General features: G+C 33.8%; 3 protein-coding genes across 7 annotated transcripts; 1 reads left to right on the top strand and 2 right to left on the bottom strand.

The window, feature by feature from the left end:
* Positions 1-55,866: 55,866 nt before the first annotated feature.
* On the top strand, positions 55,867-59,577 carry LOC124366570 (proline-rich protein HaeIII subfamily 1-like). The gene is made up of 2 exons (XM_046823163.1): positions 55,867-56,017; positions 58,908-59,577. The coding sequence occupies exons 1-2, from the start codon at positions 55,973-55,975 to the stop codon at positions 59,454-59,456; spliced, it is 594 nt and encodes a 197-aa protein (XP_046679119.1). The 5' UTR covers positions 55,867-55,972; the 3' UTR covers positions 59,457-59,577.
* A 7,195-nt stretch (positions 59,578-66,772) lies between these two features.
* On the bottom strand, positions 66,773-95,323 carry LOC124366038 (probable cytochrome P450 6a14). 2 transcript variants are annotated; one of them, XM_046822247.1, is made up of 5 exons: positions 95,264-95,323; positions 74,762-75,677; positions 71,541-71,762; positions 70,481-70,732; positions 66,773-68,266 (listed from the first exon to the last, which is right to left on the bottom strand). In XM_046822247.1, the coding sequence occupies exons 2-5, from the start codon at positions 75,666-75,668 to the stop codon at positions 68,100-68,102; spliced, it is 1,548 nt and encodes a 515-aa protein (XP_046678203.1). In that variant the 5' UTR covers positions 75,669-75,677; positions 95,264-95,323; the 3' UTR covers positions 66,773-68,099. The 2 variants fall into 2 exon arrangements, with proteins under 2 accessions (XP_046678203.1, XP_046678202.1); XM_046822246.1 differs by lacking the exon at positions 95,264-95,323 and adding an exon at positions 79,648-79,753.
* A 176-nt stretch (positions 95,324-95,499) lies between these two features.
* LOC124366037 (mucin-17-like) lies at positions 95,500-194,815 on the bottom strand. Of its 4 annotated transcripts, none has more exons than XM_046822244.1 (15): positions 194,671-194,815; positions 179,247-179,344; positions 141,287-141,365; positions 124,413-126,038; positions 121,404-122,612; positions 119,402-119,576; positions 113,542-113,583; positions 112,596-112,773; positions 112,048-112,152; positions 110,370-110,537; positions 109,015-109,257; positions 102,808-102,945; positions 101,722-101,850; positions 98,365-98,682; positions 95,500-97,286 (listed from the first exon to the last, which is right to left on the bottom strand). In XM_046822244.1, exons 3-15 carry the CDS (start codon positions 141,315-141,317, stop codon positions 97,233-97,235), a joined length of 4,416 nt encoding a protein of 1,471 aa, XP_046678200.1. In that variant the 5' UTR covers positions 141,318-141,365; positions 179,247-179,344; positions 194,671-194,815; the 3' UTR covers positions 95,500-97,232. The 4 variants fall into 4 exon arrangements, with proteins under 4 accessions (XP_046678200.1, XP_046678198.1, XP_046678201.1 ...); XM_046822242.1 differs by having other exon boundaries at positions 119,402-119,588; XM_046822245.1 differs by lacking the exon at positions 113,542-113,583 and having other exon boundaries at positions 119,402-119,588.
* Positions 194,816-214,993: the final 20,178 nt, after the last annotated feature.

Consider the following 214,993-nt stretch of genomic DNA (forward strand, 5'->3'; position numbering starts at 1 on the left):
GGAGTACAAAATTATGGTCAACGTAACATGCTGCACTGTCTTACATTATGCTGTAGAAGCTGGAGAAAGCATGTTGTGTACCTACTCTAACTGCACTTAGCGCTACTGCTGGTCATCAGCTGCTTCCGGTGAGTGAAGCCACTTCCGCTAACCGGTTCGTGTAAACAATTCACGGTATGTTGTAATGAACCCTGTTGCAGTGTTTTTGCCGTAATCTCGTGGAGACAATGTGTTGTCACGTCCTCTCAAGAGCAGTTAGATCTAATGTCTCTAATTCTCTCAGATTCCAAAATGATTACTAGAGCTGCTTTCAAGTACGGAAAATTGGCTTCTTGAAAGCAATTATTTTAAAAATGATTTATATAGCTAACCCATTCATTACTGAGTCTGTGTATTACATGAGATTTAATCGCAGATAAAAAAGTAATATAACAATTTTTTATAACCTATATTATATATTGGAGTATTACTACTTCTTACCGCACAGAGAGTTATCAAGTATATATGCTTTTAAAGAATATTAAATAAACTTAAAGTTGAAATAATGGAAAATTTGTTAAGAAAACTAAATGTACAATAAGAGGAATTCACGATATTTGTTACTTTCTATCTACTTGTTGCATAGGCACAGTGTTAAATGTCGCAAAGGCAATTTAGTTGTGGTAGTAAGTCGATTTTTGGTTATTTTTTAACCAAATGAAAATCTGTAAAACCTTTGTGAAAACAAAGCTTTAAATAATACAATGAGAGGTACCAAATCAGCCTTCTTTAAGCATAATTGTAGCCAAGTATGAAATCTTGTTGGATAATTTGATTGCGCGTCTGCTTGTTTGTTGGTATCAGCTTGTGGCTGGTTTCGGGCCTTACCTTTTGATAAGTCTTATCTTTTCACTCAGTGGATAAGTTAGGGAGAGTTCAAGAAGTTGTAGATCACGTTTTAAGATCTTTTACCCCGATGTAAAACATTGTTGGAATTCACATTTGTGAAACATTTCACCATGGAGGAAGACATCGCCGCCGACAATCTCTCGTTCGCTTGGCTCGCACTGTCGCTGCTGGCTCTCTGTATTCCTCATGTGCGGTCTAAGTGACCCCCGTTACACAAGCGGTCAAGTGTGGAGTGTGGTGCTGCGGTTACATCACGTGACCCCTCTTCCGCCTCTCCGTTACCGCACGGGCTGCGGCTCATTCTCCTCGCGGGATTGCTGTCCGGATGGCGAACGCTGTTGTATGGCCGGAGATGGTGTTACCAATCGCAGTAAATTTGCGAGGAGCTCTCACTCACCTGCACAGCTTCCTGCGTCTGTGGGTTCATAGATTATCAAGTAGAGAGTGACTGGAGAGCAGTAGCCTACAGTAGGTTACATTTCCGTTAGTATTTTTAGCAAATTATTTGTTGTTGTTTTTTTTAGGAAAATGTAATATAAAGCAATTAGGTTTTGGAAAACCCAAAGAACTTGTAAAAGACTCGTAAAATGTACTAGTATTTGAACAGGCTGATTGTGACGCCTCCACCCATAAGCGGGAGTCAGCACTGAAGGTGATGCCGCAATCCGCGCTGAACGGAAAACTTAGTACTGATATATTGATAGTACCGAACGGTAAAATAAAAATTCTAAGTCTCATCACAAATGCTTGGGAAAGCTAAACATTATAAAAACTATGAAGTAAGAAGTAAGAAGACAATGGACGCCACTGTTAACAGTGTAATGACGAGCTAATGTGATTCATTTTCAGCCTCACAAAATAAAAAAAGACAATACAGCACGAATTTTCAGTAAGCAAAACATTGTCATTGTTGTAGAAATATAAGACAACACACGGGCACAATGTAACTGGATAAAATTCCACGTCTTCCTCTTGAAATTAACTACGCGGCAACAAATGACCAATTAGAAAACAGGGGATATGTATAAAAAGATGAGCAAATAAGGAGAAAAGCAAAATCACGCTTCACCGAAAAACAAAGAAAGTGTCGTAAAAATGACAAAAAATTGGAGAATAACAACAAAAATTTAACAGAAAAACTCAAACAATAGACCCCTTTTTACGCAAATATTGACAACCCTGTTATACCCCTTCTTATGTCAACCTTCTACAGCTTGTTATTCTCTCCCAACCAGAGACACCAATTCACGCCTTCTAGACTGAAAGACAATTTTATATACAACATAAAATAAAGCTTTATTTCTATAAGGAGTTGTTACGCTTAAAAAGCATTATTATGTACAAGTTTAGTTATTTTCAACATTATTTGTAATTGACTAGGTAACTTCCCCTAAATTATAATGAAATACAACCCTATCATACCCGTGTGTGATAGTGAGTCCAATTCATTTTTTAATATTATTTACTGACTATAAATTATGGTTTGCAACCGCCAAAATTCTTTCTGGAAATTACTATTTTAAGAAATTGTTAAATTTATTTTTAGATCTTTTTAGGTAACGTAGCTAAAGTAAATGTGATCGTACATTTCTTCCTGTGTCATGATTGACAAGGTGTCAGATCATACATTTGTTCCTCAGGATAATTAAAACAATGGCTAAAAAGTAATAAACAATATTTGGCTGAGCGTTAGAGAACGAACTGAGTAGAGATTTTAATGTGTTAGAGATTGTAACGCATTATATTATTATAGCAAATAAATCTAATGGAGTGGAAAGTCAATGTTAAAAGACAACATATCAGCGCATTCTTGTGTTGCAGTACCCTAGCTCACTGTAACTTTTATTACTTGAACATTGTGAGAAAACCTAAACTTAATGAACAAAAATGTGAATGTACCATGTGGCAAGATATCTCCAGAGATTTCATCTGTAGACTTCACATTTTACATGACAGTTAATTTCTCTACGAAAAAGAATGAGTTCTAAGATGTATGACCAATCATGGAATTTTGCTGAGCATCATTGAAGCCTACCATTCAGTAGGCCAAAACAATTTCTATTATGTCTGCAGGAGGGGAGTTAAAATTATGTCTGTCTGCAGGATATTGTGATAATGAAATAAACTATAAATTTGATATTTCATGTGCAACCTCAGCGAAGCCTGATACGTTTATACCACAAACATGTTGGGTATGTTACTTACTAGTGAACTGCATTATGTTCTGTCCGAAAACACATGGCTCCTGAATTTAAAGCACATTTGACTGTCGCAATCTCTCTACCTTTATTAATAAAATCAAGAAGAGACCTCCTCTGTCCTCTGCTCCTACTCATAGGCCACTGGTATGTGAGAGGATTTAATCAAGAAGAATAAGGAGGAAAATACAGTAAAAATTCAAAGGCAAGATTAGAACCTAAGAATCTCTAATTCAGATCTAACATTTCTACTTTTTAGAATGTGCGACTCTCCCATCCTGAGTCCTGTCAGTTTTGAGTCATCTACTGGAACCATGGTAAGCAGAAATTACTGTTATTTTCTTTTAATGTATTGAAATATTTGTATCAAACGTATCACTGAATGAAAAATAAATAGCACAGTAGTGATGGTTTTAATAAGGATGTATGTAGAGTGCATCATATATAAACTCGTGTTCTTTATTTTTTAATGAATGAAACATATGTAATAACATTTTCTGCATTTATCTAGGATTAATAAAAAATAATAATACACATTGAGAATACAGTCAGTGATTGAGAAAATAACCCGAAAATTAGGGGTGTGAGTACGCCTACTAGAGCCCTTGGATTGGATACTTCAGGGGTCTTCGTTTTTCTATAGAGTAATAATTGTGTAATCCTTGCTATTTTGATGGTAAACTACTGGAAAAGTTTTGTACAGCAATCATAAACTCTATTTTTGTTTCTTCATCTAGATGCATTGTTTTCGCATCAATATCAAAACCTAGCAAATGTAGGAAGCAATAAAGCATCAATAAAACACATTTTTGTAGGATATTGACTGAAACTGCGTTGTCTCCATGAGCTAGACTCAGTGTCTTTCATTTTTCAATGGAGTACTACAAGTCTGAAGTTGTACTTACTCAGCCAAATGGAAGCTGGCCCTTGCTCATGGAGAAAATACAGTCTGAAGCAGAGATGTCTCACTAAAAGTGGAAAAGATATGCCTCGACACAAAAAATTTTCAGACACCGATCAAATATGCCTCCAACAGAGATTTTAGCTACAAAACCAAACGTCAATCAGTTATCTTAATGATATCAGTAACTTATCAGTTCTTTCGTACTGATTGGCTTTACACCGAGTGACAAAGTAGTTTTCACTTTTCTTCACCCTGGAAATTTAAAAACACATTTTGATATAATTCGGTGAAAAATTACCTATGATCTAAAAGCAATACAGTCTCTTTATAATTACTTAATCTCTATCCGGATCTACTCTATATACCATCAGAAAGCAAAGTATTACGTCTCCAAGGTAAAGTAACTACCTGGAATAGATGGATAGTCATATAAGAGTACAAGTCATATTCCGAGCGATCAACCACAACCTTGATCAGATCACTGTTGACCCGACAACCCAGATCTCACGAAGATGCCAGCCAGCATGGCCTTGTACATCTCCTTGCACGGCGGCTATCCTGGACGTTCTACAGAGGAGAATGCAGTTACTGAGCTGCACCGTCATCTCGTGTGAGATATATCACCATTTAGTGCTGACGACCGAGATATACAAGGAGCGCTAAATGAAAAGATCAGCACATCTGAGAGGTTGCGTCCTTGAGTCTCTGACCGTTCCATAAGACAAATGAAGCAAAGGAAGACGACACGTGAGTTCATGTTTTTATAAAACACAAACAAAACCATTTAATAATATTACAGTAATAAACTAAACACGCTTCTGTACCATGACTAAACCAGTTTTAGGCTGAGCGTTAACGAAGGCTAGAAACTTGTGGGCTAAAACATTTCTTTTTTCTCTGTCTTTCCGCACGATATCTTCGAATGAATAGACAATATACGTATCGTATGAGATTTTTTATATCAGCAAGCTTGAATAACGCGTTTTCACTAAAAAAGAAATGACTAGAAAAGATAGATCTCGATTGTGGTGCATGTTCCTCTTTGCAATTTGGCTGAGCGTAGCAAACTCTACTTTAAATGATGTCTACAGGATGAACAGGTATAAAATTTTTACATTTTATGTCACTAAGGTTTCTGACTGTCTGTCTATCGACATGTGTGTCTAATACCCGTTTGCTATATTAAGAAATAGTTGATCTATAGACTTGATATAATGAATCAATATTCGTTTTTTCCATAGGCAACGTCGTGTTTGATTATGGACATGACCCTTTATGAAGTTTTTACTGAAAATTTGTAAGACATCTCAATAAAGATTGCATCTGCAGACTTTACATTTAATATGAATCATAGACAGATTGAGTTCGATGATAGTGCATGTCCATCCAAGTTATTTGACCGAGCGTCATTGAAGCCTGGTAAAACTTTTCTTCTGTCTTACTTAGTGCTGTAAAAAAGTGTTTTCTGTCTGATTTTGTGGCTGTCTGTCTATCCGAAATGTCCTGGTGAACAAAAAGGACATATAGCATAATACGTATAGAAAGGGTTTTCTTGAGAATGAAATGAGATGTACGATTAGAATTGAAATGTTGCAACTTCAATGAAACCTGTGACGCAATATATGTTGAGGCGTACTCCTCCCTTATTTATGAATGTGCGTGACCAGTAGTTGGTCATAGATTTACGATAGTACAAATCTATACACGTTTATTTAATTAGAAATCACAAGTTTTTTTCTAAACTCTCACTGAAATATAATGGGACTATCTCCAAACACGCATTACACTTTGATCGGATTGAGTGAAGAGAATGAGAACAAGACAACTGCAGACGCAACGTTTTGGTGATTTGCACTGCGTTCCAATAGAGGTTGCGTGTCGGCCTGTGACGCAAGACGCAAGCACAAGTAGCCTCACCAAAGTTGCGTCAGCAGCGTATTAATGACTGTGTTTAAATCCCATATCCGTCAAGCACACTGAGAACGGTTTACATGACAAGAGCAACAGGTTGTGTCCATATCTATGAAATACTCTTTACTAAAAATACTGTACAATACCAAAAATACTCAGCTAATACTCATAATAATGCTGTTCTCCATTTTGTAAAGGGTTTAACTGTACAATCTCTTGTTCCGAATGGTCATACAATTCGAACAATTCCAATAACAATTTTAAACCAATAAATTGGTATGCGTTTATTGTACATCTGTTTTTCAGACCTTTTATGTAACTAAGGCATTGTAGTGTTTTGGTTTTTGAAATTTTGTATCTTATACCTGCCTGGTTGTAGGAAACAAAGCTGCTTTGATTTAAGAATAGAATAAAATAAAAACTTATGAAAAGTAATAATACTCGTTGATATTTTTCATTTCATTTTAAATATGTTGCTTTCAGCAGTAGTAAATGTTAGACTGTGAAGGATTAGGAGACTTCTCCATAACCTAAAAAACCTGTCTACAAGTTACAATTTTTATAACCATCAGTTAGGAAATTTGATCCTTAATGGGCGCTATTATCACTTGAAGAAGGTAGATATTATTATAAGAGAGGTGCGATTGGCGAGGTCAGAGATCCAATAGGCTATCAAGGTACCCACATCATTATCCGTGCTTGCAGACATACTTTCCAACACAAGTCAAGGAGTTCCTATATCATACACTATCCGTGCTTGCAAACATATTTTCCAACACAAGTCAAGGAGTTCCTATCCTATATCATACACTATCCGTGCTTGTAAAAATATTTTCCAACACAAGTCAAGGAGTTCCTATATCATACACTATCCGTGCTTGTAAAAATACTTTCCAACACAAGTCAAGGAGTTCCTATATCATACACTATCCGTGCTTGTAAAAATACTTTCCAACACAAGTCAAGGAGTTCCTATATCATACAATGACGCCCTCAATATCCAGCCAAGCTTATCAAAGAAGGGCTTTGGTTAATGGCTTCCAAGGACAGTCAAGTCAGGTTGTCAATAGCTAACATACCAGGTGAAGCGAGCCATAATTTCTTTGAAATCTTGAACCTAGTGGATATCTCAACTCAACCAATGTACTAAAAAAACCAACAATACAATACAACACAGTGTGTAAAACCATCCAAAAAGAATTGGAAAGGAACAAAGAATAAGTGATGATGTTATAAACTCTTGTCTGCAACATAAATGCCTAACAGTGCTTGGTGTATTTTTAAATGTGCCCAGAGGAAGTATAAATCTCCTGGACATTATGAACACAATAGCGTCCTACAGGGAATGTCAAAGCAGGAATACGTCAAACTACTGACAAACTTCGCTGATGATTCTTGTAAAATGTACATATGTTATAATTGTACTCGATTTATTTATTCTGCTATATTCCCAACCCCATCATTTTTATCCCCAAGACCAATGTAAAAACTGTTCACTAACACTCAGCCAAATCCTACGGAAAAACATGTACCGTCATCAAACTCAGTATTTCCTATATAGAAATAAAACTTCACCCAAAATGTCAAGTCTATAGGTTACTTTGTTCTCTAGATACGCTTATTTAGACAGACATAAATGAAACTTGTCTAAACCCTAGGGTGATGGTTTCAATGGCCCTCAGCAATCAACACAGTAAATTGTATTACATACTTTCCAATGTTTCAGCGCAAATGTTATAAAGAGTTGAATAAATACATAAACCTAAACAGGTAATGTGAGGTTTTAAGCAACCTAAATATCGGTTAATATATATAAACCACTAAGTACAACAGTTTCGAGGACCAAGCTGTGTGACGTTACGGCCACAAAGACAACCACCTGAGTGAAGGGGATGACACCAGCGCCTCACCGCAATGCTATAAAACGAACTAACAACAGTAACTAAAAGGTTTCACAACGTTTTGTGCTTGACTGGCTTTTTCACGACATCCGCAGAAAGCTACTTGTCACGCATAATAATATTATAGGAGGTGTAAGGACTCCATTCTTGTTACTGCTAAACGATTTACACGTACGCCAGGAACACTACGTCATTCTTAAACATAAATTTAAAAAGGTAACTCGCAATCACGTGTTAGTGCTTTACGCTTAACTCTGATGTGTTCTCTGTGTTATGGACTTCCGTGTTCAACCCTAATAGCCTACATTCTACCAGCTTCTCCTTATTGGAATAAAATACTTAATTTATGAACAAACACTCAAATATATGAAATTTAATTATTAAATGTTATCCTAATAGCATATTCAAATACAATTAAAAGCAAAAAACTCGATTTCATCTTTGTTTGCAATTCCAAATTATTGTAAAAGAAGTTCTATAGTTAATGTGGTTTAATAACGACGATTCATGAAAATAGGTATTAAATTATAAGTTTAAATATGCTCATATACACAAATATACATAAATAAATTTCAAATACACCAAATATTTCGATGAGTAACTTTTTTACTTTGTCGAAACACGAGCTGTGAAATCCAATTTCAATCAAGATTATGAATCATACAAATTTGGTGCATATACTTCTAATCCTTGACAAAATTCTTACTAGTGAAAAATCACACCTTTTTAACAACATTGCGATTATTAAAAAACTCAGTAGCTTTTAATTGTGCTTTGAACTGTAGGTAAATTTTTTTAATCTGCGTATTACAATTTTTAAATATAAACATTATTAATTTCGCATAACTATGTATCATCACGATGATGACCGTAATTCTTGACTCATCTATATGAAATTCGGTATAAATTTTCGAATGAATGGCAAAGTAAAGTTCCTTGATGGACCAATAAGACCAGGGGAGGTAGAGAAGATCTACGGTCAAATCCTTGTTCTACATAAGTATTATATGCGTACTGTGGTTAATAGGTTTTAATCAAAGTTGAAAGTGACGTTCTACGTGATAAATGTTTACTATTGATGAGTTTCGGTACCCTTTTTAGCCGAGGAGGTCGAGCCCTAGGTAAACCCATTTTATAAACTATTACGCTATACGCCTTATAGTGGGATGGATTTCAGCCTGAAATGAATGTTCAGTACGACAAGTAATAACCAAGAATAGTTCATAACCGTTGTTTGCACCAAGGAGGCGGAAGCTTCAGGACAGAACGGCTCAAATGCTCAAATACTGTAGTTGACTTGCCGCAGAATATGTTTTAACCCAATCAATAGGTATGAATGTTTTAAGGAATTAATCATAACATAAAAATGATATTTTTCAAAAGATAGTATAATAGTGGTCTAAGAGGACGGTAGCTACCAGAATACGGTACAAAGTAAAGGTTGACACCTAGAAGAAGCTAGGAAATGCTAGAAGTTGGAAGCTGCCAGAAGCTGCGAGGTCTTCGAGGTTAAGAGCTCCCAAAGACCGAGAGTTGCCAAAGCCTGTTAGTGGGCCGAGGAATACAGGGGTATACTAGGGGCTGGGGCCTGTTAGGGACCGAGGCATTCTAGGGACGGGGCGTGCATACAGGCTGGGACCTGTTAGAGGCTTAGGTTTGCTAGAGGCCGCGGCCTGATAGAGACTGAGATCTGATAGATAACGGGTCCTGCTACAGAGAGAGTCCAAGGCTTCCTAATGCTTGGTACTTGCCAGAAGTCTGTTGGGCATAGTGACAGGGAGGTGCCAGAGGCATGGTCCTAGCAGAGGCCGTGGCCTGATAGAGGATTGGGCTTGCTAGTGGCCTGTAGGTCCTAGAGACAGAGGTGCAATATACCGATGTCTACTAGAGAATAAACACAGGAGCAATACACGTCTTTTAAATGTATATATGAAATTTAAATGTATATTTAGTAAATTCTAAAAACACTTCGCGTTGGAGTTTGTACTGTTGGATCCCTGGGCCTGCCTGAGGCTAAGATCTGCTAGATTCCGAAGCCTGGCAATGGAGGAAGCCTGCCAGAAGCATCGAAGCCCAAAAGACCGAGCGGTGCAAGAGACCAGGGCCTGCTAGTAGCCGGAACCTACAAAGTTCTAGTAAACGGAAACTAGCAAATGCAGGGAAGCTTCCAGAGGCTTATACTAACCATGGTCTGAATGGTTTTAGGAGCTACAAGCTCTCGGCGCCTGAAAAGTCTCCACATCAGATACCTGACAGATTCCGTAAGCTTTCATAAAACGGGAGCTGAGTGTGGCAGAGTTAGTTTAATGTACATCCTTGTACATTTATGGAATCAGGTGGTTCAGTGGCTAAATTTCAATATACATGCTTGCATATTTCAAAGGAAATCTAGTTCAATCTTATGGCCGATGAGCGAAAGAACTTGTTGAACTTACATTATGAACGCTTAATTATTCTCGGTTTTAATTTAATAGCTTGAATGGTTGCAGTAGAAGTTAGTAAAATAAACAACATTGTAGCAGTTGGTGTGTGGTATACAACTAAATGTATGTAACAAATTAATGGTAAACATTTCTAAAATTGTAATTTTATTCCATTCTCTCCGATAGTACCTGTATTGATAACTGTAAAGAGACCATCTAATCGTCATAAACGACGCGTATTTGTTTCCACTCCGTCTGACCTTGGATTACCCATTATGAACTGCTACTGCTATGTTGTTGGAGACGGCATGTGTTCATGAATTAAAGTACAACAAAAGTAGTGTATTTCAATTACATTCATAAAAAGATTCCAAAGCAATGTTGAACAACCACGTGTTATATAAAATAAAAATAAAATGTTGCCTTCAAAAACATTTTAAATTTCGTCTTTTATCTTGAAGAAAGCCATTAAACACTCCTATATGTATTTTATTTACTGATAATATTCGATTATTTTCGATATGTCTACATTTTCCCCTTTGATACAGAATGGACAGCCAGTAATTCGATAAAGAATACATCAAGTAAATTTACGATTCAATCTCCGTCGAAAAATTGCTAACACAAATAAAATGTCGAAAATATTTCGCCCTCACTTCGGAGAGGTATTTCTGTCAACAGGACCTGTTAGACCAAAACTGGTAGAGCCAGTCTTATACGTCTGCAGATTTTATGTCTACTGTATAGATCCCTTCTACACAGAAATATTCTTGACACAGAACCTGTTTTTATCGTTAACCGAAGGAAGAGACTGCCTGTCCTTGACAACTAACGAGAACTGTACGATAGAGAGGATCAGTGACTGATGTGCGAACCGGTCGGTACGATGTATTGATCTTTCATTGGGATCTAGGTCTAGGTCCGGCACATACATGCAAATGCCGAGTTTATTTACTAGGAATATGTTATCCTCCTTCGCTGTATTCAACCGAAATCTTTCGCAATGAACTGTCAACGACAAAAGAATTGTTTGTACGTTTTAATTTTAGTGCAGAAAGGTCTTGTGGTTAAGTCATGTTTAACAAGTACTTTCTGAGGGAGCATATTATGAAATTCAAAAATTCAAACAGTATGTAATTATGACATCGGATATAAATTACTACATAAGCATCAAAATGTAATCGGTGACGATATCTTTGAATACTGTGTTGGGGGAGGTTCTTTGTACAAATTAGCAGTAACCAAACTCAAATAACAAATTTCGTATGTGAATAGATTTTTTGAACACCTACAATTCTTTTTCTTTTTTACAAGTTTATTACTTAACACAAATAATGTGAATAAAAAGCGTTCTAAACTTCTACTCTAACCTTTTGATGGATGTATTACTTTTGCTCCACCAGGTTCTATAGAAATCGCTCTCACTTCAGGTACAGTAAGACACGCTGCCTCCTAGTTTGAGGTAAACCACGCCGTGGGAGGAAGTTCGTCCTTGTTTGCCTCATAACGACGCGCTGCGGGAGCAATTACCTCCTAGTTTCAGGTAAACCACGCCGTGGGAGGAAGTTCGTCCTTGTTTGCCTCATAACGACGCGCTGCGGGAGCAATTACCTCCTAGTTTGAGGTAAACCACGCCGTGGGAGGAAGTTCGTCCTTGTTTGCCTCATAACGACGCGCTGCGGGAGCAATTACCTCCTAGTTTGAGGTAAGACGCAGCAACGCGCTACAGGAGAATGTGACTCTGCTAGGTCCCCCCTGATCTACTTATCTGGCACGTGTGGGGGCTTTTGGCTTCTCTTATGCTATATCCAAATTTAATTATATGCTATGATTCAGCACGTATTTATTCGGCAGAATGACTTCTTACATTAAGATAATGTCTCCTCCTCTAATTTTGTTACTCCCAAAAATGAATTTTGCGTTTCTTAAAACCTAGACACCCCTTTTCATTATTTGTATTGTTAGATGTTTCTGGGTTCTTTTAATTAAAAAATGAAATGTAAATAGTTTTCATATAATTTCACAAAGTTAATAACAAAATCATCAGTATTAAACTACATTACATTACATTTTGATTAATAGCTATTAATTAATAGTTATATTAATTAATATATTAATTAATAATTAATAGTATACTCGTATGATACGAGAATGATACAATCATAAAAGTGCATCTATGTAGTTATTTTATTATTCCTAAATGCAATAAAAAATTAAATAAACAAGATTCTTCTTTGAAATTAATTAATAGCTAATTCTTCAATTTAAATACTTTGAAAACACGATTTTTACAAATTTCTAAAGGTACAATTTATTTATTTTTTCGTGTGTATCACTCACATACCTAATCCATGGATTAACATTATGTACATATTATTATTTCCTGTTTAACATTTTTTGTTGAGTTTTATAAATTTTGTAATTTTACGAACAGTTTTTGTCAAAGCAAAAAAAAATTATTGAACGACTTTCTTTTGAATCGTAAAACGAGAAACCCCGTCTGCCCACTATCTCCTTTTCCAATCACCTAAAGCATGTTTAGCCTGTTTTGCGGCAGAATAATGCCAGATTTATCCGCTCCTGCCGTTACACATAAAAAAACAACCTCTTTTATCTTTTGAGCTTATTGAGAGTTAACAAAGTATTAACAGCATCCTTATAGAATTACCATTTGTCCAAATAGGGTAGCTGTTTCTTAAACAACCTATGACATTTCTCAATCATAAAAGGTCATGGTCCCAAAAGGTGGTGTTTAAAGATACGGGTTGATTGAACAGGCCTTTTTGACCTTCAAAATACTATTAGTCTGCCACGGGAGATTCGATACAGTCTGTATAGAGAGGAATGAGCCCCTTTAGTCCAGTCTGAGACGTGCTCTCTTTCCTATACATTGTAACTAATCGGCCTACTTTCTCAACGTGGAGTTTCCCAACCGCTTGGTAGCACCTAGTCTATAAGTCACATTATCCGTGAAGCGCCATCTACTCGTATACAGTGGTATTCCTCGAAGCCGTCCTTGGACCTGCCTTGTTGGCAAACTTTTCCATTCTCCCAATCTCGGTCGCTGAATCCCCAATGGCTATTCCAATATTAAAAACAGTTTAAAAAGGTACCACACAAAATGTAAAAGCGAATGTTACTGGTAAGGATTCAAACCTTGGGTAACTAACATTTTGTATTGTTCTCGATTTAGTACTAGCATTTTCAAAATAATCTGTGTACCTTTAAAAGTTTCTACATTAAATACCATATACAAAGGATAAAATACTACTAATATGTACTCGACTTTGTTTAAGATATACGTGAAACATCGATAAGGGATGAAAAGTTGTATACTTTTTTAATGTTGGTACAGCATTTTGTTCTTCATCTTCGCCAACAGTTAAGTCTGTGACTCTTTAGCGAAGAAGTCGCAAATTCGATTCTAAGGTAGTTCTAATTAGTTAATAAAATGTTAGTTTTATCATAATGCAATAGCTGTTTTTGAAACTTAAGTTGGCCCATAAAGTGTTTTTTTTCGTTACTTAAAACAGAGAAAAAAACTGGCGCACAATTCTTAAAGTTTTTCAGTGCGCTGATATCAAACTTTGTTTTTTTTTCTGTAGACGTAAATGCACAACACATACCTATTATTTGTATGTAAACGTGACAGCATAACTGTAAAAAAGAGAATATTATGTTTCCCGATCAAGAAAGTACATAGCCTATACACACACATCTGAGAAGCCTACTTCTGTCCAAAGACAACCAAGATGGGTGTTATAGGTATTTTAATGTATAGTAAAAGTTAGATAGTAATTTTGTATTTCATATCTAATTCTTAATATTTTCTCAAATTGTCAGTTAAAATTATATTTTTATTAAAACTTTTTATTTTTTATCTGGATATTTTCTTAATCTTTGCTTAACGGGGATTGTGAAAAATGATGAAATAAGAAGTGTTACTACTATCAAGCTTATGCTTTTAAGACTATAACTGGAAACAAATTGAAAATAGCAGTTAAATTAATTGCACAATCATGTAGTTGTGCTGCCATAAAACAACGTTTATACAGAAAAGTTTATTAGAGCTAATAGGCTCTTTCAATGAATATTATTGTGTACAATTTTTTCCCTTCAACTGTTAAGACATTTTAATAGTTATCCTGCTATTAGGGGTGGTGATAAATTCAACAAATCAGAGATTATTATAATCGGTACAGCCATTATTGTATTATAAATGGTGTAAAACTAACCCGACTGTTTTACGTATGTAGATTACATAATAATTCGATATAGTAATACTATCAAGTTTATACAGTATATTAAACACAGCTGTATATGTTTACAGTACTATGGTAAAACAATATAAGATATACGATTTTTCTTCCCTTCTTCAGTACATGAAAACTGAAAGACATCTATACTTAAGCTCTCTGTTTCAGTGGAAAACAAAAATCTCTTTTGGAAGAACAGACTTTTGTTGAAATCAACAATTAATTGCGTTCAACATTTCCTACGTCATGAACTTTGCTCTGCAGACAAAGACCCAGAATATAGCCTTGCCGTCATGTTAGCAGATTCATTTCTGGAATAAGTTACAGCATTAAATTCCCTGGAATACACCTAGATCGAGGGTTGACATGGAGTTGCCACATTGACCATGCCATGCCATGTTGGCGCAAACATCCTCAGGCATTTATGTCTTGAGGTCTTTAGCTAAGTATTGCCCAACTCAGGTTCTGATGACGGCGTACTATGGATTGATTTAGCCCCACCTTACCTACGGAGTGGTATTGTGGGGTACCTGTGCAAACAACCAGTTGACGAAAGTGTTCAAATTGCAGAAGCAAGCGGTTCGAATAATAGCTCATTTGAATTTCAGAGAGTTTTGTAGAGAAACTCCAAAGAGTTTCGGCTGTTGACTCTGCCAAGTCCTCTACATTTTCGAAACAACTCTGCTCTGTACGTCTAAATGTGCCATGACAACTGGCCAAGACATTCATTCGTATGAGACCAGAGGCAGAGGAAACTACCGGACTGGTAAACACAGAACGGTGGTTTATGAACATCTACCCTCACAGGCAGGTGTTCATTTAATCAACAAGCTGCCCAATTTTATAGAGAATGTCATGACACCCACTGAGCTAAAAACTCGTTTGAAACGCTTTTTGGCGTCACAAGCATTTTATAATGTTACCGAGTTTTTGGCAATTGATTGGGAGATCACCCAATCGGGATATTGACTTCGGCGCTATAGGTGGAAAATTGGCAAAGGGATAGTATGCATGAATGTTGAATTGTATGTTTGAGTGTGATCCTGATGTGGTAAGAATGTACAAAATTTTAACTCTGAACTATAATTGACTTTTGCTATGCATTAATCTTGGCAATTCTCTGTGCAAGAAACTGAAAACTGCGTTAGTGTAAGTATTTGGATAATTGTATCATAAAACGTGAAAATGAAACTGTTCCTCTCTTGCTCAAAATGAAATGTCGTACAAATATGTCTGGGTATGTGTGGGAAATGTGTCGTCCCCGGTACTACTAGAGTAATTGTGTGTGTGTGTGTGTGTGTGTGTGTGTGTGTGTGTGTGTGTGTGTGTGTGTGTGTGTGTGTGTGTTTAATAGTTTTCTCAGGAAACTAGACACTAAACTCCACTTTACAGGCAAACAAACTTGGCGCACTTTGGCATTTACACTCTATCCACGTATTCTAGCGGTGTTTACAGGTTATGTGGACACAACGACAGTTGGGATGCGAACGGCGCTGCGCGGGGAGTGTGCGCAGTAAACACAAATATTGTCGTACATAACCTCTCTAACCTCTGTCTACGATCCTGGCACTGGAACGACATCCAGACCGAGACGAGGAATTACAATCAGTTCTTGTCCAGAAACTGGAGAGATTCAGCGTTTAACTCTGACGGTGGGAAAGTCTACAAGGTTATTTAGGGACCTCTTGTCAATAACACCTGTCGTAAAGGCACTACAACTGCTGACCTATTCTATATATATCCAGACCGAGATGAAGAATTACAATCAGTTCTTGTCCAGAAACTGGAGAGATTCAGCGTTTAACTCTGACGGTGGGAAAGTCTACAAGGTTATTTAGGGACCTCTTGGCAATAACACCTGTCGTAAAGGCACTACAACTGCTGACCTATTCTATATATTGTGCAACCTTTGGCAGGTTCTGCAAGTGCTGTGTAGACGTGCAACTAGAGTATTGTTGGCCGCATTGCAACTGGAGTAGGCAATCTCTTTAAACACGCAACTGCTGCCGCGTAATCGTCCCTGGGTGATTGGCTTTTCAAACAGTCCCTATCGTGAGCGGCAGAACTCCTTTCTGCCCACAATCGTGTTGTATTCTATCTTAATGCATTTCAGGATAGGAGCATAGAACTACGCAATGAAATACCTTCCAGAAAATACACGCAAAACGTAGCTTTCGAAGAGATTTTGCAGCTCATTGAGTTGGTAGGCCTAGTGTATTGGTAATGTTGACCGTTAGGTACTATTACAGCAATGTCTCATTTGCAAAGAAGCTGTCTCCAGAGCCTGAAAGAGCCTTTTGTCTGCTCTCCTTTCGATAAAATTTGCAATGGGAAAAGTTATAGATAATAAAGCTCAGAATTATCTATCTACGTCAGATACGTTAAAATTATTTAATATATTTACCCAGTTTGTAAAAAAAATTACTTGTGTTCTAAAAATTCCATCTTTATTTTCAGATTTCATAAAGAAATACTAACATTTATTATAGTACCAACTTTTTTAAGGATAATTGTTTCGTACTATTCGCATATTTACACAGTAAAAAGTGGTTTCATTTGTAAGAATTTACGAATTGGCTTCTCTCCATGGTATTTTATACAACGATATAGGTTTTATACGAAATTGTGAGTGTTAATCGTGATGGAACACTTAAGATTTCAAAGATTTTGGCACCAAGCTAATATAGATGAGCACTGCATTACTAAGTATTATTACTTTTATTTTTTGGTACTAATTAAAATTTAAATAGAACGATATCAGTTATTTATTAAAGAAGAAGAAGAAGAGTATTTGAGAAAGACCTAATATTCAACTTTTAGTCATCCAAATTTAAAAGTGTAGTCTTTTATTAATGATTAAATATTATATCTGCAAGTTTAGTAAATTACTACAGTAATATAACAGACAGTACCTACTCGTATATATTGAATAGCACAAACATTGATAAAAGAGCCATCATAATTTGGAAGTGAAATATTCTCCAGTACCATCATCTTATCAAACTATTTTGTTTTTACACCGCATCGTTAGTCTCGCCATAATCGTCATCCATTTACTCAAGAGCTTTAATAGGATGATGTTTCTAGCTGGGCTGCTTGGGCAAGAAGAACGAGATACAGCCCTTCAACTTCAACCCATCACCTCATCCTTTGGGTTTTTAATTTCTATATTTTGACATGATTAAATATTTCGTTCTCCATCTTGAATCCACTATGTCGGAACAAACGTATTCAAGTTTAAAAAAAGATGATACTATGACATCTACATTTTTACGCTAAACAAGTAACCATAAGCAATTAAAAATTGACTATGATAATTTTCAACTTAAACGTTTTAATGCCACATATTGTAAAATAAATACTTTTGTGCATTAATATAACTGTATGCACGAAAATATTCGAAACCTCTCACCGAAAGCAGATATATACAGAAACCAGGACTGTTGTGAAAGAAATTCGTGGATTTATAAGCGATTGTTGCTCAAATGTAACGCCCTCCAGAACCTCCCTCCTTTAGCCCCCCCACCCCAACTCTTCGGCCTGTCCTCTAGTTGTGAAGCAACCGCTCGTAGAAGTCCTGTAGCGAATACCGCAGCTGATTCACGCCTCAGTCGCCGCATCGCGCAGCTTACATTTCGCAAACTTCGGCGTCCATCACGCACACCGCACTTCTGGCCCAGTTATGGAACGACTGGTTGTAAATATGCGTTCTAGATGAACCGCCTGTATTGTGCAACAGTTAACTACTACTGCTACATATTACACAAACCGGGTCATGCTCGAGCACAAAACGGCGTATAGAATATCGTGCGGAGTTAATTTTGTTGCGTCAGTTTTTTTATTCTTTTTAGCAGTTGGGGCCATGTCCTTTAAGCCTTACTCTGTACGCCCTCATGGGTCAGTGGCATGTGCGGGGATCTTATTAAACGGAATAATGAGGGGAGGGGAGAATGCAGTACAGGTCAATGGTGCTGATAAAAAGTGCAACGGTAACGAGCAGGATTTGAACCTGCGTCATCTCTGACTCAGATTCAAAGTCCGACGTTTTAGACCGCTCGGCCATCGGCACCCTCTGATAGTATCGGTGTTGTTCAAAGTTGACCTTCACCGACTCCAAAGTATTGTAGACCAATGTAACAGGTAGAGATAACAGCGTTATAAATCAGCACAATCAAGAATGTTCGCCTATAATTTTTATTTTTGAATTCTCACATAATTTAAAGATATTTTAGTATTATCCATGGCTTTTATTTTCGTGTAAAAAAATAAAACTATAGCTAAAATGAAAACATCACAGCTAGATCGATTTATCGCTCAGGCAGCATACACAGAGTTGCATAGTTAAGAAGTAAGTCAATACAAAAAACGTGTCTATGATGTTCAATGGTTGGTTTTGTACAGATTACATTTACATATTTTGGGTTCGGAGAATTAAATACTATTACGCAGAGTATTACTTTTGACTTTATTATAGTTAGCTGTTCTTTTTACCATGCGCTTCTTAATACATTAATTACTCGATATAAGTGATGTTCATGTTTTTAACTATTTATATACATTAGCTGTTTCATCAAAAAGGGTTTGAAGTGACAATTTTTATCATGTTTTTATTGATTCTGAATGAAAAAGTTGATCTTTCTGGTACTACAAACAGTTCACTGGCGAATTCCTGTATGAGTAAATAGAAAGAGATTATATCTGTGTTTTTCTTTTAACATGACAACTCTTTAGTGGCTTTGTTATTATAATGGGTACAACGGTTAAAAATATTTATGTTAACTTAATACTTTGTGACATTATATAGTAGGGTACAAAAGGCGCATGACAGCCTTGCCTCACGTTTGAATCATATTTGACAATACAATAGATAGGTGTCTAATTAAATTGTATGTGTCACATAATCACGAATCACATAATCACATAATGTACGAACGGGTTAACATAATTTAAATAATTTTGACTACACAAATTAAACTTTGAAATTATATTTTTTTCCATTTTGTATATTTTATTGGGGAATGTGCTCTTGATTTATCCATGCACAGTAGTTATACAGCTGTAGCACACCAAAGGTGTGTATTGCAGATCCAAATGTTAGTGATGTTTGTTAATACTGTTAGTATATATTTATTATCAAATAACTAATAACGAATTACTGCACAAATTAATTCTCTATGACACAATGATGACCAAATACTAATTACAATTAATCTGACAACATTCTGAAGTAGTTTAACATGACAAAGGTAATGGTTAAAAAATAATAAGAAAGAATAAGCAACGTATTAATAATAAAGAAAAATTACAGGTAAAGTTAAGGAAATTAAAAATGGCGTATATAAGAAATAAAAAGATTCCAACACAGTGTAATAAAAATTGCTATGATGATATCAGGTAAATATATTCAAAGAATATATCTTTTTCTTGAATCTCATGGCGAAGGTTGAACTTTGTTAGTGCTTTCGTTGAGAAAATATACAAGGAGGGGCAAATATAATTCAAAGAATAAAGATAGAGCTAAAGAAGTTAAAGAGAATAAAGAAGATGTAATTAAATATAAAACGCCATACGGTGAATAAATATTTCTTCTTGTTTATCTACTTCGATTGAATAACACATTTTTGTATTGTTAGCTATTGATTTTATCTACTTCTAGAACAACCTGTGTTGACAGTAGAGGTTGCCATTCTTCATTTATCGGAGGTTGTCATGCTTCATCTACCTAACAACCACAATAAGCATTAATGCTGTTGCTACAGTAGTCACATAAATTTCTAGTATTTGAGAGTCACTATTATTAGGCTAACGAGTGAAAAGTACACTCTACCATCACATTTGCCTGTGACAAAAATGGATGATTTATATCTTGCCATAATGTTCTAATGAAGAAAACCTCAAGGATACGTAAAATTCGTCATTCGTTTCTTGACTAGAATGCGCCTCAAACTACTTGATAGTAGAGAGTTAAAAAATAAATTTGAAATCCAAGGGTGACTAGATTTGTGGGAGGGGCCACTTTGGTTTCAGTTTACCATTATCTTTATTGTGTTGGGACATTTTGCATTTTACATATAAGTACAAACAGTGATTATTACTATTCTTAAATTTTAGTTCATTAAGTTTATTTTATAAGGAGGCATAATACGATAGTGATTTTTTTTATTAAACAATCTTGTATTAATCTTTGAGCGATCATTACGCCCACAGACCTTCTCCTTAATCCACCACCGACTAATATCCCACATGATTAGGCAATCAAGTACGTACATTAAAAAGATGTGATGTTATTGGAATGCAGGAGCATATTTTTCAGCTATGTTTCATCACTTAAGGCCTACTACTTTCCAACAAGAGACATATAAGGAGAGAAATTTCGCAATTCCGGTGGAGGCCCTGTTTACTGCTTTTATTATATCACACTTTTTGGAGAGATTTTATGGAAGAAAACTCTCTCTGGAGATGACACCTTCAGTGCTTCATTCATTAAAGAGAGAAGTTGGCAAAAATGGTTGCAAATTATATATTATTATATTGAAAAGGAGATCTGAAAAGGTGTACTCAAACCCTTCAACGAAAAAGAAGGATTTGGGCCTATTGAAAGTTTTTTTTACTCATTATGCAGTAATTTACGACTAAACATTTTACTGTTAAGGCAACTGTTTTATGAGACATCACTCCAGCCAGCTATAATGTATTGTTTTACTGTACATACTACGTTAATAGTAATATCAAACTATAAGTATATAATTCATTTTGATGTAGCATTTTAGATGAAAATATGTTAAGTACAGGCAACAAGAAGTTACATTTTAGTTCACAAGGATTTAAGTACATTTATTATTTAAGGAAATATAAAATTATAATAATACCTGTTTATACAATAAAATGCTATTTAACTATTCTTGAAATATTTCAGTAATAAAATAGCACCTGTGAAAAGTTTGTGTTTCCTTCATCCTTTCTCTGATGAAAGATTTGAGTTAACTGACTGTCCCTTTCTATGAACTTTTAATAGAAACAGCAATAATAATGACCAAAATCTAAAGTTCAAATAAAAACAACTTTAACGCCAGCGATACTAAAAGATTTTTATAAATCAATACTACCCTTTAAAAACCTCAGAAACACTGCTCTCAAATATGCTCTCGATACATTCAATCCAATTCATATTTTTTATCAAGTTAGTTTTTATATTTGATTTGGACAGTATAGCGGAGTCTCCTGATTTTTGTTCTGAAGCGTGAGTAGCAAGAGACAAGCTAGGCACGAAATGCAGCATAGCCTCCGTATCTGCGTCAGTCCCAGTCTCCTGTAGACACAACACATCTGTAGATTGAGGGAGATAATGGATATGTGTAGCATGTGCCGTATCAGTGTCAGTCTCAGTACCTGTAGACACAGCGCATCTGGAGATTGAGGGAGAGACTGGATATGTGTAGCAAGTGCCGTATCAGTGTCAGCCTCAGTATCCTGTAGAGACACAGCGCATCTGGAGATTGAGGGAGATAATGGATATGTGTAGCAAGTGCCGTATCAGTGTCAGTCTCAGTACCTGTAGACACAGCGCATCTGGAGATTGAGGGAGAGAATGGATATGTGTAGCAAGTGCCGTGTCAGTGTTGGTCTCAGTCTCCTGTAGACACAGCGCATCTGGAGATTGAGGGAGAGAATGGATATGTGTAGCAAGTGCACTAAGGCTGCATGCAACATTTCACGTCTTTAGCTACATCTGTAACTATGTCACATATTTAAGTGTCGCATGATTGTGTTCATTTTGTTTACATATTTATTTATTCTGCGATTTTCATGCTCCCATCATATAAGACCAATGTAAGAATGTTCACTAACGCTCAGCCAAATCCCATGGAATGGCATATACAATCGTCGAACTCGATGTTGTGCCTATGTAGATACGAAGATTAATGACAATTTCGAGTTTATAGGTCAGTTAGTTCAGTTCGTTTTCGAGACATCGTGCGGACACGGAAATGAGAGAGACAGACATGATTGTTTTAGTCCCTAGAGTGATAGGCATCTCTAACGCTCAATTTAAAAGTAATTCTCAATTAGGTTGTTACGGGGGTACGTATTGTACATTAGTCAGAGAACTTAAATAATATAATTACTTAATTGGGGTCATTATGGGATACAGGCGATATTAATTTCTAGTGTAGGCTACTTAATGATTGAATATGGTTAAAATAATTAGCTTATATTAATAATAACCGTATACGAACCAACTGATAAATTTATTTTGTTTATATTGTTATTTTAAACCTGACATTGTACGTCCGGACATCATCCAAGCCTACTACATCATTGGAAAGATTCAATAATTTTGATATAATCTTCTCTATATGGAACAAAGTACATGCGTTTAGAATTTAGAAATGTGAAATGCTTAGTATATTTTTGTACCTATTAGCATTAGAATGTAACATTTTCTATAGCCAATACTAAAAAAAATTATGGTTGCCTGCAAAGTCGGTTTTACGGGCGAAGATTTTACGTGACAACGTCTTTTTCTCGGTAGAATATTTATTGATATGAATATTATTAAATTGCACAATAGGAACAAGGAATTGAATGAAAATAAGAATTGCACAAATTTTAACTATAGAAATATATTTTGTTTACTAAAACATTGTACATAATTTGAAATTAATTAAAATTTGTTATTGTAAATGGTAAAGTTGAATAAAACATTTACTAAAATTGGAATTTGAAATTCTTGCTAAACACAGTTAAATTCTAACTCCGCGCGTGGTGATTGGTCGGTTTAGTTCGTTTGTTTGGTCGCACTGTTATGACAGGTTAGAGGTTATAATTTGTTATTTTAAATGTTTGACTAGCAATACGCGCTGTTTCTTCTCAATCGACTGAATTACGATTGATTGCAGAGTGATTTAAACTAATAATTTTACTTAACACTATCAACATTATTTTTGTCAATAGTATGACATAACCTATAAACTCAGTTTCTCAACTTTTGTGTCAATCTAACAATTAATCAATCAATCATAGTTTACGATAATGAAATATCAGTGTACAATTATTTACCTTTAATTGTTGTAGTTGTTGTAAATGACGAATTTAAGCACTCCACATTTTCACGAATAATAAACATAGTTATCTGCTTTATCCCGTGCGGCGGACCCACAGTTATCTGCTTTTATCCCGTGCGGATCCCGTGCGGCGGACCCACTGGACGGGCATCGTAACGTTACCGGGCGTTACACTTTTTCATGAGTGACTCCGAGCCGTCAACCTAATTTAAGACGTTGTCACGTCAAAAAAAAACAACGTTAATGAACAGTGTACATAATATAAAATATATTACAAAGAGAACACACAATAGGAGACCTATTACAAATAAAGTAAATCACCTTTGTAATTGTAGATTTTAAAGCTTAACCTAATATTGGAGTGATTTGATTCTTTGGTAGAACATCATCAGTGAATATATCTCTAAAAATTCAATGATTTATTTTAACTCAGTTCTATTGCAAGGGGTAGCCATTAATCGTGTACATAATCTAAACTACTTGTAATATTTCTTGAGAATGATTTTTGTTTAAAAAAGATAAAAATCAGTGTACCTAGATCAGATCCCTGGGAAAAAAACCTGTAAATACATACGTCCTTCTCCAATCAAGTAATTATTGAATGAATCAGAACTAGTTCTTCTACCGAGACCGGAGTGGTTGAGCAACAGAGTGTGAGGTCACGTTGGTTTGCGGTTATTGGAGACTGGTGCAAGCCAGCGTTACCACGGTACAATTCATTATGTATTACATATTATTTAAGTAGGAAAATGTACGACCCTTAAAGTGATATACAATTAAAATGTAATTTGTAGACAATCTCCCTCGATCACCAGATGTGCTGTGTCTACAGGAGACTGGGACAGACACTGACACGGCACTTGCTACACAAATCTATTCTCTCCCTCAATCTCCATATGCGCTGTGTACAGGATACTGAGACTGACACTGATACGGCACTTGCTGAAAATATCCATTATCTCCCTCAATCTCCAAATGCGCTGTTTCTACAGGAGACTGGGACGGACACTGACACGCACTTGCTACACATATCCATTTTCTCCCTCAATCTCCAGATGCGCTGTGTCTACATGATACTGGGACTGACACTGATACGGCACTTACTGTACATATCCATTATCTCCCTCAATCTCCAAATGCGCTGTTTCTACAGGAGACTGGGACGGACACTGACACGGCACTTGCTACACATATCCATTCTCTCCCTCAATCTCCAGATGCGCTGTGTCTACAAGATACTGGGACTGACACTGATAAGGCACTTGCTGTACATATCCATTATCTCCTTCAATCTCCAGATGCGCATGTCTACAGAGACTGGTACGGACACTGACACGACACTTGCTACACATATCCATTCTCTCTCTCAATCTCCAGATGTGGGTGTCTACAGGAGACTAGGACGGACACTGATAAGGGACTTCCTACACATGTCCATTCTCTCCCTCGATCACCAGATGCGCTGTGTCTACAGGAGACTGGGACAGACACTGACACGGCACTTGCTACACAAATCCATTCTCTCCCTCATCTCCATATGCGCGCTGTGTACAGGATACTGAGACTGACACTGATACGGCACTTGCTGAACATATCCATTATCTCCCTCAATCTCCAAATGCGCTGTTTCTACAGGAGACTGGGACGGACACTGACACGGCAGTCGTTAAAGTTGTTAGTAGCCTAGTGCCAATAAAATGTAACTACGTTAATAATTGCTTTAACGGTTATAAGCTCCGTAATATGTCTTATAATATTATTTACTTTACAAATTTTTTCTTTTTTTATTTTACAAACATATACGAGTAGTGAAAATTATAATATAACTATGTAAATGTTATTTATCGGTTCAACCTATTTGTTTATGCTACATTTTTGCCATGCATCTTGGAAAGTTCTTACCTAAGAAGTGTGTATATATTATGCTTTAAATTAATTTAATATAATTTTCCAAATTAAAAACTCTTTTTCACCGATTTGTGTATCTTTGTGCCTACAAATTAAACCTTTAATTGTGTATCACTTTAAGGATCGTACATTTTCCTACTTAAATAGTATGTAATACATAATGAATTGTACCGTGGTAACGCTAGTTTGCACCAGTCTCCAATAACCGCAACCACGTGACCTCACACTCTGTTGCTCAACCACTCCGGTCTCGGTAGAAGAACTAGTTCTAGATTCATTCAATAATTACTTGATTGGAGAAGGGAAATATTTATTTACAGGTTTTTTCCCTGGGATCTGATCTAGTTCCACTGATTTTATCTTTTTTAAACAAAAATCATTCTCAAGAAATATTACAAGTAGTTTAGATTATGTACTCGATTAATTCTATCCCTTGCAATAGAACTGAGTTAAAAGAACCATTGGAATTTTTAGAGTTATATTTACTGATGATGCTCTACAAATAAGAATCAAATCAGTCCAATATTAGGTTAAGCTTTACAATCTACAATTAAAAAGGTGATTTACTTTATTTGTAATAGATCCTAATGTGTGTTCTCTTTATAATATTTTTTATTTATGTACACTGTTCATTAACGTGTTTTTTTTTAGTATTGGCTATAGAAAATTTACATTCTAATGCTACATTCTAACTACAAAAATATACTAATCATATCACATTTCAAAATTCTAAACGCATGTACTTTGTTCCATATAGAGAAGATTATATCAAATTATCGAATCTTTCCAATGATATAGTAGGCTTGGATGATGTCCGGACGTACAATGTCAGGGTTTAAAATAACAAAAAAAAACCAAATAAATTTACCAACTGGTTCGGATAAGGTTATTATTAATATAAGCTAATTAATTTAATTTTATTCAGTCATTTAACGCGGTATTAATTATGGGATACATGCGTTAGAAATTAATATCGCCTGTATCCCGTAATGACCCCAATTAAGTTTGGGGTATTATTATGATATTATTTAAGTTCTCCGACAAATGTACAATACGTATCCCCGTAACAACCTAATAAGAATTACTTTTAAATTGAGCGTTAGCGATGCCTATCACTCGAGGGACTGAAACAATCATGTCTGTCTCTCTCATTTCCGTGTCCGCACGATGTCTCGAAAACGGACTGAACTAACTGACCTATAAACTAGAAATTGTCATTATGCTTTATACCTACATATGCACAACATCGAGTTCGACGATGGTATATGCCATTCCATGGTATTTGGCTGAGCGTTAGTGAACATTCTTACATTGGTCTTATATGATGGGAGCATGAAAATCGCAGAATAAATACATATGTGAACAAAATTAACACAATCATGCAACACCTAAATATGTGCCATAGTAACACATGTAGCTAAAGATTTTAAATGATGGATGCAGCCACAGTGAAGCGTATTGCACGTGTTGCTAACTCTTACGTGGTTTATTACACTAAACGGCAATTTATTTTATATAGAGCCCTCACCAAAACAAAATATTTGTCCTTGGTGTGTTAGCGGACTACTTGGTACATACTCATCGTATGTAATCTCCCTCCAATAGTCATGTAGCGTGCTTAAGGTTGTGCTATCGATTGTCCTCGTCCAGAGAGGAACAAAATAATTTCTCTATCAGGAGGAGTAATTAGACACAAAATATATCTTAAAGTGGGATGTGTTACGAAAGGATAATGTTTGGGTAGTGCAATCGATTGCACTTGTCCTTTTTTATGCAACTCGCAGAGAGAAACAAAGACAATTCTCTATCAGGAGGAGTAATTAGAAACAAAATATATTTTAAAGTGGAATGTTTTACGAAAGGATAATGTTTAGGTAGTGCAATCGATTGCACTTGTCCTTTTTTATGCAACTCGCAGAGAGAAACAAAGACAATTCTCTATCAGGAGGAGTAATTAGAAACAAAATATATTTTAAAGTGGAATGTGTTACGAAAGGATAATGTTTGGGTAGTGCAATCGATTGCACTTGTCCTTTTTTATGTAACTCGCAGAGAGGAACAAAGAAATTTCTCTCTCAGAAGAAGTAATTTGAAACAAAATATATTCTAAGTTGGTTGTGTTATGAAAGGATAATTGGTGATGCAATCGATTTTGAGTCTGGAAACAATTTTATGTAAACTTTTTAACTCTATAAGATTTTTAACTCCTTGAAAACTAAAGTAGAAAACAACTCCTTTGATCACTCTAAATAAAATTACATGCATATAAACATACACATCAGCTAATTTTGAAATCAGGCTCAAATAAAAATTGCTAAATATAAAATTTTTATAGCATTTACATGCTTAAGTTATGGCTTCAGTGAGTGACATGATTTTTATTTATATATTTTATTTTATGTCGTTAAAAATAATTTTTTTAATGCAATTTTCATAAATTATGTTTAATTAAAAAATATAATTTTTTAAGTCGGAAATGACTAAAAACAACAACCCCTGTAGCCATACCTCATGTTGAAATTGCAAAATTTTTACATTTCTATGTTGATACCAGTCTAAAAAAATATATAACTTTAGGCAAGCTTATTATCAGAACTATACTAAAATTTCATTTGACACTCGATGGCTGAAATATTAACATGTCAAATAAGTCAATTGTAAGAAATTAAATACAATACTCAATAAAAACAAATATATTAAACACATTTATTAACAATTATTGTAAATAACTTTAAATATTACGTACTTAATCCAAACACTGAAAGTACCAACCAAAATAGAAACGACACATTATTGCCCACTTAACTTCCCACTCAATCAGTGTTTCTTTTCGACAGTCACAGCTCAATAACGATACCAAACGACTCAACATTTGAGTGTAATGTCTTTCATTGATTGGCTGTGCCTTATGACTGAGCAGTTTTTGGGAGGTTTCTAGAGAGCAATAACAAAATTACCGGCTCTACATAAGTTTCATACAGTTTTACTACTGCCATTAATTTATTAATTGAAACTAAACTTGATACTCATTTTAATGAATTGTCTTAAATGAATTCGTTATCCGGTTTGCACTAACGAAGATGTTCAATAAGGTGTCTGTTTGCGTTTTTCCACAAAGGTTATCTGAACTGTTGCAAAAAATAAAAATTAACAAAAAACATGCTAAACAACTTGCGTGAAAACTTATTTTCATTTAAGTTTCTCGGATGGCGGCCGTTTAGTATTTCTAAATGGATTGTAGAGCAAAACGCAAATTAATTTGAATTTTTGATTATTTACCTATATTATTAAGTATTTAATATACGTAGATACGATTTCTAAATGATTGCCGTACACAGTTTTGGGAAGTGTGCGATAAAATGTAACCAATCCAAGTAAATACTTTCACAGGGACAATTTCTAAATTTGTAACTAAACAAAGTCTTCAGTTATAAATAACTTATATGCTTATAATTATTAATAGCAAGATTTCAAGACTATAAAGTCGTCATAAAACCGTAAAAACTGGTTGTGTATCTAAAATTTTATGTTCCTAATAATATTTACGTAAAATGTGAATGTTGAGTTTAGCTCCAAATCACCGTCCTCTTTCTTAGTTCAGCGTCTGGAATCTGACGCGGACACAGACTTTACTCCTGGAATCTGGAGCAATATTAATTTGATTCCAAAAAACCTCATCTGGCAAAAAAGTCGGTGACGAAGAAGCTCAAAATAAACTCTTTACGCGGTGTTGACCTAGACACAGACTCAGAATACACTGTGGTCTAGTTGAAAAGGTGTCAGATCCCAGACGTTGCACTAAGAGGAAGATGTACTGGAGCTAAACTTGAACATTCTCAAGTTGGTTATTTAATGAACATTTACATTAAATAACCCTTCCACCCATAGCTAAGTTATTTGGAGAAAACGTGGTTGCTCCACCGTGCTTAGAGATTGTGTCTAAACATTGTGTCTAAAAGTGCACTCTATTATGCACCTAATGAGACCATGAGAATGTTTCATTGCCTATTACACTATTTCAGGAGTCAAATCTACGACAGCATCAGATTCCATACGTTCCACTAAGAGGAAGGTGAACTGGAGCTAAACTCAACATTCAAATGACTCTTTCCACCATAGCTACTTTATGTGTAGTCACTTGTATGTAATCACTTATACAATCCATCGCTCTTCTGACTGAACCTGAAATCAACTATATTTATTGTATTTGACGTCATATGTTTTTGCCTTAGGACAATTATTTTCACAACTACTTTCATATTTACAAAGTACTACTAACTTTCTAGTTTAGTTAACTCATCTTTTTATGTACAATAACTGTAAATAAACAAGGATATCAAGTTGGCCGTAATGTCGAATGATAGTTGGTTCTTCTATGTGTAGATATGGAATGTGAAGTAAACTTAGATAATGTTGCAAAATTTCCATATTTCATAAGAATTGATTACAGAGCCTTGTCTAACTAACATTTCCAGTATTCAAATAATGTCTTCGCATCTCGTCATCATGACTTTCAGACACTTAAACCACCTGGTATCAACAAATGGGAAACTTAATACGCCGTAATCTCCTAATAGTTGGTAATTTATTCGTTCATTAAGTACTGCTTTCAACAAAATGTCGTTACGCTGTATTTAGGGCATGCATCCATTATCATCCAGATCTACGTATCTTTCACTTCAGGCCGTTCCAAGACGGAATCTAAAAACCCAATTGTAAGTAGTTATGAGAAGTAAGTATAACATACTTACGATTGGTAATTGGTTATTCTGCCAATTAAAATCTTTCTATTTTTTGACTGATAGTGTCATTCTTGAGACTCACGCATAGCAACTGAGATTTTCTCTTAATCTCAATAAAATTCCTATTCCAATATGTTCTTGAGATTTTTTATTAAAAACCATATTTGAATATTAAATTAATAATCTTTAACGCTATTCCAAATCACATTGAGTGCCTTGCAACATCATCAATGTTGGCTATGTAAAAATAAAGCGTCATACAAAATTTCAATTCTATATAAGTTACTTCGTTCTCGAAAATCACGTGAAAAGATCTACAGACAGAAGAAATTACATTTTCCAGCCTCTCAAGTTATAGGCTTCGCTAACGCTCAGGCAACAAGATAGTTAGCTAATGAGAGTAGTGTAATGTAATTTACTCCACCATCTAGCATTTAAAACGACTGATAAATCTACTTTAAAGCATTAATTTATTACTACAAGGTTTATAGAATGATGTTCTCTTAATAACACAAAGACTACTAGATGATTTGTTAGAAATAAATTAGTAAACGTGTAATAAATTGCGGTGTAATAGGAGGATGCTATTAATTACACAATGTAGAAAGTGGTAGCCCCAGTGTAGTATGTAAAGCGCCGATTGATATGGGAATCTGTAAGCGATAATAATTGACGCGCTGCTAGTTTCGGGAGAAAGTGTTGGTGAAAGGATTGAACATTCCGAGGTTTTTGCTGACATCGGCTCTGAGTAGCCCGGTGCAGTCAGCTGATGCTTTGTTGACAGACGATAGGCGATGGTTAGCTGCTCAAATGACAGACTTGTCGATCATAGGATTTACAAATAGTTACCATTTAATGACTGTAATTGTTTTAGGAGAAAATCACTGACACTCCTTGTATTTTTGTACCTCTAGTCAAACATTTACAAAGTCTTCTTGATAGATGGCTGCTGTTTAAGTTGTATTGAAATACGAACATACCATTCCTTTTCAGCCGATACGATATACAACAAAATTGTGTCATCGGCTATTACGATACGAATATACATTATTAAAGTATTTTATGTTTTGTAATTTAATAATATACACCACGTATATTTAGATATCTAATAAATCACAGTTGAATCGAGTCAGAAATATTCATTTCTGTGTTATCAATAAACAAGGATAGTAGTGAAATATGTGGATGCTTTCAGTAGTTTTAACCGTTTCAATGCAAATACATCGTTTAAACTGAAATTAAGTTTAGGATATTTTGAATATAAGCTAATTCTATTACTTTGGAGAAGAAGAATAATCTTAAAGTACACTCCACTCCCGGCGATAAGTATAACTTTCAAACGTATAAGGTTGTCTTTTGGAATTTGACTGATGTCGTTTACATGTATAAAGAAGAGATGACTCAGAAGTGAGCCATGTGGAACCCCATTTAGAATCAAACCCAGTTTGGGCTTGAATTTTGAATTTGTTTTGTGCAGAATTTTTTACTACCTAATACCTGTTTCACAAGTATGAGGTGAACTACTCGAAGACCAAATTTCGAATGCTCAGGCCTGAAAGCTTACCAGTCATAATTCCAACATTTACACTTGTGAAAAAGGGTTTAGAGAAATCGTTTAACCTTCGAAATTTTACTGGCGTTGGGGAAAGTGCAGCTGGTTATCGACACATTGACGAGAATCCATTAGTGGTCGAGTTTTTTCCTCTGAACAGAATTTTAAGGCCTTCATACATAAACCATCAGACCCGGAAGAGGTTTATTGAATTGAAATTACCAAGGAGTTTCTGTATCGCTTCTATAACGATTGCTTCAAAGTATTTAAAACAAATTATTATTTATTTTGAAATAAATAATCTTTATCACTGATACTTACGTCTGCCATATTATGGTATATATTTTAGTAGTATTCATCAAGATGCACACTAATTTCAGTTATTATTTTACTATTGTTTAAAATTAGAGTGTTCAAAATTCACGTTAAACTTTTTATCAAATCATTGTTGTTTTTGTTTTAATTATATAATATTAAAATATTATTTTTATTCAACTAATTTTTTGGACTTTTAGTTTACATCCGCACTTTTTAAGTACAATGTGTAATAATATGTTTTAATTTCCGTAGAGCTGATTATTATTCTTGTCCTAATAGCAATTGATAAATATATTTCAATATTTAATCTCACATTTCGCTGTTTACTTACCCATATCATGGTTTAATTTTCCCCAGTAAACAAAACCAGTAATCAATTTCTTAACTGAGCTTGATGGTATTATAGTAGTACAAGAAAGTTTAAATAAATTCTTTCTAATTGATTATTTAATCCTGCATTACTCCTACTATAGTCTGTTTATCAAAACCAGTCCAACTTTCCCTCTTCACACTTGTTCTCAATGCTAATAAATTATTCTAAATGAGCTTTCTAATTTACTTTTTGTTTTATTCAATTTCTTCGAGTACGTACATTAATTTTAAACAATTCTCTGGCAAGTGATAAAATTATCTAAACGTTCCCAGATCTTTCAGTTGTATAGTTAAATTAGTAATTTTATTTAATCGTAGATATTTTATATTAAAATAAAAACTAATAATGATTATCAATATTATTTTCCAAGTTTAAATTTTTTAAATAAATAAATGCATGCCCTTATAAGATTGCACTAACAGTTTTCATTTCATATTTACTAAAAATGTATAATCGTGCGTAATTTAGAATTAGAATATTTCATTATCAATATATCAACCATGTGTGTAAAAAGCTTACTCGGTTTCACGTGAACATATACCCACTCCCCCCCCCCCCCACAACCACATCCATCCCATCAGTCTGTGCAAAACTTCTTTTGCGGGTAGGGGATGGGAGTCTCTTAAGCTATTTACATTTGGTAAATCTGATCAAAAACTTTGAGGTTGGGAGTGTACCATAACCACCACTCACACAAAAGCCATCCCTTCTTCAACGTTGGCCTCCACACCCCCCCCCGCTACCCTTTGGATATTTCCGTATTAATGACCATGACCATCTTTCTTAGGCTAGTAAATTCTACTGTATTTTTAAGATCGTTCTCTTTTAACTTCTTATTTTTACATACAATTCTCATTTCGGATCCGCCAGCTTTTCACACATTTTTATAATTGACAGAACATTCTTATTACTAAGTTATAGAAATACTAAAGGTGAGATACCCTTTGGTAATTAGATTTAATATTGACAAAATTAAATTTAAGATTGCTACAAGAATTTGCATTTGCAACATGTCACTTGCAATCGAGTTTAATTGTTCACCATCCTATTATATTGACCATATTTGTAATAATTATATTTTATTGACGTGACAACGTCTTAAATTAGGTTGCGGCTCGGAGTCACTCATGAAAAAGTGTAACGCCCGGTAACGTTACGATGCCCGTCCAGTGGGTCCGCCGCACGGGATCCGCACGGGATAAAGCAGATAACTGTGAGTCCGCCGCACGGGCTAAAGCAGATAACTATGTTTATTCGTGAAAATGTGGAGTGCTTAGATTCGTCATTTACAACAACTACAACAATAAAGGTAAATAATTTTACACTGATATTTCATTATCGTAAACTATGATTGATTGATTAATTGTTAGATTGACACAAAAGTTGAGAAACTGAGTTTATAGGTTATGTCATACTATTGACAAATGTTGATAGTGTTAAGTAAATTATTAGTTTAAATCACTCTGCAATCAATCGTAATTCAGTCATTGAGAAGAAACAGCGCGTATTGCTAGTCAAACATTTAAAATAACAAATTATAACCTCTAACCTGTCATAACAGTGCGACCAAACAAACGCACTAAACCGACCAATCACCGCGCGCGGAGTTAGAATTTAATTGTGTTTAGCAAGAATTTCAAATTCCAATTTTAGTAAATGTTTTATTCAACTTTACCATTTACAATAACAAATTTTAATTAATTTCAAATTATGTACAATGTTTTAGTAAACAAAATATATTTCTATAGTTAAAATTTGTGCAATTCTTATTTTCATTCAATTCCTTGTTCCTATTGTGCAATTTAATAATATTCATATCAATAAATATTCTACCGAGAAAAAGACGTTGTCACGTAAAATCTTCGCCCGTAAAACCGACTTTACAGGCAACCATAATTTTTTAGTCCTCATCTGTTTGCTAGTATATTACAAATATTGTTTACAATTACTGATTATGAGCTTAATTGAAAGTATAGCGACAATGCTATAACATGTTTGTTTCTGCTTGGAAATAAGGTCAAGATATATATAATAACAATTTTTAGTACTTTTACTCTTAGGACAAACTTGAAATTTTCAGAAAGTAAAACATCCTTTCCTTTGATAAAATACAAGACAAACGAAAATATTATAATACATCAACATCAACGTTTGATGATTCCTAAACAAAAATATTGAGGATCGAATGCGTTGAAATGTCACCGATAATATTATGTTCCTATTTTGTAAAGCAGAGGCCAAAAAACTACTATCAAACCAAACCAGGTAGGTTTAAGAGGAATTTCTAAAACCGGTTAAGTGATTTAACCATTCAAACGTTCAACAGGATCAATTTATTTTAAACCACTCCGGTATTTTCCACTTTCTTCCTTTCTGTTGGAAACAAACACTAACATGATCCTGTTCTAGAGAAGAGACCGCATTGCGTTGGTTGTAATTCTTCATTTTATTTCTATCTCATACTAGGAAGATGACTCTAAGACCTTGATGTGATTAAGGATTCATTCAAGGCTAAACGTGGGTTGCAATAAAATAAGTAAAATCGTTATTTCTCTCTTAACAATCGATTCCACAACCACACTAGTCTCTAAAAACTTCTACGATAATTAGATCGAGTTACTAACGTATTAGTTACTCGTTCAAAAGAATGTTCTACAATTTTCGATAGCGTTCGGTGATTGTTAACCGGATTAAAATGAAACAACGATTCGTTTCTAGTTGAGTACCATTTTATAAGATATGTTCTATTTTCGTTTGGTTATTTTATATTCGTAAATTAATATTCAAGTACATTACTGTCTCTAAACAGTTACTAATACACCGTGTAGTACTGGTTTTGAATTTTTAGACGTCAGTATTAAATATACTTAAAGTACACAAACATATTTAGATTTTGTTTCAAAAAATTAATTAAACGTTAAATTTATTAAATATAAACACTTACTTTGAAATAACAAAGAATAGTCATGAAACATTTGTAATATAAAGAAATAGAAAGAACGTAACTTCACTTCGATTACAACCTCAAATTGATTTTTTTACTGCGTTAGGTTCGTTTGGATGAAATCTTCCTATGAACACAAATTCAGTGCTAGTATCTTTTACGAAATAATATATTTTCTTAAATTTAATTTACTACCAAATATTAAGGTACTAAACACCTAGATTACTAGTAGTTACCCGCTCGTTTGTTTGTATTAACTCGTAGTGTAACACAAGAGTAAAATATTATTTCTTGTTAATCATATCACAAACATTACTGAAAAAGTATTCTTTATTGTGAAATCAACAGATCATTAGATCATCACATATATCGAATCACGAAGTTTTTGTCCAGCGGATTGTAGCTCCATATTTTGATACCTCATCTGTTTCTTAATAAAGTACTCTGAAATTGCTTGGGTGTCTTAAAATCTCAGTATTTGTTTTACTAGTTTTGCAATTTATTGTTGAAAAGTGTATTTAATTTAATTTTGCAGTTTATTAAATTTCAGTAATTTCTTTATAACTCTAAAGCTCAATGAAACACAGCTATAAAGTCGGAGAGTCAAGCAGGTCCTTAGTAAGCACTTTATAAGGTAATATGAATGTTTATGAAAAACTCTGCGCAATATAGTTGAGCAGTTTATGAGATAAAATTAGTCTGTCTGACTACAGACTGAATAAATTGAAAGTATTTTAAATTGATCACTCACGCCGTTTATGGAGCAAAAATGGAAATTCAAGTGTACGTAATTACTATACATGGTTGTCTGCTTTTAGGTATTAACTATTTTTCATAAAAGTTTTTGAAAGTACATTCACAATTGAAATTGCACTATAGTAATGACAAAAGTAGGAATAAAATGTGATTTCTTTAAACATTGAAAACTTTTACCTAACATAAAAAAGTAATCGAAAGTTCACGACAACTATTTAAGGTCTTAAAGAGCTTAAACCAATTGAAATTGTGGCCTCTGTTAAAATAACCGGAAAAAATTTGGCTGAGTTCAAACACAATTCTCAATACTTGTATATAGTATATAAATTCATTAAGCTTCCTTTCTCAATGTGCTGGATTTAACCAACAATTCAAGTCAATGTTATTGAGAGTAACAAAAATTGTACATTTATTAAGATAATATGTTTAAAATAATTTATTGTGTAAAGCTGTGGTCTGGAGACTATATTTGGTATTCGTTTCACTTTCCCGGGATTGGTTTTAATACGTGAACAATTTATTTTCCTTTTAAGAATTTGCTGAAGAATTCTTTCTATACACCATTTCATTTTTATTTTCTGAACTCGTTTAGTACAACAGCAAACCTATATTATATCATTGTCTTTTACTATAATGGCAATTCTGAAATACTTGGTTATATTAAAAAAACGCCAATGCCACATTTTAAGAAGTTTTATCTAACTTCGCTTCTTGCTGCGTACTGTGTAAAATATGAAATGAAAAATTCTTTATATATACAGGCTAAGTTAGGGCGGCATGGCCCTTTCTTACACTGAAACACCCCCCCCCCCCTCTTTCTTATTTCTTTCTTTTTTTGGCCCTTTCTTTCTGTGTATTGATATTTTACACGTTTTTAAGCATCTTAGTCTAGAATTTTGTATATCTTATAAATTTTCCATTTTCCATTTTCCGTATTACAAAATTAATCTCTTAATTACATAAGACAATTACAATGTAAAAATTAAAACTACAACATTATTATATAATAATTAGCTAATTTGGCACACGTATTCTTCTAAAATATAACTGTAAACCAAATAAAACTTATATCTATGAAACTGACAATATATTTAGTAAACAAATGTTACTATATCATTAAAGTCTATCATGTACGTACAAACTGAGTGGTATGGATAATATTGAGGTTTTATCCTTACACATACATTTACTTATACACTAAACTTTTAAATAAAAAAACATACATAGAAAGAAGGTTGTGTACAAGAAAAATAAATCATTATAAATGTAATAAGTTCACCTAGATTTTTAATTAGAACATTGTGGATGATATTTAGTTTTTCTATCAATAAGTACATTGAGTATTTATTTACAAAATTATTTTTTGTTTATGTATTATGTTTATTTTTAATGTCTAGCATTAAATTAATTTATGTAAGAAAATTCAAGTGAATGTTAATACCTTTTAACAAATACCGATAAATTTAAAATACTACTAGAGATAGATTCCTTCAAATTACGTACAGCCTTCTAATTTAAAAAAATCCAAATGTCCTTCTGTGAAATGAATAGAGTGGTGAGATTTTGGACGATAAAGCCAGACTCCATCTTGTAATTTCATGACGTAATGATTAAGAATCTTGTAATGAATTTTAATTTTCGTATATTGGAAAAATAGAGAAAAATTAATTCTCGATACTCTATCCTGGTTCACACAACAAACAAATAACTTCTACTTGAAGAGGTAGTGAAACTAATTCTCTGAAGTAGTTCTCACAGACACAAATTGCCGGATTGTATGCTATTCCACTGCGAGAGGAGAGCAATAATTATGCATTTAGAAAGGTGCAGAGGCTTGTAGTCGTAACAATGAAGATGTTCCCATGTGTTACAACAACAGTTCCTCGTCACGTATGCTTTGTATCAGCTGTGCGCATGCGCAGGCTTGATTACTTTCGTGGGATGGCTATGAGAATTGTTGATTGCCTTTCTTTCTCTAATAAAGAATGGTTGTTGAAGAATTTGCATTGATCTATGTGAATGGAATCATTTGGCGCGCAATAACAGTTAATGTATGAGTTGAGAAAGTGAAAAATTAAAAGAGAAAGCTCAAAATAAAACAATAATATAGTTGTCAAAACATATTGGGACTCCAGAGCCAATTTTTATTATATAACACACCCTGAATTATCTTGAAATCGACAGAGAAAATCTTCATGATAGATATCAATCATTGCCGCACTAGTTTTGGTGGAGGTCGAAATAGGAGGGTTTAAAGGGTTAAATATATTATATTTTCTCAAATTATATTTTCCTTAGCATTATGTGTTTAAACCGACCGGTAGACAAATAACTAGGACTCATAGTAATGTCACGATCAGAGAACTAAAAAAGCGACAGAAATTTGTCGTTTACAGTCGAATAATTGGTTTAACAATTATTTAAGTGTCTGCATGTTGGTTGTAAGTGTGTCAAGATACAAAAAAACATCGTTTGAAATTTTTATACTCTCCCATTTCAATCTCCACCGAAACCTGCGCGGCTGACGATCGTTTTATTTTTAGTGAAAATTCTTTAATTTAAATAGAAAAAATAAGTGTTGTATTTATACTAATAAAATTGGTCCCGAATCCTGAATCATATATTTGTAATACAACAAAGAAGACACGGGACTTTGTATAATCCACACCCACTCTCTTATTGTTAATTCACATTACAAATTAATAAAAAATACATAGTGAAAGCTTTATTCTTATCGGGATTGTCAAAGTACCCCAGGATTAAAAAGGATCACAAACCATATTTGAGAATTACCGTCCAATATCATTCGCGTCGATATTTTCAACATCACACCTCAGCACTAAACTCCCAAAGAATTTCAATTATTACAACACTGATTCAACATTTGGTCTGATGTAACATCGAGAAGCTCCAGCAAAAAAGACCGATCCGTCACGACAGCTACATCTGACTTGCCAGACGAGCAATGGCTCCTGTAAGGTCATTATTGCTAGAAAGTCTCTCCTCAATCCGAGTTTACACCGGCTACAAGATGATGTACCTACATAGAGATGAGAAACCATAAACCGCCGCTGACGCAACTTGCCCGTGGGCATCGGAAGTGGCTCGTTCCGGAAGATGGGGAAAGGAACCTGGTGGCCCTGAGGTCACAGTGAACTCTCCACCCCACCTCCATTAGCCAGGACCCGACATCAGGAATCACGACAGAACCGGTCAGGATAGACCATTGTTTCATAACATCAATGATTTAGATAGAAGCTACACTGTAATGTAAGCTGGCACATAACAGTTTAGAAATTTGGTTGTCATTTACATTCTATTTCAACTGAGAAGTTTTATGAAACTGACTACATAAAGTCATCAACATGAATACCACTGTTGTACTTCATTAAGAACTCCTTCGCCATAAGTTTGTGAAATCTGTTTAGCTATGAACTACCTGTACTTTCTTAATAACCCACAGCTTTTTCACTTCCGAATGTTTTTGCTTTTTTAGTTGAGCATATGCTGGGTACAGCAAAACCGATGCGTCATTTAAATATAGAAAATCTTATGGATTTCCAGGAGCGACACACAACTAAATACAAATGGCGATATATTGGGTTGCAAGGACTAGTCTACTTTGGAGGATGACAGTTGGAGTTTGTGGGACTCCTTAAGAGTTAAAGGTAGGTGCTATCTTGGACATAAGGGCGTGCACTATCCTGACCGCTTTGACTGGAGGCTAATAAGGAGGTGGTCTCCCCTACTTCCAAAGCGACATGACTGAGATATAATACCCGCACTCTTTCCTGATGGATCTTGACAGGACGTGACTCTAACCTTACCCAACCTAGAATATCTTGTCACTCCGGAAGCAAGTGCAAAGGTCATTTTAGCACTAACTGCAATTAGAGGTTTCTCAGATTCTCTTAAAAGTGAGCCTAAAACCTTCTTTAAGTATTGTAATTTGTTTGGTACTTTTTATGCAGTCATTGAGAAGATATTTTGGATCGGAAATTTTGGAGTGCAACAATTTTGAAACCCGGCACAGGTTTCCATCGTTATAAGATGAACACTATGATACACACCGACATTTTCGATCACATTCGATGGAAAAACAATCTTTGCCTACGAGTATTCAACACCTAACTTCCATATACTTTACCTTGTTATTGTATATCTTGAAAAAAATCAAACCTCTCAGGAACAATGCTCGCCAGAAATTAAAAGAAATCGAAAGCTTATGAAACTAGTATTTCATTTAAAAAATAACGTTAGACTTTGTCGTAAGTTTTTTATCATCCAAACAAAAAGCAAAATAGGCTTTTTTTATTGAAATTCAATATACCTTATGTAAAAACTACATTTGAAAAGCGATCATATAGTGCCGCGGTTATGAAGGCGTGTTTGCGTAATAGCAAAAGCGGACGGAAAGGTACAAAGTGGCAAGAGGCGTACCATTATGAAGTTTTGGCGCCTCGATTGACCTCTGACCTCTGGCGGTGTATTAGTCCCCACGCCATCTTGCCGTGTACGATTCCAAGTTTTTTATTCATTAATTGGTATTCCGCTTTCCACACATTATCTTATGCCTATGTAAAAATTACTTTCTCTGTAGAATTTTATCTGAAACTGCTCTTATATAATTTAAAACACCAGGGATTCATCTAAATTTGGTTGGATGTCCAAAATAAATCCTTAAATTTAGTTTAGAAAACTGAATTTTGTTTAGAAAATGATAAATTTATATCATGAACAAAGACATCTTACTCATAGTACGTTTAGAGTTCTGCTACTCTCATATTCCCTTTAGCTGCAATATCATTAATTATTAAAATTCATAACAGTTTCCCTTAGTTAGTGAAATGCCTATAGTTTAAATTTTCTTCTTAGTTATTACACGGTATGAGTATGCTAGACCACATATCGTGTGACAGGCTTCACTAAACTTGCGTGCGTAATTTCATGTCTATAGGTACCTTGCTCTCGAGATATCGTGGGGACTGATAGGTAGAAGTAACATTTTCCAGAACCTCTAGTGAGAAGCTTTACTAACACTCAGTCAACTAACAAAAAGAAAACTCAGTGCTTAGGTGCATATTACTACGTATTTTTCAGGCTTTGGGCGTTTCCGTTCGTAAGGTAGGAATTTTTCTAATATGTACATTCATGACATATATGTAGATTTTCTGATGACACAAATATTTTAAGTCTTAAAGGCTTAAATCCAATACAGCTCACGTGTCATTTCGCATTATTTATGACCTTAAAAGGGTTTTTTCTTTCAAAAACATGTTAACAGTTTTCTTAATTCCAGTGCATGTAATTATTGGATCACATTCTCCGAAATAGAAATAGAATTCTTATAAGAAAGTATACCTTGGAATTATTATCTATATTATATCATCCAGAAAGTTATAGAAATAACATTCTAACAGAGTTGTCGAGCTGAAAGAGCAGGAAGTCTTCGATACTTTCATACATCTGCTCTTACCAGCTCTGAAAAATTCCACGAATCATTTAGACCAGCTGAAAGCGGCCTAGGAATTTCCTCTGTTCAGCCTCGACAGTTGTATCTGTATTACTCTGACGCTATGCAGACAATTAAGGTATACTCAAGATGACTTTGGATCTGTAAAGTATCATTCAATAATATTAGTTGTTAAAAACTAGTTCGATCTACATCCAAGTTACTACTATATTTTACGAAACAACTTTCAAAACAACGATACAACTTCATGCTAAACCTCAGTAAACTTCTGAAAAGATCGACTTGGAACATGTGATAGATACAAAACCATTCATGATGTGGTTTCTCCCAATATATAAGCATTTTAGGGTCACGAAGCCATACAAAATATCACCATAGAACATTCTGGGCCCATTCTGAATGGTTTAGGATTTGACAATTGGATAAACTTTGATATTTAAATTTAGACCACACAATCAATAAAGTTCTTTCTTGGAACCAGAGGAACTTTTTACCAAGTTTAAAGCCTTTAGGACCTTCTATAAAGAGTTATCTTACAAACTAACACTCAGAAGGACAGTAACTTACGGATATAGAAGGAAAATTTTCTAAGAAGGATCTATAGCTTTACGTAAATACTCGTATCTTCCCTTAGTCCATGTAAACATATAAATAGAAATTATCATTTAAAGGAACTACTAGAATATTCGTGGATTTCCGAGGTTTGACTGTGAAATATATAACATTTTTCTGTCCAAATACCTATGGTACACGTCAAGCACATCTAAGCTCAAGATTGCAAGAATTGTATTCTAAGTAGTATGGATATTATAGTATAAAAGAAACAAGAGAAACAGGGTAATTAATATCCTAATATTTATCCTGAATCTCCACAATATAGTGACATTTAGAAATATTATGAATTGACGACCATCTATGGGTATAGTGAAAACTATGTTCCAGATTCAGTTACAGTTTAAAATTTCAGAGGATTGGTTGTCAGATGTTCAAAACTGTTTTAGTCATTCCCTTTTCAGGGATAAGATGGACAGGTCAAGACCCGGTGCTCTTCAAAGGAATGTACTTACCAAGGGGTCACATCCGCTCATCAAGACCAGTGTGAAAATACAGCCTATTAGCATGCAACACATCATTTAGCCCACGATCTTTCAATCCTTTTCCACAAAACACAAGTACCCATGATGGTGCTTTGAAGGCTCATCCTTATGGGATCGATTAGTATAAATTTAATAATAAATACCGAAAACAAATGCTGATAAACTGATGACTTAATCCGTTACAGGTTTAATTATTTTGTTTGTTTTGAGCAGTCAAAGAGTTGATAAATTGCCTAGTAATTTACGTTATTCTGTACATATATTACACTAATTCATTGTATAATCAAAATGGTCACAATTTTAGTAACGAAGAATTTAATATTCTACAGATTTTTTTAATATATTATCATACTTTTGCATTCCCCTTTATCCTTTTGTTTATTTTATTTGCTAGCATCTGGCTGGGGAAGTGAAAGCTGGAAGCTGTGCAACAGTTTACTTGCGTGTCTGAGCAACAATTATGCGTGTCTGGGCGCCCCAGCACACTAACGAAGCGTTACTATATATGTAATATATCAGAGGATGCTAGCGTCCGTTTACTATGCTTTAATTCTTAAATTGTCATTTTAATATTTAAAGATTATCGTAGTCTATTGTTTATATTTAGTTTGTACTTTAACTATAATCCAGGACAATATCGTATCTAGGAAAAACATTGGTGGGGGGAGGGGTCAAGACTACTGATATGTGATATGTTCCCGTAGGGGACACAAAGTAAGGGAAGTGTAGTCAACCGCGCACTCCCCATTTTGTTCCTTAAATATTCTTGATCCGTGTCAATGTTGAGAACAATATTTCAGCAGTACATGCCACGATATTTCAGCAGTACATGCCAGTAATAATGAATTATTTAAGTAATAATAATAGTTTGCTAAAACAGTTATTGAAAATTTGGGGGGGGCTCCGGATACCTTGGACTCTCTCGCTAGCTACGGCCATGGCCCAGAAGACGGGAGCCACTTTGCGATGTATAAGGAAACACTCTTGTTTATTTTAAGAAATATATAACCAGACGTGCTAGTATAAAGGAGATCAACATATTAGGGTAATATAAAACATTAATTGCTCACAATATGTTTTTGTTGCTTCATATACTTTAAACGAAAATACACATAATTAGTAGTCCTACGTCAGGCAACTAGATTCAGATAATGAGAGTCACTACTCTAAAGTTCTTTATAATTCGAGCATACGCTGATTAATTATTTATTTATGTGTCTGACAGTTAATATTAAGGGTGTCAAGCTAAGTAAAAATGTATCATCATATTTTTCACCCTTTTAATACCCTGCTTTTTTGACCTCCACCAAAACTAGTGCGACCGACTATCGATTTCATTCAAGGAGAAATGCCTATATAAATTTAAAGAAAACACAGATTGTGAGCTTATACAATGTGTATTGGCTCTAGGCTCCCAGACTATTGAGGAAATGATTTTCCTCAATGATTTTTCTTTGAAAATGTTTATTATTTTTATAAATTAAATATTGCTAATTCAAAATATGTGTTAACGAGGTGCCGGACCACCTGATACCCCTCGACAGTCAATGTGCCAGTGGGCCGGCACGCTCTGGTCACCTGTGATCGTAGCACACGTGCGCTCTTCCCCCTACCAAACCAAAATCAAGCCGATAAACTAGTTGTAACACCAGATAGGAGACAAGTGTCAACCAAGGACGTGAAGGGCAGATGACCCCGGCGAGACAACGAGAGCCAGCCTTACCGTGGCGTAACTGGGAGAAAGCCGCCGCAGCGTCCTCGCTACTAGCGTAGATTATACTTAGCGTAGGCACTGGCGCGGTGTGGTAGATATCTTATAATTGCTTTATCTCAATTATGCATCTCAGCTCACCTGCAGCTTCACCCATATCCAAGAACATACAGTGGAATGCAATATTCCAAATGGGTTGTAATTGTGGTTTTGTATCTAATGATTACTTGGTATTTCGTCTAAGATTATTCAGCAGGATAGTATAACACTTGTATCTTTAAGTACTATAATACTTTAAAAACGGTATCACTTACGGTTGTGCCATCGGTTATTGTTTTCTACAGTTCAGTCCTTTTATGATATATTTACTAAAGACGGTTTTGACTATCCTACAGAGGATTTTGGCATTTAAATGTAAACTACGTTTCCTGATCCAAGTTTTTAATGTTTTATTTGATCAGATGAACTTAGGGCTAATAAACCGTCTCTAACACTTAACCTGGGGGCCAACGACTTCAAGGTGACTTTAGAACCACCACCAACGACCGAGCAAACGGGCTGCTCGCTAAGACAGGATCGCTCAGCGGTCATCCATCCAAGCAGCAGCCCCGCTCGACGTTGCTTGATTTGGTAATAACCGCATTAAAGCTATTCTACATTGTGATGTATTTATACATAAATAAAACATGTAATTTTCGTGTGTTTTTTAATACCTCATGTTCTGCTTCAAGTAAAAATGTTATTTCTAAGTCACTATTCATATTCATAATACAAAAATTTCATATTTCACAATGTCATGCCATAAGAATAATGTTAAACCTCACGCTCTTCTATGACCTTTCTTTTCGTTATAGAAGTATGGGAGATATTTCATTTTAATTCTCTTGATCGTTCCGGACCCGGAAACTCCAGTATAAACCTAAATGCCACTACGAGGCTGATTAGGTAGGGTTGTCGTAAATGCGGTGTATTCGAAAATACCATTTTGAGACTGAATAGAAAGGGTAACCATGAATCGGGTGTTTTCCCAATTGGTGCTTTGAGGCTAATGGTTTAGGTTTGCCGTGAATCCAGTGTTTTCCCAATTGCCGCTTTGAGGCTAATAGTTCAGGGTTGCCGTGAATCCAGTGTTTCCCAAATCGCCGCTTTGAGGCTAATAGTTTAGGGTTGCCGTGAATCCAGTGTTTTCCCAATTGCCGCTTTGAGGCTAATAGTTTAGGGTTGCCGTGAATTCAGTGTATTCTAAAATAATAATTAAATTCTGTAAGATAAGATTACCAGTGAAGCTACTATACTTCAAATTCCATAATGAGGGAGACGAGATAAGATTGCAGGTGATATATTTTATGATACTATCGGACTTATATATATATATATATATATATATATATATATATAATTCTTTGTGTAGTAGCGTTGCTTTCAAAGAGTGCCAGCAATGTGCTTTAAACTTCACGCAATACGATTGGCAAAAGTCAGTTTTTAAACTATGTTGAAACATTTATTCGTGTGTGTTTAAAGGAAAATACAAGAACAATATGCCTAGTCGCAAATAGTTTTTGCTGGATGAAGATATTTTTTACAAGTATTGGTATTTCATTAGTTTGTAAATAAGTTAAATGAAAAACATATTTTTACTTTATGAACAACAAGACGTTTTCTACAACTCAATTCTAATGTTGGAAGTTCGTAACACTATTGGTTCTAACATGCTATTTCAAATTTTATTTAAAAATATAAATATTTCTTTTTCAAAATCACAATCGGTTTGCTCCCTCAGTAGGATAAATCACCTAACAAAGTAGGTTCTAAACAAAGTAAAAGAAATTCATTAAACCAATGCACTGTGCCATGGGATCATGTTTTAAATTCCTTACCTAACTAATGAGATATGGTATTTAAAGTCCCACAACATTGAGCTCCATTTATGTATGATTTAACAGTGATTAACTTTTGTAGCAATCATTACCCAGAACAGAAAGTATAAAAAGTAACTTTGAATAACGTGAACAACGTTACTGAATTAAATGTAGAAACCCTATTAAGATGGGCCTTCGAATTTTATCAAACCACATTATCCTACTGATATAATATAAGGACACTCCAGTATCGTGTTAACTGTCTTTAGTATTACGAACTATACAGATAGATGTGAGTTAATATATGGGCTTATAATATAAACTTATAAGCGTTATGGTTATCCAGCATAAAGTATGCCCATGTTTGCTGAAATATGATCAGTTCTCTAATTGGGTTGGATGCATTCAATTTAATTTATTCAGAAATTATGGTTATCCAGCATAAAGTATGCCCATGTTTGCTGAAAATGATCAGTTCTCTAATTGGGTTGGATGCATTCAATTTAATTTATTCAGAACATATATTCACTGGAATGAACGTGAACCTTCTATAAGGAACGACAAGGCTTCGCTTACACTTGCTTCCACATTTTTTTGAGTCATCCATAAATTAAAATGTACTAAACTTACACACCGACTGCGATTGTCACAATTTAGTTTATTCTTTTCTCCGTGTCTAACATTGCCAGATAGGTAATGAAGTGTAACTAAATATGCTATGACTACAGCTATTGTAACTACTATAATAAATTATTGATAAGACGTATTAAAAAGATTTCTTCAAAACTTCTTTTGTCCTTTTACTGGCATTGTCTCTAAAAGTATTTAAAATCTTTACAAATTCATGTATGCCCTTGGTTAAGTATTGGCTTCTGACAGCACTCGATTCAACAGCCTTTTTGAGTTTCTAGTAGAGCCGTAAGTAAATGGCTGAACTACCACATTTTAAAAGCTGTTAGTAACCCATTGCATGGAGATTGCTCAGGTCATTTATGAATTTTTAAAAATCACCAACAAAGTTAACTCCAACCAACTGATTCTTATATAGGATGTTGTAAACTTGTATTATGAAGGTCAATACGATTTTATTGATTTTTACATGACATACGTATTTATCTGGGACTCCTCCCTGACTGTCTTTCTAAGGTATGAAATTGATACAGATTAATGAAGATCTTTTTGTGGCCTAGACGAAAAACTTAAAACCACTTAATTTTGGCACACAGTTAAACGAATTAATTTTGTGCTCAAAATACTCAGAGAATCATCACATGCCGTATTGTCTGCCAAAGAAAAATAAGTACTTTGGTATTATCTGGAGGCACTATTTTTGGAAAAGTTATTCTTACCCTGATTCTCTAAAAATATATTGTTAGTAATATTAGACTTTATTTGGCTTATTGAGAAAATTACATGTCATTATGTAAATTGGATGTTGTCTTTTGGCTCCCAAAGCGAAGCAATGTTGGCAAGAAGAGGCCACTCTGTCCCAATCTACTATTTGATATTTGGATTTACAAGTAGATTTAGATTAGGATGTCGTGAACATGTTACTAGTAGTACCAAAGTTAAATCTAACCTTTACGAGTGCTCACGTGGTCTGAGTTTGAATTTGGAGAATATCTTGGGGGATATGTTTCTTCTTTTCGACAAAAGTGCGGTGTGTCGCCGAAGGGAACACCGAAGTCGGCACTAGTGGCTAGGGGCATTTCCAATCGGTACTTTCCCGACATCAACTTGTTTGGCGTTAGATCACGATGGACGATAATAATAATAACAATAAATCTGTATTACGTTCACAATTTAAGAAAATTGTATACAATCGTCATTATACATGAAGTAAAATTAATTTAACTGTATAAATCAATTTAAATACAAATCATTTCAGTCATTAAAAAGTGTTCAGCTATGCTGATTAGAATATTTAGAACAGAACTAAAGGACTTGAGCAATTCATTTCAATTAACTTCAAATTTAATCCCAGGGGCCCATCATAAACTCTTCAACAGAGTAGAACACCTTCGACACCAATAGGTTTCTCAATCGAGCTTTGAATTTGTTAGGCTAATTTAAATTCTTTATCTTTACCAACCTCGGATGGTAAACGTTCGAACGTGGCAGTTCTGTGGCTGTTGAATACGCAAGTTGTCCCTACCCCTGGTCCCATATTGGTGAACGTCCCTGCCTTGGACCCACTCGCACTTGAATCGCCAGTACAGAGCAACCTCAAGGATATAGAGACAGGGCAAAATCAGTAATTCAAGCTCCCTGAAGGAATTTTTACCTGAATCTCTAAATTTAAATTACCAAAAAAAAAAACCTTGTTGGTTTTGTTTTGTTGGTTGTTTTGTTTGTTTGGACCGCTTTATTTTGAATTCTAAATACTCTTTCAAATTTGTATTTAGAACAGCTGCCCCACAGTCTCATGTTATATGAGGATATACAAAGCCAAAATAGGCGGTTCTTAGTAAGTCCAAGGAGCAAACCTTTGAGAGATTTCGTAAAGCATAAATGCCCGAAAAACCTTTGAACATATGCTTTCTATGTGATCGTCCCATGTCAGGCCTCGATCAAGGCACATCCCTAGGAACTTGGTAGAATCATTTTCCTCACATCATCCACATCACAGCAGCACAATCCTCGGGCTTATATTGCCGAGGACAAAAATTAATCACATTTGATTTTGAACTGTCTCAGGTTCGATGTGGCAAGTGATCTAAGGTCGGGAAATCAGTGCGGGCTCCCCACACTTCTGAGAAGAAAAGAAAAAACATTCTTTAAGATAGTCCCTAATTTCAAGCTCTGATCACGTAAGCGCTCGATAAATTTTTATTTTATAATGCATACGTATATTATATTTATCTACTTATATATATCCTAATAACAGATAGTAGTTAGGGACAAAGTGAACTCTTTCTCGTCGACATCGCTTCTTTTAGGGAGGCAAAAATAAGAACCGATCGTCACAATAACAAGTAATTTTCACAGCAAAATAGAATATGTTCCTAACACTGTAGTTTTCTCAGATCTCCGGCAAAAAATATTCTTCCAATAATAGTGGCCTCCTGGAAATACCAAAGTACAAAAAATTATATCGACTAACACAAACCTCGATTTGTGAAACATTCCAGATTCTCCCTATTACTGATTGGGATTTTCGACGAGAACAAACAATAATTTCATTGAGGTGAGAAGCCAACGATCCGGCAAATCGTCGGAGATGCAGCCAGTACGGCACGATGACTGCGCTCACGACTGTGAAAGTGCGGAGAATGTTGTCCTTCCCGAAGAAAGCAGAGGTCAGCATCGACTCATCCTTCCATGGGTTACCTTGGGTGAGAGGAAGATAAGTCAGACGGAGGAAGGGGCTAGCACATAAGTGAGCACGGCATAAAGCAGCCGTTGGCTTCCGCAGTGGACATTCAATGAACACGCGAGTCCAGGAAGCGGAGGCTTCCTCATTGCTGCAGCGCTGCTTCTGAGTCGACAAATTGTACTTGGCAGATTACTCTGTGAGGAAGAGCTACTAGTTGTGTTATTGGTAGTCCAAGGAGGCAATTTTCGTAGAAGCATTGTTCTTCAACCATGGCAAGAAAGTCATAGTAGGTCATACTAGGTCAAAATATTTGTATATTTTTAACTTTTAACGCCAATGTTATTGCATGCAGAATATATATTCTTAACCAAATATATATATATGATTTATTAATACATATAAACATACGGTGTGTGTGTGTGTGTGTGTGTGTGTGTGTGTGTGTGTGTGTGTGTGTGTGTGTGTGTGTGTGTGTGTGTGTGTGTGTGTGTGTGTGTGTGTGTGTGCGCGCGCGCGCTCAAATTTTATGCACACTGAAGAGATTTTGGAAACAGATATACAGCAAAGATTAAATAGACAAAGTTGTGCATAATGTGAGACCAACAAATCAATGTGTCATTTATTATATTCTTTTTAGTTTGAGTAAATGAAAGTTCGTTAAATGTGTAATTAATTGTTTAATTGATTTGTTGGTTTTGTTATTACGCACAACTTTGTCCATTTTACTTGTGCGGTACCTTTTATAGTTTCCAACATCCCTTCAGTGTGCATACAATTTTGAACACCTTGTATGTAAAATTACCTACTCCAAAAAAGTAAAGTGCAAAAACTAAGTGCAAAAAGTAAAAACATTAATCGCATTTGGAAATACAAGCTTAAAACGGTATAAAAATAATGGTGAATTAACGAACAAATAAACAATACCAGTAATAAATTATTTGATGATTAATAACAAAAAATACACCAAAAACAACAGTATTTAATAATAACAAAACAAAACCGACTGGAAAAATATTCAAATAGATTAAGAGAAGAAACATGCTAATTATAATCATTATTCAATATGTAAGATAAAAACGAATATCACTCACAAGGCTGGTTGTTATATTTAGAATGCCCCAATTATACACACACTTCAAATCATTTAGGTTTTAACTTTTATTTTCACTACAGCAGAAAAATCGCAAATTCTTTCATAATACCTGTCCGCCGATCTACGTCATCAACATGTATTTGCGTAACAAGTATTCATTTTATTACTTGTGGGTCTATTCCACTTGAATGTATCTTGTATACCTAGCCTCACTTAATTTTGATGTGACGATAACTTGTAAAGGACTGACAAATCGAAATAGTGTGCATATAAATGAAATATAGTAACCTTATCTAGGACAATCATATTCAATATATAACAAACAAAACGTAGCATCCACTACAAAATAAGTTGGATAATTTATTTTCACATTTATATTTGTAGGTAAGTTTGTAATGCATCTATCAGCTATGTGTTTACGTAAACAAATCTCTGACGTATCCACGTATCATCATAATTATGTAGCAATTTTTAAAGATAATAGGCGTGAATATCTTATGGAATAAATGTTAACAAAGAATAATTCATGATCGGCTTTAGATCCAAAGAGGATAAAGAAGATAGCTCTAGGAATAAAACCAAGGATTTCAACCGTAATTGTAATTAATCATATACAGAGGCGTTCCTTATATGATATATAAATGCATATAGAGAGTATTTACGGTAATGCTTCAGGAAGTAGTTCTTCACTTCGGGTCAAGGCAAACATCAAATGAACATGGGTCAGAAACGCTCAGTTTACCGTCTGTCTATCTGTCTGTATGTGTTTTTTAGATTTTATTTTTTTAAGAAACCATTACAGATAAAAACTCAAATTTAGCACAGTGACTGTTCTTGAAGTCTTAAATAAACAGAAAGTAATATTATATTAACACATCGCGTTTAAAGATGGATGATTGAAAATTTTAGAGTTTAAATTAAGAAAAAACTAATAAAATATTTTAAAAAATAAAAGAAACATTTGATAAATGTCAATAAAATATTTTGTCACCTAGGTCATATAAATTGGTAATTAAATATCGTATATTGTTCGAAAAAATATCATTGTTTACTTCCGTGCTTATGACATTTAAAAGCTTAAACTTACATTATTTTTTAATCGATGTGTCAAAACTATCAAACAATCCAACAAGTTCGTATGTTATTAGGCTTTGAAAACCAACTACCATCTTGAAATGTGATTTGATAATATAATATTCATTTGTTATTCATTTGAGACTTTTTTGTGGCATTCATTTTGAGAACATTAATTGAGTTTTTTTAATGTTGAATAGTTTCTTAAAAAATAAAATTTAAAAAAAACACATAAAGATTGACAGACAGTAAACTAATTATGTTTACCCATATTTATGACAAATGTTTTATTTACTTTCCAAAAATATCACCGGAGAGTTCGTAAACACTCTGTATAAGAACCAAATTTGGTATAGTTGTTCTGTGGGAACAAATGTTGTTCAAGAATATTCAGTTAGCCACTTTCAAACAAGGCTCAACGTAGCTGCGTTAAGTGTGAAGGCTCAAAAGTTCTACACATTTTCACATAACTACCCTCACTTTTATTAGATACATGAATCTGAACAAACATTGAATTCTAGTATGTATCTTCTATGAAATATATTTTAACCAATGTAGTTGAAACCAAGTGATCGCCGCCCCAGGCCATATTTTTTTTATTTAAAAATATATCCAGTGATCAATGGATTTTCGTTACCATTAATATGGTAATTATATTGAATAAACGTTGACCAATACAATTTGTTCTGCCAAGGTTTAAGTGCCTAGGGATGGAACTCTGACACCAAATGCAGTTTTCACAACTTATTATTTCATTATTTGAACCAAAATGAATATGGAATTTCTATTACACTTGATACCAAGCGAGAATAATCCATGAATATATTTTGAGCCATGAGGGCAAAGTCTCTGTGTCATCATCATTTCTTCGAATCTATCCTAGATATCTTAGGGTCCACGAATATTAATCAGACATTCTTAGAATACATGTAAATATATACATATATAGAGGGGCCTCAACCACAAACTTGGTTATTGTTTCATTGGAAGTAAATGCATAAAACACAGATGTTTTTGATACGTAAACTTGACACTATAACTATGTTCAGTTATTATGTAATAACATTAAATAACATTTTTAAGTTTTTATTTTAACCGTATCATAAAAACCGTAGTTCACCACACATATAAAAAGTACCTTTAGGCACTTGATCGTTATTTCCAACCTCGGCTTCCCCTTGCGTAAGACCCGATTGCGCACCAAAAACTACCTTTTGCTCCTAGTGTTGAAAAATACTGTAGTAGTAAAATATGCAGTCAACATTAATAGTGTATAAAGTTTTAACTGGCTAACAATGCACACTGATAACAAACCAATAAATACAAGACCTTATAACTAATTCAAAACGTGAATGTAATGTAAGTAATTTAATGAAATACAACAACAAGCCTTGTAAGATATAGGAAATGTAACAAAGCGGATTCACAATGAAAATAATTTAAAACTAGTGTAAACAATATACGCGAGAGTTTTAAAAAATTCTCTCAATTTAATGGATTCTGTAAGAACTACAACGAAGATTGATACTAAACAGTTCAATAAACAGAACTACATACATAAATATAAAACAAAACAAAAAAAATGAGGATAACACTTTATATAGGTATAAAGATAACACTGTACACATAATACAATCTTCAAACTAACAATTACTTCATTGAAAAATATTCAATCATAACTAGCCAATCAGTTTATAATTGCTTGAATCATGCTCACTTATTCAGAAGAAGTCGACACAACCAGGAATGTGATTGCCTAGGCACATTATGCCTGGTAGCGCGCTGTTATAGGAGTACTAGGTGCTATTATGATTTTTGTGAAGAGATAAGCATGAACTGCGTGTACATGAACGGCTGATTTCCTCTAACAGTTCAGGTACGTCGGTTCCAACGTTAATTAACTTCCCTAGGAACAATATATCAAGTAGCAGACGTCTTTTATATAATGGAGAAAACCCCCCATGCATAAGAACCCCCCTTGAGTGCCACGCCCGTGTTAACTCGGACAATCTCACTTTGCGTTCAGCTTCCTCACCCGTGTTAACACGTTCCAAACAGCTGCTTCGCTACACGACGCCTGACAGCTGAGTTGTAAAATGATACACATATGCCTCTATTTTACAGTACTTTTTACTTGAACTGCTTCAAATCCACAGTAATCATGTTTAATTGATAATGCATTCTGGCGGTTAACTACGAGAATCTAACTAAACTATCATCAAAGCGCATGGTGAAGTTTTACCTGGACATTAGAAACAGAACTTTATTATTTGTCTAGTTTTTCAGCTGACTTTTTGAAGTTGCTACTACAAGTTTGTTTTATTCTCTATTTTTATTGTGGTTCAGTTGGTATGGTAGAAATTAGTTTTAATAATGATAAGGACGTTTTATTAATTTTAGCTTTGCCCGGATGCGTTGTTGTGAGTTAGGCCCTTTAACTTAAAGGGTTAATCTGCAACTTCATCTGCCTGATAGGAACCGCCCTATATCCAAACCCTAGTATTAGACCCACTAGCCAAATAAATCTTATCTGTATTCCTTCCAGCATGTTCATGTGATCAATCTGGAAGTGTGACCATACAGGTTAGCGGAGACCCCAGCAGACACCGTACAAGGTGGATGTATATGCCCCGCAGTGTATCAGTTGAAAAATCGTCTCGACCAGTTATAATTATAAAACCCAGACAGATAGCTCTAGTTCATACCGTAGTCAAAGATGGTCTGGGCTCAAGTTAGCCATGGTGGTCACCCGTTGGTATTTTACAGATTCCAGCAGCAAGCCCCTAAACTGTGGTGTAATATATGGGTGTTACGTATACATGCTAATTACGTATTAATTTTTATTTCATCATGCTGATACCATTTCATAAGTTCAACGTAACTGCAACAGCAAGCAATCCTCAATGGATGCCATTTATTGAAGTATTTGGCGTCATATGAAAATAGTGCATTGCAGTTCTTTGTTAGTCTCTGATAATATAAATAAAGGCGCTGAATAACGTTGGACCGAGCATGAATCCCTGAGGCACTCCAGAAATCACAGGGAAGAAGCTTGAGGTTGAATCTCAGAATCTCACAGAGAGCTTATGTTCACTGAGGTAGCTTTAGGATCACTTAAGAAGAAGATACCATAACTTTCAGAGAGGGGGGGGGCTTTGGTATTAAATTAGGGTGGTCAATTCGGTCAGTTATCTTATCTAATGTAAAAGCAATCAATTTGTACTTCTGTTAATTGATCTGCCAGTGTTAATACAATATTTATTGACTGAAGAAGATTTACCATAACCAATCCAAAATATTTCAATATTTAAATTATTTTCTAGCATTTTTTGTTCTGGTTTTAATTGGGACCCTTAATAATAGTAATTAAACATAAATATCTAATTTAGTAAATTTGGTAAAATTATGATTTCCCTTGGTGTTCGTTTACTTTTGCCATTTTATAAGAATAAAAATCATTTTTTATGGAATAAAATATACAAATTAAACTAAATAATAATTATAAGTATACCATTATATTAATAAAATATATATTTTATGTCGTTTTTGGGAAAGTAAAACTCCCCGATTAATGTTTATATTGGTTTGAATTTAATCTTCACCGTCGTTTAAGTCTTATTTACAAATAAGACTTTGTAAATTTTATACAAAAATTTATGAATGATACTTTTTACACTAAAACTCTGTTTTGTTTAAATAAATACTGCTTTAAAATAACTCTTCCCTTGGGTAAAGGGTCAGACGTTTGTATTTTGGCAATAAATTGCAACCAGGATGATAAAAGTAACTGCAATAGTTTTATATACAGCATACACGCTTTGGTGGCATAAAGTAGCTTCCCAAAAAATTACAGGCGCTAAAGAAATTCGCACTGGCCATTTATTCCATTATTAATCAATTGTATGAGTCCTACATTGTTGCAAGGGAGGTGTCAATGGCCGTATTATTGTAATGAGTATTATATGACACCATATCTAAAATAATAGTTTCCTATTGTAAATTATTCAGCTAAAGAACTACAGATACTCTAAACAGTAGGCCATGTGAAAAATTGATAATAACCTATAGATTAAATCAGTTTCCCACACAGAGTAGATTTTTCGATATAAAACACGACAGTTTGATCGGAGATAGGGCGGCGTCCTGCATGTTGCAGTGAAACAGTCACATATTATTTACTGTAGTTCAACGCTCAGGAGTAGATCTTAATATGATTTTACCCTGCGTAGTTATTTTTACAGTCACTGGAGTGCTGGTATGTAAAACAACCATATTTAATTTATTTGACTTTATTATACAGGCAGGTATAATCACATTAAAAGTTACAAATACAACAAAAATTAATTAATCCTGATTGATTTAGACTTTTGTAAAGGGTTTATCTTACAATTTTTACAAAGTAATATAGTATAACTTCATGAGTTTTTAAAATAGGTAGCCAAAATAATTTTTTAAAGGATTAAAAATTTGTTGCATATTAAAATTGAAAAATAAAATAAAGACAAACATTATGCTAACTTTACTAAATTTACCACTCTTTCTGTTCTAATTTTTATCGATAAAACTCAAATAAACCAATATTAGTATTAAATCAAACAATAATATAACTTACGATATAAATCAAAATCCTACGAATATCAAATTCACTACATTGAACAGACCTTGAAAATTATATTTATTGAACACAAATGATAAGAAATCGATTAAAGATGAGTTAATAAATAAAATAAATATAATTAAAAAAGTCGGAATGCGCTGTAAATAGACCTTTTATTAACTTTATACCCAAGCTGTAATTTTATATGGGTTTCTAAAGTATTACGAGGAAAGCATTATAACGATAACTAAGTAGTCGTCAGATACGACAGTTTTAATAACTCGTATGTTGGTATTACGTATAGCCATAAGCGTGTTATAAAAACAATTTAATCATTTTTACAAATAGTTCTGCACCAGAGAGCAAATTTCTTAATCGACTATAATGAGTAAACAAATAAAAAAAGAAATTGCGGAATTAGTAAAAATGTGTCTTCAATTAACTCATTTCTTCTACTGACGAAAATTCAATGCGTAACATGAGGTGGCAATAGAGTCATCATAGTCACCTACAAACGATAAAAATACATAGACTATATACATTAAAAATATATAATATACTATACAACCCCATGTGAAATTTCTCGCTGTTGACTGATTCACTGGGTGACGTAAACAAATTATAACCAGTTCTAGAATGGCTAAAAACTTGACACACTGGTAGTTTTTGTTGCGTATCCTTTGAAAAAAGTCTGAATCTGAATGTTATATTATTTATTTATAACTCTTAAGTTCAAAATGACGGAATTTATTTTTTTTCACCGTAGTGGCTTTTGTTTGAGGCCCAATAATGGCCGAGGTGATGGCTAAATCTAACGAAGAGAATGGATTAATCTACAAAACGTTCAGTAACTTTTTATCCTATATCCAAAGCCACAAAACGCGTTCAAAGTCAACAGACTTAATTACATTTAGACAATTTTGCATGTTTTTGTATTCAAAGCTGCTTCCATTTCAGTCAGTGATTGACTGCATTGGATTTCACTATAGTAATAAATACGCATTTATTCCGTTATTTATCATAGCAAAGAAAATATCAATGTTGTTTATCTATTTACAGGCCATATTTTATGTGAATTGAACTTTTTTATTCTAGTCTAATTTTACGACATTTTTATTTAAAAATGTTAAAGGGTCGCTATTTTTAAACTATTAATAATACATATTTTCTTTCACCCTAAAATAACATCGTAATATGTACACATGCGAAATCAGAACCCTATAATGTAACTGTTTTGAGCTGATTTTAAATCAGAAACACAGATTGACAGACGTATGCTACCCAAAGCGAAATAGACCAGAGTTTAAAGGAAATATGTTGTTTAATTCCACCTATTTAACCACAGTATTCTCAAAATATTTCCTCACTTTTCTTAACAACTTGAAGGTTATGCCAATGATAATGTTAATTATAAAAGTGTTTATAAATGTCGTTACATAAATACAATACTTATTACGCTTTTCTTCATTTAGCTCCTCAATATCTACTTACTACAATTTGAAATTATTTGTTTCTGAACTAAATTACAAAAAAATACTGCGGATAAATTCTATTCTCAATGGATTTGAATTTTATTTATCGATTCCCACTTCCATTGTCTCTAATTATTGTTTGAGATCGCACAATTGTCTCGCACACAGGCAGGAAATAATTATTCCCGGGCAGCGTTTGACTGAATTGTTTCAAATAGCTAAGACTTGCTATTTTCTATTTGTGCAAGGATTTGGCTAATGATATGCTAGTTCGCGCACATTGTCTTTCTGTCCATTTATAGTTCGACTGAACAAAGTAGTGCTGAGTAAACGACTAGCAAGCTCCACAGTAAACTTACATATAGCTTTGATCACGTGACCTAAGGATTTACCGAACTGTAATTTTACACCGATTTCCAGGCTACACTGCTACCAGGCTAGCATTTTTTCCCAAACCACTCCAAGAGCTCGAGTACTTAAGAGATCTTGCAGTCGATTGTAACTTCTGCAAATTACCTGAACGGTTGAACCGTTGTTGTTGGTCTACAGTATGATTTCTTTTGAAACACTTAATTTTGTAATTGATTCTATCATTTAAATATTTTATTCAATTATTTTGTATTTATTATAAACCTTAGCGATATTAACGTATTGAGCTCTCGCGCCGCTTATAGTCGACATCACCCGACGAACTAAACTACTCGTGCATTGACATAAAATGTTTTTAGCCATAGAGAGTGTATAGATTTCTTTTCTGCATTCAACATGTTGTAAGTTATATTAGTATTTAAGAATAATTAATGAACGGAATTGAGTACAATTCATTTATCTGTGAGCATTTAACATAATGAATTCAAAATGATTTTTAATCTCAATAGAATAGGTTAAGAAATATTGGTGGTGGAACAACTGAATATGACACAATAGTGCATTAGAATATTCAATGCCATGACGGTGAGCTAAATACGGCATGTACATTTTTAAACCAATCATTTGCTTTTGTTAAAGCACACCTTGTTTATACTACTATTTATATGTAAATAAATTGATCTGCTTTAGTAAAAATTATGTTCCAGGCAGAACAGCAATATGATGTACCAGCCAAGAAAGCTTTCTTCGACTTTCCATTTGAGTATTCTGGCTTGTCAACCAGTGAGGACAGGAGGCATATACCACTTCAGAATTGGAAACAACACCAAAGAGAAGTTGATAATGATAAACCAGCTTTTGGAATGGAGGAAATAGTGGCTATATCAATGGGAGAAAATGCACAGAAAACTGGCTTTGAACCCAAAGAAAGATTTCGAAGGGCTCCTAAAACACCTGAAATGCCATCCTCTCCAGAAGGAATGGCAAAACCACCGGAAGGAATGCCAAAGCCGGAAGGAATGCCGTCTTCTCCCGATAGTATGCCAAAACCACCGGAAGGAATGTCGCCTCCTTCAGGTGAAATGCCAAAACCACCGGAAGGAATGTCATCTCCACCAGAAGGAATGCCTAAACAACCCGAAGGAATGCCAAAACCACCGGAAGGAATGCCGTCTCCACCAGAAGGGATGTCATCAGCTCCAGAAGGAATGCCAAAACCTCCTGAAGGAATGCCATCACCTCCAGGCATGGGTTGATTACAATGTAATTTAATTTAATTCAGGTCATACAAGAGTACATTTTTATTTAAATAAAAAACTTATAATAGTGTTAACCAGTAAAACGTAACATATACAGATGACTTTTCGTATAAATCTACCTGTTTTGTATTCTTTTATAACCCAATTCATCAATATTTCTAAGAATCTTATGGCGAATGCAATATTTGAGTTGGGAAGCAAACAACTTTATCTCGTATTTTCATTTTGTTCAAGGAGTAGATAGACTGTTCACCTATATTTTTCTAATTTTATATATTAAATAAGCAGGGTACCGTATTACAGAACTGCACAAAAAAGGACTGTGACATATATGCCACAGCATATTAAGCATTTGTGAAATCTGTGAAGCTCTGAAAAAGTCCTCAGTGCCTAATCTTGGCACGCTGGGCATGCGCGTCAGTTTGGGCACTCCAACAAGGCTGCAACTGTCGGAAATGCTTAACGGAAATGGAAAAAACTACTTGGAGTTTTATGGTCAGCAATAGCGTGATAAATATCCAAGGCGTTACAGATTTCAACAAGGTTATCTTTAAATATCTTTTTGAACGATGGGCATTCTTAAGCATCTCTTAAGCCAGTGCGTCCTCTGGAGAATCGTCGGTTCCGTAACCAAAATCTCATTCCTAAACAAGAGCCGATAACTTTTAAACTCATTTCCTAGCCTCATTATTAAGAAGGGGTAACTTCCCATCGGATAACTGGCATGATCACAAGATTAATGATAGCCACTGTGAAAAGATAACCATTTGAAGTTCTAGCTGAGCATCAGTTTCTAACAATGGTCCAATTATGCAGAACGCAGACAGGATTGTTAGTTGTTGTTAAGCATCGCAGATGACAGTAGTTGTTGTCCACAAGTATACCAGTATCGCTGCTTAGACTGACTTCGTGATATGGGACAACTTTTACTTGGAAGACTTGATAAGTCGAAGCATATCTTAGATGGGTCATATCTTCTCAGAACCTTTCCCTTTTTTTTGCACCATAGCACCTTAGGCTACTTCGTGATTTATAATTATGGTACTATTGAAAATCCTTACTAATATAGCGAAATTTCATATGACAGCATCGAAATCAACAATGGCTGCAGGACATCCTGGACTCTTCGCTTTTTCCAGATAGTCTAAAACAGGCCTGGACGATAGTGAAGAAAATATAGTATAATTGGGAACATTCACTTTATTATGAGATACTTTCAACAGGCACTAAGATAAGATGTGTCACTGGACAATTAGCATATTATTTTATATATTTTTATTTTTGTATAATGCTTTCTAAATTTTACCTGGGGATGGTAACAAGCCTAGAATACTATAGCATAGTATAGTGAGTTTACTTTATCAATATAACGAATTGGAATGTTCCTTAAATTGTGTATTTTGTTAAATGGTTCTAAAAATGCGAGTAAGATAGGTATTTGTAATTTAATTTATTCAAAAATTTTAGAGTTCAAGCACAAAACAAGATAGGCTACATACGAGCAAATTGAGCGAAAAGGTGAAATAATTCCACGTGAACATCTAGGCAACATCGAGTTCAAGAACAGCGCGTGTTCCTCCAATCCTCCATGGAATTTGGTTTAGCGTTAGTGAAGTTTATCCGTCCGCAGAATATCTCTAGAATATATTGAAAAATATAATTGAAATTTTGTATCTTTTGACCTCGCTGTATGGGCTGGCAACATACTGCTGTCTGGATAAAGACAGGAAAGTTTCATGAACCAGTATAATTTAAAAAAAAAAAAGGCAAGACCAAGTTTGATACGTTTTTTTCTGACAATATCATTAGACATATCGTTAACGAAGCATAACTGTACACAGGATATACCGAGAATGAACTGAGCTATATACATAAAATGTTTCATAAAACTTAATTTCTACACAAGAAAATCTAATTAAATGATGGTGCATGAGCCTCTACGGGATTTGACAGATAACCTATCTTTCAGGGGATTTTATCAAAACGACTGATTTGTAGTGAAATATTGAATATTTTTCTGTCACCAGTGGGCTGGCAAAATATCTCTTTAACTGCCTGTCTGTCTTTAACACAATATTTTGAGAAAAAATTGAGCTGGATTTCTCATGAACTTTTAAGTAACATTTACACTTTGGCAAGATTGAACTGAATGACATGCATGTTCCAAAGAGGTCACTTACCAGCCTTAGCGGAGTCTGTTTTCGCGACTATTGGAGTGGTATATTCCTACGTTGTATATTTTTGCAGAAGGCTGCCACTTTTGAGACAAATACTTTTTCTTCACATTATACTAAAGTTTTTAGTGTTTATTTTTTCATTAACCTGGTAAATACAGACTAATGATAAAAAACTTGTAATTGACTTGTTCAAGGTCAATATATTTTTATATAATTTTCATCTTTTTTTATCTTTTTAAGAACATTAAAATTATATAGCTCTTTGGGAGGTTGACCACTGAGCCTTTCCATGTCCGGCCATTGGTGGTGGTTCAGAATCGGAGGTTACATTTAAGCGTTCGTTCATTAGCCCTAACTGTGGTTGGTTACTTAAGATACCCTTTAACCCTAATTTTAAATAAAGTTTGGAAATTTTTGGAGGTGTAATGAGGGATCACAGTTTCATATATACTCTGAAAAGTTGTTTTTGTCTTTTAATGGTATAATTTTCTTGGGTGCTAAATCAAGGTAGAACTTTAGAAATTTCGTAATGTGTAAAACCAAGTAGTTTTAGTTACAATTCTCATGTAACTTACATCTAGAATAAGCCCTTTACTTTGTTATTGTTCCTAGAACTTTCTTCCTTTCTTTTATTCCTATTTAAAAATACTAAGATTGCTTTCATAATTTTATTCAAGTGATTAATAGTAGTGAATTATTCAATAGTTTGCTGTCAACTAGTAATTGTCTGGTAGAGACCCTCTCTAACATTGCACTAATATAAAATGTGCTCTGTTTGCTATCCTTGCAAGCATCCCGCCTGCCCGGCTATTGGTGGTGGTTCGGAAGTCACCTTTAAGCCGTTGATCCCACGTTAAGTGTTAGAGGGGGCTTCTTAGCCCTAACTTCACCTGGTAAAATAAGACATCTTTACATTTTTACTAATATTCGTTTTATTTTATCAGCCAAGTTTCCACATAAGAGTGTCAAGTAGGCAGCTGAGAAAATCCAGTGGAATCCATCAAATAAACTACAAAAGTGGAGCACCTTCATTTAAAAATATGTTACTGTAATTCTGTGACTCCTCATAGACTAAATATTGTATCCACATGGCTGCAGTGTTATGACTGACGAAAAATGCGATTGGCAAAGTTGAATGTGTGATATTCAGGATGATTTATTTCTTACGTGATGAAGTAATTGACGTTTCGGTTCATTTACATAGATTTCTAAGCATGATGTCATCTCAGACTTAGACATTCGAATGATGACTTTGTGGGATTGGCACCAGAACTGATTTCACTATGCAATAAATTGGATGCTATTCTATAAAGTAAATTATGATTTGAATAAGTATTTACATCAAACTAATGAAGAATCAAAAATGTATAAATAACTTACTGGAAAAGGAAACATAACTAATGAATACGGGCAAGAAAATGTTTATTTCAATAGGAAATTGGAAATAAACTAGATTTATTAATAGAAAACTTAATAGCTTTCAAGAAAGGAAAACATATTTTAAAATTTAAACATATACGAGATATTTTAAATGTTGGATTTCTTAAATCTGAGTAAGGATCATGAGGCTATATTCAATAAAATATTTTGACCATTGAAGCTGACCAGGAACAATGGTCAAAAGATTAGAAATACAATACAAGAAAATATTCTTTAAACTGATCATGATTTTAGTTTGGTATATTCTTGGCTGAGCTTTAGCGAAGTGATTCCCCCTCCCCCCCCCAGCGAATCACTGGTGGGGCAGGAAAATGTTTATTTCTGTCTGTCTGTTTGTCTGTCCACACGATATCTCGAAAACGAACTAGCCTATAGACTTTATACTGAGCATTAGGTTTAATTTCTATATGAGGAACACTGAGTTTGATGACAATTCATGTTATCCACGGCATTTGGCTGAGCGTTAGCGAATATTTTAACATTGGTCTTATGGGTAACCATGATGGCAGCAAAAATTGTAGGATAAATATACCTACAATAACACACAACAACAAAAACAAAACAACTATCAGAGATATGAACATGTGAAATAATATAATATGAATAATAATATAAACACATGTAGCCTAACTATCTCAACAAATTCAACATCGTTTTATAGTGAGTTGCTGTGTAGACTTAATTCAAAACCGATAAAAAACACAGTTTGATGAAAGAAAACTGAATATATCATGTGGCAAGATACGTCGAGAAAGATTTTATATGTAGACTTTACATTTTACATGAACCATCATTTCTACAATAATTAGTTCTATGATACATTATATTTTTGTTAACTAGGTATGACTGTCTGTCTGCCTATCTGTCCGCATAACATCTCGAGAATGGAATGAGCTGTTTACTTGACATTTTGCATGCAACCTCAGCAAAGAGTGCTATGACACGTGTTGTGGCATACCTCTATCTTGTAGTTATTATGTATTATAGAGCAAAACAAAGAGGTGATTCAAATTTTTCGGTAATTTACAGACATGTTCATTCTTGCTTGTTTTGATATCTTGCAAGATTTCAGAGAACGGCCGTATACATTTTTGAACGCTATGTAGTAATATTGCTGAAATAATGGTAAACACTATAATTGTATTAATGCCTAGCTGATTCAAACTAAACCGATTCCAAACTAAGACAGTACTTACACATTTCATTTCTTTATTATCAGAAACATTATTAAAATATATGACAAACTTCAAAAAGAGTACCGGTACAATTAGTTGTACATCTGAAAATATTAGAGGAAGACTAAGAAAAGCCAATGCCACTTCTACGATTGGCCCAAAAACTCAGATACTGAGCAGTAGAGCAGTAGCTGCCTACAGTAAGTTAATTTTTAAGTTTCTGCTGAAAAATTCTTTTGTTGTTTATAATTTTCATGCCGAGAGGCAGTTTTGAGAAAAAAGCGCCCCAGATTTATGTGGTAGTTTGTTGGCCAGTAAGGTTTGATGAGGCATCAAGGCATCAAATGACTGCCATTTCAGTCATTCATTCAGCAATAGTAATTCCTGAATACTTAAAAGAAGATTGTTTAGAGAGATTGCCTTCATTGATTAATATACTTAGGGATTCTAGATGCCAAGATTGGTAACACTTAAAAAATATATTTTGATGTAAGTTAATATGCACATTTTCATCATTTAAGAATTGGCAAATTTGAGATAATTGGGAGAAACTGTTTACTTCCAGATCATTGGATTTTGTGGAAATATAAACCACATTCATTACAATGTTTTCACTCCGACTACTTTGCTAGGAAATTAGTATAAGTATTGAATAATATCGGTCCCAGTACCCTGGAACCCTGGAAAACTCTCTAAGATCACGTAGCCCAGCACATGATAGAAGGAATCAATCTGCTGTTTGATATCACCAATATAATCTATCGTCTTAACTGCATGGTCCCGGTTACAAATTCCTGGGAGCTGATACTCGACCCCAAGAGAAACTGAAACATAATGACTGCTAACAAGATATATAGTATGTTAAAGCAAACACTGAGGACCAATGGGAAGTGGACAAAAGCCTTTGACCGTGTCTTTGCGAGTGATTGTGGAGTCCAGACACGGGCTCCACAATGTGGTCAAATCATAAACTCGGCATGGGACTTTGTGAAAGAAATTCATTGGGTTGTGTGTTCCTCATGTTACTTGTTTACACTTTGTGATATCGCTGTTGCTAAAGTACATGTTGTTCGCAACAATCAATCACATCGCCTATAAGTCTACTACCTATAAACACAACACGTCTCTAATTCGTAACTTCTTCTGGTGGCAACTATACATAGCACAATTTAATTTATTTTGTAGCACTACTAATAAAGAACGTAGCCAGGAAAGAATTTGGGAGAGGGGTGGTCCAGACAACTGATATTTTCTCTTAGTGGACAGATAGTAAGGCCCCATTTGATCCTTAACAAGTTCTTGACTCGTTTCTTTGTGTGACTGCGCTGGCTGTGTCCTTGCTACTAATGAATCATAAATTGGTATGATATCGAGTCTTGGTGAATAAGTAAGTCTTGCATGTTTTTTAAGCAATGTGGTAGTTATAAGGTGTGCTAAAGCAGGTATAAAGATGGTGTAATATGTTAAAGAACCAATTTCAAGTACCAAGTAGCAACTTACATGCACAGCCACATTGTTAAAATTGCACTTGTTTCACCCTTTATATTTCATTTTTATTTAACTTTCTTAGGGTTTAACTTAATAGGATATGAGTGTTTCTCTTAAGTGAGCAGTATTCATTAATTATTTTCTGTAATAATTTATTTAAATTATAAACACATATATGCAACATATACGTTTTTAATGTCGCATGGATGGCAGCAGCCATCTACCGTATACTCATAGCGTAAAAGTGTAAGTGTAGCTTTAGAGAAATGAGTGTCATTCGTTTACCGCAGGATATTACGAAATCTGATATTTCATGTGGCAACAGATTTTATCGTTAGATTTGTCTTTTCATAGACTATTACGTAATAAAAGGTGGTAAATATAACAGGGGAAATACGACTGTTATCAATTTTGGGTGGGAGGCTGCTATTGGGATAGCCCATGGAGGGTGACAGATTTTCAAATCCATCTTTGGGATTCAAAGCTCTCATTCCAGCATTAACTAAGGCTAACTTACTGCTGATTCATTCTCCAGCCTAATAGTGAGTTGCAATGCCTGTTTTCAGGACAAACATCGTACAAGGTGACTTGCAAACTTTTGTCGAGAAATGTGTGAATTTGTAGTGATCTTTAGTGGAATAGATGCAGAACCAGTTTCTCCTCAGGGGTTTCTGAATTATGCTATTTTTGTTTTTACCTTTGGAAAATATAAGTATGGTCTCCAAATTAGAATCTTTTGTTAGATTTGTGTTTTAACAGATACCAATACAACCCATGTAAAAATAATCACTCTACACCACAGTGCCATTTTTACTTCAATTAAGAATTTTTCAGATGTTCATTTATTTGATTATTCAAAAGGACTATGTGACTATGATGTACAGAATGTCCAGAACTCATGAAAGATTGAACATAACAAATTTACTGGACACTGTTCAAAGTGTGTTCTGATGGCCAGACCTAGGATCTATCATTGCCGGAATGTAGTGCATCTCTAGGCTAGGGAATTTTGTTGAATGATCTGTTATTAACCTCAGTGAAACATGAGATTTTTTTATTGTATTATTGGTCCAAAACAATATGTTAACAAAATAAAAGAATCATATTAAATAAGCACAAGACTTCGCCACCAACCATTTTTTTCCATTCATTATTTTTTCATTTGAATTTTAAACTTAAATCTAAGTATTTAACATATTGTTTTAAGTTGTAGATAGCAAAATCTAAATGTTATAACCCTTACTTAACTTACAATATAAATCTAATGTACACATTATATGTACTAAAATCGAAATCTATACATGTACCCTATGTTTACAACTTCTTTTTGTGCAATTTCATATATAACACAACAATTCTTTATTATATCTAACTGTTATACCTTATTTACTTACAACATAATCATATTTACTAACACTACCATAATAATACTGATTGAAATAAATATCACATTTGACTATACCAAATTTACCAAAACGTGCAGCTGTTGAAAAAAATAAAATAAATTTAACAAACATATATTATTCAGTATTAGGAGACTTAGGAACTATAAAATATTAGGTTAATTCAGAACATGGGCATTTATAAGATGAGTTCAGGTAGCTCAAGCCTCCCCTCCCCATTTTTTAAAGAAACCCCTTAAAATTTATTGGTGGTGGAAGCTATCTTCTGTTGAGAGGAGAGATAGAGGGCTCTAGATCTCAGTCATCTCACTTTGGAAAAAGATGAGGCTAGTTCTATTACACTAAGGAAGCACCGTCCATTCTAACAGTCATCTTCCACAGTAGACTAGACCTATCAAATTACCCTTGTGCTCCAGAATCTCAACATTTGTAGTTAGTGATGTGCTACTCCTGGACACCCATAAGGTTGTCCAGATTTAAGTGACACATCGGTTTTTGCTGTACCCACTCCTGGGGAAGACCTTTGTGGTCAGTAATGTGCCATTCTGGGCATCCACGGGGTTGCCCAGATGTAAGTAGGTACATCACAGTTTTTGCTGTACCTGGTACCTTGTCAGCCTGAAAAGAACTATTGTGTTGTTCCAATTTGGCGTACAAGCTATTGAACAGACTGAAGTATTTGAAAATTAAACTATGAACTCAACTAATTTCATTATTTGGTCACCTGATTATAGAATTAAGGAATATTCATAAACAGTAAAGTAAATAATAATAAAAAGAAATTTTGTATGTCCTTAAGTAGTTTAAATTCTAATCACTAGCTTGATTTGCAATCTAACTCCTTGCGTATCAAAATCTGAGCATCATTTAAGGAAAACAGGTAGGCAAAATGCCAAAGTCCTAGTTAAAACCAAAAATTAAATTAGTCTTAAAAGCAAACTAATAAACTAAATGAGCTCAGGTTCTCTTCATAATCTTCAACCTGATTGGGTGAACCGGAGTAGTGACTACAGTGTTCGGGGAAATCTCCACGGGGTCTGGAGTTTCAGGTGTGAGACTCAACTCGAAGTTTGCGATTATTGTACACAATCCAGCCTTCACCTGCATCTTACCAAATCTCATTCCTGAAAAGGTAAAAATTACATATATTATCAATTTAACCAAATTACAAACAATCCATTAACATTTTCAAAGTAGTTCTATTAAATGCAATACTTTTAAGTGGATAGGCAACATTTGTTATGTTTTCTGAGTATATTTAGATTTGTAATTATGACTTGGGGGATATCCATAAACACCGTAAGATTAATGAAAATAACCGTAGAAAACCCAGTATCATCACACTACCTTGTCTCACAGTATCCAGACCTGAAAGCAAGTGGACTTTAACAGGAATATCACTGGTTACTCTTATCCATGCAAATATGTCTTGAAACACCATTTATTCAGTCATGGTCATTGGAGGAGAACCCCAGCTCTGGAGGAGGAAACAGGTCTGGAAACTCATGGGTTTCAACAGGGATCTCATTGGAAATCGTTACTAGGTTATTTATAACAACTTGGATGTAAAAGTATGCAGGGAACACAAGTGCAAAACAATACAATTCTAATATTACTACTGGAAGAGCATAAACATTGAACATTAAAATGTTAGTGGATTACACTAATTTTAATAGTTTAGGAAATGATAAAAAAATAAAATATTACAAAAGAAGGGCTAATGTTTGACAGGCAAAGATGGACATGTGCCAGGATTGTTGTCAAGGTCGGAGGAATGATGTAATTCATCTGTGGCAACAAGTAAAAAAGACTGGCACTCAAAATTACTGTAATTATTATTCCATCTTTACCAAGGCCATAGGTGGATTTCTCTCTGCTAGTTCTATTTACAACTGTCAGAATCGTTTTCAGTTTGTCTTCACTTCAGCATTCCCATTTTTGTGCATTTGTCGTGCATTTGTACAAAAGCATTGTTAATGCTTGTTGTTGTAAATTAAATTTTTACAAAAGCAATTAGATATCAGAAAGTTCTTACTATTTAAATGTAAACTTGTCACATAACCAGTATTAGAAATTAATTGTTAGTTTATAAATTAGATTCAATTCTACTCTCTGATCATTAAGTTTATATACCCGAGTTTGAAAGTTGATCACACATTTAAGCAGTAGAGAGCTATAATAGCAAACGGTACCTTCAAACTTAGCTTGTTTATCTCTGCATTTAGGCATTTAAAGCAAATAATTTATAAACAGTAAATGAGTTTTTATTACAATAAGAAACAAAAAATAGTATAGTACTGATTTTTTATGCTTTTCGACCAAACTACAAGTTTTAAAATTCATAACTTAGAAATTTGTGATCCTAATAAGACAAAATTTGTATACGAGATCGGTACAAGTGTATTGTTTTTGAGTATGTAATTTAAGAATTAAATAAAAAACGTTGCTATTAAATTACCGCCTTAACTTTTATTCTTGACCAGGCGGTACAAAAAATTCAGCATTGGTCACGTTAAAAAATAACAAAACAGAGAAGTTCATAGTTATCAGCAAGGACGTAGCCAGCGAGGGAGTCCAAGGGGTCTGGCTCCCTTTCCAAATTTTACATTTTTTCAATTACTTTTTTAGTAAACGATTATTACTATTTAAATAATTCAGTATTACTGACATGTACTGCTGGAAGATCGTTCTCAACAAAGAAATGGGTCAAGAACTTTTTAAGGAACAAAATGGGGCATTACTCTCTGTCCACTACAGAAAAATATCAGTTGTCTGGACCCCCCAAATTTTTTCATGGCTTTTTTGCCTATCAGTACTTATATTGGCTTAAGTTTATTCAGGATAATGTTAGCCTTATGTCAACTTTTGTGAAACTTTACATGTTTCATATCATAATCTACGTTTGAACTGCATTCCAATGAGTTCCGGTCGAAAATGAGCCCTGTGCTGAGGTTTTGCACCAAGTCCGCACTAGCTATGGCCAGTCCTGGGAGAACGTACCTATTTCTGATATAAGCCCAATTTCTTTTTACATATGAACAAAAATGGGGGCATGCTACAGTTAACATCATTTCATAAAATTAAAACTAACTATATCATACTATTAAATAAATAATAATTAAGTAATGGGGAAGATTCAACATCTATTCCTGAACCAAGTTAGTATAAAATTGATTAAAAGAACAAACTAATTACTATCCCTTTATATTCCCTGAGTATTTATATTAATACTCAGACCCTCAAGAGAAGATTGTCTCTTCCCCAAATACATCCAAAATCCCACACATGATTCCCACGACAGACAGAAAATGATAAATAGTACTGTAGTTGAAACTTACCAATACACATTCTAGGTCCTTCTCCAAATGGTAAGAAGGAATAATTATGTCGACTTTTAACGTTTTCTTCTGTAAATCTCTCTGGATCAAACTCAAAAGGTTTTGGGTAAATCTCTGGATCATGATGGATTGCATATGAAGGAATGACAATCTTCACATTCTTATCTAAAATTATGTCAGTGTCTGGAATCTTATAAGGTTCAGTACATTTCCGGACCAAAATTGGTGCTGACCCATGCATTCGAAGTGTTTCTGAAACAAACAATTACTTTGCTTTATCTCAAAAGATGTAACTTTTAAGTTAAATTCTAGGTTAATGAATATTTCTTTTTATGATTTTATTTTAATATATATATAAGATAATTTGTTGCATAATTTATATACTATAACAGCCATACTGCATGAAATTGAAGTTTTTATGGTTAAGCTATTGTGACCAAAAAGTCAATGTGACTTGGTACAATCCATAACAAAACCATTTCAAATATTACAGTGAGTAACTTTTAACCACTGAACTGATAATAGCTTTGACACACACCTTTTATACAAAAATACCTAATTTGAAAATATAAAAAATATTTCCCAAACATTACTGAAATTGCAAGAACCACATTTGAAGCATATTAACAGATGTTCCTAAAAATCAGTTGTTTTTAGTTTGTTCATAGCACTAACTTTTTTACGAGTGTGCATGGTGTATGACTCACATAATGACTGCATCACCCAAATGTATTTTTAGTGGTAACAATCCATGGGGAATAAAAGTGCACCAAACTGATATTTAGTGACAATTATTTCCACAATTCAGCACTAGGCTTTGTACAGGGACACTTTTGGGATAAGTGTAAAGGTTCAAAAACATTTCTGCTAGTACTAATAAATAATAATAAAATCAAATAAGGATAATTTAAATATTTTTGACTATGGTTACTATAAGATTTTCAATTGGATCAGTCTGAAACATAAAAAATAATTAAATACTCATTACACTTTAAAGAAATTAGAATTCTTTTAAGAAAGCTTCAGTATTTTTATAATATACATTTGATTTGATACTTACCATTAAGGACCTGTTCCATATATGGCATTTCCTGCATTGCCTGGTAGGTAATCTTCCCTCCGTACTTCTCCATGGTCTCGTCTATCTCATGTCTCAACTTCTGTTGGATGTCAGGGTTCCGGGCAAGTTCATAGAGTACAAACGTTGTGGTTGATGCTGCAGTCTCAAAGCCAGCAGCAAAGAACACAAATGCTTGAGCAGCCATCTCTTTCAGTGTTAGATCTGAATGAACATTAGCTTACAGTATTAAATCATTTCTTTTTTAACCAGAATCTTTAGTGATAGCTATGCAAAATATACAAAAGATTATAACTCAATTCATTCTTGAAATATCACAATGAGTTATGTATAGTGAGTTAATGCTCAGCCAAATCCTATCAATCCTTTCATCATTGAATTCAGCAACAAATAAACCTATACAATGGAGTATTGAAAGACCTGATAAAACGTAAGGAAAGTATCACTGTTCATTCCAACAAAGTAATCTCTTTAGACGTGTTAATAAGAGACATGTTATGATGTCAAGTGATTGAAAAGTAAAGCTAACAAAAAACCAAAATTGTCATGGTACACTCCCTGAAATTGAACGTATGAGGTCTTATATGGTAATTCTCTATGATAAATGGAAAAAGTAGCTTAAGTGTAAATGATAAGATTAGGTTTAAGAATTTTAAGAAGCTCTACAAAAGGGCAATCACTAAAGCAAAAAAAATCTGCAAATGATTCACTCATCATGATCTCCCAAAATAAATGTAAAATTGGCATGGCAGATAATCAGAAAAGAAGCAGGGGATTTTATTTCCAAAAGTAAAGACAGTATGATACCAGTAAGTTTAACTCCTGATGTTTTAAACAATCATTTTGTAAATATTTCCTGTTAATCTTGGCTTGAACTTTGATACCAATACTCTGTCTTCCGTAATTTGTTGCATAACTTTTCTCGCCATCAAAACTGTTTTACAAGTAACTTTAGTTGGGAAGCTTTTAATACTAGTGAAGTAAGAGCAGCAGTAATATGACTTAAGTGTATCGAAGAGTGAAGATATTTATGGCCTTTCCAATTTTGTCTTTAAGAATATAGTTGATGAAATCTTATCACCCCTAACCTGCCTTATAAACCTAAATCTTAATTGTAAGTGAATTCCCAGACTGTCTAAAATACTGTAAAGTTACACCTATTTTTAAAAAAGGACGAAAAGAAATGCCCGAGAACTATAGACCTATTACTATTGTACCAACCCTTAGCAAAATAATAGAAAACTGTATGTTTAAACAATTAAATAAGTATTTTATGGAAAACAATCTACTGTACAAAAACCAAATTTGGATTTAGGCCAAATCACTCTACTGCTAAGGCTATAGAATGTCTAGTAAATTCAATTCTTAGTGGTCTAGAAAACAAACAGGTAATTGGTTCTACCCTTATAGACCTAACAAAGGCTTTTGATGTTGTTACTCACTCTATTCTTTTTGAAAAACTTAATTTTTATGGTGTAAGAAACAAAGAATTAAAGTTGATTCAAAGTTACCTAACAAATAGAATGCAAATGTAACTGTAACAATGTTTCGTCACAGTATCAGAAGGTGGTGGCGGGTGTTCCCCAAGGCTCTGTACTTGGTCCTTTTTTGTTTTTAGTCTTTATAAATGATTTTCATGTTAATGTTTCATCTATGTCTGTACTTTATGCAGACGATACAAAACTCTTCTTTGTTCTAATGTGGATGTGTGGCAAACTTAATGTGCAATTAATTAATGCTCTTCAACAAGCTAAAGATTGGTATTCAGCCAACAACCTTATTTATTATAAATGAAAATAAGACTCAAAACATAATTTTTACATACAATAATAATTTAAATTTAGACGATAACTACATTAAACCTGTTAAGATCTTGGGGATTGTACTTGACAGTAAAACTTAGCTGAGGCCACATGTGGAAGGTATCTGTAAAAAACTTTCTAGAGTAATCTTTCTCCTACGTAAACTTAAGTACTGTGTTAATTTTGAAGCATTGTTAATGACCTACTTTTGGACTGTTTCATATACACCTTTGTTATGGTACCCGTCTATGGGGCAACTCTGGGGGCCTCCAAAAAAGTTTTCTTGTGGCAAAAAAAGGCAATCAGGTTAATGGCGGATCTTTTTAAATCAAGAGTCATGCAGACAGTCTTTTTGTAATTTTAAAATAATGACTCTTGCTTGTATTTATATATATATCAGAATTTAGTGTTTGTTAGAGAAAAATATCAACACCTTTATCTCTCATGAGTTAGTACATGATTACAACACTAGGTTTCGATATAATCTTGTAGTTCCTCAAGTAAGACTAACTCGGACTTATAATAGTTACAATTCCCAACAAACTAGATTATTCAATAAAACTACCATTAGCTATAAGAGAACTACCGATTAATAAGTTTAAATTAAGAATTTCAACTTGGCTTAAGACAAAAGCTTTTTATTCTGTTGACGGAGTACATGAAGTGCAACATGTTTGATCTGTTACAAAATACATCTGGTTAATGTAACTAAATTAGTAGTAAGTAAATTAGTTTTTATGTGAAATGCTTTTTCATGACGAAGCCTATTGTAACTGAAAATGTTATTTAAATGGCCAATAAAAGATCTTGAATCTTGAATCTTAGTACTCAATTTGTTTTCAAATATATATTATGTATCCTACAATTTTTTGTTGCTATTATGTTTACCAATAAGACCAATGTGCAGATGTTAGCTGACGCTCAACCAAATCCTATTGGGTAACATGTACCATCATCAAACTCGAATTCACTTATGAAATGGAAACAAAAACCAGTAAAATGAAAATTTTAAACTATTTAAAAATTGGCCTCTGGTAAAATAATCTTACTATTGCTCTTAAGGTCATATTATGGCAATTGGTTGGGTTATTAGCAGGGTAGAGGATTGTTGTTCCTTAGAAGGGTGACCACTGAACAATACTATCATTGCAAATAGCTTGGCTGAGTCTTTTATACTACAGTTCATTATAAACACTAATTATTAGTAGTATAATGTTAGTAGAATAAACACAAAAATTAACATTTTTAAATACATCTTTTTGCCTAAAAATTCTTTTACTAAAATTAAGTGGTGGTGTCTACCTATTAGTAAGTCAACTTATAAATTTGTACAACATTTAATGTCTTTATTTCATTAGCACCTAAAATGCATATTAAAATTCCTTACATACAATAACTTACTGTTTGTTATAGAGTTACATCCTTTACTGGTCAGCTTTTCATCCAAAGAAGCATTATTTTTCACTTTTATCAGAAGGTCCATGAAGTCATTACGGTTAACACCATTTTTCTCTCTGTAACCAACCGTTGTATTCACTAAGGTCATGATGAAATCATTAACTCTTGAGTCAATAAGAGACATTCTGAGTAGATTGGCTAGTCGAGGAAATGTTGACATAAAAAACCGCTTTAGAAAAAAGCTTTTAGATTGTTTGAAAATCAATTGACTAACTTCATAAAAGTCTGTGTTGGAATCTGCCAAAGTATTAACTTCCAGTCCAAATGCACAAGACGCTATAATGTCAATGGTAAATCGAGACATCAACTCTTTAATGTCAATTACTTCGTTCTTTGCAGCCAAAGGTTCCAAGTGTTGTCTCAACTGTTCCGAGCACACCTCAATGAGTGTATACATGAGTTTCATCTTTCCAGAGGAATATGCTGGTGTCAACTTAGTTCTCATGTCTTTCCACTCTTGTCCTTCCATGGCAAAAAGATTGTTGGCGAGGACATCATGAGATGATTTTGGGGGTAAAGCGCGATCAACGAAGAATATGAAGTCTTTAGTGACCACTTGTTTCACCATGTCCAGATCGGTCAGGATCAGGGTTGGTCTCCTGAGTTCATAGATTCCTCCGTATTTATGGCCCTTGAACTTCTTGTAAAACCTCTCATAGAACCGGCCAATGTCAATCTTGGCAAAGATCAGGTCCTTGATGTTTCCAAAAGGGAAGGAAGGCTCAAGGTGGGGTATGTCTCGTTTGCTCCAGTAGTCATACAGACGGGTAATGTAGGAGTAGAGGAGGCCCAGAAGCATTGCTAGAGCCAGGGTTCCCTGGACCAACACAGACTCGAAGCTCCATTCCATTGTGTCCACCTGCATTCACAGAACATAACCATCAGTATATCGAAGGTTACAGAAGACATAAAATGCCAATTCCATGGTTAAGTGATTATAGTAGATCATTAAAAGTTTTTAAATTACAGAAGAGGGCAGTCAGGTTAATATGTGGCCCTCTGGATCAAACCCATTGTAAACCTTTATTCATATACCTAGGAGTAATTTCATTGCCATCACTGTACGTGTTCTGAACCTTGTTGCATATTAAAGAAAATATTAATAAATTTAATGACTTAACCAGTATTCACAGGTATAACACAAGATATAAAAATAATTTAAACACAAAAAGATGTAGTCTATGTATGTAAACACTAAATAGTTTTGAATATATAGGTATAAAAATGTACAATGTTTTACCAAATAATGTCAAGAAATTGCCGTACAATAAATTTAAGTCAGCAGTTAAGCTTTCTAGTCGAAAACTGTATATATAAGGTCTGTGAGTATTTTGATGTAATTAAATCTAACTTTAATTGGGAAATACAGTATTCTAGTGTTAGTGACCTTTGACCATTGTTATGCCGTACAGTCTTCAACAATAAAAATCTTGAATCTTGAATTTAAGTTTTAAGTCAATTCAAAATATTAGCCTAGACATTTAACATTTCGGTTTCTGTTATGATTATGAAATCACATCAGTGACTTCACATGCAATAGAATCGCATCAGTTGGGCTCAGTGTGAAGACTCCAGATCTGTGTGATTATTAATTAATTATTATTCAAATATATACAATAATTATTATACTATGTAGAAAAACATCTAAATGTTTTGATCTATACATAATCATACATTATATAAATTGAAAAATGAATAACCATTTTACAAAAATAAATAATTTAAACTACCTGTAGATAGTATTGTCAGGACCAAAATTTATATATCATTCAATTAAAATAAATTTAAGAGTGTAATATTTTATTAACACATTGGTTACTACTATCCCATGCTGTTCCTAATGTTGGTATATGACTAGTGTCACATTTACAGTATTAAACACTTTTTTATTGTACTTCTGAAATTTAGTTGGTAATATGTAAACCTGAGACTAAACATATGTTCTTACATCATTATGACAAACATGAACAAGTCAATACATTAGACAGTAGGGCTCTGAAAGTTTCAATCTTGTGAAAGTATTTTTCTTTAGTTTAAAACAGCTGATTACTAAAACACACGTTGCTCACACAGTTATTCTCAATCCAGTAACCAACCTGATATCAGCTGGTTTCTGTATGGTGGTTTATTTTTGTATAATTTATTTGTTTTATATAAGATAATTCAAAGCAACATAGCAAATTTATTAAATTTAAATTTAACTTACCTGAAACCTGCACAGTACATAGTCTCTTATCACAGTGTTTAGAGATATAGCTCAGGAAGATAAGTTAAAGTGTTACCTTGAAGATTAATCTGTGTGTTTAAGATTTAAGTACATTTATAAAATACCAAGATTTCTGTAAATGATTCAGAAAACGTATGCAAGAACATTACATTTAAAAACTGGCATATCTCATAATACATTTATTATTCGTTTTAAATAAAGCCTTGAAAATACCAACCAAACATTCCAAATCAAGTCAAAATTTAAAGTACTCTATTTTTATTGGATATCTTTCTTGATTAAAAACAATGAACTATATCATGAGATAATATGTTAACAATAACATATAATTGAAAAGATATTGAGCGCTGGCTGCACTTACATTAAACATAAGCAAGTGGTAGTAGTACAAAGGGATTATTAGTATATGCACCATGTTATTTACATTCCTTTGATGTGCCTTGCGTAAGAATATTATCTAGCCTTATTCAAGGCAAAATTGCAAAGACAGTGTCCATTCACATTTGCATAAAGTTTGTGTCTGGTGCCCAGTATAGATAAAGTGATATTGTTTAAATGTTAAGCAAATGACTATACACACCATGACTATACCCATCCTAATTTTACTACAGTCTTATTTTTTGTGCCAATCAAGAAAATATGTATATGTAGGCTACATATGCCAGTCGGAGAAATTCACTTTGAGTCTATTTTCAGTCATTGTAATCACTTCCAGGCTAAGATATTTCTTGTACCCCAATTGAGTTTGCTTTGTTGCTCTGACCATGAAGGTATAAACATTCACAGGCCTTAGAAGCCTACTTCTGTCAAAAGACAACTAATATGGGTTTTATAACAGTCTTTAAATTTATAGTAACAGTTGGATTTTAACATTGTCCTTGATATCTGCATTACTGACAAAATACTGAATCTGGCCCATACTCAGACTGGTTTTTCTGACAGTTTTACTGGGGACCAGGGCATTTAGGGGACCAAGGCCAGGCCTCATAACATGTCTATTGGAAGAGACCAGTGATGCAGCGGTGAGACATATGGGGCCAAACTGAATTTCTTTTAAGGGGCCCACCAAAGCTGAGTACAGTCCTGCACTACATAATTAATATTTGCTAAAACATACAGTTAAAAGAATATTTTTTCTAAAAATTGTAATTTTGTTATCTGGATAAACACTGTGCTCAACAATCATTCCAGAAAAATTATAATAAGAAGTTTTGTTATTATCAAGCTTATTCTTCGTTTTCAAGAATTTATATATAGCACATTTATATGTAAAAATTTATATGTATGTGTTATAGTAATAGTTAAATTACTTAACATATGGTTGTGCTGTCATAAATTATGTTTACACAGAACAGTTGACTACATTTGTCGTAAATTATGTTTACACAGAACAGTTGACTACATTTGTCGTAAATTATGTTTACACAGAACAGTTGACTACATTTGTCGTAAATTATGTTTACACAGAACAGTTGACTACATTTGTCGTAAATTATGTTTACACAGAACAGTTGACTACATTTGTCGTAAATTATGTTTACACAGAACAGTTGACTACATTTGTCGTAAATTATGTTTACACAGAACAGTTGACTACATTTAACAGGCTGAGGCAAATTGGAAAAATTTAAAATTATTAGTTAGTAAACACAACACTTTTCAAAATTATTTTATGTTTTGGACGAGGCCTTTCGAATTCAAAGGTTTTATCATCAGGCTTTTTCACAACCTAGAGATCAGTGGGGCATAGTTCTAAGGGTTTTAATATAGGAACAGGCCTATATGTTAACCTGGGAACCTAAGAATGCCTATGTACAATTTCAGTACAATTGGTCCAGTAGTTTTTATGTTTTTGACTAACACGCACACAAACACACAGACAGATACCATTAGATTTGTATATAATATTATAGATGTTATATCTAGTAAGATATTATTATTATCAAGGGTCACACCAAATTTGAGAAGTTTATAACAACATACTATCAAAACAAGTTTATTACCATAACTTCGAATTGATTGCAATCAAACCTAATGCAGTTGAATTTTATATGCTTAAAACGAGTTTTTAAGGCATCCATATACATTCAATCACAAGATTCAGTATGGCAACCTTATATATTAATTTGTTGATTATTTTTTTCTAGACTTTCCAATTATTCTTTGCAGTGCTCTGAATGATATATGTTTAACAACTAGATGTAAAAAGTGCCAAATTTTTGTGCTGTCAGTGAAAAAATGCTGTAAGACTATATATTGTGGCTTCATAATTTATTACTGTGGGTTACTATGCCAAAAAATTAACCTTTGAAGACACTAAGATTAATTCAATCCTACTGGGCTAGGAAAAATGTTTCATTGAAAAAAGAAAGCAATATTCTATCACATAACAAAACAAATTCACAATTGTAGTTACTGAATATAAAATTATACAGTTAGTTATGATTTGAATTAACTTAATAAATGTTCATTGAATTCTAAAAAAGAAATTCTTACCAGCTTGAAATAAAAACGTGTTAAACAAATATATTACTGTATGGACTGACAGTAGTACAAGCAGACACAAGATGTGGAAGTTATGTAATAACTGTGATGACCTTACCTTATCTCCTTGGTGGTCTGCAAGAGACTGAGGAGTGAGGATTAAGAGCTCCCATTCCAGCATAAACTCTGGCTAGGTTACTGCTGTGTCATTCTTCAGTGAACAGTGAGTTGCAATGGCCATTTTCAGGGCACAAATCATACAACGGTGACTTGCACAAAGTCTTGCAGAAATATGCGAATTTATAGTAATTTGTTATAGTCATTAATTGTACCAAATTGTCTCTACATTTTTAAGGAATTCTTTAATATAAAAACCAATTAATTAATTTAAAGAAGAATTGATGATAAATTGTTAAGATATAAGTTATTATCATTTAAATTAACTAATGCTGCAATTTATCATTTATATCTTTTAATTAATATTAGTATTTAGTTTTACTGCAGTGACACTTTGTACCTTGTACATATTATGGAATAAAGTGGTTTAAATATTGACTATAATGGTTCACCTTAAATGGTATTGTATTTAGTTACTAAATTTCCTGCCTGCATTGTTTGTTGTGGATTTTTTATTGTGTTAGAAGAATGTAAATAATTTTGTAGAATGTGAAAATCTACATAGTTGTGAGACAAGGCAAAAAAGTATTTTATGCTTCATCACATATACGGTATTCCAGAACTACGAAAATCTTTGTAGTTATTAGCCTTAAGATATATAATGTTTAACCTTTTAACTTTAGAAGTCTTTCTATTGAGATTTTCTAAAGAAAAATTAAGTATTTCCTGGTAAATAATGCATTGTATAAAACAACTGATTTCTTGGTTTAGATTTTGCAACTTTGCATGTTTAAGATATTCTTGCATGGATTATCGAGAAAGAACTGTATTGTTAAAGCTCTGTATGACAATGACTGTTAGTTGCTACCTTGAAGTGAGTTGTATGGTAGTTGCAGGTTAAACTGTGATATTATTTAAATATTTTTTAATCTCATGGCTGATAATTTGTTGATTTATTATATGTTATTAATGCTTATATCTTGTCTTATTAATTATTAGTGTTAGTTACCACATTAAAATTTAGCCTAAGCCTTACTTAATATCTTTCTGTAGGACAAAGACTATGAGCTGGCTGGCATAAGTGTCAAGAATGAAAATAACACATTAACACATTAATATTTGTTTTAGGTCTTTATAGATCCATCCCTCTCAGAGAAGTTGGCATATTTTTTACAAAATTAGAATATTAGTTGAGATAAACAAAATATAGAGATTTATTATAACCGGGTACTATAATATAAAATGTCTTAGAAGTGAATACACCAGAGGTTAAATGTTTAAATGTGAGACTTATTATAAACTTGAAATGGTCAATAAATTCACCCATAGGTGTCATAGCCACATCCACTGCCTTTTATAATGTCATATCAAATATTAAAAAACAACATGTTTCTTACAACACGTTAATAAATGCTGTAGGCCCTATCAAACTCATATGTTTAGCAAAATTGTTAAAAGGAATAAGGGAATTACTAAAGGCATCTTAGTATCAAAGAAAAAAAATTAAAAATATACCACAAACAAGTAAAACTGTTTAATGACCCAAATCTAAAACTGTTTTTACAATCGTACAAATGAATATAACGTAAAGTAATTAGAGCAGAAAAAAACATGCAACAAAGTAAATAAAAAACTTTACTTTAGTGACAATATCTCAAAAACAGCTTGAGATGTAATTAATAATAAGAGAAATATTTTTAATCCTTTGTCTATTCAACTTTCAGTTGATGGAACTGAAATTGATAGGCCTTTTCTGAAGCAAATTCTTTAAATAAGGTTTTTATTAATATCATCTAAAATATCATTAAATTATAATCTGAATATGAGAAACACTAATCTAATCCAGTTTCATTAATATTACTATAGACTGAGATCCCAGGCCCCCCAGACCTTACTTATTTTCTAACTCCCAAAATTATGAGAAATATGTGGGGTAATGTATGCTTAAGCACCTATGCATACCCGCTAGCTTCATTAGCCGGCCCGTTTACAGGTAATATGTAAGAAAGGTACATAAAAATAAAGCTTACTTTACTTAAATTCTAACAGCTGGTTTTTGGATATAATTCACAAAATATTGTAAGAAATCATAATCCAATATTGCCAGACACCTCTTGTGGGCGGTAACTCCCGCCAGACACTTTAAATTTGCATAAAAAATTACTGCACTTTACTTATATTCTAACTTTCAATTTTTATATATAACATTCATGTAGCTATTTTAATACCTTTTGTAGGCAGCCAGACCAACCCCATGGGCCAATCATCCCCCAGACGCATTAAAGCTATCCTGTAAGTGTAAGCGCGCGACAGCATTATCTATGCTCTTGAGTGCGAGTGAGATGTACTCTGTAGATTGCTTTCTCACTCTTAAACTCATGGTCAATTTTTTGTGTGTATACACATGCTTGTAGCATATGATGTTTTTGAATAACAGGAGCCATACATACACAATTATCGAAAACAATCTTGAAAATTACACACATGCAAAAATTCACCTATTGTCAATTTAGAACTTTTTGTAATTTACAAAAGAGCCAAGATTAATGCTAATGTATTATTAAATGACAAATATTTCTTATAACAAAAAGATTTATTATTCGATAGAAATTTAAAAGATATAAATTGATGACGTATATAAATGAAATACAAAATTTAGCCACCAAGGTACTTAAAACATATGATAATTTGGTTTGATTATTTATATACTTCATTTATATTTACCTTAACGTCTACAAGTACCTGAAGATGAATTTTTTCGAATCCAAACTGTACATTGTACCAATACAAACTTTAAAAACGTGTTCACAGGTATATTCTTATTAGTTATATTAAACACTTTTCGAGGCTATATCTATAATATAACATTTTGTTAGATAGTTTGACATTTTTCACGAAAAAATCGTACCTTACAGTACGATATTGATAAATGACCAGTTTATATTGTACCCGTAAAGACATATTCAGTCAGTGTAGACAATAATTTTTGAACTGAGTTTTGTGTAATCGTCATCACATTTCCAAAGTCCTTAAGGCCAAGCTCTCATTACATGTACATAACTAGGGGTTGTCTGAAGATAGCAGGTCTGAGTTGTAGAACAGGTAAGTGAACTATTCCCGAAGTAACTGTTCAATTAGCCTTTAAGTGTTTTCAAATGTATCTGATAGCTTAACTAAGCTGTTAGTTACAACCTCATGAAAATATTACTTGGAACCTAATTACTGCTAATGTGAATTGTATGTTCTTCTTTATTGTCTCATCCACTTTCATAATCACTATTCACAATAGAAATGACTTCTAGGTACTTTGGGATTATACCGACCACACGAGTATGAAAGAACACAAAAATATAAATTTATAGAAACAAACATGATAGAACGAAAAAACTCTTTAATTACAAAATTAACAAACTTACGAGCATTTCCAGGTATTGTGATCGGTATTGTTGTCGATGTTATCTTATCTTTCTCGAGAATCCCGATTACGACAGGCCGCGCGGCATCACATGATTATTTAAGTTTGTTGCAACGGTACATAATTGCCTTTCCATTACAATTTAATTTATATTTCTGATCAGCCCCTCTAGAATTTGATATTTTACTGATAGGTACTATCTCGAGGGATGTTTTTCTTTCGTTGACATAAGCGCCGGCTTCGGAAGTGCTGCCGAAGCCCGCGCTGATGGCCCGGATGCACTCGCATTTTGGGTGGCGGGAGTGTGATCAAGAATAAAAAGAAGTTTTGAGTGTTTTTTTCAATAAAGAGTTTAGTTTTGTTAGATAAATGTTTGTTTTTATCTATTGAATTTTGTATTTGGAGAAATGTACGGGTAAAACACGGAAGTAAAAAGTTGCGATAAGACAATTCCTGTTTTATATTGACGAAATATTGTTCTAACGCTAATCTAGTAGAAGAAAAATGTCAACGATTCATGTCTGGGTGTGGTCAGTATAATCCCAAAGTACCGAAACCTATATAATTACAGTTACCTCGTAATCAAAGAACACTTTTAGCTCCAAAAAGGACCTTTCTTTTATAATATCGATATCAAAATCTCTGTTACCCGGAGCTCTGTTTCAAACATTAGTTTGAATATTAAAGATGACTGGACTAAGATCTGCAACACAACACACACAACACTCATTGTTGTTGGAAACTAGCAACAAAAGAATGCTTAATCAGTACTTCTTACATATAGAACAGGTGGAGCATAAGCGAATAGAAGGAAGGCTTGCTTGCCCCAGGCACCATCGACACTCTGGCCCTGGACATAGGTGGATGACTCAGTATCGTGCATTAATATTTTTGTCAGTATATTATTAGTTTTTACATTACTAAGCATGAAATATTTAAACTGCCCGCTATCTTGAAACTTAATACGATAATCACTTTTTTTAGTTCATCTTTAGTTTATCTACTCCGCACTGATGTCATTAAAGTTGAGTAGTCTTGTGTTTTTTGTTTGCTGTGCAAATTTAACGCATTGACTGCAGTCGACACACTGATGCTATTCCGGCTGTCGTAAAGCCAGTCCCTCGACCAGTGTCGCATTGAAGGTGTTTAAAATCAAAACAAATAGACTATCCTGCAGACTGTGAGATTTGTTCATGTTTTGGACAGCAAAGTCCTGTCAAGGCAATCAAAATCCATTGATAGATTAGGGAGAATTTACAATGAAAGTACAAAGGCAATGGCGATGGAATGGTGCGATGTGGGTTAGGCAGTTTGGTGAGGGAAAGACAAATATTCATGACAATGCATGAAATAGAAGGCGGTACTTTGGGATTATACCGACCACACCCAGACATGAATCGTTATTTGACATTTTTGCTTCTACTGATTGCTAGATTAGCGTAGAACAATATTTCGTCAATATAAAACAGGAATTGTCTTATCGCAAACCCCTCCCCACCCTCAGACAGAGGTCAAAGTCGGGGGTTTTTATATGTTTGTGTTCTTCATGCGAGTGTGGTTGGTATAATCCCAAAGTACCTAGGTTTTCCGAATTTTTGTTTTGTTGTTTAGATAATCCTCTTTTTAATTTTATTCTTCAGAGTTATAATCCTGTAATACATTAAACGAAACATAAATATAACTTGTGAACTTGTACGAGAGCAATAAGTTTTAATCAGTTTATTTAGTGTTGTCTTATACTGAATATCTAGCGCAAAGTGTTTAATACAAATCTAGAAGTTATTTTTTGTAACAAAACGAAATAAAGAATAGTTTAAATGGTCTTTCTGTTCAATCCCATCCCTTTCAGTTTAATTCATTAAATTATATTTGCTGCCAAATAAACCAATACTGTAAATGTAACAAAGGTTTTTATGATGCATGATTCTAGTTTGGGAACATAACCATAAAAAATACTATTCGTATTATTGGTAAAGTATATTTCATACATAGTTTTTTACAATTCAAACAAAATGGACCCCCCGCCACCCCTCAGTCTTGCGTCACATCCAAGATTGAGACAGCTCGTAGACAGTCAATTTTGACATCTAGCTGTGCAGGGTGCATACAATCGAAATAAATGGAGGGCTCTTGAGTATTTGACTGCAGTTTTCTTAAAACTTTTCGCACATCTCCCACATCATCTCTAGATGTGCTGTTTGAGTCTTTGGCTGATTTCATAATTTCAAAGAGTACAAATGAATTCTGATTTATGGTCACCCATGATTTGGTATTGTTTCCAGCCGGAATTATTAAACCAACATTAAACGTTCTGCCAACGTGGGTACCATAATATCACCTCTGCTCACTAGGAACTAGAGGTGGCCAATCTTCTACGCCCACAGGTGGGGAAAAACTGTTCTTCTCGTCTATACCCGTCACTGTAGTTGACCATCCTTCCATACAATGTGTAACAAATACTGAAGCTCGGCTGGGTTTTCAAGGTGTCCAGACATAATGATCAAGAATTTTTTATGTATTTCTTACCTTGATGTTATTACAATTATAATGTGTTTGGTGACCCCATGATTTGGTATTGTTTCCAGCCGGAATTGATAAACCAACATTAAACTCGTTCTGCAAACGTGGTACCATAATATCACCTCTGCTCACTAGGAACTAGAGGTGGCCAATCTTCTAAGCCCACAGGTGGGGAAAAACTGTTCTTCTCGTCTATACCGTCACCGTAGCTGACCTCCTGATCCTTCCATACAATGTGTAACAAATACTGAAGCTTGGCTGGGTTTTCTTATTACAGCTTGAAGGAGAACACAAAATTTAATAGTGTTTGTCTCACTTTTAAATTTAGAATAAACTTTTAAATCTGTATTACCATAGTAATTAAATTGGTCAATTGTTGTTTGAAATATTTCCTTTTAATTTAAATTACTTCAATTATTTGTATACACATGCTTGTAGCATATGTTTTTTTGACACAAAACAATTGACCATGTATTTAAGAGTGAGAAAGCAATCTACAGAGTACATCTCACTCGCACTCAAGAGCATAGATAATGCTGTCGCGCTTACACTTACAGGATAGCTTTAATGCGTCCTGGGGGGATGATTGGCCCATGGGGTTGGTCTGGCTGCCTACAAAAGGTATATAAAATAGCCACATGAATGTTATATATAAAAATTGGAAGTTAGAATACAAGTAAAGTGCAGTAATTTTTTTATGCAAATTTAAAGCGTTCTGGCGGGAGTTACCGCCCACAAGAGGTGTCTGGCAATATTGGATTATGATTTCTTACAATATTTTGTGAAACATATCCAAAAAACCAGCTGTTAGAATTTAAGTAAGGTACGCTTTATTTTTATGTACCTTTCTTACATATAACTTATAAACGGGCCGGCTAATGAAGCTAGCGGTATGCATAGGTGCTTAAGCATACATTACCCCACATATTTCTCATAATTGTGGGAGTTAGAAAATAAGTAAGGTCTGGGGGGCCTGGGATCTTGGACTACTACTACTGGTGACACCATCAGAATTGTCCTCAACTATTCAAAGGTTATATTCGAAAACATCAGCAGATACTGATGGGATTTCAATGTAGCTGATTAAAGAATGCTTGAGACATATTATTGAACCCTTAACTAAATTAATATATATTTCTTTTCAAACAGGAGTTTCCCCTGGATTCCTAAAATACTTAAATTTATTCCAATATTCAAAAAGGAAAATCCGATGGAAGCTACTAACTATTGTCCCATTTCTATTTTACCTGTATTTAATTTCAATAAACATTGAATCACAAAAAGTACTTGCTCCGTTGGGACTCGAACCCGGATCTCTCACTTGCCGGGTGAATGTCCTACCATTACACTACAGAGCCCTTACTTTTTACAATTCAATTATTTTGTATTTGGTCTTATCTGTCACATATGCGTTTAAATAACCAAACTAACATTTGATCGGAAGACTAAATACCTGTAAAACAACTTTTATTAAATAAATTTACATTTATTAAATTTGTATAAACGGCAATAGCCAAATTTAAGTACCTGTATTTAGTACAATTTTTATTTTTAACTTTTATAATGAATTGTTGGAATATCTAGAATAATATAAAATATTTCAAGGATTCCTTTTAAGGAATATTCCTTTTACTTTAATTATTTTAAAGCTACAGTATTTGTGGAGTGCCACAGAAGTGGCAAGAATCATACCTGGCTAATGGAACTCAACAAGTAGAAATTGATGGAAAGTTAACACTTCCAGTTAAATTAGTATTTAGTGCCCCTCAGGGTTCAAATTTTAGTCATCTACTATTTCTATTATACGTAAATAATTTCAATTCATCTTTAACATTTGAAAATTTAATTCAATATGCAGATGATATGACTCTTTGCTTTAGTGAAACATCACAGAGTGATTTAAAACTGAAAACTTTTATCAACTCATATACACAATTTTTCTTTAGTATTGACTAAAAACTAATATACTAAAATCTAATTTCATAAAATGTTCTAGTTGCTATGTTCCTGTTAATGAGACTAATTTTAATGTTACGATTGATAAAACAATAATTGAGGAAGTAAATTGTACAAAATTCTTATGAATATAGATTGATGCCAAATTCAATTTTAAGGAACACATCAATAATGTTTATTTAAAAGTTTCTTCTGGCATACATACATTGAGAAATCTAAGTGAATGTTGCGCAACTGTATTAAAATTGGTCTAATATCCTCATTTATCATACAATACTGCTATTTGGGGATATTGTAATGTAAATGAGGTATAGAGACTGTTTGTCTTGCAAAAAAGTCCATATGAATCATTAAAAAAACTACAGTTGAAAGAGTCATATAAATCTGCTTTCAAAGAATTAGAACTTCTTACCTTTCCTTGTCTATATATTTTAGAAACAATAATGTATTCCAAATTTAAATTTAAATCATTTGAGGGAGGGAACTACCAAGACATGACACTTGATATAGTTAAATCTCTAGACCTGAGCAAAAGAAAATAATTTTATTTAGAAACCTTCTCTCAAGCAGTTAGATTTTAAACAAACTCCCAGAATGTATTAAATTATAAACCAATAACAAATCATTCAAAAGAAAACTTTAAAAATGTTTCAGAGAATTCTGCTTGGTGGATGAATTTATGTAATATAATATTAACATTTTATAATTTTAAACATTTTTTATTTCTATTATTTGGATGTCTGCAAGGTTATACTCAGTTATATTTTATTTTATTTATTTTTTAATATTAAAATATTAGAAAGCACATCTTGTTAATAAAATTATATTTAATATTGACATTGATGACACAACTTAATGTTGTTATATACGAATATTTTATTCAGGGTAACAAGTGCAACTAACAAGTAGTGTCAAGTCTACCTGAACACAAGGACGTAGCCAGCAAGGGGATCCAAGGAGTCCGGACCCCCCCAAATTTTCAATTTTTTCAACTACTTTTTTAGTAAATAGTTATTATTATTTAAATAATTCGGTATTATTGACATGTACTGTTGAAAGATTCTTAACAAAGAAACATGTCAAGAACTTTTTAAGGAACAAAATGGAGCTTTATTCTCCGTCCACTCTGAGAAAATATCTGTTGTCTGAACCCTCCTCAAAACTTTTTCCCGGTTACGTTCTTACCTGAACATATCCTGCATACAAGGTTTGGCTGGTTCAGCCGGAAGTTGTTACTACTCCCTAAAAACTTATAATCGTCCTGAGCTGTAGATAGTCTGGGATAAATGTGCGGATTTGCAGTCATTTGTGGCTAAGTGTATTAGATGTAGTAGTCTTTTTCTTCTCAAGCATTCTGGCATTTAGTATGACTTGACAATCTCAGTTCTTTGATTGTGTATTAAAGTTACAGTTTGTTTACAAATTTCAACTTTTGAAATAATGTATTGAAGTGAATTTGGTTTTGGAGTTCAGTTAAACTATTTTGGTTTCCACCGTTACTCATTTCAAAACAAAGTTTTCGTAATAATTTAAAATTGCATATATATATATGGATGTGGTTATTTATGTATTATACTTCTATGAATAGTATGGTAACTATCATATAATTTGATGCAAGAAGTTAAAATTTAATATAGACATATTTCTTTTACTATGTAGAGCCAAATTTTAACAATTGTTAGCAATATTAGCCAATTAATTCAATGAATCATCTAATCAAACATTGTATCAGTTTCCTGTTACGAGTATTGTGTTTTCAACCCATATATTGTATGAACATTTTATGTTATTATGATATAATACTATGGCTGATATAGTAGGAAATATTTCATAATAGTATACCTACTTTTGATTTTAAATCCTAATTTTCAAAAATGAAACAGATTGTAAAACCATCATAAGAATTTAATTTCTGTTTATCTGTCTGCACGATCTCTCAAGAAAGAACAGACTTATAGACTTGAAATTTCGCTTCAAATATTATAGGTTACATCAAGTTGAATGAGGGTGCAGGTTTTCTATGGAATTTGGCTCAGCATTCACATAGCCTGTTGTCAGCAGGAAGTCTCAAAAATAGTTGTATGTGTAGACAGTATATTTTTCATGAAACCTTATTTCAATATAGACAAGGCCAAATTCTAAGAATCTAGCCATGAGATTTGGCTGAGTTTCATTCTAGCCTATTCCTCAGTAGGTAAAATTTCAATGCTGTCTACTGAGAGCTGTAAAACTTTCTTTTACGTCTTTTTTATGTCTATTATTCACAAAACATTTCGAGAATTCAATCCAATTCAAAATACCTTTTATTATTAAGTGTCTCTCACAACTCTGTAAATAAATGTATCTAATAATGCTTTAAAATACTATACCTAAGAGAGTCAAGAATTATAAACACTTAAAGCAACTGTAAAGTCTATATAGGGCTACATAAATTTTCTTTAAGCTTTAAATTAAAAGTGTCGCTTTTAAGCTCTTTTAGATCGCAGAGGAAGACATTGTACCAATTCAGTGCAAAGTAGGAAAACCTTTTCCACCAATTGCCAGCTTTTCCATAGGAAAGTGAAGCTGGTTATACTGTCTTGCATCACGAAAAGTGACTATTTTGAAAATTTTATAATAATTCCAATGTTACTTGTTTCAACAAAATCCGTCAATGAATAAACAAGCATGACCTCTTTAAAGATCCACTTTCACAAGCCAGGAGCAACAAACAAGTGATATCTTTCAATTGTGACATGTTTGGCGCTCCCGGCTACCCATTTCATGAAGAAGTTAATGTACTTCAAATCTAAACAAAGCATGTTTTTCAAGACTGAATTTTACATATTTTTCTAATATTTCAGAAATGGGTGGTCTTTACAGAGCTGGGATGTATTTTATTCAATTTTTCAGTTCATTTCACATAAAATCCAATAAATTTAACAACTGTCTTTATGCCATAGAAACATCAGTTTCACTTTATTTCCGTCCTTTCCTGGAAAATCGGGCGAAATCTTTCACTAGCCATACATAGCTTGCTAACAAAGGATTTCCGGACATATGTTTATATGAACTTTTTTTTATTATTTTGATGAGAGGAAACCACCTGAGAAGTATGTCAGGTTACTTGTGGAAAACCCTGTATAATTTTCAATAAAAATTTAATCACAAAATTACTTGCTCTGCCAGGACTCAAACCAGGGTCTTACAATTAAATTATTTGTATGTGGCCATTCTGTTTTAAATAAGCAAACTAACATATGACAGGAAGACCAAGTACCTTTCAAACAACTTTTAACATTCATAAAACTTGTACAAGCGGCAATAGCCTGAATGCTCTTAGTTTCTCCAAAACCGGCCAAATTCTATTTATCTTGGGGTTTGGGTGGGTTCTGGAGTTGTACTCATTATCATTTGTAAAATGCAGATACTGTTTTATTTGTTTTAACCTACAATAAGGCGTAGCTTGTAAAAAGAATGGGGTTGTTATCAAGGGATTTTTACCAATATTGTTCCATTTCAGGTTTTACCACGATCCACTGTAGCACAACTAGAGCTAAAAATACTCTGTTTACTTACTGACAGCTCAGAAAAAGGTTTCACTCTTTGATGTGTCTAAGCGTATTTAGCTCCGTACCGGTTGGTTTAGTTAAAGGTTTACTGCCTCGTGCTACAGTCACAAAGCGATGCAGGCAAACCAGTGACGCTGAGCAGTAGAAGGATAATCACCAAAATACAATACACCCGGGAAATGCTGCAAGTCTTGCGAGAATTCAGTAAAATACATTATAAGGTTAGGCACAAGTCTGTTTGGATTAATACATTTTGTATCATCAATTCCCACTTATTTTTTGATAACTCTTATGGTTTTAACATGTTGGTTGTTTAAAGTTATAGAAAATTGAACTGTTTATGTCAATAAGTGAATATGTTTACAAACTTGATTCTGGATTAATTGTTACTAAATCATGTCCAAAGACAAAGAAATGTAGATGCTAATAAATATTTTTGTCTTGCAAGGTTTCAAGATTATGGAGTTACTAAATGTTTGAAAATGTTACAATTATATTATCAAATCAAATCAAAATCAAATTTATTTCAAAATTTGCAAATAAGCATAGTACACATAATATGAATGAAATTAGTCCCACATGGACCATAGAGGCTTGTGCGTGGTGACGAGTCAGTTTCTAGTTGCTGTGCACAGCGGTATCATAATAGTTATCATTATTAATAATAAACTATTTTATATCTATTTTTAAAACAATTATTAAATATGAAATATAAAATAATCTGTGTATTTTGTAGGCCACAGACAACATTAATATTATGCCACAATACCCAATAGTCTAATTATTTGATATAAAAAAAATTATGGTTGCCTGTAAAGTCGGTTTTACGGGCGAAGATTTTACGTGACAACGTCTTTTTCTCGGTAGAATATTTATTGATATGAATATTATTAAATTGCACAATAGGAACAAGGAATTGAATAAAAATAAGAATTGCACAAATTTTAACTATAGAAATATATTTTGTTTACTAAAACATTGTACATAATTTGAAATTAATTAAAATTTGTTATTGTAAATGGTAAAGTTGAATAAAACATTTACTAAAATTGGAATTTGAAATTCTTGCTAAACACAGTTAAATTCTAACTCCGCGCGTGGTGATTGGTCGGTTTAGTTCGTTTGTTTGGTCGCACTGTTATGACAGGTTAGAGGTTATAATTTGTTATTTTAAATGTTTGACTAGCAATACGCGCTGTTTCTTCTCAATCGACTGAATTACGATTGATTGCAGAGTGATTTAAACTAATAATTTACTTAACACTATCAACATTTGTCAATAGTATGACATAACCTATAAACTCAGTTTCTCAACTTTTGTGTCAATCTAACAATTAATCAATCAATCATAGTTTACGATAATGAAATATCAGTGTACAATTATTTACCTTTATTGTTGTAGTTGTTGTAAATGATGAATCTAAGCACTCCACATTTTCACGAATAAACATAGTTATCTGCTTTATCCCGTGCGGCGGACCCACAGTTATCTGCTTTATCCCGTGCGGAACCCGTACGGCGGACCCACTGGACGGGCATCGTAACGTTACCGGGCGTTACACTTTTTCATGAGTGACTCCGAGCCGCAACCTAATTTAAGACGTTGTCACGTCAAAAGATCATATAAAAATAAGGTATGTTATTTGCTATAGTGTAAATAATTAAATTGAACAAAATTAATTACTAACGATATTTAGGTTAAATTTGGGTTATTAGAGGTGTTCAAAATGAAACGGCTTAAGACGGCCATCGCAACAATAGTGGAAAAAAGTTTGTTGCCTGTAATAAAGTAAGTTAGTCCAGTAAATAAACGTGATCATATATTTTAGTCTAGTATATAGATGAGAGCAGCGACTCAACGTGTTCAGCGCTGACCTCCAACAGCCAGACAGAGATAAGGTTTTTGTATGCGGACAGCGGGACCTGCAGGTCCCTTATGTGTTGCGGAATATTTCTGAGTAGGAAATTTGCAATGTAATAAGGATTGGTGTAATTATACGATTTTACTACTCGGGGAACCTGCAGGCCCACGCTAACAGCATTCCTTATAAAATATCTATGTGTGACAGGGGTGACGATCTCCTGCCTATGGCTCCTCGCGAAGACCAGTAAGCTTTTAATATATAGCTGCCGAATTGATAACAATTGTGTCTCTGTATAGAGCAAGATAGTCGGGTACCTGTTGTGTTTTTTGAACGCTGCCTTAATAACTAAATTTTGAACAGTCATTAACGGATATAAAATAGACCTGTAAGCCCCTCCCGATACTATAATACCATATTGTAAAATTGATTGTGCATAGGCGTAATAAATAGTTTTAATTTCATTGGGATTTAATATTTCAGTTAATTGATGAAAAACGTAAATCATTTTCCTTAGTTTAGATTTTAACATGTGAATGTGTGGTTCCCATTTTAATTTTGAATCCATGATGACTCCCAGGTACTTGTACTGGTTCACCCTCTGTAACACCCGACAATCACAGGAGCCACTGTTCGTGTCACCGCAAGAGTGGAGTACCAATCCCATGTCCACAGGCGGCTCGCCCGCGCTACGCAATGAGACTGGCATACATTTAGTTTTTGAAACATTCATGGTTAGAATATTTTCATCAGACCACCGTTTTACTAACGCCAATTCTCCCGCAGCAACACGGTAGACCTCCTCCCACGATCCCCGCTCATACAATATTGCAGTGTCATCTGCAAACAGAAATATCCTACCAGTAATCTCGAGTTTTACAATATTATTTATATAAATTAAGAATAGAAGTGGACCAAGAGTGTTACCTTGGACTACACCGTAATCAACACTCATTGTGTCACTTAAATGATTGTTTATAGAGACTGTTTGCGTACGTCCGCTCAAATAGCTTCTGAACCAGTTCAGCTCTAATCCGCGAACTCCAACACATTCTAATTTTCGAAAAAGCAGGTTTCTGTTTATACCATCAAAAGCTTTTGCCAGATCAATGAAAAGAAGTAGCACTTTATTATTATTATTTAAGGCATCTGTTATACATTTATTAATTGCGAATAGAGAGTCTGAAGTATTTTTGTGTTTGCAAAAGCCGTATTGGGACTCTGACAGAATATTATTATCTTTGAGGTATTTCTGTAATTGAGATTTTACACACTTCTCTAGTACTTTACTTAACACACTTAGCAATGATGTTGGCCTATAATTGTGCATGTCTGATTTACTATTGTTTTTACAAATTGGGATTACTTTTGCAGATTTAAATAATTCTGGATAAACACCTGAAGATATACTGAGATTTATTATATGTTTTAGAGGGGACCCCAGCTTACTAATTTGTTGCTTGAGCAGGGCTACGGGGAGGCCGTCCATACCGGGAGCCGATCCACCTCGCATTCCCCTGACACACATGCCAACATTGAGAGTTATTGTCCCACCAGTGTTGAGGAAACTAAACATCTAAACTCAAAATGCATTTTCAGTTTGACATTTAGAGATGACAGCCAACTTTTCTTCTGACTGAGCCAGAAGGGATATTTGTCGTTGTAGTCAGTGTACTAACCTATTTCAGATGCATTTACATCAATTACTCAATATGTTGTTACCAAGTACGCCTTTTTTTGCTGATTTGGAAGTTATTACTGAGTTACATAATGACAATCTATGTAATATCTATGAAAATATTCGAAATAATGGTGTTGACGTTCTTTGAACAGTGGTGATGATGATGTTCTTGTTACACTGGAAAACGTGACAGACAAAACAGTGATCATAGCCTAGCCCTAGGCCCAACATCAAGTAGACTACAGCTGGTCTCTTAATGAAAGATCTGATTTTCCTCATTTTCCTTATAGATTATTATGTAGGAAATTACCCAACACATGTTCCTAACAATGTGTAACAAAAATTGCGATGCAATCCCACCAATTGTAAGCATTGCAGACCGGCTGAAAATGTAATAAAAGTGATGTAATTACAATGTTGGATATCATCATTTAATAATAATCTCGAATTATCAAGATTCCACTATATTGGAATTAAATTTCTTATCTTAGTACTGTTTCGTTACATATACTATTTCTTCTTCCCTTCTTTAGTGTAAAGACTCTTCTTTTTCCCTACCTCGTTTTTCTACAATTGGTTGAAAATCCCATGTTTTACATTAATCATAAAAAATTAGCAATTTTCACTCTCACCTATCCAATTTTTTCTTCAGGCAATCCTCTTTAACGTGTCTTCTTCAGCACTCCCCTATTCCCACTGAAATAGCTGCGCTAATGTAATTAGTACATGTGACTCAAAGTGCTAAAAAGTTAGGACCAATCACATGTACAACCAAGACTTCACTTAATTAACAACAAAGAGAATAAGAGAGACAGTGTTGTAAATAGATTTATGAAATGGGTGAGTTATCACACAATAAATCAACCAATAAAAGAATGTTTTCATTTATTTCATTTTCTTAACATTAAATACACCGAATGTATACTATTATGATATACAAAGTGCAACAAGAAATATAAACATCGAAAACAAAAACAATAATATCACATATCATAATTTACATAGGTATAGACTATTAAAATTAACAAAAATAGATAGTATATTCAGATATATACAGCAACTACTAGTTAAAATATGCACAAAGTACAACGAACCAAATAGTCAATACACTTAAAATACTGGTATTTTTATCATACTTTCCATTAAATAATTTATAATATGAAACTTTAACTAATAACTTGTAATATTTTGAAACTTTAAGAGTAATACATCAGAAATATATGTTATAAAACTAAAAGTAGTCGAAACAACTGTTATTTAAAAATATAACTTATTAATGAAAAAATCCATAACGTTTAACCAGTGTTTAATGTGTCACCTCCTTTCCTCATTTACTACTTCTACAAAATAATTAAATTAAAAGATACCATTGTATGATAACTAAGTAGTTGTAAATATTATACAAAATTTATTGCCTAACATGAACATATATTGTTTTAATAAAACATTACAGTAGGAACTTGACTGCATTTGTGTATTGCAAAATTGTTCATACAAAATAAAATAATCGTTTTAAAGTGTAAATTGTTATTATAAAAAAATATAGGCCAATTCTGAAAATTTCAGTACTCTAAATAAATATTGGTATTTCAGTTCTTGAAAAACAAGTTTGCTATTTCAAGATTACCACACAAACGAGTTAGAGTAATTTTTAATCGGTCATTATGTCAATATAATTCTATATCAGACAAATTTATAAAAAAAACAATGTACAACAATTCTAAATCAGTGTTGCTATGAGTGGAAATGTATAATTTCTTAAAAAAAAATATTGTTAACATGTAACACCAATATATTTTGTAACATCCAACAGTTATCACTAATATGTTTTGTATTGTATAATAAGTATATGGATGGTAAATAGAGAGCGTATATTGTTCAACTTATAACTATCTAAATAAAATGAGTTTTTATTCAGCATATGTGTTTTAAATAGTAAAAACTAGCATAACAAATTTTAAACACTGGGGCATTAAGTAATGGGATTGTTATTTCAGGGGTTTTAAAAACTAAAATAACAAAATTATTGGAATACGTTGAGATTTTTCTTGTTGTATTTAGTTTTAACTTAGTATATTGATTACTATACTGTGTCAAATCCAATAATATGTTTAATGATCATTTTTGTATTCTCCTTTTCAGTGTCGATTTATTAATGTACTAAGTTTGGTTGACTGTATCAAATATTTTCACTAGAATTTTTCAAAGTAGTTTTACATTTTTTGTTTTTATGATTATATCTACTTCATTTAGTATTTCATCACCTAACCATATTGGATGAAAGAAAATGGATAATGTTTTAATTGAAATTATTTTTCGAATTTATGTCAAATCTCAAACAAACCTTAGTGTATTAATAAACCAGTATTGAAGAAGTTGTGTTGTAACATTGGTTTATTACAACCAAATTAATCATGGTCTGTTTATCATGGTTAGGTGATAAATAAAAACAAATATGATGAAATTTGAAAATTATCTTAGAGTATCATGTAAGTGTAAAAAAATTATCATACATAAAATGTTCTGTATCCATTAAACTCCAGCCAATTTAACCAAATCAATAAACGTGATGGCAGATGATAAAAAGGATGTTATACATTTCTAGATAGAGTCCAGAGCACCCCCAGTCAGTTTTGTTGCATAGAGATTCAGCACCTGTAAAATCAATCATCAATCTTATTCAAGTAGTCTTTCTAAAACTTGAACTTTAACACATTCGAGTCTACGCTCGAGCCAGACTCGAGCGCCGTTGTTTAATCACCCGGCCGGCGCTCGAGCATGACTCGAGCACAGCTTTGCCGATTGATATACGGAGTTGCCCGAGTGATATTCGAGTGCCGTCTGCTGCATTAAAAAGCCAGCTTTGTTGGTTAGTTCAGAAAAATTCCGCTAGGCGCTACTACGTCATACCCGCTTGAGGCTTTTGTTTATCGACTGACGTGGCCTGGCGCGTCGTCAGTCTGTCTACGACAACAATAATTTTTTTAGCATTTGGAATTTTTTTGGCAAATAAAATAATTATTTGTAAATATGTATATAGTAAATGCCTTTAAAAAAAATTGAAATTACTTATATTATTTATTCAAAAGTTAATTTTCAAGTAATACAAGACATGCAGGAGTTTTTATTTTTCTTCAAAAAATGTAAGTTTTGAAATTTTAAAAAAAATGTATTACATTTTATAGGAATAAAGTTTTACATATCAATTTAAAGAGGAAAGATAGAACTTTCAAGAAAATATAATATCATATATATAATATTTAACAGTTTTCTAAAGAAAAAATCTGAAAACCCAATAATTTGTGCAGACCAGGCTATTAAAACAGCAAATAGCGAGCCAGACTCCAATGTGTTAATAATTACAATAACAAAGAATATTTATCGAAAATAGTTATGTTAATTTCTTTTAATTAAGTTATGTGTGTTGTTAGAGAAATTGAAGTTTGCCATTCAATGGTAAGGAACAAACAATCTCAGAAGTTAATTCTTAGTTGCATTTATCAAATTATTATAAAAAATAAGTTTTAGATTATTTAAAATAAAGGAATCATTTTAAAAATATATTAAAAAAATATATGTTTTACAAATCTGAGAATAAAATACGCAACTAACACTACGAAAACATTTATATAATAGACAGATTTCAAAAGAGGTTTCAAGTTTATTTTTACTACTCAAGAGTTTTGAGGTCTTCTTAATTTCCATTCAATTTGCAATCATTATCCAAGCTCACCTGGTATATGAACGCATACTGGTCCTTGGTCTGCACCGATCCTGCCCGGTCCCTCCTCAAGGAGTAGACAGTCTTGGGGATGTCAACAGTGCGAATGGTCTCAAAGTCGCGAATACAGAGATCGATGGCGATGACTGTACCGGTCCTGCCGGTACCTGGGCTGCAGTGTACCACGGTGGGACCCTGGGCACCGCGCATGTACGAGCGAGCCTCAATCAGGAAAGCGATCATTGCACTGCCGTCATCTGGCACCCCCTGCGGAGGCCAGCTTGAGTACCACAAGTGTGTTACCTCTCGCCACAGGTTGGTCTCTAGGTTCTGAAACAACGTCTCTTTGGTCAGTACAAATATAAGAGTATGAGCACAAATTATAACTCAGCTCAGCTCAAAACTACCCAAATCTTAAAATTGTTATCTTATGGTGGACAACAATTTGAGAGACTTGACAGTAGTTGTTAAATGATTAAATTCCTAGAGCAAATCTAAACCAAATTAAATTATCTGTATTGTAGTCAAAACTGTAAAAATTGCATTGCATACATCAAATTATTCATAAGGTTATAGTCTGCCTAGAATATAAACACTGTACAGGATATTTAAATTGATATCATGGGGAAGCTAAGTAAAATTTAGTTTTCCCAGAGGCTTGACAAAATTCTAGTCAATTGACTAAAGCGATTTGGATGCTAGAAAGTCCTTTTGTTGTTTTAAATTGATTTTGAATTGTTGTTTGCTTAATTTCCTTAGGAAGCTTGATGAGTAATTTTACACCAGCTTGTTACTGCATATGCTCATACGCTATTAATCATCTGAGTTAATATTTCTTATTCTATCTATTTAATTATTAAAATTCTCTAACCACCTCCTTTTCTGCCCAATTAACACTACAAACAATCTCTGCCACTTTTACTTTTCATCTGGCTGTATAAACAAACAATAGCCTGGAGGGGTCTGAGTGTGCATGGCCAGTTTCTCCTTTATCAGAATTTTTATGAAAAAGCATATAGTAAACCCACATACAATCTAGAAAAAAATTATTCACTTAAATATTTTTTGTGTCAGTCAGGCTTACAATATTACTAATGGATTTTTATAGAATGATTGGCTAACCACACAATAACAAATTCTTAAAAAGTGTTCTTAAATTTCTTCATAAACATAAAATTAAGATGAACAAACTGTCAAAAATGTTGTAAAGATTTAAAACAACTTTCTATTATTGTTTTCAAACATTTTTATTTCTTACTAGCTGTTTTCCATGGCTTTGCATGCTTTTCGTAAGCTTTTCTCCTGTATGAGCACTTCTGGTTCAAGAAAATTATATTTCCAATTCCGGTGTAGAGTTTACCTTGTTGCCACGATCAAGACAATCTGTCAAAAGTGTATGTGTATAGCCATTGTACTTGTACATGTACTTTATTATAAAGTGGTCTAATGCTCAAGCTTTAAGCTCAACCAGAAATTTATTTTAAAGAGAAATATACATCAAAACTTACTGCCTTCAAATAATGTTTGTTTATTTAATATATGTAACTGTCTCGTAATTGCAGTTTATGGTGGGCAGGCGCTTTGATAACTTTTATATTTTGCAGCGCTGCCTGGTGGTGATCTACATCCATCAATGGGCATAGCATAGAAACCTTCTACATGGTAAAATACATATACATAAAAATTTTCATAATGATCAGTCAGATAGTTTCTGAGTATATAGATATCTATATATATATAAAAATGAAACTGTTCGTGTGTAACAGCATCACTCACAAACGGCTGGACGGATTCGCCTAATTTTTTTTTTTAATTTGTTCGTCTTGATCTGTAGAAGGTTATAGGATACTTTTTATCCCTTTCCCGATTCAGGATTCCGCCCCACTGGTTACAGAAATACCCGTAAGAAATGCATTGCAGCAAACATATGTTATTAAGTGAAAGAGTCTTTTCAAATTTTTAATCAACTGTTCTTTGTAAACATATATAATGCGACAAAAAATTGTTGTTATTTTTGACAGTAACTAAGTAAACATAAATATTTTTGACGTTTCTATGTAAACAACTTCATCCCTCGCATCCCCTTAATTCCATCCGACTTGCCATTTGAATTTAAGAGACTTCAGTTCCCCGTTCGACTTGCGTTCGCAATGACGATTAATAAGGCACAAGGACAATCACTTAATGTCGCAGGAATCCATCTGGAACCCTCATGTTTCTCGCACGGTCAATTATACGTCGCTTGCTCAAGAGTCGGAAACCCGAAGAACCTTTATATTTATGCTCCAAATAATACAACTAATAACGTTGTTTACCAAAACGCATTAAAATAAACAAAAAACTTTTATAATAGATTTTATGATATGCTACGATGTATTAGTAGAGCAATAAATTAATTGGAAAAACGTATAATAAAATTAGTATTTCTTTTCGATGCTTGATTGATGTAGCCCTCTCTACTGCCACGCGAGCGGAGCCGCGGGTTTAGGCTAGTAGATTATTATAAACTGTTTACTATATTCTGACTTTTTAACTTTGAAACATCTACACATAAAACCGTTATTTCAAGATAATTTGATTTCTTTATAAAAAATTTACGAGTATCTTCTTATTGATACAGTTTTCTCTAAACATTTTCTTCCAGAGTCTTGACTAGGACTTGGCTTTGAAAGAGGTTAAACCTGATTGAAGAGCACACTACAGATGAGGATAACAACTTTAAATTTCAACAATTATATAGGCCTAATTACCTCAAATAAAAGATTTGACTATTTCAAACAAGTTGAATTGCTGTTATACATACAAAATTTGCAAGATCTTTTAAGGCTTTTGAGGTTAGGTTATATTACCGTCATTCTCCCCCTTTAGCCACATCACTGTTGTCTTCAAGTTTAGCCTATTTATGTTACTTTACTATAACTTGGACCTTTAATCACCAAACAAAAATTCGCAGGGTTTTAAGATATAAAATATTTGTAAAATTCTCTTACATATGTACAACTAAATAATAATTAGTTTTTATGAGATTTTTCTCTTTTTGTTTTTAAATTCAGTACAGTTTTAAAACATTGTTTATGCACTGTAATTAATAATTTAACTAAAACTCACTATAACAACACAACACCAATCCATAGAAACCACATTGAAAAAAATTTAGTAAAACTGTGGATAAATAAAGAAAGAAAATTTGGTTGGGTTTTCAACTTAGATAGTTAACAACACAGACACCTTTGTAGGATTTTAGCGGTTCATAAGATTTGTATAATTTATTATACATCAATTTACTTAAATCTATTGTTTAAAAACTCATTTAAACTAAATAGACTATTAATAATGTAACTTACGATATTCTTGTTTAACATTAATTACCTTGAGTTGAAGGCTGGAGATGATGTACTTTTCTCGCACCTCATGCTTTTTCAATGTCACTTGGAAATCTCCAAACAGCCTGTGGCAATCTGTGATCTCCAGCTGCGGCAAGTAGTCTGCGCATTTCTCCTGAAATGCAAAACACATTATAAATTGAATTTAAATCTATTTTTGAATTTTCATTGAAATAAAGCGGTACAAATTTAATACACCATCCACTGCTTCATTGCAGCAAGTGAGTCATGATATAGAATGACATCAGTTGTTACAACATTTTAGATATGTCACTGTTTAACTATTGTATTTACACCTTTTGGTAACAGTCCACCCAGGATTATTATATGGCACATGGTGCATAAAAGGTTGACAGTAAAAAATGTTTCTTTGCTGGCACAAAAGTTGCTGTTACATAAGAAACTAATGTGAAAGCTAGCCAGAAAAAGACTGATTAAGTATAACAGGCAGCAAGACAAGAAAAGTGAGAGATTAGGAGACTCAGTTTTATGGTCAGTCAATGGTTTTGTGGTCCAGGATGACAATCTATAAATGCTTTGAAGTTCAATTGCTAGGGCTACCAAAGGATGTGTCTACAGATTACTTCCAAAAGTGGACATTGACCATTTCGTTTGGTAAACATTATCATCAAACAAAATTACACACACAATATCATTTCAATTCCTTATTCTTCAATTTAGCTTTATTTTAAAAATTTAGGGAGAAAAGATTCTCTACATCTCTATAGCTTAAGAATACCCTTCCGTTCTAAGCTACATGTGGGAATTAAATAGGGGTTCAATATCAATGTTAACAATATTTTGGAACCAAACAGTTTTGTTGAAAGAATTGTTTGTTGTCAGGTCCAAAACACTCAAAATACATAACTTTACGCCATCATCGAGCTCAGTAATCTGTTATATCCTACCATAAATATTATTTTAGTACAAATTGTTCAGAGTGTATGATTAGTTTTAAAATAATAACAAACCACACAATTGTAAATACCTTTAATTTGTGCTTTCTGTACCACATGCCGTATGTATTATTTAATTACATAAAATGAGTTTGAACAAGGAAACTTTGACTTACGACTCCATTCTCATTGAGCGCTGTCAGCATGAGAATGACCTTGGTCTGCTGCTGCCACACCATCCTCCAGAAATCCTCAATAGTAGACTGCAGAGGAGCCTGGCAGGCAATGTACAACTTTTCTTGGCTCTTGGGCCCCTATAACGTACAACGGTTTGCCAAATTATTTTTATTTTTAAAAAGATTGCATTTTATGACAAAAATTAAAATCAACAAAACTGCTAAATTTTTATGGTCTAAAAATTAAAAATTTTCTCACAATTTCTATTTTAAATGCCTATAATTCCTTGTGGAGAGTTATTAATTCGCATTATTTTCTCGGACTTCAAGGAAGTTAACAAATGCTAAAACATAATAGTTGTTTGTTAGAGTCATTTCATTATAAGGTTTACACTCTGCGAAAATATTACTTTAACGTATCAAGTTAATCAACGTAATACACATAGTTCTTTCAAGATTGGAGTTCCTTATGCCTTGGGAGAAGAACTTATGCATCCCAATTTATGGTTCGAAGGTTGCATTATTGGAAAATACCGTGCTTCGAGAAATAGGCCTAAGCCTACTGTGAATATCAATGATTCTTTTTTGGACAACAATTCCCAGTCACTTCGAGCTACCTAAATGTTCCTATTGTGGAACCAACTCAACTTCAATGTGTAGACTTTACAGTGGTCCATTGGAATGTTCAGGGGATTCTCCAAAAAATGGACGAAATTATTCTTCTTTCTAACAAATTTGATACTCATGTGATTTGTATATGTGAACACTGGGAGCACAGAGATAACCTTACATCCCTAGGTATTCCTGGTTATATATTGGCAAGTGCCTATCACCGTCCTTTAGCAAAACGTGGAGGCACGGCAATTTTCCTAAAGTCTGATCTGAAGTTTAAAGAGTTAACCCACCTTGTGAATCTATCCATACCCTCAATATGTGAAGTTGCTGCAGTGTACATTGAGGAAGTTAATGTTATTTGTTTAGAAATATATAGAGTGCCAGAGCATGACAATTTTGATAGTTTTACCGAAGCTCTGAATAATGTACTGAATGTTTTAGTGAGTAAAAATAAAACTAATGCCTCTATTATTGTTTGTAATCATTTTAATGTTGATTTTTTAAGTAATAGCTTGCAGAAAAGGGTTTTAGAAAACTTGTTTGTTAGTTTCAATTTGAGGAATTCTGTGTATGATGTAACTAGACCTGGCCTATATGGTAATAGTGTTGGTACCTGTATTGATAACATAGCTGTATCTATGCACCCGGATAGGATTATTTCTGCCTTTGTGGAACTGATGGTACTGTCTGATCACCATAGCGTGATATTCAAGGGTAAACTTGATTCAGTTAATAGTTGCGGTTCTTGCTCTAAAGACTACAGTAGGTCTGAAAGTCATTGTAAAATATCCAGAGCAATTGATGATGTAAATAGTGCATATTTTAGATTACTATTAAGTAAAGTTAATTGGCTAATGTTGTACACTTTATCCTCGATAGAAGTTAAGTTTGATCTTTTTTTTAGTATGTTTTTAGATATTGTTGATATAGCCTTTCCAATTAAATACAATAGGGCTTGTAAAAGTAGGCCTAAAAAGCCAAAATGGTACAATGAACAACTGAGGTTACTTAAAGAGCAATGCTTGCATACTTATACTATTTTTAGAAGTACTGGTTTGGATTTTCATAGAGATTCATATAGAGCACTTAGGTGTAGATATAAATATGAGGTAAGACAAGCTAAACTAGCTTTCAATGGTAGTAAAGTTAAGAACGCTATTAACAAACCTAAAGCAATCTGGTCTATTGTCAAAGACAGTTTAGGTGGTAATGAATGCCCCTCTGATAATAAGTTAGACTCAACTTTGTCTAGTTCTGGTTTTAATAATTTTTTTCTTAGTAGTGTTAAGTCTATTGCCCAGGATGTGCCTCAGGCAAAACATGATATGTCATACTATTTAAATAAACTAAAACTTTCTGGTGTAAATAAACATAATAATGTAAAAGAAGTCTTTTCGTTTTGTTGTGTAACTGTTGAAGAGGTTCATAGTGCAGTGTTATCATCGAGTAGCAGTTCATGTTTTGATGTTTATAATATTAATTCTCATATTTTGAAATTAGCATCATCTTTTATAGCTGAAATAATGTCTTATTTGTTTAATCTCTGTATTGAGTGTTGTATTGTCCCACAGTGTCTTAAGTTAGTTAAGGTAATTCCTTTGCATAAAAAGGGTTTAAAGAGTGACTTTGCTAATTACCGGCCAGTGTCGATTGTGCCTGTTGTGTCCAAGGTTCTTGAGATTTTGCTTAATAATCAAGTTATGAAATTTTTTGAGAATAATTTTTTGTTTTCTAATAGTCAATATGGTTTTAGACCTGGTAAGAGTACTAGTATGGCTGTAATTAATTTTATGAAAGATTGTACATTAAATGTAGATGCAAAAAAATGTGTGGTTGGTAACTTTTATGATATGTCGAAAGCTTTCGACACTATCAATCATCTTATTCTTTTAAAGAAACTAAAATTTTATGGATTTGATGTTAGGTCTGTTAATCTTATGCAATCATATTTGTCTGAAAGGTTTCAATCTGTGTTTCATAATGGTTGCTTTTCTCAATATTTACAAGTGCATACTGGTGTATCGCAAGGTTCAATTCTAGGACCGACTATGTTTATTGTATATATTAATGACATGCCATCGGCTCTTAGCAATGTCTGTGTCTCATCCTCTATGTATGCAGATGATTTAGCAGTACAAATAAGTTGTTCAAATTTTAATTTGGCTAATCAGTTGTTGTCTCATTTTAACTCAGTAGCTGAGGACTGGACTGCAGCTAATGCTCTCTGCCTTAATATGGATAAAACTCAAAGCATTAAGTTTAGTTTAAGCAACTTTGTTAGTTATAGTAAAGTTACATTTTTGGGAGTTCTGTTGCAATCAAATCTTAAATGGGACTCTCACATTGTAAATGTTTGTAAAAAGATTTCTAAATGTACTTTTATGATTAGAAGACTTAAATTATCTGTAAATTTAGATATATTGATGTCTGTTTATTATGCATACATTCAAAGCCATTTGTCATATGGAATAATTGTTTGGGGCTGTGATAATAATGTAAAAAAGCTTTTAATTTGCAAAAGAGAGTTTTAAGAATTATATGTGGTGTTAGCTGTAGAACTCATTGTAAGCCTCTATTTAAAAGTCTGGGTGTTCTTATTGTCCCTTCGTTGTATCTGTTGAATTTGTTAATGTATATTAGGGCTAACTTAGATCTAATTCCTACTAACAGCTCAGTTCATGATTATTTTACTAGACAGAGTAACTTTCTTAGAGTTAGGCAATGTAATTATCACACAACAATTAAATCGACATTTGAATTAGGTAAGAAAATTTATAATAGGTCACCATATGAAATAAAATGTCTAGATGATAAAAAATTTAAATTTAAGTTAAAATTACTGTTGATAGAGCTAAGTGTATATGACATTAACCCATTCGTGACTGAATAAATTACTAAAATTTTTGGACTACAGGACTGGATATTTTCCATGCTTCCGTGTAAGAACAGGTGCACTTTGCATAACACTTACTGTATAACATGCTATGAATATTATAAATGTACCTTAGTTATTCATTGTTATTGTATGAACACAAAATATTAGTTTTTTTAAATATACATAAATATTTACACTATTTACAAATGTTTATTATACTTCTTTAGAAGCTGGTTTGGGTCTGAAATACTTCAAAACATGTTTCCAGATGAAGTGGAACATGAAAATTTTTACATTGGTACACTGTTTCACTTCTTTTCCCCTGTAAGGCACAAACTTTACATTTTCTTGAGGGCCTGGCTTTGGTGGTTGGAGGTATCTTTTCAATAAAATGCCCCCAAAACTGTCCTTGAAGGAGTGGTGTTTCTCCACAAGCGGGAGGCCTACCAAAGGTTTACCTGAACCCTAAAGGTTTCGTCACAGAAGTGATTGAACACATGTGATTCAGTGCAGTTTTCTTCTAACTGCCTCAAAATTATAGGATTTATTCCATGATTGCTGGTAAAACGCATTGTATTAACATTATTTCGTCCAACAATCCACGTAAAATCACAAAGCCTACCGGTGGGTTATCGTCACTTTCATTATCACTGCTGTCATCGTTTGTACCATCAGACATTTCATTATTTTCTTGTATCATGTCATCTTGTTCACTGTCACTTTCCTCATCACCACTTTCATCTAAAATATTAGCAACGTAAGCCGCAAAATCATCCGAATTTACGAACACTTCCTTCCGGTCGCGAGACGCCATCTTGACTGTTTACAAACGAAAGAAAGCTGTTTTGCCAAGATGATTTGAGGCAATATCAGATGTTTTTCAGCAACGAAGAAGAAGAAAAACATAGACTAGAATATTGAGAACAAAACATACAGCAAATGTGAATGCCTCAGCAATCTATCGGCAATATATTCAACTACGTCGATGTCGTGTCTAGCGCACGGGCGCTGCCCGTCTTTAGTCGTTTTGCCGCGCGAAGTGAAGGACGGAAACTGCCCGTCCAATGTCTTGAATGGGTTAAGGAATTTATTGAATTTTGCAGCCTATCTCAAAATGTATGAATCTACATGTTTTAAGTTGTCTTTTATGTAGTCTTTAATCTTAAACTAATTTTTTTAAATTTTTTAATATAATAACTCATGCCCTACAGTCGATATTATATTTGTGAAATGTTCTTAATATTTTTTTAGTATTAAGTTGAATTTTTATTCTTGTTCCTGTTCTAATTTGACGATGCCATGCTTGTGAAACTTGTATAAAGGCAATAAAGAATTTGATTTGATTTGATTTGAAAGCAAACAGTGTGTTTTTCTAACATACCAGATACTTAGAACCAATGTCTATATGTAATCAGTTACTGAATTTTTTCTCGGATTTTATCTTTTTCAAACTTAAAAAATCTGTGAGAAATTCAATACAATGCACTATAGATGGGTTACTTGAAATTTGGCAAAAAGTCGGTTTACAGAGACTTAGAAAACATTGTGTTGAAAAACTTGAATAAAAAATACACTGTAATGGCTTCTGTTGATAAAAAGGGATAATATCTAGGAATAATAAGAGGAGGTTGTGTAAATGCTTTAAAATCTCATCTTTGGTACCTGTCAGGCGAACTATTTGGTTTGAGTCTATTTACAAATAAAGTATCCAGAAAGAACAAGGTAATAAGATGAAGGAAGGGCCTGCAGGCCGGAAAGTAATTGGGACTCTTTTAACTAACCAATCTATTATGGCTGATTGTGTATTAAAAATATTATTCAAGCTGTTTGATAAGTTTTAAATAAATGCTAGTTTTTTTACTATATATAGGTATTAATGAAGTAGTAATTAGATATAATGCATTAGAGGGAGATAACATAAAAAATCTCAAAGTAGTAAATGACAATGTTAACCCGTGGAATCGAACTACTGTATTCAGCTTTTAATTGCATTTGACTAATAATGAAGAAGAAAAGCAGATGATCTGCAAATGGCATAAGCTAATAAAACTCTGGTTCCAACCCAGACAATAAAACAAGCAGTTTGTTGTCAGTATGCAGCTGTCATCTTTAAAAAATTAATCTATGTTTACTCCTTCTATTAGAATCCTATACAAAGTTTTTACCCTTTATCAATGTTTTATTAGGAAATACAATAATTACTGACATCCCTGCTGGTTGCAAATAATTTTACCTACCACAAAATATTTCTATTTTTGGAGTTTCCTCTTAATATGATAACCTTTGAGCATTCTTCCACTTGAAATATTATCTCAAAATTTTGCTAGAATCCTTTTATTACTAATTCAAGTGTGTGTATTTGAGGGGAGGGGGGAGGATGGATTATATATAAAAATTAATTTAAAATTTTGAGTATATAACACGAGCCACCCTAGTCTACAAGCTATGGTAAAGCCTCTACCAGGGAGGCTCTGCCTGGCATGGCCTTTGCCATGGTATGCCTGAATGGTATCAGTCTTATATTATGAGATTATAAGAAGTTTTATTAAGTTTGAACATTGATATCCGGTTTCTAAAAAATTGTTATTCCACAAAAAATAATTCTCACAAAGCATTAGACTATTATATTTCATTCTAGACCTGAATTTTGAAACACCTCAATCACACCACCTAAGATCTTTTTTTAACTTTGTTTTCTTAAAAATAATGGCACTAACCTTGACATAGTTGGCATTGATATACTCATCGGTCGTGTCGGCTCCCTCTTTTGTCTGCAGTACTACCCTAGTCTCTGGTAATGGGATCACGTTGGCGTAGCGATTCTTACTCTCGACACCAGGGGGTAGCTCGTCTGGCTTAACAGTGATCATCGGAATCTGGCCGAACTCCTCGTCCAGTGCCTTGCGGTCACTGCTGAAGTTGGCCAGTCCAGCAAAGTTAATCGAATGTGTTGGACCTCCCTGTACATTTCAAAGATTTCAATTATTTTTGTTTGAAAATTACTGCATAGCATTTTAGGCTTAAATTTAACTTAAATTGGTCAATAAAATCTTCTTAAACGCTCCCACTGTTTCAGACCGGATTCCAGTCCCTTTTAAAACTTCCAAAACTACTTGGGACCAGAATCTGGTGCCTTATTAGGCATCATGTAATATACGCATAGTTGCTACAACTGCTTCTAAAATTAATTGTATTATAATATGACAGTAAAATTATGGGCAGCTGGAGGGTTACTTTATCTTCACCCCAATGTCTCATAAACTTTTATAGAGCTAAAATGCAGAGAAATAAGTCAAGCATAATGATCAGCTATATGACTGAACTGTTGATCAGTTGTCACTAAAACTATATATATATATATATATATATATATATATATATATATATATATATATATATATATATATATATGTAGAAAAAGGCCAACATATTAATATTAATTGACTATATTTCACATTACGCTTCTTCAGGTCAAAACAACATAACAAAACACATAAAATAATTAAAAACATACATGTAAACAGATAAATAAATTAATAAGTATTCTTGAAATGATAAACATATGTTCAAACTGTGGGTGTAAAGATGTGATGAGTGTTCAGATGATTTAAATTTATCGAAGATTTAATCCATAGGGAAATTTAGATTTTGTGACAATTTGACATGCTTGTTCTAAGTTTCTTAATTTTGATGTATTTGAATTATTTTTTATTGATCGTATTGGTTTTACTGTATATAAATTTTCAAAAGATTCTTTGTGTAATTTACTATGAATGATATATATATTATAATATATATATATATATATATATATATATATATATCCCCAACAATGAATATATATATATATATATATATATATATATATATATATATATATATATTCATTGTTGGGGATGCTGTACAATCCACATAGAAAAGTCCTGCAGTGAAGATGTTAAAATAATAAAATGTCATAAAACTAGAATTCCAACAAGCTCATGTAACATGTTTTTGCAAGCTTAAGAATGATTGGTACTGGGTAATGAGCCTCAAAGTCAACAACGATTGAAAAATTAAAATTAAATCTCACCGGATCATCAAATGCTGGGTTTCCGTAAGAACGTTTTGAAGCTCTGAGAGCACCCTTCCTGCGGATACTGTTGTATACAGATATGTTGTCCAGGCTGTAGTCATCCAGTGACACTGGAGTACATCGTTGGCCGTAGTTGAATCTTCCTTGTCTCTTGCGAATTATTATCTGCAACAATGAGCATCAATAAATTGGCTGTCATTGAATCTGTTTTGTTTTACAATTTATATAAGTGAAGCCTTTTTAAGTCTTACGTAACAATTGCATATGTCAATATAATATATTCAAATTACAGTGTCTAAAACCTTGTTCTTGTAAAAAAAAAAAAAAAAAAAAAAAAAAAAACTAGACAAAGTGGAACTCTAAATGACTAACTAAAATCTAAATGATAATCTATAATTATAATGCATTCTTGACACAAATGCCAGAAGGTAATGATTAATTTGGTAAATATATTGGTAAAGAAAATTGTCAACGATTTAAGTTAAATGAACTAAAGCATAGGAATGAGAATAAATTCTTTTTTTATATTAAATTACAAAATTATTAGGAAATTATAACATTAATAACACTGACTTTTGAGGTATGTCATGAATTATTTTTGTATTTATTCTTGCTTGACTTGAAAGGATAATAAGATTTCTAACGTTTGCCATTCTTATACTCATATGTCATCTAAGGATCCAAAGTAAGTTACTAGCCTTCATCAACCATGCCACTTCACAGAACAAGTGCACTGAATACATGTATGTAACCCACCGAAGGTGAAAGACATACTATTATGTGTATGCTTAGTTTTTGTTCCATACAACCTTTTCAGTGGTTATCTATGATTTCGGTAAAAGTTCATGATCGAATATTTATCACATTTAAAAATGTTTGTGCATGCTTAACCCTATGCTTGAACCTTAACAGTTTTCTTTTTTTACCTTAAACTATGTTGTTTTGCTGAATTTATTTTTCTGGTTTTTACAGAGACAGGTTTGTAAAGTTTCAATATATACTTTATTATGTAAAAAATGTATTTGTAGTCATTTTTCAAATTTTTTTATATATTGTCCATTAAGACATTTTCACTCTCCGTGCTCATGTCATCATCACGCAAACGAAGCAAATCGTCAATTTTGTTAGTGCATGAAACATTTCCATAGTACAATAAACACTATAAATAAAACCATAAAATACTATAGGATGGGTGACAAACAACAACTCATGGTAACTGTCTGCACTGTGCAACTTCCTGTGTAGCAAACTCAGCAAGATGCAAACACTCATGAAAGAGGACCAAGGAAGTGCTGACATCTGCACGACACACAATTGTCATAGAAATGCTTTTTGCAGAATATTACAGTAGAGAACCGAATAAAACCAGAACAATATAACGCTGCGTAATATATATTACATCGTGCAATCACAATATTATATGAAAAAACCATGAGGGGTTAAGGTTTTTTAACACTTCATGAAGAGGATAGTTTCCAATTCTCAAAACTTAGTGTTCTTTTTTAAATATAATAGTGGCAAATATTTGAAAATCCCAGCACAACTATTTTATTAAATAATTTTCTGTTGTTTGTTATTGCCTGTTTACCTGCCTTACATATAAATTCTCTGTGTGGCAAAATGTGTTATATACGATAGAATTAAAAAATTTAAGTACAATAAAGACACAACATACCAGAAGAATACCCAGCAGCACGAGGCAGACAGCTGCTATGATGGAGAGTATGATGGCCACGAGGACATTATCAAAACCTTCTCTGTCTGATGGCATCACGATAATCTGAAACAGAGCAGTAAATCATTTTGGTGCATTGGGGAATCTTCAACAACAAAAGTAAACAGACCCTTGGTAGAAACCTAACATATATTTCTAAACATAAGGATTGCATATCAGAATCACCCCATTAATTATAAGAAACAAGCTTCAAATTGTAGATATACACGACAACAACAAACATAATCAAATAATTTTAATAATTCGTGCTGAATATCATTTAGATGTCTGTAATTAATTTAGTGCTAAAAATAACCTATGTAAACTTGGTTACATTTGGAGTATCTAGATGATACTAATAAATTACAAATAGTTTTTACTGTAATAAAAAAAATATATACACTGTATAAATAAATAATACTGTAGATTCAACAAATGCAGATAGATATATTATACTGAAAAAATGATAGCGAATTATTAATTTTATGTTGAACAAATACTGTGCTTACAGATGAATTATTGGTTCTCCAAAACAGGTCTCGCAGGGCCGGGCTGGGTAGTTGGGCTTCGTCAACGAAGCAAACAACAACGTCATCCAAGTTTTCTTCCTTTACCTCTTGCTCAAAATAGTTTAATTCTGAACATTCATCAAGCTTTGCGGTCACAACTTGCTCCCAAGAAATATGGCTGTAACAACATGTTAGATTTTTAACTCGTATAATTAAATAGAAGATTTTGCATTCATGATCATTTTTTAATTGCCTACCTATAAGAAAGGAGAAAATGTTTTTATAAAAATTCAAATTTCAAACACAATTGGATGGAGATGTAAATGCTCAGATGCAAACAATTTATTACAAGAACAGTTTAAATATTTTTACTGGGTGACTACTTTTAAAAATTATAATAAAAATTACAAATAAGCGACTTTATACCCCAAACAATTATTTTTGGTACTCTAAAATTGTTTATTTTATGAGAACCATAAACAAATAAAACCTATAATTAATTATTAAAATACTTGTATATAACACTATGGGGTTAGGGTTTAGATATCACATGTATATTTAATTACAGATTTAGTGCACTAAAATGGACCTTCTACAATAGCAATTTTTTGACAGTACTTTTACAGTTAACCATATACCTGGCATTCAAAAACTTACCAAACGGCATGCTGATTTTGGTCTTATGGAGAGGTTCTTCAATTCCCTTATAGAATAAAGTAAACATATCAAACCCAAATCCCTTAGTGTTATATATTGTTGTAATCATGGTTAGTTACATGTATTATATGATAATAATAAAAGAAATCATTTATAGAAATAAATAAAAAGTAGATACCTGAAAAAATTAGTAAATTGTTTTAAAACATTCAGAATATACAAAAGATTCTACATTTATTGTTCTTTATAAAAAATGTAACTTTTGAAATGCTTCACATATTTTACTTACAATGACGTTTTGAAGCAGCACTTGTCTCGTTTCCAAAAATATCTAAGATAAAAGTAAAAAGAAATTGCATTAAAATATAATAAAATTCTTGTTTCAAACAATAAAAAGAACAACAAGAAGCAGGAATGTTAATTTTGTTTTTAGGAAACTAGAGAATTGTTCACAAAAAATTTAAAATGTATTTTACAACAATTTTTGTAAAAAGTTGCAATTTCAAATGACAATTACAAATTTCATTACACCTTTTATAACATTTTTAAGATACACATTTCGTAGAAATAATATAATTGAAACAATAGAAAATAATAATATTTTTACATGCTTTTTGTAAAATATTACATGTACCAATAAAACTAGAAAAGGACTTGCACTGTCCGACTCCAAAAGAGTAAAGCTACAGGTCATCCAATTTACGTAATTTCTTTAAGTATTCTTAACTTGTTATATAATAACATGCTTATATGAAAATGTTTGCCAAGAAAGTCCAATTAGTGCCCTTTTTCGTATTATAAAAATTACTTCTCTTAATGAATAGTAAAACAAAAACATAAAGAACTTTGAAATACAAAGTTGTATAAAATAAGACCAAAGACAATAAAACGGACTGAAAATGGTATAATGAATGGGAAATACCCCCAAAAATAGAATGTCCTAGAATCAATTAAAACATGTAGCATTATTTATTTGAAAATAGTTTAATTACAAAGATACAATTAAAACATGTAAAATGCTGTAAAATACTTATTAGAAACAATTTATTTACATAAATCAGGTTCAATAATGATAATATACGTGCTCAAATAAATTGCTGCACTGCCGCAGCGCTGAAAGCTCAAATCTTTCACCAGCTGCTAAAAATTAATATCTCAACATTGAGAACTACTAAATAGTTAGGACTGCCATATCCCCGGATTTCCTCAGGTATTACCAGATTTTTAGGGTAAAAATGATCTCTAGGTAATTTCTGAAAAAATTTCTTCCTATTTAATTTTGCTGTAAAAATACATTATAGAACAGAATTTTTATTGAAGTCGTATTTCAGGAAGAAAGCTACATGTTTGCAGCTTTATTGCATAATGTAATAAAGCTACATGTTTGCAGCTTTATTGCATAACGTAATAAAGCTACAAGTTTGCAGCTTTATTGCATAATGTAATAATTACCAAAGCTAACCCTACTCTACCTTTACATTTTAAAATGTATATTACTGTTTAGCTTTACTTTGGTGAGATACTTAGAAATTCAAGACCCTTTATTTGTCTTTAGAGTTTTGACTTTTTTTATAAATGCAATTGACATCGTCAAAATACTTAATATATTATATTTACTCTATATACTCTATATATTATATTTAATGACATGGTGTTCTATCTTTAAAATAAGAAAGAAGGGACAACTCTGTCCATAGCCTATTGTTACACAATTATTAAAATCAGTAAATAATGAAAATTTACAACAATATTAAAAATATAAAAGAACAGTAATTTAAAACTATTTACATATAATAACAGTGAATAAATAATATAAAACCACAATATACTTTTGGTTATACAATAAGCAACAAGTAACAGTGGACTAAAATTTTAAATCATTAGTTTCGCAAGAGTATTCATCAATTTGTATAAAATCCGTTAATTTTCACCTATATTAAATTTAGTCAAACACAAAATTTACAGCCAAAGTGACACAAGGAACCAAAACCGGATCAAGGACATATGAAATAAACCAAAATGTGCTGGTTTGGTCTCAGTTCAGTCACCTGTATTTCAGAGGGCTGGGCAGGCATCAAGTTGTTTATAATAGCAATTTAACTTACATTAGGTAATGTTGAGGCATGTAATGTGTAAATGTGCAAAATTTGTGACTGTAGGTTTATATTGTTAGCTAATTTTATTACCACTAAATATTAAATACTGGCTGATAGTTAATAAGATAAATAATTATTTAATTGAGTTTTAAATTAGCTATTTACAAATAAATTATTAAGCTAATTAGCAAATAGTTCATGTTGACAAAGTGGTTATTTTAAAATTTGTACCTCAATAAAAATATTTGTATGAAAGCGTGTTTATTTTGTCTAATAGTCTCTGCAGTTTATTAAAATAAAACTGTAAAAATCATATTACTTTACCTATATATTTAACTTTTTCTAAAGAATAAGTGGAATTTGAAATTTAATTTAAACAAACAGTAAAGACATTTTCTAAACATAATTACTATGATCTTGACAAATGGTTTGATATTATACTTGATTTTTTGAATTAAGGTGCGTTTCTCAATATTTCAGGAAGGTCACCCTCGGACACTCCCCCCTCTCCCATAGTAGTGGCTAATCGGGTAAAATCTCCTCTTTTTCCCAAATATATGGCAACCCTATACATAGTACAAATACATAAGTAAAAATCTTCAGCTTTCAGGCAGTGTAAATAAATTTTTAAAAACCCACATTAGAATAACATTGATATATAAGCAAAATTATGACTAGTTTAGTTTTTTAGACTGTCAGCCTTAATAAAATTCATAGACTGAAAATTATAAATTGCACATATTTAGTTTTCCACTTGTTGTACAAAGTTAGAAGTTTACAGTGGTGACAACTACAAGGTTCTATGACATACAATAACTTCAGTGGAATTTTCCAAACATCAACAATTCTGTTGTCATTGTTAGACAAGGATGGAAAATGGGGGATTACAAAGTGTTGGATAATTTTATTTCTTTATTTTGTAGCTGAAACAATAAAAATCAGTAATGTTTTATGCATGAAAATAAAAGCTTAGAACCTCGTCTTTTCAGTGATATATTGTTTATTTTGGTTTGAAATTATATTTAACATCAAATTTTGAAATAAAATATGTACTTTGTCAATTGACACTTTTTGACGGTTATCACTTGTTGAGTTAATATTGAGAAACTGGGGTAAACACATAACAAAACCTTAGTCAACTCTGTTATCCCACCTATGCAACTAAAGCCTACATTAATTAGCCTAAACAATCTTTAGAAATCCAAACCAGGAGTAGGAGGATTTTTCAAATTCTATAACGGAAACATTCAACAGTTAGATTGCTAAAAAGATAAAAATAAAGAAATACAAGTAAGATTATTGGCCCAAAGGTTCGGAAATGATCAAGTATGTTATCACATAAAAACAAAAATAAATCCAAACAAAATCATTCAAAACTTAATGAAAACTAAAGGAATAAAGAAGTTTTACTAATACTCTATAAATTAAAATTTTGTTCTGGCTGTTCAAAGGTAATAGGGCATTGGCATTGGATGGGTTTGTTCCATCTGATTTTGAAATATTTGTATAATCTACAATGACAGAAGTTAGCTTTAAATATCTAGAACTAATACTATACTAGTAGCTATCAATTTATCCAGAAACATTGCTTAAGACACTAAAATCGTAAAGTGAAAAATTTTAAAAATACAATTGAATTATTCTTTATAACTACTCAAAGAAAAGAAGGATAAAGCTCTCCTTACATCAAATATAGGCTGCATAAAGCTTTAATAGAATAGCATAACAAAAATGTTACTTTCTTTGTAGGTTTAGCTGATTTTAATGGGTTTGGTAAGTTTCTGGTAATTTTACTTGAGATTTTTTATTTTGTTTTAACTCTCTGCTGACCAGAACTGACGTTTATGAAGAAGAAAATTATGTATAAAAATACATTAGACGTGTCAGCTCTCACTATTTTCACTGATTTTGTATACTTGAACATTCGAAAACAGAAATTGCATAAATTGAAATTAAATTCTAATGCCCCATAAATTATGGTACATTAGATTTTGCTTTAAAACATACTTCTTCTATTTTAGGAACTATTTTAAATTGAAAGTAATGATTTATTCCATGTTACACATAAGTATAAATAAAGCACAATATTAGGTTTGGAATTTCACTGGCCACTCTTACAAGTACTGTGGCCAGGAATAAACTAGAAACAATTACAGTTTAGTGTCAGAGTCCAGATGTTATCACTTGCTTACAACCGAGGTGACCTGTCAGACACAGCTGACCTTTGAAATATTGTTATATCAAGAATCTAACTTATGCTATAGACTATTTACAAAAGGAGACTGATAATCTTTATATTTTTCTTTTCCGTTAAAATTTTAGAACAAGAAGAACAAACTGCACATCATTACTATTGACATTTCTAGAATGTATATTAATTCTATACATATTACATCTTTCTACTTCTGTAGTTATTTTAATTTCGTAAGAAGCTTACATCTGAGATATCAAGTAACCAATTTTTTACTTTGCTGGCAAATAATTTTATACTATTTACTTCTTTAACGCTATAAGGTAATTGATTTAAAAACTTCGGTCCATTGTATACAAAAGAATGCTTAAAGGTTGATTTATTAACTTTGGGAACCCTAAAAATTCTACGCTGAATACTCCTTGTTCCATATACAAGATTTGTTGTTCCCATATTACCGCTTCTTGTATAGAAAAGTCTAAGAACCTTATAAACGTACAATTGCTGAATAGGAAGTATTTTTAAATCTAAAAAAAGGGGAAAGGAGCTTTCTCGTACTTGTTTTTTTAATATTATTCTCAAAAAATGATTTTGAATAACTCTAAGCCTTTCTATCAGATACTTGTAGGTCCCACCCCAGCACACAATTCCATACTGTAGTCTAGCGTCGACCAACGCAAAATATAAACTTCTTAACAGAGATTCAGAGCATATATTCCTCAAAAAATAGAACTTCCTTATTGACGATTTTAATCTGACTTGTAATGACGACACGTGTACATCCCAGTTTAATTTCTCATCCAAGGCTATTCCTAGATACTTAAAAGAAGTAACTCTTTTTATTACTTCGCAATCGCAGACATCAACAATACACTCTGCTGCATGATATTTCACATCTAAATTAAAGTCAAAACCTTGGAAATCAAAATTAACATAGTTTGTTTTCTTTACATTTATAAACATTTTATTTGCTAAGCACCAGTTTCTCAGTTTTCTAATATCCTCTTTAAGCAGTCTGTACAGGGTCTCAATATTGTTACTTGAATAAAAGAAAGCGACATCATCTGCGAATGCACTAGGTATCCCATTTAAATTCAATTCAAGTAGGTCATTAATGAATATCAGAAATAGGGCAGCGGAAAGGACGGAGCCTTGTGGAACGCCCACAGTAATTGGTAGGGGTGTACTGACACTTTGGCCAACACGTACTCGTTGTTGTCTTCCTGTGAGAAAGCTTCGAAACCAGTCAAGTGTAACTCCCCTTACCCCAGCTGCCTCCATTGGACTGCCTCCTAGTAACTGAACACAGGATAAAAATATACTTGACTACTTCAATTTTAACATTTATCTATACCCTTTTGTTCTTGATAATGGTCTCTTCGGATATGAATATGTTGTGCAATAAAGATGAGTAAAATTGTGGTTAAAATTTTAAACGTGGTACAGCATACTTACCAGTGGTGTGTGCAGCTAAGATATACCAATTACATTGGTACTGCAGACTGCAGTGCTTGTTTACCGGTAACTACGACAACGAGATAGTTTGGCCAATAAAACACACCTGCCACTCAGTTCCCTTTGGGTAGTGGTAGACCCACTCCATTGACCGTTCAACCATGACTAAAGTGATTATGGTAATTTTGTTTATTACAATGTTTTAGTTTCTCTCAAATATCGTGGCAGTAAGGCTATGTGCTTATTCTGAAGAGGGATATTAATTTAATACTTTTCGTAAGACAATTTGAATAGACTATTATTTGATCCAGCACTATCCAATCTCTTGCTCCATGATTCAAAATATTTCCCTTTGGAATCATGATTATTATTAGCGATATATTAATTGAGCATGAAATAACACTTACACAGTAATAAACTGTTTAGCGATGCTTTCCTTGAACTCCTGTTGCTTTTGGCAGAAGTCGTGCATGGACATGTGGACCTTCAAGAGGACACATGCATTTATGTCTTTTCTGTCATCTTCAAGGAACAAAGTGGGCTCGGTGACAGGTATTGTTGTGATAGGAGATGCTGTAGTCACTGAAACATAGACTATTGATAGATTATAGATCATCTGTTTCTACCTTTATAAATTTAAGTTATAACCATGACAAAAATAAACTTTAAATCTACTAACCAATTTGTAAAAAGTAAAATTATATATAAAAAAAAATATAAATCATTAGTTCAGAAGATACCCTATTCCATTCTCATTTATAAACAAATCAAAGACAAACTATTTAAAGATCAAATTTACAAAAAGTTGTATGAAACGTTAGGGTAGACACAAAGGTTCTATTTCAATTATTTTGGCCAATATAGGTAGTGTATGGCCCAGGCGGTCTGACACACCCTGTACATACAAAAATATTATAAAGTACATTTAATAAATAACACAGCTTATTTTGTGCATATGGAGGAATATGAAGTAGGCATAAGATCTGTAATAGTGGTATACAAAATGCCTGTATGCCGCAATTAATTGTAATGGCATACAAAATTTACTATACAAATGTTATGATCCATAAATTTTGAAATAAATAAATTCATTTTCTTAACTTAACATTTTAAACTGTTTTATCACTTCAGTCTGTTAATGACCTGTTAAAGTTATATTTATTTTTTTTTATGTGGGGGCATTTTAAAAATACAATTCACAGAGTTATTGTCCCTCTTACAACTCTATTGTTTAATTATCTTTATACCATTTAAAAATTGTACTTAACTAACAAATAAACTTCACTATTCTTGTTTGGATTTCATAATGTAAGAAAATATTCTTACCAAAAATAAATCCAAACAGGAACACAATACAGAGTTCTCCAAGTAACATTTCAGAATAAAAAGCTAGCCACTTATAATACGCACAAATTCCACTTAATGAAGACACTACACTGTAGTGTTGTTGTGGACCTTATCTGCATATGACATTCAAAGAGATGAACTTATGTAACACTGTCTGCAAGCTCTTAAAATATACGTGAACTAAATCCAACAATTCTTCTCATGTAGCAATGTTACTTTTCTGTGTCTATCTATCTTCAATAAAATTACGATTAAAATCAAATAACTTTAAAATTTCTAACTCTAAGAAAAGGGGGAACCTTATTTTTTGTTTTCGACACATTAAATACAAAACCACAATCTGGTAGTTATCATAAAATGTGAATGTCATTCCTTACTTAAGGTTATAAATGCCAAAATACTGGTACTGATACCACTGAGGATTTCACTCACTTCTTAGGCTCCTAGTTTTCCTAGTTTTATTTTTTATGAAGGTTAATTAAATGTGTTAAAGCATATTTTAGTAAAGAATGTGCTGTAAGAGTTAAAACTACATTAATACCACATGGTATATCTCACATTTTCCTGATAAACTATCAACTACAGTATTTCCAGTAATAAACATTATGAATACGTATTTACAGTTAACTTATAAATTCTTGTTTTAAATAATTTTATTCTTATACATTCTGAGCCAGTTAAAATTAAACTACCCATGCTACAAAAGTAAACCGTGACCGTGTCTTGAGTCTGGACATTGTCCTGATTTATAATTACCACCCAAAACCAAGGAATTCTGTTCGGAATGAATTTGCTAGTCTGTCCGATGTCATATTCTTGCATTTTTATTGCACAAGATTCACACATCTACATGATAAAAGGACCTGCAACTTTGAATTGCAGATTTTCAAGTTATATTTTTTTATAAATGACATGTGATTTGATAATTTGTAGGTTTATTTTTGACAAAATAATTGCATGCCACTACAAGAGAAACGGACTTGCAACGAGGTTATGGACCGAGGACATGAATTAGTTGAATAAGAATTTTAAATTAGAACTGAAACAAACACATTTATTTACCTTTCTTGGTAATCCTAGGAAGCATTGTTGTCTCTAGTTCTACCATCTCAGTTGTTGTTTCTGGTTCATTTGTTATTTCAACCTCAGGAGTCGTGGTGACTTCAAAAGCAACTGTTTTCTGAGTTGCTTCTCCTACAGTTGAGTTATCAGGCTTGCTGTCAACATTGTACCAGTTGATATCTCCTTCAGATGGAGTTTTGGTCACCACAATAGTTGTGTTTTCTTTTGACACAATGTCAAAACTAGTAACATATGTGCCAGTGCTGTTTGCATCCAATGGTTCTTGAAAACTAGGTTGTGTTGGCTTTATCTCAATAATGGGCAAGTTAGTTTTACCAGGATGTTCTGTTGTCGTTGTTGTTTGATTAGTTGTCAATTTGTCAATCATTGCAAACTCATCATCTTCTCGGTAACTTTCAACATCACTGTCATCTTCAAAGTCGGGCATTACTGTCGTTTCGAAAGAGTCAAATATCGGTGCCTGAGTTGTGGTCAACCTTAGTTTGTAGTAGTCCTCATCGTCACCTTCTTCAGCTGATTTCCCCTCATCACCAATTCCGTCCAGCAGTATATCGCCTGCTACAGGGTCAGATTCACTAATCTCATTTGTGTTATTTTTGATAGGCTCAACGACATCAGGTTTTGAAGTAGATGTAGACAGATCATGGGCAAAACTGTTGACATTTTCATTATTAGCAATAGCAAAGGAGACTTCATTCACAGTATTATTTGTAATACTTGGCTTTTCTTCTGCTGCTAATTCCTTAGATGCCTTTTCAGTTTCTACATGTGTTTCTTTCTCCTCGGAAGTCTGCTTTGTTTCTATTATGTTCTCTTTTTCAGCAACTCTATTCTCTGCTTCACTTCTGGTAAATGTACTTGGAGGAATGGTGTCTTTTGGTGTAGGGTTTGGGACAGCAATTTTTTCAGTCGTTGTTCCTTGAATTACTTTTGGACTCTGTTGAGTAGAAGACTGATCCTTTACCATGATATCATTATGGATGGGCTGAACTAGATTGATTGACACCTCAGTCAGGTTCCTATCGAGTTCCAAAGTTGTATGAATCACGGATTGTTCTTCAGTAACAGTTTCGTGATTCGTAATTTCTTCTTTAGTACGATTCAGTTTCTCTTTTATTTGCTGGTTACTTGCTGAAGTGGAGGGTTCAGAACTGGAGACAGTTTCCCTTTTCTCCGTTGAAGTAGCACCTATAAATGAAAAAATAAGTTAATATATTAATGATTAATTTTAACACTATACATTGTTTAGACCTTATCACAATATTAGGTAAACATGAATTAAATAAGACAAAAAAATTACTATTTAACACTGTCTGAGTTACATTATGTTTTATAATGTATTCAAGATATTAAAAGAAATATTTAAAAAGGAGAGAATTTGATAGTTGATATAGGGGTGGGTGGACATCTTATTTTGAAATTGTTGTAAAAGTTTGTATACTTCATCCATTTTACTTCAATCTCAAGTCTAAAGAATGTCAGTGACAGTAAACACCAGCAGGACTCTCTTTAAAAGTAAAAAACAGGAAAAATGTTATTTAAATCTATCGAAATACAAAATTGGTCTCTATAATCAAATTAGATTTAGGCTGTTTAACTCCAGACACACATGTTTTTACAATATACAGATGTTCTTATATGTTTTGGTTAAAACTGATTCAAAGTTTTAATAGTCCTTCCGGCACAGTCAGATGAAGTAGGTAAATTTTTTAGCAGAAATATTATTATTTATATCTTACAGGACTTATAAGTAATATCAGTTTAAGATACAAAAACAATGTTTTATAACAAAAAGATAAGGAAATACCATTTGCATTCTGTAGCACTTTGGACTTTTTCTCTAAGTCCTGAAATAACTTGAGTTATACATTTTTTTACAATTTAAAGGCTGCCATATTGGAATGAAGTGGTATACCAAGCTAGGCAAAGAACATGGCTGATAAGAAAATTTTTTCTGCCAGGTGTGAACTTGTTTCAACATTTCTTTCACCAGTATTTAATGATTGAAAAATTCTTATAGAATTTACATGCAATTAATACCTTGAAAAATCGTTCAAGATACAAAACATTATTAAGAACAAAAGGTGTGCAAAATGTAAAAGCCTTTCCTGAATGGTTTTAATTTTTTTTCTAGATCCACAAATAATGGAGTTTTGAGTTCTTTAAAAACTAAACATCCGTTATATTGGGGCAAAATGGCATACCGAGCTGGCATACAAACTTAGCTGAGATATCTACATGATAAAGTTTTGTACCGATTGTCAACTTGATTGGGCTAATTTTTGGGACAGCTCTATATATATAAATTTTTGAACAGGGGAGAGGTTTTAAGCTCATGTTCGGTGAAGTTATATGGAAATTTTGATTGCTTCATGAGGATGACTGCAATAAGCTCATTGGCCCCTTGAACCCTCTCAGTGGCTATGTCCTTGGGCCTGGCTGCTCTACGATAGATTCCACTCTACCTTCAATAGGGGCATTATTTCAAACCTTAAAACAAATAGCAAAATGTTCCCTTACATTCCTGAAATAAATTATAGTCATTGGAAACTACGCCTTGATAACTTGTTTCATATATATAATTCCTTCAAATCATCTTTCAATGAAGTCTTTGAGAGCACTTTGTCGGACCCTAATATAAACCAGGAAGCTTTCCACAGCACTTTTGAGTTGAAGTTTATGATTATTTGAAAAATTACAATATCCGGACTCAATCCTGCTCATTGCTCAAGACAGATTCCTGAAAAATATTTAATTATTGTATATTGGAGTTTTAAAGTTCTTTAATGATGATCGGTGATTTGAAACAAATCCAGAATTGAATGATTTGCATTAAGTATATACACTGTATGAATGTATAGTAACTTTCCCATTAAGTTTGTTGGCATTAAGTAACTTACTGGTATGAGAAAAGTGCAATTTCTATCAGTAAACTCTGATTACAATTTTAATAGAACGGACATTTTATATTGTTATGAAACAACTTACCATTGATGGATACTGTAGTTGGGGGACTAGGGCTAGTGTTCTTTCTAAGTCTTGTGGACCATGGTATAAAACTCTTCACCCTCGCGATGGGAGTGATTGAAGTCAGTCTAGGTACTGCTGTGCTTGAGGTTTCTGGAACTGGATTCTTGGCATCCACCAATGCAGGTTTTTGAGATGATCTAATACTGTCTGCTGGTGTTTTCAATGAGACCAGTGTCCATGCAGTAGCTGTTGGAGGTATATACATATCTGATGGTGAGGCATAAAAGTCTCCTTTGGGTTTCTTTCTTGAACTTGACTTGGTTGATGACTTTACATTGGATTTTTCTTGATTTTCATCAGCTTCAACATCAACATTCATTGGTGCTGTTGGCACAGGCTCTAACCCTTTCAGTTTGTTTGCCAATTGCTGTTTGAATGTAATGCTTGGTTTTATAATAGTAGTTGTCGAAGCTGTAGCCAATTTCCCAAGGATGTCAATTTTTGTGGGACCTGAATCAGTCGGATGAGGATGTTTATAAGACAACTGTTCAGGATCAGAAAATTTACTAGTTGTGCTTGTCTGTGCAATAGGTGTTGTTTGTGGTTCCGAATTCAACACAGGAACTGTATTTTTAGCCGTCTCTTCAATCATCTGGTTATCGTTTGCATTTGGATCAGTGCTTTCATTATGAGCCCTTTTCACAGAAGGCTTTTCTCTATATTTTTTTATTGTTTCGCCACCAACACCATTACTATTTATCACAGAATTCACACTTTGGTTCACCGACTCTTTGTTTACACCAACAGGGTCGATATTAATATTATCTATGCTATCTAAAGGTCTATTATTGTCATATTCACTTACACTAAAACTATTACTATCACTAATTCTACTTGTTGTACTTCTTCTTTCATCAGATGCTTCTGGTATTGAATCTTTACTTTTCTCTTTTGACTTAACATTGATGTTGTCTTTAAAGGGCTTTTCTATCCTCCCTGCCCCATTATGGTCTGTAGGAACTGTCACTAAATCGAGTATTTCCTTTTTGCCTTTTTCCTTCTTCTTTGACTCAAAGTTTTTCCATTCTGACTCTGTTTTATGACTTTCTGTAGAGCTGGCTATCGGATGAGGGTTGTTATCTTCTTTCTCTCCTTGAATATTGTCCTCCTCATCATAGGCAATCAATGTTGAGACTTGTTCAGAAGTGGAATTCGGGGGAAATATTTCTGATCTCTGAGAGCTAGACAGTCCTGTCTGATTATATTCATAGGAAATTAAATCATTCCTGTTTGTTCCACTTGTTGCATTACTTTTATCTGCAGAATCCTTGCTGGAAGTCTCTTTATCAATTGAGATTCTTCTATCGTAAGCTACAGAAGGGTGATCTTCATTCTTCAAACTCTGCACATTATTATCCTCTGGAATGGAAGGCACATCCCTGATGAAGGGTACTGCGGAGTCATGTGTTACGTCCCTGGTGCTCTCAGAGGGCGCTGACGGCGTAGTGGTAAAGTGTTGAAGAACCTCTGAGTGGATTGCCTCTTCCTGCTGTGTTTGTGTCAGGTTACTCCCTTTTCCCTCCGGATCCAAAGATCTCCTGGGCCGTCCTGCATGCCTGGACTCCACGAAGGCCCAAAGGACCACTGCAACACAGCAGCAAGGAACTATTGAGTAAAACATTTAACAAAATAATGTAATTTTAAAAAATCAACCTGAACTTAACAAAAACTAACCATAAACTAATTTAAATAGTATCCAATTAACTCAATACAGAAAAAGTAATTTAAAAATTGTAGTGGTTTTTAATGACATAGAATCAAGAACTTCAGCTGTCTTACAAATACAGAACATTTTGTTAATTATTTAACTATAAAGAAATTTATATGATCACTATTTCAAACAGTTATTTTATTTTGGGCAAAACTAATTTATGAATATGCTGGAGCTTATATTCATACAAAATTAAAATATCTTATTAGAACGGTCCATAAACCACAACAATTCTGATACTACTAAATAGTTAACTACATCACTGCATATTTACATTCTAAAGCCTCTTCTGATAGCTCTAGAGATCCATATTTGTGGTTATTGTGGATCATCCCTCTGAACAGATATATTAAAACACCTCCCAGGCATATCTTTCGATAAAATTTTCTAGAAGTTACATTTATCTACAGACACATGGAAAGTATGATATATGCTTGCTTTTGTCTTTATTCTGATTGAAACAAATTGTGGCTTTGCCAACATCACTTACACTAGCCATCTAGTTATGAACTGAGTGATTTTCTTCACTTAGTATAAGAAGCAGAGAAAAACCATCATTACATTAGTTGTAAATAACCTTTACTCTCGCTTCCAGAGTGACAGGATATTTAAGATGGGTAAGGTTCAAGGAGGGGCCACCTCCTGTTAAGATTCATGAGGAGTGATAGAGGACACTATATCTCAGTGATATCACCTTGGAAGAAGGAAAGGCTAGCTCTGTTTTAGCCTATTCAAATCAAATGGGTATGGATCAATATTCCCTCAAGTTTAGGCTAGCATCATCCTTTAACACTAAAGGAATTCCACCCACTCCAACTAACAAATCATCCTCCAGAGTTAAGTAGACCTATTGACCAACTCTTTCATCCCAATATCTCGACATTTTTGGTTAGCTCCTAGACATCACAAGTTTGCTTAGATGTAGGTAACACATTGGTTTTTGCTGTACCCAATGTAGGTTGAAGTGAAAGGTATAAACCAGCCAGAAGTGACAATATGTATCAAATATGATTTAGGAAATCCATTTATGCTATGCTTATATAACATAGTCCAGCCAATGATAATTTTCCCATGATTTTATCCCATACAGCGATTTTCATACGAATTTGGACTTAGGTTTTAATTGTCCTCTATTTCAAAGTCTACCCTGTGCCGGGGTTTGCTTTTTTCCAGGGGTGGATAAACAGAATGAATGGAGAGGATAAATTGTTGGTTTTCAGCCAAAATTACACGTTTTCAGACGGTTTATCGTGAATAACTGGGAAAATGTGCATTTAATCAAAATACCTGTAGAATTCAAAATTATAATATGGTTTTTTTTTACCTGAAAACTGAAAATTTCACTCGAGAATAAGTCGAAAAGTATTGACTTTCAGGAGAACTTCATAGAACAAAAGTTTTTTAGAATATTAGTAAATTTATCGATTTCCGCACTTATTTATAATGAAAAATTGTTCGTCCCCGAGAAGGGGTGGCATACACTCCCAGGGAAAAAGCAACCCCGGGCACAGGGTATACTTTGAAAAGAGCACAATTAGAACCGAAACTCAAATGTTTATGAAAATTGGTGCTGTGTGGGATAAACAGAGTTTACGCAGTTTTACAGCTGACTAACAGAACTAAAGTGAATATAGTACATATTCATATTTTTCAAACAGTATATAAGTGTTTAGAACTTGTTTCTTATCCAACCATAATAAATGATGTATAGTGTTAAAGATAAGCTTTGAGTATTTATAAAATCACATGGTAACACTGATGAGGCCAGGCCTTAATTAAGAATTTTCGTGTTTTAATAATTCCTTACTGAAGGTTAGACATTTTTATCTTGAGTACTTAATTATTTGAGAGATCAGTAGTCCTTAGTATATTACTGTAAGCCTTGAAAACATATTCATTACCTCATATAAAGAGAAAGTATGCTACCTGCATGAAACAACTTACTTACTTACTTAGGAGCAATGAATGAGGTTAGGTTTTAGTAACCAACATAACCCACTAGCGCGATCTCGGTTCTTTGAGTTAAAAACTCACTCAGCTCAACCCTTGATTATGAAACCGTCTGAGGTTCCAGAATGTTTCATAATCAAAGGTCTTCTCTCTAACGAAGTCATATTCTCTAAGAGTAGCGTGACTCGTCACGCAGCAATATAGCGTCACGTCATGCGTCATGCACTACGCCTAGCAGACAATGTCACGTCCTGCATATGGCTCAGTGAACCAGTAGCGTTAAAGTCATGGTCCACATACACACGAGACAATCTGAGTGCTCCTCAAGACGCAGCAGCCAGGTCAACTAGCGGGCGAACGTCACCAGCAAAACTGCATTGTTCTAGGGTTCCGGAACTGATCCTGACCTAGCACGGATCCAGTACTTTGTAGACCATGCCAAATTAATTTAGCTCAGACTCGTGCAACTGTGTACTCTTGTCTCATGGTGAAATTATCTCAAAGCAAATTTCTTGTGGATAAATATATAGCCTAATAATTTCAACAATGGATTTAAAAGTTATAATTAATTTCTAGAAGTACGGTTTCAGTTTTTAAGGGAATCGCTAAAGGTATATCTAAACATTATTTTACAGAACCCATGTGCTGGTTTTGGCCAAATTTAGCACGTAAGGTTTCGTGATGAGTTACAGCGCGTGTGATCTTTTCCACGCGAATTTATTTCATACAGCTCGCCACTACAAGCAACCCTCACCGGACGCCATATTTAGGAACATTTCAAACCTTGGATAAGAAGCAGTAGAACAACTGTTAAGTTTAATTATGGATTTTCGTACTATATCAAAATCTATCATTAAAATTCGTTTTCAGCCCTATTCGTCTGTTTCACTATGTGATACAAAAATATTTCACTGGATCAACTTTTCTCAGCGATAACCAACGTCCAGGCGTCGACGGCGCTGTTGGTGGGCTTTAGCGCGACTAGCGGATTCTGTTCAATGCCCTACTTCAGTGACACGTCTAGGCTTGAATTGTATTTTGTACTACCTCCTTTGTAAAATTAGTAAGTATGATTATAAAAAAGCAGAATTAATTGATAAAAACAAGTTAAGAATTTGTGATGTGAACGTAACAAATACGGCTTTAAATGCCAGAGGCAAAAAAGCTAAGTAAGAAGGAAAGTAAAATAAGATCAAACATGTTTCAAATGGCGAGATATTGACTATTATAAAATATTAAATTCTGGTAGTAGCAGTTTGACTTTACTGAGAATAAACCTTGAACCCCTATGTTCGGGTAATATTGTTGTTCTTGCGTATGTAGTGAGCCCTATGATACAAAATAGTCTGTTCAGAGTTTAAATCCATTTAAATCGTTTCCTCATTTTTATGAATCAAATTTAAAATGAGCCACAGTTTGGTCAATATAACAAACACCACGTGATTAATAGTTTTCCGTAATATAACTCATTTATAATCCCTGTTTCTATTGTTTGCCTCTGGCTAGTGCACAACCAAAACGTTTAAAGTGGAACAAATTTTTTCATTGTATGCAATATCTTCTGTGTTTGCTGCTTTTATTGTGATACATAATGAAAGTTTATAGTAATGAATTTTCCAAATCATTAAACATTTCAATTTAGAAAAAAATTAAAAACGTTAAGTAGTAAAAATGTGCCCGGATTATTAAAAAACATTGTTCCTTAGTTTAACTGTTAAAATTGTTAACACATATTTTATAAAACATTCTGAACACCCTAATGTTATAAAAATACCGTTGTCGAGATTTCTTCAATAAAACAACCGAGGCACTCTGGGATCAGAAGAGTCCTGGAATTTGGAGGCCGACTCTCCTCCCCATTACAGTGGCGTAACAATGGGAGATGAGGGGGGAATAGAACCCCTCTGAAAAGCACTAACATTTTTAAAGGATGTATACAGTAATCACATTGGGTTTAAATACAACAGTTAAATGTTTTACTTTGAATTAGGCCTATATAATTAATTTGAATTTAGAATTATTCAGATTTATCCCACTCTCTCCGGAGTGGTGTTCTTTGCAATCAGATCCACCCCTTCCCCCAAAGCTATGTCGTAGTTACGTTACTGCTCCCCTAATCGTTTAATGAAACTAATACTATTATCTACAATAGTATATTTTCACTAATAACTTTTGTATTGCATCAAATTATTTCATGCATTGTTAGTTTTCAAAACTCAAATAAAAACTTGATTCAGATATGATTCTTTCTCACCTAACCCTAAGAGTGCAATTAAAATTCCTTAAATCGCAATCTCAATAGGTTCAACAACGGGCAGGCTCTTACATCGAATCGTGGAACTTCAAAGCAGTAACGGAGTATCCTACCGGTAGTACTTAGACCATACATTTAACTTCTCAGACACAACCCCCTTGTGTATTATACAAATATTAATATCAATATAAAAAAGTACCGAAATAAAACTATACGTTAGTTGAAATCCGATGATAACCACCACCTCATTTGTTAATATTTTGTATGCTTCCAAAGTTTACTAATTTTATCACAGCTGAACTCCGATTTTGAGATATTGCCATGGGAAATCGCCACTCAGATAAGATATTAAACAGTTCGCATTGGTCATGCAATAGCATAGCTTGCGCGATACTAGATTGATCGAGATGACATCTAGTGACAGAAGAAGTTTCTAATATGATCAGAACAGATCTTAGGAATCTCGAACCGGTAAACTCAAGATAAAAATCCTGTTATTTTTTTAAGTATTTAAACGATGAACTACAAATCTTGTTTTCTCAATAACAAATTAATTTTTATACTTGAAACGTTTCGTTGCGTACCAAACATACATTTTTAAAAGGAGGCATCTCTTATAATTTTACGGGTAAAATAAGGTAAGTCTTTTTTGCTTGTACAAATTATGTGAGTTGTTTCAAATAAATGACATTATTAATTTTCATTGTCAATTATATTACTTAAATAATATTAATATTAAATTTTGTTCGACCTGCGACACGCATAAAGCAATTTTAAATTCATAGACAAGAGAGAAACGAGGCTATTTCATGATTTCGTAATATTTTTATATAAGAGGTTAGGACAGGTTAAATTATTTCTTGCCTGAATTACAAGACATTTCTCACGGATGCATTAGGTGAAAGAAATGCTCTAAGTTGAGTATTTCCGCAACTTTTTCTATCGAAAGGTGCCCGGTAAATGACAGACTGGTGAGTCAGGTTTAGTCGGAAGTGGTCGACCGACTGCCCACTCAGTCGGAATCCGAGAACCTTCACCACAACGGCTGGAGGTTGCGAGTACTGGGTCAAAACTGGTTTCCTTCTAGATACATGCGGCCCAACATCTGATTTGGACCTGGGCTTACTTGTAGGAGAACCGGTCTTGCAAAACATCTCCACTGAGAGCATCGTTCTGTCCAGTTATCGTTCGTTATTCACTGCCGATCCATTACAAAATATGATCTGTTAAATATTTGTTGTGGCATTGAAAATATCAATATTTATCCACCTAACCTTGCTATTTTGATTTTAGTGAGAAGGAAAAGTGAAATATGTATTACTATCTAGATGCACTGTAAGGATAATCGCGGAGAGTTTCAATTCTAAGAACACTTTTCAAATTAAAGCATACATGCTGGCAGATATCATCATTAGCTTCGTTTCAATCGTGAGCTTTTTAGACAGAATTTCAAGTAAGGAGGTGGTGTCTTTATTGTCTACTACACTATCTACGAACTTAACGGACTGCTCGATTCTTGTTCCACCACAATAAACTGAAACACGCGTGTAAAGGGGAAAAGGAGCAGAAAAATAATGATAGAAATAATGCTGGTATCCACAATATGAACCCCTTTAATTTCCTCATACGATTGGGTGTTCGGCTAGCCTTTACAGGAAGTGTGATGGAGCCCTTATATTAACCAAACGAGGAAACGTCCCAGGAATGCCACACGTGAGATTTGTAGACAACTGACTTCGCGCAGCCCTAGAAGCTCTGGTGGTTACTTGAATTATGGATTTCAGGCCAAGGCCTTCGAATCAACCAAAAAAACCTTCGAGACTAGAAGTCTACAACACTGTTAGAACTTCTCCAAGCATTCTATTAGAATAACAATGGATTTTGATGAATTAATTCTCATTATTCAAACCACTTGAGAATTTTAAACGTTAAGTATCCTTTTTTATCTATTCTTTTTTCAATAAATGAGAGGCCGATCCCTCTTTTAAGCATTATTCTGTCCGTCCTCAAGGGCCACTAGCCTCTGCGAGGATCCTACCAAACGGATAAGGGGGAGAGTTGATACAGTACAAGGTCGATTGTACTGATAAAAAATTGTAATGGTGGTATCTACCTCAGGTCCAAAGTTCGACGTCTTACTTTACTCGGCCATCGGCACTCCCAATATGGTATAAAATATACAATGGTTTTAACACCAACGAACATAGTACATGGTATCATATCGCTTGAGCATTTGTCCTGTATTTACTCGGATATAAGGTATTAATACTTAAACGTTGTATACTTCAATATACGAGGTCCTTTGAAAAAATTCCTTTCTTGCGGTAGTTCCTTTGAAATAGCCTTCTCATATTGTAGTCTTTGAGCCAGGTAAATGCAGAAAACCGAATACGTCAAAGTTGCTAAACACTGCTAGGGGCGCACTCACATCTTCATTTTTGGGGAGATGACTGTATTTTTAATTAATTTTCATCAATATATCCTTAATCACTTTATTGGTTTGTAGTTTTATACTGAGCAAAACACATACCAGCAAATTTCACAGATAACCAATAATACACGAATTGAAATAAAAAATTATTATTCTTTAGTATAATTAAATTATGCCCATTGGGTTCACTCTGGCTTTGGCGTGTCGGACGGAAAACCGAAGAGTTGCCAATTATGTGCAACCAACCTCTGCTTTATCGGTAGGTTACTTTTCCTAGTGTAATAGACCCATACCTGGCAAATTCTGTTGTGGATAGGCAAGGCGATATTTAAAAAAGAATTTTTAATTTCGGGAGCATTCATCCCCCCAATCCCACCACAGGATACAGTCCTGCTGAACTAAAAAAAAGAATTTCTAGTTTCAGGAGCATTCGTCCTCCCTACTCCCACCACAGGATACACTACTGCTGAACTAAAAAAGAATTTTAAACTTCAGGAGCTTTCACCCCCCCCCCACTCACACCACAGGATACACCCCTGCTGAACTAAAAACCGAATTTTGAATTTCAGGAGCATTAATCCCCCCTACTCCCATCACAGGATACACCCCTGCAGAACTAAAAAAGAATTTTAAATTTCGGGAGCATTCATCCCCCCTACTCCCACCACACGATACACCCCTGCTGAACTAAAAAAGAATTTTGAATTTCGGGATCATTCACCCCCCCCTACTTCCACCACAAGATACACCCCTGCTGAACTAAACAAGAATTATAAATTTCCGGATCATTCATCCCCCCTACTCCAACCACACGATACACCCCTGCTGAACGCATAGCAGTTTACACCTCAGAGTTGCGGTCGTGCGAAACCCAAGCGGCTTGCGAGAGAACCAGGGAACGCGTTCACGTTATGCAAGCTCGCTATTTAACGCGCTCTGAGCAACAAACACTTCACCTCGCTCGCGCTCCCGTCTCTCGTCCGCCTGTAGTTGTATAACGTAAGTCTGGTACCAGTTAACCAACACTGCTTCTTAACAGTTCACCGTTTTTGTTATACTTTGAATATTTTTCAATGCTGTTTAGAGCATTTCAAATTCTTTTCAAATTATTATTCATAAGAAGTTAGATGATGATGGAATACGAAAACCGCAAAATAGAAAACTACACGTAGGCAGAGCTTTAGCGAAACCTATCACTCGTGGGGTTGGAACAATATAATTGTATGTCTGTCTATCTGTCTGACGGAACGATACTCGAAAACGAACTGACCTATAGACTCGAAATTGTGTACAGAACGTCATTCCTATATGAATGAACACTGAGTTCGATTATGGTGCATGTCACTCCTTGGGATTTGGCTGAGCGCTAGTAAATATGTTTACATTGGTTTTACGGGTAACCATGATGTCAAAAATAAAATAGCAGAATAAATAAACTTGTAAATAAACTCAATACACCCATAATAGATTTAATCACTGATATTTTAACACACGTAGCTTAACTATCTCAACATGTACAAAATCATTTTATAGTGGCTTGATTTACAGACTTTTATTATTTAAACACTGCTATGAAACCCAATTGAATGAACAAAAAAGAATGTAAATAAAATAGGAGTACGCCACACCACGTGCCACGTAGCTACGGTTACTTGCAACTTTTTAATGGCTATAGCTCATTTCATTCTCAAGATATTCTATGGCCAGATAAACGGAGAGACAATCATACAGAAAAAATATATCATACAGAAGTTACATCCCCCGTCATACAAAAAGTCAATTCTGCCAGCCGACTGAGGGATAGATAGGTTTCAATGACGCTCAGCCAAATTCCATGTTTGGACATATGATGAGGTTTCATGCAAAATTTACAACATAAGATGAATTTTTCCCGAGATTCTTCCTACTCGATACACTCACATTTTTCCTTATGTTGGGTTTCATAGCGATGTTTAAATGTAATAGCCTACACACTGAGTCAGCAAAAGATGGTTATGTATAGGTGAGGATAGTTAGGCTACATGTGTTGATAAGTCACATTTAAAATCTCATGATTCTGCTAAATTTTTACAAATGTATTTATTCCGCAATTTTCTCTTTGCAATCATGGTTACCCATAAGAACAATATAAAAATATTCGCTAACACTCAGCCAATAATCATAATGTATACCTAACTTTAACAACATAATGTAAAATAATCCGTGCTTTAATTTGCTAGTATATTGCTGGATTTACATTATTCTTAGAATGCGAATGTATGAAATGAAGCGAAAAGATGTTAGTTCTAAAACATATTAATGACAAGGATAAAAAACATTAAGTTCGTCTTAAAACTGTAAGTTTTTATAATTCCATAAAAGCATCAACGTAATTACAAAGATTTTGATAAAATATATATTTAATATTAATTTTAGTTCTTAGGCTTACGGTTACGGTATTATGGCTATATCAATCCATTTTCCGAATCACGCCTTGTCGAAACACTGCTGATACAATTAAAATCTTGAAATAATTTGGCCTTCCTGGCAAGAGGCTTTCTTCAATCTTCATATGATAATATGAAAGTAGTTTATATAAATGTACTAGACAATGTTCAAGATTGTGTGGTATGTTTTCAAAGTTTAATAAAATATCCACTGAATAAATGTCTGAATTAAACAGGGACTTGTACAAACATCAACTAAACAATCTACTTTTCACAATGCAACTTATAAGGATATGGTGCTGAGGCCAAACAATGCGCCAAGGCGGTTCCTGCGAGCGGAGGTCGCGGAGGAGAGGCACGAGGTCGCAGTACAATCACAAATCCACCTCACACATAACCTCATAGGACGTGCCTGGGTGGCTCATGTTCGAGCTCGAACCCACCCAAAAATACTGTGTGTGCTCTTCTACACTCTAGCCATTCTAAGTTGGCCTCTTGGCACTGCTTAATGGAAAGTGAAATTTCAACGTCTCTAACAAATTTCACACATAACCTCAAATACGTGCGTGGGTGACTGTTGTACAAGCTCGACCCACGCAAAGATACTGTGCTCTTCTACACTCTGGCCATTCTAATTTGGCCTCCTGGCACTGCTTACATGGAAGGAGAAATTGCAAAGTCTCTAACAATTTCACACATAACCTCAAACACGTGCCTGGGTGACTATTGTACAAGCTTCGACCCACGCAAAAATACTGTGCTCTTCTACACTCTAGCCATTCTAAGTCTGCCTCCTGGCACTGCTTACTGGAATGGAGAAATTGTAACGCCTCTAACAAATTTCACACATAACCTCAAATACGTGCGTGGGTGACTGTTGTACAAGCTTGACCCAACGCTAAAATACTGTGCTCTCTGCTACACTCTCTGGCATTCTAAGTCTGCCTCTGGGCACTGCCTGCTGTGAAGGTGAAATTGTAACGCCTCTAACAAATTTCACACATAACCTCAAATACGTGCGTGGGTGACTGTTGTACAAGCTCGACCCACGCAAAAATACTGTGCTCTTCTACACTCTGGCCATTCTAAGTTGGCCTCCTGGCACTGCTTAATGGAAGGTGAAATTTCAACGTCTCTAACAAATTTCACACATAACCTCAAATACGTGCGTGGGTGACTGTTGTACAAGCTCGACCCACGCTAAAATACTGTGCTCTTCTACACTCTGGCCATTCTAAGTTGGCCTCTGGGCACTGCTTAATGGAAGGTGAAATTGCAACGTCTCTAACAATTTTCACACAAAACCTCAAATACGTGCCTGTGTGACTATTGTACAAGCTTGATCCACGCAAAAATACTGTACTCTTCTACACTCTAACAATTCTGTCTGCCTCTGGACACTGCTTAATGGAAGGTGGAATTACAAAGTCTCATGCACTATGATGCAACCAAGTTTCGTCAGGGGAAGCGACCAGCGAAGTAGACAGAAATAGACTTAGGAATGTTGAAAGGATTGGGTCTGATGATGTCTCTACATTGTTGTCATATTATGCAATAGCCAGAGGTAAAAGTAGAACGACTTTGGTGTAGAGATCCGTGTGTAATATTCATCGTTTGCAGAGGTGAAAACACTAAGAATATAAGGGGTTGTATTCATTCAATCATTACAAAACACTAATAAACACCATAAAATGTTACTATCTGATCAAATGATTAAACAATTATTTTGTTTCAAAAATTAGGTGTACGATTTGCACAGAGTAAAAAAAATCATCGTATCGAATTGGGAGAATAGCTAGTCTGGATTATTTTAACTTTACCTTCCTAGTGGATTTTACTATTCTACAATACTTAAAGAACGTGGTCAAATATTTATGAACTCCCAAAAAATTGATTAATATATATTTCTTTAATGGCAACGGCGTATTCAGGTTCGGGGTGCAGTGCATCTCTCCCCATAATTATACAAGAAAAGTAATAGTATCTCTTAACAAGGATGTACTTTTACATTCTTCTGAAAAAATGCACTGCTTGTGGGGTGACGCATTTGCTTACTGTACTTGCAGCCTGTTACAAGAACATACAACACTAGATATAAACGATAGGGTCAACAGTAAGCATACCCGTGCATCATGTTGTGATATTCCAATTATAGTATTTACTTGAGCTTAAATTTTTCAGCTTTATTGTTTGAGGAGACTTCCTTTATTGTTATTATAAACACAACAAAGGACAATAAATAACGTACAAATAAAACTGTCACTCACAGAATAAGCAAAACACTATTCCAAATTTGAGGAAACCCTAAAGACAAAATTTCAAATGATAATAAATCAGGAATTTATGAAATTGGATGCGATGACTGTGACAAAATTTATATTGGACAAACAAAAAGAACATTAAAAAACGATTTAAAGAACATTTATCGCACAAAAAATATGGAAAAATATGCTGTAGCCAAACACTGAATCGAATCGGGACACAGAACATTAATTACAAATCTAAAATTAATAAAAGAAGTAACAAAACCAATGATTTAAATGATTCGGAAACACTACACATAAACATAAATAAAAAAAAGAAAAACACTTAAACAATGAAGAAGGCCTTATTGAAAATTCCAGTCTTCTTTCTTCTCAAATTTAAGAAAATTATACTGCAGTCATATTTGATTTTTCATATGGACTGAAATATTTAAAAAAAATTATTTGCATATTTACACCATATGGTAATTTAATTGTAATAAAAATAGTGTAAATATTTATTTGTGGAGTCGCCTGATGATGAAACCTTTGGTTTCGAAAGTCCTCGTAAAAAAAAAACAATAATAAGGAAAAGTATTGCATTATTTACATTTAGTAGTATTTACAACAAGAAACACATATAACATTGTAGATTATAGATATGTTGCTTCGACTTAAATCTTTTTAAATTCAGATTCAGTGTATCTCGGACAAGTTGAATCTAGAAATTTGTTAGGTCCCTAGGAACTACGTTTTGGGATTTCGTCAGTGAGAACAGCCACTCATACAAGATTTACTATAAGAGTAGGGATAGTATTGTTGTTGATTTACTAACACATAGTAGAGAGGGACATGTAGTATACAAAGCCAGAAACGATTCTTTAACCAATTCCACTGAATCTCTTCTAGAAACTCTGATCAACACCTGTTCAATACAATAAATATTGAACATAAAATGACATGAAATTCTCCCCCCCCCACCCTCCAATGAAATATGAGATGATGGATTTGGCCCCCAAAGTCAATTCCTAGACACGCCAATGTTCACTGTACGGCCCCTCCTCTTTTACAAAACCTTGGCGCGCCATTTTATGAAATTATAATTCTGCCAGTCAGTCATCAGAGCCAGCAACGGTGTGGAGGAGGGTGTTTTTTGCAAGGACGGCTCTAGTATATAAAGTCTACTGATAAACATGGATCTGACATTTGGTATTTATGTTATCAGTAGCAAAAACATAATATTTTTTTACTACTGGCAGAAAACAACCTGTGATGGTATCGATTTTTAATTACATGATGTGATTATGGTCATTTTATCTAATACAAAAGGCTCGAATAATAGGTGAACTTGTAATTAGAAATTTTGTAACTGATTTTTATGTAGCCAAATTTTTATAGTCATATTATTGGATCGTATACCAGTGTAAAATGGCCAACATCATGTAATGAATTAATTACCCTCCTCTTCATCCTCGCAATGCATTGGGCTCAAATTCAATAGTCTCGCAGAGTTAAAGATAATGATAAATTAAGTGAATAGTTGAATAAATTATTTTTAGAGCAATTATGGAACTGACCACATAAAATGTTGTATTAGTATTAGTAGTATTAATAGTTATTCTTGTTCTGAAATCAATCATCAAAAACTCTTGAGGGTATCAAGAGACACTTTGCTCTGGTACAATATTCTAATTTTTTGTCCCCCTGTAATTTTTTGGTTGCACTTCTGCATTATTTCGCTTATACTACTACAAACGGTATAACTTTACGTTTATTGCCTGCGAGTTTTTTTTAAGAATTTCTTATTTTTACTACGCAAATTTGGAGTTAAGAAGCTCTCTCTGACACTTAACCTAAGGCTCAACGGTTCAAAGGTGACTTGTGAACCACCACCAATCGCAAAGAATAAGGTTGTTCAGTCTCCGGTTGATTTGTAAAGTCGAGCACATAACGGCCTATCGAAGATTTTCAAAAAGAGGGTGGGCAACTCCTTAAATAACCAGTTCAGGAAGTCAACGCGGAAAATCCAACTAGTACAATCTTCAGAGGATGTTAGAGAGATCTAGTGTACACGCGGTGTTGTAAAGAAGATAATGCGCGTCCATTTCACCACGTTCCCACGGCCACTGGTCCATAAATTGCGCATACATGTTGGGAGTCATTAGAGGAGGAGTCGCCGCGGGATATATCCAATTTAACCGGTGCTGCAGTATGATAATGGAGATGCCAACTCATTATCGACCGGTTCCATCGATCCAAGGTCGCATCGATCATCGATTACTGCTAGTCATTGTTATCTCTGCGCTCTCTTGTCGGATCTCGAGATCGTGTGAAGGGCTATGTCACGTTGTGTGTAGGGTAAGAGGGGTGGGGGGGGGAGTCACGACATGTTGATGTTGAACCGTACAAGTCACGAAGACATAACGTGGCTTTCAAGAAGTAATAACAATTAATATTGTTTGTGAAATATATTACTGCCAACTCGTTTCTTTTTTTCGCATTTGAATTCAGTTCCGACTAATATGAGCAATACTTTAACATTGTTGAGAATTTTGCTTAGTGCCAACAACGTAAACTGAGCCGATTAAGGATGAAAATAGAAAGGGAAGGATGTAAATTGGCACCTACAATCCTGATCGTTATAAACTCATCTTACTCCCACGCGTGGTATGGTGGACGGATTACCTTAACCCGTGCAGCCTCTGGAGCTCTGTTGTTCTTTCGTCAAATATGAACATCATATAAGTACTATGGAGCACCCGATCCTCTGGGTATCGGAGCACATCATGTCAAGAGTTCTACAATTTTCGGAGATTTCCAACATTCCAACAACAGGGTACGAGATATCTTTTTGGTTTTCCTAGGAACATGACATAAGACGCGGCCGAAGTCACAATCAACATTTTTCCATTGTTAATCCTAGTAAACAATGCAAAACTAAAATATTTGGCGGACTGTTCGTTTAGACCCTTGTTTATGTTCCCATTTATTTGCAATTTGAAGGTTGTCCAATCAACTTTAGGCTTGGAAAATATTTTGATTGTTAAATTCAATGCTCTTTAAGATCACTTCACTGAATATAGAAAAAGTATAATTTTTTTCTGATGATTCCATGTGAAATTACAGGCAATTAATTCATTTGGGAAATTTGGGCATTTTGTAGGTAAATAAAAACGGCTAAAGACAAAGATGTGAAATTCGTACGCCATGTACATGTGTTACGGCTTGAGAGAGTGACATGTTTTTATGTATGGAAATTTAGTTGCGCTAAGGAAAACATATTTTAAAACAATTAATTTTTTAAAGATATATTTAATTTTAAGGAATATAATTTTCTTAATTCACATATGAATGAAAACATGTCACTCAATGCAGGTATAAACTTATGTAGATACATTGGATATAATATATACTGCAACATTCACAACTAATAATAATTAAAGTGGTGTTTTTTGTTAGAAGAAATCTAAAATAAGCAAGGCATAATCAGAATATTGAAATACCATAAACATTTCCCATTAATAATTACGCTTATAACTTTATTTCATTTGGAGTTCACTTACTCTACGGCAAGTAAAGCGATTTTTAATAATTTTGTATTGTAATAATCACTACATTTGATAAATTTGATAAGGCTTTTGATCTGAAATAGATAGCTAAATAAAAAGCCTAGCTAAGTGTTGCAAAATTGCATCACAGAAAGTAAGATATATTGCAGGCATATGATTTGCTTATATTGTAGATGTGTCGTAAAATGGATTCTTTATAGATTTAATGCCACCGTGATCAAAATAAAAATCAATGTTTTTGATCTTACCTGCATAAATGAATACCTCGGATGTCTTCATATGGTTCGATAATCGAACTCAGGTTGAGCTGTGGTCATCCTAGCGTATCTGTAAAACATACGAATTTATTATACATTAGTTTAATAACACAAACACTTTTATTATAAAAAATAAAATAATTATATTTAAATTTTCGTACATATCTCAGTGAAAATATAAAATGCAAAAATATCGTCTGTCCTGATTGACAAATACCTTTATAATTTATAATTTTACACATAAAAAGGTCTTATTGTATACGTTTGTGATAGTTGAGATTAAGCGCATATTTTACTTTTCCTACAAGGGTAAACAAATGATTATGCAATTATTTTGACATTCTATTAACTGAGAAAGGATTACAAAGGGTGTCTCGTAACTCAAGATAATTTTTTATAAAAAATCTTTTATGAAAACTAATAAATTAAATTGTACGAAAATTGGGTCAAATTTTTATTTTAACAAGGCCAATTACTATAAAATATATTACGATATTATCATTAGTACTTTTAAAATGGCAGTACCATTAAAACTTTTAATATATTACAAACAATGAATTATAAAAATAACATTTTAGTGGATTTTATCACAAATTTAATGACACCAACATGATTTAAATAGAATAATAAATAACTGAATTAGAGCAGGGTTATTGTGCTAAGACACAGCCCACATTAAGGTTCTAGTCGAATTATCCAAAATACAAATTTGTATGAACGGTAGCACCAGAACAATATCTTACGCCTATTGTTTTTTGTGGTTTATGATTGCAAAATAATTTAAATGTTTGTTTTAGCCTAACTAAGGGTGGTTTAGAATCAAATATTTGATGTTCAGTTGGTCTATTTTAAGATCTGTTATTTTAGTAAATAAAATTAAGTCATAAAACAATCAGCTGTCTTTCCATTAAAAACTGTTGCCAATTAAAAAAACATCGTTGTCTGAACATTATTGTGGTAATTGTGCTATGAATCAGTTATGCATTGTGTCGTCTTAATAGGCAATATTTAACCTGGTTAAAGGCAGTTTAATACAATTTTGTGTGTATGTGTTTTTTAAGTTGTAAATAAAGAGGAAGCCTTATTGTAAATATATCAGTTTGATATTGTTAGTTAAGGGAGTTTTAATTGTTCATAAAGATGCTTATTCTTGTTAATATTTTTTTTATAATACCTATGTTGTTTTTTATTTATATAAATAAAAAAGTTACTTACAAGAGATTTTATTGTACTTAAAGAATTCAGATCTAAACGCAATACGCGTAAAATATTCTGGAGCTACCGTTTATTAGGTTTATCTTATTAATTGCTGATTTTTAAGATATTAAAATTTCAAATGTTTTGCTATTTTGAAACTATTAAAGGCACATTTTTATTAGTAACTGGCCATGTTAACAAAAACATTTGACCCAAGTTTGATAGGACATAATTCATTATTTTTTAAGATAATATTTTATAATAATCATAAAGACAGTCGGATGGGAAACTAAGCACCGTAGATGCATGTTCATATGGCGAAATGTGTTTGATTGATGACCAATAATGCGATTTAGGCCTACATTTGTCCAGAGAGTTACTGAACGCCTGGTACAGTGAGATAGCATTATGACATTTTTACTTTTTAATACACAAGGAGGTCTTTCAACGCAAACGGAATTTTAATACATAGCACTAAAATTCCGTTTTCAAGATAAAACGTTTCAGACCCATTTAGAACATTTTATCAACCACTCAGGGTCTCGAACCCGTGACCTCTCAGTTAGAGAGCCGCAACTTTACCCCTACACTACGGTAAAGGACAAACTTACCTTCACAGCTTGAGCGCTAAGGAGGTATTTATGACGCCAAACATATGCACGTGAGCCAAAGGCGATTAACAGAGCTGCGCCGTAATAGACTCAAGTGGACACAACTACGGATCGATCTATGTCCATGTTGTCTTTACGTTCTGTTGTAGCCATGGATACTACAGGTCGATCCCTGAACAGTTCGTGGGCAGGCTTACATCCAGGGGACATCCTCTAAGCAACTGTCAACCTTTACTTCCGCGGATGTCTCCTTTTGAGTTTGAATTCTGATGGATGTCGTTCTCAGGATTTGCTTTCGACCTTGATTATCTCTCAGAAACTGTATTCCCACTGGGGCCTCTGGATAGATTTTGACCCAGTCTCAGTTATCCTCGGACAAATGCTGCCCAAATATGGTATTTAATTATTCCTCCATCTTCAAATAAGATCTGCCTCAAAGTTATCCCGCTTAAGGTTATCATAGAGCGATCCTGAGGTACGGTCTTGCAAGGAGTCCGCATACTTGGCCATTGACGATGGTACGATAGTAACTATTGAGCCGTATGAGCAAAAACAAATGTTAAGAAGATAAAATAGCCTCCAAGCACTTTCGGTCAAAATTGTGCCTTCTTTACTCGTAAATTCAACTGCCGGCAAATAAAATATTTTGATTTAGTTTATTACTAGGAGAGTAGAATTGGAAAATATACAAATACAACGGAAAATTACGAGTAATCAAATAACATGTATTAGATTTTGAAAGATTTATATTTACACTTGACTTATTATAAACTCAGCTTTTAGTTGTACTTTTGTAATCTTCTTTTTCTTTAACGATTTTCTCTACCTTCATCTTTTCATCAAAATTTGTAAAATCTTGGAACTTGGAAAAAGTGTGATTTTCACTTTCACAATAGTTCTGGAATTTAGTATTCCGTAATAATACATCTATATATTATGTACTTAATTTCGCCCACCTATTAAATTTCTTATTAACTTGATCGTCCATGATTTCTCCTTTTACCCTATGCAATCGTCTTCATTTCAAAATACGGACGGAAAATATATTCCAATATGTGATTATTCTTTCTTGGTCTCAGACGTTCAAATTCAAAAGAATGCAATTCATTACAGATACCTCCACTATAATGTAATTTTAAGGTATTTAAAAAAATGTAATTTTATGATAATGTGTATATGTTTGTGGACTTTTTTATGTTTATTGCGTATTATACGTATTGATCATAAACCACGTGCTTATTCTTTTCTTAGCATACAAGACTTCTTTAACCGCAAAAACCGAACAGGTCTTGCACAAGAACAGACCTTGGATTTCCCAGAAGAAGAAGTAATAGCAGTAGTAAAAGAAACATCCCGACAACAATACATGGAACGCCGCCGTAGTTAATCTGAAGATGTGTAGGTTCTGGTCATGTTTTACCGCCTTCCTTGTTTGACCTTGCCTCATTGTGTCAGACAGGCTAAAAAAGTTATACAATTTGCAAGCTATACACAAGCAGTTATTGATATTCCTAAGAGGTTTGACATTTCAACGAAATCATGAATTTTATATTGTGTTTAACAACACGGTCATTTAGTTCAATCAATAACTACGCTTAAAGAATACTAAAATTTATTTGTTTTTACAAACCTTTCCCAGAAGTCATAGAACAAAGTGCACATCAATGCAAATTATGCACATATGCATTAAACATGTGCATTGTGTAGAACAACCCGTAGTGGATTATATTTGAAAAAGAATGCATTATCCCTCACTTGTGATTTATGTTTCCGTGGTGGATTATCTTATAGTGTGGATCAATTTTTCAACATTAATGTATTTTTTATGTTTATATATGAAATGTATTATCTCTCACTTGTGATTTATGTTTCCGTGGTGGAGTATATTATAGTGTGGATCAATTTTCAATCATTAATGTTTCATCTTATATGATGTCTTTTTATGTTTATATATGAAATGCATTATCTCTCACTTGTGATCTATGTTTCCGTGGTGGATTATCTTATAGTGTGGATCAATTTTCAAAAATGTCTTTTTTATGTTTATATAAGAAAAGCTGTGTTCGAACAGTGGCTCCACAGTTTTTTTTTTAGGAGGTGAATGAACAAACTTCTAATATTTATTAGATCGGATAAACCAGAATAAAATGAATTAGTGCTATAAAAGGGCTTGGTAAAAGCAAAATAAGAAGCTTATGTTGTAATTCAACTTAAATAACTTAAGCCTTGTATAGAATCCAAAGGATTACTTCTTCATATGCTTATCATTCATCGTAGAAAAAAGGCGATTCACGAGGGCGTGATAAAAATGTATAATGGAAAAAAGTCTCGCACAGTCGCAAAAATCGTGCAGAAACAAACGAAATGCATTACTAACAATATAAATTATATAACAGTGGTGGCAGATATTAATTTTAAAATATAAACGAGAATTGAGATTTATTTTTTTAGATTTTTTACACAAGGTTTAAAGAAAAATTGACATTAAAAATTAATTTAGAATACCGTGTTTTAAAAAGAAACTACTTATTTGTTCTGCCTTTGAAGTTTGCAGGGAGGGATCTATAATTTTTTTTAATATAGTCAAAATTTGCATAAAACAACGTTCTTAAATTATATAGTACTTTCTCTGATTATCCTACTTTTATTTTTAAAAGTTATTTTAAATGTAGTATTGAAAAAATTCAAATTAAACTTAAACTAACTTATCCAAATATGTATCTCTATCAAAATAAAGGTCAAAAACATGGGAACAAATAATATTTTGGTCACATATAAGATTTTAAATTACGCACAAATTGGTCGCATATAAAATTTTAAATTACGCACAAAAAGGTATAGTTAAATATCCTAAATTACTCGTAAGATAACACAGTACTCAAACTCTTGTTAAAGATGTAACTCATAATCAAGAAACTGTTTAAAGCATACCATAAGACTCATAATTATTATCGTCATTAAAACGCGTTATGTGCTAAATACTTACTATGGATATGTGTAGCTTGCAATAAACCTATCAGGCGATAAACCACGCCTGTCACCCACCAAATTACGTTTTATTACAGCAAGATCTATTAATTAATACAAAGAAGTTTATAAACGACCTGTTTTTAGTAGTTTATACAACTTATTATAACAAAATTAAAAATTACCAGTTCGAGTAGTTGACAACATTAACTGGAACGAGTATTACTAGTAAATTACCACATTGCTGGTATCGACTTTTCTCAATGAATGAATTATTAACATGTTGTCTAACCTATTCTCGGTCGGAAAACATTTTCTAAAGGTTTGAGGACTTTATTTCCGCTGTATTTCTTGATGCACTTCGCTGAATTCACTTGTATTAAGAGTAGAGGATAAAAACTTTACCTAAATACTCGAAAATAACACAACAAAAAACAATACCCAGTTACCAAGAGTTGCACTGAAACTTTGTAGACCTGCATCTACACGACATAACAGCTAACATGCGTTAACAGTTTAATGTGTCTGTGTGAATTGGACATTTATTTTGTTGCGTTATGTGTGTTGTGTGGTGTGGTGTTCAGCAATTTTAACAACGATAAACGAAGCCAAAGGCCAGCGAGGGACCTCCCCACCCCCAAAATTTTCTATTTTTTACCAAAACGTTTTTAGTAAACAAAATTTTAATTTCAATAATTCAGTATTGTTCTGGCTACGTTCTTGCACGAAACCATTCGACGGATTCAGTTTTATACTGTAGTCCGATGGAACGACAGCACCTCATCGGTTGTTTTTGGTTTTGGCGAGGTAAACATACCTAATTAATTGACCCCTAAAAGGAGAATAACCAATAAATTTTAATTTCTTATTCATTGCACTCCTCAGTAATTTTGTTTTTAAAAAATATTACGCCAATCGATTTCTGAAACCACAAAACTATGTTCTATAAAGCTATATCGAATTCTTCTCTAGGATTTTGAACTCAATTTTGCAGAATCAGCTCAAACTGGGAACTTTTTTTACAAATCTAAACCTAAGGAAAAAATGCCATTATTATGGAAATTCAAGATATAATGTTTTCTTTTAAGAATTTCTGTTTTGTTTGATCCTGTTTAGTTGGTACATCTATTTTTAGGATAACCTCCACCTTTCAACTTTACGAAAATGTTACCGGAAGGTAGGAGGTTTTATTTTGAATTTTATTAAGGCGTGATAAATTTCTTTTCACGCTCAAGAGCTGTAATTACAACCTATGTAATTCAAGATCCAGCAATTGCCATTACATGAACCAGTTATAGTCGGCCCACTCAAGGGTTGGGTAAGAGCGAATGTGCCCGATCTTTAAACCAGTCTGCATATTATAATGGGGCTGGTTGTACCAAACCAAACTTGTACATTAAGATCGGATGCAGTTTCCTCGGCCATGTCCAACATTCATTGCACCCAAGTAATGACAGTGAAATTACATATTAAATCCAGCCTTCCCGCTGGGATTTCCAAGGCCATAGCAACCCACATTTGTGACAGGCAGGACGGCTACAGGACGACGTGCTTGCTGCATTCTACAATCGCTTAGATTACATAGTGCTTCCGATCCTGTGATAGAATACACAGTTGGAAATAATCAGAGAAATTGGCTTTGTGTACACCACGCCTTGAGGAGTCAACTTCGTTTAGATTTCAATCTTAATCTTCTTAACTTCTTGCGTTTCCTTACAATGATATTGTAATTTCTTCAAACTTATTTTAGAGAAATTTACTATACAGATCATAGTCTTCAAAATTTGTGGTTATTAATATGCGTCTCTCTTTCAAAAAACGGATGGTGAAATCCTTTTATTTTCCTATTAGAAGAAGAAGGCCAAGAAAATCGTTTTTTTTTAGAACCAACGATTAACGAACCTCACCGAACAATGCATACCTCCGTATTTTGCACTATACCCCAGCTGTGCTATGTTTTGAATTTCAACAGGCAAGAAAGGGCTCTAGATTCGAGAAACTACTTCTGCGCAAGTTGTGTTCTTTTAATGAATTTAAAACAGAAGGGCAAAAAGTGAACGGAAATTTCAACTCTGTAACCAATGAACCCGTACGTAATAATTCGACCTATAAACCTTGTACAGCGAATATTCATCTTCGAAGCTATAGTATTACGCTTACATGTCAACTATTCATTTTGCAATATTTATTACTTCCTATAAATTTAAGTGTTCATAATTGAATTCTGAGCAGTTAGTCTACTTATTTTATTTTACAAAGACGAAAACAGGCCTAATCACGTACATATATTTAGAGATAAACACCAATTTTTTATTAAAACCGACGTTCTTGCTTATACACTGTTTATGTTGAGATACGTGTATTATTTAATGCATTTTAATGGTTAAGGAGAATTGAATAAACAATTATATACTATATTACAATTATTTTATTTAGAGACTGATTACCTATTTCAAACTAAACTTTCAAAGCAGCACACAATGGTGGCACACTTGCTTGAAATCATCACATATTGCTTTTTACGAACCACACGCTTTTATCAGTAATACCTTAAAGTAATTAAGGTTGGACATTGATGGGCGTGCTACTTGTAAAGTTATCTGTAATTATCAAGATAATTTTCAAAACAAAGGTATAAATTCTCAAATTAATTAATCTATTAATTTTACAATCTGACGTTGAGTGGTAGAAAGCAGGTTTTGTGGTTCTGGCGATTTTTTTCCGATTTTCTAGTAGTCGTACTCAATTTATTGGTAACATAGTATACAAATCTTAACCTGTATTTTGAATTGCACAAGGAAAATTAATTGCTAAAAATACTCAAAATAAATACATATATGACTTGGACCTAGTATGGCAAAGTAGTGTGAGGTTATCAAGGGCGGATCCAGTAATGACTTTAGGAAAGGGCAACCTAGGTTTTAATTTATAATTGTCATTACTTGCAACAGAATGTTAAATTTTGCATTTTGATACAAGAAAGAATAAAAATTTTTAGAAGGAAATCTACTTAGGCTATACTCAAATTAAATCTATTAAGTTAAATTATTTTATTTTTTATGGGTAGAATTTGAGAAAAATAGTTTTATTTCTTCCATCAAAACTTTTTTATAATCTTGGGGGGGCCATGGCCCCCATGTCGCCTCATCTAGAACCATATAACAAGTTTTGATAATATTCTATTAACCTGCTAAATTGTTATAAAACCATTGACTACAGTTATACCAATCATACATTATCAAAATCAAAAAGTTTTGAATCTAATTTCGCAGATTTGTTTAGATTTATGTTCAGTGGTTGGCGGAAACAATCAGAACCTCTTTGGGACCGAGGCAGTGAGTGCAAGCTATTTTAACTGAATTTACCTGATCTGAATCCTTTAACTGTTCTGAAGCTTACACGTTTAACAGAGCAAGAAGAATAAGAATAAGAAATAATGTATTTCTGTAGTAGTTTACAATTAAAAAAAGACTTTTTCCTGGAAGTAGTATCCATAATATAAAATACCTATGGCTAGCACAACTTAAACTAACAATTATTATTTATATATTAAAAGTCGATAATTGTCAATTTAAAAACTTGCAGTTCACAGTGAAGCGTTCTTAATTTAATTAAATGTGAACAATTATAACTTCTCTTTTCTTGACAAAAACACATACTTAACACAAAAATTCAAATACAATTGAAAATACTAGAAATAATAAAGTTACTAAATGTAATAAAATTAAGAAAATGAATTATGTATGTATTTACAAATACCAAAACCCAAAATATATCTTAAAATGTGCATTGAAAGAACCTATCTGACTAACCAATAAACGCAAGCAAGTCACTTTTTTGGCTTTTTCTAAAAGCCACGTTTTTAACTTATTTTGAAATAGTTTTATGTCTTTGGTTTTTTTATAGAGTTAGGAACACGATTCAAATTATTTGGGCCTGAAAAATAGAGGAGTCAAACAACTAGACGGTTTATGAGGCTCAATTTGACCTTTGTTGTCATTTATGAAATGAAATCGCAATAGGAAGTGTTACTGATAACACCAGAACGACAGCCAACAGTTTTATGATAACGAAATAGCAGGCAAACAATGTGATACTCTGAATAAGAACAACGTTGATTAAATTTAATCTCTATTTTAGAGGTTAAATTGCAGGTTTCAGAGGATAAATTACTGCAGTATTAAAAACAACTTGTAAGTCTTTTAACAACCTATTATGTAGCTAGATATGTATCATAGCTTAAGACATTGACTGCGGTGGATGCAGCTTACTACTATCCCAGCTGTTCTAAAATCGGTACTTGACTAGTGCCGCAGTGAAGGTGTTAACAACTTATTCTGTAGATAGATGTGTATCATACAAGTATTATAGCTTGACAGTAATTGTACAGTACTTAAGAGCCGGATGTAGTGGCAACCATCTTGCTTTCAGCCCCATAAGAACAATATTAACACTTATGCACTTTTCAACTTATTTTTAATCGTAGGATTATAGGTGATGTCTCATTTTCAATATATTATTAATAAACATTCATACGCTTATTTTAATTTTTTTAATAATTTTATTGGTTATTCAGAAAAATCCCAAATGTGTACTTCTTTATATAAATATTAAAAAGTACCTACAAACTTCACAAGAAAAACTAAAAAGCGATTGCATACGTATTAATAAGTTTTTTAATCTTCCATACTGCTACGATAAAAATAAGAACATAAAATACCACGGATTTAAAATGTACATTTCTGTACAAGGCTTTAATAATCCCGCTCAATAAGAAAATTCCAAGTAACATTAATATTTTCTCCCCGGATGGATTGAGCAATAAATTATCAAATGAAGGAATACTGGGAAAGTCCATCGACGAAAACGACAGCGCAACTCTAGACATCGTTGATTACGCGTGCGTATCCGCGTATTATAATCATTCCTGATCCGCGAGATCACGAAGATTGAAGGCATTACATTACGAAACCTGGCTTCTTTTGTTACGTAAACTCGAGGTATTACAAGTGTAATCGCACAACTGAATTATAGATGAATTCGTGGAAGAGACGCAATTTTAAATATAATGGGGGTTTATATCTTCAGTAATAGTATGAAAAAAATGCTGTGGAAACACTGAAACATACATAATTTGTCAAAAAGAGACTTAAAAATATTGGAAAAGTATTATTTGACATGCTTTTGCTTTGATGATGCTACTTAGAAATAAAACAATTCATGGTTCTATGAGTTTGTTGTAACAGGTTAACTAATACAGTTTTGAAGCAATACAAAATAACATGACAAATCCGTAATGTGTGTTAAGATCCGTATGAGTCCAAAAGTTTCAAGAATGTATTAAAATTATAAATATTACTAATTATGTACATAGACTGAAGTACAATCAATACTAATTACGAATAGTAACCGGTATTCATTTTCTCCAAATAAGCAAATAATGATAATTTATTAATTTTAATTACAATAATAATACTTCAAGCGTTTGACAATATTTTAATACGAATGATGAGTTAAGGTTTGTGTAGAAAACTCGGTTGTTCCATCGTGATTTGGGATCGTGTCTAAAAACATCGTAGTGCACTCTGATAAGATGACGAGAACTACTGTTCAACTAGATTTATTAATTTTTTTTAAATATTGTTTGTAGTCAAGGTGCTTCTGGTGTTGAAGCGATTTACAGAGTTCTTTTTTCAGCTTCTCCGTCGACGACTGTTTTGGATCTCTTCGGACGGACTCCGGATTCCAGGAATCGAGCATCGTATTGAATCAACCCTTTCCACCATAGCTAAGTAATGTGTAGAAAATAATATTTTAACACATTTTTGTCAATTTGAGCGTTTTATCTTGTTCAGAATTAAGTAAAGAAAATAGGCACATGAAAAAATCCTTAACTGAACTTGTACGGTTTTTTACTACTGAACAATATCCTAAACATCTCAATTGCAGATTAAAAGTTAAGGTCCAACCAATGAACGTAAGCTATAGAGTACCTAAAGTTTTAATATATTACGTCCTAAGATAGTCTTAAACTAAAACTACAAAATATCTATGAAATCCTTATTTAAGCTTAAACATTAATTGAACTCGGACCTTCCGTACGTTTTGTTCGGAATTATAGTCAGTGAATATTTATACAAAACTGGACGAAAGTCTTAAAAATTAAATAACTATAATCGTAAATTAAAATAAACACAAAAACAGCTTACAAACCAAAAAATATGAGCAGGACGTCTAAGGTTGCAAAATTTGTGAGCTCATCTCGGAAGACCGTAATGATGAGAAAATGGGTAGACAAAATCGACTAAAAAATCCTCTGAAACAGTGGATACTTATTAACCGCGGAACTCCAACTGACTGTGCTAGACACTGCACTACCACAAAATATAACCAGATGTCCGCTAGATCCGCCCCCCACGATACGATAACGTTATCAATCATATAACGTCCTCGGCCGTGACGTGCGCAACATAAACGTCAAAACAAACCGCACGTGCAGCGTTGTTTGTTTCCTACAACAAGCCGCAATAAAGTTAATCGCTAGCCTTTTCCTTCACTAACTGTTTTACCTCTAAATTGTTACAACCTTGTTATACAATTATCCACAAAAGAGGAGATAACTAGGTGTGATCTGAATATCGATGCGTTATTACTCTTGTAAAGATTCCAAACTTCGCTTTTATACTTCATCATACTAGTAAACAATTAGGAAGTACGATAATAATAGTAAATGGAATACAGTTTTTAAATATTGTGCTTTCAACAATCATGTTAGCAGCACAAGGAAGCAACATATTGCTTGAGTTATCATAGTACTTATACTGATTATTTCATAGAAATAATGCATTAGTTACTACGCCACCCACGTGTAGCGTAACAGTTTTCGCTGAAGTTGCATGCGAAATTTCAAGTCCTTAGCCCGTTTAATTCTTGAGATGCCCTATTCGACAGAGAAGGGATTTTTACAGTCTCCAGGCAAACAGAAGATAAAACTCCTGCACAAAAGTTCTTTTGAGTGTGATAGACTTCAATGACGCTCATTGACGCCCATGGAGACAAGCTCCTTCATCGACGTCATTCTTGTCTATGTGGAAATGAAGGTCAATGCCAAATTTTAAAACGTTCTTGAGATAAATCTGCTGATAGATGAAGAGGTGTTCATTGTATCATCAGTCAGATTTCAGACGCTGCACTAAGCTGAATGTGAAATGCAGCTAAACTCAACATTCGTATTGAATCATCCCTACCCACCATGGCTACGTTCTGTTTAGAAAACTCGGTTGCTCCACAATGTCTTTGAATCGTGTCTAAAACATCATAGTTTAGACGACTTTGTATAGGTGTAGGTGTCTCTAATGTCGAAACTATGCAAAGAGTTCGTTGTGAGCTTTCTCATTTCCAACTTTTTCTGGAGACGGATTTTGACTTCAGATTACAGGAGTCAAGCTTGTGGCAATGCCAGATTTCAAACGCTGCACTGTGGAAGATGGGAGCTGAACTCAACATTTGCTTAGCTAAGTTATAGTTATAGGGTTAGCTATGAGTTATATAGGCTTAGCTAACGATCAGCTAAATTTCTTGAAGAGTCAGCCACCATCATCAAACTCAGAGGACTTGTTTATATGTACAACATCAAATTTGTTTATTCTACGGTTTTCTTGATGCCATCATGGTTACCCATAACACCAATACAATACATAAATTATTGCATTGAATGCCGCATAATAAAATCACTTATGAGAATACTGAGTTTGTTTACAAATTTTTTTAACCAATGGTTTCCTCGTTACCATCATGGTTATCCATAAGGCCAACAAAAGAATGTTCTTATTGTACGTCACATATTGAAATCAATAATGAATATTATACAAAGTTTGTGTACAATTTTATTTATTTTACTGTCTCATCAAGGTTACCCATAAGGCAAACGTAAACTATTCTATAACGCTCAGCCAAATTAGATTGCAGGATTTACAAGTACCATAATCGAACTCACATATAAATGCACAGTTTAAAGTCGTAGGTTCAGTTCGTTTTCGAGATATCTTACAGATAGGCAGACAGATGGACAGCCAGACATTAAATTTCCATGAGTGATAGGTTTCGGTAACGCTCAGCTAAAAAGTGAATTTTCAAACAGAGTTCTATAGCTCGAGAGCTATTCTCTCTCGAGATATTTAACTGGCATACAGAACCCGCGAGTACTTCACGATACGGCTGCCATTAATATCCATACATCGTCCATCGACAAGATCTCATTGTCTAGAGTCGCCGGCCGTTGGAAACAATGAACAAAAGACAATGCATGGGAAACAGCCGGCGGTGTTTCCATCCCGGTCGACTGACTCTCATGCTTTCCCTTCCCAAGGGAGAGAACTGTGTCATCGACAGAACACTGATGCAGGCTGCATGCCAGCTGCTAACCTTGTATACTCGAGGGAAAGTGTTATCATGCGCGCTGACAGGCAGTGCCAGCCTGGGGAACAGCAAACAGAAATGGTTATCCGTCCATCTTCTGCTTTCCAACCATGGGAAATATCGGCATTCCTTCTCGGCAGCAGTGTGGATGATTGACTTGACTGGTAATTTGTCTGATCGAATCTCTATCACAGTGATGAACCATTCTCACTACTCTCATTGTGATCCACTGCTTTCTGTGGAATAATACATAGATCCACTACATAGATTTTCATCCAACATTATCTACTTACTTCCATCCTATTTCTAATAGTATTTTTGTTTACGTGACCAATCTTGTCTGATAGGATGAAGACATTTATGTTCAGTTAGCATTTCATAAATATTATTTGTTTTTAAAATTTTCCTTCAATTCTAACGAAGCAGGATTTACCACACGTTTTGTCTTTTTGGATAATTTTAAAGAACATCGACAACTTCTGAACTAGCTTCTGAACTTAGATTATTCATACTTAAGTTCTTATAAAATTTAATGTGCAAGTTTTTAATGACCGTTGTTTTACGCCAGACACCGAAAATATAATTTTCTTTTTTGATACAAACAAGAACATATTTATTCAAGCAAAATTGCAATCCTAAACTAGATCCACTTATGGGCGGGGCAATTGAAAACATATGACAAATAAAGTTTAAATGCAAAACACGTTAAACACAACTTTTACACCAAATTTTCTTGGGAATTTCGGAAGGTATATTTAGAATGGTTTATCCTCAATCGCAGTATTGAATTTTGGATAGGTGGTGTTGACATCCTGGGTATGAAAAACAACTGGATACTGTATCCCATGGTGGAAAAACATAAGATCTCTAGAATTGGCCGAGTTAACCAGAACACCTTGACACGAAGGTGAAAGGTTGGCGCGCGAGGTGGGGAGTAACCAACCAGCAAGCGAGGTGGGTCAGGATCTGAGAACACTAACGAAGGCAACAAGATTTAGCTTGCAGTCAGGATAGGGACAGGCCGGCGTTATACAGTTACCTATTAATATGCTGTCCACTTGTCACTGTACTGGTCTGTGTCCTCGACTAACAACAAACCGTTTGACTGTAAAATAGGCATTCATTCATGATCGGAAACATGGCCCTGTTACAATTACATGATTGGACTTGACAAACCTTCATTCACCTTCGGCTGCAACAAATTACACTTTAATTTCCCTAATTGTAATAAAAAGGCTTTTGTGGCCATCGATTTCTTTTAAATTAATGGCAACATAAACAATTTGCAGTTCTATACAACACCTGCGATCTATCGTAACCTGTAAAGTGAAATCACAAAAAACATATTTAATGGATAAGGGTAAGTTTTATACTTTATAGTATCTGAAAATACGAAACTCAGTTTGGACAAAACTTACTTTGACAATTAACACAACTATTTTCTACCATTATCTAACCTACATTGTAATACAATGGAAATGTATTTGATATTTCCCTAGTGTACGTAATTATGTCATAAAAAATTTAGGTAGGTTGGAAAAAATTAAAATCAGGTCAACTTCTGCAAATCTAATCCAAAAGTGTTATGTTTCACGCCCTTCTATATGTATTCAGAGAAATAGTAGGTAAATGGTCTCTTAACTTTCATTACTTTAAGCACTGTATATAAAGAAGTGCTGTCGGAAAAACGAACCTCCTTCCATTAGCTTGTAAAACGGCGGCGTTTAGCTGCACGTATCGCGCAATGGCAAATTTTAAAAATTGTCCCTGTAAAAATGTACTTTTCGGCAATAAATATCAGGACATTGCTATTACATCTAGAAGGTTAGTTTTAAAGACAGAAACCGTTGTGCATATGGTACAAGTTAGTCTGTGTTTAAATTGAATAAATTGTAACGTTTCGTATTACGTAAAATTCGGTTAATTCTATTCCAATTCATTCAACGTCCTACTTAAAAATATATAAAGAACATGTAGGAGTACGTATAAAAAAGCACACTTAGCTGCATTTGTAAACAAATTTGACTCAAAATTATGTACTTCAGTTAGTCAGATATTGCTTTTTAACATTATGTACTTTAATTACTCATGTAATACTATGATAATCGTATAACACCCAGCTCCAGCAGTCTATAATAATCTCTGAGAAGTTTATTTATCCTTTCCCTATATACTCAGGTGAGGCTGGCATTGTTTTGTTAATAATCTATTTAAGTCTCGTTTAGTCTAATGCAGCATGTCTAACATCATTTAATACAACCAGGGGCGGATCCAATCCTACCTTTCGGAGGGGCCACCCGAGTTTTAGTTTACCATTATTATTATTGTAATAGGAAATGTTGCATTCCAATACAACAAAACATAAAATGTTTAGAAAGGAATTTAGGATACTCAAAGTGTAGTTCATAAAGTTGTTTATTTGTTACGGTTACACAAGTTACCATAAAAAATTAAGTTTTTAACTTAACGTTTTTGTATTAAGTTCTTTTTATAAATACCCCAATTTCAAAATCTCGGAGGGGACCATGGCCCCTCCCCTGGATCTGCCACTGGTAGAAGACAAATACGTTAAAAATGAGTGTTTATTCTGGGTGGAAATAGCGGGATGTCATTAAATTAAGTCCAGAAAAATATTTCCAACAAAAATTGACATCGATCCCAACTATTTGGGCCACTTTCAAAAATCCAACGCATCAATAACGTACATTTTATGCACAAAACATTTATACGCAACCGTCAAATATAACAGTTTATGTTATAACGGTACCTTCCATAGTAAAATCCGTGTATGTTTCAGAAATATGATTGAAAAGAGAATCCCGGTTAATTGGTTGTGGTGAGACAATAACGTACATTTTATTCACAAAACATTTATACGCAACCGTCATTTATAACAGTTTATGTTATAACGGTACCTTCCATAGTAAAATCCGTGTATGTTTCAGAAATATGATTGAAAAGAGAATCTCGGTTAATTGGTTGTGGTGAGACAATAACGACAATAACGTACATTTTATTCACAAAACATTTATACGCAACCGTCATTTATAACAGTTTATGTTATAACGGTACCTTCCATAGTAAAATCCATGTATGTTTCAGAAATATGATTGAAAAGAGAATCTCGGTTAATTGGTTGTGGTGAGACAATAACGTACATTTTATTCACAAAACATTTATACGCAACCGTCAATTATAACAGTTTATGTTATAACGGTACCTTCCATAGTAAAATCCGTGTATGTTTCAGAAATATGATTGAAAAGAGAATCTCGGTTAATTGGTTGTGGTGAGACAGGTGGGAGATGTTGACTTGATCTATATTTAACATCACAACTAACTAGCGGTAGTTACTAACACAAAGTTGCGTGTTAACATGAAAAATCACTATGTGTGAAGTATAATGATGGCAGACGTCAATAATTGGCATTGATTAAATTTTATAGATCTAGTTCATACATAATACAAACAGTACAGAACTACTAGCAGTTATATAAAATGCAAATTTTTTAATTACAAACCGTAGAGAAGCTGCTAATGCACTCAATTCAAAATGAATCGGATATTCAAGGCCGTGCTTCGTTACTCCTCTTGTTACTCTTTACTCCTTCACAATACTTCAGTGTAGTAATATTGAAAGTAAAATAGGCTAGAGAGTGACTGAAAAATACTGAATTTCTACCTATGTCAGCCCTGTTAGTAGTCTGACAACTGGAAAACTTAGAGAAAATAATTATTACAGCGACAGCGACCACACAAACCTAAGAACCAAGATTAGGAGATCCATTTGAGCTATATTACTTAAAAGTCAGTGTGGATATATATATATATATATATATATATATATATATATACACACATATATATGTTCTTAATTCTTAGGCTTACGTGACGGGTCATAACTATCATATCAATTTTCTGACACATACCACTAAAAAAATATCGCTAACACAATCAAAATCTTTAGATAATTCATTAATATTTTATTGGCTTAAAGATATTTTCGACACGGTATACACCTGGAGACCCGATTGCGAGTTATTTGCGGTATTATTGCATTATTATTCGTAAAAACTTCAAATAGTATATAAATTTTAGTATTGGCCAAAAAAATTACTGATGTGGTTCAAAATTACATTTGGTCGACCACAACAAATTAAAATTTATGTTTTGATTAATTTAACTTTCAACAATTCAAGAATAATTTTAACAAGACATTTATTCTTTTGATTAGCTTAGGCTATTATACTTTCCAGTTCAACCTACACTGCGTACAGCAAAAGCCGATGTGTCACTGAGTAACCCCACGGATGTCCAGGAGCGGCACATCACTATCTGCAAATGTCGAGATACTGGGGTAAAAGGGTTGATCGATAGGTCTAGTTAACTGTGGCAGAGGTAGAGCTACCTTAGTGATATAGGCCGCTGCTAGCCAAAACATAACGGAGTAGTGTGTCCTACCCGCTTACTCAATCTTTAATACGCATTGTTCTATTTGCTAGTAGGGAGGCACTAAGCAAAAAGAAGTCTCTCTATATGTTATACAAACGTGACTTCGCGGATACGTAATGCGAAAATAGCGCTAGGTAACATCGCATTCGGCTCAAACAATGGCTTATTTATACCACTGGTATTACCATCACCGGTGATTTCATTACCATTCACTTACCGATAATATTTATAAATTTCTCGAAACAAATCCTTTAAAAACAATGCGCAGTGGAAGAGAGGGCTTATTTAACATTTTATTTCAATGCGGATATTCCAATGGATACGATTTTGTTAAAAAGATGCAACCTGCGAAAGTGCTTCAGTTTTAAAAGATTTTAAATATGTTTACTGATAACACTAATCCCTGGGGAACACCGTTATCATCGGCAGGAGAGGCTTTATTTCATTGTCAACTTTTAGTGATCAAAGGTGGCCATTTAAACACTTAGGAACCACTTAAAAGCAATCCTTCTAATCCATGTCGCCTTTAAATTATCAATGAGTATAGTTCGTGTTCCATAAGATGTAAGTGAACACATTTCATGCCGAAATAACGAAACCGTGTGCGTGTACATTGTCTGTTATAACCCCGTTTGACGTTGTGTATAGGTTAAGTCGATCGTTTTGTTTGTTCTTTGATTACGCTTACAGTTCTGAATCTTATCAACACTGGGTATAAATATACACAAGCGTCGGAGTCGAGTGGGATGAAACAAATTATGGAACAAAGATTGCCCTTCGCGATGTGATTAAAATGGGTTCACCAAGAAATTAGTTTGGCCGGTTAGTCTTTACAATAACCAAAGAGGCGGTTTTCTACTTGTTGAATTAATTGAAAATGTAAATAATCCATCATTGTGTTATATAGCAAATTGTGAAGCAAAATTGTACAATCGCAAATTATTAATAACGTGTATTACCAAACCCATTTTGGCATATTAGTATTAAAGTATCTTTAAATGAGTTGCTATTTAATAAGATATTTAAAAAAATTGGAATAGCAATTCAACTTGAAAACCCTTTACAAGTAGGTATATATTATGATCGAGAAATTATTTAATTTATGTAGGTATGCGTTGATGAAAGAATAACATCAATACCCAAACAACTGGAATTTTTATTGGTTTTAGAAAATATATTCTACTATATCGTTGGAACACGAACTATTCATTGATAATTTGAAAGTCACATGGATTAGGAATTAAACATAATAACCTAAAACGGATGCAGAATAAGGACTTAAACAGGTTTCTTTGCATTCGTATATTCGTACGAGGACAAGTAAGCTGAATTACGGTAAATCGAAGCTGATTTACTTATCTAGAGAACTTGGATTTTTGTTAATATCCAAACAACATTTACAATACAAGCAAGGAATGTACTATAAAGTATATCATAGTAATAACTGTATATGTATGTATATTTAAACAGGTGGTGAATGGTTTTAATATTTAGGAATGGCGAAACACAGCTCTGTATTGTTGACACAAATAGTTCTTGATTCATAGAACTAGGCGTTAGTGACCTACGAAAAGAAACCTCTCGAAAAGGAAAGGTAACCTCTCGAGGGTCTGGAATACCTCCCTGTAAGAAGTTCCGGGGGGTTCTTTACCGGAACATTTTGAGTGTTTGAGGTCAGAAAAATGCCGTGTTTATGCTTTTCTGAGGAGCAGTAAAAGTTTAATTCAAAAACTAAAAATGCTTATTTTTCTCGGACAGGTATCGGAACGCCTCTTACTATGGCTGGGTCCACTCACAATTCCTATATATGGTATTGTCTGTTCGGGATATTCACACAAGAACTATAATATATATCTATATAAAAATAAATTTAAAACTAATTCGCGAAAGAAAGACGCCGGCAATCACAATTTACCATTTATATTTTAGAAATACTAATAAAATAAGAGGGTATTACGCAAACACAAAATGTATATTTTATTAATTTTTTTATGTATGTTTTACCAAATTTGTTAAACATCCTGTCACTGTTTATTAAAGCATGTAGTTAAGTCATGAACAAGTCTTTTGTAAAAATTTTAAAGTGAGGGTATTTTAGTGAAAGATTTAAACATTTTCAATTAGTATTAATTTTAAGAAATACTTCGTTTATTTATAGTACTATACATGATTAAGTAAAGAAACGTAGAGTTTTGAAATAATATTCTATGTAATGTGCTAATTGAGATTTTTTATGAACTTGATGTTTTGGATTGGACTACAGTTATTCCATTTTTTTTGCAAGTGCTTTCTTTTCACTAGCCTCGGTACAGGTAATGTGGCTAGTTATACAATACCAGACATAATTTATGTACAATTTTGTGAATAAACTCGTCATTTCATATCTGATTTATATAAAAACGTGATAAACAGGTGTTGAACATAAAGGTCACCAGCAGAAATGTGAAGACGATGAATAATTTTTGTAAGCAAGCGTTTATTTAATTACACGATTTTTATTCTCCTTATGGTAGGAAGAAGGATTTTGACTATCCGGAATTTATATACAAATTTCGATTTATTTAAAACGAAACAAGCTATATTACTCACTTTCAATGGCTGAGTATGATTAAATTTCTTACATAATTTAGCCTTTTAAGCTTTTTCGCCGAAGCCTTTTTCCTGACGCCTTAAGGACTTTAAACTTCCAACATATGCTTCAAAATGCATCTTCGTTATTAAATTTCAGTCTCTTAAAATATTTATTTTTATAGTTTAGTCTATACACGTTATCACCAATATATAACATTGTTAAAGTTATATTTGTTTCCGATTAGTGATACTATGTTATTTTGCTGATGGAAGATTATTTCATCTGATCAAAGGCTGAAGATGTATGGTTGTTTAAATGACTAAAGGAAGAGACAGTTAATTTATTTTAATTAATCGTTGAAAATTAAAAACGTAGATATTACTGTTTTAATTGTTGTATTGTGAATAGAACCGGAGAACTGTTAACCTATATTACTTGTTGGTGTGGTTCTTGACTTTGAGGGGTGTAAAAACTGATCACTTTCTCTGCCGTCAACGCTTGGGGCCTGGAGGCGAAAGTTTGCCGAACAGTTGGACTAATTGGGCGGAGATTAGAGGTAATGGTGGTAATGGAGGCGATCGTCGCGTTGTCTCTTGTCCCGAAATTACGGCTTGGGGATCACTTTCGAACACCGGCGAAAGGCGATGAGGACCACTAACAGTCGAAGGGTACAAAAATATCACTAAGGAAGTTTAAAAAAATCCATTTATTAAATCCGACCAATTAGCACTCTATAAATAACTACTACTAACAGTGAACCATGAACAGCAGAGCGTTACGACGACAGTGCAAACTGTCGTCAACATTTATTTTTAGCAAGTGCTTGTGAAATGAAGATTAATTAAATTAGGATTTACGATGATAATTTTGTCACATTGTTGGCCGTTATCAATCCTGTTTTGATAGCCAACACAGATGACGTAGGTGTTTTTCGAGAATACGATAATGGGCTTGACACCTGCCATCCGGACCAAACACATTCAGTTGGTCACGTTTTAAACATATGTCACGAACAGCGCTGGGTTCTAGAAGACACTTTAGGTTTGAAAGAAGTTGTTGATTTTATGGCCCATTCAAGTAGCAGTATCTTAAAGTAACAGTTATTTTGTTAACTTAAGATAGTAAACGTATTAAAATGAATGCATCTGGGTTAAATAACGAATAAGTGCTTCTTTAAATTTCTACTTTCACATTACTATTTGAAGATGATGTTAAGTGTTGGCATTGTGTTACTGCTTGTCTACAACATAAAAACAATGATTTCCATAAGACTAATGAGTTTAAAATTCATTAATCTTCGAATAAAATCAATACACATGGCCAGATATGTAAATCAGTATAATAACCTATTACCATATTACATTAAATTAACCATCCTAAACACAAGCAAAGTCGATATATGGGTAGTAAATCAAGTCAATCAACTATAGCCGTTCACCATTAACAGTAACACCGCATTAATTTTAAAAAGCGAGAGGTGAAATGACACAAAACAGGAGGTGTTGCCACGTTATTATTACATGGACTACCTCAAGACTCAGGACTAGATCCTTACTTATTCCGTTCACTTTCGTCTTCACCGAGGCTGGTCAATTGACCCCTGGCGCCCTCTCGTTCCGAAAGAATTGTTAATTAGTGTTAAATGAAACTCAAGGGCCTAATTGCACAAAGATCGTTTCGCTCGACGAATGTGGGCGATTTTGCAACCGGAGACCGCGTTCGTTTGACACGCTCGGGCTCTTCGACTGCGGAAGAAAACAATTATCATTATCCAGAGGTAAAGAGCGACTTAACTCCGGGGTTGAAGACACACTTCCTCTAAGAAAACCCATGTTTTTCATTTATAAAATACGGTAGGCCTACTTATAAGCTTATTGTGTGGTATGACATGTTCCAAACACAATCTCAAAGTAGATTCAAGGACTTCAAGGGCCACAGAGGTTTGATCCTGATTATTTCGATAATGCCAGGAACCGATTCAATTCGACTCAGAAACGGATATCAACTCTTGTAATTTGCGACTGAGGCAACCTGAGCGGTGCTCCAACAATGTGAAACAGTTACCAAGATGTACTATTTTATCAAATCGGGCTTTAAAAAGTACAGCAACTGTTGCTTTAACTGACAGCTCTAAGAATACTTTGCCCATCACACAATATAATAACATTCTATCCTGAACTAATATTATCAATTCTATCCTGAACTAATATTATCAAAGTAAATTTACTCTACTATACTCAGAATAAGTGCTGTGGAAATGGTCTTATTTTATATATTTTTACCAATCATAATCCCTAGAGCCAAGCCACAAAATCACATTATATGAATCAGATAAAACGATAAATACTGTATTACCGCAATTCATAACCAACACATGCGTGTAGTGTGGAGATAGATCTAGTCATGTCCTCAAAATTTAAAAGTCTAAACAAACTTTAGTTACAAGCTAAAAATACATATTAAAATGGGAGTATAGCGGATTCTCAGTTACCAATGCGTCAACCTAAGCTTATTGCGCACTCCAAGTTCCACTAGTAGGGCCTGCATATCTTAGTAACTTCAAAGAGATCCAAAAGTTTCTGCCTAATGCTGAAATTGGATTCATCACCAGGCTTCATCAGGTCCCAATAGGTGATTTCATCCTAAACTCAAGCCTTTCACAATAATGTGTTTAGGAGTTTTCTCCGGCTGATTGCATATTCTACACCTAGGACCTTCATTAGTGAGCAAAAGGAGTGGGTTTCCTGAGTCCAAAAAATATGTCCTGAATTGAACTTATCCATGAATATGGGAAAATCGCGTTTGTCAAAAGGTCTTAGGTTATCTTCATCAGCTTATTCGCAAACTGGATATTAGTGCCTCTAATGAGTTTATTGCCAAATGATTGTCCAGAGATCTTTGCTACCGGTAAAGATGATGATGGTATGGGCCTCATCCTGTTGAGATGTCATGAAGAAGTATCGGGCTCTATATCTCACTCAGTGTGTCACCTTTACTTGGAAGAAGGTGAGGCTAGCTCTCTGCCAGCCCCTCCCAGCTTCGCGGGTAGGGTAAGATACTGCCTCTTGTTAAGGCTAGCAACATCCAAATTCCACTCAGCACTCCACTCTAACAGCCACCGTCCGCAGTAGCTCGCCTAGTGATCCATCCTTTTACCTCAATATCTCGATATTTGCGGTTAGTGATGTGCCGCTCCTGGACACTCACGTACCTTCCAGATATGACACATCGGATTTTGCTATACCCATTTTTCATAAACCAGGGTGTACGCCGGCCAAAAGTGAACCTCCTGGGATCTAAAAACAACTAGTACAGTTCTTGGTTGGCTGCTTGCTTTGCTCACCATAGTAAGCGTGAGAACTAAAAGAATACATACTGAAAAACGAGTTTTCATTACCGAGTATATGAAAGACCACTCAAGCCAATGACACGTTTTTTACCTAAATCATATTAAAGTAATCGGTCATTTAAAATAGTCTTCTCTGAAGTTATTATTCATTTACACAGATCATTGTAAAAACTATTTGCATTCATCGTAAGTTTAATTTTGTTGGATAATAGTTTGAAATAATAAAAACAGTATACATCATAAAACACTATCATGAGATTGCTGGCGACGGGTTAAGTAACTGCGATTTTTTTAGAATGGATATTAAAAAGGTAAATATGAATTTTGGGAAGGGTTGAAAAAGTTAAGGCCAAAGTTTTTGAACGAGTATTGGGCCTCCAAAACCCGAATTATAGACTGAGTTTCGTAAATATTCGCGGATTATACGTACTAAAATCTGGTCAGTTGTATAATTATATCAAGTCTGAATATAACCTACACGTGTTGTGACACAATAACTAGAGAGACCAGCGGAGTATTATTGTTTAGTTCATTTCTCAAATCGTCTAACCCAAACAATGCTCCTATTGTACCCATCACGCTCCTCACAGCCAGTTTCAACACCATCGCATTGAAAGGACTGAAATCTCGAACAAAGTACATAAACACGTATTGTAGATAACAGTTATTTAACGCCGCGGGTTGGCAGACTTGCGGATCGGTCACGGCGGGCCAACGAGTGCACAGTGAAAGTCAGCCGAGAAGGACATTGTTGTCATCGCCATAGACGGTGGAGCGATGGTGTGGAAACACTGCTGCCAACCCGAGAAACAGAATCCGGGTCAGTCGGGAGATCTAGCGCTGTTCGTGGTCCGCGGTTCGTGGTTGGCAGACTGAGAGACTCCTACTTCTCGTGATTCACGATCTGGAGGAAGAACTGGCGGCGGTGGCGGCGGCGAGGTGAACTTCAAACCTCCGATTTGATTACCGCAAGTTTGACTAATCCACCACTGCCCTGAGTCATCAGGAACTCAATACATTTACATCTTACTCATGAGTCCTTGTATCTTATAATAGATCTACCCACCATCCACTCGTTTTGAAAAAAACACCGATGAAGTGGAAAAATATTATTGAGAGCAAGCATACATTTGGTAAATTAACTTTTTATGTAATGCAGTAATAGCATTTGTGAATTGGCGAATGTTTTGTGTAACATTCGCTAATCAAGTTTATCCCAAAAAACCTATATCCAAAACGAATATGGAAACTATGGGAATGTACTGTGGGGTTTTATTTTAATGTAATACCCGCCACCACGTATCGCGTACAGGGTCGCTGCGGCTTCCGGCTAATGTTGGGAGTACCGACGACCGAGCAGTCTAAAACGTCTGACTTTGGGTTTGTACCATTAGATGACTTTTGATCAATACCACTGACCTCGAACTGTATCGACTCTCCCTCGTATTCTGTTTGACAAGATCCTCGTGCAGAACCAGAGCCCCATGAAGACGGGCAGAATAAGGCTTAAAAGGGGATCGGCATTAGAATAACGGTAAATTACTTCTTAGAAAAAGGAATTATATCTGTAAATAAGTTCAAGTATAAAAAATAATGAAATAATAAAAATTTTAAAAAATTACGTAAGCAATTATTAAGTCTTACTAAATGACCGGTTACGTAAATGATTGCAGGAAAGCCCGCCCACTGTTTGTCCCAGGAAGAAAACGTCCCCTTCCGACACGGGAGGACCAATTAAGTTTCACCTGCCATTTATCGCAGGAAGGACGGTCGATGCCTGCCGCCTGCTGCCTCTGTGGTGTCTGAGTCACCCAGCACGTCGCTTCAACCGTCACCGCGCGTCTCAGTGCCAATCAGCTGTTTTTGTGATGACGGCGCAGACATTCCGCTAGCTGTCGCTCATTCTGTGGCTGGTAGCACAAACTTCGGGGCGCTGCCATAACGGTTTGTCCGGATTGCCCCATTCAGTTTATACTGCAATGGAGTTTCTACACATACGATATACCAGGATCTTTCTCGCTAATAAAGATTACTATGATATACTAGCAGCTTTAAGAGGGTTTAAAAAGGTTGATGTTTTACAGAATTTGCCTTTAACATAATTTACAATACTTCATGCTTCTATTTTTAAATATTAAAAATTAATGTCTAAAATAATACGAAAACAAGCTATATTTAATTAAATTTACCAAAAAATTAAAATAAATACTTAAAATACAGTTGTGCAAATTTAATGAATTTACTAATGAGGATTAATTTTTTTTCGGAATAGACAAGTTACAACCTAAAAAAAGATGTATAATACAAATAAATCAGTACACATTGCATTGTAGCCTGTATCGCGGAAACTATAATAAATTTCAGTAACACTTGCTTATACTTAAGAAAATAAAAAAACCCCATAACGTCAGAAAATTTCCAATAAATTTCCAACGAATTAAAGCCAATTGAGAGTGTTTTTTTACCAGGCACGAAGCGATTTATTACCATATCCAAATAGTGTTGTCATTATAACAACGCACTGTGCCATTATTGGCCGGGTAGACCTCTTGCCGTCATATCTGCTGCATTCGGAAGTAATAGTGTTAAGCATTTATAGCACTAGACCATAAGAATGTGTTACACTAAAGCTATTCCAAGAAAACATGACAGTAAAAAATATAATACAATGATTCTGAAGTACAATAACGTTTTGTGTATAATATTGTAGCTTCAAAAAGTGTTGAATACAATTAAGAAGCATAAACCACCCATGACACTTGTTTTGCTTTTATTCGTACTTTGTACATTTCAAATTCAGAGAATTTAACAAACCTTTTGTGCTTAGACCAATTAACGTTCTGAGGTGACAATTAATTGCGTATTATCAGAACAAAACAACTTCCCAGTTCACACAGACGCATTAAAATGTTAAACCTTTGTCGACCTAAGTCTACACGACACCACGGCAAATCGCGTCATCACATCACAACGTGTGAACTGGTAATTGTTTTAACCACAATAACGAAGCTATTAGGCGGATACAATTTTATACAGTAATCTGATGACGGAGTGATCTGCGAAATAGGAAACGTGTGACATCACCTAATTGGTTTTCGGATTGGACAAAAGTAAGGATACCTATTTAATTCCCAAGTTAATCCCAAAGATGTTTAACAATTTATTTATATTGTAAGTTACATAAACAATTCCATTCTATTGAATTAAACAAATTAACGCCAGATTACCCAGGTAGCCGAGGAGTAACTCAGAAGGCCGGGAGTACCCAGATGGCTGAGGAGTAACCCAGATAGCCGGGGAGTAACTCAGAAGGCCGGGGTACCCAGATATCCGGGGAAGATAGCCGGGGAGTAACCCACGTTGTTTACTTGGAGTCGTATATCGCCTGTAGCCGTGGTGGTCATCTTGAACTACATATTGAAGTATAACATGGAGTTCATTATGAAAAATTAACAGACTTCAAACTGTTAAAATCGAAAATTTATATTCATGTTTTCAATACGGGATTTTACTAAAAATTCCATTGCAAATTTATGTACTGTTTGATACATTTAGGCTTCAGCAAATCCTGTATACAGTATGAATTTTACAAAAAACGGAAAGTCCAAAATACCCAGTCATTTGTTTTCTCGTTACCACCTGACACGAGAGGTCCTTGAGACAAAGTTGAAGTTGACGAAAAAAATAAGTTTTCCTATGTTTTTTTCAAATGGAAATGGGCTCTTCGCGTCTTTTTAAAGCATTGGGGATTGTCAAAGTTTGACAAATGTGTTTGTGAAAAGTACTCATAACTTGAACTAAGCTCAGTTCAACGCTTGAAAAAACAAGGGAGAGTGCAAAAATTAATCGCCTTGTTGCTGTAGTTGTTTTCACTGCTGTGACCTGATATTTAATGTAAGATTGGATAATAGCTAGTCAATTCTTTAGACTTAGCAAAGGATTTTCTTCACTTTGCGAAATCGAAATGGTGCCATAATAAATTCTGGATTGGGTGGAACACTCAGTGACAGCGTAGATGATTGATTGCCTTCTATTCGGTTAAGTGTGGCCGAGAAAGTTGCGAATCCCAGGTAGTAACAGCTCCCACGTTCATCTGGAGAAGGTGCGCTTGTTATTAGTCCCCTGCTTCTGGGAGAGCGGATTTACTTGGCAAGCATTCAGGGTCCAGCCGAGACTGTAGAGAGGTAAATTGAAGATATTCTCTGTCGAATTACGTAAGCTCATAATTTTGGTGAACCTTAATCGTCATTGTTGTGTGTTTGTTGTTTGTTGGCAAATTTAATATCACTGTACCACAATATACACTTCATTCCGGCGAGGAATATACGTAGTCATGGTGATATTCATCGCTACAATGCCATAAAGTATACTATAGTATTAGCAATCAGTGATTGCGGTTGGGTTTGGACCAGTCCGGCACCTGCCATTTTCCATCCATCAGTCACCTAGTGGACCGGCCTATTCAGTATTAAGACTCATGACTGAGCAATAGTATGCTACAATTCCAGTGTATTATACGTTGTTAGGTATAATGTTTCTAGTTATGATGTTTACGATCCATATATACTTATCAGTGTAGAATAAAATCACAAATAACAAAAATTTGGATTTGATCGAGGAAATGAACTTGGTGACTAACAGAGCGGAAATACGGCCGATCATAATCTCCTATACTTGTGTGAGACAGTGCAAATCTACCTGGGCCCAGCCGCAATCCTAATTGCTAATACTATAGACGTCCCCTGTCTTACACAACCCCGGTTTTGATGATTAGTAGTTTGCAAGCTTATCATACCCAATAGTTGTAGCATTTTTAGTTGCCTAGTGACATTCGAATTACTCTGGCTCAAAATGTTAAGTAGCGGGACATAATATTGATAATTACGCGTAATTTTGGTATCGTCTGCAAAGAATCAATGACCTCAGAGCGAGCACTTGGGTAACGGTAGTCAAAGTATGGTGTTGAAGCTGATTTTTCCGTACACTAATAGGCTTTTCATAAATGATTTATAGTTGCAAAATGTGATTGTGGTCATTGATATAATTTCCAGACTCGCATTTCGGTTGCCATTTTAATATAGAGATACTCGTCTTTCGTGGTCGACGGCTGAATTAAAAGGGGTCAATGTTACAAGTACCAGCAATTTTCCAATTATTACGATCGTCTTTTACTTTAGTTTCCTTTGTTACTTTGTTCCGTTGATGTTGTTGAGCTAGTGATACACTTAAAATACTTGGAAATTCAAAACATTGTCGGCTGATATTCACACTAACGACTTAAGGGGGTTTGGATAGTCTCATTTGCAATCTAAAATCTAACATGGAGACACTTACAGCTGTAAAATGTTCTGCTATCTTGCAAACAAATCAGTTCTACCAACTCCTAAAACTAAATCATTGCATAGGAAGATAAAACAGTAGTAGTACTATAATAAATTGTTTATATTTTGCCGTCCTGAACCCCTTAAAGGATGGTTAAATTTGGTAAAGCAATGTTGGGTGTACACGATAATTAGCACATAATACCTATAGAGAAACCATTTGGAGGCTGAGGACCTATCACAGTTGTCCAATTATGATTACCTGACTAAGCGGCGACTTTGATTAACTGCACGGTATGTTATCTGTACAACTTATCAAGAAGGATTCAACCAATCATCGTGTTCTTAAGATTTCAAGTCAATCAGAACCATGGCAAGTCTACAGAAAGTGGGCTAATAGCTGTCATTGCGCAGTACACTACAATACTCTATGTCGCCTCGGTTCACCCAATTGAGTCACAAGTGGTGCAAAAAGACCGAGAAAGATCACGTACTAGCGGATAGCGAGTGGCGTAGAAGGCCATCCGACAATGATCCGACATCGGGCCTTTGTCCACGTGTTAGTGAGGAGAGTGCAGTTAGAGTGGTCACTCACAGATTGCGCTGGTGTCAAATCACCTACATCCGCCCGCCTCTTTGTGTCCACGGTCCGTGGACGCTGAACTGTGCCAGTGGGCAATCTGCCTTGCGTCAGTTTGCTCCGAACTCCGCCCGGATTGCGCTGGCAGAACCCCTTCACGACACTATAGTAAGCAGGTCAACGATTGGATTCCAGAAGCTGGATGATGCTGCAAATTTCATAGTGACAAGGTGCAGCACTTCGTTACCGTTATAGCGGAGTGTCCATCATCTGTTTTACGTAACTCACTTCAATTTGTTATGACGAGATTTCATATGCATGAGGTATTCGTGGAGGGGTTAAGGAATGACAAAAGTTGGAATAGTCCAAGAGCCAATTTGAATTGTATAAACACAAAACCTGTTAGTTTTTATATTGATAGATACACAATTAATAGAGGCTCGTAAAACAACTGTGACTACAAGGCAAATCAAAATCGGCGTCAAAGAATCTGCCTGCCTCACACCATGGCCCCGACGATTAATTTATGCACTTTCCTTTGTTTTTAAAACACTTAACAGCCGCGCAATTTGTGGTGGAGGTCGAAATGGGAAGGTAGTAAATAGGTAAAAAATATGAAACTATTTTTTCTCAGATTAAGTTATATTTGTCCAAGACTGACACATTTAAAACCAAAGCGTGATATGCGTAAATACATATGAAATCAGCTTTAGCTAATCACGTACAGACTCTGGAAGTAGCGGCTGTTAGTCTCTTTATTTAGTTTACTGACACATATATAACAGTTATATATGTGTCAAACAATAAGTGTGTCGAGGAAATAAAAATATGATTCGAGAAAAATATCCAAAATATATTCGATACTCAACCATTCAAACATCAAAACTAGCTTGACTGACGATCGATTTCTATCCAACTAAAATTTCCTCTGTTGATTTCAAGAAAATACAGAATACGTGTTTGTACAATGCAAATTGAATCTCGGCTCCTAGATTAAATGTACTTGATAAGAGAGACACAAACGCGGCTCATTCTTTAACGGCATAATGTATACGTGATGTACTATATTGCATATTTTGAAAATACCGAGTTGATGCAAACACCGCTATAACACAAATGAATAACTCAGATGGAACTTGGAGAAAAAAAATTTGCCTTGGAGTTGGCTTACAGCGCCCCTTACAGGTGGCTAGTGATGGCTGGCGTGACAACTAACTACTAAGTCACTTGGTAACTGACTACATGGTCACTTGGTAACTAACTACACGGTCACTTGGCTTGTGAAACCTCCATCATCCACACGAAGACGAGGATTGCCTTCCTGACAATCAGTACATATTTGAACAAAGTCGAATCTAGTTTTGTGGCGAGCTGCACATAAGTATTGATAATGTACAATAGGGACCGAACAGGTTAATTCAACAATTTCCTTTGAAAAATCTTTCAATTAAACGTTCAATATTCGTTGTCCGAGTGACGTCCGCTTACTAGTAGACCGAACAACAAAAATACGATTAGTATAGAACACGTTTATGTATTTAAATAGTTTTTATGTAAAGTAGAATTTTTTTATTTAAAAAGCTTATACAACAATTTAAAATAATTAAATTTTAATTTTGTATCTGTTATTATAGCTCGAGAAGAACACTGTCTAAGCTATTTAAATTTAAAAATTCTACTTTTCATAAACGTACATAGGTTGTTATTTTACACAAAATTTAAAATAGTTGAGTGTCTGTAGCAATAGTTTTGATATATAAATCAATCTTTTAAACCCAACCATACACAAAGACATAACTTTTAAACCATTGGAAATAAAACAGTCTCATTTGTTTCAAATTTATAATATTGGCGTCATAACAATATATTCACTGTTGTATAAACTTCAATTAAAATAAAAACCTAATCACAATATTAAAAGTTCACTTTTGTAGTTTAAAATTTATTTTACTGATATTGTGAATTTATTATTAGTAGATTTATGTGTAACTTTGGGACTTTGAGAGAACATAAATATTCCTAATTATAGACAAACAAGGCGAAACGATATTTTCCTATTTGCTAGTAATTAAATTATACACTAATTGGACGACAGTAATTAAAACACCTCTTACAGGTCGGTAGTTGAAGTAAGTTTCTTTTTGTCATCTCACCCATAATTGGCGAACAAATTGAGTTAATGTTTTTAATTTTTCTCGAAAGCCGCACTTCAAACAACATACATACGATTTTATAACAGAGTGTCTCTCACCTTTTAGAACAGAGCGTCTTGCGGAAGATATAGCCTATGAATATCGCTTAATATAAATAGTTGTGATAAGCAAAGACATGTAGATAATTTGAAATAACATTTCGTACTTCTACCTAGGGTGCGATAAAACCTTTGATATTTTAAAGTTATTCCGTTGTTTTCAAAATTATATTTTGTAGAATGAGGTTGAATGATAATGTGCTAGGAACCAAAAAAATAACCATGATTTAAATGGGGAAAAATTTTACTCGTGTTAGTTAAATAGTTAGAGCTACAATTAATTTGCGTAACAAGTCTTGAAAGATATTTGGGTAGCTTTTAATTTTACTTGGATCTGAGATTTCATGTGTGTGATTGTTGCTTTAAACGTGTTATTTACATTAAAATCTTACCACCTCGAAAACGTGTATGTTATGTGAGTTGCTTTAGGAAGAATTTTGGTTTAGTATCAGTAATAAATAAAATTCCTCTAGTAATCTCAAGAATGGCGAAGAACAATGTGACTTATTCTGAAATTACACGATATGTCATATCTAAACATATGTCTATCTATTCATAACATAAAATGCTATTTACATTTTTTTTAGAATTCAGCCTGTTCAGAGGCACACACGCAAATTAACAGTATAAGAGCTTGAGATGAACTAAACTATTTTAATAAAAACTATTAAACCATCATAAAGAAACAGCTGATATCAATTTGATCAGTGGATTATAACCAATCAGCTGATATTAACATGGTTAGTGGAGAGTAACTACCGAGCAACACGTGTTTTAATAATCAGCTGTTTAAACTAAACAAAAATATTCTCATAAGATTAATATTGGAACTTGAAGGCTGTGGATCAGAGCACTATACTCGGATGTGCTCCAAATCCAAAAAAGATACATAATAGTGAAGAGCTTTGAATTTATAGCCAATATATGTACAAAATAAGAGTTATAGATACATTAAACCACCATACAAATTTCTAGCAATGTTTATAGATAACTTGAAAAGGGTGAAGGAAATTTATTATTTTTTCTGGAGAACCGTTGTAGATAATTGTGAGAGTTCAAATGTTTTATCTAACACTGAAATTACTTAAAATAATGAATGATTTCGAGAGGAAGGTCACAACCTGTCAAGACATATGATAAACTGATTCTGGCATATCCTTAACACGTTCAATGCGAATTTGCGACACGTGATGACAAATTCACGACTCAGCCTGAGTGACATCCAGAGGGCTAGAAAGTCGCTGATGGAAGTCGAGGGCCTGATGAGTGAGAGGAATATACCAGCAGGGCTGCTGAAACCAAGGATCTAAGACGCATTGACGACTTCGTAGACTAGATCTCTACGAAGCAGGAACTTCTGGACCGCAATTTTTATACGATCGCGAAGCTTCCAATGCTGACCCGAAGTAAGGTGTGCATACAACACCTTGTGTTTAGCTATGTAAAGAACGATGACGATGATTTACATAAAACTTTTTCTACAACGATAATAGGAAATAAATTATGTAACACCAAGTGTTTCAATTAAGATCTGGAGTTTCAATTTCATTGGCTTAACCCCTAAGATAAAAAAATTTACAGTTAATGCTAAGACACCAATATTTTAACTAATTAGTTAAGTATTACCTGCATTCATGATGACCACCAGTCCACATTTAAATACCGTTCGCAAAATGCCGTTCGCGCCTAAGGCCTAGAAGATTACTGTCACACGCCAGACGTATGTATTGATTGCGGAGATGCGCAGGCAGAAGACAGACAGACATCCAGGCGTGTGGGAGGCTGAGGCGGCGGATGGGAGTAATACGCCAGACGTATTTATTGATTGGCGTGTTGGAGCGCATATACCGGTCTGCGTATATTCCGCCCAAAGGGGTTTAGTGGCTGCACCCAGTCTCTGTAGTTACTGCCTAGTTATATTGTTCAGATGTAGTTAGTTATTGCTTTAATTGTTAATTAACTTGTAGCTTTGATAATGAACAGTCTATGAGAAGGTGTTGCATATAAAGCTAAAGTTTGTTGGTCATTTCAAACGTCGTGATTTCGCGCTATCTACAAAAAACAATTATAAATATATTACAAAAAATTATTTAATGTTATAATATAATGAGGTATAAACTAGTAATGCAACGTATTCAAAAAACTTTAATGTAATTGATAAAACTTTAGGCAATTACTATAAGATTAGGACTACAACTATACACAACAGATTTACTTTAGTAGATTTAGCTGAATCGAACAAAACCCTTAATGCAAAACCTGATATCCATAAAGGTAGGTACTTGAGCAAACCATAAAATAATAATTAGAAAACACATCCAAAACATCCATTACAATCAAAATTACCGAAGTTTCATGTGTCATAAAACTTGGTACTTCAAGAGTTCCACAGTCCATATCCTGAAGTATTAATCTACAAAAATATTGGTAAGTTTTACAAGACCGCTTAAAATACTTTTTGAAATTTGCCCCTCAATACGCCCGTGGTTAAACATTTTTTGCAGCATTGTACGATTCCAAATCAATAATATAATACAAAACCAAAATGTATATATTAAAATATTTTGTAAATCTGTATATTTAAGCTACAAAACTCCTTTATGTAATTATTTTAATATGGGTTTAGAACTAGACTGGATTTTTTCCGAAATGTAAATGTTCACAATTTTAGAACACTTTTTATTGCATCCAGAGAGCTTAATGATTTGTACAAGACCCGAATTTGTAACCATGCCAAATTTTATCGCAGCAGTTAAAGAATATGATAATGGTATATTGTATTATTAGCCCGTGATATATTATATGGCATATTTACGCTGGTTCGGGTGGAGGGTGTGCCGATTTAGGGTACAGGGATTTACCCATGATTACAGTAAATACGGTACTACAAATATGATGAGTGATTTTTATGGAATCCCAGAAGTGTTGCATGCAGTAACAGTGTTTCAGAGAGTTACTTTTTCTAGTAGCGAGGCCAGAGGAAACAAGAGCCCTTTCTTAGTGGTTCCTAACAACCAATCTATTACTGTTTGTGGTATTAATTGGGTCATCGCACAACACGTGAGTCCCGTGGTGTGATTTTGTCGTGGATCTAAGTTCTTTGGCGATAATTTCGCACAGGAATATTTATTCAATCCAGTGAATTTTATTCCACAATTCGAGGTATAAAACAAGTCAGAGTAGCATTTACAAATTATTAACTTACAACACAAAACTGAAAATTGTCATTAATGCACAATGTGTAACGCCCACAAATTATTAAAATCTATTAACATTCAATTTATAATTTCCAATCTGTAAACTTGAGGGTTCAACTAATTAGATTTTAAGACTTGTTATTTAAATGGGTTATAATTACAGATTGTCTCTTTTGTACCTAATTTGAATATTGTCAAGCCTCCAGTTAGGCTACTGGACTATTAGGAAAAAAGTGTAGCTGCCTATTACCAATTATTTTAAATATCACTGGCCTATTACCAAATTCAGAATGTTGCCTTAGTTGATTATACATGTTCATATTTAAATTCACATTCACATTCTCAGGGAAAGTAAAATATGTCTCAGACAAAAACTTAAATTATCTGAGAATATTTAGTGGGGTTTTATACAGATGATTTAATATTCGATTCAACCATTATTAGGCCAAGTATGATAATAATTATTTTTGGTAAAAAATAATAAAAACATGTAGGCAACGCAATAAATATCCCACGAGATCACGTTTTCAAACTCTATGTTTAAAAAGTCTTTTAGTTGGGATTTTATATGGCAATTTGGAAGTTTCAATTCAGACAATAATAATCGCATCTGCAGAACAAGCTGTTAATTACAAACATGAATAAATTGTTGGAATACTCATTTATTGGCAGTCAAGATTTCATAGGTGGGTAATCGCAATGTACACGTACATAAATAAGTGTTTTATTTATAATATAATTCATGCATAGGCATATATATTCTGGGATAATTAGTTTAGCTTCACTGCCAATCTAATATTAGAATACATTTGTAGAGTTAGAACAATAATATGATTTTTACTATTTTAAGTTCTTTCTTTTTTGAGATCGATTCGATCGTAATGCGGTAAAACCGCTAAGTCTTCTAACATTTCTATTGACTTCTCATGTCTTCTACTATTAACTACTTGCTGTTGCAATTTATTTAAGTATTCCATGACATCTAATTCTACTCGTCTACAATGGAATCCAATGGACAACCAAAAGTAGAATCCATAATAATACCCTACACTGTAACGCAGATCCCGACCCACGGACTACGCACTCTGCTGCAAGTGATGCAACACTCTGATACCATTTTAGTCTGACCTTGATTCAAATCTAAACTTCACTATAGGGGCATACTAATGAGGATGCCGTGGTCTCAGAGTATGTTAGACCTTGACCTTTTCATGCGTCTTCTTACGTGTCCATAACCAAGACATAAAATAATGAACTTTCTCCGATTAGTTTAAAACTTAGCGCTGAATTTAATCACGATTCATACATCAATTTTTCTAGATATATAAATAAACATTGTATTGCTATACATTTAACAATTACTACGCTCTTATAAGATTTATGTGATGTACGGTGTGAAAATAAAAGTAACCATGTCACAACACAGAATGTAAGTACGCTGATCGTCTTATTGTCTGAGCGTTAGCGAAGCCTATCATTCAGGAAGGCTAGGTAATTTCTGTCTGACTTCCCGCTCGATGTTTCGAGAATGAATTGATCTACAGAAATGAAATTTGCACGTAGCCTCATTTTTGTAGATGAAATAGAATTAAATGATTAAGCGTGTCTCTCCACGGAATTTGGTTGAGCGTTGACTAAGCCTAACTTTCCGCAAAACGACTTGAAATTTTGCATGAAATTTCAGCGAAGTTTGCTACAGACATATGGGCTGGCGTACTCCTACCTCGTTTTTTATTATTTATTAATTAAGAAGTAGAATTTTATTTTTAAGCTTGTCATAAAATGCCATTACTGTGAACTTTTTACTCTGATATTGCATTTAAGGGTAGTCAATATCTAACTATGGAAATATCTAAATAAAATCACCTCTTCACTCAGTTTGATAAAATGAAAATGTTAACGAATTAAGGAGCAAGGTTGAGCCTGTAAAAGCATAAAAATTTTACTGCTGTACATTATGTACATAGTCATTTACAGAACAGATAAATAGATTTATAAACGGTCTATTAGACTTGTATATGTACGCAATTCTAGCACCTTTAGGTAAAAGAATATCTCAAGTTTCTTTTATTCACTTCCTTGGATCCAGAGTCTTCCTAGTGCCTAGGGTCTTTAAGTGGCTTACATACTAGTGCTTTCCAGTTGGTAACTCTTATAGTCTGGAAGCTCTCAGAGGTAGGTATCTTCCAGATACCAGGGATATTCGGGAGCTCCCGTATGCCTGGGGTTCCTAGACGCACGATGCTTCCAGGAAGCAGTGGGCTAATAAGACGCCCATAAAGCTCGTATTTCATTAGGTCAGGACGTTTTAAAGATCAGCTGGTTAGACCAATAAAGGAGTTGTGGAGTCTTTAAAGGCCAGAGTTATAGGCTTTTCAATCCCAAAGTTCGGATATTTATGAAATCTAGGGAACGGAGCTTTGTGGAGCGTAGCAGGAGTAGCCTACGTAGGTTCAGTACCGAGGTGTTTATAAAAGCCACGTTGCTTATATTGGACAAAAATATACGTTAGTCAGCATTGAGTCAAAGTGGTTATGAAACTATAAAATTAAGAAAACTATATGGTAATAAGAACTGACGTTTACCAAAAACGTTTATTAAAAAATATATCTGTCGCTATAGAATACAGCAAAAACTAAAAGATACACCAACACATACAAAATTTGTATTTACTAACTCAAATACCAAATCTCTGTAACTAGCTTCACAGGATACTTAGTTTAAACTAAAATCTCCTAAAAACTAAAACATCCTGTTATCCTTAAACTTCCTCTATTAGAACATTATGACATACAGAGGACCTAATAAAGTAAATACATTTATGCGTAAGAGCCACGGTTTTGTTCGAATTTACTGGACGTCTTCTATACTTGATACAGCCTGAGATCACGCAAACTTCAGATGCAGATGAATCGTACAGGATTGTATGTAACCCTGAAGTGTCTTGGTTGACAAGAAACCGCTTTTAAGGAGACACATGATAGAAACATAACGCTAACGAATCTCAATACAACAACGGTTAAGCCAATTACTTACCATCACTGTGAGGCTTCCGCCCCCAACACATGTTTCTTTGGCGACTGGGGTTGGTTAGTCTTGCCGTACCACTTTTCCGATCGTTTAATTGTCCTCCTCTGAAAAAAACAAACAGTATCGCATATATTTGCTTTTCTCTTTTACAAGTCGAGAAATTGGATCCGACAACAAATAATGAATATTATAAAATTCCAACGTTAAGTCCTACAAGCTCATAGAGCCCCATATATAGCCTATCCGTTTATTGTATGAATTAAACCAATATTTAATCAAATTGAATTAAAAGGTAAAAGTAAAAAAATGCATTTTATTGCGATTTATACAGATTTATTCATGGATTGATTATATTTTTACTCTGAATCGAAAATTAATATTCATATCTGCTACTCTAAAAGTGTTAATGTTAATTATTATAAAATTTGTAGTTGAAAAATATGGGCACCTACCTTAGATGCTGAGAAAACCAATTAAAATATTTCGCTGCGGCCTAAATAATTGTTTTAATCACAGGACACGCCTTCAAATGTATCACATTTCCGACTGCATGCTTCTGGATGGGTTGTGCAGTTTTTCTATTTTTACTTTCATGCATTAACTTTAATGATCGTGATTTTTGCTCAATACAATGTACAACTAATATTCACATACTACGAATGGTAGTCTAGGGCTGGTAGTGAGAAAATATATCCAAGGTCATGCACAGAGGTAAACGTTTACTTTATACTAACAGATACATAGAGAAGTGTGGTGTAGAACCAAGACTAATATACAAACGAAATTCGAACTAACATATACTTAAGTGTGACGTCAAATTAAAGACATTTTCTTTATTATGCCTAATACGTTTTTAGTTTGGGTGGTACAGTACATACTCCTCTAATTGCGCAATATGCGAACCTCAACTGGCGTACATAGGAAACATACAGTGTGGTAACATTGAGCTGTATTTTATATGAATAGAAGAAATTATAATACATTTCATCAATAAAATCTCTCCAACAGAAGTTACTTATTGTGTTTGTTTATTAGTAACAAATTTAACCCTTAACAGCCCACTGCAGCCATATAGCCACATAGCAGTATGCACAGTAATTGTAGTGCTCTGGCTTTAAAATCTAGGTTTTGGTTAAGATTTATTGTTATTTTGTACTATTTTAGAAAACAAACCTTTCCTGTGAATACTTCTAAATGTACATTCCATTCTCTTGTAAGGGTGAAAACCTAGCTGAAGATAATATGAAGAAACAGCTTATTTTAGCCATTTATGTTTAGCACAAATTTTAGAAACCATGTGACTTTTGTTATTTTTCTGTCAGATTTCAAGATCATAAGAATGTGAATGTAAAAAAGTATAGCTAAAAATCTGTAAAGATTAAGTAAGTATATCCTTTACAATTTTATTTTGATCTAATCAATTAATTAGGTATAGACTTAGAACATAACGAAAAATTATTCTAGAATAAGCATTTCATTTTGGAAAGTACTACAATTAGATTGTTCTTTGCAAAAACTTTTGCTGCCAATCAGAGATTGAAAAATCTAAATCTGCATACAATTCATCATGAAGTGAAATTAAGTCATTTTCTTACAATTTCACATGAATTTACTAGGTATGTATATAATACCTAGGTAGGCTATGTCATAAACTACCAAATAACAATTATCAGCTATAACAGTTATATATATAATTATTATTAATATCAGATATGAAATCCCATTACCTAATCTAACCAGATCGATCCTAACCAAATTAAAGACGTTTTTTAAAAGATATGTACATTTCTAAACATGAAAATCCTAAAACCTAACAACAAAAATTAACTAAAACTACACCTAACCTAGCCAAACACGTTATAACCTGATCGACGTGCTACAGCTCTGCTAATTGCCACTATACTTAGATATTAGATAATATATAATAGTATATCTGTTAATATTTCCTATAAAACTTACCAATTTTTAAATATATCTATATACATGTTAGAATCAATAGAAAACGGTTTAGCAGACTACATTGCACAGTGCGCTAAATAGTCATCAGATTCCAGTATTTAGTTTGAATTTATACTCTCTAAGCCTTAAATTAGAAGTCTTTATCAGCTCTTTCGGCTTCTTTCGGTATCGCTGTTGGAAATGTGAAATGCATGGCTGAAAGAAAATACTACGCTTATGGACCAATCTTGGACTATCACTAATCTACTAGTAGCCTACTAGACGATTTACACTTTTTAAATATCTTTTTTCATAACATTCTGTAGGTTTATCGAAATTAATCCACGTTACATATCAACTTTCTATTCAAGATTGAGCAGACAAAAAGCATTCAATTTTGTAACTGATAATTCCCTATAAATATTCAATACCTGAGGATTTAAAAAAAAACTATGTACAAAAAACCATAAACAAACAAAAAAAACTTGTACATTATCCATATTTTGAATGACTAGGCCTACATACATACATAGTTTTATTCCCTTCTACCCAAATTTAACAATTGTTTGTTTGTGTGCTTCTCTTACATCCATACTTGAACAGTTTATATCGACTTCAGGTATACATATTTCAGGAAACCTTACTTTCGGAGAGCTATAATTCACAAATCTTTGGGAATTCCAATAATTTGTGCTGAGTTCGGTTTATATAAAACAAAACACAGAACACACTAGTGAAAATACAAATATACCTGTATTAATTGACGCTGACAGTAATAGTGGATAATTTTGATGTAAAAATTAGCAAATTAGTGTGTAAAATTGTCTTTCATACAGTAGGGCTTCACTCATGCATCTTTAGATAGATACAAGTCCCAAATAGTATAAAACATCTGAAGTAAAATCATAATTATTTTTTATCTTGTTATGATAATAATTATAAATTATATTATATTAAGTAGATCTAGATATTTGCAAAAATGTTGTTTTCAATAAATATGACCATTTAAGCCATTCATATCTTATTGTGAGAAAATTTACAAAAATAAACAATTTAAAACAAAGAATTTATTTTTCTGAATACTGTGCAAATAACGAGAACGCTATCTTGTATTTAATTAAGCTGTCCTTCAAAATTAAATAAGTAGGTCAAATGATAAGTTTATAACTGCTTCAAATATTTCAATAACGAATCGACTAAACCAAATGATATGATATGAATTTGATGTCGAAGCACTTAAATACATAAACTATTTCTTAAAGTTTCTTTACATGAATTTCTGTACAGTTTAGAATTTGAAATATGTATTTCCCATTACACGATAATAGTAACTAATTGTATAAGGATATGAGAGCATATAATATTTTAAGGCTTACTCACCTTTTAGGCTAAAACGTCGAATAGGACACCTTAATTTTATTCATATTTTTGGTGTTACAAACCCAGTCATCCACAGTAATGAGCAAGTAAGTATTCAACTTAATTACAAGACAAGTATTTAAGTATAATTAACAACGTTGGCCTTGTTTCGAAAACTGATTCTAAGACAGTGTATGTCCTTAAATCAATTGTAAATAATATTTTGGACAGGACAATACACGTGTTACAATCAAGATTAGAATTTAATGCTTCACAATCTTATCTTAACATCTGGCTATGTTTCATCACAATGTTGCTACATCATATCATACTCACTGTGCGATAATTGCATACAATCTTCTAACAGATCAACGTATAATATTAAAATGAGGAGTGGGCGTGATGAACTTTTATCAGAGAAAGATAAACAAGACTAATTACATAACTCTTTTATCTGGAGCAGACAACAACGTTACTACTCTTACTGTCTGCCTCACGTGATCTTTTTTAGGCGTCTGGCCTTGTCTGCTCGGCCATCGAAATGATGAAACCTCAAACCACCAACGATAGTTTTATGTAGATTGGAATTTTTTTCTGTTTGATTGGAATACACTGTGAAATAAAGGAAACGACTCCACACTAAGTTGTAGGACCTAGCCAAGTTTTAAATATTTTTAATATTAGCCAGTATTTGATGAGACCACACCATGATTTGTATAGCAGTCTTGTTACTGGTTAATAAGAACGACTACTACGTGTAAAAAAACGGTTACGAGTTATGATTAAAGAATATGGTACCGTCATGGGCATTAAAATCGTATTTAGGTCTAGGAAAACCCATGAATCAACTGTGCGGCAGGACCAAAATCCAAAACCTTTTTCAAGTTAATTGCATGACACCCTCGAAGTTTAGATCTAGAACATTACATTTGTGAACACAAGATTAAAAGACAAAATTTTAATGTAATCACAGTTTCTGCAGCTTTTTGTCGTTGTTTTTTAAACTCGAGTTTCTATAATAATTGTCAACTGTGAGCTTTATGCCGAGGTCGTTTAACCAAAATACGCTCATCTTTGGCCCAAGTTAACGATTTTGCGGTATCGTTTAAAAAAAATATTAGATAGGTGATTTTAATATTTACTGTGTGCTTATAGTAGGCATTATTATTTTTTTTTTAAAGTAATCACAAAAATATTATGTATTTACCACGTAAATACACCTCACTTACCACGAAAATCGAAAATCCAAAAACATGTACACAAACGTATTGGTCACTTGATTCATTTTACAGCACAAAATTATTTAAATAATAACACGAGATTCTTAAAATGTTATAATTATTTTATGATTTATGTAATAATAATTCATACAACGCGTAAAATTAATGACATTATTTTACGCGAAGTAAGTAGCCCTAGTAAAAAACATATTACAATTATAAATCCAAATGGTGAGTTAATAAAGAGAGTATCATTCCAATGCCGTTTCTAATGGAATCTCAATATCGACATCTAATTAGCAATGAATGATGACGCAGATCTGTCTTTTTTGAGATTATTTTTGTAACGCTGACATCATATTGCCCACTAACACATTCATCGACTAAAATATTGCTATAACTAGTGATTCTATGCTAAATTTGACTTCATAATTTGAGCAGTTTTATAGTTCTCAGGGAAAGTTGTCACTATGAATACATAATATCAAACCCGACATCCTATTCTAATTATTTATAAAAAAACAGTTTTTTTATTGTATCGGCTCGTTAGTGTTGTAATCTCTAATATATGCACACACTTTACATATTTTATCTATAATAATATAAACAATTGATCCAAGCCTAAATTATTATTGTTAACTACAATAACGCCTAACCTTCAAGGCGTGTATTTATGTATAAAATGTAAAAAACCATCTTGAAAAAAAAACTCTACAAATAAGTCTATGCACAAGTATATTGCTCCAATTTTGAGCTACAGGCGAATTTCGTGATGTGCATTTTTGAACTATCCTAATAGTAAAACTTAATTTCCACTGTTTTATAAACTGTAAATATTAAAAAATACGAAAATTTTTACTGTACCGAAAATATGAACGTGCTGGCTGATGTTACTGTCAGGAAATTCTATTCGTTTAATACGACAAATTAACGCGAGAATCGACTAAATGTGGACCCAAAAACAATCCAAACCTACACGTCTTACTGAAGTTAGTAACTAAGACCCGTCAACAGAGTCCACTATTGATGCTAGGTTCAGTCAATGGTAGTACTGTAGCTGGCCATCGCATTGCTCTGAGAACATCTGATCAAGAAAGACTACTGGATTTTATATTTTCTATGAAGTTGACAAGCACAGGGTCACTCAGCTATTGTTTACCCCTTTCAAGCCACATTTTGTAATTCCAATTTTTGAATTCCAAATTTATCCTTAAATAATTTTCAGCATGTAATTTCAGCCTTCTCGATCCTTGCTCTTAAAAGCGTTATACATTCTTATTTTTCCTGCGAAACTTCGTTAATTAAGTTCATTTCATTTCAAAGGAATGATTTCCTACAGTTTTTTCGGACAGCTATAATCGACTATTACACTATGATACTGAAATATTCCGTTACCTATATAAATCTACGAAAACATTTCAAAAGACAATAAATACATTAAATATTAGTCATATAGTGAAATTCAACCTCCAAATATGTTTAGGAGAAATATAGCCACATCCTTGTGAAGCAAATTGAAAGTAATCAATCATTTAGACAATGCATTAGAATTATTCTTGATTTAATTCAGTTATCGTAACGATTATTTTACTGCGTAATCCCTAAGAGGAGACCTTCGGTACTAAAAAGATATCCAAGTACACGGGAATAATCTCTGATGATTTTCTGGATTAAAAATTATTACAAATATTCATTCTTGTTTGAAAAGAACTATAAAATGATTGCTTTTAGTTTTTGTAGCCAAATACTTCTCATTCATAAACTTTCATTAATGTATTGAATTGTAATTTAAAAACGCAAAATATTCCAAAATAGCAAGATGCTTTTTGTGTACTTACATAATAACAGACCAGTGTTTGTAATGTGGTCACTTTTGATAGATACGTTCTTTGAATACAAAAGGTTACAATGTTTAAAGATCTGGTATCCTTAGATTACTGGATACTTTGGTATTATCTGGAGGTCACTATTTTTGGAAGAGTATTTTTACAGGGAACCATAAAACTTCATTAATAAAACCGACAGACTTTATTTTACTTAATGCGAAAATTACATGCCATTATGACGGATCGGTTCTTGTTTTCTGTACGGTATCCCAAAAGAAAGCGATGTCGGAGAGAAGAAAATCACTCTGTCTCTATCAGCTATTTGTTAACTAACTCGTTCACAAATTACGGCTAGTTTTAGTTTTCTGTTTTTCTAGCCTATGTTCCAAATCTTACTTTAAAAAGATTTCAACGTTCCTCTGCGAAATTTGTTTTTTATTTTTGTATATGCATTTAAATTTGACTTTAACGTTGACATAACTTGACAATTGACTTCATTTGAAACATAAACTTATGCCTGCCTACGGAAACATGTATTTTTTAACATCAACCTGATTTATTTACATTTTTAATTCAATAACAGGCAATTTATTCTGTCAGCCTCTCTGATTCAAGTCGAAAATTTAATTGTTTCGCTTGGAGCATGAGCCTAATGACTAATAAAAATCTGTGAACGTCTCATGTACTTATTTGCTGAATGTAGTAATATTGATGTTGTTTACGTAACATAGTAGAAGTACACCACGCCACGTGTAGTTAGAGGCTTCGCTGAGGTTTCATACACCATTTCAAATCTATAGCTGATTTAATTATTTAATAGCGTGTTTAAAAAACTGTAAAAAGTACAATATTTTATTAGTGATATTTTGGTTGGATATCACACTTACTTTGGAGAAAGCTTTTGTAAATACGGTTCGGTTAGTGTAGTATCTGATAGGACTGATTCAAAATATGATAATGAATTTAAACAAAGGCAACACAGAAGTGCAGAAGTAAAAATAATGATAGCACAATCTCAAACTAAACAATCACAGTTGAGATAACCTGTACATTTATGGATTTCTTTTATCTCTATTGACAGTTACTATAATCTCAATATCCATGAAACCGGTAAGCCTTGGCACAACAAGGCTAACAGGTTAGGTACTTTTCTATTGAATATACCAGATTTATAATGTATAAATATATCACATAATTGGCTTAGCGTTAGCAAAATACTATACTTGAAGGGATGAAAAAACGTCATTTCTGTGTGGCAACTCGATATCCCACGAAAAAAGTGACATACAGACTCAAAGTTTTGCATAAAGCTTCATTTCTATACAGGCAACATCGAGTTTCCATTATGGTGCATGCCATTCCATGGGATTTGGCTGACCTACATTGAAGCCAATCACTCAGTAGGTTGCCAAATTGTATCTTTTATCTAAAGTTCCTTTTATGTAAGATTTTCTGCCTTTCCGCAGAAGATCTCAAGAATTAATTAATTCAGGAGTAGTTTTTGCGCGAAATAAGGATTTTTACCGTTATAGGCCTAACGATGAATAAATACGAATTTTAATTTTATTTATTACGGATTTCTGGTGAAAAATAACACCAAACCGAACATAGTTTTAGCTTGTAATAAGTTTAAATTCTCATACGTATTTAGTACGATTACGAAAGAATTGGAGTAGCTAAATTCTTGACTTAAGACATTATCTTTGTATTTATAGGTTCGAAAAGAATTTTTTCGAACTTTTTGTCGGTTACTATCTTAATGTTTTTGAAATATCTGCGGTATAACATCAAACATTGAATAACTAGGCATATCTCGAGCCCTTCTAACCTGGCTTGTAAGATAATTGCCACAATTATATCGACAGTAATTCACATTGGTCAGTTAAAGTCTTGTCGATAGGAAGGCCGTAAGGATCTTCCATTCAACTTTGAAATTGTAATTTCTTACGTATTTTACTGACAAGTCTTTTTCTTCTCCTGTACAACCGTTTTACGAGTCAAATGACCTTGACCAAACTCCTATCAATCAAATCAAATTGAGACAGACCATTTCTGGAAATTATACTGTCGAAGAATTTTCAGGAAAATATCTAAATCTTCCAAAAGTTAAAAATTTAACGAACATTTGTGATTTCTATCACAGAGCTGAAATACATGTCACAAACTTCCCCTTCCGCTCAGTGTACAAGCCGAAGTGTACACTCAAAGTCCACTGATATTTTTTAGACTAGACTTGGCCAAAGTATCCTGGATGCTTTCTTACATACATGCGTAATTTTATTTCTCTAGTTTTTTTCAGAGCCTTAAGATTGTATAGGGGCCTTTTGCACTTGGTATCCTGTTTATACATCCAAAGCAAGTGCGTTGGATTGCAAAAGGATTGCGTTGGATTGTAAATTCATATCCATGAATTTTATAATATTGTATATATTTAAGTGCACTTTAGTTTTGGAAACATTAGATTTGGTGGTTAGGTTATGTCATGTTGTTAGGTTAGGTTAGATAATCTACGATCTACTTAATTCTAAAAATATTGTTCTCTAATTGAGTAGAATAAAAACACTTCTTTATTGAGGCTAAATTAGGACCCAATGGTCCTTTCTTACATTTAACCTCTTAAAAAAACTTAATTTAACTTTTGGGTTTCTTATAAAATTTTCGAGTAAAATTGTGATTAGAAAATTCTCATTGGTATTATTTTGCTTCAATAAAAATAAACTAAAGAAAAACATTATACCACACACAACAAAAAAGATTTTAATGTTCAAAACTTGTATTAAGTAATAACTGGCAGTTATGGAAAGGAAACGGTTCAGTTTATTTAAAGGTTTTGGATCAAAACATGGTTACTTAAATTTTTAGCAGAATGTTGGTGAACTACACGTGTAACGGTGCAGGACTTTACGTTGAGGTGTAAGTTACGTAGGTAGGAGGGATGTAAGATTGTCAAGGAAGATAGATGAAGAAAAGTAGGCTAAATGTCAAGGTCGGCGATGAGAATAGACGGTAAATAATGGAAATACCCATCAACTTTCCCATCGCGATGCATCATATTTATTTATACTCCTATACATTGAAAGGACACTACTTGTGCTCTACGTCTGCTGTCGATACTCTGACAGTGAGCAAGATAACGTCAGACCCATCCACTTGGGTGTAGTGGAAGTGGCGTGAATTGTCCCCCATTAAACCGCCAAACACGAGAGTGACGGATAGACAAACAGGAGAAAGTGTGGCGCCGAAACGCGACATTTACCGAAACTGGGGCACCGACAGTTACCTCCACTTGTTTCTTGACTAGAGGCGATTTGCTCCACAAATGTCAGCTATTCTATCTTCAATAATTCCTCTTCGTTTTTCAGATGTGACCTCGCTTGAAGTTCACTCCAATTGTCTCAAATTGTGCTCTAAAATAGTAATTATGTTCGTGTGTTTAAAAGCACCATTGCAGGAAGGTTCCTGTCTACCATGGTGAACACCGTGAAGGGCAGGATAAGAGTAACTTCGAATCTACAATTTTGTTAACAATGCTATAAATCGTTTATTACAGTTTGAAGCACATTAAACGAGTTTTAGCATATGTCTAACTTCTAAATATGTCTGATTTACAATTAACTTCATTTGATGAAATTACACAAATTTTATCAACCCCACACTACTAATTTATAAAATTAATTATTTCCCTATGTCTTATTTTTTAGAAGTTATATTATTTTCATCTGCGACCAAACACAAAAAATAAAACAAAATTACATTACATCGTTTCAGCGTACTAAATATTAAACCTAAATTATACCTAAATACAATTTGCAGTAATGTTTTATTCTTTAAATTTGTGCTATACTGAGATTTACTGAGGTTTGGTGTGAACTAGAGTAACTGATCAAGTATATTATGTATATCGGAATAAAATTTCGATTTATATATGCAACATAGGATTCTCGAACATGTCAAAGAATAACCATAACGTAACATATTAAAAGTTAATTAATATGTAACATAATTTATTATATTACTCGATATTATTCCGGAAAGCCAAATTTAGTTAGATTTTCTTACAAGGACGAATGAGAATAGGAGAGTGCGAGGATTTGGTGTTGTGCCTGATTGGAAGGCGTCTGTAATTTTCCAGACAATTGTCATGACATACCATTTACTAATTACATTTATAGAAAACTTTTTCACAACATTACTTTATGAAACAAATCCTGTCGGCTTATAACAGCCCCTGAAAAGGATATGTATGATAATGATAGGACGTTTTATCTTTGAAGGATGTATGATGAACTAGATGGAGAGGAAGTCACCGTTTCATTTCTTAAGTTTGGCAAGCAATTTAAACTCTTTGTAAATAAGTATACATACATTTTAGGTCAGTTCAAAACACCAAAACTTTAACCTGGTTCCAATTTACTTCAATTACCAGCTGGTCAGGTTGGTGTTTTTCTGTAGTTGTAAAGTTCTTTCAAGAGCAAGTGATGGTTGAGGTTATTTTACAATCGTGTGGCATCGGTTAGAATTAATCGGGCCATCAAAACTATCAAGGTATTTCTCGTCCAGTAACCTGGGTAACGTAGTTTAAATCTCATACAGAGCCCACAATACGTGGTACCAGTGCACTACCAAGGCAAAGTATGCCGAACGTCGCTATCTGCCGAAATAGGTACGAACAGATTTTGAACGATAAACAGCTCCAGTGACTCAAAAAAAAAAGGAAGTGAAGTAACGCAGTTGTCTCAAAAAGTTAAACACAAGATTTTGTCTCATACGTAATTTGCTTAAGCCAGATTTTTGCTCTTTCATTGCATTTTATGAATACTAAAAAGTGTTTAAATATCACATGTAACAATACTGCGACTAAAGAAATCAAAATTTCAACTGTATTCTTATCTGTTTTAATAAAATGCACGAAAAACATTGACTAAATGGGTTAGTCTTGTTTGCATTTGACAACTTTGGAATGCACAACAAGCTTATCGCAACCAGTTCCCTACGTGCCTGTTGGACGAGTCAACCTTAGTAAATTAGTGTGCATCTATCAGACACTATTGTTTTCGTGAAATCTTATCAGAGCCCTGGCACGTAGTGTAATTCAGAAACGATATCGTATCTCGTGAATGCAATAACAGTGAACATTGTGATGAAGGCTACACAGCCGTATATAAACACTAGACTAGGCTTACGATAGCTTGTATCAGATTATTGCGGTTATTGTTCGAACTCCTAGCGAGGCCGTTCTATAACATTAGTGAGTTATAAAAATCTGATACAATCTCAATATATAACAAATAATATTTTTATATGGCTTTTTGAATTTAGTCAATATGAATGCCACGTGTATTACAATCCTTGAGCGATGAGCCTAGATTAAGTAAATCTAGAATCCTCACTACTCAAATCTGCTCAGCGAGCAATAAACGTAAATAATGCTATATGATACTTTATCCAAAGGGCTTCTTGCTTAATATCCCAGATTATGGAACCTTCTTAGATTCAGAAAGTTTCATCATAATCCAGGTTAATATCCAATGTATGCAATAATCACACCCATAAATAAAAACATAACCACAATAAAAACATTCGGCTAAAATAAGTATCACTAAAAACAATATCCAATGCCAAGGCCAAAACCAACTAACCCTAAGGTTGAAATCGTTTAAAAGTAACTTTAGGTAGTTTTAGGTTAAATTTGTAAAAGTCTTTTTGGGACAGTAAATGGCTTGATGGTTTTAATATGACTAATTAATATTTGCTTAAAGTACCGTTTAAAAATTGAGTTATAACAAAATTATGTTTATGGTAAATACATCAATTTCGAAGCAGGAAACGGAGTAATTCGTTATTTTCCATAATCAAAAGTGTACTATGATTAATTTTTTGTATTGCTCATTGTATTCTCTCGAAACGGATTATTAATAATAGGCCTACTTTCTACATAGTTGTTACAAATATGTAAAATTAATTCTTCTTAACTTTCGAAGGATACAATTTGATCTAACATTCCGAATTTGACTAAGTATTAGACAAACAATTAATAATCTGTTTAATTTATTGGCGTGTGCGTTCGTTTTTTGGGGAGAGGGGGGAGAAAACGTGTTTAAAATGTGAAACGCGAAACTCTCTAACTACATAGCTCATATACAAAATTATCAAATTGAAATACAAGATAGTACTGCTATTCCAAACGTACTTTGTTTTTCCTATAGCCCAGACTATATTGGGAAAACAATTTAAAAGTAATCCAAGCAAATACCAAGTAGAACTTTGAATATTCCTAAAATATTTAGCCTACTTTTGTTTTGACAGAAAACTGTAGCACATACTTTAATTTGATTTAAAAAATCTACACCAATTTAAATGTAATATGGCCCAAAACTTGTATTTAAGTAAGCAGTAAAATAAAAATTATTTTTTTGAAAAGTGGCAAGTGGTTTCTTTTTAGATCCATTAAGGGGACAATCATTTTGAAAACTAAGCAACAGTTTAAACTTAAGACGTAAAAGATGACAATATATTGAGTGATAATGAGTAATTAAGTTTCGGCAGAACTAGGCTAAGTCTAGACACGTTAATCCAAAATAAAAATGAAAATGTTCCCAATTTGTATCCAAACCTGACGGCCTTAGAATTAAATAACATTATCAATAGTTGGCGTTTCAAAGAATACAAAACCGCAATGACGTATGTTACATGTAAACTAACTATGAAATCCGTAGCTAATGGTGGATAGCACGAACATTTCGCAATTTTAAATAAATTGTACCCGTGTCAAAAGTAGCAACAAAATAGCGTGTTTTCAGTAGTACTAACTCACGTGTCACGTTGTTTTGTTTAGGGTTTCGTAAGTCACGCAATTCACGTTCCACAAAGCAGGTCGATCATGGAATATTCCAATTAAATCGATAACTACATGGTTAGCCCAATCATTACAGCATTAATTATCCCTCACTTGCAACAATTACGTGAAACAGTGAAGCCGAGACGATGGCATCTCCGCACGTCCGTGATGACACTTGGTCACGTCCTTGACGAGGGATAAAGCTATACGAAGTCTCATGAGCTACACAAAGCTTTACCATTGGTACATAGATAACTTAACTTTACCTTAGATGTTAAAAATTCCACAATCTATTCACCCCCAGATGGGGGTTAGCTCATTTCGCGTGGTCCAATTTTTAAAAATTTCATAGGTGTGTTTTATTCCCAATAATAAATATACGACGTAATTTTTTACCCCTCTTCTAGATCTCTCCTTTGGGAGAATATCGTGACCCTCTTATATAAAACTTTTCCAATTTTGACCATTTTTTTTTTCAAAAATATGCGTTTCGGTGTCTATTTTTTCTTTAAATCTGTGGGAGGTCAACTTAAAAAAGTAGGGTCATTGTAACCCTCCCCCTCATAGAGGAGGGCTTTTGGGCGTAGTGTAGACGAAATCAACTTATCTGACCTTGAATTTGTATACATTTTTACTTTAATGGAACTATTACAAGTAATAATTGTAACCCACTTCCCTTGCCATGCCTTTTAGAGGGTTTACTAACTTACAAAAGTAAGTTAGGGGAAGAGAAAGTTGGTTATTATAAAAAAATATACATTAAAACACATATTTCAGAAACAATTAGGTCAAAATCGGACATTTTTTATAACAGGGGTCATTGTACTTCTTCCAAAAATGGGGGGGGGGCGAAGGTAAAATGTACATAGTATATTTACAATTTGGCTTAGGAACACAACTGCAAAGTCTCAACAAAAGAAGTTAATTCAAAATCGCCTGGGAGTCACCCCATAATCTTCGAAACCCGATATTGTAGCACTAAAATAATAACAATCCGAGCAGCTATTTGTAACATTTCTTTGCAACTTGTGATAGTGTGATTCCTGCTTCGTTTTACAAAGTTATGGACTAGCTTTACAGTATACTAAAAACAAATTGTTGAAGGTGTCCAAACATTTGATTTCGTATAGCCTACACAAGAAGGAATGGTTTTTGTAAATTAATTGTATTCGGTTCTCGTAAAACGCATTGTTCATATTTGTTTCAAAAACATTACTGGCAAAACGCTTGGAATTGGGCGCGTTTGGATTTGAAAATTCTTCATAACAAATTTCTTTCCGGTTGACTAGAGCGAAGGTCACATCGATACAAATGCCAACACCATTGGGTAACAAAAAACATAAACGAGCTAAAAAAACGAAGAGAAATGCTTCCTTGGGCTATTACCGTTCGCTACAATCATGGTCAGCGTGAAAGGCAAGCTTACCGTTTCTTTGACAACCTTCATTGAATAGCGTATGCGTCAACACACTGTCTCAATCTACACTAGTATAATTAAAGTTAAGAAACTATTAACTATTTATATTAATTAATATTGAAATAATTTACCCTTTTTAAGATGAAAACATCCCACCGATTCAGGACGTGATTTCCATTTGGGAAACGGTCGAAATATACTTGATTAATAATTCTTTTGGAAATCTTTTGTTAATAGTTTTATCCTTCAATGGTTTTAACAAAAGTTTGAATAACTTAGTAAATATTTAGATATAAATATCCTTATAAATGCCAATTTACAGATTAATAAAATAATTATCAACTTTAAAAAGGTCGAAGTTTATTCTGCTACAATGAAACAATAAAATATATGTTAGAATAGGCTACATTATTAAACAATTTCATTTTGGTACATATAGTCCACCAAACTATGAATACAAGGAGGGCGATTTGGTATACCTATGTACCAAACACGAGCGAAACCAATGGGTGTTAAGTTACTTTAAAATAGGTCATTATATCCTATTTACGTTGGAATAACAACAGGTGGCTGCCGTTGTTTTCTTTTGGTACGCTCATGTTAGTACCAAATAGTTTTAGTAAGTATTTTAGCAGAAAATACGAAAAAAAAATACTATTTAAAAATAAAGTGATAGTAAAATACAATTATTGTTGTTAGGGGCATTACAAACATACAAGTTTAAACTAATCATAACAGGCTACATATTTAAATTTGCTACATATTAAATAAAATTTACAAAAACAATTAACAATGTATTAAAATATGAACTAAAAGCATGAAATAAACTCACCTTGAAGAGAAAACAACTTAGAACAAGACACAGATCGTGGTGAGAACAAGAAACACACGCGGATATCACAGCCTACTCGAGTCCGCTGACACTACAATGACTGACTGAACGGCCGAACGGACCCGTCTGGCCAACAATGCCTCTCGTGCGGGCAGCCATCTTTACGACGTCACAGTACGGCGCATGCGCACCATCTGGTGGAAACAATGCATACGAAGTTGGGAAGGCGGATGATTTGAAACGCCATACCGATCTAGACAGCGGTTTATGCACTTGTTATAATTGACTTAATAAGGGGTTTATTTCCGTTCCAGGTGTACTTTAGTGAATGATGCAAATAAGGTGCAATATAATGATGCAAGAAAGTAAACTGTTTTATATAATATGTTTCAGTATTGCTAGTTTATTGGTTTTACATGACGGTCTGTTATAACAAAAAACTCTTGACCAACACCGATGACGTTTTCCTGAAATAAAAAAAGTATCAGTAAAAGAAATAATTGAGGTAAAAATGGACTGGATAAATCAAACAGGAAGTGATATACAAAACAGAGAATAACTTATTATGCATTTTCTTAGTGACCCCTGTGAATTTCGACAGCAATAGTTTTGATTTTACATGGAAAATGCCTAAATAAAGTTGAGCCAGATTTTCCTTAGATAAGACATTGTATTAAGCCATGTCCACACTAGCAGAGTGTTCTTATTTGTCTAAGTTGGCTACTGCTACCCCCTGGCTTCAATTGATAGTTTTTGACATCAAAATGCAATCTTTTTCAGAGGATTTTCATGATAATGCGACTTACTTGTTAACCAGATAAGGTACTGTGCCTTATAGATTTTACTGGAAATATGGCTTTATGTGTATTAGAACATAGTTTTTTGTTTTAGGTACAGTTCTTCGGGGTTACCACCTCAACCTTCCTGTAACCATCGGACTTCGCAGGCCATGAAGTGTGCAGACATTACAATGCAAGATGTAAGACGCTTCCATGAAAAGTTTTATGTTAAACCAGACCGTATGAACAGCACAACTTTCTACGCCATGTTACTGTGGACAAAATTATGGTAGAGAAATGTTTATGAACTGTATATTTGCTTGCCCATGTACCAAATTATAATAATCCGAAAAATGTTCACTTTTCCAAAAAGCCGCACACAAAGCAAGAACGTAGTCAGGAAAAATTTGTGAAGGGGTCAAGACGACTGATATTTTTCCGTAAGTAAAAAAGTGCAGTCAACCGCTCACTCTCCATGTTGTTACTTAAGAGGTCCTTAACCCGCTTCAATGTTAAGAACGATCTTTCAGCAGTACATGTTAGTAATACTAAATTATTTAAATAACATAATTATTTTCGCTAAGCAACTTATTAATAAAATTGAAATTTTGGGGATTTCGAACCCCTTGGACCCACAGCAAAAGGTTCTATGGCAAGTATTGCAAATGGTAAAAACATTCGTTCTCGTCGTGTCAAATAAAAGGGACACAAAGTACCGTACTTGGTTGGACGCGACACCCAACCTGGTACGGTGTAGAACCTGATTGTTTTAGGATCGTGTAGGTCTAACCTGTGTTTCATGTTGCCATCTCGGTCGTAAAACTCGCCCCAATCGAAGCTTAAACTCCTCCGCACAACGTCATCGTAGTAAGTACGATCTATGACACTTCTTCCAGTTGCTAATAAACACATTGTGTCTTAACCAAAACAGTTTTCCATAGCAGTGCATGATTATTGTATCGACAGTGCTATAACCCATTATAGAATTTATGTTCATCCTTATTCATATTAAATAATGATTACATGTAAAATCATATGGATGATTTTTGTATAAAAAAATAATATGAATTCAGCTTTTTACGCAATATAGCCAAAGTTTTCTTTCTTTAGGGAACACGTCAGTTTAATTTAGTGACAGTAATATGGAAGCGGCTATCTGTTCCTCAGAAGATCATTTAATAACACAATATCTTTATCTATATCTATGTGTTACAGTAAAAATCTCTATAAAACCCAAAAGGCTACTACTAACGCTATAGTAACCAATAATCGCGTGTTGTTGGAACAGCCATCATATTAGACAGGTGATATATGAGGGTTATCCAGAAAGTAACAGACGATTTGAAATAAAAATTTAACCAACTACAATATGAAAATTGTATTATGTAAATTTAAAAGCTACTCTTCAACGTAATCTCCGTTCAAATTGAAACATTTATCATAAAGTGTTTCGATTCGTACTTTACATGGTTACTAGTTAGCTCTGTATTGCAAACATTTCAGAGACTGATATCATTTACATTCTCTTAGGTTTTTGATACGAAAGGAGCTGCATCACTGGAGCAGTACACACCAAAATAGCCCGCTGACAGATGAAGCTGTGTTGCCATATCGCTGCTGACTACTAGCTGTCCCTGATGTTGATACAGATAAGTAATTTCCATATGTGTAAAACTGGCAACACTGTTGGATACAGAGTGTAGAAGGGGGTTAAAATGGAACAGCCACCATTGGACTACTGTTGTATAGTACTTCAGGTTTTACAACTTCAAAGACACGCTAGGAAACAAACTGATGTCAGAATAGCTTCAGCTCATAACAAAAGGCTATTCTAAGGTTATTATTAGCTGTCCAAATGATACTCCTATAGTTACATCTCACTATCAAAGTAAATGACAGGATTACCTCTGAGCTTACTATTTCCTAAAGTGAAAACCAAGGTTCAACATTTAGATTAGACTGATGCCAAATTTGATTCACCTGGTCCTATTGATATTTTGCTTGTCCTGACTTATTTGTTATGGCCTTAACACCATTTTTGGTTTTGTTCTGATGGGTAACTCTCCTGTGCGGCAGTTGTAATCTTATGGTAATCTATGGTTGGTTATGATATCTTAAGTGTAATCTCACTCCAATGCATACCCCTAGAGGAACCCCCTATGAGCCCAAACTCACAAAAAGAGTTTGGGCTCATGAGATTAGAATTCAAGAAATTGGGGAAATTTCTTCTCATCTACTACTAAAGATTCGTAGATACGTAGTCAGATTACCTTTCAAGGAGTCCCCTAATAAATTAGGCGACTCATGTGTTGCTGCTAGTATTTTTGCTACTGAAAAAAACTATTTGCTCAAAGTGAAGTCAAATCAAAGTGTACAGAATTTATTGAATATTATCTTACATTTAGGCACATGAAACTTTGTGAAAATATTCCTAGCACAGATCAGTCACATTGATATATGCATCTGCATAATCATGGTGTATTTAAACAAAACAAAATACGTATTATATTCCCTACTAATTCCAGTACATGAATTAACCAGCTGTTGCATTTAAGCCAAAATTACAAAATAATGTAGATGACATAGTTTTTAATTTTCTCAGTCTTGATTTTGTATTCACTTGTAACATACCTCAAATGTTTAGTCACGTACTTCTTCATCCCGATGACCAAAAATACCAGTATATGGATTGGCTTGATGACCCATCTCTACCTCTCAAAATATATCTGCCAACAACTGCTACTTATGGAATGATCTGCATGCCTTACCAATCGAACTGTGTAACATCTTATTAAAGATTCAGGTTCCAAACATCTATTTTATACTGCTTCATTGAAAAATCAAACATATTATGCTGGCGGTATTCTTGCTGGCCAAAAACTTAAGCGAAGCCTTGACCTTCAAGAATGTAATTAACATTTCCAGTAAATAAGGATGATCTTTGCGAAACTTGTGATCTAATTATGAACCAGTAACAGATGGAAAGTAATTATTAGATAAACACAAGATCCTCTTTTCAATATCCTTGGTTTTAAGTGGTTACCTGAACATGATGAGTTCTTTTATTCAGTACAGCCTCCCTCAGAAAAAATAACTAAACTCTATTTTGTCTTGTATTGTTAGTATTTATGGATGGGTTTCTCTCATAATATTTTAGATTAAAACATTTATTCAACGACACTAAGTTTAAGATGGGATGACCTTTAATTTCTTTTAGATTCTGCGACACAAGTGAAATTTAATTTGCTGATTGTGTCTGAAGACAGAACATGGGACTTGTAACTCCAAAATAACATTGTTGTTAGCTAAGACAAAAGTTGTTCCTCAGAACTAGTCTATGTTTCATTGTTCAGACTAGAACTATGTGCGGCTCTTTTACTTTCAAAACGTGTCCTTCGTTTTTTAACAATACTCTCTCTTATAATGTAGTTATATCGTCTGACGTAACTATCGTTCTCTCTTAGGTACAAGCATCTCCCTACAGATTAAAAACTTATGTTGCTAAAAGACTTTATAATATCCAAGAATAACAATACCTTTGCCCTGGAAACATGTAAGATCTCATGATAATCCCTCAGACTGTGCCTCTTGAGGTGTTCTACCTCAAACTGTGAAATACCACAGCCTATGGTAGACTGATACTGACTGGTTGAAACAACCCTCGTCAACTTGGATAGTAGCGGATTTTACCCTACCTTTACCTTTTGGATAGTGTTTTGGATAGATAAAGAAACCCTACCCGATGTGAAGAATCTTTCTTCAACAAATTTAGTTACCTCATTAGAAAATAATTGGAAAATCTAAAAAAAAATAGTCTACTTAGACAAATTTACTAATAGTGTTTTATTACATCCTCCGTCTTGTAAGATTAAGAATCCTTCAGATAGTTTTCACTATGGAATAAGAGAACTTACTAAAGATGTACTTAGTACTTCGATCACAAAGGTATGTCAGTTAGTACAATCTGAAAAGTTTTCAGAAGGCTGTAACTCTTTAAAAAAACCCTGTGGTATATGACTAAGTGGCTTTGCCCTTTGTTGATGAAAAGCTCGCTTAAGATTAGGAAGAATGTTACGACATAGTGAGCTTCCGAATGAGAAAATAGACTCAACCCTCCTTCCATAATCTCACCCTATGACAAGTTTAGTAATTGGTTATTTTTAAGGAAAATGCCGACATGTTGGTTCTCATCTTCTACAATCATTACTTTCTCGAAAGCTTTGGATTTTATCGGCCAGGTGATTTGTCCGAGTTTGATAGTTGTAGCATGAACATGTTTGTCCATTTTTTGGTGAAAGTGAATACTCTTAAAAGAGCACAAGCAGTGAAGATGTAAATATGTTTTTATATATTTCACAACTAAGGCATTCCACATAGAAGTTGTCGTAAATTAAAATCTGATACACATACAGTATAGCTGCATTAACTAGATTGTTTCAAGACGGAACTTAAACATCGATCTCATCATGTTTTGCAACTAATCAAAATAAGGCAATGCTAAAACAATAGCGTTCCTCTGATTATTTTAAACTTTATTAAAGTAAAAGTTTTCGACAAGCAGTAATGGCACCTTCCACCAATTTTTCAATGAAGAAACAGCGAATATTATCTCCATATTAAACTTGTAGAATAGCAGCTAGGTGTATACAAAGCTCGCAAGGTAAACGTTGCCACTAACTTAGGAATAGCGTGATAATAAATGCAATAACCGTTAAATTATGGTTTCCTTATCATCAGTAATTACAGCCTCCTGTAATCTCTAGATTACCGGAAATGCAAGGATACTCAGTGAAAGTGTTGTTTAGCACAATAAATGGCGCTCCGTTCTTCAGAACGGGAAGTTACAATTAATTACCATTTCTCCAATCATGACTGATAAGCAGGTATTCACTAATCATTTCTCCAATCATGACTGATAAGCAGGTATTCACTAATCTTCTTCTTACGTATTTTCTGCTAAGGATGAAACTGATCATTTATCTACTTTGAGGTCGGATTTCAAGATCTATCTGACTTTGTCAGTTTTTAGGAATCTAGTGAGGCCTTCGATTACAGCTTACAGTTCGAGAAGCAAATTTGCACTGCATATTTTTTAGATTGACACACTTAAAAAGCCGTCAACAAACCTTAAATGAACGTCAACTAACGATATACTGACACTTAAAGTGCCGACTTTTTCTCTTTATTATTGTCTATCGATTATATAAATTAAGTGTTCGACGGTCGGTTTTAAATGTTTAAAATATAATCAAAGAAAAGTTGTCATTTTGTATTTTTAACCTTTCTTCGTATACCTTGTCATTTTGATGTTTACCAAAATTCGTATTTTACAGTATCTTAAATGTTTTAAATTGTAGAATGAATAATTATGAAAGAATTCAGTTAAATAACTTGCAGTAATAGCGAGAGAAAAATTGTGTAGACAAAATATTAAATAAAACTGTATAAACTATAAAGGATGACAAATATTAAATAAATAATTCTAAACATAATCAGTAGTATTAAAGCTATACAGAAGATAAAAAATAGATCAAGTTTATAAGTTCTCAATGTTTATATTTACAAAAAATCATTGAGTTTTAAATGAAAGTCAATAATTGTTTATTAATATTCAAGGAATACATGAAGGAAAGTAGTAAAAACATTTCATTGTATTTAAAATAATACAATAATACTAAATTGTTCAATAATTTGTGGTTTGTATTGGTAGGGTAACTCGAATTAACAAAATGATATGGACAAACTACATAAATAACAGATTGTACAGTGTACAATTAGTTGTGTACTCTTACTCGAATTCAAGAAGCAGTCCTTCCGTTTAATTTGATATACGAACTCTTAGTATAAATTTCACAACGTCAAGCTGTCTTCAAATTTATTATTATATTTGTACCATTTATTGCCGATGGCCATAATATTGCTTGAGATTGCTAAAACATTGATCAAATTACTAAAAGAAATTGTTAACAAACGGAAAATTGTTACCACAGTGTTCAAGCATTAGTTATATTATTTTTGTGTCTGATTTGCCTCTAAATGTTATCGGATACGTTGGTTCAATTTGATAATATTAAAACTGGTAATCTGCAATAATTTAACTATGAAATTATTAGTTAAATTTTGTATACAAAGTCAGCCTATACAACTCTAAACGTTACCCAAACAAGATGAAACTTGTTACATAATTTAACTTCTCATAAATACCTTTGTTAAGTCGTTGGACAGTTTGGTACGCCATTTTGTTCCTATGTGGTTAAACATTTTATATCTTGCTCAGGTTTCGAGATTGACTACATGTAAATTCCATAACAATTTTCCAAAAAGAAAGCCAGAAATAAGTGGAAATTTGGTACAAAAAGTAATTTTATAAATATCCCACTTAAGTAAATTATCTTGGTGTCACCCAGTCCACATACACAAAATAACAAGGAAAGCGAGCTCAGCCCTTGGTTTCATCTTAAGAATGTCAAGAGATGGTTTCCCAGAGAGGGCGGTGAGAACTTTGTTTGTCAGCTTGTGCGTCCCTTATTGGATTATTGTTCTACAGTGTACACACCATATACATCGGGGCTTATACAAGATATTGAAAGAGAGCAGCAACGTTTCTTGAAGATCATAGGTCTCCGCCTGAGTTTTAAATATAGGGAGATACCAATTGTGTAGTAAAAATGGAAAAGGTTGTAAGTGCCAAAAATAAAAAAAATGACTTTTTCGGTGAAAAGCGAAGTAAAAGCCAAGCGTAATAAGATAGACAAGGTAGTAAGTGCCAGAAAAATTGCCCCTAGTTTGTAGAGCAGTCGGAAGATGTCAGCACCGTGTAAGAGCCGTGCGGGGTTGAAGTGGAGAACGATGTAAGTCCACCCGCCATGATGTATGTTCCTTGTCTATTCCGTAGTTATTTGCTGTTGCCGGGCGGGCAGTGACGCTACGCATGCTCGCCGCTTTTACGTTTTGTGTTGTTTTACGTAGTGATTATTTTATTTAAGTGTGTTGCGTGTAACAGGCGTTGAAGTATTTATTAGTGCAGTGTTCTATCTTACTAAAAATGGAAGCACCTCCTGTTCGTAAGAAAGTTCTAGTGGAGAGAAGACGAAGGGCTCGGGAAAAAGGAGACAGTTATGTTACTTGTAAAGGAAAGACTATCCCCGCAAAAAATCCCCCACCTCCTGAACGAAGCTGTTCATGTAAGTACCAATGCAAAAACTTGAGTAACGAACAAAAACTGATATTGTTTATGGAATTCTACAAAGTTGACGAAAAAAGCCAGGGAACATATTTACTCAACCACATGCAGATGCTACCTATTGCCCGTAGAAGACACGGGAATTACGATGATCCCAGTGAGAGTAGACGCACCTGCTCGTTTGCATACAACATTCCTGATGGTTCTGGCAAAAACATACAAATTTGCAAAAAAAACTTTAAAGAAATTTTTGCTATTTCTGAAAGGAAGTTGATTGGTTTACAAACTAAAAAAAAAAACAGGATGCTTGATTTTCGAAGACAAAAGAGGGAAAACCCCTGGATCAAATGAACACAAGGTGAAGTATACAGAAAATGACCGTAATCTGGTTAGGTGTCATATAAATTCTTTCCCAAGATACGAAAGCCATTATTGCCGAAAAGTATCAAGCAATGAGTTTTTGTCCCCAGACCTGAACAAACACAGAATGTTTATGGCATTTAAAACCCAATACCCTACAAGTCCAGTCAACTATAGTTTTTATACAGAAGTATTAAAAAAAGATTTCCCAAAACTCAAGTTCAAGGCTCTTGCAGCTGATACTTGCAAAAAATGTGATCTTTTTAAAGTGCAGATTTCATCAACGACCAATGAAAGGGCAAAACGGGAAGTTAAAACTAAACAAGAAATTCACCATCGAAAAGCTGAAAAGGCCCATGTCTGCATGAAAGAGGATATTACTTTGTCCCAACTTCCAACTGGTACCGCTACAACATTATGTATGGACTTGCAACAGGTGATGTTCGTGCCCATGCTTACCCATAGCACCATGTTTTACTGCAGACAACTTTCTTGCTATAATCTAGGAATACATGTGGGGGATAATGACTCAGCGTTTATGTGTATGTGGCATGAGGGCATCGGAGGTCGGGGAGCCAATGAAATAGCTTCTTGTCTGTTTAAAGTTGCTACTGTTCAAGGCCATTTTTCTCGGAGAAGACTTGTAATATGGTGCGACAACTGTGGTGCTCAAAATAAAAACAGGATGCTCTTAATGGCAATTATTTACCTAGTTCACAAAGGGTTTTATCGCTCTATTAACTTGAAGTATCTTGTAAGTGGGCACAGTTATATGAACTGTGACAGAGACTTTGGCATTATTGAAAAACGCCGCAAAAATGCAAAAGCAATGGTTCCTAAAGACCTGGAAGATGTAGTTGCAAGTGCAAAATTTAAATCCCCCTTCACAGTTGTTTCTATGAAGACAGAAGACTTTATAGATTTTAAAGGTCTTGCAAATCAGGTCATTAACACAAAAGATCTAGCTATCAGCAAAATTTCCCACTTCCGAGTTTCTCATAAGAATCCAAGCACAGTGAAGGTAGCGTCAGTTTTGGCACTTCAAGATGATGGTATGGTAACATGGAACAAAGTTGACGTCTTAAAGAAAAAGGCCGACCTTGGCAATCTTCCCGACTTAAAGGACTTGCCAAAAATCCAGTTTAAATCAAAAATCTCACAAGAAAAGAAGAACGATCTGATAGGAATGATAGACTACATAGAAAAGGCAGAAGACAAGCAGTTTTATAGAGATCTTCTGGCAGCAGACACCGTTCCTGATGGTGTCATGGAGGTGGATGCAGACATTGAAGACAAGGACTACTAGTTGTATTAAAAGTAAGGTATTTTAATGTACAAAGTCCTAGAGTTAATAATATTAAAAATAATATTAATAATATTACGTATATTATGTAACTTTTTTCAGAAAGTCAAGACTATGACTAAAAGTGTTTTATCTTTTGTACGTATTATCATGTATCCTTGTAACATATTTTGATGTTATGGTGTACATTAAATGCTTCTAAACAATACTGGACTTACATCCTTTTTTTTAAACTAACCCTTCACTTACATCATTTATTAAATAAAGAAAGGCACATACATCCTTTTCCACAAAAAAACCGATTGCTCTTATATCTTTTTCCATATTTTTTTGGTTTCCGCTTATATATTTATAGCAGAAATTGTATTATATGTTATTCCTATTGATTTTATATTTTTATAAATATAAAAAATATTTTATTAGTAAATATTCAATGTTTTAGACATATTTTATTGAATACTGAAAATTTTAGTTTCTGGCACTTACAACCTTTTCCATTTTTACTACACAATTGATGATTTTCGACGGCGTCTCCATCTCTGTGAATTGGCTACCCGGCGGTGGGTTGCAGACCTCGTATTCCTGAGAGGAATCTTAACTACGGAGATTGGCTCATCTGAACTATTAAACAAGATTAACCTCCACTGCTCTCGTCCATCTCGCTCCCAAGACCTGTTTGAGAGAGGAAGCCGTTCTACAGTGTATGCTTTCAACAGCACAATACCTAGACTACATCGCTTGGGAAATAGTCTTCCGGAGCACATTGTCTTCTTCAGAATGAGTCCTGCAACACTCAAAAAGAATATTGTTGAGAGTGCATGTTTAATGTATGGTTGTCCGTCATTTTGTATAGTATATCATAGGTCTACTTGTTCGCATTCTGTTATATGTTGCTGTTATGGCTATTGTTATGTCACTATATAAATGTATTAGAATTTATTCTCCTGTCTATTATTGATTCTATTGTTATTTATTGTCTATTATTGTTGCGTGTTCGTATATTATATTATTTTTTATTACGGCTTTCTCTTTAGGTGTTTCAGCCAATCTTAATTGTTGCTACTTACTTATTGTTTGCCTGTATTGTTCAGTTATTATTATTGTTATTGTTATTAATTTTTTTACAACTACTTCTCCTATATCTATTTTTGTCTGTATAATGATTATTTATTGTATTTTTGTCAACAACGCGTTGGCTCGCGCATGCGCATAAAGTACCTTGGTCAATTAAATCTAAAACGTCGTCAAACTTTACTTGTTTAGCCTAAAATAAGTACGAAATTTGTCATCATCGGCTTCAAGGTCATGCATTAAATGATGGTACTCTCCAAACATCCTTCGTTTTTTATTGATAGGATGTACCCAGTAATCTCTTTGTGCCACTGAATATAATAACACCAAATCGTCATCACTGCTGCTATTATCGCTGCTGGAATCACCCAGCCAAGGAACTGCTGAACGTTAAGTAGGGTCTCCTGGTTCACTACAAAATACCGGCACAGACATTTTCTTGTGTACTGAGCTTCCACCCTCCTAGAAAGACGTGGCGTTGGCCGCGGACGCGGATGCGTGTCTGGTAGTTTGACGGGATTCGAGACCGTCGCGGCATACGCGGACGTTCATACTATGGATGGACGGACGCGACGCCACGGCAGTGTGACATGGCCTTAAGTGTTAAAGGCAGTTGTTGACCTAGACATAAGGGTGGACCACCCTTGCCTGCTTTCACTGGAGGGGCTGGCACAGAGGTGACCTCGCCTTCTTCTAAGGAACATGGCTGAGATAATGCCCAAAATCCTCCCTCGCGGATCTTGGCAGGTGACGACACCTACCCCCAACCTTGCCCATCCAGAATATCCTGTCACTCCAGAAGCAACGCAAAGGTCCTTTTAGGACCTAGTGCAATTTCTAAGCTTCTTATCCTAAGATGAAAAGGTGTTGGTTTGTAATCTGTGCCATAGCAGAAACCGACATCTTTGTTCCACAATGTGTGTTTATTTCTTCTAAAATTGTTTTTGAGGCTGATTAACGTGTGTTGCAAGGCAGGTAAAGCTTTCAGTAATAAAGTTGAACACTGTAAAGACTTTATACAGGAGCAAAAACTAGCCTTACTGATGTTATATACACTACTCTTAATAAAATTAAGCAGATTTCAGATAAGATTCTATCTATGAAAATATTGGTTTATTGGACTTAATAATACAACTAGGTATAAAATATTAATTTACGGTGAAACCGTATCACTTCGTTATTTATTTATTCCGATTTTCTAGCCGTTTTGAATTATCTCGATAATTCTGGGACCAGTTTTCAACCTCTAGCTGTAAGCTATTCAACGTGAGTTATTTAGGTTAATTGAAACAGTTGGATTTGACTATTTATAATAAGCATTACAACGAAGTTACTTCGTTAAGGTTAATTTTAAAGTTATAAATCGTGCTAAAGGCCTTATAATTTCTTTACTGAGACAATAGAGGCGCTATTGTCGCTCTAAATAAGACAAAGAGCAGTAACGTAAGTCAAAAATGCTATCGGAAAGTTTTTGTCAAAGACTTTCCAAAATTGTGTTTTAAAAGGCCGAGAGTAGACGCGTGCAAGATATGTGACTACCTTCATATACCAACCAAAATCAAAGACAGTATTTTGTCAAAGTCAAAAAATGATTGGAGTTACACCAACAAAAATATGAAAACTCTTTTAAATACTCTAAAGCGAGATATAATCGGTAGCATGATACCTAACAGTGGCATTTGTAGAGTCGTTATAGACTTGCGGAAGGTTTTCCCCAGTTAACACATAGCGTCATGCACTACTCAAGGTAATTGTCATGTTACATTTTAATATTCATTTTATTGACATAAAGTACGCAACTATGTGTGTATGGCATGAGGGCTAATCAGGCATCATGCTTGTTATTAGACTTAAATACGGGTATGTATAATGTCAACCATAAAAACCAGCCTTGTAGTCTGGAGTAATAACTGTGGAGGCCAGATAAAAAACCGTATGTTGGATTTTCTCGTGTTTACCTAGTGGGTTATTTGAGTCTGTAGAACACAAATTCTTGGTCCCAGGACACAGCTTCTCAGCTGCATACAGGGATTTTGCTGTTGTAGAGAAGAAAGCAAAGGCATAAAAAATGCAGGCTGTTTAAGATGTTGAACATGTAGTTAAAAAGGTACAAATGTCTAAGCCCTTTCATGTACTGAGCATGAGTAATGTACTTTAGCCTAAACTAGATTAGGTTTATTCAATAAGTGAAAGCACCGGTTTAAATGCATCAAGAAATCGTAAATATAATATAAGAGACATTTTTATTTTCATGTCAAACCAACATAGACCAAAGGTAGTATAAAATTCCAATAGGTATCCATGTGATTTGGCGTAAGACGCAAAGACAAATAAAGTTAAACTACATTGAAATGATGCATTACTTTTAAAATTGGCACGATCATCAGTATTTTTACCCACAACACGAAACAAGTTTAAAAGTTAAAAATAAATAAGATTGAAATGTTTTTGAATCAAAATATGTAGTAAATACCTACTAACGTACCTCGAACAACTACTCAAGATTGGGTTCCATTATTCTCCTCCTTACTTATCTCTATTGACACAATTTAAAAATTAAATTAATCCTTGTTCCTTAACAGTGAACTTGAGTTTATTATACAATTGTAATGTAATTATAATAAATTAAGTATTCTATGAGCTTTGCCTTCTTATCTCAAAATGTGAATTCTACTCCGATGATACATTAATTTCTAGATGTCACAATAGGTATTCGGATTGAATGCAAACTATTGAAATACTGTAAATTAAAACTTAGTAATTTAATATTAATTACTTCAAATTAGGAAAATGTTTATGGGTCAATTAAATAGAACAGTTTTATTTTTGGTGACGTTTTCTTTGGATCGGGTCGCTAGGGAAGGTTTGGGCGATTTTCTTTGTTTTAAAAGTCTGTCCTTTGTGTTTGATAAGAGGCTTCTATGATGTTCGTCTCTAGGAAGTCTACCCTGCAAATCTATTATTGTATAAGGGAGTGTACTATTAGATTTCTCTCTTGAATATTCAATATTTTAATAAAATTGTCTCGGAAATGTACATATTTTAGTTATGATCCTCCTTTTAGAACGTTTGAAGTAAAAAGAGTTAAGAATATTATTTTATTTATTTGACATTAATATTTCTGGTTAATATTAGTGAACCTTATTGAATAGTTCTTCTGAGGAATAGTAAAAACAAATTAAAATTTTAATCACTTGTACCATTATTAAACATTTCAATCTTTTTATTTAACTTAAATGATTCTAGCGAGAATGTACTCGTATGTGTGAGATTGTTTTACAGTGTGGTATATAATAAGATTAACGCTTTAAAATATATATTCTTATATTTTGATAAACTTAACGGGGATAATTTAATTAAGTTTTTACGGATTTACATTTCAAAATTATGTATTATAATATTTTGTAGCATGAAGTAATGAACTGGATTATGATTTAAAATAGACAAACAAATAGTAATATTAATTTGTGTGTTCTCTTTAAAATTTCATGATCAGGTGTTTTTGTTTGAAAGTAAAATTTTGGTAATGTCGAGTGTATGTTTATGTTTCTTAAATGTAAACAAATGGTAATTGTGATATAAGGAAAATTGTATTTCTCTTATATGTTACCCGCTGCTTCGCACCCAATTTCCTGCTGATAACGAAGACGTCATAGGTAAACATTTTTAAATGGCATACCAAACACTCCAGAGATACGTGCTAGTATTCAAATGAAAAGTATTCAAACATACTACCTGTCTTCTCTAAGATTAAGCTTAAGCTAAGATTAAGTCTTCTCTAATTTTAGTTTAAGCTTGAAGAGAAGTGGTTTTAGGTCCTGAAAGTCGTAAACTGTATAACACAGTATAAAAACAAACACAATATAATCAAAAATACATAACATATTCATGGATATAACATGCGGCAAAATATTAACTTAATTTACAGCTGTTAAAATTATTCCCATATCTAAATAATTAAGTGTTTAGACCAAATAATGGCATTCGACTCATCAATAAATGATGACCTGACCATGGTACAGTCTAGGGATTGTACATCTATTTTTAAGTACCTTATCAGTATCGAATCTCTCACCAGTGCCAAATGGAGGGGGTTCTGCCTGAAAATAAATATTTTGTGTCTAGTATATTGCTTTGTACGCAAAACAAAGCGACTAAAACTGGACTGTGAGTTGCACCAAGGCTTCTCCGAGATCATAGTCTACACCAGTTGGTGGTTTTGTCCTTTTGTCTTTTTTGCGATAATTTCCTATCAAAATCACGTATTGTTTGAATTTTTAAATCAATCCTTTCTAAAACTTACTTTACCTAAATAATTCTCATTTGACAATTTTTATACAAGTTTTATTTATTTTGTTTTTTTACTTAATTTCTTTTAAGTTACACTAAGATTTCTTCGGTTTTAAAGTATTTTGTGGTGACGCGTTCTCACGCACAGGTTTTTGTAGAATAGCTCTTAAATAATTAAATTATTTTATAAGTTTATTTCACACAGGATGTTTTGAGAATAAAATATTTAATATGATTATACTTTTAAAGACAATGAATAATTTGTAATGTACATTTTATCGATTTCTTTGAGAGTAAATGATTTTTATATGATTTGCAAATTCCATTTACAATGGTCTCGGGCTCACTGTGCTCTGTATATACCTCATTTGGAAGCCACGGAGGGAATGGTTTTTTTCAATCATATTAGTTCTCAGTTTCTACATATTTGTTCCTTCAGTTACTGTAAGTACACCGTCCCTCGATTTCAAAGGAATGCGATTTCTGATAACTTTCATATTGTAACTATTTACAATTTTTCAAGACTAACGTTATTAATAAAAATGAATCATAAAGTGTTTTGGTAAGAGCAAATATTAAGAACGGCTGGATCGATTCGGATAATACTTTTTGTAAAATATTCATTGAAATCCGAGGAAGATTTAATTAAAGGGAAAGACTACTAAAGTTACCTGGAATTAAAAAAAAATAGTATTTATGTTTTAAACCTTGACGATCCATTCTTTCCAAGACTACAGTCCGAAAAACAACATGACTTCTATAACACAAAAACTTATAAACGATTATTGCGTGAACTTAATAAGGATTTACTCTTATATAGAACTAAAATAAGAAGTAGGTCAGATTTTCCCTATGCCGTAATAGGCTTCTCAGTCGTACGTTTGTATGTATATTTTATTCATCAGGACAAAAAGCAAACTGTGGCAGTGAAAATATTACATATTAATATGTATGTAACTTTGATAAACGTGTTGTGATGTCGAATCATACCTCTCAACCATTATCTAATTGGCGGCAATGAGTTAAGAAAGTTGAGAAGGGTTTATGGGGTCAAGGATTTGGGTGTTGAAATGCTGCCAGATCTTGACGCCAGGGATCATATTCACCATGTGGCAAACTAGACCAATTCAGTATTGGTATTTGTGGTGAGGTTGGATTGAGATGAACTTTTATCCACTCATTAAGAATTCTCTTCAAGTCACTTGTGATAACGCACCTGGAGCATGTTCCTTTTCAAAGAAACTACTGTGAAATTCTTGAGAAAGTGCAGCGCAAATTCGTTAGGTTGACGCTAGGTTACAACTATTTCGATGTTCCAATGTGTCATGTTCAAAATATACTGGGATTATCCTTTTTGAGACAAGAAGAATAGATTTTTATTTGGCACATCGGATTTTTCTCAAGTGTTCGAATCTACTAGCAGACTTAAGACTTAAGATTCCCAAACGGTACCAGATCTGTACTGTTTGGTAGACGATACTTAACACTCTCTATGGCTATTTATTGTAATGAAACGCCTTAAAACATTTGTATATATGGCATTAGACCACGAGAATTTCTCTGGAATGCCTTTCTATTCCTTCAAGAGACAACTGTGGTGTCTACCCTAATCGATGTATGCACGCCCAGATGCCACACACACTCCAAACTCACACATAAGTCATAAGTCATAAACCTTTATTGTCTGTAAACAAAACACATAAAGTACATGCAATAGACAACGTCAATGGCATCAACATATAGATTGATGAGATACAAAACAGTACAGTATTTTGATTAAAATTTAAAGCATTTACAAAAAGTTATAAAGATTTAAAAATTCACAAAGTTAACAAAGATAAAATTTACAAATTTACAGATCTAAGGCTAAAAAATTCATTTAAATCATAAAAAGGATTTAAGCTTAACCAATTGTAACATTTGAACTTAAATAGTTTAAAATCTAAGAGTTTACTTTCATTGTGCAACTTGTTAAATATTTTCAGACTTACAATATAAAAGCTATTTTTACATTTACTTAACCTACTGTATGGCACATCTAACTGGAGTTGATTTCTGGTATTGTGATTATGTACATCAGATCTATGTACAACTAAACCTAAATTAAAATTCCTCTTCATATACAATAAACATACATAAATATACAAGTTTATCACAGTCAAAATCTTACATTTAATAAATAATGGTTTACAATGTTCTTTGAAAGTTGCCCTATTCATTATTCTTAAAGCTTTTTTCTGTAACACTAATATCCTATTAACATGACAGCTATTTCCCCATAGAATTAGGCCATAGTTTATCACAGACTGAAAGAATCCAAAGTAAGCTGTTCTTACATAATTCTCTGGAACAATGCTCATAAGGGATCTTAACAAAAATATAACTCTGGACAATCTAATACAAACAAATTCTACATGTGATACCCAAGACAATGAATTATCAAATATCACACCGAGGATTTTTACGTTACTATTTTCTATTAAACTATGGTTAGTGTTTTTAAGGCTACAAAGTAGGTTCTGGGTTTTATCATTATTTAAAAGAAGGCTGTTTGCACTAAACCAGGAGCAGGCCCTTTCAAGAGTGTCGTCAAAATTTAATTTTAAGAGGCTTTCATCTGAATGCACACTTAAAAAAGTAGTGTCGTCTGCAAACATGATGGTTGATGAGGCAATGATATTAGTCTCCAAGTCATTAATAACAACTATAAAAAGGAGAGGTCCCAGCACAGACCCCTGAGGCACCCCAAAAATGACCTCGGAACAATTTGATCTCTTACCACCTACGTCAACAAACTGAGTTCTGCCTTTCAGGTAAGATTTGAAAAAATTTAGGTGGAGACCACAGATACCATAGTACTCCAACTTACCCAAAAGTATATCGTGATCTATACAATCGAAAGCCCTGCTCAGATCACAAGCAGTAATCTGGGCATGACTTCTGCCCTCAAAAGCAGAGAGAATTCCAGAGACCAAATGCTCCAGGGCATCTGTGGTAGACATTCCTTTGCGGAAACCAAACTGGCATCCCGACAAAAGTTGTTGGGATTCCAGAAAACGGTTTATCTGAGTTTTTACAACTGCCTCAATGATCTTACCTAAGACAGGCACTAGAGAAATTGGAGGGTAATTTTTAACCTGACACCTGTCCCCTTTTTTAAAAACTGGGACAACTCTTGAGATTTTTTGAGAGCTGGGGAATACACCTTCTAGCAGGCAGGAGTTAATACAAATTACAAGTGGTAATAAGATTGCATTAACAACATACCTTACAATGTTAGCTGAAATACCGTACACATCTTTGCTTTTAGAAGCTTTCATTTTCGACACAACACTAATCACATTTTCACTGGTCACATTTTCCCATTCGAAGAGTGAGGTGGGTCGCTTGGCTCGTTGCAGCAAATCCTCAGAAGAGGTTGATGGTGGCGGTATGCTGTTTCTTGCCTCGCTGACCGACTCAATGAAGTAGCTGTTGAAGTCCTCCGCGCTGATTGAATCATCTGCAATCTGCCGTCCCTGAGCTGACACCTTCCTGACCAAGGTCCAGGCAGCCTGACATTTGTTAGCTGATAGTTCAATAAATTTCACGTTTGCATTCAGTTTAGTTTTATTTACCTCTTGTTTATATAAATTTCTGAGATGTTTGTAGGCCCTATGTGACTCTTGACTTTTAATGCACAAGTAAACTGTGCGATAGGCCATAACATTATCTTTCATTTTCTTTAGTTCCGGAGTGTACCAATTTGATGTTGATTTTGTTTTTCTAGCCTGTTTGTTCTTCTTTGTCAACATTTTCAAAGGGCAAGCTTGGTTGAACAACTCCAAGAATTTGGTAAAAAATAAAGCAAACTTGTCTTCAGCAGGCAAATGGTTTTCAGGAGAAGAAAGGTTACAGAATACATAATTTTTGTAGTTATTGGAGTCAGGAACAGATGATATTTTCAGACTTGTCTCTAGGCCACTATGATCACTAAAATCAACAGGAACTACACAGGTACTACTCAGCTCGAATGGAATATTGGTAAAAATGTTATCGAGGCAGGAATTAAAACGAGTAGGCTTATTATTAAGATATTTACAATCAAACTGCCTGAGAAGGTTTAATAATTTTCTCACACTAGGTTGATCTCGTGTAACATCAAACTTAGAGTTAACATCACCACCAATCAGGATGTGGGTTTTCATTCGGCTGAGATTTGTTAATAGCAGCTCTAAATTGTTCAAAAATATATTTTCATCACCAGCTGGAGAATGGTATATACTAACAACGATGAGTCTAGGATTTTCAACCTCAACAGCAACACATTCAAAGTTTATTTCGTCACACAGCCACTCAAAATCAAGTACATTGCACATAAATTGTTTGTTTTCACAAGCAAAAATTCCAACACCACCTCTGATATGGTTCTTGCGACAGTACATTGTCAAAGGTATATATCCCTCCACTTGAAGGTAATGAGCTTCATCTGCCAGCAGCCAATGTTCACTGATACATAAAAAATCATATTTACTATCAGAACCCAGTAGACTTAGTAAATTTTCTTTGCTGTTTAGGCCCTGGATGTTCAAGTAAAGAACCCTTGTTTTACTCGCATCTTCTACTGGGTTTAGGCTATCTTTGACCCAGTGTCTACCTTTATTTGTGAGTTTAAATTACGTCTGTGTTTAGGAAGATTAAAAGTACTTATTAGAGTACCCTCTGGCCAAAATTCTTCACTGAAAATATCCTCCCACAGATTTTCTGGTACCCCCACTTTGAAGGAACTATAAGTTGGATATTTTGTGGTTAATTTTTCTACCACATAGCTGCCTTGTTTATTTGCTTTCAAAAAGCTTTCTATGTCATTTTTTTCAACTGTCGGTTCCAATCTTGAAACAAATATAAACTTAGTCCTTTTGATTGTGCTGAGGTTATTTTTGGTAACTGATTTTCCAGTCAAAATCTTTTGGGTAGACCGGTTTATTAGCCTAGGTTTGGCAATCCCCTTATTTAGGTTATGTCCATTTGGAACTTGACAGAATTGGAATTTGTCTATGCATTGCATTTTAAATTGTGCTATTAATTTTTGGCTTTTTTAATCGTGGTTTTATTCTTTGTTAAATTATACAACATCTACAAATATTTTCATTGCATTGTTTGTTATAAATTTGTTATGTTTGCTATTTACTCATATATGTTTTGTTGTTATCTGACCTTTGCATAAGTTATTGCTTTCATAGAAGGAACAGCTATTGACCATTTATTGTTGGTTTGTTGCTTATTTTCTATTTATTATAATTTCCCTATTGTTAAATTGTCCAGTTAATCTATTTTTAAATCTTTATTCTGTTACGT

The sequence above is a fragment of the Homalodisca vitripennis genome, chromosome 7, assembly GCF_021130785.1.
Source record: "Homalodisca vitripennis isolate AUS2020 chromosome 7, UT_GWSS_2.1, whole genome shotgun sequence".
In the NCBI taxonomy this organism is placed as follows: Eukaryota; Metazoa; Arthropoda; class Insecta; order Hemiptera; family Cicadellidae; genus Homalodisca; species Homalodisca vitripennis.

Coding starts and splice junctions, on each gene's coding strand:
- LOC124366570 (XM_046823163.1), top strand. CDS start 55,973: ATGATTTTACCCTGCGTAGTTATTTTTACAGTCACTGGAGTGCTG. Junction 56,018..58,907: donor TTACAGTCACTGGAGTGCTG/GTATGTAAAACA, acceptor ATTATGTTCCAG/GCAGAACAGCAATATGATGT.
- LOC124366038 (XM_046822246.1), bottom strand. CDS start 79,710: ATGCTGGAATGGGAGCTCTTAATCCTCACTCCTCAGTCTCTTGCAGAC. Junction 71,763..74,761: donor ATGTAACTCTATAACAAACA/GTAAGTTATTGT, acceptor ATGTTCATTCAG/ATCTAACACTGAAAGAGATG. Junction 70,733..71,540: donor TATGGAACAGGTCCTTAATG/GTAAGTATCAAA, acceptor TGTTTGTTTCAG/AAACACTTCGAATGCATGGG.
- LOC124366037 (XM_046822242.1), bottom strand. CDS start 141,317: ATGAAGACATCCGAGGTATTCATTTATGCAG. Junction 113,584..119,401: donor GCTAAACAGTTTATTACTGT/GTAAGTGTTATT, acceptor CTTTTATCTTAG/ATATTTTTGGAAACGAGACA. Junction 109,258..110,369: donor ACCCAGCATTTGATGATCCG/GTGAGATTTAAT, acceptor TGAAATGTACAG/GGAGGTCCAACACATTCGAT.